The 263,059-nt window shown below is 44.2% G+C and overlaps 8 protein-coding genes across 11 annotated transcripts; 4 read left to right on the forward strand and 4 right to left on the reverse strand.

The window, feature by feature from the left end:
* Nucleotides 1-27,663: 27,663 nt before the first annotated feature.
* Nucleotides 27,664-46,100, reverse strand: TFAP2A (transcription factor AP-2 alpha). Of its 3 annotated transcripts, XM_054381546.1 has the most exons (8): nt 42,872-42,916; nt 39,380-39,406; nt 37,673-38,107; nt 34,607-34,658; nt 32,993-33,224; nt 31,859-31,977; nt 29,381-29,522; nt 27,664-27,952 (listed from the first exon to the last, which is right to left on the reverse strand). In XM_054381546.1, exons 1-8 carry the CDS (start codon nt 42,914-42,916, stop codon nt 27,664-27,666), a joined length of 1,341 nt encoding a protein of 446 aa, XP_054237521.1. The 3 variants fall into 3 exon arrangements, with proteins under 3 accessions (XP_054237521.1, XP_054237523.1, XP_054237522.1); XM_054381548.1 differs by lacking the exons at nt 39,380-39,406; nt 42,872-42,916 and adding an exon at nt 46,068-46,100; XM_054381547.1 differs by lacking the exon at nt 39,380-39,406 and having other exon boundaries at nt 42,872-42,922.
* Nucleotides 46,101-70,031: 23,931 nt separating this feature from the next.
* GCNT2 (glucosaminyl (N-acetyl) transferase 2 (I blood group)) lies at nt 70,032-81,831 on the forward strand. The gene is given in 10 exon segments (XM_054381953.1): nt 70,032-70,052; nt 70,134-70,185; nt 72,243-72,302; nt 72,305-72,352; nt 72,355-72,490; nt 72,842-73,108; nt 73,110-73,194; nt 74,325-74,328; nt 75,869-75,966; nt 81,697-81,831. Coding segments are annotated over 10 exon segments (906 nt in total).
* A 64-nt stretch (nt 81,832-81,895) lies between these two features.
* On the forward strand, nt 81,896-87,195 carry LOC128967585 (transmembrane protein 14C-like). Its single transcript, XM_054381751.1, has 4 exons — nt 81,896-82,000; nt 82,862-82,963; nt 86,105-86,189; nt 86,400-87,195. Exons 1-4 carry the CDS (start codon nt 81,925-81,927, stop codon nt 86,455-86,457), a joined length of 321 nt encoding a protein of 106 aa, XP_054237726.1. The 5' UTR covers nt 81,896-81,924; the 3' UTR covers nt 86,458-87,195.
* A 4,102-nt stretch (nt 87,196-91,297) lies between these two features.
* MAK (male germ cell associated kinase) lies at nt 91,298-124,418 on the reverse strand. Of its 2 annotated transcripts, XM_054381653.1 has the most exons (14): nt 124,318-124,418; nt 123,623-123,677; nt 122,611-122,732; nt 121,707-121,786; nt 120,774-120,906; nt 120,511-120,682; nt 114,648-114,815; nt 110,134-110,454; nt 109,106-109,272; nt 108,591-108,721; nt 104,226-104,354; nt 102,050-102,124; nt 98,933-99,064; nt 91,298-91,452 (listed from the first exon to the last, which is right to left on the reverse strand). In XM_054381653.1, exons 1-14 carry the CDS (start codon nt 124,416-124,418, stop codon nt 91,298-91,300), a joined length of 1,941 nt encoding a protein of 646 aa, XP_054237628.1. The 2 variants fall into 2 exon arrangements, with proteins under 2 accessions (XP_054237628.1, XP_054237629.1); XM_054381654.1 differs by lacking the exon at nt 102,050-102,124.
* A 21,149-nt stretch (nt 124,419-145,567) lies between these two features.
* Nucleotides 145,568-151,380, reverse strand: GCM2 (glial cells missing transcription factor 2). Its single transcript, XM_054381926.1, has 5 exons — nt 151,339-151,380; nt 149,252-149,504; nt 148,457-148,569; nt 146,642-146,767; nt 145,568-146,452 (listed from the first exon to the last, which is right to left on the reverse strand). The coding sequence occupies exons 1-5, from the start codon at nt 151,378-151,380 to the stop codon at nt 145,568-145,570; spliced, it is 1,419 nt and encodes a 472-aa protein (XP_054237901.1).
* Nucleotides 151,381-155,199: 3,819 nt separating this feature from the next.
* SYCP2L (synaptonemal complex protein 2 like) lies at nt 155,200-189,796 on the forward strand. Its single transcript, XM_054381954.1, has 32 exons — nt 155,200-155,235; nt 156,484-156,508; nt 157,528-157,613; nt 157,731-157,819; nt 157,920-157,954; nt 159,539-159,681; nt 160,138-160,190; nt 160,529-160,574; nt 161,300-161,392; nt 161,482-161,542; nt 162,505-162,653; nt 163,939-163,999; nt 166,266-166,361; nt 166,808-166,882; nt 167,044-167,089; nt 167,671-167,716; nt 168,201-168,289; nt 170,213-170,261; nt 171,290-171,345; nt 171,863-171,917; nt 172,360-172,516; nt 174,724-174,773; nt 176,115-176,211; nt 176,625-176,713; nt 176,877-176,940; nt 179,539-179,661; nt 181,077-181,201; nt 182,478-182,572; nt 184,795-184,894; nt 184,975-185,033; nt 185,436-185,505; nt 189,671-189,796. Exons 1-32 carry the CDS (start codon nt 155,200-155,202, stop codon nt 189,794-189,796), a joined length of 2,544 nt encoding a protein of 847 aa, XP_054237929.1.
* Nucleotides 189,797-195,210: 5,414 nt separating this feature from the next.
* Nucleotides 195,211-215,942, reverse strand: ELOVL2 (ELOVL fatty acid elongase 2). Its single transcript, XM_054381732.1, has 7 exons — nt 215,885-215,942; nt 208,681-208,868; nt 200,870-200,947; nt 199,862-200,033; nt 198,152-198,276; nt 195,904-196,038; nt 195,211-195,339 (listed from the first exon to the last, which is right to left on the reverse strand). The coding sequence occupies exons 1-7, from the start codon at nt 215,898-215,900 to the stop codon at nt 195,211-195,213; spliced, it is 843 nt and encodes a 280-aa protein (XP_054237707.1). The 5' UTR covers nt 215,901-215,942.
* A 34,957-nt stretch (nt 215,943-250,899) lies between these two features.
* Nucleotides 250,900-260,763, forward strand: SMIM13 (small integral membrane protein 13). Its single transcript, XM_054381932.1, has 2 exons — nt 250,900-250,975; nt 260,576-260,763. The coding sequence occupies exons 1-2, from the start codon at nt 250,900-250,902 to the stop codon at nt 260,761-260,763; spliced, it is 264 nt and encodes an 87-aa protein (XP_054237907.1).
* The last annotated feature ends 2,296 nt before the right edge of the window (nt 260,764-263,059 follow it).

The following is a 263,059-nucleotide window of genomic DNA, read 5'->3' on the forward strand; positions in this document are numbered from 1 at the left end:
GGTCTTTCAGAGTGAAAATGGCTGTGAAGCCAGAGCTGGTTTCCATACAAAGAAGAGCAAGCAGGCAACTAGCTGCTGAGAGCAAAATAGATTGGTTTTGACTACATGACAGAGAAATATGTGGATTTGTATCTGTCTACATTAAGCCAATACCCAGAGCTAAATCACAGCAGGTATTCTATCACCTCTCCCCAGCAGAGAATGAAGATCAGGAAAAGGAGAAGACATTGAAATGAAAACAGATTTAGCAAAACAGCAAAACTAATACCAAAGCAAATATCAAGTAGACAAAGTTATACTCAGCCCAGTGAATGCACAGCAACCACAATAAAGAGGAAAGCAGTCCTCAGGAGCAGAATGCTGAGTGAGTCCCACCAGAGATGAAGAGACATAAAACAGGACCAAACTTCCCCATTTATACTAAGCATGAGGATTCTGGTGTGGGATACACCTGTAGCTAACTCAGGTCAGCTGCCCTGGCTGACTCAAAACTGCTGATGGTCTGAAGCCTGTGGCTGGCCAAGGATCCTTTCCCAGAAAAACCAGGACAGTATCTGATGGCATAAAGGGTCTCTCCAATAGATACAGGAGGTTTCAAGTGGAATCATTTGTGAGGGGAAAATGTTATGTTTAGAAAGGTTGAAAATATGTGAATTAACAGAAATTAATGTTTCAATGAACTTCTGTCATGTAGATAGAGCTGCCAGCAGACCTCTCTCTCTGCAGACTAGGCAATTAAGAAAAAAAATGTGGAGTTGGAGAGAGAGGGCTCCTTTCCTCAGGTCACCTTGGGATAATTTGTAATGTAACATTTCTGAATGTCCAGTCATGCCTCCCAGTGCAGCCTAGTTGAAGACATCCTGATCTGCTTGCTTGGAACTTAAAGCACTCCCAGTAATCTGCTGCCACTTTTCAATGGAGAAAAGTGCTCCACAGAAAGTTCTGCAAGACCAGGGTAAGGATAATCTGTCAAGGAGCAGTTTCAAAGGATAATCCATGAGACATACTTCGAGGGATCAAGACAAATGAGTTTATTCCCAAACTCTCATTTTCCACAGCAGTGTCTGAAGAGGCAGAGGGACTGTGTGTGACAGGAACAGGTCCATCAACCCATCACATGCTGCCCTGATGCCAGGGATGACCTTTCAGGAGCTACCCCAAGCCCTGGCAGTTCCCTTTGCTTTCCTCTTTCCCACTTACCATCCTATGAGTTAACTATAGCAAAGTGTCCCCTTCTCAATGTCATCCCTTCACTGGGACCCACCTTTGCCATGGTACGTTGGCTACCATCACAGGTGAAACCCTGGTGATAGCAAAGCTGTACATCCTGTGTTCCCTCCTGGTTCTTTCTAGTCACAGGGAGCCAGATCCAAAGCTCACTGAGCCCAGGGGAATATTTTTCAATCAGCTTCAGGAAGCAGGCAAGGCTCCCATGGTCTATTGCCACCACCTTGCTGTAAAGACCATCATTTTGCTGGGACAAACTACTTATTACCCAGCTGCAAGCTTAATAATAACCAGGGGCTGTGATTCCTCCTAAGGAACTGAGGACCTGAATTAAGTGTTATTAATACCAACAATATTGTGCTAACACAGGGAAAATAGCAGTATTAATAATCATGTTCTCTTAATGACAGTGTAAATATAAGGTAAGTAGTGTACCTGGCTTCTGAGGAGTGCAGAGCCAAAGGATGATTTCCTCTCAGGGCAGTGATAAACAACTCAGTCATACTGAGTTTAGTTTTGGTAATAATTGGCTCGAAGGGACAAAAATATAAATAGATATATGAAATGCAGTCAACAGGTTAACTACATTATAGTCACAGGATGTAATTCCAGCCCCTGCTCTTGGAGTGGAAGGCACAGTATTTATCTGATCAGCCTGCATCTGTAATTCCCTATGAGGTTTGCTGCTAATCATTGCTGTGCCCCTTAAAAAATGACTAAGTGGATATACAGAGATCGCTGTGTCCCACCAAAAAAAAAACTGCCAAGCAGATACACAGAGGCTGCAAGTCTCCCCAGGTCACAGCAACCTGGCAACAGGCTCCAGAGCAGAATGTCCAGCCATGGGCATGTGGTCACTGGAGCAAAAAGTGCTGGTGGTGGCTGCACGGCCATCAGTGCACACAGGTCCTCATGCCATCTAGGCATGAAGTGCCCCAACCCTCTGATCATTTTTGTGTCCGTTCTCTGGACCCACTCCAACAAGTCCATTCTGTCCTGCGCTGAGGACTTCAGAGCTGGACCCAGCAGTGCAGGCAGAGTCGCGTCAGAGTGGAGCAGAGGGTCAGAATCCCCTCCCCTGACCTGCTGGCCACAAATAATCTCAAATAGATGGAACAAGTTGTGAAAAAGCCTAGAAGAACTTCAAACAGACTCCAAAATATGCAGCCATGGGGCAGGGTATCCAATTTCCCCAGGATGCTGGAGAACAGACTGAGACTGATTTCTGCCCTAGATGCACCCCATGCACAAGAGGGCAGAATTCTAGTCGACCCTCACAGTGCTTGCAGGAGACCTCCCACCACTCTCAGTGTCCTTCCTTGGAGTGCAGGCCCTATGCTGTGATTTTAATTATTTATTTTTTTATCAGGCTAAAGAGGATATATTTTATCATAATGGTTTCGAATCCAATGTGTACAGGCCAACACAAATAGGGTATTACAAGTTGAAGAACTGTACCTCAGGCACCATTTTATTAGAACTAGTGTTTACATCAAACAATACATCCTAAGTACTTCATATTAAGCTTGGACAAATCATTTGCCTGAGGATTAGGGTGTTGTGCCATTGTAATGTAATCCTTCTGTTGATTTCTCCTTTTTTTGCTTGTTGGTTTGTTTGTGTTTTTTTTTTTTTTAACTGCCAAACTGAACATGGTAAAAATCAGTAACTCTTACCAAAAAAAACAAACAAACAAAAAAAAACCAGAAGCATGGAAACCTTAGCTTCAATTGGACATGTTAAATAAAAAAAAGGAAAAATCACCAAGGTGGGTTTGCAGACAAGTGCCCGAGCAGCAAAGCAGATTTTCCCCTCCACAGGTCAGCAAAACTCTGCAGGGAAACAAAAAAAGATGTAAGACTGGGTTTCATTGTCCTGCCCCTAGGGACAGGAGGGAAGAGAGGGCTGATCTAGCTGCTCCTCATCATGCCTGGGTGACCCTAGAGCATGGGCAGTTGTGCTGAATGGAAAACTTGGGGAGCAGAGTGCTCTGGTTTGAGCTAGAATAGAACTGACTGTGTTCAGTAGTTTGACTTTTCAGCTCAGGCTCTTCTCAGGGACAACACTTTCTGAAGCTAACAGCACATTTTCACAGGCAGAGGCTGCTTCCAGCAGTGACAACGCTGATGGTTAGAGTTACTGCCAAGGGTTGGGGTGCAGAAAGACTCTTGTTTAGACTTGCTCCTGTGCAGACCAAGATCACTGCTACATCTTCTGTGCCATGCTGGAGTGCAGTAAAAAGTGACATCTGTGAAGAGGAATGGACAGGACAGATGACCAACAAGGGATTCCGTTCCATCCATGTCATATCCAGTATAAAGCTGGGGGATTGCAGTGGTCAAGCCCTTTCTTCAACAGCCAGCATCCAAGGAGGAGGATTCTGTCTGTTCTGCCTTTGATCCCAATCCGTGTATTCCTGAATCTGGTTTCCAAATGCAGTTCCCATCTACCACTGAGACCAGTGTGAGACTTCCTCAGCACCTGCCCTCAGCACCAGCAGTGACGGTGATGTAACTGGCATCAGAGGGTTGGGTTCAATACTGGTCTGGATCTATTTGTACCTATTTAATTTTATTGTTATTGTTTTCATTAAAGCTGTTTTAGTTTTCTTTTCCAACCCATCAGTCTCTCTCCCTTATTCCCTTTCTTCTTACCATTTGGGAATGGAGAGGTGTTCATAGAGAGCATCTGTCACTCATTTAGTGCCCTGCCCAGCCCTCACCCTTGACACAGAGCCAGAGGCAGAAGCAGGTTGTGTTCCATGAGGCAATACCCCAAGCCCCAGCAGCCTGCCCTAACCCAGAAGAAAGGCAAGATGGCATGAGGGAGAGCCTTGCTCTTCAGGGCAAGGTGATGGCCTCTGCTGCCAAAAATGGATGTTGAGGGATGACTTGCAGATGTCTAACACTGGCTGTGAGGAGTGGTGGCAGCAGGGGCCCAGTCCAGCCAAAATTTGTGGTGTTAGACAAATTTGAACTAGATTCATCCTCACCAGCTTCACCAAAAGATATGGCTCACATACACCCTTTCCACTACTCCCTCTCTCCCCATGTCTTGCACACCTGTGGTATTTGTTTTTATAAGAGCGCACTGCTTGAGCCCCTCTTAACAAAAAGACCCCCAAAGGCCATGTCCTCAGGTATACACGACACCCCTGAGAGGAGCTGCCATAACGGTACTAGAAGGTACAGACTGACAGCAAGGTGATAATAAAGTTCCTTCTCACAGAACTTTAAACTCAGGTCAGAGGCAATGGGCCTATTATAAAGATGCAGTCCTTGAACCAAAACCCATAGCAGTGCTGTGGAGACTTCTCAGTGGAAGCCTTACGGCATTGGCCAGAGAAGACAGATTTCCATCTCAGGTAAAAAAATACAAAGCATTGTTCAGTTACAAATGTCTAATTGTGTTGAGAGCAAGGATTGGGACCCTGACTCCAATTAAGGGAAAGAAAAAACTTCCCTGGATTTCTTAGGATTTTACCTGAGTGTTTCCTCTCATCTCCAGCAACAAGGTTATTTTCACACACTGAATAAGTAGGTCCAAGCTATTCCATCTCTCCGTTTCACTAGAGAATCAAGAAGGTGATATAGAATCAATGTCATAAATCAACATCTTCCTTCGGGTACAAATGTGCCAATAATAGCTTCTGCTCATAATCCCAGAGGAATCTGTGTCTGGAAATCTAGCACCTGATACCTTTCAGGAGTAGAAGATAACAAGAGGTGAATTGGGTTGTGCAGCTACCAGTGAATGCCAATACCAGTGCATAATGCACTGGTTCCTGGCCTTTATAAGTACAGCTACACCGTGACAAGTGCACTTTCAGAACTCATGGGCTTGATCCTACAGTCAAACAAATAACTCCCAAGTTTAGCTTGGGGCTGTTTAGACTGGAGAAGATAAGACTAAGAGCAGATCTTATCAATACCTATCAATATCTAAGGGGCAGGGGTAAAGAGAATGGGGCCAGACTCTTCCACAGTGCCCAGCAACAAGACAAGTGGCAACAGGCACGAGCTGGAACACATAAAGTTCCACCTAAACACAAGGAAAAACTTCTTTCCTGCGAGGGTGACAGAGCACTGGAACAGGCTGCCCAGAGAGGCTGTGGAGTCCCTTTCGCTGGAGAGTTTTAAAGCCCACCTGGACCTTGCAATCTTAGGCAGCTTGCTCTTGGTGACCCTCATTTAGCAGGGAGGTTGGACTAGATGATCTCCAGAGGTCCCTTCTAACCCTACCACTCTGTGATTCACCAGACTTTGTGCAGGGACACAAAACTGCCATCTCCATTGAAAACCCAAAAACTCTGCTCAGGCAACACTCTCATGAGTGCTCTAGATGCCCAAGCGTTTGAAAGGCTTGCAGGTAGGACAATGCTAGCAAGCTCTCTATCAATATATCTGGTTGAGGGGGATCCCCAAGGTGCACCACAGATGCTGCCCAGCCCATGTCCACAAACACAAATTCGTCAGTGAGGATTAGGGCACAAAAGATTTGCAGAAGTTACAATCATCACTATTTTCTTGCACACAGCAAGGTTATTACTTGAAAAAAGAAAAAAAAAAAAAAAAAAAAAAAAAAACCAAACAAATCCCAGGCTCAAAATTTCACTCTCAGACGAGTTTTTCTTTCGAGACAGAGCTTCTGTGCACAGCTCAGCATTTTGTTAAACCAAGCCACGTACTGAGAGGTGTCTTGACATTTCCCCTCCTTATGGGCCCATTCTAGAAAGCCATGGCTCTTGGAACAGCAGCGGGGAAGGGGAACATCAGCTCGCTGAAGCAGGGCTCGCACTAATTGGATCTCCCAGTAGGTCCCATCCTGTCTGCAGTCTCAGACTAGTACCTCTGAACAAGGCACTGCTTTAAGACCTCCGCTTTGCCATGGCTCTGAGTCACACTGCTAACTTTGCTTTAAGCATGAATTTCACAGAGCTCACACGTGGGCAAGGAGGTTCAAAAAAGCAACCAAAACCCTCACGGTGGAACTGAAAAAATTAGGAAATTGTAAGCAAATAGGGAGCATGGGCAGGAGTATTGCACACAAAGGGCAATAAACATATGGAATAAATTAGGGGAGAAGGCACTGGAAGCAAAGCATGTAAATGAGTTCCACAGACACCTAGGTTTGTCACTGGAGAAGGAGAGGAGGGGGGAGGAGGATGGCAAAGCAGGAAGGTGGAATTAAAAGGACCTTTTCCTGTTCCCGTGGCCTTTCCCCATGGTTATACTCTCTATGCTTAGGTGTTGCTGCAACCTCAGATCAACAAGCACATGATACTTGTAGGCACCATACACAGAAGCATGCCTAGGCACACACCTTCTTTTGGTTTACATCAAATATCCATCCCACCTTCAAAGAACACTATTAGGGTCTTTATCAAGAATTAAAATATAAGTGTCTTAATTTCCCTGAAACCTTGAGCTCTCAATTTCCCTGTCCTCCTCACGCAACAAGGAAGACTATGGAAAGGAGAAAGAAAAAAAAAAGAGAGAGAGAGAAAGCAGAGGAGGAAGAAATTTACAAAAGCATGTTCTGACTTGAAAGAGCATAATGCAGAGTGTCTGTTCATGGAAGGGGAGCAACAGATTTTATAATAATAAAAATCAGTTGGTCACAAGCTGGAGCTGCCAGAGGTAATCATATAGCACTGATTTTACTGGCACTTTGATGTCTTACCCAGAATTTAACACTGCATTATTCACTAAGAGGTTTGCTCCTGCCGTGGGATGTACAAACACGGCTGCTATGAGCATGAACAGGAGAGCCAAAGAAATGCAGCAGACAACAGCCCCTTGTGTGTGTATATTTTTAATGCTGATGATGTGGAGTTATTTCTGGTGGGGTTTTTTCCTCCTTGAGCCCCACCAGATTCACCTGTGGTGAAGGGGTCATAGTTGCAGCTGGGTTTGGCTCCTGGACCCAGACTTCTGCACAGGCAGTCCTCATGAGCAGGATGGTGAGGGAGTCCCAAGAGAGAGGAAGAAAATCAAGAGGAGTTGACTACTGCACATTTGCTGGACTAAATAGACTTTATATTGGCATTATAATATTAGTTCTGCTCTTTCACTAAATCTGTTTTCAACCCATGGGCCTCTTCTCCTTTTCCCAATTGCCCTTCTTTGCTGGGGAGGGGTCATTGCTCACCCAGCCTGGTCTTAAACACTTTCAAGAATGAGGTGTCCAAAATTTCTCAAGGCAACCATCCTTTTCTTCCTGTATTTATATCAGAAAATATGGAGGTTGGACTACATGACTTTTAAAGGTCGTTTCCAACACAAACAATTCTATCATTCTATGATCCTGTCACGTGCTTAACAGTTGATGAAATAAAGCCCAACCTTAACAGGATTCCTACTGGAAAATGAATGGATTGGCTGAAACAACCATTACCAATGGGAAGAGAAACTACTTTTTAGGAATTAAAAACTCCTTGCTACTTTGGTGGCCTCTTCATGATAATTGGCTGAATTTCTGAATTTCATCATGCTGTTACTAACGTTTTGCAGTATCACCAGGATTCAACACTGGTGCAGAAGTTACAGTTAGATGCAATGATAGCAAAGAGACTCATGAAAATTACCAAATTCAGGGCCTGCCAGTCTCCTAGCCCCAAGATATCAAAAGTCCCACAGCCAAGAACACCAAAATACAATCCTAGACCAACACAGAGAGGTATAGATATGCACACTATAAAGAGGACAAATGTCTGTATCAATGACTCTACAATCAGTTCTAGGTAAAACCAAGAAGCAGCAAAGACTTGAGGTAGCAAGTCCCCTCTGACATCAACGGGGACATTCAGCTCATTTTGTGAGACACGCTGGAAAGAAACAAGGAGCAACTAAGGAACTTCACCACCTAATGTTCCACAGGTTACCGCCTCAGGTGCTGGGGTGTTGGCTATACCCTCCTGCACCCCAGCAGCAGGAAGGCTCCAGAAGCAATTTTCTCTCTTCAAGCAGGATTGTGAGGGACACATAAACACTGCAAGCCACTGCTCTCCCCTGACTTGCAGAGTCTCTCCTTGCCCAGCTGACTTTTCTGACTCACTCAGAACAAAATTTGGAGAAGAAGGACTGATCGTGCCCTCACTTGCCTGGGAGGCATTGCTGAACCATCATCAGAAATGGCCTGATTGCTCTGAACAAGGGGAAGCACATTTTGAAGAGGCCTAGGCAGGGATGCCAAGACATATCACGCTGCTCAGCTGTGTTCAGAGTCCTTTTGTGGAAGTTCACAGGAGGCGCTTAGGGACAGGATGAAGGGCAATGGCTGAGGAGCCACAGGTCTGTCCATCACTCAGGGCACCCTACGGAAAAGGCCGCTAGGATGTGTTCTGCCAGCAAGATTCATGTTGAATACCAGAAGCTGAGTCTAGGGGAGGCCATTGAGTGTAGGGACAAACAACCTCTTTGAGGAGCAGTCAGAGAACTGCGACACAGAGACAGAAGAAAGTCAGCAGTAGATGCATGCAACCATCCCAACCCTGGATGCTGCCAGGGTGACAGCAAGGAGGGAATCTGAAGTGACAGTACTGCTTTCTGCTCAACAGGGTGAACGCAGGACACGGGCACAGCTGAAAATGTGACTTCCCTGGCACTTTGGGTTCCAACCTTGGTGGTGTTTATCATCAGGGTTGTGGGCTTTGAGTCCTTCCCTTGAGAATTTTTCCTTCTCATAAATGTTATCAGTAAACCCAGAAGAGAACGATCTGTTGGTAACCGTGTGAGGGATGACACAATGCCTCAGCAGCTCAGCTTCTTTGTCCAGATCTCCAAATACTAAAGCCTGGGAGCTGCTTTCCTAAAGTAAGGAGTCACCTTGAACCAAACTGTGCAAACTGTCCCATCTATCACCATCTGCAGGATTCACTTCTCCATCTGACATTATTAGATGCTCCCCTGACAAATGTAAGCTTGAATGGCACAGACTCAAAGTACCCTTTTTGTCTTTATTTTCTAACACACTTACAAACAGACCAGAGAGTATTTTTGGTAAGATTTTCACCCGCTTCTAAGTCATTTAGCATGATCTTAAGGACATAGGCACACAGGGATCAGAGTTTTAAAGCACTGAAGCACCTGAGGGTGCAGAGAGACACCTAGTTTCCCACTGCTCTCAGTGCAGAAGAACTAGGCACAGACTAGTGAATTGAATCCCTGGAACTGAATCTATCCTAGAAATATGTGAAGAACTGTAGATTACAGAAGGGACATGGAGCCTTCCCACTACCATCCCAGCACATCCAACAAGCCATCAACCTGGCCAAGAAGTAAATGAGCAGCCCCACTAAAAGTGTGCCATTGCAGAACAAGCTTTGAGTGTTCACACACACATACAAAAAAAAAAGGTAAATATGCACAAGTCTGGGCCCTAAATACGCCAGCATTTATTTTTCTGGTTTAACTAATCATTGTGGATAATGTTGTTTAAAAAAATTTACACTTCTCAGTGAATAATGTACCAACCCAGGCCCATAAGGGCAATTTTTTATCAAAAACACTGGCAAAATGCTTCAGACTTATACTGGCAACAGAACTGCAACTGGCATGGCAAATAGCCACAACATTAATCAGATATGAGCAAAATTAACTAGAAGGTTATTTTATTAGCCTGGAAAAGATGGTCAGTCTTCTCCCTGCTCTTATTTACCATTTCCTTTAAGGTGATGATGATGATAAAATTATTATTAGACTCCAGTTCCACCTGTTACTTTTATCTCCAGAGTTCCACCTGGCTTTACCTAAGTCACTCTCTCAAGGAATTAATAGTGTACAAAGATACTGCTGCAGAGAATCATAGAATGGTCTGGGTTGGAAGGGACCTCCAGAGGTCATCTAATCCAACTCCCTCTGCAGAAAGCAGAGGCATCCTCAGCTAGTATGTCCAGAGACCTGTCAAGCTTCACCTTGAATATCTCCAGGGATGGGTCCTCAACTACATCCCTGGCCAACCTGTTCCAGTGTTCCAATACCTCCATGGTAACAAACTTGTTCCTAAATTTGTTTCCTGAATTATTTTCAAATCCATCTCTTTCTATGTTTAGTGTTCTCATCTTGATGAAAATTTCACCCACACTACCTCATGCAAAGGAGGCTAAGGAAACACACCTCAGCTTCTTCAAAATCAGTGCTCTAGGCTCTGAGATTCAATTAAAGCCAGTCTTTAGGAGATAAGCAGGGTACCCTCATAGCTTCCCACTCCGCCTCTAAATCTCTTGGGCACCCTAACACAAAGAAATGTGTGTTGGGGCTGCCTCTCAGCAATGGGATGCTTGATGCCCTGTCAGAAGCAGGGCTTCTGCTCTTGAAAGACCTGATAGCATAATTTCAGTCATAGAATCATAGAATCATTTTGGTTGGAGAAGACCTTTAAGATCGTTAAGTCCAGCTATTAACCCAGGACTGCCAAATCACCACTAAACCATGTGCCCCAGCACCACATCTACATGGCTTTTAAATACCTCTGTGGATGCCCACTTCACTGGGAAGCCTGTTCTAGGTCTTGACAACCCTTTCAGGGAAGGAAATTTTCCTCATATGCAACCTAAACCTCCACTGGCACAACTTGAGGCTATTTCCTCTTGTCCTATCATTCGTTACTTAGGAGAAGAGACAGACTCCCACTTCACTACTACCTCCTTTCAGACAGTTGTAGAGATCAAGACAGTCTCCCCTTAGCCTCCTTTTCTCCAAACTACACAACCCCAGTTTTCTCAGCCACCCCTCATAAGACTTATGCTCTAGACCTATCACCAGCTTTGTTGCCCTTCTTTGGACATACTCCAGCAGCTCAATGTTCTTGTAGGGAGGAGCCCAGAACTGAACCCAGTTTTCAGGGAGTAGGCTCACCATTGTGAAGTACAGGTGGATAATCACTTCTCGGGTCCTGCTGGCCACACTATTTCTAATCAGACTGGTCCAGGAGCCTCCACACCCTGGAGGGATGGAGAGCATCATCCATGCCAGGGAATGGGCCATGGCAGCCAGGCTGGGAGCCGGGCAGTGGGTATTTGTGCCCTGCAAAGGAGCTTTGGGCACAGCCAGGACGAGCTGGGCATCAGCTGTGGGAGGCCCTTTGCAGTTCCTCTTGCTGAGCTGTGCTGGAACGAGACCAGAGAAGGGCCGTGGGGGTGACCAGAGGGCTGGAGCTCCTCTGCTATGGGGACAGGCTGAGAGGTTGTAGAGTCTCCTTCTCTGGAGACTTTTAACACCCACCTAGATGCATTCCTGTGCGGACTACCCTAGGTGATGCTGTTTTGGCAGCGGGGCTGGACTCGATGATATCTTGAGGTCCTTTCCAAGCTCTAATGCAGTGTGATACTGTGAATGTCTGGGGAGCACCCCCACAATGCCAAATATCAGGGTTCACCTCCCCCGGCCGCACTAGCCAAAGACCACTGTGGGATTAATCGCACGAATCTACACCTGCAAGAGGGAAAATGAGCTCTGGCATCCATCCCTGTCCAGTCCTGCCAGCACAGCCAGTGGAATCACTCTGCAGGTGTTCGCTGCAAACAGCACATAAATGTTTCAAACGCCGCTGCAGAGGTGTCACTCCAAAGCCATAAAGAAAATCGAGAGTGGAGAGCCCCGGCTCAAGTCCTCAGATATCAGGTATTCTTCTCCCCCCTGTACAATTTTACAGGCTGAGGAGTGATGTCAGCTGGAACCTCTGCTTGACAGCTTTTCCTCAAAAACTCAGCACAGTGATGTTGCCTGTAGAAGACCTCTTGGATTTATGGGCAGTAATTAGTACTTAACCTTTAGCTCCAGTAAGGGAGTTCTGCTGTGGGGTTAATAGTAGTCACTGTGTTGGTAAACAATAATTGCACTGCACATACAGACCTGAGCTGAACACTCTACAATTATGGCGGAAGGTTTCCTGGGCCTCTTGCAAAGGCCCTCAGGTTAGGAAAGTCTCACCAGGCAAGCTGGAAAGACCCTTCTTCTCCCTGGGAGACAGTCTCTAAGGCCAGGGTAGCTGAAGCCTGAGGACAAGGCACAAACAGCACCTAGGAGAGGAGTAGAAAAGGATCTATCAAGTCACTCGTGTCCTGTGAGTGTCTCTACTGTGCCTTCATACATTGAAGCATTTAATACCTTGAAGCATTCCAAGTTCATTCATCAGCCCAGTTGCAGGGTGATAAATGGGATATTGGGACATTGGGACATTGAGGTCAGGTGTACTTTGCTCTCTGTGATTGCCATGGGATGAGAGAAGCAGTGCTCCCTCTACTCTGTTTTTACTACCCACCCCAATTATGTCCCTTCTCTGAGGTGGGAGTACCATCCATAGGTCTCCTCAACTGCTTTGGCTGAAAGAATCCCTTCCCAAGGCTTGCCATGCTGGTGAATGGGAATACCTTAGGTGCAGCCCAAGATGCCTGCAGGCACTGAGAAAGTCTCCTGCAAAGAGGGAAAAGAGTCTATGGAGTGCAGCAACACTGGTGACTCTTCACAGAAGACCCATCTTCTTGGCACCTGGCCAGGTCTAGTTCCTCTGGAAATAAAACAAACAAGCATTAAAAGAGGTTGTCTTCCATGTGAGCCACAGAAAAGACAGTTTGCCTACTGTTAAAAATCAATGAAACTCAGCCAAATGCCAAAACCAGCAAAACACCACAATGGATATGGTCACATCCAGGAGCCAAATCACAAGGTCTTGAAGTAATTCATGAGTCATGGCTGCATCTGACATCTCTCACACTGCAGACTGTTGTGTTTTAGTATGCCACCTCTCTACTGAGCCCAGTCACTTGGGTTCAGTCACATTTTCTGTGTGGATATCCACTCCTCTGCCAAAATACAGTGAGGAACCTACTCGGTGTTACCCTTGGTAGCTTATGCAAGTGATTAATCTCCTGCATGTGTCTTATCCAACATTTGAATTTGTCTGGCTCCAGCTTCTGTCCTTTGGTTTTAAGAAAGTCCCTCCTGCGTGAGGTATTTTCTCCTCAGGGAGATATTGTCATGCAGAGCACTTGTTGCTCACCACAGGCTTCCCCTCCCACCACCAGCCACAAAGGCAAAGCATTGGTGTCATGACCTGACACTAAGTAAACACCCCAGCTCTATTTGAAAGGAAGGGTTGTCCATGTGGCCTCCAAAAAGAAATTCAAGCCCCCCTCTCCAGCCTCCCCATCGGCTTGCAGCACTCCATCGTATTTGCTTTAGTCTCCCTTTTCTGCCTGGGATATGGGGAAAGGAGAGGACAAGGGCTTCTCAACTCCCTTCTCCCAGCCCTTCCAACCCTGATTAGGCACGCGTCCGTCCCACCCTCACCCCTGCACTGGCTTTTGGCTCCCCTGGGGCTGAAGAAAGAATAAGTCCTCTGGGATCTGGCCTCTAAGCTGATAATTGCAGCCCTTCCATTGGCACAAGGCAGCTCTCATGCCATTTTGACCCAAACTATGTCTCCTTTCTGTATATTTTTAATTAGACTCAAGAATGCAGAAAAGCTAGCGTGAGATCCTTCCATTCCCCCTTTGTTTAATATCTGTTATTATGACATTAAGTGCAGGGTTTTGTTGTGGTGGAGCATTCAGAATCTTCCTCCCCTCCCCAGTTCTGCTGCTGTAGCCATGGGTTTGTGTACATTAAAGTGGTCATTTTCGGATTAGCTCTTGCTTTGCCTTTGATGCTGCCTGAAACACGGAGACAGTTAGTTAGAGAAGGCATTTTTTTAACCTCTTTTTTTTTGCTCTTGCTCACAACCGGCAGCAGGAAGAAGAGCAGAAAAGATTTCAAGCTTAGTTGCCACTTCTGGCTGAAATTGCCTGTCCAAAAATAGAGGGGAGTCATTTTCAAAAGAGCAGGCAACTAGGAGCCTTGGATTTGCTCCTTTTGTCATCACTGGTGATTCCCTGGGAATTCAGAAGTCCTGAGAGCAGAAGTGGGGCTGAGCAGCCACACAGCTCTAGACTTTTCTCTGGGATATGGATGTTTTAATGATGGGAAGCAGCATTTTGGGGCAACCAAAGTCTTTTTTGTTGTCTTCTCTCATCTTCATCTCTTCCTTTTTTTTTTTTGGCCATTAATGGGAAGCAGAATGAAGGGTTAGTTGAACAAATGGGAGATTTCATGTCTGCTTCACATCACACCGACAGCTCCATGATTTCTTTCCATCTACACCAGACTCTGCACGGTTATTTCTGCAGGGTGTCTTATATTTTCTCCCAAAGAGAGAGGATTTTCCATCCTGGAGCCCTTCCCACCTTCACCATTCCTATCATTAAGACTAACCCTGAGGGTTCTTGAATAAAATTGAGCCTATTGGGGGGGAAAAATAGGAGGAAACTTGTTAATCAGAAGGAAAAAAAAATAAACAAAACAAGAAAACCAAATACACTCACACAACTTTTCTGCCACCATCGAGACCATCCCAAATATTGCTGCGAAAGTCGAGCAAAGGCGAGAGGGGGGGAAGGGCAGGGAGGGGAGAATGTCGGGCTGGGGGGAAGGGAGCGTTTATGTCAACACCGCTGAGTGATGGAACAACGTGAAGTCACAGCCGCGGGGCATGTGTGGCCACAACTTCTCCAGGTGACAGGTGCTGCGGCAGTTTGGATGGGAGGGAACCGCTCCCGCTCCCCTCTGGCCTCCCCCTTAAGGGCACCGGTAACCCGGGAGGAGCGGGGGCTGCTCCTCTGCTTTACAGACAAACAGGGGCTCAGGGATCATGAAATATTTCTGATCCACCAGAATCAGCTTTACCTTGGGAAACCTGCTCCTTTCCGTGTGGAGTTTTCTTCCGGGAAGGGGAGAGAGGGGATGAAGGGGTGGTATTTAGGCGCTAATATGTCCCCTTATCAGCGAGATATGCTTTAATTCCAAAGCCAACAGTCCGCAGCTGAACCACGCTACAGAAATCCGATGGAAGGATAATTTGGAGGAGGCAAAACCGCTGAGTCAGCGGCGGAGCCCATCTCCGTGGCTGGAATATCGGCTCTAACTCCCGCTGCTGCGCTTCCCTCACTGTTACACCAATTGGATCGTGTAATTATTGTTTGGTTCCCAAAAATGTAATTACTTTGGGGTATTTTCCCCCACTCTCCCCCACTCTGGCTTTTGTTTTGCTTTGCAAAGTTAAGTCTGCCAAATGCCTGAGTAAGGCAGCTACAGAAAAGAAAGCCCTAAAAGCAAATGAAAAGGGAGGGAAAGCCTCTTTCTTGAGCCAAAGATTTTTCTCTCTCAGGCATCTTTTCATCAATAAAAAAAATACCGGCACGTGTAAAACAAAATCTTTTGGGAATGCCCAGCCCGATTTGAAGAAGACTCCTGGGCAGCCTCATGCATTCTTCGGGTGGTTCTCCCTCAAACAAACAAACAAAACAAAACAAAAACCCAAAACACTATACAGAGCAGCCTGCAAGGGAGGTTAATAGCAAAAACAACAATATTAACCATTACAGCGATAAAGCTGTCGGTACGTTGCCAGTTTGGTGATGGGATCGGGCTGTACACGACAAGAGTCGACGGGGATGGGCGGATGGTCTCCGTCCCTGGTTCCGGCCCCTCGGCGGCAAGTTTGGTTCCTGAACCGAGGAGAAGGGAAGATGGAAGATGCTGAACCTCCTGCCGAAATGGGCGTTGTTCTTCTTAGGGCAACTTTTAAAAGTAACCTTGGTGGAGCGGGGCAGGGTACAACCGAGGAAGTGGTTGATGTGACCAAATGCAGGGTGACCTCCATCCCTCACCACGCTGGAGGTATCCCGGTGAGAGTATGAGGAGTAAAATGCCCAGAATGGTGTTCATTATTGTTTCAGGAGACGTTACATGGCTTTCCCTCTTGTTATATGTGGGATCCGGGAAGAGTGAAACGTGTAGGATCAGCTCCCCCCATAAATTACACCTGCTTGAGTCGCTGCAAAAGGACAAATCCCACACACAGTAGCAGACCTCCCTTTGACTTCCCAGGAGCAAAAGATTCGCGGGAAGCACCGGGGCAGCTGAAGGCTACATCAGCACTAGATCTTGCTGCCGGACTGGTTTGGAAAAGGGAACTGGCAAGGGCGGGGAAATCTGGCCCTCGCCTCGCCTAGGTTAGGAAAATAAGCCGCGGTAACTCCTGTCCTCGGGACCGTGGGTTCCTCAAGATGGAAAAACGAAGAATCCCTGAAACTGTAGATTTTATTTCGGGGAAAAAAAAAAAAAAAAAAAGGTTTCCCCTGGCCAGTGCTTGTGTGTAAAGCGAGCAACTGTGCTCCCTTGCTTAAATAAATCATTGATGGGTGAAATTACACACGCTCACTTAAAACGTAATGTGATTAAGAGATTATGGGATCGCAGTTAATATGTTGTTGCCTCTCATAGATTCTGGACCAAATTCCTGACACCAGAAATCTCTCAGCTCCACAACTGTCCCTTCCATGTGAGGACGGGGCTCTTTCCTGCTCACCGGCAGCAGTGAGGGGTGGGATGAGGGGATGGGGAGATTTATCTTCCAGCCTCTGTTCCCCACGAGAAGGGACGGGTGGCAGAAAAGGTGAGAGGCAGCGTCGGGTTTGCATTTAAATAAATAACTAATTTGTTGTTTAGGAGGGGAGAAAAAAAAGTTAAATGGAAAGATAGGATATGAGGTAGGGGGGTGGGGGACAAGCTGATTACCTCTCATCTGAAAGCTGCTCCATTTCCTCACACATCGGGTAAGTCCTTTATCATGAGGCGGCACAAGCCCTGCCGGGGGCTATTGGTCGCCCCAAGGAAGGAGCCGGGATGGCAAACGTGGTGGGGGGATCCTATCATCAGGCTGCAATAATAACCCCGGGCTCGCCACAGCTGCGCTGTGCCCCTTTGTGATGGAGGCGAGAGAGCTCTCGTGGAATAATGTCCTCCTTTTGGGTGTGAAATCACCATGTTTATTAATTGAGCTAGACACGAGGGTTACCTTTTTCTTTCCAAGCCATGAAAATTTGTCATTCAGGGCAAATGGTCATGTGTGTGTCCCCGCACTCCCCTCGCTCCTTATCCCCCTCCCCAAGTTGTGTTGCCAAGGGCTTGAGAGAACAGAACCAGCTGGGGAGAGGAGCTATTTCGGAGGGTTCCACGGGCAAGTTCAAAGCAGATTCACATACAGACACCCCACACCTCGCTCAGCCTCAAAACCAGCCCCAGCCTCCTCCGGCCAAGCATCGCAAAAAGCGCCCCGAAAGGATGGAAGCCTAGACGGGGAGGGTATGCATGGCACCTATGCACACATCGGAGGAGGTGGGTCATGCCTAAAGACTTCGGCTCTTCTCACATACACACAGGCTTTCTTTTTTTTTTTTTTTTCCCTCTATCGTTTTGTGCCTTTTTTTTTTTTCCTCGTCACAATTAGGCTGGTAACGAGCTCATTGTGGTATGTGTTTCTGGGCCAATAATACTTGTATTTAACCTAATTAAAGCCGACCTTTTAAAAGATCTGAAATATAAACACGCCTTTTATTTTTTCCTTTCTTATCCACCCCCTCCCCTTTCCTACTCTGGTTTAGCAATTTAACGTTTGAATCTCTGGGCTGGAACGTGCAACCTTTCACCAGAGCACGGCAGGAAGGAGGGAGAGGAGTTGGGGGGGAGCGGGGGGAAGCAGCAAAAACCTGCGGATGAGGTGAAAGAACTGACTTTGCCCGAGCATCTGCGACAGGCTTCCAGGTAGGTAGATACCCACACACACACTTCCCCGCCTCCTCGGGGGTGATATTTTTCTCCCCCTCACCCGCTCCTTCCTCATCCTCTTCCGAAGGGCAAGAGGCTGTAAAAAGAGAGTAAGCCGGGATGGCGCTGGGACCCAGGCGGGGACACCCGTCATCTCTCGGGGTGGGGGGGGAGGGTGGGGGACGGGGGAGGGAAGGAGGGAGAGGGGGGAGGAGAGGAGCGGAGCGCAGCGCTTTTCACTGCGTGCCCAGCGAGATCTTCAGCTCAGCGTTGCCTGATCCGAACATCCCTAGTCAGGCACTTCTGACCTCCTCTTGCCTGTCTCCTACCATCTTCCGTCCCTCTCGCGGTTCCCTTGGCAGGGGAGGGGGACTGGAGCAGGGCCCCTGGACTAAGTGGGGAATACTCTTTAATTCCCTTTACGAGCATCACCCAGGAACGGAACGAGACTATTTCTTACCCTCCCGAAATTTCAGCAAGCTTTGGGGTTTTTTCCCCTACTAATGGGAAATTTAAAAAAAAAAAAAAAAAAAGTTTAAGGGCAAACCCCAATATGCTAATTTAATTTTTTATTATTATTTCGACTTTTTTTTTTTTTAACTAGATAATAAAAATTATCCTGGGATTTTAGTTTTCTTTTTTTCCCCCGCTGAATGACATTACAAAGAATTTTGTTAAAGAAAGCCAGACTAATTGCTGCCAGAAGAGTCTTTTCATAGAAAAGTCTGGTTTTCATAAGGCAGTTTCTGTGGGTGTTGCGGTTAAATCCAAACCTAGTGGAAAAGGATTTTTGTTGTTGTTGTTACTGGGGTTTTTTGCGGTTGGGCTTTGGGTTTTTTTATTTTTTTGTTTGCTGGGGGTTTTTGTTGTTAAGTCGATTTTTCTCAGCAGCAGGACACACCAAAGAGTTAGTTAGGAATTATTCAGGGACTCACGGGGCAAACATAGCGACGAGAAAATGCCGGGCAGCTGTCTTCCTTTTTTCCCCCACCCCCTTCCCCGTAGCTGCTTCCCTGTCGCCACCGGTGTGTCCCGGTACAGCCCTTCGCAGCTTCGCCCGAGTCCCTCCCCCGGAGCCCTGGGGCGGGGAGGATACAGGGAGGGAGGAGTGTGAAGTGCGGGCATCCCAGAAATGCCCCCGACACCCCTCTCGGTCCTCACCTGTGGCAACCCCAAAGGGGTGATGGGGGATGCAGGACATCCCCCTCCGCAGACCCTCTCCGCCTTAGCGGAGCATCGGCCTGGCAGAGGGTTGGTTCCTGGGGCCATCCCAGGGAGCTGCGCAAAACTAAGATGCGAGAAAGAGATAAACAGTCCCGCAAGGATGTAAAGATCGTGCACATATTTATTTTTTCTCCTCCCCAACCCCCGCTTTTTTTTTTTCTTTTTCATTTTTCTTTCTTAATTTTAAATATCCCTCGGTTAACCATCCTTCCTCTCCCTCTGCGTTCCTTCAGCTTGGAGCTCCAAGGAGGAATTTTTAACCCCTTTCGCCTGAAGGCAAAACCATTTTCTGTGCCGCGGTGCAGATCCTGTCCCATCCTGCCCCTCCGAGGGCTCCGATCGGGCTTGAGGAGGGCAGGAGCATCTCTGCCCCTCTCCCATCTTCGCAGACTCCTGCAACCCCCACCTCCCTCACTTCCCCCTAACACGGAAAGTTTTCTAGCCGCTAATTCCCTGTCACCCGCAGGACAACTAAGGAGAGGAGGTTTCGCACGCACCTTCCCAGTCCCTCTCCCCGCCCCGGAGTGCGGGGTTTGGGCTCCTGGATTTCCCCCTCTTCACCGCATCAGGGGGCTAAAAGTGGCGGGGTGACTTTGCTTTTTGGGTTTTAGTGTCGTTTTTTTCCTTCCAACAACATACTCAAACGCCTCTGCAAGCAGAGCAAACTCAGCCCGCTGCTGCTCAGTGGCCCTTTTGTTTGCAGCAGAGCGGGGGGTGGGGGAGAAGCGGGGAGCCAGGCCGGCACTGCCCCACCGGGGCTGCAGGGAGCCCCGTCTCTCCCCTCCCTTCTCTCGCCGGAGCAGGGATGTGATAAAAGGAGACAGGGCTCTGAAAGGATTTGATTGAAATGGCGTGTGCCAAGCTGATGGGAGCCAGCGAGGGACAAAGCGCCGAGGAGCCGCGGACACTCGAGCAATTATTCCTCCACGCTGAAGGTGGATTAGTGCAATGGAAAGAAGCATATGTTCGGCCTGGGGCGACACTCCCCCTGGCTGGGTTTAGAGAATGAGAGCAGAGAAAGAGGCTGAACCTGGAATATCAACTATCCGGGAGACAGCCCACCCCACCCCCTCTTCTTTCAGCCTCTCAAAAAGTCTCAGGGATGGAGAGATAAATACACACGCTCAGAGAGATAAAGAGATAGGCACATGCACACAAACCTCCATAGAGATGCAGGTGCACCTCTACAAACAGCCACATGCACCTCTCTGTATAACCACACACCAAAAAAAAGCTCAACACAGCAAGAGGCAGGGAGAAAGAAGTGCCCTAGGTGGAAAAGCCTCCCTGGATATAACACAAACCAACCACCAAGAGAAGGTGGTAGCAGCAGCTAGTTCTGCTGGAGGTTCCAGTTTCCCCCCACCCTTTCTCTGGAATCTTTCCAAAAAGCAGCTGCAGCAAAGAACAGGGTGATCTCCATACCAAGGCTCTCCTAGAGACACAAGGCCAAGAACTCAACTGTCCCTTTTCCATCTGATTATCTTCCAGGCCACATCCACCTCCTGCTTGCTTTCCCTTTCCCCCAGCTCCCTGAAAAATTTCATCCTTTCCAGCAGGATAGCCGCAAGCTCTCACCAGAGTATGTGGATGGTAGGAAGCCCTAGTAGCCACCACGCTAAACACCAGTATGCCAGGAGCAGACTGCACCCAGGCTTTGTGGTAATGGCACGCTCATCAGCCTCTGGGTCATCTATACCCCTCCTAAGAGCCACAGACTGGGCAGGGATGGCAGGAGCACCTTTTTAGCACTGTTGCAGGGTAGCTCATAGGCCTAATGAGGAAAGGAGCACTTGGGTCAAGCACAGATCCTGCCTTCTGCCCTGGAGCTGCCCCACTGCCCTTCCCAGGGGATACCAGCATCTGCTGCAACATGGGGTATCTCACCAGCTATCATCCAAGCCACACCACCAGCAGGGACAGTAACTTCCATCACAGGAGAGGAATGACCACAACAGACAAGAGACAAGGCAAACTCAAGGAGCAGCCTCCAGCAACAAAGCAGAGGGCAAGGAGGACATGCTGGAGGCTTAAAAGGGAGGGAGGGAGAAAGGGAGGGAGGGAGGGAGAAGGAAAGGTAAAACAGCTCTCCCTTTCTCTGGGGAGCTCCAAAAATGCTTTGTTCTACAACCAGAAATGTGCCACAAATATTTCACACTTCCACTTCTTTATCCTCAGCTTTGGGGATCAAGGTGAATCACACACAGAGGGAAGGGGGCTGGTTGTGCCCAATGCCGCACTAAAGCAGGAAGTTGTGCAGGATGAAGGAACATAACCCAACACGTGGTGTAGAACACACATCTCTCAGCCTGTGAGTGTAACTGCACAGCCCACACCCCTGCTAGACAACACCACTCTACTCAGAGTCCCTGAATCTGCTTTCAGTAGAGTATTACAAAGGAAATTAACTACACCACAGTCAACAATGGCAATGGGGCTTGAGACCATCTCTGAACAGCAAAGTTCTTCAGGTAGATGCTGCAGAGCTATAGAAACCGTCTGTGTTTTCAATGCACCTTGAGGAATGACCTGATGAAATGGCCTGCATTTCACATCCAAGAATTCTCCACCTTCCTGCTCTGAACACAAGGTGATTTCTTCCTCAACTAGGCTGTGCTTTTCAAAGCTTACCCTCCTTATTTTGGTTTTAAAGTATATGAGCTCCACAGGACAACTGTCATGGAGCGTGGAGTAACATCAGGGTCTCAGTTTCAAGAACTCACATATCCACAGAGAAACTACACCTTTGGGTGGGGGCACCTGCCCTGCAAAATCAGGGCCTAAAATCACCACTGGGAACAAATAGGTCACTTTTACCTTACCAGAATTAGTCTGATTTTGACCCAGCCTTCACTCAGTGAAGGTGCTCCAACTGCTCCCTTGGTTATGAAGGAAATTTTGCCAACTTCAGGCTACCAAAGTTGAACTCAGCATCAGAGAGGCATAACTACTGTGGTTGTAAAGGGGAATAAGAGATTGCAGATCTTTCACCTTTGTATCTACAGCACCAGAACAGAGGAGTAATAGTTCAAGGACACAAATTTCCACCTCCATCATAAATTGGATTTCTATTTATCCTGCCTGAAGTATCAGCTGTTGCAGCCACTCAAGAAAAGCTCAGAAATCTCAACTAGAAGAAGAGAAACGAGGCTACTTTGCTATCCTGACATCAGTAAGGCTCTGAATATGCCATGAAAGACTAACTTTTTTTGTTTCCAACTGTGTGCTTTAGAGACTTATTTGAGGGAGTTTGGGGTTACTAAACCAAACATTGCAATTAGAGTGGCTGCAACTGATGCAGAATAACTGATTTCAGAACTAGGCTTGGCTGATTTGTTCTTTCCTCCATATGAGAGATAAAAAGAAGGACCACGTTCTAGCAATCCCTGCTCATTTTCACGGCTGCTTGTGCACCTGTAACTCAAATAATGAAGCCATTTGTTATTTATATTGCACTTTCCCCTCCATTCTAGATTTCTAATGATCTAACCCTGTTTTATGGCCCTGACAGTGCCTGGAACTGGCGTGGACTTCAAATAACTGAACGATATAGGGAAAAATCTTTAGCTGGAATGAAGCAGATGTTAGCTTCATGCAGTCCCCTAACTTGATTATTCTTTGGACACATTAGACAAGCATTAGTGATTGATAACAATGCTAATTAACCCCTTTCCTTCCCCAAACAGCAAAGCAACGCCAGCAGGATTCTGCAAACAACTCACACACAAAGTACAGCAGATATCAATACCCACACAAAGTGGAGCAGTGACACAACTTCACTGCCCAGCGCTCCACAGAAATCCTCTCCTGCCAACACCAAGCCAGCTCCAAATTCCACTCTAAAAGTTAACCGCTCCCAGGAGACACAGCCACTCATGTCAGAAAACGTGAATGGGACAGAATGAGAGGCACCATTTATTTTGTACACTCTTAACCTTCCTCATTTGATTATCAAGCAGGTTTAAATCACTCTGCCCTCACTAGATGGGATGAGCTCCCCATTGCTCCTCATTGGAAGGGTGCTTGTTATTTTAGCTCCACTTTGTGAACACAAGGGCTGACATTCTGGGAATCTGGTCTGGGCCGAGACACGCACGTACTGAGGAGGGAAAGGGAACTGCACATTCCAGAATTTAAATGCCAGGCAGAAGACAAGTAAACAAACAAGGAGCTGATCTGATTACACAGTCAAATTTATCATGGACAATAAAGAAATCGCCTTTAAATGTAAGGGTCTGGATAAATGGATACTCCTAGCAAGTGAATAAAATGTATTCAATTAACTAAAAACCTCGTGCACTTCTGAACTGAAGTGGAATCGACTGTAATTGATTTATTTGAAACCAGAGGTTAAGGACTGAATTAGCTAAGTACAACTGGGTATTTCAAGCCACTGACTTCTCAAATGTCAAATCCCTTCTATTTTAAATATTATTTCAGCTGCGGGGCATTGCTGTCCTGATGGCTGTTCCACCAGTTAAATCTCAAATTATATTAATATTCGATTTTTTTTTTTTTTTGGAGGGTGGGGTAAATTACAGCACAAAAAGGAGGGCTGTCCTTGTTCATGGTGAAAGAGCACCGAGCTGCATTTTGGTTCCCATGTAGGAATTAGCCCAGCGTGGCAACCCATGCTCTAATGTTCAGCTCACCCTCCTTTCAGCTAGTCGAGAGGGGGCAAAACAAAATAACAGCAGATTTTTTTTGTTTAGTCTATAAAACCATGACTTAGAATTTCACTGCTGTGCCTTGATTTCTGTGTTTCAAATGCATCCAAAGAAAGCTCAGGTAATTAGCAGGTTTTAGGAGCTGCATGTTGGTCACAGAAGAAGGGGCTGAGCTGAAGCTAGGCTGATTTTCATGATCACCTGCAAAATCCTTCCTTAGAAATAACAGCAATAAAGGAATCTAGGCAAGGTCATTTCGTTCCTGGTTTCTGGTGGCTGGCAAATGCAGCAGCAAGATACTTAAAATGCATTCTCCTAGCATAAAGTGGCTAATTATATCTTTAAAACATTATTTATTATGATTTATAACATTCCAGCGTAAGACTGCTTCGTGCATCCCCCAGCCTAAAAGGATCACATTGGGCGCAAGGTTTCAAAAAGTAACAAGCCTTCTGTAAATCCAGATATGAATGAATGGTGTTTAATAAGATTGTTTTCGTTTAAAAAATGAGTATTTATGTGCTGCTGCAGAAAGAGCAGCGACGTATCGCTGTTTATGAACGCTATTGTGCCTGGGGTTAGGATCCCACACGCAATCTGAGATGCAGCCAAGAAAAACAGCCCTGATAGACAATGCTTCACTTCACCTGCTACAACGCTGCGCATTTCATTTATGTCAAGAATATGTACAGTTAGGGTTCATTCACCTCATTATTTTGTTACATCTACTTCGCAGTTAACCAGTCTCTCTCCGAAAGAATAAATAACTGCTTTTAAAACAGTTGCAGCTTTGCATTCAGAAGATCCACTTTCAATTTATGGGGGGCGGGGGGGGGAATAATTATTCGCTGTTTTTATAAACTGGCTGGCTCTGGAAAATAGAATTTAGACTCCACCAACTCTCTTTCTGCTTGGCAAGATTGATTTTCCACTGCCTTCCATAAGTAGATTAACAAAGCAAAATGAAACATCTTGGGCTTTATCTAATGCTTTGCTTCACCAGCCCTACCAAACGTCAAAATATATAAGCAAATGTTAATTCTCTTTGCAGCTTTGTTGTAAACACCTCCCTCTTAACCTCCTCAATTGCTGCCTGAGCAAAAAAGAGGGAAAAAAAAAAAAAGATGGGAAACAGAAAGAAAGAGGGGAGGGAAGGAAAGAGAAAAATCAGCCACCACTACCCAAATATCATCAGCACTTAAAGGAGACCATCTCTTTAACATGCCTTTACATTTGAAACTGCATTAGCCTCTCTTCCTATGATATCACATAATTCAGCCTGATCCTGCCTTCACCTACCCCCTGGGCCAAAGAAAACAGATTCAAAGTCAGAATCCTTGCATGTTTTACAGCCTATTTTCCAGACCCACGCTCCATTTTGGGGTTTTAGAGCGAACGTCCCAATTTAACAATCATTTTCCACCAGAAGAAACCCCAGATACAAATTCCAGTCCTTTCTAAACTCACACAAGCACCTCCAAATGTCAATCTGTGCATCCCGCTAAAACGCGACCCATCAATCAGAAATAATCTGCCTCCCGCAAGATTTCACTAAAGTTCACAACCGTGAGATGATTTTGTTGGCATCGACTATGGAGCTTTTTTTTTTTTCCTTCCTGAGGGGGGAGGGAGCACCCAGCTTGGATTCACCAATAGATCATTTTTTTCACAGCAAAGCACCCAGCTTGGATTCATCAATACATCTTTCTTTTCTTTAAGGCAGAGCACCCGGCTCCAATTCACCAGTATTTTTCACACATATCTAATTTTTGCTATTTGCTCAAGAACTGTTCTTTTTAAAGCATCCTTCTCAAGACAAAGGTGTTTTTAATCTCTGCTCTCCATTAAACTCATAATTCTGCATGCTCTATACAAACGTAAAGAAAAACCTAGAGGTCAACATAAATAAAATAAAACTTTATTTTGTAGTTTTGTGGGTTTTTGTTTGAGTTTTTTTTTTTGTTTCTGTTTTGTTTTTTTTTAATAAAATTAGGTTCCAGTTAAAGAAAAGATAGCGTATCATTTTGTTAGCAGTACAGACAATTTTTTATCCAAAAGAATACATTGTGCTTTATTGTGTCATTTGTCTGAACACAGACTCGGTGGAATATCTAAATGATACCCTGCTCTGAACTCCAAGTTGAAAGTAAGTTTTTATTAGACTTGAGGGAAACAATGGGTTCAGCTGCTTATTGCAAGGAGCAATTGTCAAGGGAGAGTTAAACTCAATTACTGTAACCATACTGAATAAAAAATACTGCCAAGAACAAAAATACGCCTGGGTAAAGACAGCCACTGAATAAAAAAATCGACATAAAGCGTATCAAATATTTATTTATCTGGGCAACAAAGGACTATGATACATTGATAGGCATGGAAACTACTGCCGGCACAACTCAATACAATACAACTAGAACTGCTTCCAATATGGCCAGTGGAAATACAGGATACCAGGTGGTCCCGAGTGTTTGAAGTTCTTTGGAAAAGAAAATAAAACAAAGAAAAGGGGGGGAAAAAAGGAGAAAGAAATAAAAGGGGGGGGGGGACAGGGAGAAAAGAAAAGCTAAATCTTCTTTTTAAAAGACAATATTAATTTATTGCTCTGATGGTGCTTTTGGGAGAAGGACAGTGGATGAAAATCGCTTCTTTCTTTTGCCACAACACATAAGGGTTGTAAAACCACTAACATGTTTAAAAACCTTGCCAGGGTCCAACATCACTTTATTTTATCTTCAATGAGAAACTAAATGTCATACTAATTATATATAAAAAATCCATGTGGTTGTTTTTCTTTTTTTTTTTCCATTTGTTCAGCTGCTTCATTGTCGCCTTTAACATGCTACAACAGGGCTAAAAATGATGAATCCCAGAGAAAAACCCCCAAAAAACCTCTGATATCTAAATAAGTACCATGAACCACGTGATGAACTAAGAGGGGAAGATTTAAAACCCACTAAACAAGAGGTAAACGAGATCACCAGATAAATAAAAAAAAATTTAAAAAAAAGGCTTAAAACAGACTCACCATATTTACAATTCCCATTAAATTACACATAAATAAATATATACATACATGAACACTGATTCCCTTATATAATAACCGTGAATCGTGTTGCCATAGAAAGTTCAAGTCAGGTCGCTTTACCTCGGACAGGAAAAAAGAGTTCTACAACCGAAGATATGACATGGAACTGCTTGTGTTTTGTGTTCAAGTTTATTCACAATACTGATTAAACGTCATCAGTCCTTTCTTTTTTTGCCTTTCGTTTTGTTGGCGGCGGCTGTTGCTGTCGTACCTTTCCTTTTTGCCTTTTTTTTTTTTGTGTGTGTGTGTTTCTGGTCTTTAATATGGCTACAATCTTACTGAAGTTTATGTAAGGGAAGGTGGTGATTCAGTCCAGTGAAGTTCATAGAATTTTTAAAGTATTATTTATTTCTTTTTGGTGTGGTGATTTTTTTTTTTTTTATTTTTAATATATTTTTAGAAAAAAAAGTCCTTTTTGTTTTGTTTTTTGTTTTGTTTTGTTTTCCTCCTTTTGTTTTATCTAAAAAAAGAAGTTCAGAAACTCAAGACAGAACTTTGTTTTCTCCTTTGCTGGCTCCGTCCGCCTGTTCTGTCCTTTTTAGGCTCCAAACTGGGGCAAAAACGGTGGTGGCAGCAGCAGGGAGAGGAGGAACGTTGTAGGGCAAGTTAAGAAGGAGCAAATGGAAATGTGGATGCTGGGATGGGGTGTGGGGAGAGGGCAGAGCAGTCCCGCAGAGTCAGTGAACACGATTGGCAGAAGGACGCTCATTCTGTTGCTGTAGCCTGGGGGTGCTGGGTGCAGGGGAGAGGGAGGAGGGAGATGAATGGATCGATGAGCTATGAGGGGGAAGGGAGAGGAGTAAGGGGGGAAAAATCCTCACTTTCGGTGCTTCTCCTCTTTGTCGCCGCTTTTGGTGCTGTTGTCTGTGTGGCTGTTGGGATTGTTGCTGAGGTACATTTTGTCCATTGCCTTGAGCGCCTCGGTGAGATAGTTCTGCAGGGCGGTGACGGCAGCGCACACTGCCGGGCTCCCGAAACCGTGCGAGATGAGGTTGAAGTGGGTCAGGCAGCTCTGGATGCCCGGCTCCAAAATGGGGTTGGGCCGTGAGTTACCCAGGGGAGATCGGTCCTGAGCCAGCAGGTCGGTGAACTCTTTACAGATCTGTCTGTGGCACAAATGGAGCAGAGAGACAGAGGCAGGGAGGCAGGAGAGAGAGGGAGAGAAACGGACTATCACTGGAGGCAGCAATGCCAGTGTGTGCTCTCTGTTAGATAACACAAGCCCTTGGATCAAGGGGGCTACTGGCCCCAAGTGCACACACACTGGCTCGCCTCTCCTCCCTACACATCCTTCCCCCAAATCCTCACACTTCCCTGGCACACACGAACCTCTTCCCCTTTGCCTTGCATGCAGACACACTACGCCCTGGCCAACACACAGAGATAAATAACAGGCGCAGAGATACACCTCCCGCAGCCCCCCCAAAAAAACATCCATGCCCAGCTGGGTTTTGGAGCAGACACAGTTTAAATCTCCTCAGCAGGACAGAAAGGAATAGATGGGGTGTGATATCCAAAGGGAGGGATTTATCCATGTCTTGGAACTGGAGAAAGGCATGTGCCTCTTCCTTTGCAAGGCTAAAACACGCCTGTGTGTGGGGAAGAGTGAGGGCCAAGAGGGGAATCGAGGCTTTAAATTAGGGTGTTCTGAAACATTTCTATGTGTACATCTATATCTCCAAATCCAAAGGGACCTTCCCACAGAGGGGAAGGCTGACGCTAACTGGGGTCTGGAAATTTCCTTCCAGGTAGGTGGGAAGAGAGGATACGAGGGCACAGTGCAGAAGTTAGGTTATATCATCCACTCGCTGCACGAATAGTTGGAGAAATCACACACCCTTATAGCAAGGGAGCTAAGAAGCGTGTTGAAACAGTTTTGTGTTCTAAACCCCCCCTCCCCGTTAATGTCTTCCAGCCATAACACAGCTCCCATCTTCTGCCTGCGCCCTCTGGCACTGTGCCCTTTAGTGACACCTCAGTTGGTAATTAAGGGCTACTAAACAACGCTTTTAATTTCCAGCAAACAGAGAAAAACAATCATTTTCTCCTCACACACCACCTGGAAGTCGAGGCAGCCCCACCAACGACAAACTCCGACAGCATTTTAACTGCCTACAGATTGTAATTTAAAATATATTTTTAATATCCATGGCTTCACTGAGTAAGAAGCAGGAAAAACCATTGACAACTTTAATGAACTGAAATCGATTTAATGTACCAGTTTTCTCTTATTGTCAATGGGGAGCCTTCTACCTAAACTGCTAGGTGAAGCAAAATGGCCCAGAAAATGCTTGTCTCTGAAGAATTACCCACCCACAATTTTCATGACTTGCTTTCAAGGTAATCTGCACCAACCAAATGATGGAAACCAAACTGGGCTGCAGAGTTCTTCTGTAGCAGGAGGGCAAATACACCCCCTCACAATTCACAAAATCATAGCTATGTGGCAAATGCTCCCAAATGAAATCCCTGAAACCAGGTTTGTCGCCCTCCCCTCACTTCTGAGCAACATGCCAGAAAGGTAAATGTCTTACTTTGTAGCTAGAAGCATGTTTTTTCTTGTGACTTGCTCGTTTGGATCGGAATGTTGTCGGTTGAGAAATTCAGCTACTGCTTTGGCAGGAAACTCTGTCTCACAAACGTACCCAAAATCTCTAGCGAGATGTACTGCTTCTCCTGCACGGGTGGGGATGGGAGGGAAACACACACAGCTCATCAGTACACAGGACACAGAGGCCAAAAGCCATCAGGACAAAAAAACCCCAAAACGCTCCATTCTACTTGGGCTTTTCTTCTCTGAGGCTGGGCCTTTCTTTTTTTTTTTTTTTTTTTTTTGTCCTTTGAGAAGGTAAGAAATGCTAATCACACCTTATCTTGCAGGAGTTCTCTTTGCTTCAGTGAGGGCAATGCAAATGTATATTTTCATGACAATAGTTACCAGTGAAACCTCGGGTAAGAATTTTTTGTCAAGTTTAGATTGACCAACAGACACTTTGAGACAGGCAGGCTCCATCCACCTGGAATGTGTGCTGAGATTTACATACCCATAGCTACATACAGCCATTTACCTACATTTCATTTCATTCACAGCTATTTTCTGAGTTCGTTTGCCTCAGTCTTGTCTCTATATTCTTTTGCACTGCATCAATGATTAATATTGCTCATAATTACTCCTAGAGCTCTCCTAAATAAAGCGCATTAAACAGCTAAGTGTTTAAAATTTAACTTGATCGTGTATAATTACACCTTCACCACCACCCCCCCCCAGACGATTAGCCATGAGAATTTTAGGGTCATTCCAGCAAGTCTGTCTGTTTTGTTGATTTTCAAATCTTTGGTTTTAATTTCCTGAACCAGTTGGTTTTTACTGCAGGGCTTCCTGCCATTAGCTCTAGCTCCGGAAGAACGCATGCGCCAATTAGAGCTTCAAAGCCTCAGTCCAGTGAGCTTGTTTCCATAAAATGGAGCGGATCATAAACAATAACAGTACTCTAGAAACTGCCTCATCGCTACAGGTCTAGGAGCACCAGCAATGTTTATACCATCATCTCCCCAAAAATCAGCCCCCATTATCAACTTATCTGGAGATAGGGCCTAAGGTTTTGTGCTTTTGTTACCAAAAAAAGAGATAAAATCATTCTGCATTCTTTTAAAGCCATCCTCCGTGAAAGCCAAACAGAAAAACAGATTACCATAAAACCTTCTCCATATTCATTCACATCACAAACAACGTTATGCATCTACCAAATCTAGACTTCCTACAAGTTTTTCCCTCGTGATTTGTTTCATCGTGGCACGTCAAGGCGATTGCAAAGCCCTTCCAAACTCAGAGACGTCAAGGCAATTGCAAAGCCCTTCCAAACTCAGAGACACCATCATTTTCACACAGTATAGATACAGTGCACCCATTAATCCTGATATTTAAAGACATGAAGACTGACACTGTGCAGCGTTTCCCTCCCCATCCCTTTGAACAGGAAACATTTCTTTCAAAATGAGAAGTGACAACAAAACAAACCAAAAAATTCCCTCCTACACAACCAAACTTAATTTAAACTGTGCTTACATGCACTTTGAGGACTGAACCCCTCTAAAATGCAGCCAAACCCCAAGTGAGGGGTTTACTTTGTGCCGGTCAGTGACACAACAACTGCTTCAAAACTAAACAAGACTCTTGAGCAAACTCTTGAGCTTCCCACCTCTTGCTTCTGACAGCACCCAAGGCGTTAAAAGTAAGTTGCACATTTTCTGGCCAAAGCAAAGTAGAGAACGATATAGCCAAGGAAACATGTGTTCTGAAAATGAGAACCAAAAGGGAGCAGGAGGTGGTGGTGCAACCTTGAGGCTTTCAGGACACCATTAATTCCTGGCTGAGGTCAAGGATTCCCAAATTAATTCAGGAAGTAATGGTCACGCATTTCTCAAATGCAGATGTCAGAAAACTTAAATGATTTACTGCTATGTGGCTGTGTCCTGGGAGGGAAAACAAACTTAAAGTAGCTGCAGTTTCTGACATTTAAAATTGCCTGGCTGTCCACCTGTGGCAGAAGGACAGCAGCCAAGCATTAGAGCCTCTTCTCCCTGTGCCTTCCAACTCAACAGTCAGGGCTCTCTCACAGAGCTAAGCCCACATCCTCCATTTGCAGGGATCCTTCCCATGCTGTTCCCAAAGAGATCCACCTACTCTTGGGAGGAATTACTCACTTGAATGAGGAAGTAAGATGGGGCCCTGAAAACGTCTAGCTTGGAGACTTAAAAACAAATAAATGGTAGAATGCAACGTTGAGTATGCAGGACTCACGCAAGCCCATGTCAGGTTAAAACAAGAAGCAAAGGCACACAATTAACCTTTTCTTTCTGAGGCATAGAAAACAACTTGCCCTTCCAATTTCCAACAAGCCGCATTTGATTTGAGGAAAAAAATCCCAACTCAACACCAAGTCATCTCCCATTAGGCAAAGGCAACAGGCACATTTTGCAACCAAGCCCTCACAACTCTTTCAGTCACTTACCCTCCACAAGCGACGTGAGCAAGGTAACGTTAGCAGCTTTACGCCTCCCAGCTGGCAGGTTTAATCCTATTTTGTCCAGTTTCTCCCTCAGCGATCTCCCTCCATTTTTAGACTTCGCCCTGCTCCACACAGAAAGGCATTGAGAAATGGGGCTGGCAGAGGGTCATCATTCCCACCCATGAATCACACCAACACATTGCTTTCCCATGGAGTGGAGTATAGGGATTTTTGGAGGAGTGAGGGTTTTACAGGGCTGAAGAATGAGTGTTTCTGAGAGCTGAGTCTCAGAGACAGGAAAAGGGCTTTGGACGGCTCCATGTCTAGGCAATGGAGGGCCAAATCAGCCCCCAAACTGGTGGGGAGCTCTGGGCACAAGGGCCCTCACTAAGGTCTGTCTCAGCCCCCAAGCTGGTGAGGAATTCTGGGCACATCATGGCCAGAGTCAGACTCCCGAGGCAGCCACCTGAGCTCCCACGGCACCATAACCATGGCAGGGAGAGGGGCTAGGGGGAGCTTCTCCCCACAGCCCAAGGGCAGCATGATGGGAGCGGGCCAATCTGTAAGGCCATCAGCTTCCCTTAGCACCCACCATGGAGCTTTGCTGCCCTCACACCTAGCCCTACACGGGTTTTCAGCAGAGCTGGACTAAGCCAGGCCATGGAGGTGGGAGCTGCCTTAATTAATCGTCGATGTTATTCCCTGCCTGGGGACTGCATAATTGCCTGGGTGAAGCTGCAGGCCCAGGGTGGTGGGGCAGCAGGGTGGATGCCCACAGTGGAGCATCCACTAGAATCCTCCCCACTCCTGGGGCTTGTATACACATTTGGATGACGATGGTGTCACAGCCATGATATGACAGCGAGGCCTGGGATGGAGATGACACATGGCCCAGGTCCGCCGAAACGGGGCTCGGGGACCGCCACACAAGTCCGCACGTTGCCGTGGTTACAGTCCCCCCCCGCCAGTTCCCGCCGCCTCACGGCGCTACCCCGCCCCCTAGCGGCGGGCACCGGGCGAACCCCCTCCCTTCTCCTTCCTTCCCCCCGCCCGCCCGGCCCGGCCCGGCCCGGCGTTAACGGGCGTTATTCGCTGCCACCCCGCCTCCTGCGTTCGTTGCTCCCCCCGCCTCCTCACCTCCGTAACACTCCGCCCAGCAGGGAGGCGTTGAGGCACTCGGGAGGCGAGAGGCGTCTCTGCACTTCCGCCACCGTGACCTTGTACTTGGAGGTGGAGCTGAGCAGCGAGAGGCGGCCCGGCACCGAGCAGAAGACCTCGTTGGGGTTCACTACCCCGCCGAAGAGCGTGTCCTTGTTGATGGGGATGGAGGAGACGGCGTTGTTGTTAGACTTGGAGAGGGACACGGGGCCTGCAGGGAGGGAGGAGCAGGGTGGTGAGGGTGAGGAACGGGCGGGAAACCGGGGGAGGAGAGGCCGCCGCCACCGAGTACCCGAACCGCTTCGTTGCGGCCGGCCCCACATCGCCTACGGGCCAGAGGAGAGAGTCGGGCAAGCCTAATCCCGCAACAAGGAGATTCAGACAAGAGCAAACCGGCATCCCCCAACCATGTCCCCAGGAGTGTGCCTCACTGGCTGGTCGCTGCCCAAAATACAGTCCTGTTCCACCCGGAAAGGGACCGTTTGCCATCCCCTTCTCCATTCTGCCGTTGGTCAAAGGGAGCAGGGGGCTCTCTCCCGTTTTGGATAGATCACTTGTGACATTAATAGCTCTGGGAAGGCTAATAGATACAACAGGAGTTAAACGAACTCTTGAGATTACTAATAAAAGAGCCAATTATCATGTCGGCTTGGAAAGAGCATCTCTTAAGATTTATCCCTTGCACATCTAATTTGACGTGACAAAGGCTTTACGGACGGGGTGAGGGGGGAGGAATGAAAGTTTGAGTTCACTGACTATACAGCGATTAAGGATGAGGGAGGAGACCAGCTCGGCTCAGCACCTTGCTCCAGGGTACCCAAATTCCAGGTGGCTGCAGAGCCGTGGCACCCCTCAGAGCAGGCAGGAGCGAGTGACAGTGTTCGGCCCTGCCACTTCTACTCCAACACAATCCAAATGTAAAAACTGAGCACATTCCACTGAGAACCTCCTTTGCAAACCACCTTCTACCACCTTTCCCAATCTTTCATTCATCCAAAGTAAGAAAACTGAGTGCAAGCATACCCAGAAATATTTTTGCACAGTTTGAGGACCAGCTTCCAAGCAATTCCAAGCCAGCGAAAACCAAACCACTCTGACCCATAGACACCAGTTTCCAGAATCTGGCCCCTTCTTCTCCAAGAACCCACCTCATCACCACTGAGATTTAAATCAGAAAACCCAAAGAATGAGGGAATGACATTTTCTCTTTCCATTTACAAACAATTAAACACCACCACTCAGCCACATGCATGGGGCAAACCCTGAAACTGAATCATTGGCTAAAACACTAAAATTCCACTAAAATTCCACCTTGGATTCTCTCCCTCATCTGCTCACATTTTTCTTCTCCTTAACAACAAGAATTAAAACAGCAAAACGTGGCCAGTTCCGAGGGCTGATTTCAACCCACAGAGCCCTGGTTTCTTTCTCTGCCCCCAAACGTTTTGGCCAGCAATACGTGCCAGAGGAAGGAGCCTGGGGCTGGGGGTGGAGGGGGAGGTTGGGGAGGTGGGGGGAGGCTTGGTAAGTCCCCCCTGCGAGCAGTCCCCAGCCTGTGACGACATGTTTGGTATGCGCAAGGAAAGGGCTTACCTTTCTTAATTACAGTTTGATCTGGGATGTTAATACCGGGGTCTTCTACGTGCTGCAACAAAAGGAACAGGCAGGGATGTAAACATACGACCACAACAAAAGGCAGGGAGGGATGGGGTGTGGGAGAAGTTGTGTGTGTGTTCCCTACTCCCCAGCAGCACTGCAGGGAGGGAAACGACTGATCCTGTGGTGGATGTGGAGGTTAGATGGGATTTGGTTGGATTTAGTTCATCAGGAGAAATGCCCTCCTTGTTCTTCCCCTGTTCCCCAAGAAATCGGAAAAAAAAAAAAGTATCGAAAAAATAACAAATTACCCCCCACACCCCCGAGGCTTTCTCCCTCCTCCCTTCCCGGAAAGCAGCCCTGGCCCTGCCGTTCCCCTGCCTGCGGGAGGACCATCACAAAAGGGCTGGGACCAGTGTGATGCCGAGGAGGAGGTGGGGGTATGATGGCCCAACGTACCCCCGGGCTTCCCCACTATTGTCCCCTCGCAGGTTCCACGGCCGCAGCTACAGCTGGGGTTGGCGCGGCAGAAGCCCGACGTGATTAGAAAGTCAAATGAAAATTTGGTTTTCTAACACACACACAACCCCCCCCGCCGCCTCTCTTACCCCCCCCCCCCCCCCCAAAAAAAAAAAGGAGGTGGGGTGGGGGCAAAAACCAAAACAACTGACAGGCAGTATAATATCTAGCTGTGTTTACAAATTAACACCAGCACTGTTGAGATAGAAGATTTCACAATGGTTCCCAAACCCAGGCATTACCAGTTAAAAAACTATTACTTCCTCCTCTAGTCTTTGTCCAACAATAATACCGATTCCTAACATTTTCCATTCTGTCTTGGATTTATGCTCCTGTTAATTGTGCCTGATCTCAATGATTCCGGGTGGATGGTACTAAGTTGCTTTATTACAGGTTTTATTATACTCCACGCTCTCATTTGTAACTTGCCTAAAGTGCTTCTGGATTTAAGTATAATTAAATTGAGAAATGTTCAGAAATGACTACTGCTGCAGTTCTTGTGTTTTAACTATATGGGGAAATATGATCCCTTTATGCATGCACCCTAAACCCATAAAGTAAATGTAGTGTGGCGTAATACTTTTATTTGTGTTATTTCTACACATATTCCATACAGAGAGGACTGTTACGTTTAAAAATCCCACAGAGATATTTATGATTAAATAATTTTCACCATCTACTTGATTTTCTTAAATATTTAGCCGTCAGTTGTATTAAAGGTTAAGTGCTGCAGCAACAGGAAAATTACAAAACTGGCCTTTCTTGACCTAAATTCTTGTAAATAACTTTTTGGAGGGGCATAACTAGATAAAATACTCCTAAAATGATACATCCTCTTATTTCTATGCTTTTTCCTTCTCACAGACTGCTGATTCAGTTTTACAGAGGGAAAACAAATCGGGCTGGTTTAAGGATTTAAACCAGATGGCATTTGGTTTTCACCAAGTGTAGCAACGCTTTTAATTCATAGATCTGCAGAGGATCAGCAGATCTCCCACCCGAATCACCCCACGGCCACGGAGCACGAACCTTTTAGAGTCCTGTTCCTCCCGCAGCAATTAGGGGCTTGCGGTCAACAAATTAGTTTATTCCCACTGTCGCCTCCATGTTCTTTTAGATCAAGTTTAAAAGGATCAACCTGCATTTTAATGGATCCCAATTGCTTAGCTAAACCCTCCACTTTGGGAAGTGTGCGCACTCACTGTAAAACTGCTAATCATAACCCCCAATTTTCTGCTGGAAATTTAGCCAGATGAGGGCTGCAATAAATTCACCATTCTCCCTGAGTGTAATTTACAAAAGATTGCAAAACGACCCCCAAAAAATAGGTACTTTAACCCAAGCATTCTCCTCTGCAACACGAAACTGTACTCATTAAACTGTCAGCAAATATATTGTTGTAATATTTGATCCTGTAATTTGGGATGGCATTTCAGACAAAATCACATCCAGATACCACAGCTCCCTTCTCCTCTCCTGCAAGTCGAATGGCTTCACTCCCTCCACCAGAGCTCTTGGGTGGCAGGGGGGGAGAGGGGGTGCGGAGGGAGAGGGGAGCTTTAATGAATTTATCGTTATGTTCTAATTCCATTTTTGGGGGAGAAACACAGAAAGATGAACTTTCTTTGTGACCCATCACGCTGCATAAAGCCACTTTTCTAACTGAACAATAGCCCCAGCTTGCTTTGTAACTAGCCCCTGCGCTCATGTCATGCTTAATTAGAAATCGTTTCTTTAAGCTGTATTTATCGATAACAGAATTAGGTCCCGTCCCCCCCCAAATAACGCATCCTCCAATTGGCTCCCAACCTTTAATTTAATCTAGGGTGTAGCAGCCCTGGCTGGAATTTGATAACCTATAGCTAATGATTTATGAGGTCATCCCTTTGCACCACCGCTAAAAGGAGGCAGCAGTCTTTTAGATGCCTCATCCCTGATTTGTCCATTAATTCCTTTAGAGAAGAGGATATGCCCGAACCCTCCTGCAACTTCAGATGTCGTTATCCCAATTCTGTTATCACAGGAAACCGATTTTTTTTCCCCCTTCTCAGGCCACTTTCACCCACTTTTCTTGCCCTCCCCCCCTTCCCCCCCCCCCCCTTCCTTCCCCCGTTTTACGTTTGCCTGGGAGGACATTTAATGAGATCTCGCATTTCAGACTCGTGTTTTTCCCAAGGCAGCCAGAAACCCCCAAAAGCACGGCCCTGTGGTGATATTATACATTCTTCCAATCGTAACAGCTTATTGTCATTGAGAAGGAAAGATATTGTTAAACGATGACAGTAATTTGATTTATTTAGATTTTAGCGGGCATGTTATCAGGGAGGCATCGCGCAGGGCCAAGCTGCGAGAACCTATTGTTCTAGGTGGGGGATTCATCTTTCCCTTGAGGGGGGGTGTTGCTCTTCCCTCCTCTTTTTTTTTTCTTTCTTTTGGGGGGTGGGGGGAAGGGGTAGAGGGGGGAAGTGGGTCCTCCTCCTTTCCCGCGGGAAGGAGGATGGGGGAAGAGGGACTGACGTGCCCCGGGGTACCCCGTTGGCTTACCGGCACATCCTCGATGGCGTGGGGGATGGAGTGAAGGGGTAGATCGGCCAGCCCGGAGCCCAGCCCGTGCGGGGCATGCAGTAGGTCGTCGTGTCGCCGGTAGTCCCTCCGTGGATCGAGCCCCGAAAGTTGATGGGGCAACCCCCGGTGCGTGTGGAGTAGCCCAGTCTCCTGGCTTTGCCTCTGTCCTGGCCATCCTGGATGCTGGGGTTGTGGCTGGGCATGAAGGGGGTTGAGGCTGTACGGGTCGTTGACGTGGGAGTAGGGGTCCTGAGACTGAGGGTAGATGGGCTGGTAAGGAGGGGGGAAGTAGGGGGGCTGGAAGTCGGCGTTGGGGGTGTGCGAGAGCGGCGGGGCGCTGGTGTAGGGAGACTGACCCACGGTCCCCAGCTGGGGTAGCCGGGCTGTCCCGTTGCTGGTACTGTCGTGGCGCTCCTGAGGTGTGTGTGTGGTGGGTGGGGGGATTGAGGGGGGAGGGAGAAAGGGAGGGGGGAGAAAAGAAAAACAAAGATAAAAATCAAACTGTTTGTCCTCAAAATCGGCTGGAGAATTTCAGCTATCGGGCAATTCTTCCGCTTCGAGGCGGAGAAGAGTGGATCTGAGGTTTTCTCTTCCTCTGCTTTCCCTTCACACACTATTAAGAAGCACTCTTTCTTTTTTAAATTAATAATAATAATAGCGATAATGGTAACAGCGATAATAGCAATAATTGTAACAGGACTGCTTATAATAACTAAGAAAACATTGCGGCGATGCAGCGTGGATTCCCCACCGATCGCGCCTCGGTATTTCCGAGCAACCTATTTCCCGCAAATAAAAGAATAATCAGTAAACGGGCATCATTAAAATAATAATTCTACCGAGACCCAAAATAACCCTTCACTAGCTGTAGACAGAACCGAGACGAATACCAGCGCTGGGATTATGGATAACGCATCCAAAGAAAATCCTGGAAAACCCAAGCCCACTGCCATTTTGTTACCAGAAAATGCCGAAAGAGGTTCTACACAAACAGCTTGTTCCCCCCGCGAGTTTTACGAATATTTCGGTGTAAAGGCACGACCACGGTCCCCATCCTAAGGGAAAGCAGCCCCGTAGCTCCCCATTCGCCACAACGGCCGATTTCGGAGATGGAGGTGGGGAGAGGTGGGATGGGGGGTGGCGAGGGCCAAGGCGCCGGGGAAGCGGAGGAATGCGCCGGAGTGCCAGGGAGAGCCGCGCCGCACCGACGGGCTTTTCGGTACGGCTCTGCCTGTTCCCGCAATCCGGCAAAATAACCCACAGGTATGTCCGGGGAAAAAGACATGGCCTCCACGGAGGAGGATTTAAGGGAAAGAGCCACAATCCGAAAAAAAAAAAGAGAAAGAAGAAAGCTGAAAAATATCCCGTTTGCAGGTGGTAGAAATGGAAGTTGTGGGGACCAAGCAAAGCCTTTTGCCGTTCACTCGAAGCAGACCAACGACAAAAAGATAAAACAAAAGAAGGGGGGGGAAAAAGGAAGGGGGGTGGGGGAGCGAGAAAATAGAAGGAGAGAACAGTGGGGGAAAAAAAAAAAAAAATAAGCTAAACCGCTGAATTTATAGAAATGAAGGGAAAATAAAGCCCTCTCCGGAAAGCTGGGTGCGAAATCCAGACCGCCACCGCCGACAACAATAGCAACGCCCAGCGCACAACAGACCCCTCCGAGAGAAACGGGAAGCAACTCACCATAGCCGAAAAACTGTGTACTAACATCTGCGAAGAGTCGGGGGTTACAAGTCAAGGCAGGAAAAAATGGAAGAAAAATAATAAAAAAGGAAAAAAAAAAAACACCAAAAAAAGGCAGAGGAAAGGGGACCGGCGGAGAGCTCAGCCCCCGGCGGAGCCCCGCGGGTGCGGAGGGGAGCGCCGAGGGAGCGCGGCCGGAGCCCGGCGCTAGGAGCGGGCGGAGGGACCGGGGTGCCGGGGCTGCTTCTGCACCGCGGGCGAGCCACGATAATCCATCAGAACTTGCACCGGTCTCTGCTGCCCTTCATCGGGTGTTGCCAAGGCGAGCTCTCTATCCTGGCGTGGTGTGAGGAGGAGGCAAACTTCGTTGCTTTTTGTTTTGGGTATTTTTTGTTGTTGTTGTTGTTGTTGCCTTTTTTTGTTTGGTTGGTTGGTTTTGCGCTTTTTTTGGTTGTTGTTTTTCGCCTTTTTTTTGGGGGGGGGTGTTTGATTTTTAGCGTGTGTGTGTTTGTTTCTTAATCCTTTTTTTTTCCTCTGTCTCTTTTTTTTTTTTCTCCTTTGACTTAGCTGCTGCTTCACTTGAGCTCCTAATAACAGATCTGCTGCCTTCCTGGAGACTCCTAATAGCAGATATTCATGACTATTAATATTACACGAACACTTAATAAGGGAAGAATGGCTGGAAATCGAGCGTGAAGCGAGAAGGCAACTCAAGGCAGAGCCTGTTCTAAATGACGTCCATTGAATGAAGAATCAGTGTATCTAATCAGAGATGGGGGAGAGGGAGAAGGAGACAAAAAGGGAGAGAGAGGGAGCGGGAGAGAGAGAGGGGGGGGACACATGCTGCTGCGTCTGACGAATCACAGGAAAGGGGCAACATTTTAAAAGGTTGCAGGGCATGCAAAAGTGAAAGAGAAAGAGATCCGGAGAGAAGGAGAGGGTGGGAGCCAGGAGGATTGGGGGTGGGGGGGCGGTGGTGATGGTGTTGGGGGTGGGAGAGACAAGCATGAAAGAGAGAAGGGAGGGGGGCGCGGGATCCCTCCCCTCCCCCCCCCCACCCCGCAGCCCCCCGCCCTCCCTTTCTCCCCTTCACTTCCCTTCCCCTCCCTTTGCCTCTCCCCCCTGGCCCCCAGCCCCGCGGTCCTTCTCGGGCGCACCTCGGGCTGCGGCTGCTGCTCGTAGCCGGCCTCAAAGCCCAGGGTGAAGAGCGGCTGCTGGCTTCCCGCTTGGCTCTTGCCGCCCTCGGCCCCGCTGCCGCCTTTCCGCGGGGTGGGCTCCGCGGGGCCGCCCGCCGCCGCTCCGTCCATGCCTCGACGGCGCCCCGCCGAGGGGCTCCCCGCGCCGCCGAGCCGGCTCGCCTCCGTACCCCGCGTCCCGGAAATCGTCTGGGAAAGTTGGGTGGCTTTTTTTTTTTTTTTTTTGGGTGTCTCCCCTTCTGGGTGTCAGCCCTCCTTCTCTTCTTCCTCCTCCTCCGGTTCCAGCACCAAGGAGCCCGGGTTGTAGAGGGGTGTAGGGGGGAGGGGTGGCTGGAGAACCCAAGGAACATCCACTGGGCTCCCCGTGGCCCCCCTCTTAGAGGATGCGGGGTGAAAAATCAAAACGAGGGGAAAAGGCAGCGAGGCGGGGAGAGAAAGAGGGCGGGAGGGACGCGGAGGAGGTGGGGGGGAAGAGGGAGCCGGGAAAAGAGGCTTCTCCCGGCCCAGACAAGCCGGGGCTCCGGCGTAACCCGTCGGACTGGCTGTGCAAGTCCCAAACAACTCTCTCAAGCAGGCATCGCTCCGTTTCTCCTCCGCCGCTGCCCCGCCGCAGCCTCCGCCCGCCTCCGGCCCTCTGGCCACCGAGAGCGGCTTCCCGGGCTTCTATTCCCAGGATCGTATTCCGCTTGCCTTTTCCTTTTTTCCTATCTTTTTCCTTAAAAGGCAGATCCTATCCCCCGCAGGGCACAGCCACCCTCTTTTCCATCCTTTCTACAAGTCACCCCCGAGGAAAAAAAAACAACCCGCCAAGCCAACCGCACAAGAACGCCCAACAGTAGCCGGTGTGCTCCGGTGGAGCGGCCGCGGCTCCCTCCGTGTTTGGGAGGCCCTCCGGTACAAAGTCCCATCAGAGCCGGGCAACAAAAGCCATTTGCGGCGAAATCTGCACGCTCGCACATGTGCGCACTTGAATATGGATCCTGGAAGGGGATGGGGGGGGGGGAAGAGACACACTTTCCTCCCGAAATCCAGCTGTGGAATTATATATATTATTTTTTCCGAATTAGAAAATAAATAAAATAAAATAAACAAACCAACCCTGACACCTCTTTCCTAGAAATCAAGCATCCAGCCGCAATAGGATCCAAGAACTCCGCTCCCTCACCCGGAGCCAGCTTTATCACAAATTCCTCATTTCGGGAAACCACCAAATTACTTAGTCGGCGGCGAGTCTGGCGAGTCTTCGGTCCCTTTCCTAAGACACAGCATCGCCCAAAAGTAGCGGCAAGGTCGGGTGGGAGCGTGCCCCTCCACCCCCCCACCCCCCTTCGCCCCAGACATGCAGGTCGGCAAAGCTCCAGCGAGGCTAGCGGGGACATTCCTGCGTGGGTCGCGACCAAATCACTGCTTTCATTTGCGAATTAGAGTCCTTTATTCGCGCGAGTGGAACGCATTTGGCACGGGCAACTTGTGCAAAACGGGGGACAATAGTATTCGTTGCTCTGAAACTAGGCACCCAATCCTGGGCATTGCTCTTCTTTTTCCGTGATTTTTTTTTTGGGGGGGGGAGTCAGATTAAAAGACACTCTAAAACCACGGATGCACACACAGCTCCACAGATGGGCGCATACAATCTCTGCTTGAACGGCTCCAAGACCAATTAGGTGGATTTTCATTATTTTTTTCCTCCAACCTGTTAAAATACTATGGCTCAAAGCCGTGGGAGCATGCCCCCCAAAATTAGGAGGGAATACACTGCTCCCAACCCCTGAGATTTCAGCTCAGCAGCTGACCCCCAACAAATTTGGGCAGCTCGATGTTGATCAACCCGCAGGATACATCAGAAAGACTGAAATTAAGCGTCCATCCTGAGCCAATTTATTGGGATGTCTCGGGTACCTGGTGTGTAAAGAAAATTCTCTTCCCTTTGTCTCTTTGCCCTTTCATTCATTCATTCATTCGTCCATCCATCTATCCATATGGATGAGTGTAGCATCCTACAGAGCCTTATCTACGGAGGATCTACCTATAGACCAGTCTGCTGCTGGATCCTCTTTGCCTTTCCTCATGCACTTCCGACCAAGCCGGCTTTCCACAAGCCCCGAAGTTCCTGGGGAAAAGACCCCAGACCCTCTCCAGCTGCAGGACCACAAGGAAGCCTGGCGAAGGAGCAGAAGTTTTGTTTGGATTTTTTTTTCTTTCCTAAACGAAATTGAGAGACGGAGGGATGCTGCAAGCTCCTGCTCGCAGCTTGCGGGGCCGAGATTTTACCCCGGTTGTGGGGGGAAGCGCTTACCTCACATTCCTCATATTTGATATTATCCGTCAGTTTCCAAAGCATTTTCATGGATTGGCGAGAGGAGAGAGGGTTTGGTTCTCCCTGCCTTTCCCTACGGTGGCGTTGCCGGGGCTGGCGGAGGCTCTGGAGCGCTCCCGTCCGCGCTCGGAGATCTCCCTCTAATGGTGGAAACTTTTCCCTTTTCCAGCTCTTTACCGACAGCCTAATCGCCTCATTAGCATATCAACAACAACCCAATTGCTCGCCAGCACAACAACCTGCAGCGATGGACACAGGTAGAAAAGGACCTACGAGCAAAGAAAAACCCAACCAACAAACCAAACCAAACCAAACAAAAAACACACAAATTTTCTCCCACGCATTGAAGCCCTAGCTTGGGGAGGGGGAGAGCTGAGAGCTGGGGGTTCCGGGCCCTGCCTGCTGGTGTGGGGGGAAAATGGCCAGAGAAGTCACTGTCCCTTCAGCTGGGGCTACCCAAGAAACCACCCCCTGATTTGGGATTTCTTTCTCCTCTTTTTTTTTCCTCTCTTCCTTTTTTTTTCCTCTCTCTTCCCCGTAGTTTTTAAGGAAACCAAAGTGAGGAGACACAAAATCAGGTTTTGCTCTCTGAGGCTGTTGTCTGTGGAGACTTCTATTGCCTGCCCTCTGAATTGGATTTGATTTTTTTTCCTTTTTTTTTTTTTTTTTTTTTTGAGTGGAGATTCGAAAAGCTTTCTTTTGCAAACTATTTCGTTCCTCTCTGCTCTGCTGACTACTGGTCTTCCAAAATAATAAAACCTAAACATAATCTCCTATATAAAGTGGGTGAGCGGTAATGGGAATGCAGCAGGAGGGGAGGGAAAGGGGGGAAAAAAAGTGTCTTTTGGAAGCACTTGAACAAAGGGACAAAAAACAATGACCGTAGTAAAACTTGGGTACTTTCTTAGGTGGAGCACATCGTTTTCTTAACAACGTGCCGCTAAGCGAGGAATCAGCCCGCCCTTCTGGGGAGGGTTAATTTTCCACCCTTCTCTTTTATTTCCCCGGGCGTCCAGCCTTAATCAATCCACCGAAAAGATTCATTTCTCCCCTCACACGGATGCCACGCCGCTCCTAACGCCGAGGCATCGTCTTCTCCGTAGGCCGGGTGTCCCGGCCATCCCCCGGGGCTGGGCATCCCCGAGTTAGGGATGAATGAAGGGGGCGGGGAGGCAGCACCTGGACGCCCTGCCTCTCCCTGAAACTTCCCTATGCCAACCTCAAAACCTGCCGTGTCAGCCTAAGAGACCCTTCCGGGGTCACCCCCAGATGCTGGAAGGAAATTTACTGCTTCCAGGAGCAAACAGCCCCTTCACCCCACGGTGGGCCCTTGGGGTGGGGAAGACCTGCAACACACATGCCCAGGCCTGGAAAGATGGCAAAGTTTCCAGGCTCCTGGGCCTGCTCCTTCACATACACGTTTACAGACCCAAAAAGTATTGTTATTAATTATTTATTGTCTTTCCCTTTTCCACCTCCGTCCGACGCTCTTTTCCACCATCTCTTTTGTCTGCAAGTGGCAGGAGAGTAAATTGTTGGTTTTACTCCCATTGAGGTTCAAATGGAGCTGGCAGACTAAGCCGAGTTAATGCCCTAGCGGGGGACGAGGGGGAAGGATGAGAAAAACAGGAGGGGAGGAGGGTTAACGAAGGGGCCCACGGCCCCTTAGCAGCGGGCCATTTAGGAGAGCTTCCCCTTCGGGACAGTCTCCCAACCACGGCCACTCGGGACTGCCTTGTGGCAAAGGCCCGGCTATTGTTCCTCCTCTCCCTTAGCCCCGGGCTGGATAGGGTGCTGCGGGGAGGAGGGTACTGTTTTCCCCAAGAGACCCGCAGAGAGTAGAGGGAAGCGGCTCCTTAGAGCCCCGCGGCGAGTACTCCTGGTGCAGCCCCTCTAGCCAGTCACGACGGGGCTGGCACGGGGGGAGCCCACAGCACCGGGAAGACGGAGCGACGAGGATCGGGGTGTAGGGAAAAATCGGGAAGAGATTTCAAGACAGATAGTCTGTAAGGGCAATAACATCAGAGTTGAGTTCAGTGCGGAAAAAAAAAAAAAAATAATTTAAATCCTCTTTTGATCGCTTCTCCGAAGCGAGCTGATAAAAGCTTCTCTACTTGTAACTGTAAAAAATTATTAAGATATTTTTGTTAAATTAATTTCTTGCATTTTTTCCCCCACAACTCACTGCTACCTTAAAAAAATAATTAAACAGGACAGTGTAGAAAAAAGACCAGGTCAAGAGATTTAAAAAGTTGCGAGTAAAAGAAAAAAAAAAAAAAAGAAAGCAGCCAAGCTCCCGTCTTGAACCGGACTGTCCTGGGAAAAACACCTCCTCGTTTTCGGTAATAAAACCCCCAGTGTTCCAACGGGACGGTCCTTCCTTTTTTATTCACCGGTGAATGGCAGCGATCCCGATGGAGCGGACGGACATCAGGATGCTGCAGGGATTTCCCAGTGTTCTTCCCGTTTTGGGAACCGCCGTAGCTCCTCCGCACGTGTCGGCTCCTCCGTGGTGCGGGTGGAGGCCCCCCCACCTAGGTCCATGGAGTTGAGCGAAGCCCCGGCCGTCCGCGTTTATCCCCCCGCCAGGTGGATTTTACTTTTTCTTTCGGCTGATCATCCCCCGCGGAAGCGATTTTCACAGACGCTCCCGGTGTATCTACTACCGACCGGAATCCGGCAGCATTATTTCTCCATGGGATGGGATCGGATAGGAACTGGCAGCAACGTTCCATCCCTCCGAAGCTCGTCCACGGCGCTTAACTCTGGGCCTTGCCCCGCACTGGGCCCCACCGAGCTCCGGGTGCAGCCTCGAGGCTCCGCGGCGGGCCAGCAGCTACCAGACCCGGGCAGAGGGACGACGGGCGAGCACACATCGCCCTTCGTGGGCTCACGCTGCCGGGCACCACAGCCCCAGACCGGGGCATTCCCACTGTCGACGGAACAGCTCTCGCCGTTCTCCCGGCCCCGACCCGCCGCTCTCTACCTGTTGCAGCTGGGCCCCACCAGTAACCGGCGACACCTCCTAGCACCAGTAGCCACAAAAATCACCGCGGTTTGCCCGGCTCGCTCCCGGCCCGTCACCGTTCCCTTGCTCCAGCCCTGCCTCCCGTCCCAAAATAACAATAAACACCCTCCCCTCCCACCCACCCCCAAGGCAAGAGGGTCGCCTTACCTGCCAGTCCCCCATTTTGGCAAGGATAGACATCCTGGCTGCGGGCTCTGTGTCCCCAGATCCCTGCTGGTCATGGACTGCGAGAGCAAACCACCCTCCCGGGACGCCTCTGGGTAAATCCTCCCCTTACCTGCGCCGGGACTCTCTCACCTGGCCATAAAGAGCTGGGTGCTCCCTGCCTGCGCCTGCGCGCTGCTTCTGCGCTGCCCCCGCGCTACCTCCCCATGGCCCTGGCGACCCCTGGTGCTGCGCCACTATCAGACCCCCTTCGCCCTCCGTGTATGCCTCCCGGGTATGCCCCGGGCCATCTGTAGCCGCGGAGCTGCTGCCCGCTTTACTGACCCTCCCTATCCCCAAACCCCAAGCGGTGGGCAGCTCTGCCCGGCCCGATGTCCATGTCTGGGTTGGGGACGCTCCCCTGCCCCATCCTCAACGACCACATGAGGGGGCTGGCAGATTCACTTAGGGGCGAGTTGCCAGAGAGTTCGTGCTCGTTGTTGTCGTACTAGATGATGATGATGATGATGATGATGATGATGATGATAATAATAATAATAATACAATTGCTGAACTAGCCCAAATGGGTAACATGGCTGCAAGTGGCCAAGAGAGTCCAGGGGGAAACAGAGTTCCCCTCCACCGAATACAGACAGCTCTTCCCAGGCTGTGGCACCCAGAGGGATGTGGCACTGTCCCGTTGGGCTGTGCGAGGTGAGGGATGCTGCTGTCCCCCGGGGGAAGCCGTCGTGTGACAATCCGTGGCCCTTGGACCTCTTGGTGTCCGCACTTCTTGTCTCCGCCCATGCTTGGGGGTTTTGCCCTCAGGGACTGAAGTGCCCAAGTGCCCTGGAAAGTTGCCATGGTGTAGCGCAGCTCCAGTTTCACACCCCGAAAAAGAGGAAGCACGACCCCTGCCTCATCTTCAAGGGCTGGGCATAGAGAGAGCGGAGGAGGGGAGCAACCCTCCAGCAACAGCATCTGGGGGAGGGGTGCTCCCCAAAATTAATTTCCACTTTGCAGTTGCATAGCAAACCCTTAGCATTTCGGAGGTAGGCGAGCGTGGCATCGTGCGCCAGATGCGGTTTATTTTAAGGCTTCCTAAAAGTCAGGGGCACATTATATCCCCCGCTTATGAGGCCATGCTGGGTCGCTAGGTGTCCTGGTGTGCTAGGCTGATCTCAGCCTCCAGTAAGGGGAACGTCCCACTCAGAGAGCTTGCGGGGAAGGAACTTGCAAAAGGGAGGTCGGCGGCGGGCGGATCAAGAGGCGAGAGCCGGTACCCGCAGGCAGTCGAAACCTCGGTTCGTGCGGGGCTCCGCTTCTCAGCCTCTCACCTCAGTGAGACGAGGTCGCTGGGGACCGATCCCTTTCCGCGGGGACCGGCAGTTCCCGAGGGGCAGCAGCGGGGTCAATGGGCCATGCGAGCCACGCTTCGCCCCGCCGCTCCCAGCGCCTGCCCGTGGTGTACAGTTAGCGTCAAATTACAGCAATTAGCTGGGCACCGGAATTTAATTATCCAGCCCTGCCCCTTCCCTACACATCCCCTACCCGGGTCCCGGGGCGGCTTCTGCTCGGGGAAGAATCGGAGCAAAGGCAGCCCTGCGCAAAATGGGAGAGGAACGGGGAAGATACACAAAGATTTCGTGGCTCTGGGACTCTATCCCTTCTTTTCCCGCTTCGCTCCGCTCTGCCCTCTCCAGGAGGCGGCAATTTTAGTCCCCTAACGACTTTTACAAATATTTCTTTATCCGTTTATTTATTTATTATTCGGCGAATTGATACGATTCTAAGTCGGCCTTCGGTGAATCGCTCCCGGTAAATTTGAGTGCCACGTTTCTGTTCTCCTCCCGATGGGATCCTCTGCTTTGTCTCTGCTTCTATCGCTCTCCACGCAGGGTTAAATCTCCCCCTTCAAGACCGGGCTTTACTCCGCGGAACTTGGCAGAGAGGCGGTCCCAGCACCTCGCCTGCGGACCGGGAGCCGTGCGTTTGGGGCTACAGGCCAGCCTTGGGCTCGCACCGGGCTCAACCCTGCGCTTTTTTTTTTTAGCCCGGGGAAGGAGGGCATGGGCTGGGCGTGCTGCAGAGCTCCCGGGGTTGTGAGGTTCTCTTTTTCTCCTCCCTAGGGCGTTTGGTGATCGCACTTCGGGGGCTAATTCGGCTTCCCTGGCCCGGCTGTTTAAAGGACTGGTTCCTTGAACAGCCTTCCGGGCAAATCTGGCACTTAAAGGTGGCTAAAGCCACCACACGTTAGGCTACTGTCATCCCTGAGGTGCCAGCTCTGGGCGTCTTCCTCGTCCTGCCTGCCCTGCCGCCTGTCTCCTCCCCGTGAGAAGGGAAGATGAGGCTGAGGAAAGTTGTCTCCCCAGCCCAGTCTCCTTTAAAGCAGAGACACACATAGCCTTTTTTTTTTTTTTTTTTTTTTTTAAGTTTCCTCCTCCCTCTTTGTCACACCGTATGGTTGACAGCTGGGCAGTGATTTTGGCAGGTGGATCGGAAAGAATCACCGCGCAGCTCCATTCCCTCTGATTTATTTGTAATGGACCCGCCGGGTTCCTCCCCATGTGTTACAGCGCGGGAAGCAGATGGGACAAAGCCCTTGCTTGCTCCCCTTCCCCTCCACAGAAGCATCCCTTTGGCTAAATCCCTTCACGCATTTTTTTCTCAGCTAGGGTAAGAGGTGATCTTGGGGGACCTTCCCCTGCCCGGCGTCCGCTTTCCCCAGCCAGCCCGAGTTACTGCCAGGTCCCTGTATCCCGTGAGCCGGGAATATCCGCACCTGCCCGGCCCTCAGCTGCCATCCAGACTCTTCCCTCTTCTTCCTGCTCAAGAGCGGCGGGATAAACCCGGCTCCCAGTGAGTTTAGGGTTGGTTATTCCTCCGCTGTTGCTTTTCCCTCTTCCTTCCCCACTGTTGCCTGGCTGGGGACATGCTCAGCGCGGGACTAGTTTCCACCGGCTCGCTGCCACATAAACGGCTTTAATTTTATTCTGAGATAAATTTCTGGCAGTGCCATGGGATTCCTTGCAGCCCATCCAGAGCCAGGGCTGGCAGAGGTGCAGCTCCGCTCTGTCCCGGGGACACGGGGTGGTCTAGCTCACCGGCTGGGTCGGGGCGGGACCCAGGAGGGACCTTCCTCCATCCTCTGCCCAGCTGAGCTCCTAGCATCAGAGTTTTCAGAGGGAGAAAGGAGAGATTCGAGTTGGTGCGGGTCTGCCTCGGTTTTATGGGAATGAAAGGATGCGGCTGCCCCCGGGATGAGGGTCCCCGGGATGAAGGCGTTTTCCCGGGCTCATCTTTGAGCAGAAGAGTCAAAACCCAGCAGGATATTTAAAGAAAACCATCCTCAACAGCCCAAGCTCTACAAAACAACGACAAAAAGGAAGGAAAAATATAATAAAAAGAGAGAGGAAAAAAAAAAAAAAGAAGTGGGGGAAGAAAATAGACACTTCCTCGCCTGGCACTTTGCTGTCCAATATCACTCGATTAATTTCGGGAGGCCAGTGCCGGAGAAGGGGAGGTGCTGGCAGCAAAGAAGTTTTTCTTCAGTTAATGTGAGGGTTTGTGCTTTGTTTTCTTATGCCCTGCTGCGGGGAAGCCGGGTAGCAGGGTGGCAGCAGCCTCAACCCTCTCGCCAGTGCATCCGGGAAAGCCGACATGGGATGGTATGAAGGAAAGGAAAAAATAAGAGAAGGAACCCGTCCGCGCCCACCCGCGACTGGTCTGGCCAAGGTGCTGTCTCCCGGCTGCTCGGTTTAGCAGAGTTAGTTTTCCTTTAAACCCGTTTCCCACGGGATTAAAAACAGAGAGCAACAGGTCGCTTCGACTGCTCTACGGACCTCAGGAAACCAATGTCGCTTTCCTCCCACTCCCTCTTCCACTCTCTCCTGTCGCGACTTTCTTCTGGAACACTCTTTGGGGGTGAGGGATGCGGAGTGCCCCGTGCGCAGGAGAGGAAGGAGGACAAGGATGGTGATGGTGTTGTGCCCCGATTACGGCACTGCTGTACCTCTCCACACACCCTCTGCTGCCCATCGCCCTTCCCGCGCCCAGAGCCCCACAGCCTGGCGTTTAAGGGGGCGTCTACAGGGGACTGCAGAGTCTGGAAATAAGTTCTGCATGGAAATACTTTTTTTTTTTTTTTATGCCAAATGAAGTTGGGAAAGGAAGGGGGTAGATGAGAGCAACTTTTGGGGGAGCAAAATAACGTATTTTTTGGGGGGGAGGGTGGGGGAAAATCCAAGTTTTCCCAAGGAGCACATGGCTCTCACCTATCCTTTTAATATTTATTTGCTAAACTGATTAGGCTAAAGCAATTAAACTAGCAAAACCAGGAAGTAGTTGAGAGCTAAATCAGAGTGCACACTGAAGTACCAAGGCGTTCCAGCTACTGTGGACCGGTCAGTGTTTGCATGAGCAACCACCCGCTACAAAGTCCCACTGTGGAAACATCCCAGGGATATGTAACAGGTACATTCTGCTCCACCAGACACCTCTTTCCCACCACAGCCCCTTTAGGCTGTGTTGTCTCCAACTCTCCAATTGCTGTCTCCAGAAAATGAGCCCCTAAAAAAGATTATCATTATGAATAAAGCATTGGTGGGGTAAAACTTTATGCTTCATCTCAGGGAGTGGTTGTGTAGTGTCAAATCCAAACTTTTGTGAGGATTTTGTCTTTTTTTCCCCCTAAAGCACAATAAATCCACACTAAAGCCACTAAGCACTTTTAAAAGTCTTTGGAACAAGAAATCTATCTGCTGTAAGCACATCTAGATCTGATTGTTTACTCCATCCTGGCCACTTTTTCTGTAGTATGTTTTATTTCCTAAACAGACAAAAACCCCCAAACCACCTAATTTTAAGAAAATAGTTTGCAGCTCTGGCATAAAATTAGAGCATTTTCTGGGCGATTCTGACTGCTCATGTGTCCTCCAAAAAAGCTTCTGCATTTGAAACACAGGCAACTCTTTTGCCAGCAGCCTCACAGCTGCAGTAGATTGCACTTTTACTGACCATGCTACTCCAAAAATAATTGCCAAATAAGTGTTATTTGATGGCTATTTTTCATTTTCCATCGACAAAATTGTCAGATGAAATCCAGAAAATAACCTGCTGCCAAAGGTCCTCTGACAAGACCTGCCTGATTGCAGCATTATTGCTAATGCCAGTGTTCTCAGGAAGGGCTGTGTTTCTTCAGGAGAAGCTTGGCTGCCCTCACCCTCCTGCTCCCCTTGCCTAAAATCCCCTGATGCAACTGCACATCTCTTGAGTGTGAAACACAAAGTTATGTTCCAGCATTAAGTTTCTGTACAGGGAGTTTTGCTTGGATTAAGGTTTCGAAACTGAGCCCATAATAAGATATGCTGTAAAACCTCAAACAACCCTCCTCCCCTAGGGGTATTTATCTTACACATTTAATTGCCCAGTAAAATAAATTCTCTGTGTGTACACTTATAAGGGAAGCATTTTGATCTGGTGATCTCAGTATATCTTCTGATCTGTAGCATCTTAGAGTGAGTCTGTACTAACATCCTCAGAAACTGTGGAGAAGCAGAAAGCGTGCCCTGCTAAATAACGCCGATTCAGCTGCTAAATATTTACACACAGGCAGGAATAAGCTTTCCTTGTAATGCTCTCTCTTAACCATGCATTAACAATCAAGAACAATAACTAGTCATTTAAGCATAGGCCAAACCCCTGCTTCTGCTAAGACAAATAACAGGGGTCCATGGATTTGTGTGGAGCAGAAAGGGGCTCCTTGGTGTTGACTTGAGGTCACGTTGACACGTTTTTGTAATGACTTCCCCTCTCGAAGCACTTGCTGCTGTACAATAAGCTTCATCAAACCCTCAAGAGGTGCAGTGCTATTTGTTTATCTGCTTTGCAGATAAGTAAACTGATGCATGGGCAAGATAAGGAATTTCCCCAACATCTTGCAGCAGGTTTACTGGAGATTAAGGAGCAGAAAGGAGAAGAAACCAAGAACTGGGACTGACTTAACCACCAGATCGGTATCTGCTCCTCCTACTGCTGGTGACAGTGTGTGCCATAGCCAGGAAAGTGAGACTGAAGAGCAGCAGGTGATCAAGTTCTCTATAAACCAGGTCATTTCCAGCCAGGTGCCTAATGGTGCTCTTTGATAGCTAAACCTGGGCACCCACATTTGAAACTTTTAGCTTTTATAACAGTACTCTGGTGTTGCATCCATCCCAGCACGATATGATACGTTGGAAGTGGGATTTCATTCCTTAGTGCACTGAACAAAACACCCTAAGACATGTCTGAAAAACAAGGCCTGGGATTACCCGCAGCAGAGTTTAACTGGAAAGCCACTTTGATATGTCTGCACTAACATTAGAACCACTGTCTGCAAGGCATAGATTTTAAAGTGTCACATAATTACGAAAAGGCCTATTACTGGAAAATGACTGTTGGAGGCTCTGATGTCCAAAACAATATTAATCCACACAAAGAAGTGATTTTTTTTTTTAATTTTTTTTTTTTTAACAAGAAACTTCCAAAGCTGTAGCCTTTAATCTAGCCCATCTTGCAGGCAGCTGCAATGCATTTAGCCTTTAACATGAGCTCAAGCCATTGTCCTAGCACATGCCTACACCCCACGACACTTTATGGTATTAAAGGCAATGCTGTACAGCTTGAGCAAGCTTGTCACTAAGATATATCACTCAGGGGAGAGCAAAACAAGACAAAACACTGAAGAGCATGGATTTTTTTTTTTTTTCTATGGTAGCCTCTACCATGGGTCTAACTTGCTTGGCTCAGTTGTGTTTATGTGTTTTATACCAGCTTGCCTGCCTCCCTAACAGCTATGGACTAAAACCTCTGCAAGAAGAGAAAGAGCAGGCCCTGCACTGGATAATCCAGTATAATCCTTGCATATAGCCACTGAAGGAATACCACCCCACTACGAGGATGATCTAATGGCAGTCAAGAGCTGATGTAATCACTTTTAAACTTGCCTCCTACCTATGTCAAAGGGAAAGGAGGGTGTGGTGGGAGAATGGAGGTTACAGCTGATGTGCACCCATGATACAGCCATCCTGGGGATTTTCACCTTGGTGTCCATTACAGTCACCACCACACCAGGTTCAGCTGCTCCTAAGAACAAACCAACTAGACAGAGATTTAGAACATCATCATTGCACCCAGAGCAGTTACTCAGACACTTTTTATTTTCCCAAGGGTGCTACTGCCATACTGATGCAATGGAGCTTTTCCAAACTAAGATGGGAAAATTGTTCAGAAGAAGTTTGTGGGTGCTGTGCAAGAAGGGCAAAGCCATGCATCATCCTCCCATGGAAGGTAGCTCCCTAAACCTGAGTGCACACCATCCCTCCTTGTCCAGCAGCTCCGTGGGACTCCTCACAGGGTTCTGAACAGCCAGCAGCCACCCAGCCTGTTTACACCCAGTTCGAACTATTGCGAAGCCCCAACGTGTTTGCAAATGAAATCAAGCCCAGGCTGACAACCTGCTCCCGTAATACTACCAGCTCCAGAGCTGAGTCTTCTACCTTCGTGGAGTGAGGAGCCTGCCCAGAAAGGAGCTGTGCAGAAAAAAGGCTCAGACTTTGGATTCTTTTGTTAAGTCTTTGGCGCCCCTTTGTGTCTTCTTTTTGGGAAATTCAAGCAGCAGAACAACCCCAGATTTTTCTTCTTTCAACCTAGCACCAGAAACACCACTCTTGCAAGTGGGAGAGCTCTGCAAAGACAGCCAGGCCAACCCTATCGAACAGCCTGACTCTAATCTGAGTTGGGCAATTACCCCCTTCTTACCTATCCTCCTTTAGCTGCTGGAATTGCCCTCTTTGGCAACTTTATCCTAAGTGACTAATGTCTTTAAAGCACCATTTCCTGGAGTCATGACATGGATCATCAACTTTTCTGCACCCTCGTATCTCCCATTATGCGTGAGGCGCAGACTGGAAAGGACCTTAAATACAAGAAGGAAAAAATAAAGCATTTAAAGTATTTTAAGGTCTCAAGGGGTCAGATTTATGACTGGGACCAGCAATATGGTACTTGTGGAAAACACATCTGTATATCTGTACCAGCACTGCAATGTAAGCCCCTGTGTCCTTCAGAGGTGAAAGCAGAGGAAGTTTAGCACAAAAACTTAGAAACAACCTAAGAGGCACTGTAAATACTTTTCTGTGAGGTAGGTAGCATTATTTATGCTGTATCTGGGATGCAAAAGAACGAGGTGAGGTGCCTAAGGGCACAGGGATGAGGCGAGACAGCTGGACAAGGAGGAAGGAAACCAGCCAGGCTGAGATCTGGTGACATTTTCTCTCAGAGGTCCTGATATAAATGGGCTCTGCAGAAGTGAGTTCCCAAAGTCTTTGCCCTTTTTCCTGTTTTCCAGCTGTCAGTACTTACTTCAAAAACGTGTCGGAGATGTGCACATCTGAGGGGTGCGGTGTTTGTTTGGGGCGATGCAGAAAACACTCTGCAGAGTGTCACTGGAAAAATATGGCATGCAAATGCAGACAGGCTATTACTTGCCCCACAGTCAGCATCACCTGCTTCATACTTAACCTTGCTAACCTGGAACAAGCCCTCCTCTCCTGACACCCTTCCCTGCCTTCAGACAGATGGCCCCAGCTCTAGGCGATGTAGATGTAGACCTGCCCTGCCTGTATTTATGGGTGGGTGGTTGCCCTGTCTTTGTTTCCCACCTGGAGTGATTATTATTCCTTTCACCAGCTCTTCCAGGACAGCCTCCCTTGTCACAGGTAAATCTGACCCCTAAGGCCATAGCTCCCCACACCAGAGGAAGCTGTTCCAAAAGCCATCCCTCACCTCCCTCTTATTTCTTACGCTGTTTCCACCTTTCTTCTCCCCTCACACAACAGCCGGTTGCCCCACCAAAGCTCTTAGTAAGGCACACTGCTGAAGGTAAGCAGAGAGCTTAAAAATAACCCTGGAGAGAAAAAAAAAAAAAAAAAAAAAAAGAAATGGAAGGGGGTGCCTAAACGAGGAGGCTAGTCCTGTCTAAGGACTCAAGAATCTTTTCTGCCTTGCTACTTGCTTCCCTGCAAGACCCTTTCCTGGTCTTGCATGCTGTGAGTTGTTTCAATTTTTGAGGATGCTACTACAGGCCAACGGTATCCTGGCTTGTATCAGGAATAGTGTGGGCAGCAGAACTAGAGAAGTGATTGTTCTGCCACATCTTGAGTACTGGGTTCAGCTTTGGGCCCCTCACTATAAGAAGGACACTGAGATGCTGGAGTATGTGCAAAGAAAGGCAACAAAGCTGGTGAAGGGTCTAGAGCACAAGTCTCATGAGGAATAGCTGAGAGAACTGAGATTGTTTAGCCTGGAGAAAAGGAGGTGAGACTTCATTGCTCTCTGCAACTACCTGAAAGGAGGTTGGAACAAGGTGGGGATCAGTCTCTTCTCATAAGTAACTAGCAATGGGACAAGAGGAAATGGCCTCAAGTTGAGCAGGGGAGGTTTAGGTTGGATTTCAGGTAAAATTTCTTCACTGAAAGAGTGGTTAAGCATTGTATCAAGCTGCCCAGGGAAGTGATGGAGTCTGCATTGCTGGAGGGATTGCTGAAGGACATGGTTTAATGGTGACCTGGCAGTGCTGGTTTAGTTGTTCAACCTGGTGATCTTAAAGGTCTCTTCCAACCAAAATGACTTCACAATTCTGATTCAATTTCTTAATCTTTTTTTTAAGACCCATTAAAGACCCCGAGCTTTGCTAATAGTTCAGTGCTCATGTAAAGCCTCTGCAGGAGGAAAGCCTTTTCCTGTGTTCCTGGAAATCCTACTACCAGCAGCATAAAAGGTGGGAGGATGGTCTTCATTAACAGAGTGAAGCTGTTTTGCTTACCTTCATTCTGTCTTCTTCCTGCAGAGAGGCCAGCTTGGTTGCGAAAGCTGGTGGCTAACTGAGTGGGTAAAGGCAGTATCAAATTCACCTCTGTGATCATCCAAAACTGATTTCCAGCACAAGAAAAAGAGTTTCCGTATCTCCCCCCCACCACAACAGGGCCTATTAACTAAATAGGGGATATATCCTGTTTGTGAGGGGGCAGCACAGCACAAATACAGCTCCTAAGGGCTGCAAGCCCCAACTGCCTCCACTAATGGGTCATGTGTTGGCTTGATCCAGTTTACAGGCTGTTGATTGAGCATAAGAATTTAGAGCAGGAACACAAAAATTGTCCCATAAATAGGCTGTCTGCATTTTAAACTAAATGAGCCCCGTAGTGAATGGCCTCCTCTGCTGAATTACAGCACGACTGAGCCTGCGCTGGGGATTGAAAGGGATTCATGGGACTGGTTAAGAGCAGCACTATTAAGACTATTATTGGGGGCTGGATCAGGCCCAATATGAATGCAATTATTCAGGACCTTTGAGCTACAATTATGTGTGACAGAAGAAGCCCAAGTAGCTCATGGCAGAGAGTATTTGGCCTTTGCAGTGGTGTAACTCCTAGACAAGCAGACAGGGCTTAGGGCACTGACAGACGGGTTGTGGTGAAGCTTGCTGTGCTGGTTGAAGATGTTTCCATTTCCAGCCGCTCAGTCCAATAAAAGAGTTGGCAGAAGGGAATTGGTTCCTGAGTCTCAGTTGCTCTGGGGAGAAGCTCAGCACCTCAGGCTGTGGTTTCACACCACTGAGAGTTCAATGACAATAGCAGCCTTAAGGGATTCACACCCTCTTCCTCAGCCTCCTGTCAACTCTTTGCAGACCTGCTGAACTGAATCACTTCATTAAAGAGAAAAAAAAAACAACCAGGTGGTGAGAATTACCCTCCTCTCCAAACTTAAGCAGATCAAATCCTGAATCTGATTATAGTCTGGCCAAAGCACTCCAGCCCACAGAGCTGAAGGTGTAGGATGTGGACAGCCACCAATTTAGAAACCAGGGCCTTACCTTTAACTGCTGCTGAGGGTGCTTTTTTTTCCCCCCTGCCTTCCTTCCGTTCTTTGGCTCCTGCCACTGGAGAGGCTGCCCACAACTCTCCTTGGAGGACAGAAACATTCATCCTCACAGCAGATCTCTTCCTGCTGGATGGTGCCCTGCAAGCAAGGAGACAGAAAGCAGGTATGAAATCAGGGTGGAAGCAGACCGTTGAAGCTGAAGGTGTAGAATGGGGACAGCCCAGCGATTTTGAAACCTGGACCTTACCTTAAACGGCCTTTAACTGATGCTGAGGGTGCTTCCCACCCCCCTCACCCCCTGCCTTCCTTCCATTCCTTGGCTCCTGCTGTTGGAGAGGCTACCTACAGCCTTCCTTGGAAGACAGGAGCACTCATCCTTGCAGCATGTCTCTTCTGAGTGGACTGTGCCCTTCAAACAAGGAGACAGAAAGCAGAGTGAGAGCAGCTTGGGAAAGAGTGTTTGGAGCAGCATGAAGTTTCACATGCGTTTTCCTCTCCAAGTTGGTCCCAGCCGGTTTCCACCCAGCAAACACTACCTCTTTATAATGGGCGACCACTTACAGTTTATTGGAACTGAGCTGTTGCTAAACACATGGAGTAGCGATGTATTAACACATTGTAAAAGGCTGTTTGATCACCATGGGATTCCAGATGAGCTAACAACAGAAAATAAGCCGTGATTCACAAATGACTCATTTCAGCATTTCTCTTTGATGCAGCAGTTCAAGCAAGCCCTGTCTATGCACATTCAAATGAGCTCACTGAATAGTCATTGAGCCCGGCAATGCCACGCTTACAAAGTCGTTTTTTCACACACTCTAAGTACAGTTTCCAAGTCTAAAAACTGGGCAATTTCTAGCAAGTTGTGCCAACACGTGCCTGCGGTCACTCCTGCCTGCAGCCGCTTTCTCTTAAAGCCTCCCTACCGAACATTAGCTTTCCCTGGCTCAAGTCCTTCAAACCCAGGGCTCCTGAGAAGTCACCCCTTGACAGCTGTGCATCTCTTTGTCGGGTTGGAAGTTACAGCGCAAGATACGATGTCCTAGCGGGATCCTTGTCCTGCCCGTCTGGCAGCGCCGTGAGCCCTCCTTCTCCTCCACTCTCCGGCGAAGCCTCGGAGACACTTCAGTCAACATCGGAGATACTTTAGTCAGCATCGCCATCTAGTGGTACAGGAGACAAATGACAGCGGAGAGGCTGTCGGCTGGGAGGGAAGGCAGCTTGCTTTGTTAGCTTGAGCGCTATACATGCTCTGGGGCACAAGCCCTGTGAGGAGAGGCTGAGGGAGCTGGGGTTGTTTAGCCTGGAGAAGAGGAGGCTCAGGGGAGACCTTATTGCTCTCTACAACTACCTGAAGGGAGGTTGTAGCCAGGTGGGGGTTAGTCTGTTCTCCCAGGCAACCAGTGACAGAATGAGAGGTCACAGTCTCAAGCTGTGCCAGGGGAGGTTTAGGTTGGATGTTAGGAAGAAATTCTTCACAGAAAGATTGGCCATTGGAATGGGGAGGTGGTGGAGTCACCGTCCCTGGAAGTGTTTAAAATAAGACTGGATGAGGCACTTAGTGCCATGGTTGAGCTGATTAGATGGTGTTGGGTGATAGGTTGGACTTGATGATCTCAAAGGTATTTTCCAGCCTGGTTAATTCTGTGATGATATAGCTCGACAGGTTGGTCCAAACTTGGGGAGCAATCTCATGGCTGGTTGTAATATATTTATTGACAGTTTGTCTTATTGCTGATTAGTACCAGCTCACTTATTAAGTTGGATGTTGGGGAGCAGGTGGTGGACGTTTGAACTTCATGAGGTTTTAACAAGACCAAATACAAGGTCCTGTATATGGGTGAGAGCAATCCCTGGGGGATGATGGAGTGAGAGCAGCCCTGCAGAGGAAGACTTGGGGGTACCGGTGGATGAAAAGCTGGACAAGAGCCAGCAATGTATGGTTACTGCCCAGAAGCCAATCATATCCCAGGCTCCATCCAAAGCAATGTGACCAGCAGGTCGAGGGAGGGGATTCTGCTCCTCTGCTCTGCTATGGTGAGACTTCACCTGCAGTTCTGGGTCCAGGTCTGGAGTCTTCAACACAAGGAAAGATATGGACTTGTTGGAGTGGGTCCAGAGGAGGCCACAAACATGATCAAAAGGCTAGAACACTTCTCTATAGAGAAAGGCTGAGAGAGTTGGGATGGTTCAGTCTGGAGAAGATAAGGCTCCAGGGAGACCTCATGGTGGCCTTTTAGTACTCTAAGGGGCCTATAAGAAAGATGGGGACAGTCTTTTTACCAGGGCCTGTTGTGACAGGACAAGGGATGATGGTTTTAGATTGAAAGAGAGGAGATTTAGACTAGATAGAAGGAAGAAATTGTTTACAATGAGGTTGCTGAAACTCTGTCCCAGGTTGCCCACAGAGGTGGCAGATGCTCCATCCCAGAAAATATTCCAGGTGAAGCTGGATAGGGCTGTGAGCAATCTGATCTAGATGAAGATGTCTCTGCTCAGTGCAGGGGTTGGGACTAGATGACCTTTAGATACCCTTTCCAACCCAAACCATTCTATGACTCGAGGAAACAAATGGATACTAGATCCTGCCTATATTTGGAGTTACTTGGTTTGGATTTTTTTTTTCTGGTGTAAATGCTCAGTTCTTTAGCAGGCAGAAATTTACAGAGATGAATAAGTTATAGATGGTCTAATCACTCATCTGGCCATATTTTTTTTTTCTGAGGTGCTGCTAGCCAGGATGCTCTGCAAAATCTCATGCATTAAGTAACCAGTGCAGAAGACTATTGGTAAAAATAATTTGCAAAGATATAGGCTTGTCCTTTTCCCATGAAAACCTGCAGGATTTACATTGATCTAGTCTGGGTTTTGGAACACATCTCTCACCCACCTGTTCTTCATGGCTCAGTCATGCTGCCATTTCATGTTGCCCAAAAGGATATTCTCTGAAATAGCTGGGTCACAAAGGATCAAAGTCCAACCCACAGGAGCCAATGACAGTCATTTCCCACTACTAATTGGATGAAAACTCCCCAAACTAATCACAGTATATCAGAGGTTTGAAGGGACCTCAAGAGATCATAGGGTCCAACCCCCCTGCCAGAGCAGGATCACTTAGGGTAGTCTGCACAGGAATGCATCATCCAGGTGGGTTTTGAAGTCTCCAGAAAAGGAGACTCCACAACCCCCCTGGGCAGCCTGTTCCAGTGCTCTGTCATCCTCACTCTAAAGAAGTTTCTCCTCATGTTGAGGTGAAATCCTCTGTGTTCAAGTTTGAACCCATTGTTCCTTGTTTTATCACTGTGAACCACCAAAAAGAGCCTGGCCCCCTCCGCTTGACACCCACCCCTCAGATATTGATAGACATTGATCAGATCCCCTCTCAGTCTTCTCTCCTCCAGACTAAACAGCCCCAGGGATCTCAGTCTCTCCTCATAGGGGAGATGCTCAAGTCCCCTAAGCATCCTTGTGGCTCTCCGTTGGATTCTCTCCAGCTCGGGGTTTAAGTGGTTGCAGAAGAAGAGTCAAGAAGACCATTTTTGCTTTGCAAAGGCCAGACAGAAGGGCACAGACATTACTCTGCAAGGCCCAGTACAGCTATTGGCCCTGTAAAGGAGGTCCTGCTGCCACCGCAGCAGTTATCACCACAGGAGAGAAGGTGCTGGCTGGTCAACACCAAGGACAGACTGTCTGGGGCATTATGGTGGCCTGCAACAGTTTTGCCACAAAAAGCTGATATAAAACCCCAGCATCAGGGTGGAATTTGTGATATCCAAGACCAGGCAGCCAACAGGAAGAGCCTTTGGGTGATCAGGTCCTAGCAGAAAGTGAGACCATTCAGAAGCTTCAGCCATAACTCCCCAGCTGGCTACGTAGCTTTCCATGTTGGTGTGGCCAATAGCAGGATGGGTTTGAAGGAAGAGAGAGTTCACCTTTGCAAGAGAAGGGTGGAGAAGGGAGCAGACATGGTGTGCTTTTAGGCCAGATCAGGTAGGATGTCACACACCACAGATTTCATGCTGTACACACAGCAGCATCACTGGAGCTCAGTCCCCGAGCAGGCTTGATATTAAATTGATCAAACTGGTAATGAAAGTGGGAATTACTCCATCTCAGTCGACACAAGGCAGGTGACCTTATTAAAAAATATGCCAGTGTATTTAATGGGGTAGGGCAGTTTCTTGGGGAATTCATGATTAATGTGGCCATAACTCTGGAGATCCCACAGCTAATGCCCCTGGAAAGAGTCTTACTTCCACTACGAGATAGCCTGGCTGAATTTTTTTGAGATGGGACTGTCTGAATACAGCTATGTGAACTCAGCCACTGTTTTCTGACAGAGAAGCCAAATGACCCAAGAAGTGCTGCACTGATTAGAGGCCACGGCAGCCTCCTGCTGGATGTGGCAAACTAGGTATGCAAGAAACCTCAGAGCCTGCTGAGGGATGCAGTGTGCTTCTCTGTGGTCTGTTCAGGCTAACCACCAGGAGCAACCTGAATTCCCGTACTGATTAGTCATCACCAAAACAAGAGTAGCCACTGCCCAAGACTGACTGAGCAAGACCTGACTTGGAGAAATCTCAATATCCACTGACAACCAACTGCCTGGAGCAGGACAGTGTTTGCAGCCATCTTGAGCCATATGCATGTGTGTGGCTCTAGGGCAACAAAAAAGATCTGAGGGCTGGAGATCCTCTCCTACTAGGAAAGGCTGAGGGAGTTTGGGTTGTTCACTTTGGAGAAAAGAAGGCTCCAGGGAGTCCTTATTGTGGCTTTTCAGTACTTAAAGGAGGCCTATAAGAAAGGTGGGGCAGGCTTTTAGCAGGCACTGTTGTGAGAGGAGAAAGGGTGACTGTTTTAAACTAAAAGATGGAAGATTTAGACCAGATATGTGGAAGATTTTTTTTTTTTACACTGAGGTTGGTGAAACATTGGCCCAGGTTGCTCATTCAATGTCAGGCTGGACAGGGCTCTCAGCAACTTGATCTAGTTCAAGATGTGCCTGCTCAGTGCAGGGCAGCTGGACTCAATGACCTTTAAAGGTCCAACCCAACCTAAAGCATTCTATGATTCTAGACTGAGAAAAGCAACTTCCTGTGCACCTCTGAAAGGCAGTGCAAACTTAGGAGGGTCACCACATCCCAGCCCAGTATTGTGGCTCCAGCAGGTGCTGAAGCCTCTGGAAGCAGAAAGGAGCAGGGCAAGAAAATGTAGCACTTCTGACAGCCTTCCAGTTCCCAGCCTTTTGCAGACCATCTTGTGAGGTGGACATAGTTGTTGTGTATCCAAGAACAGTCCTCTCTTATGAACTTGCTCAATCACTTTGTGATGGTTTCACTTTCTCTGCTTCAACTTTGTGAAGAAAAATCAAAAAAGTCTTAAAACCATCACACACTTAGACGCAAGCCCACACAGAGATGGAGCAGGTAGAGGCTTGGGAAGAAAGCTGCCTGCTTTTGTGCAAAGAGGCTTTTGTGCATCTTCTTTGCAAATAAAAAAGCATGTAGCAAAAACTAACCCAAATGTAGACTTGAGGCTCAGGCCAAGGAGTGTTCTCAATGTTAACTCACAGAATGGCTTAGGTTGGAAGTGACCTCAGAGATCATCTACTCCAATCCCCTTGCCACAGCCAGGGATGCCTCTCAACTAGACTTAGTTACCCAAGGCCTCATCCAACCTGGCTTTGAACACCCCCAGGGCAGAGGCATCCAAAACCACTCTGGGCAACCTGTGCCAGAGTCTCACCAGCCTCACACTGAAGAGCTTCTTCCTCAGCTCCACTCTAACCCTGCTCTGCCTCAGCTTCAAACCACTCCCCCTTGTCCTGTCTCTAGACACCCTCAGGAAAAGTCCCTCTGCAGCCTTCCTATAGGATCCCTTCAGGTATTGGAAGGCAGCTATAAGGTCTCCCTGGAGCTTTTTCCTCTCCAGGCTGACTCAATGTTAAGCAACAGGCAAGAAGCTGTAAGTAGCTCCCAAACAGAGAAATTGATGGCAGAGTGGAATTGCAGATCAAGACAGGATCCAGGCATGCTGCAGAAGGAAGGTTGCAAAAAGCACCATGAAATAACTCATCATAGGACAGAAAACTCATGCCAGGGTACCAGCTGCCAACTGTGTATGTTAATTGGAAAGCCCAAGACAAAAACCCTGCCCTGGGAGAGGCAGTTTAGCAGGAAAGGACCAGGTTAGACAAGGCTGACTGCATGAGCTGAGGAATGTGATGTTGTGCAAGGCAGGAGATTTCCAGTAGTTTTCCAGCCTCTTTACAACTCTCCAGCAACCAAATATGGGGATACTAGATTGTCCCAGCTTCAGTAATGCCATCAGGGTCTGTCTTTGACCCCATGGTGACTGATGGATTGCAGCCACTGCCCTTCCCGTAAGAGAGCCATAAAACGTTTTTACATAGGCAGTACAAGAACAAGGGACAGAAATGTGAGCCTCCACCCAAGGCAAAAGCAAATAGGAAGGTACCTGGCAATTTGAAACACCCAGGAGTGGAGTTTGGGGCTTTTACTGAGCAGTGTTTTGGGGGTGTGTGTGTGTGTACCTCAGCAGCAGGAAAAAGACATGGAAATGGATGTGACAGAGCCTGAAGTGGGGCTCCCTCTGAAAAGGGTGAAACTGGTTATTTGGTGTGCATGGCAAGGACAGGGATAAAAAACCCCAAACTAAACCAAACTAACAAACTAAATCACAGACCAAACCAACCCCCCTCCCCAAATCAAACCAAACCAAACAAAAAAAAAAAAAAAACCCAAACCCCAAAACAAAACCAAACAAACCCCAAACCAAACCAAAACCCCCACCCCCCCAAACTTGTCACAATAGGACTGTGGCAATTTTAAACACAAATTTGGGGCTTACGTAATGTGAGGCAGATGGCTCAGCAACACAGGCTGGTTAGACTGCTGGTTAGACAAAAAGACCTTGACATGCAGCAAAGCCTCCAATCTGAAAATAAGGCAACAGAAGCTGAAAACTTTAAGCCAAACCTTAAGAAGCAGCATGGTACTCTGGGCTACAAAAGGCAGCATTTCCACTGCTGGGAGGAAAACTGCAGCTCCACAGTCCTGGACAATTTCTTCCCCAATCTGGCAGCCAACATTGGCCCACCTATCACAAGTTACCTCTGCCAGTGGCTTGCTCTTACTCACTTAAGAATTTGGCAGTCAATGGATGTAATTTGGCAGTAATGGTCATGGATGTCTAACATTACCCCCCAGGCAGACTTGGGGTGCAACTTGATGGGGACACTGAATCCTAAATTCCTTTAGAAGATTCTGGAGCCCTACAAACCAAGTGGCACATCACTGCTGCTCACAGAGTGGTGGGGTGGGAAAGAGACTTTTCAAGGCAATTCCTGGCTCAGTTCTACCTAAACCTAACAAGAAGTCTGACCCTGTCAGGAAGACTTTAAGTACAATAGATTACCACAGCACTCTGAAAAAGGACCCTGATAATTCCTTGAAAGAAAACTAAGCAAAGAAATGGAACCAGGCATCAAGCTGATTTGTGTTCTGATGAGAAAAGACAAGGTGAAATACCTGTCAATAGATAAACAGATTTATCATTTATTAAATGATTTTTTCTTCACGTTTAGGATGACTCACAGAAATATCCTACAAATGCTTTTCCTTCTAGAGTGATCTAGGACTATCCTGAACTTACCAAAATTGCAATGCAAATGGTAATTAGCAGAGATGGTGAGGAATATTTCTGAGTGATGACAAAGTCCTTTTGTTAACAGTTTCTCGATGTAATAAGATCCTCAGCCCAGCTACAGCCAAGCTAAGAGCTACTCTACTACAGACAATCACAGCAAAGTGAGCTGGAAAAGACCCAGGAAATTACCAGGTCTGGGCCAGTATGACCTGCAAAGCTGCTGAAAAAGCTAGGCCTAACCTGCTCCTAAAAACTATCAGCAGAAAAATTCCAGCCTCTCCAGACAATCTAATCCACATTCAACTGTTTATCACTACAAAGCTTCCCTAATGTCTGATCTTCAGCTCTCCTGATGCTATCTAAGATGATTAGCTCTTTGTCCTATGCACAAAGAACACAATCAGCTATTCCCTTTCCATTTGCACCAGGATTTGCTTCTGGTTTTGCTTTTTTACATATTTGAAAACTTTCTATCTGTTTCCTTTCTGTTTTAAATGACAAAATGACCATATTTTTTTTCTGTCATTTCTGTCAGGTGATGTTTTCTACATCCCTATGGACTCCTTCCTCATTTCAGACCTGGCTACAAATTATATTGCTAGAATAATGAGCATGATAATCATAGAATTATTAGGATTGGAAGGGATCTTAAGCATCATGTAGTTCCAACCCCCTGCCATGGGCAGGGACACCTCACACTAGATCGGGTTGCTCAGAGCCACATCCAGCCTGGCCTTAAAAACCTCCAGGGATGAGGCTTCTACCACCTCCCCAGGCAACCTGTTCCAGTGTCTCACCACTCTTAGGGTGAAGAATTTCTTCCTAACATCCAATCCAAATCTACCCATTTCTATTTTTGTTCCACTCCCCCTAGTCCTATCATGACCTGACACCCTAAGTAATGCTAAAGGTTTAGTGGAGCCACTAGAAATAAAAAGAGTGATCCATGTGGCTGTTCCCTGTGGCATAGCCAGACCCCCATACCAGCACCATAACCACTCATAACCAGTACTGTGGTTAGCCTTGCTTGGCAGAGCAGGTCACTCCCAGCTTTGCCACACCTCCAGTACTGTGTCCAGTTCTGGGCCCCTCAACTTAAGAAGGACATTGAGATACTTGAATGTGTCCAGAGAAGGGCAACGAGGCTGGGGAGAGGTCTGGAACACAAGCCCTGTGAGGAGAGGCTGAGGGAGCTGGGGGTGTTCAGCCTGGAGAAGAGGAGGCTCAGGGGAGACCTCATTGCTGTCTACAACTACCTGAAGGGAGGTTGTAGCCAGGAGGGGTTTGGTCTCTTCTCCCAGGCAACCAGCACCAGAACAAGAGGACACAGTCTCAAGCTGCACCAGGGGAAGTTTAAGCTTGAGGTGAGGAGAAAGTTCTTCACAGAGAGAGTTGTTAGACATTGGAATGGGCTGCCCAGGGAGGTGGTGGAGTCACCATCCCTGGAGGTGTTCAAGAGGGGACTGCACGTGGCACTTGGTGACATGGTTTAGTGGCCATGAGGTCTTGGGTGACAGGTTGGACTTTGATGATCCTTGAGGTCTTTTCCAACCTTATTGGTTCTGTGATTCAGATGGAGTTGCTTTGCTCCTCCAGCAGCTAAAACACCTACAGCTGGCAATGGTTCCTTGACCACGTAGAGACCAGGCTCCAGGAACGCTACCCTGACTTGGCATCTCCCTAAGGATCCAACATCAGCTGTCCCACTTCACCCACTGAGGGGAACAGACTGGGTTCATGTTCATCAAGTTAGCAAGGGCCCAGATATTTGCAGAACTCAGTGCAAGCTACCTTTGAACACTAGCAGAGTGCAAATAACAGCTGCATGTGTATGTTGGTACTTTAATGTATACATTAATCTGCAGCAAGAAACCAGATCTCTCTCTCTGCCTTGGCTACAGCAGTGCCACCTATTAAAAGCCAGTCATATTTAACAGAAGAAAAACAAACCTGGAGAGCCCAGTGCAGAGCTATGAACATGATGAAGGGACTGGAGCATAGAATCATAGAATCATAGAATCATAGAATCAGTCAGGGTTGGAAGGGACCACAAGGATCATCCAGTTCCAACCCCCCTGCCATGGGCAGGGACACCTCACACTAGAGCAGGCTGGCCAGAGCCTCATCCAGCCTGCCCTTAAACACCTCCAGGGGCCTCAACCACCTCCCTGGACAACCCATTCCAGGGTCCTCATCTCCCTGATGAGGAAAGGCTGAGAGACCTGGGGCTGTTCAGTTCTACAGGTTTAGCCTGGAGAGGTGAAGACTGAAAGGGGATCTTATCAATGCATACCAATATCTAAAGCGTGGGGGCCAAGAGGATGGGACTAGACTCTTTTCAGTGCTACTCAGTGATAGGACAAGAGGCAATGGGCACAAACTGGAGGTTCCATGAGAACATGAGGAAAAACTTCTTTCCTGTGAGGGTGCTGGAGCCCTGGAGCAGGCTGCCCAGAGAAGCCGCAGAGCCTCCTTCTCTGGAAAAATTCAAACCCCACCTGGACATTGTGATCCTGTGCACCCTGCTTTGGATGACTCTGCTTTAGCAGGGAGGTTGGACTAGATGATCTCCAGAGGTCCCCTTCAACTCCTACCACTCTGATTCTCTGACAACTGCACCCCCCCAGACTGCCTGTCCTCTATGAGGACACGTTTAATTACATCTTGCTTTCTCTGCACAGGAGGATAAATGAGCATGGAAGAGAATACTGTGCTGCTGCTCCTGCTGATCAGGAGTAGTCTGCACAGAGGTGAGAACATGTCTCTGCTTGATATTAATTGGAGAAGGAAGCAGTAGCGTGCTCTGCTTTGGACCAGTAGCAAGTCTGACTTGCAAAATGCACTCTGCTAGAGACCAGGCAAGCTTAGCTATTCCTGAAACCTTTCTATCTAAATGTCTGCAGCAAATTCAGACACACAGTGAAGCTCCTGAAGCACTGAAGAGGTTCTGCAGGTGGAGCCTGAGAGCACCTCAATGCAAAAGCAGCTGAGATGGGGCATTGCCTGGCCCTTGCTGTGTGGTGCAGACAGATGTGCTCACTGACTGCATACGATTCTATTACTCGAGGACTTACTGGACCACGTGAGCTGAGCTAGCATTTGCCTTGATGTGTGGTTCTGTCTCTCCTCCCATTTGCTGAGAGCTGCTGCTGCCTTGTGACTATCCTGGTGTTGGTGCCTCTGCCTGGGAGCTCCTGTTTCAGGTAGGCTTGTATTTGATTCTCTTTGAACAGCCAGGTGATTGCTGGCTGGGAAGTGCGGGAATGGCAGGGACTGCTCTGAACAGGAAAAAAGGGAGGGCAGAGAAGAGAGAGAAACAAACAGCTCCTGCTCTCAGACCCTGCTTTCCCTGTGTGATACAGCACATAGATACCTGCCAGCATGTGGGGCATGTAAGGCATGTGCTAGGAAAGATTGCTGCCAGGCAGGGCTGCTCTAAAAGCAGAGTTTTGGGGAGACAGTATATATTGCATGACATCCCAGGGCAGGGCAAGACCAAAGAAGCTTCATCTTGGTGCAAGAAGGTGTGAGGGATGAGGAGATCCTTCACTTGGCCACAAAGCTTCATCTTGGTGCAAGAAGGTGTGAGGGATGAGGAGATCCTTCACTTGGCCACAAAGCTTCATCTTGGTGCAAGAAGGTGTGAGGGATGAGGAGATCCTTCACTTGGCCACAAAGCTTCATCTTGGTGCAAGAAGTTGTGAGGGATGAGGAAATCCTTCACTTGGCCACAAAGCTTCATCTTGGTGCAAGAAGGTGTGAGGGATGAGGTGATCCTTTACTTGGGCACAAAGCTTCATCTTGGTGCAAGAAGGTGTGAGGGATGAGGTGATCCTTTACTTGGGCACAAAGCTTCATCTTGGTGCAAGAAGGTGTGAGGGATGAGGTGATCCTTTACTTGGGCACAAAGCTTCATCTTGGTGCAAGAAGGTGTGAGGGATGAGGAGATCCTTTACTTGGGCACAAAGCTGCATCTTGGTGCAAGAAGGTGTGAGGGATGAGGTGATCCTTTACTTGGGCACAAAGCTTCATCTTGGTGCAAGAAGGTGTGAGGGATGAGGTGATCCTTTACTTGGGCACAAAGCTTCATCTTGGTGCAAGAAGGTGTGAGGGATGAGGAGATCCTTTACTTGCCTACCTAACCAGAACAACAACACTGGAGAGAAACTGATTGCTGGCAACAGCCTCACTGTGATTTCAACCACTGTGCTAATTCAAACTTACAGTTTTGCAGGCAAGGGTCACAAAAAAAGAATGTCATGATACAAATGATTTTGTCCTGACAATAAAATAGACCATGCCAAGTGACTCCAAACAGACATGAAATCTGGATCAGGAAAAGGCGACCCCATGAGTTGAAATGAAAATGGATTTAATGAAATAACCAAATTAACACCAGTGCTAATATAAAGTATGTAAATTTATACTCAGCCCAGCAAAGGTACGGTGGTCACAATAAACAGGAAAGCAGTCCTGGGGAGCAGGGTCAGGAGGAGCCTGAGCAAGAGCCCAAGCAGGAGGGCCCTTCCTCAGCAAACTTCCCCCTTTATACTGAGTGTGGTATTTCTGGTCTGGGATACACCTGTGTCCAACTCAGGTCAGCCACTCCGGTTGACTCCAAACTGCTAGCAGCCTGCAGCCCATGGCTGGCCAAGGATTCTGTCCCAGAAGAACCAAGATAGCACCCAGAAGTTTACACATACATACATACACACACACACAATATATATAGTTTAGTTATTAGCATTTCTCCTAGCTGTGTAGCAGGTTACACAGTGCCTAAAATAGTTTTAACATTACCTGAGCAGGCAGTTTCAAAGGCATCTAAATGCCTTGGAGGATCTCAGAGAGCTACCTGTGCTCTCTGTTCCCAGCTGAGACATCCCCAGTGAAATCCTGATTCCTGCAGGAATACTGACACTTGGCCCTGGTTTTCCTCCTTCCACATTTTCCTTACTCTAGATGGATGGAGGGCTCATGTAAAGACCGTGGTAAAGGGGGAGAAACAGTCTTGCAGCCAGCTGCCCCAGGGAGCAGATGGGAACTCAGTGGTCTATGAACTGCACAGAGAAAAGCAAGAGGCTGCTGGTCGTAGAGTCACCTCTGTTCATGGTTGTTTGTGTTATTGAGGTGTTAGGCAAATGAGTGTTACTCACTCCCCTCTAACTCACTGTCAGATTGTGAAGGAGCAGTGCTTTGAAGGACTCTGGGCAAGTCTGTGCTCCCTAGGACAGCATTCACCTATAACTGAGCTGGGGCAAGTGTTCTCCTCATAGCAGAGTTTGCTGTGGCTTATTGGGTTTGGATAATGGTCTCAGCTCATCTCCCTGAATCCTCTTTTAACAAGCTGTACTGTTGGGCTGTCACAGAATTTTCCAGATGACTTCTCAGCAGCATCAGGTGAGTCTCTGTTATTCCCTGGGACTTTGTACACCTCCATTCCATTCCCTCAGCTCTATTGGAGCCATCCTCCTTCCAAAGGCACTGGTGTCTGGGAAGAAGGCTGCACTGGATATCTTCATTGTGACCACAGGTATCCTTAGCTGTCCATGGTGAGGAGTGGTTCTGCTGCTTGCTGTCACTGGGTAAGCCTGACTGACAGGTCTGTCCTGTCCTGGTGCCTCTCCTGGGGGTCGTTCTGGCTACAAGTCCTTACAAAGCTTCTGCAGTGTTCCTCTCCTCATTACAGCTTGTAACTGATGGACTGAAACCACTGCCTGCAGCCTTCAATCTGTTTGGACAGAAAACCTCAGAGACTGTCTGGGACCAGGATGGGAGGAAGTGAGGCTCTTGGGAGAGACCTGGCAGTGCCTGAGGTGACTTGTCTGCATGAGTTGGAAGGCAGGAGAGGGTGCTTCTGCCTCTGTAGCATGCTGGACTGATAGATCAAAACATTTATTGGCATAATCTCAGATCATCCAATATTGCCTCAGCATTACTATGCATTGGAACAAAAGGACATGACGGTGGAAAAGTTTTATATGCTCCAAACATGCTGTCTCATGGCAGGAGATCCACATAGACAGATTCACAGTTGGAAGAGAGCTACCAAATATTGCACTTCAGCTGGAGCCATGCCACAAGCTCTCACTGCATAAGCTTGTGGTTATCCCAGATGAACGTGTGGCTCTTACAAACAAGGATGTCTCATCAGAAAGACTAAGGTTAGCCTAAGTAGTTTAAGTTGCAAGTTTCACTAACCCAATTTCTTGTGATGGATGTAAGCCTGGAGCTCATCACAACTCACCTGTGACACAGAACAGAAACTATTTGGCTAATGTCCAATCTACAAATGAAGACAACTTCACTGCAAAAACCTGACAACTTTGATAGAACTCCACACAGAGGCAAAAAGATTCTCCTGCTTCTTATAGGTTAGAGTTGGTGGCCTCCTGTGGTAGCAGGGTGTGCTGAGCAAGCCTCTCATAATTCTGAAGCTGGGATGACTGATACACTTGGGTGGTTCAAAGAAAGAGTTCCTCTAAGTGAAAAAATGGAATAATACAAGAGTTTAAATGGGTTTTCCTGCCACAGGGTGCACACAGAGTGGGTTCAACAGCCATAGGATACACACAGGGAGACTGGGGAGGGAGCAGCTAAGAACATACTCATAAACTGAATTTGAGGCCACCGAAATATGTAGTGCTGGCTGTTCTTTGCCAAGCAATTATGCAATACACCTGTTTAATCTTAAGGGTGCAGACTCCATCTACAATTTGTTCCCTATTTATGCTGCCTCCACGTCAACAATGACTACGAAACTATTAATATTGAAAGCAAAGATGGCAGCTGCATACCTGTGCATCAGATGGATGCATGCTTTCTCCAGAAGAAAGCAAGTGCAGCCAGCAAAACAAGATGTTTGTGGTGGCTGATCTGACCTCTGTGTGGTATTTCATAGCATCATAGAGTGGCTTGGTTGGAAGGGACCTTTAAAAGTCTTCTAGACCAACTCCCCTGCATTAAGAAGGGACATCTTCAACTAGATCAGGTTGTTCACAGCCCTGCCCAACCTCACTTGGAATGTTGCCAGGAATGGGGCTTTCAACACCTCTCTGGTCAACCTAGGCCAGTGTTTCACCAATCTGAGTGTAAACAATTTCTTCCATCTGATCAAAATCTCTCCTCTTTTAGTTTAAAACAATTGCCTCTTGTCCTGTCACAACAGACACTGCTAAAAAGCCTGTCCCCATCTTTCTTACAGGCCTCTTTAAATACTGAAAGACCTCAATAAGGTCTCCCCAAAGTCTTCTCTTCTCAAGGCTGAACAACCCTAGCTCTCTCAGCCTTCTCCCATAGAGTGGTGCTCCAACCCTCTGACAATTTTTGGCCTCCCCTGGACCTGTGTGAACAGGCCCATGTCTTTCCTGTACTGAGGACTCCAGCTCTGGATGCAGCACTGCGAGTGAGGTCTCACCAGAGCTGAGCAGAGGCACAGAATTCTATCCCTGCTGCACATGCTGCTTTGGAGGCAGCCCAGGATACAGTTGGCTTCTGGGCTGTGAGTGCACATTGCCAGCTCATGTCCATCTTTTCATCCACTGAGTGCGACCATTTCATCCATTCAAGTGAGATTCTTTTTCTGAGCAGCAATAACCACATTCAGATATTGCTTCTTTGCTGTCCTGATTTTCAGTGTTTCACTCCAATTTTTTTCTATGCTGTTAATTTCCATGCACAAAAATCTCTTCAGAGGCTGAACTTGTGAGTTCAACTTCAGCAGAAGCCTGTAGAGCACTCATTGAAGATAAGGTGTCCTTTCTGAAAGAAAACACTTCAAAAATACCATCCAGAGAATCCAGTTGCATGGAGTACATCATACAGAACCTCTACATAGAATCAGAATCATAGAATCAGTCAGGGTTGGAAGGGACCACAACGATCATCCAGTTCCAACCCCCCTGCCATGGGCAGGGACACCTCACACTACATCAGGCTGGCCAGAGCCTCATCCAGCCTGGCCTGAAACACCTCCAGGGATGGGGCCCCAACCACCTCCCTGGACAACCCATTCCAGGCTCTCACCACTCTCATGGGGAAGAACTTCTTCCTCACTTCAGGCCTGAATCTCCCCACTTCCAGCTTTATTCCATTCCCCCCAGTCCTGTCACTACCTGATATCCTAAAAAGTCCCTCCCCAGCTTTCTTGTAGGCCCCCTTCAGGTACTGGAAGGCCACAATAAGGTCACCTGCACCCTCTCAGCTGAGGAAGCTGCATTCCCAATTGTCTATGTCATGACTGTGCATAAGGACTTTGAGACCTTTGAGCAGCTCTTGAGGGCAGTATACATTCCCCAAAGCATTTACTGCATCCACGTTAATGCCAAGACCCTGGCCCTGTTCCATCAGACAGTGTGACACCTTCTGAGATGCTTCCCCAATGCCTTCCTTGCTTCTCAGTCTGAGCAGGTGGTCTGTGGTGGCTCATCCTACCTGCAGGCTGACCTCCATTGCATGAGACCTGCTGGCCTCGGCTGTGTCCTGGCACTACCTGTTCAACACCTGCGGCCAGGACTTCCCCTTGAATCACAGAAAACATCTGGTTGGAAGAGACCTCAAACATCACCCAGTCCAGCCCTTGACCCAGCACTGAAGGGTAAACACTAAACCATGTCCTTAAGTGCCAAGTCCACACTCTGCTTGAACACCTCCAGGGACAGTGACTCCACCACTGCCCTGGGCAGACCATTCCAATGTTTGATAACCCTCTCTGTGAAGAAGTAGTTCCTAGCATCCAGCCTGAACCTCCCCTGGCACAGCTTATGTGGTGTGTTGAAATCACTTGTAACCATTTCCACTAGTCCTGTTGCTTGCCACCAAGGAGAAGAGGCTGTCCCCTGTCCTCGCTCCAACATCCCCTCAGGTAGCTGCACAGAGAGATTGTGGGAGATTGTCCAGTTACCAAAATGCCTCATGGGGAAGAGCTATCACCCCTGGGGTGCTGCCACACACTCATGTCACTGCCCTCAATAACAGCTCAGACAAACCTCCTTCTGAACATACCAGATGAAGCTACTGGAACTGAGACCCTTTCCTCATTATCCATCAGATGATTCAACCCAGGAATTGCAGCATAGCTCTCCTATGACTATCAACAGCCTGATGGCTCCAGGAGATGGCATTCATTGCCTTAATTCAGACCACTGTCTGGAAGGGAGTACTTTTAAATGAGCTTTTTTTTCTTTTTTTTTTTTCTTTTCCCCTGAGTATTACTTCCTTCTCTCCACTTTGAAGGTCCACTTTAAAGTTTTGACAACTTTGTTTTAGCTATCACCTCACCCCTCCACACATATGTTTTTGCATTCACATATCCCACTGAATTGAAAATTTCTGGTGGCAAAACACAAAACTTTGTATATTTTTAAGGAGGGGTAGTGTTGTTTTTTTTTTTCTCCATTGTTTCAATCTCATGTTGAAAGAAAATCTCTTCTGCTAAAGCAGCAATGTCCCTCCCATGAACAGGTGGGAGAACTTGTCTCACAGGACAAACAAGAAAACAAACCAGGATTTCAGAGCAAATCACTCTTGCATGCTATTTTATAAGCCCTATTTTCTTGTTGCTATACAAGGTTAAGAGATGGCAGTTTCTATCCTACCTAACCATTTGCTCATCATCTTCTCTCCATCCTCCTAACACTGACAGCTTAACTGCCTGATCTCTCATTCTTGCAGTTCTGTAAAATTACAACATTTGAGAAAAAAGAAAATCCCAACCCAAACCTAATTTACTGTTGAAAAAAACCCCAACAAACTAAATGACCCTGGAAGTGAAGCTGTGTGTCCACGGGGGGCACTTCACAGGCAGCTGGGAGGGTTGCAGGTGCAGTGGCCACCACCAGAAGGCAGGGTTGGCCTTGCCATCAGGCATCGGTTTTCAGACAAACCCTAACAACAGGATCCCAGACCAGGTTCTGAATCAGAAATTAGTTGCACAAACAAATATTTAAAAGGAAAAAAGTGGTAAAATAATTTTTCCCCTCCAGTGCTGAGCTACTTTCCCCCACTCTTTAATTAACTCCCAAGAATGCCTCGTGTACTCATTTTGGGAGCTGGTGAATACTGTGAAGTCAGTAGTTTTGTATTCCTGGAAGGCAGTGCTTTCCAGTGTTCTTGTGGATGTCCCAGGGTGGTTCCTGTTTTGTCACTCATTTTTCTGCCTTCCCACTGTGTCAGCATTTTCCACCTCTTTCTGCACACCACATTACTGCCATCTGTTACAATCAGGTTTTTAATTTGGGATGGTAATGCACATCCCAGGCCAGTTAAATTGTTTATCCCCTGCCATCGCTGCCTCGTTTTGTCGTTTATAAAGTGTTATATTTAGCTTAATCCTTCCTGAATTTTCCCCAGGACAAAGCCAGACATTTTGGCACATCATTTGATTTGGTAATGGCTCAATATACAGGGTGGGAGAGAAATACAAGTCACAAAGTCCTGCTTATAGCTGCCACATATCTCTGTTTATGGCAAAGTAGCTCTGCTGTCTTTCTGCATCTGATATCAAAGTCATGACTCAGTATTGGCAAACAACCATCCAGGAACAAACTACCTTTAAAAATACAGAGTGAAGCAAGCAAATAGAAAAAAACAACCAACCTGATGTTTAATTTCTCTCCCATCCAACATCTCAAAAAACCTTAACACCCCCCCCCCCCCCAACATTATACAGTGCCTTTAGGCTCTTGTTTGTCATTTACTGCACTTATCTTCAAGCTTACAATCACAACAGTTGTTGTGTTATGGTGGCTGTAGAGGTACTGCACTTGCTGCTGTCTAGGAGAGGAACAGAAAACAGATACAAAGCCCTACTTTGCTTTCAGCTTTATTCTTTAAAAAGGATGATGGCACAGTCTCACCTACCATTTGGGCACTGAGGGCTTCTGGCATGGGCTGCAGTAATCAGCTGAAATGGTGTTTTATAGAGCTGCTGCCGAATCACCCAATTTAGGATTGTGGTTAAGGCTTAGCTTCCCTGTCTTGCCCAAATCCCACAACTCCAAACCAGTGCAATTATGCATTTTCCCACTCCTGAGCTGACATTTTATACCATGAAAGCTACTTTCAATGCAGGAACCTGACAACATGGTTAGCAGCCAGGCATCTGTTGAAACATATTCCTAAGTATTTCACCCCTGTTCTGTGAAGGCAGGTCCCAAATGGTGAACACATAGCTGATAAAAGGACTAATTTCTTGATTATCTGTTGCCTAATTGCAGATGTCCCAGGCTCCATGCCCAGTGCATAATGGGAAGGTGACTTTAAAGCAGTGTCATGGATTGCTGTGGAAGAGACTCACAGAGGTTGTCATGCTAATGTGTATATTTTCCTCTGTTTCTTCTTCCTGTTCATATAATGAGAAACACTCAACTGTTGTTCCTGCACTCCTACAGCCTCTGACCATAATGTGAGACACTCTTTAGGCAGCACTTCATTGGAGAGAACATACTGAAAGGGAGTCATCTCCTTCATAGTCCATCTGAATGATAGTAGCCACATATAACTCTCTACAACTATTCATAAGGAGGTTGGAACCAGGTGGGGGTTGGTCTCTTCTCCCAAGTAACAAGCAATAGGACAAGAGGAAACAGTCTCAAGTGGTGCCAGGCTTCGTTTGGATATCAGGAACAATTTCTTCACCAAAAGTATTGTCAAGCCCTGGGACAGGCTCCCCAGGGAAGTGGTGGAGTCCCTAACCATGGAGAGATTGGAAAACCCGGTAGATGTGGTGCTGAGGGATGTAGTTTAGTGGTGACCTGGCAGTGCTGAGTTGGACCTGATGATCTTAAAGGTCTCTTGCAACCAAAAGCCAGTCTATGATTCTATAAACAATGTCAGCACTTAGGGCTCACATGAGTTAGCTGATGATCTTGAAGGCCTTGGGGGAATCTTCTTTCAGGTAGGTGGGTGTCCCATGCTGGGATGTAGATGCACTACAGCCAGCAGCCGTATACAGAGCAGGTGTCCTGTGTCAACTCTGACAATTCCAGCTCTTGGCTGGGTACCAATGCCTGTTAGAGCCACACCTGTGAGGAACCTAAGGAGCTGTGGACTAACATTAATGGCTGATCTTTGAGTTTTCCTATATCATGTTACTTCATGACCTGACATATTAGCAGTACATAATCTTCTGTTGGTTACATTTAATTTTGCAGTCACTGGTTTGTCCATTGCATACCAAGCAACCTGCTGTAGCTGCAGACATCCCTGCTCACTGCAGGGGGGTTGGACTAGATGACCTTTAAAGGTCTCTTCCAACCCAAACCATTCTATGATTCTGTGACACTGACATTATACCTGACATATCCAAGTGAGACAAGAAAGGGAACACATCCCTTAGCAGCACACCTATACATCTTTTAAACACCTCCAGGGATGGGGATTCAACCACATGCCTGGGCATCCTGTTCTGGTGTTTGAGAACCCTTTCATTGGAGGATTATTTTCTGATGTCCAATGGAAACCTCACCTGGTGCAACCTAAGGCCATTTCCTTTCATCCTATCATTTCTTACGTGGGAGAAGAGACCAACCCACACCTCACTCCCAACTCCTTTCAGGTAGTCACAGAGACTGAGATCTCCCCTGAGCTTCCTTTTCTCCAGGCTAAACAACCCCATATCCCTCAGCTGCTCCTCAGAGGACCTGCTCTCCAGACCTTTCAGCAGCTTCACTGCCATTCTCTGGACCCACTCCAGCACCTCAACATCTTTCTTAGCAAGGGCCCTAAAACTGAACCCAATACTCAAGGTGTGGCCTCACCAGTGCTGAGTACAGGGGGATTTGATGATCTTAAAGGTCTGTTCCAACATTTCTGATTTTATTTTTATCCTTCAGTAACAGCCACTAGAGGGAAGCCATCAAACATCTGAGCAGATTTTCTTTTCCAAGGCTACATAACCCTTTCAAGCATGCTGATCTTCCACAGCCTAGGCCTGCCACAGAAAGGACAAAAAAAAAAAACCAAAACCCCCCCAAAAAAACAGTGCTCAGGAATATTTTAGAAACAGAAGGTAAAAGTTATGGATATCAATCATCATGTCCTAAAAATCAAAGTCTGAAAGCAAAACTATGAGTGCTTCTTCCTGTAGCTAGTTGTGTGGATGTGACCTAGTCATCACACACAGGCAGTGGAAATCAGGATGCCTGAGCCTAAGGAGAGTGTGTGCTGCAATCCTGCCTCTCTTCCAAACGATGGCTCAAGATGTTCCTGCTGAATAACAGCATTTTACCACCCATTTTATTAAGCCAGTGCTAATTTCAGGGTCTTTGAACAAACTGGACTGCAAACTGCAGCAATTCAGGAATGACAACGCATCATATTCAGACATCCTGAAGCACGGCTGGTAACCCCCAGGCAAGGGTCTGAACTGGCAGGAGCTGCCTGAGTCAGCTTATTCTGCATTTATAGCTGCTAACACCTAATAATGCAGATCTCTGCAGGAAGGCACCAAGAATTTACCTCCACAGCAGAATTTCAGAGAGTCATGCTTTTAAAGAGGGAAGTTCGAAGCGTCCAACTTAAGAAGTCTGAAATCAACCTCCTTCCCCTCCTTTTCTCTATCAAGACTGAATATCCCTCAGACTGAAACATCCCAAATGAAATAAAGGCATTCTTACCACTTTATGTGAATACTCAGTGTCGCCTGGAGTACAAACAAGATTATATTACATTGTTCAGACTCCACAAGCAAATGGCAAAATATCACTGAACAGCAGAAGCAATAAGGTTGGCAGTTTGAAAGTGCAGATATAAAAGAGTGTTGTACACAAACAGACATTGTAAGACCGGGTTCTATTACTTACTTAAGTCAAAACTCACAAAAAACATCACAGATTTCTGTCCAGCTACGATTTAGAGGGTTGGTGGTTTTTTTGTTTTGGTTTTGTGTGTGTATTTGTTTGTTGTTTCTGTTGTTGTTGTTTTTCTTTGATGAAAGCTACTTCAGGTTCTGGTTTTCTGTAAGTAAATAAAAGTTTTCATTGTGTGACTGGCTTTTGGGTGCAACACCTGCCTCAGCTGTCTCTTCTTGTTTTGAAAAGAAAGAACATTGCAATTAACCAATGTAGAAGACAGAAAAGAACAATTTCTGGCAGCTGAGCTTCAGAAATGCATCTAAGTAAGTGAGGCCTGATGGCATTAATGGTACTTTGGAAGAGCAGAAAAAGACAAGGAAAGATCAGAAAAATCATAGAATAGTGGGGGGTAGGAGCAACATCTCGAGATCATCTATAGTCCAACCCCCCTTCTAGAGCAGGGTCACCCAGTACCACAATCAGCTGGGTTTGGAATCTCCCCAGAGAAGGAGACTCCACAACCTCTTTCTTGTAGTGAGAGGCCCAAAACAGAACACAGTATTCGAGGTGTGGCCTCACCATTACTTTTCCCACAAGTCTTTCCCTGTTAATAAGCACCAGGTCAAGGAATGCTCCTTCCCTTGTTGGCTCCTTCACCAGCTGTGTTAGGAAGTTCTCTTCCACACACTAAAGGAATCTCCAGGATGGTTTCTTCTCTGCAGTACTGTATTCCCAGCAGACATTAGTGAAGTTGAAATCCCCTACCAGAACAAGAGGTAGCTGCATCAGCCCTGGTGGGTGCACAGCAAAGAGAGGCTTTCTGCCAGGTGATTATCATCTCACCCTGGCTGTGTCTCAGTGCCCTGCCTGCACGCCCTGCCTGTGCCCATTGCTGCACCATGCCCTTCTGCCACACCACGCCCTGTTTGCCCATCCTGTTCAGCAGCACTAGGGCAGCAGTGCTTTATGGGGACATTTAAATAGCCCATGGTTGCTCCTGGCAACACCCACTCTCTGCCATGTCAGCCTCGCTCACAAGAGCTTCCAGGTCCTGGCAGGACTGTGTCCTTGGACTGTAGCCAGAAATCCTCCTGACTGCCTTGATCTAGCCCAATCTAGCCCAATCTAGCCCACACAGCACTTAGCACTACTGCCACCAAGGCCACACCAGAGACCATGCTGGCCAGTGGACAGCATCACTCAACAGCAGACAAGCACCATTGTAGAGGTACCATTTTGCTTGTCATCTCCTTTCTCTCCTCGTGCCAGAGAAGCCAGACACTCTGATAACGTAACTCTGCTGATTTCAGACCTCTGCTAACAGGGCCATCTTAGAGAAGCAAATCCAGCTGGCTCATGGCTGCTGACTGCCAGCAGAAATTATAAGGTGGCATGGTGGTGGTTTGCTATGTGAGCAAGGAGGCTCACTCACAGGAATTGATCTGTTCTCCCAAGAAACAAAGGATAGGATAAGAAAAAAATAGCCTCATGTTGCACCAGGGGAGGTTTATCACAGGATCCCAGGATCACAGGACATTAGGGGTTGGAAGGGACCTCCAAAGATCATTGAGTGCAATCCCCCTGCCAAAGCAGGACCATAGAATCTAATGCAGATCACACAAGAACGCATCCAGATGGTCTTGAAAGTCTCCAGAGAAGGAGACTCCACAACCTCTCTGGGCAGCCTGCTCCAGTGTTCCACCACCCTTTCAGTGAAGAAGTTCTTCCTCATGTCGAGGTGGAACTCCCTGTGCTGCAGTTTACACCCATTGCTCCTTGTCCTATCACAGGGTGCAAGTGAGAAGAGGCTGTCCCTTCATTCTTGACACCCAGCCCTCATATAAACATTTATTAAATCCCCTCTCAGTTTTCTCTAGACTGAACAGCCCCAGCTCTCTCAGCCTTTCCTCATAGGGCAGTGCTCCAGTCCCTTAATCATCCTTGTAGCCCTCTGTTGGACTCCCTCCAGTAGATCCCTGTCCCTCTTGAACTGGGGAGCCCAGAACTGGATGCAATATTCTAGGTGGGGCCTCACCAGGACAAAATAGAGGGGGAGGAGAACCTCCCTCAACCTGCTGGACACACTCCTCTTAATGCACCCCAGGATCCTATTGGCCTTCTTGGCACAAGGGCACATTGCTGGCCCATGGATAAGTTGTTATCCACCAGGACTCCCGGGTCCTTCTCCACAGGGCTGCCCTCCAGCAGATCACCTCCTAACCTGTACTGGTGCAGTTTATTAGTCCTTTCCAGATGCAGGACTCAGCACTTACCCTTGCTGAACCTCATTTGGTTCCTCTGTGCCCAGCTCTCCAGTCTGTCGAGGTCTCACTGAATGCCCACACAGCCTTCAGGCGAATCAGCCAAGCCTCCCAGTTTGGTGTCATCAGCAAACTTGCTGAGCAGACACTCTGTCCCCTCATCAATGTCATTGATGAAGATGTTGAACAGCACCAGACCCAGCACTGATCCCTGGGTGACTCCACTAGTTACACCTCTCCAGCTGGACTTGGCACCATTGACCACCACTCTTTGAACTCTATCTTGTAACCAGTTCCTAATCCATCTCACTGTCTGTTCTTCTATCCCACACTTCCTGAGCTTACTCACAAGGATGTTACAGGAGACTGTCAAAAGCCTTACTAAGGTCTAGGCAGACTTACATGCAGTGGTCTCCCTGCACCTACCCATTCAGTTATGCCATCATAGAAGGCTATCAGATTAGTCAAACATGCTTTCCTCTTGGTAAATGGCTTATGTTGGATATTAGGAAAAATTTCCTCACCAAAAGGGTTGTCAAGCCTTGAACAGGCTGCCCAGGGAAGTTGTGGAAGTACCCCAAGCTGAAAGAAAACAGTGTGAGAAAGAGCAGCAGCAGCAGCGAAGAGGCATTACGGACTGACCTCAGCCCCCACTCCCCATCCCCGGGGAGTCAGGTGTGATGCTGGAACAGGCTGCCCAGAGAGGTTGTGGAGTCTCTGTTTTCGGAGGCATTCAACCCCCTCCTACACGTGTCCCTGTGCGATTTACTCTAGGTGGTCGTGCCGTAGCACGGGGCTTGGACTAGCTGATCTCCAGAGGTCCCTTCCACCCCACACCGTTCTGTGATTCTGTGAAGCTGGGAAGAAGGGGATGAGGTGGTTTTACGTTGCTTTGTTTCTGACTTTCCTACTGTGTTATTAAACCGCCAATAAATTGCATTAATATTCCCGAAGCCGAGCCTGCTTTACCCGTGCAAGCTCCCGTTAAAGACCTTCACTGCCGTGGAACCGCAGCACCCACAGCACCGCAGGCTCACGCAACCCTCCGAGCCCCGGCTCAGGCCCTGGCCCGGCTCCCGGCCAGCCGTCACCGCCGGCGGGCGGGACCTCCGGGGGAGCCGGTAGCGCCGCCGCGGGGAGGGCGGCCCAAGGTCGGAGAGGGGTGCGGCGCGGCGAGGCCAGGCCGGGGGCTGCTGCTGCGGCCTCCGCTTCCCGCAGATGGAGTACGACTGGCTGGGCTTCGGCTACGCAACGCTGGTGGCGGCGGGCGGCATCGTTGGCTACGCCAAGGCAGGTAGGTGCCGGCGGCGGGGGAGGCGTCCTGGTCCTGCCCGCAGCCCCCTGCTCTGCCCGCTCCGGCGGAGGGTGTCCCGGCGGCGCGGGAGGGAAGGCTGAGCCGCTGTCGGCCGGACCGCAGGGGCTTGACTCCCGCCCTGGGAGCTGGCGGGGTGCTTGCCGCCGCTCGGAGGCCCCTCCGAGGGCTGCCGCCTCAGCTGGGGCTGCGGGGAGCGCAGGGTCCTGGTGTTCTATGGGAGGCCGTGCTAAGGCCTTGTAACATGGAAATGGTGCTCGGCTGACGTCTGCAAAGTATCGTACTGGTAAACAAACGCTGCGCCAGTGTCTTCCGTTTAGATTATTTCTGTGGATTAATGAGGAGAGGCTGAGAGACCTGGGGCTGTTTAGCCTGGTAAAGAGGAGATTGAAAGGGGATCTTACCAGTGCTCGCCTCAATCTACAGGGCGGCGGGGTGCAAGTGGATGGGGCCAGATTCTTTTCGGTGATGCCCAGCAACAGGACAAGGGGCAGTGGGCACAAACTGGAACGCAGGAGGTACTATCTGAATGTGAGGGAAAACATCTTTCCTGTGAGGGTGACAGAGCACTGGATCAGACTGTCCAGAGAAGTTGTGGTGTCTCCTTCTCTGAAAAGGTTCAAAACCTGCCTGAACCTTGTGATTCTGTGCAAACTGTTCTGGGTGACCCTGCTCTAGCAGGGGTGTTGAACTAGGTAATGTGCACAGGCCCCTTCCAGCCCCCACCATTCCGTGATTCAGTGATTTTTCTTTTTTTTTTTTTTAGTAATAGAAGCTTGTGTTTGGTTTACAGACTAACTTCTTATGTGTTCTTTTACTGACTGCTTTACCTTTTTATTCTAGGCAGTGTCCCATCCCTAGCTGCTGGTCTTCTCTTTGGTGGCTTAGCAGGACTAGGTGCTTACCAGCAGTCCAAAGACCCAAAGAATGTGTGGCTTTCCCTTGGTAAGTTTGTTTCACACCCTAGTACTGAGCATTAATGGTAGTAGTGGGAATAGCAACCCTTTTTCTACCACCTTTCAGCTCATATGTGCCCTTCTGTTTGTACAAATGCTTTAAGTGGTGGCAGGACCTTCCTGCCTGCAGCCATGATGTATTTGTGTACCAGTATGGTACCTGGTTTTAAAACCTAGGTTGTCCTTGAAGGCAGAATTGGTGAGAAATATTAATCTTCTCTTCCAGAATTGATACCTTGTTAAACTAATGAAGACACAGAAAAATGTTTGGTTGTGAAGCAGCATTTGTAGCCCGTGGTGATGCAGTAAGCATTTTGGCAATAGTGACTGTGACAAGCAGTGTGTAGCTTTATGGAATATTGGTTTGCACAAGCATCTCAGAAGACCAGTGTGTGTCATCATGCGTCATGCACTCTGGAAGAAGCAGTCTGAATATGTACGCTTGCTTACAGTAGATGGGACAAGAAGTTTTGGTGGGTTTAGCTTGCAGTTAACCTTTCGGATGAAGGATAAAACGATAGTAGAAAGTATTAGAAAGCACTAGATCAGGTGAACCTCAGGGACTTACCTCCATGGTTGCAGGAGTTGTTAAACCAGTATCTGCCAGGAACTGATCTTGCCTTTGGGAACCAGGTTAGCCTGGGTGACCTTCTAGTTCTGTAACTATGTCATAGTATTGTTAATGTTGTGACATGGTAGCAATACAGTGATGTAAGACTATTTAAGCCAATGGGACTTCATCATGTAAAGTGCTTTAAGGCTTCATGGAGTCTCTGGTTGATTCTTTAGAGGACCAGACTGCCTTGTTATTAAGGAATGAGATGTAAACCACAGCAAAATGTGAAGTAGTTTCCATTGTGAACTGTCTCTTCCACTGTAGCATTCTAGGTTTGTTCATTCTGGAGAAGAGGGGACTCAGGGGAGACTTTCTCACTCTCTACAGCTGCTTGCAAGGAAGTTGTAGCAAGGTGTCGGTTGGTCTCCTCTCCCAAGATAACAAGTGACAGAACAAGAGGAAACAGCCTCTTGTTGTGCCAGGTGAGGTTTATATAGGATATTAGGAAGAATTTCTTCACTGAAAGAGTGGTTAAGCCCTTGAACAAGCTGCCCAGGGAAGCAGTGGAGTTGCCATCCCTGGAGGGATTTAAAAGCCATTTAAATGTGGTGCTGAGGGACATGGTATAGTGGTGATCAGGCAGTGCTGGGTTAATGGTTGGACTTCACGATCTTAAAGATCTCTTCCAGCCAAACCAATTCTGTGCTATTGGAGTGGCTGTGCATGTCCAGCATGAGTTTTCAGCATCATGACAGAAGGATGAGCAGCTGCTGTATATCCTGATGTGGTGCATGTAGTGCTTTCGAAGTGTGCCGCTTGAAAGCGGTGTTATGGCCCAGCCACTATTCATCAGTTTATTCTCAGCCCTGCTGCAATGTGCATTTGTGACTCCCACTGAGCTTTAGGATGGTCATGGTACATCATGGGTAGAAATCCAGAAGAACTGGGACAGAGGATGTTTAGAGTAGTTTTTGCCTTGTCTGATGCAGACAAACATGAGGCTTTGGAGAAGGGTACAGATCATCTTCACTTGCCTTTCTTCTTCAGGGAAACAACATTACTGTAACTTTCCTGTGAATATTGGATTTTTTTTCCCTAGACATAATTATATAATTTAGAGTTGTGTTTAAAATATTACTTGCTCTTTCAGTTTGATCTCTTTGATTACTTGCTGTTTGCTAATTTGTACTTTCAAGTGAGGTTGTTTTAATTCTTGTTGTAGTATTTAGTGCCGCCTTCCAGTTCAGAATGTCACAGAGAAATGGGAACTGTAATTATATTTGCCTCCTGCATAGTGAACTTTGTCCCAGATTTCTGGTAGTTTTGAGCCTGTTAAGGCCCAGCCCTCCCCTTTCCAAGCCTGGTCAGCTGGGGAGGTGGGGGTTAGCCGTGCCAAGGTTCATATAATTCCCTTGGAGTAAATGCAGGTGAAAGGACACCAAATGGCTAATGACCTGGGTTTATTAGGTTGAACTGGAGCAGAGGGAAAATTGGAGGGAAAAGCAGTGGGGAAAAATACATATCAAAGAGAAGGGGTATCACTGGCTTGACAATGGTGGCATTGTCATAGCAGTAGTTCCAAGTTTCTTGGCGGTGTCGGGGAGCAGGGCTGTGCCATGTCATCCTCTCTGGGCTGCAGGCAGCGTGAAGCAGGGCAGTGAGCGGGACCGAGCGGAACGGCGGGGACTCAGGGCTGTGCCATGTGGCCACCGTCGCTTTCCCGCTTGCCGCTGTCACTTATTGAGGCGCAGGGCCAGGCAGAGCAGCAGGGACACAGGGCCATGCCACGGCCGGGCAGAGCAGCGGGGACACAGCCATGCCACGGCCGGGCAGAGCAGCGGGGACACAGCCATGCCACATGGCTGCTGTGGCTGCTGTCGCTTTGCCGCTTGCTGCCATCGCATACCAAGGCCTGGGGCCAGGCAGGGAAGCAGGGCTGTGCCACATGGCCGCCTGCGGCAGGACCCTCTGGGCATGCCGGCATTGGTGGGAATTGAGAGATGTGGGGCAATGCAGAGTAGGCAGTGCAGAGTGGTGGAGGGGGTAAGGGAAAGCAGAACGGAGCCAAGTGGCTTCCTCCAGCCACCTGCTCCCTCCTGCTTCCCCAGAAGTTTTTCCGGTTTTCCCTCACCCCATGTGGGGCAGACCCTGGGCCAAGGGCACCCTGCCTCTCATTGGCACTGTTTGAGCCAACAAAACACCTGGGGTCTCACAGAGTCTATCTATATTCAAGGAAATAATCATTCTTCTACAAATGAGAACTTGAGGGGAGAGTTAGTGATCTGCCCTGGAGGATTGGAGGTTGTGGGTTATTAGACAGTAGTCAACCCTGATGAGATTTGCTCACTTCTCCTGAGCAGTGGAACATGCAAAGCTGCTGAGAAGCTTACAGCAGCTCTAGTGTTGAACGGAAGTAAGTAAAATGTTTGGGTATGTTCCTTTGCAGAGAGGAGGGAGGTGTTCCTGTGTCCTGTAGCCATCATCCTTTTTGGCTGGAACTGCTAGATCTCCAGCTGTTGTGCTGCATTGATATTTCTGTTTTTGAATGGTCCTGACTTGGTTTCCTCTCAACAGTGGCATCTGGAACCTTGTCTGCTGTTATGGGAATGAGATTTTACAACTCCAAAAAACCAATGCCTGGGATCATCGCTGCTGCCAGGTAGTCACCTCTCTTGTCTTTTCATCTGTAGTTTTGAAGAAACATTTTATTTATTAGCAGATTATATTGTTACACGGTTAAGTTCTGTGAAAAATGAAATCTTCTGATGGAGTTCATCTGTATGGAATGATGTCAGCGTTTTCTTCTTTCTTTTTTCTTTTGCCTCAATCCCTCCTTTTCTTTTGTCTGTAACAACTCTTTGTTCAACAGTTTACTGATGGTTGGACGGCTTGGATTTCTGATCATGGAGAAGCCTCTTAAGCCATAAGTCTGCATAAAGTCACTTGAAGATACATGATTGAGAACTGAGAAGCCTGAAACTGCGTAAATGTGCTACACAAAAGTGGAACAAGCACTGCTGTCCATGCACTGTATTGTTCATATCCTAATGCATGTGGGTTGTGTTTTAAAGGACAGATATTGAGAGCCCTTGTCATGTCTTCCAAAATGGTATTTGTCTTAACATTGTCTGCACTGTGAAGCAAAAAAATAAAGAATATAGCATTAGTTTAGCTTCTGGCCCTGCAGCTTACTGTAGGCAAAGACCTCTTGGCACTTGGGTGTAGACAGTTGCAGGATTGAAGCTTAAATGTACATCTGGACTTGTCATTCTAAAATCATTTGTACCTCTAAAACAAGGGGAGAGAAGTTGCTAATTTGTCAGTAGTAATTAATACAGCAGTGCACTTACTATGTTATTTCTCCCTTTCCTTGCCAGTTTATCTGCTCATGATGTTTTTCAGTCAGGGATTTTGTTCTCCCAGCACCATGTGTTAGAACCTGGTCTTGCAAAACACGATCATGGAGCAGGCTGTCAAGGTTCTGCTGTAATGCAATGAATGCAAACCTGTTACTTGCAAATTACTTGTAAGCAAAAGTGCCCAGCGGGATGTAATTTGTTTCACTTTTACAGTTCCTATTAATGACTTGAAAATGTGCTTTGATAATGCTGAACTGTAACCAAAGCTTTTGCATTTAATGAGAATTAAAAAGTTACTTTAAATAAACCGACTAATTATTATTACAAACTTCTGTGTTCTATACAACTATTATTTCGTCATTCACCTGGACAAACTGGATAATAGTTTGGTGCCTTTCCCTCCAAGTGTTTGGATCTGTTTGTGACCATGAATTGTACAAATCCTCTTTATTCCATTCCCTGAATCTAGTGACCTGTAAATATAAAAAACCATGAGCTAGGGGCAGCTGTAGAGAACAAAAGCACACAGACCACATATTCAAGACAAATGTTACATTGAAGTCGTTTGGGTTTTTTGTTTGGGTTGTTTTGTTTGTTGGTTTGTTTTTTTTTTCCTGAGAAGAGTCATCTATTTTAGGTTTGAGAAAAGCTCTGTCAAAGTTTTTGAAGACTGGAGGGCTCAGTTGATCAGCCTTTGTCTTCAGCTGGTTCCCTTGATCCCTGAAATAATTCTAAATGTAAACTTGCCATACAGAAATAATCCTGGGAGCTACACATAGACAGTAACATATCCCTTTTCTGGTCTAGTTTAACTTACATCCCCTTCTGCACAGATCCTGAGTTTCACTTTATTCAAGGCTTTTTCTTTGGTGGCTGGCACTGGGAGAGATGGGTTGATCCATTAGATTGGTGGGATTCTGGAGTTGCTCAGGCTTCTTTAAACATGAGGGTGTCATTTTGTGCTCTTCCTTCCCTCCTTGTTGCGGTGGAACACGCAGGGTAGTGACCTTGTACTGCCCAAGCAGGAGGTGCAGAGCTGGCTCAGTGGCAGCAGCCAGCAGTGCAGTGGTTTGCCAGTCAAGTTGTGATGCTGAGGCACAGCTGAGGTCAAGCCAGGATGCCAAGCCAGTGAAGTTGGGTTTCAGATCAGCAGGAACATGGCCAGATATGGGCACAGTTCTGGCAAGGGTCTCAGTGGTCTGGTCCTATGCCACACACTAGGTCAGAGCAGACTTGAATACAAGCAGAGAGGTCTCTTGGCAAACTGGACTCAGGGCACCGTCCTAGAGCCCTTGTTCATCACCCTGCAGAGTTCAGGTGCTCACTTGTACTAACTTTTCCCTTTTACCTCCCTGCATAGAAGTGAGGGCTGTGCATGAGAGCAGATGGTTTATTTAGGAATTATCCTTTTAAGTGCCTAATCCTAGGCTGTGGACCCAGTGTTGGTTTGGCAGGTGCCTGAATCTTTGCTGTAGCTTGAAAAGGTTAATAAGCCAGACATCAGCATTTAAGACATTTTTTAAACTACTGTATGGGTTATTTGCCTTGTATTGCTTTTGAAGCAGTTACCTTCTGTGGAATTAAGATGCAAACATGGAGGCATCTCCTGGAATAGACTGGGAAGAGCCCCGATCCAGCTGTTTTCCAATTGTGTAATACTGATTTCAAATCAGGTAACATGCAACTTTGGGCTGCAATTGTCGTTTAATGGAGTGAAGCCAATAGCAATTAGGCAACTGAATTGAGAAGCTTTTAAGTGTGAAGCCTTGCTGCTGTTTGATGAGCTTTGGAAAGCAGTAGCTTGAATGGAGAACTGCTGGTTAGAACTGTTGTTATCACTTCCCATGTTCACGAGAAACAGCAGTAATCCAAGGAAGGGAGAAAAGTCTTATTCCTATGTTCCAAGGGAGTAACTTAATGGTAAAAAATTCTAAATTTTTGTAGCATTAGATGGCACTTCTCCACTCAATGAATCAGACTTTTAATGACTGTACAAAGCCTATTTAGCCTCTTACTACTGTCTTAGTTCTGGTTTTTTTATTTGCTGTTTTTCACAAGGAGAGTTTCTTAATGCTTGTAATACTTTGATTATGGACAAATAAAGGCTGTTATTTAGATTATAAAGGTTATGTCAAAGCCTTTTTAATGTTCATTAGTATATAAGGACAAGATGCTGCTTCTAGACATATTTCATGCCATAAATAGTGCCCGTTTCTTTTTCTGCTCCAGATGACTTAGAGACAGGGCTGCTATGGACACATTTTTAGTTAATTCCTTGAATAGAATGTGCTTTTAACTAAGTTCATGGCATCTAGTACTAGAGATGAATGACTAATGTGTCTATTTTTTCATTATAAAAACCTGTTGTAGACAGTCTGAAGTTGTCCTTTGTTGGCATAGCCAGTTAGAGATAAATTAAGACACATTTAAGTAGCACAGGGACATCTGGTAGTACAAAGGGAATGACAAATACTTAAGCCTAGACCAATGGCAATTGAATTAAACTCTCTAATGCATTATTAACCAAATATCCCCTATATAGCTCTTCCAGTATTAAAAAAGTATTCATTTTCTTTAGGTGCCATTTTCATAACAAAATGCTTGACTTTTTGGTATAGCTGTCTTAAATTGATTTCCAGTAAGTTAAATTAACCCATAGATTCTGGCACATTAAGTCAACAAGAGGAATTTAAATTTTTATGTGCAGTTATAAAAGCCATACAAATAAAATTTCTTTTTTACAATGCTTACAGTAATCATTAACAGCTTTACAACTTTTAAGGAATATTCTCGTTTTGTACTTTGAGACAGCAGGTTTAAAATAACTACCAAGTCTAAAGCATCTCTTCCAAATGCAGTTGTTAACAGAGATAGCCTAGCTGAACATCCTAAAAACAATTTGTTGTACATACAGCTGTCCCCCTTTGTGGGATATTACTATAAAACAGCACAGAAGCCAGGAAAGGTACTGAAAGAACATACAAACAGTGAGGTATTGCATTACTAAACTTGCTGTGTGTTTTCAGGTACCTAAAGCTGATCTTTAAGATCTAAACCAGAAAGCAATGTCTTAAGGAACAGCTAAATATCCTCCCTCATGTACCTTATTCATCCTCTGTAGTTAAATCACCCAATAAACACATGTAAATGCAAGAGTTTCTGGTAATTTACACCTTTTTGGCTGATTCACCCTTAAAACAGCTGACAGGCTGCAGTGATTCAGGCTCCTTAAAATTTCATTGTGACACTCTCCTGACAGGACAGATGTAAAACTCCACAAATCAGTGACCAAAACTGGTTGAAAGTTATTTATAGTACTAATTTTTAGGACACACTGCTGCCTAAATCTACAGGTAAGTCTAGCATTCAGTCCTTGTTTGGCTGTTTCTCAATATATCATTCTATAGCCATGTGTGAGCCAAGATTCCCAATTCAAGAGAGACAGGGATCTGATAGAGTCCAAAGGATAGCCACGAGGGTGATTAGGGGACTTGAGCATCTCCCCTGTGAAGAGAGACTGAGAAACCTGGGGCTGTATAGTCTTGAGAAGACTGAGAGGGGATCTGATCAGTGTATATAAATACTTGAGAGGTAGGTGTCAAGTGGATGGGGCCAATCTCTTTGTGGTGGTGAGCAGTAATGAGGAACAATGGATACAAACATGAAGATTTCACCTCAACATGAGGAGAAACGTCTTTACAGTGAGGGTGACAGTGGACTATCCTAGGTGATCTTGCTCTTGGCAGGGGATTGGACTCGATGGTCTCTCGAGATGCCTTCCAATCTCCAACATTGTCATTCTATGATTTTAGACCCTTGTGTAGTATTTATCAGTGCATTGCATCTGTGCTACTACAGTGAGTCGACTAAGTTCTCCTTGCTGTTTTGAATATTTGCACATTACAGATCCTTAGCTACCTCTCAGGTACAAGTGAGTTCTGAAATCTTTATAGGAGAGTGTGATGTTCTTCACAAAGCCTCATTTGTGCTTTCACTCTCATCTTTCTGGTAAGGAACCAGCCTGATACCTGAAAGTGTGGTGCTGCTCTGCTTTAGCCCTGCTTCTCTAGCTCCTTGTGCTTCAAGCATATGCCAGCAGTGGGTGCTGCACTGGGTGAACAACCGTAACAGTTGTTTTCAGAGTCTGAGGAGACCCATCTCTAGAAACACACCAAGTGAAATCTACTTCTCAGGAGTTTTGGCAATATTTCTTACACAATACTTGATAAATTCTACTTTATAGCAAATATTTTACGTGGTGTTGTACAGGTAATAGAACACAAGGTATTTTTTTTTCTAAGCTACTACTGCATAGTCTTAGGAAAAGTGAGAGCAAGTAGGCATTTCAGGTTTCCAGTGCTGGAGAACTGAACATAGCTCACACAGTATCTTTCCAGGATGGGTTTTTTTATCTGTTTCCTCCATATTTGGCCACCCAGTCTGTTCTTCCATGTACTGGCTGAATTGCTGGTGGGCGGGTTAATACAGACATATTTCTTGCTCCTGCATTCAGAGTGGGAGCTGGTAACTGAGCACGAGCAGCTTTGGTTTTCCAGGAATAATCTGAAAGGAACAAACAAGAAATCAGAATTAATTGTGAATCAAAAGGTGCTTCACTCCTTTACAGATAAAAGAATTTGAGATTAAAGATGACTTGTACTGAAGGGTGCTTTGGTCTCTGATATGCTTCTTTTCAGATAAGGTTAATGCTTCCTGTAATTTGCTGGTTTTGCAGAAGTCCCTTGAGAAAACATTGAAATTCAGGGGAAAAACTGATGCTTATGTCTACAACTATCTCCTACTTCAAAACTGCTACAGAATGGAAGCATTCTCTACCTCAAATATTTAAAAACGGACACCTCCTGTTCCTCTTGGGATCTTATGACTTTTATTCCCCTCCTCTATAACTAAGAACTCCTGGTTCTGGTTCTGTTCACATGGTGGTGAATCCTCTTCACCTCCATTTCTTGTTTCTCCATTGATTTTGTAGGGTCTGTTCCGAGTCACCAGGCATGTACCTGCTCTCAGGCACTGGGAGTAGTGCATTACTATATTTCCAGCCTTCCTACTCAGATTTCCCCTTTCTGCATTTCACATGGTTACAGAATCAGAGAAGGTCAATCAGATCAGAAGATGAATATGGATCAGAATATTGACCAGCTGTCTTGGGCCTGCTTCCCTCTAGGGCTTTGTCCCATGATACTTTGGCCAGCAGATCCCTGAAGCGATCAAAGTCTGTATGCCTAAAGTCCAGGGTTGTAAGCTTGGAATACATCCTCCTAGATGTCATCATGGTCATTGGAGCCAAGGCTGTCCCCCAGCCTCATATTGGTCAGCAGCCCTTCCCTGTTAGTGAGAACAAGGTCCAGCATAGCACCTTTTCTCGTTGGTTCTTCCACCATTTGGAGGAGAAAGCTGTCGGCTGTGCATTCCAGGAACATCCTGGATAGCTGGTGCCTTACTGTGTTGTCCCTTCAGCAGATGTCAGGGTGATTGAAATCCCCCATGAGGACCAGGGCCTGTGAACACAAAGTCACTTCTATCTGCTTATGTAGGGCTTCATCTGCTTGGTTCTGCTGGTCAGGTGGCCTGTAGCAGACCCCTACAGTAACATCACCTTCCTCTGTCTTCCCTTTAATCTTAACCCAGCTCTCAACCAGCTCATCATCCTTCCACAGGTGAAGCTCCACCAATTCCAGCTGGTCACTGATGTAGAGGGCAACACCTCCTCCCCTCCTACCCTGCCTGTCCTTCCTCAAGACCTTGTACCCATCTATCCCTACATTCCAGTCATGGGAATCAACCCACTAAGTTTCAGTGATAGCCACTATGTCATGGCTTTCCAGAAGCACAGAGGCCCTTAATTCATCCTGTTTATTGCCCAAACTGTGTGCATTTGCACAGAGACACTTCAGCTGGGCTGGCCCTTTCACCCTCTTAGGCAAATCCCCCTTGATTCCCTTGGGGTGTCTTGGTGCATTGTCTCTGGCTTGCCTCAGGGCAACAAGTTGAGAGCCCTTACTAGTACTCCATCCCTCTGCCTCTGCTGTGCTGCCCCACTCTGTGTCACGGGCAGGCATGACTGTTAATCCCTTCCCCCTTCAAATCTTAATTTAAAGCCCTATCAATGAGCCCTGCCAACTTCTGCCTCAGATTCCTTATCCCCACTGGGACAAGTGCAACCTGTTTGATAGTTGCAGCTCTGGAGCCCTGTATACCAAACTGTGATTGTAAAACTCAAAGCCCTCTTGACAGCACTAGTCCCACAGCCATGAATTGGCCTGTTGGCTCTTCCTATATATTCCCTTGTCCACTGCTGATGTCAGGGGGATGGAGAAGAACACAACCTGAGCTTCTGATCCCTTTACCAGTTGCCCAAAAGCCCTGAAATCTCTTTTAATTGATTTTTGAGCCTCTTGTTGTTACATCATCACTACCCACCTGAAAGACCAGAAGTGGGTAATAATCTGAAGGCCTCACAAGGGTGGGAAGTTTTCCTCTGACCTCCTGACCTGGGCACCAGGGAGACAGCAGATCTCCCTATGGAGTGGGTTTGGTTTACATATTGGTCCTTCCACTCCCCTCAGCTGAGTCTCCTACTACAATGTCTCATTAATTTTTCTTTTGAGGTTCAGTTTTTATGGCCAGCCTGGGGCAAATCAGCCCCAACTGTGCCATTTCCCAAATCCTTTAAAGTCAGTCATTTGGCTTACCCAGACTCTTGTTATACCTTAACATTATTTCCTTGTCATTCCTAAAGCATATTCTACCCCTTCCACTCCTACTTTCATAATTTAGTCTTGGAATCATAGAATCACCAAGGTTGGAAAAGATCACCAAGATCATTGACCCCAACCATTAACAGCACTGCCAGTTCCACCAGTAAACCATGTCCCTCAGCACCACATCTACAAGTTTTTTGTACACTTGCAGGAATGGTGACTCCACTTCCCTGGCCAGCCTGTTCCAGGGCTTGACCACTCTTTCAGTGAAGAAATTTTTCCTGATGTCCAGGCTAAACCTGCCCTGGTGCAAGGTGAGGCAGTTTTCTCTTGTCCTGTCGCCTGTTACTTGGGAGAAGAAATTGACTCCCAGCTTGCTACAACTTCCTCTCAGGGAGCTGTAGCGAGTGAAGAGGTCAGTTTTCCCAGGTCTTGGCATTTTCCTCAGATAAACAGATCTTTTATACTACATTAAAGTATGGCATTAACAGAACAAATGAAGAGTGCAAAAACAATTGAGAGCATAACTTACTTCAGTTTGGATAATACAAAGTGAAGGGTCGCCAAAAATGTTAATGTTGAAGTATTGAGAGATAGGAGATAAACCTTGCCATTTGCTTCATTCTTACCTCTTTTCCCATGCAAGTCTGCAGAGCTTAGGCTAAATAGGATTCTTGTTCTTCTCTGGGACATGGAAGAGTCTCCTAATTGACCTCCATCTGCCAGCCAGCCTTTCTGACTTTTACTATCCATGTTCCATTTCTGATTACAGATTAACAGTGAATTTATTTCTCTCTGAATCATCATATGCAATTCTTTTTAATTTGCATTATTCACAGCAGTGTAGAGATAGTAGCAGATTTTGGTCTTCTGTGAACTTCTTGATTCACACAGTGTAACAAATCAAAACTCTGGCTGTTGTGTTTCAGCAGTGACTTGATAAGATAATGAAGTGCAGCACTAGTGTTCCCTGGTGGGCTTCTGATTAACTCAGACTATGCATGCATCTAAGTGTATGTAATATCCATGTGCCATCTCCTTCCTTCCTTCCTTCCTCACTTCTCTGAAGTCACTTGCAAGTTCCTAAGAACAGGTAACTCAAAAGAGTTTCCCTGGAAACAGAATCACAGAAAACATGTGGTTGGAAGAAACCTCAAAGATCATCCAGTCCAACCTCTGACCCAGCACTGAAAGGTCAACACTAAACCATCTCCCTAAATACCAGGTCCACACACTGCTTAAACACCCCCAGGGATGGTGACTCCACCACTGCCCTGGGCAGACCATTCCAATGTTTGATAACCCTCTCTGTGGGGAAGTATTTCTTAGCATACAGCCTAAACCTCCTCTGGTGCAGCTTGAAACCATTTCCTCTAGTCCTGTTGCTTGCAGGTCAGGTTGGATGTGGTTCTGAGCAACCTGATCTAGATGAAGTTGTTCCTGCTCACTGCAGGGAGGTTGGACTAGACAACCTTGAGAGGTCCCTTCCAACCCAATCCATTCTATGAAGAGAGTAAGTCAGCAAAAGGACATTATTAAGCAGGACCATGTCTGATTGCTTTGCCATAGGGCCTTTAGTTAAAGAATGATGAGTTTAGGGCCTTGTTATTTCCACTGAAGAACTAGAAAGGTGTGCTGTTTGGTTTGGACAAGGGCTCTAAATATCTCTTACAAAACAGTTTCTCCTGTATCTGGAACATATCTGTCCATCTTTGAATCAGAAATATACCAGTAACGAAGGTGCTCAAGGATCACCCATACTGTAGAGGATCCAAGGGGACAGCTACAATCAGAACACGTTTCACATTACAGAACCCTATAATCATTTTGGTTGGAAGACACCTTTAATATTATGAAGTTCCCTCAGCTGCTCCTCAGAAGACTTGTTGTCTAGACCCCTCACCAGCTTGACTGACCTTCTCTGGACCCACTCCAGCACCTCAATGTCCTTTTTGTAGTGAGAGGTCCAAAACTAAACACAGCATTCAAGGTACAGCCTCATCAGTGCTGAATGCAGGAGGACAATCACTTCCCTAGTCCTCCTGGCCACTCTACTGATGATAAAAGGCAGGGTGCTGTTGGCTTTCTTGGCACACACTGGCTCATAGTCACAGAATCACAGGATGTTAGGGGTTGGAAGGGACCTCTGGAAATCATTGAGTCCAACCCCCCTGCCAGAGCAGGACCATAGAATCTAGTGCAGGTCATACAGGAACACATCCAGATGGGTCTTGAAAGTCTGCAGAGAAGGAGACTCCACAACCTCTCTGGGGAACCTGTTCCAGTGCTTCATGACCCTTACAGCAAAGAAGTTCCTCCTCACTTTGAGGTAGAACTTCCTGTGCTGTAGTTTACATCCATCGCCCTTTGCCCTTTTCTTCTTGACACTTAACCCTCTCAGTCTTCTTTAGACTGAAAAGCCTCAGTTCCCTCAGACTTTCCTCATAAGGCAGTGCTCCAGTCCCTTAATCTTCCTTGTAGACCTCTATTGAACTCTCTCAAGTAGATCCCTGTCCCTCTTGAACTGGATATTCAAGAGATACTCAGCCAGCTCTTGATCACCACACTCAGGTCCTTTTCCACCAGACAGCTTTCAAGCCATTCTTCCCCAAGCCTGGAGTACTGCAAGAGGTTATTGTGACCCAAGTGCAGGACAATGATGAATCTAAGTGCTTTTTAATGTGTTTGTTCATGTAACGTACAGCTACATCATTATTGTGTCATAACTATTCAGAACTGGTCAGTTGTGTCCTCCTTCGGCTTTTACTTTCTATAATGCAGCAACACTGAAAGCTTCACTTCACAAAACATGGTATCGGTATTTCATGGGTACCAGAGTGGTGTCATCTCAGTATCCAGACTTACAGAGCCAACACAGTGAGATGAAAACAGTGAAAAACTGCCTCACATGTCCACCACAGAAAGCAGAGGCCAACTAGATAGGGCCAGTAAATGAGAGAGAAAATATTTTCAATTTACTGTGTACACCATATCTGTAATGTTACTTGTGAATTTACTAAGTCACCTGGTGAAGGTCTTCGCCTTTTCTGAAATTGTTGAGGCCACTGTAAGCTTAGAATCGTAGAATCATTTCAGTTGGAAAAGACATTTAAGATCATCACATCATTCAATTGCATGGAGTGATGTTAAAGTGAGTAAAGACCCACGCGAGACAGCCCTAAGCTAGACAAAAGTCAGTCAAGACCATTCCTCCAAATCCACTCAAATAGAGAGCTCTTTTTAAAACTCTAATGTACCTATTTTGCATATGTAGTAGTTGGTGACTCTGTCAATTACTACTAGCTACATAAATCATGGATTTGTATTTGTGTCGAGCCTACACAACTGTTTACTGTAGAGTTCTGGAGTTACATATTTTACAGTTCTGCTTAGTTCTTCACCACTAATGAACAGCTGTATAGCAAATGCTCCAAACCTTACAGAATCAGAGAACTGTTTAAAAAGACCTCTAAGATCACTGAGTCCCACCTCTTGACCCCACACCACCATGACCATTAAACCATGTCATGAAGTGCCATGTTGTAAATGGTTTTGACTCAGGCAGCAGCTGCGTTTGAAGCAGCTGCTCTCACAAACTCCCCCACACCATCCTCCCAGCAAGATGGGAAGAAGGATAGGGAGCAAAACAAAAACAAAAGGTTGAGATAAGGAGACCTTAATGGAATAATATAAAAAGGTACCTTATTTTTTTTGAGCAGGCCAGCAAGCAACAAGGTGAGTGGGAAGAAGGGACCAAAGTCCGTCAGTGGAAGAAGAATGAGAAAGCACCAGAAACAGGAAGCATCACCAGTCACAGTCTGAACTTCAAGTCCCATCCTCTTTGTGCTGGCCAGCCCTGATACAGTGGGCATGATGTCACAATGGTATTGAATGCCCATTAGCTGGTCCAGCTGGCTCTCTTGGTTGGTGTTCCCTCCCAGCCAATACCTGGACACAGCTACACATTTTTTTGAACACCTCCAGAAGCCAGCTGACTGGAGATTGGCAAATATGATGCCCATGTACAAGGAGGGTCAGAAGGAGGGCTCAGGGAACTACAGACATGTCAGTCTGGCTTTGGTGCTGGGTAATGTCATGGAGCAGATCATCTTGAGTGCCATTATGCAGCATGTGCAAGGCAACTGTGTGATCAGGCCTAGCCAGCATGGGTTCATGAAGAGCAGGTCCTGAATAATGAACCTGATCTCCTTCTGTGATAAGGTGACCTGCTTAGTGGATGAGGGGAAAGGCTGTGGATAGTGTTTACCTGGACTCACTGATCTTAGAGGCCTTTTCCATCTGAAACAATGCTATGATTCTATGATGCTTTATTGGTTTGGAAACTGTCTGGATGGCCAGGCCCTAAGAGTGGTGGTAGATGGAGTTAGTCTGGAGTAGAGGAGGCTGAGGGGAGACCTCACTGCTCTTTACAACTATCTGAAAGGAGGTTATAGTGAGGTGGGGGTCAATCTCTTCTCCTTAGTATGAAGTGATAGAATGAGAGGAAATAGGCTCAAATTGTGCCATGGAAGGTTTAGATTGGGAGTTAAATCCAGTTGCTGGCCAGTTACTAGTAGTGTTCCTAGGGCTCAGTGTTGGGGCTAGTTCTCTTTAAGATCTTTAGCAATGATCTGGATAAGGGAATTGAATGCACCTTCACTGAGTTTGCAGATTACACTAAATTGAGTGGGAGTGTTGGTCTGCTTGAAAGTAGGAAGGCTCTGCAAAGGGATCTGGGCAGGCTGGATTGATGAGCCAAGGTCAGTTGTATGAGGTTTAATAACGCCAAGTGCCAGGTGCTGCACTTGGGTCACAACTCCACACAATGCTACAGGCTTAGGGCCAAGTGGCTGGAAAGCTGCCTGACAGAAAAGGATCTGGGCGTGTTAGTGGACAGCTGTCTGAACATGATCCAGCAGTGTGCTCAGGTGGCCAAGAAGGCCAACATCACCCTGGCCTGTATCACGAATAATGTAGCCAGCAGGAGTAGGGAATGGATTGGGCCCCTGTACTAGGCACTAATAAGGCTACACCTCAAATACTGGGTTCAGTTTTGGGCCCCTCACTACAGGAGAGACATTGAGTTGCTGGAACATGTCTGGAGATTACCAAAGGTTTCCACCTTTGTCTAACAAATAACAGCAATAGCTTCTCTAGCTCTCAGGACTGCCCCTAGACACCTACATTCAATTTGTTGGTGTTAAGAACAATTTATGCCCAGATATCCTACTGAGGGAAACCTTACTAAGGGTTAATAAATCTTTTAGGAAACATGAGAAATGAACAAGTCTCTTTGCTCCTGATAGATATGGTAAAAGGACGTTCCTTACCTGATACACCAAGAGGAGCTAGCTGTATCCTCTGTCCTGCTGATCCAGCTTCTTTTTTGTGAAAGGAAGGGATATATGCTCCTGATGGGTTGTAAGCAGCACCACTCACAAAGCCAGGATTTCCTGTTGAACGCAGAGCTTTAGTATTTTCACTTCCTTTCAGAAAAAACTTGCTACCTTTTTATAGGCATTTCAAAATACAGTTGCAACACCACAAGAGTACCAAGTATGAGTGTTTTTTAAAAACTCCCTAGTGCTTGTTTACTGAAAACCACAAAGGTATTAATTCTTTGCTTGGTATATTAGTTGGACTCACCCTAGCACTTAACAAACTTGCTAAGTTGCAGTTCCAGTACAGCTGATCAGCAATTCAGCAGAAATAAAGACAACAGAGTAGTATGAACATTTCATTAGCACTTTCAGTAAACTTAAGATCACATAGAAAGGTTTACACCAATTTTTAGAGTAAAGTAGGATCTTACCTTTTGCTTACAGCTACTTGCTTTACTAGAAACTGGTTTAAGCCCTGCAGTATTTGAAAAGTAGTTCTCAAGAGTACTCGTGCTCAACATGTTTGACCTAAACCTACCGAAAACAATGAACCCAAAACTTCTCTTGTGGGAAGTGGTGCACCACTTGAAGTTGCCTTGTCTGGTTCCACAATTAAAGGCCTGCTTTAAATGTCAGACCCTCTTTCTTTAATTCTGGTTGTAATTCTGTGGTGCCTAGTTTTGGTCCAGATCTTTCTTTAAAGCAGCAATACCTTGGGAATGTTGACATGACCATCCTCATGTGGAAACTGAGAAACATTGTGCATTGACACACAAAATTAGTACTGAAATTACTTAGACTCCCTGATCCAAGAAAATTTCTTACCTTTTCCGTATCTTTCATCACTTAGGACAGTGTTAAAACTGTGCTGGCAAAATGTCCAGAGAGGAATGCTTCTCTCTAGTAGTGTGGTTCTGTATTCAGTAGTATTAAATGTGTGAACTACATGGACCTACACAGTGGTTTTAATCTGATCTTTATGAAGTGTGAGCATTTTTATCACATTAACCTTCAGCATGGTTTCAGCAGTAGTTGCAGTAAAACAGTAGCCGATTTTACAGTTTGTCTCCTAAATCTCTGGCCTCAAAGATTTCCTCTTCAAACAACACTCCCAACTCCTCTGTGATGATTTCAGAGCTCAGAGCAGTGAATTTATAAGCTGAAAAACTGGTCATCCACAAACCCAAAATTGTCTCCTCAACTAATTACAGCTGTGTTGGGTCATTCCATACCTCCCTGTTCAGAAGCACTAACAAAGAGCATTCAGCTAACTCAGTTTTGCCAGTCTCCCCAGACTGTCACTTCTATCAGTGCTGCACACAGTTGAGTCTCCATGTGGCTTCCCTGTGCCCAGTTGCTGCCAGTCTCCAACACAGTAAAGAATGACTCAAGAGTCCTGTTGAAAAATACAACTTTAATAAAGTATTCCAACAAAATTTAACATTCTTGTAGCCTGTGAGTTGTTCTTCCTTTTCAGGAATTTGCCTGAAAACCAAAACAAGACAGTTTTAGTGGCTTATTCACCTGCCTGTGAACATATACACAGACATACACTTACTCCCCTAGTTTCTAATTATTTCACTGGGAGTGGTTCATAGTTCTGACAGCTCAGAGGCATTTCTTAAAATTCTGAAGTCTGAATTAGGTAGCATTACGTAGGGTGGTTTAGCAGTTTAAAGAATCTCATAATATAATTAAATTTTGCCACTAATTACAGCTTTGTAGAGAGTATACAGGAATTGAGAGAAGGCAAAAAAATTCCTTTATGTATGTAGGTCTTTGCCTCTAGAAACATACTAGAAACAGGTTACCCAGGGAGGTAGTTGAGGCCCCATCCCTGTAGATATTCAAGGTGAGGCTTGACAGGGCTCTGGTCAACCTGATCTAGTTGAGGATGCACCTGCTTACTGCAGGGGGGGGTTGAATTACATGATGTTTGGAGGTTCCTTCCAAGCCAAAGCATTCTATGATTCTATGAAAATCAAGAACATGAGAGGCCTCAATGAATATAGCTTCAAAAAGACTACTGTCTGACACTTATCTGCAGCTCAGCAAAGATGAATTCCTTTCAAAAATTGGTGAAGAATTTTGTGGTTCTTACCTGTCATGTCCAGTACCCTTTACGAACCCTCCTGCAGGAAATGGAAGAGTGCAGCCAGGAGGAATGGTCTGAGTGAAACAGGTCTGGATGGCTGATCTTTTCTTGGATGAGAACATAGGAAGGAGGAGAAAAATAGTTCAATATAAAATAACATAATAATTACAAATAAACAAATATCATATTGAAAAGCAGTTCCTTACCTCAGACCATTGCTGTACACAAGAATGTGTTCTTGCTATAGAAGCAGTCATCCATCAGGCATCCAAGAGGTCTTGGTGGCAGGTTTATATGCAAGTGCTCATAAACATGATGTCAGCAAGTGCAAGCCTGGCCTAGGCCATACACCATACCTCTAAAAACACATTCCTGACACTTCATGAAGGATAAAGACATTGAATAGTTTAAGCTGTGTTTAAAAAGCCCTCTAAATAGCTGCAGTAAGACTTATCACAGGGGCAGGTCACACCAGACAAGGCAGAAATGGTGGGAGAGCAGTTTTTATAGCAGCTTTACAATCCTTGTTTAGACAAGCTAAGATGCCTGGAAAATTGAGTTTCCACCCTCATATGCTAAGGTAAATCCACTAAAATCTATGCAAACATAGTACTGTAAAATCAGAATGCAGTCAGTGGCACAAGTTTCAAGTGCTGTTAGGAACATGCAGTCCTTCAGGAGAGATGCTGCTGCTTTAGGACTGCTGCTTCACCATGAACCAGCAACAGTGCAGTGACATGTTGTGAATTATAATTAGAGTAACAAAATATTCTCTGTCTTTTGAAGCACAAAAAGCGCCAAGAGTCCAGAAGAAGTCACAATGAAGACAGGAAGGTTTGCAAAACCAGATTACAACTATGGATGAAGTACATGATCATCTGGAATCTTCATTATAAGTGCAATTTTTACAACATTTAAAACATAATTGTGCAAAGAACCAGGCTATAATTGCTGTAAATTACCTTTTGGATCCTCAAATTTTTCATTCAACCTTTCTCTGCATGATAGCTTTTCAATAGGTATAATTAAGTTCTCATCTGTAGGCAAGGAGAATGAAAGGAAGAGAAAAAGTTGGAAAGACAGAACTTTAGAAAAAGTTTATGAAGCGTCTGGGTAGGTGATGTAAAAGAAATGAGGGAAAACAAAGCAATCGAGAAAAAAAATATAACCTGCTGTAGGTGAACCTGCCTTAGCAAGGGGATTAGACTAGATGATCTCCAGAGGTTCCTTCCAGCCTCCACCACTCTGTGATTCTGTGACTTCTATAACTAAAATGTCTCATTCTTATTTTATCAGGTAGGAAATGTTACTCTGACTAGTTACTTCACAAGGTCCTTTCCTTGACCAACAATGCAATTGCATTCCAGTCACACAAATACCTAAGTAACAAGTTTAAGCACTCGGGCATATCTGCAAAGCTGACTGATCACCACCTTGCAGTTCTTCATAAATAAAGCATTTGTAACTGTTTGCTCTTATTTCACCTTAGCACAGTATTGTGCATGAAGGAAAAAGAAAAGCAAATGAACTAAACATGGTTATTTGAACAGTCAACAGCACAGTGTCATCTTTCAATCCTGTCACTATGAGTGAGGAAAACATACATCATTTGTGTGTGTGGTATTTCCATGATCTGTGCTCCACCCATCCTGGTTTCATTGTGTCTCTCCCCTTGGAAACAGCTCATTGCCTTTCTGTGTCTAATTGCCTTGCAAGACTATTTTATGACTACAGTAATTAATTCTGAGAAACCCAGATACTATTATTTCAGAAAACAAAAAGTTGCATATGGTGAATGCTTAAACAAGTCTGCTCTAGTCCATCACAATTCTGGTAGGTGATATTATTTTCCCACTTCCTAAAATCTTTCGCAAGATGTCAGATAAGCAACATAGAGCTCAGCTGACTTTTAGAGGGAAAAATCAGGTTTGCTGCCCCTGCAGAATGGCTACTAAAGCCCTGTTAAGCAGGAGAATAGCTTCTGCGTGTAAACAAAGCTTCTGAAATTCTTTTGGTACAAGACTAAGTGGTTTATTGCCATTAAAGTATTTAGAAGTGACTCACGTTAGCTGGACAATGGCTGCAAAGTCGTTAACAAGGCAGCCTCCTGTAAACAGGGTCGTGGGACACTGCACTTCATGTACAGGGCATGATGGTCAGAAGAGATTTTGGTGTGGAGTCTGATGCATTCCTCAGTGAAATCTTCAATAAACCACTTAACTAGTCTTAGTCTTCACTCCATAAATTGCTGGTTCTTCACAAAGTATAGTGAAAGGCACCTGACTCCCAACTTCCTTGCTGAAGATAAGGGGACTTTTCATAGAATCATAGAATTGTTTTGATTGAAAGAGATCTCCAAGATCATGAAGTCCAACTGTTAACCCAACACTGCCAGGTCACCACTAAACCATGTCCCTCAGCCACATATCTACATTTCTTTTAAGGACTCCACCACTTCCCTGGGCAGCCTGTTTCAGGGCTTTACAGCTGTTGCTGTGAGAAAATTTCTCCTAATACCCAACCTAAACCTCTCCTGGTGCAATCTGTGGCCACTTCTGCTCATCCTTTTGCTTGTTACCTGTGAGAAGACTGACCCCCACCCTACTCCAATCTCCTTTTTGGCAGTTGTAGAGTGTAAGAAGGTCTCCCCTTTTCTCCAGGCTAAACAGTCTCAGTTCCTTCAGCTGCTTCTCATGCACGAAGTATTTAGGACAAGGCTAGTGGATTGTTAAAAGACCTGTTTAGAATATTGGCCAGTACTTTTATTACACATTATACAACAAACTTGTTTTCATATGTGAGACTGCTGTTGGAGAGTGTGCCATGGCACAGTGACCAGGCAGTAAAGAGGTCACACTATTTGCTTAAATTAGCACAACAGAGGATTATGGACACAGTTTATCTTGACAGAATGTTATAACAGGGCCTGGTCTAAACTTGCTTTATACTCTGAAAGCCATACACGTAGTTTACATACAAAGAAGTTGTTACTTTAAGTCTGTGATACAAAAGGATCAAAAAAAAAAAAAAAAAAGAGTCAAGAATCTCATCCTGCAACAGAAGTTAAACCAGATGGTCTTAACTAAATTAATTGAAGTAGGATAAGATATAATGTGACATTTTTAATGACACTTTTACCTGTAGTATTTCTGTTCAAATTCACTCCTCCTCCAGTATGTGCCTGCGGTTTAGAAAACAACTGGTTGTTCCAGGTTCCATGGGATCCTTCTCTGACTGCTGCTAAAGAGACACTCTTTGGGTTTACACCTAAAAATACAAATTACGGAAAATGTTATAAATTTTCAAATGTAATTTAGCCAAAACAACACTGAACTACTTGTGGTATGATGTGAACACCATTCATGTAGAAGAAGAATGCCTACTGATTCTCCTGTTGTGACAGGACAGGAGGTGATGTTTTTAAACTAAAAAAGTGGAGATTTAGACTAGATCTAAGGAAGGAATTTTTCACACTGAGGGTGGTTAAACACTGGTACAAGTTGCCCAGAGAAGCAGTAGATGCCCCATCCCTGCAACTATTTCAGGTCAGGTTAGACAGGGAAAACACTGGCACAAGTTGATCAGTAGATGCCCTATCCCTGGAACCACTCCAGGTCAAGTTAAATGGGGCTGTGAGCAACCTGATCTAGTTGAAGATCATAGAATCATAGAATCAAGAAGGCTGGAAGAGACCTCAAAGATCATCGAGTCCAACCTGTCACCCTACACCTCATGCCTATCTAAACCATGGCACCAAGTGCCACGTCCAATCCCCTCTTGAACACCTCCAGGGATGGTGACTCCACCACCTCCCTGGGCAGCACATTCCAATGGCCAACCACTCTCTCTGTGAAGAACTTTCTCCTCACCTCCAGCCTAAACCTCCCCTGGCGCAGCTTGAGACTGTGTCCTCTTGTTCTGCTGCTGGTTGCCTGGGAGAAGAGACCAAACCCCACCTGGCTACAACCTCCCTTCAGGTAGTTGTAGACAGCAATGAGGTCTCCCCTGAGCCTTCTCTTCTCCAGGCTAAACACCCCCAGCTCCCTCAGCCTCTCCTCATAGGGCTTGTGCTCAAGGCCTCTCCCCAGTCTCGTTGCCCTTCTCTGGACATGCTCCAGCAATTCAACATCTTTCCTAAACTGAGGGGCCCAGAACTGGACACAGTACTCAAGGTGTGGCCTAACCAGTGCTGTGTACAGGGGTACAATGACCTCCCTGCTCCTGCTGGCCACACTATGCCTGATGCAGGCCAGGATGCCATTGGCTCTCTTGGCCACCTGGGCACACTGCTGGCTCATGTTCAGCTGCTGTCAACCAGTACCCCCAGGTCCCTTTCCACCTGGCTGCTCTCCAGCCACTCTGACCCCAGCCTGTAGCTCTGCATGGGGTTGTTGTGGCCAAAGTGGAGCACCTGGCACTTGGATTTGTTGAATGCCATCCTGTTGGACTCTGCCCATCTGTCCAGCCTGTCAAGGTCCCTCTGCAGAGCCCTTCTACCTTCTAACAGATCAACACCTGCTCCCAGCTTGGTGTCATCTGCAAATTTACTGATGATGGACTCAATCCCCTCATCCAGATCATCAATAAAGATATTGAACAGGATGGGGCCCAGCACTGATCCCTGGGGGACACCACTAGTGACAGGCTGCCAGCTGGATGTGGCACCATTCACCACCACTCTCTGGGCTCTGCCCTCCAGCCAGTTCCTAACCCAGCACAGAGTGCTGCTGTCCAAGCCACAAGCTGCCAGCTTGGCCAGGAGTTTGCTGTGGGGGACGGTGTCAAAGGCCTTGCTGAAGTCCAGGTAGACTACATCCACAGCCTTTCCTACGTCCACCAGGCAATCACCTGATCATAGAAGGAGATCAGGATGGTGAGGCAGGACCTGCCCTTCCTAAATCCATGTTGGCTGGGCCTGATTCCTTGGCCATCCTTCAGGTGTGCAGTGATTGCCCCCAAGACAATCTGCTCCATGAAGATGTCCCTGCTCACTGCAGGATGTTGGACTAGATGAACTTCTAGGTCCCTTCTAACCCAAACCATTCTAATATTGTACTAAACTACAAAAACTAGAGACACTGATTTAAGAACAAATATCTCTATCCTTTCAAGTGAAATTGTAAAAGCCTTTTTAGTACTGTTACTTGCTTTCTATAAAACCATCATCTCATTATTGATATATTTGACAGTCAGATATTTTTGACTGTCAAACAATCAGTACACATGAAAAATACCTGTCCAAAACTAGGGTTCTGAAGGCTGAAAATAAACTAGTTCTTCAAGGGATAAGTTAAAAAGTAGGACAAAGAGGTTCTTGCTACTTCAGCGTGTCACAAGCATTAGAAGAGTTAATGGGATTACACAGCATGAAAGCAGCTCCCAGATCTAATGGTAACAGAACTAAAGTTAACATGGATAAATTACAGATAGGCTTGTTGGAGTGCTCTCTTAAATGCTGAAATGAATTATTTTTTTACATCTATGCTCTTCTCATTGAAAACTCTACTAAAATATGAGAAACATTACAAACATGCTTAAAAGAAGATAAGAAACACAAATGAACTTTCCATTTGTGTTACCTTTAGATAGGGAAGCTCTTATTTTTGTTTTTCTTTTTGTCATTTGGACTTAAAGTGTTAAGTCTCTAGGCTTCCTATTTAACATTCAAGATGTGATTTCATATTCACAGTCATCACTTGCATACGAAATTCCTGAGAAATTATGGTGATATTGTAACAAAACAACTTGCCTGACAATCATGAATTCCTCTGTGAGCCACCTAAATTATGTGGATTACAGTAGATGTTGTGATGCACTTGACTGTATGTGGGCAAACGTGGTAGTAAAGAACAGATACTAAGTGAGACATCTAGGAAATAACCTGATTATAAAATATATTACCTGGGGAAGACTGAGAGGGGAATCTTCTCAATGCTTATCAATATCTAAAGGGCAGGAGGCAAGAGGATGGGGCTAGACTCTTCAGTGGTGCCCAGTGACAGGACAAGGGACAACACACACAAACTGGAACACAGGAAGTTCCTCATGAACCTCAGGGAAAACTTCTTTCCTGGTGTATTGGTTTTTGCTGGCTGGCCTCACTAGGAGGGACAAGGGACTGTGGGGGGCCACTCCCCCAGCCCTGCAGCAGCACAGTGGAAGCCAGGACTGGTGCTGCACTGGACAGCAGACTGTCAATGAGTTACTCAATACCACGCTGTCATGGCTCACTGCAATACCAAAGGGCTGGCTGGGGACAAAAGGGATTTATGGGATTTGGAGTTTGTCCTATAGCTTGCAAAGCTTCCTATTCTGAGCTTTTTGTTGCTTTTTCTCTGCTTCTGGCTGGGGTGCTTCCCTTTTGTCCCTTGTTCAATCGAGCATGCAGTTTGTGTTTTGTCCATTCCACCACCTGCTACAAACACTGGTGTTTTTCTTTGTAATATTTATTATTATTCTTTTCAGCAATTTTTTCCCCTCCCTTATCTCAACTGCTCTTTATTCTTGTCTGATCCAAAAGAGGAGGGAGAGGGCGGGGGGTTGCAGCAGTGGTTCAGTGGTGAAATTCTCACCTGCAACATGGGAGACCTAAGTTTGATCTGCAGTCTGAGGAGTTGTAAGCAGACTGTTAAGAGTTCAGCTGCCTGGTGAGTTAAAACCAGGACACTTGTGAGGGCACTGGAGAACTGGAACAGGCTGCCCAGAAAGGTTGTGGGGTCTTCCTCCTCTAAAGAGTTTCCAAACCCACCTGTACACGATCCTGTGCAGCCTGCTCCAGGTGACACTGCTTAATCAGAGGCATTCGATTAGATGATCTCCAGAGGTCCCTTCCAAGCCTCACCATTCTGTGATTCAGATTTCCAACTGAAGGAAACATTTTCTTTTCTCCTCCTCCCCATTCTTATTTCTAGCAATTACATGATTTCATCTTATGTTCCTGATGAAATCACCCAGATTTAGACTAAGCTATCTAATTATTTTGACTGCCTTGGGAAGTGAGGATGTGAATTCCTACCAGTGTGAGTGGCTGGTATTCCTCAACACTTCCTACCAAGAAGGTTAACACTTTAAGTTCAACCCCCACCCCAAACCTCCACACATTAGGAAACTGAAAACTATGTTTTTAATATATTTATATCTATACATATATATGGGTAGTTTCTTTAGTCCTCTGATACACTTGCTTATGGGTCAATCAGGATATATTCCTAGGAATCCAAGAAGTGCTGGGTTCATATCACTGAGAATTTTATACATTACTGGTCCTAAGAGGACCTGTGAACTTCTATGGTGTAGAAGCAATGTTGAGCTTCCTTCCACATTTACACAGTCAGGAATTTCTGCATCAATTATGATGAGATATGTTCTGGGAAAGTCCAAAACTTGAAAATGTAGCCTGGTAACAAAAAGCAAAATTTTCCAGTGTGAAATCTGAAGCTGAAATATCCAGTACATAGACTGTTCACAGCTTGTATTTTCCATATGTATTGGGTTTTACCTTACCAGGTAGGTATCTTGATTGTCTTAGATAGTACTGTTTTGCTGATGTATTTGATCTTCCAGAATCATTTCTCATCAGAACCTTATTTTCCCCTCCTGGCTGAATACAGCATGAAGCTTTTGGTTCTGGCAAACTGAAAAGTGAAAATGTTCAACATATTGTGACAAACAACTTCAGCTCAGAATAACCACAAGCTGACCCTAACCTGAAGAGTACAGTGATCTTCTCTTACCCTATTTTCTTCGGTAGAATTTATTCCCACATAAGCTAACAGCCAAAACTCCTACCTCGAGAGAGTTTGCCCTGGGGGTCTGAAGGAAAAAAAGTGTATCCAACACTATGGAATAAAAGCAAATCTGATTCAGTTTGGGCATTACTGGTGCTGTATCAACACCACACCCAAAGCTGGTCTGCTCATACTGTTATTTACATTCTGGCAGGATTTTGGTGACCTAAATTTTAGCACATTTGTCTTAGGCAATCTATAATGGACACTGTTTACTTAAGAGAGACTTACCTAAATGGAAATTCCTTGTTTTTCTTTTCTTTCAACAGTGCAATGCTAGGCTTCTTTGAACATGACATTCCAAATTCAGGGTCATCCCAGTCATCCCAGCTGTCCATAGCCTTTACCATAGTCTGACCCCATCGTCTTCTGCAGCTTTTAGGACATACTGCACCATTCTGAGGGCCACTAGCTGCTTGTTTCTATTTAAACAGGAAAAACAAAAGCTTCAATCCAATTCTAAAATCTTGTATTTTGTACCTAATTCACTTCCTCACTACTACTTGAGGGAATTTTTCTTATTGTGTTGTGCCCATTTTGGTCATAATCTCAGAATCATTTAAAGCACAAAACTAAATGTCAGCAGATATTTTGAGTGTAGATCTACCAGACTGTCATCCTTCAATTGCTCAAATCTGCTTCAAATAGTGAAGTTATCATTCTGCCTGCAGACCCAGTTCAGTGCTCAGCTTCTACTACTGGTATCTTGCTGAATTTATACTCTCAGTGGTGGTAGATGAGCTCAAAAAGTAGGGCATCATGGTGCAGAATATTCATGGAAGTCATGCTGTGGCCCTGAAGTAAATACCACAAATAAAAGAAGTTTCTCAGGCCTTTCCTTAACACCCTCTTTCAAATAAATTATTAGATTTGAAAACTGTCCTTTCAACTGACTGCAGTTTGTTTTCCAGTATTTTCTGAATACTTTTTTTTTTTAAACAGACTTTACATTATAGTTCAAAGAGGATAGGTGGAAAGCAAAATGAAGATTACAACCCCAAAATTAATATTCACCTTCTACAAATCTCTGTTAAATTCACACAAGCTTAGGAACTGGACGAACTTTCTCAGGTATCTTTTTGCAAGTGAAGTTCTCCCTTTCCACTTTGTATACTAACAATATTTTTGTGAATTGCTAGTCCCTAATTATCTGTATTTCCTCTAATATAAAAAGTATGTCAATCTTCAAGGGATTGCCTGGTTGAACATAGTTAAGAAATTTTAATATAACCTCCCAGTATTTATTGAAGACAACTTACTGGTGATGAGTTTTTAACAATAGTTGGAAAAAAGGGTTGTGGCTGTGGCTGCTGCTGCTTTGGTACTTGCTGGTTAGCTGTATTCTGAGGCAGCTGAATTTGCTGAAGAGGCTGGTGGTTAACCTTTGACGGAGGCTGTGGCTGTGTTTTGTCTGGTCCATCAGGTGAAGACAGAGGTTCTGGCTTGGATATAGGTTCCAGTTTAGGTAAAGCTGGCTTTGGTTCTGTTGGCTGAACTGGTTTAATAGGAGTCTGCTTCTCCAGATACTGTGGAGGAGGTCCTAAAACTTGACCAACTTGAAAATAAGGGTACTTCAAAGCCTGGAGAAGAAGATATAACACACAAATTAAACTTTGAAAAGTTGACTTTGGAAACCTCATAAAGAATATAAGCAGGTTTCTGAATCATTTAAGCAAGTTCTACAGCACAGATGCAAGGTGGACACATAATGAGATCATAAAGGTCTTGGTAGTATTAACAGTTGGATTCAATGATCTCATAGATATATAGAATTGATTTGGTTGGGAAAGACCTCCAAGCTCGAGTCCAACTGTCAACCAAACACCACCACAGCCATTCAACCATGTCTTGAAAAGCCATGGCTACATGTGTTTTGAACATCTCCCTGGGCAACCTATTCCAATGCCTGACCACTCTTTCATTAAAGAAATTATTCCTAATATCCAATCTAAGCCTTTCCTGATGCAATTACAGGCCATTTCCTCTTGTTCTATTACTCGATGCTGATCCCCACCTCAGTCCAATCTCTTTTCAGGGAGTTATAGAAAGCAATGAAGTCTCCCCTCAGCCTCCTCTTCTCCAGACAAAACAATTCCAGTTCCCTCAGCTGCTGCTTCTAAAACTTGGGTTCAAGGCCCTTCACCAGCTTTGTTTCCCTTCTCTGGACATGTTCCAGCAACTCAATTGCTTTCCTGTAGTGAGGGACCCAAAACTGAACACAGTATTTGAGGTGCAGCCTCACCAGTGCCAACTACAGGGGCCTGATCTCTGCCCTACTCCTGCTGGCCATGCTATTCCTGATACAGGCCAGGATGCTGTTGGCCTTCTTGGCTGTCTGGGCACACAGCTGGCTCATGTTCAGCTGGCCATCCACCAGCACCCCAGATCCTTTTCCACTGGACTACTTTCCAGCCACTCTTCCCCAAGCCTGTAGTATTGCTTGGGGTTGTTGTGACCCAAGTGGAGCACCTGGCACTTGGCCTTGTTAAACCTCATACAACTGACCTTGGCTCATTGATCCAGCCTGTCCAGAACCCTCTGCAGAGCCTTCCAACACTCAAGGAGGCCAACACTCCCACCCAGTTTAGCGTCATCTGCAAAGTTACCGAGGGTGCACTCAATTCCCTCATCTAGATCTCTGATAAAGATACTAAACAGGAGTGGCCCCAATACTGAGGCTGGGAGAACACCACTAGTGACCAGCTGCCAGCTGGTATGCCTGAGGTATCGTGGGCCCACCAACCTAGAAATAATTCACTTTTACATTGCCAGTCCAGATCCAGCTAAGCCACTTCAATCTTAGCAGCCTGATCTACCTGCTGGTTGTTTTGATGTTCTCCAGTGGCTTGACTCTTGGGTTTATGGGTGTCTGCAAAACGTACTTTGATCACCAAGTTCTCTGCCTGAGCAGCAGTATCTTGCCACAATTCAGCTGCCCAGATGGGTTTACCTCTGCACTGCCAGTTGTTTTCCTTCCATTGTGCCAGTTTGCGATCACTTCTAAGACTGCCTATTGTGTTCAGTGCTGGGTTCCTCCTTACAAGGAGGACATTGAAGTGCTGTAATGTGTCTGCTGTATGGTGCAGCAGGTCACTAACCATCTCCTCTTGGACTATGGGGGCTTCATTCTGCTCCCCATCCCTATCTTTCAGCCCAGGGGACTGGGTATCCAACGAACAACTGGTCTTGCTAATAAACACTGAGGCAAAGAAGGTCCTTGACCACTATGTTCCCCCTTGAATCCAACAAAGGACAGAGATTCTGCTTAGTTCTCATTTTGTTTCTAATGTATTTGTAAAAGCATTTCCTGTTCTTTTTAACAGCTGAAGCCAGATTAATTTCCATTTGGGCTTTGTCCCTTCTAGTTTTCTTCCTGCATAGCCTCATGACAATCTTTTAGTCCTCCTGAGCGTCCTGCTGCCCTTTCTTCCAATGATCATAGGCTCATTCTCTCCCTAAGCTGCAACCAAATCTCTCTATTCATCCAGGCCAGCCTTCTTCCCTGCCAGCTTGGCCTGTTCCTGTGACTTTAAGACTTCCTTCTTGAACAGTGTTCAGCCTTCATGGACTCCTTGGCCCTTCAAGACTACCTTGCAAGAGGCTCTGTCCACCATTCTCCAAAACGGGTCAAAGCCTTCCTGCCAGAAGCCCCAGGCAGCAGTTCTGCTGACTCCCCTCTTCTCCAACAACTGAGAACTCTGCCATTTCATGATTGCTATGCCCAAGATGGTCCCCAGCTGTTGCATCACCCACAAGTCCTTCTCTGTTCACAAACAGCAGTTCCAGCAGGGCACCTTTCCTAATTGGCTCCATCACCAGCTGTGTCAGGAAGTTATCCTCCACAAACTCTAGAACCTCCTGGACTGCTCTATCTCTGCTGTGTTGTATTTCCAGCAGACATCAAGGAAGCTGAAATGATTACAAGATTTCTGCCAGATGTCTAAAGAATGTTTTATCTGTTGGACAGTCTATAGCAGACTCCCACCAGGCTATCTGTCTTGTTGGCCTTCCCCCTGATTCCTACCCATAATCACTCAACTCTATCATCACCATCACTAACCTCAACACAATCAAAATACTCTCTAACATACAGGGCCATGCCACCCCCTCTCTTTCCTTGCCTATTTCTTCTGAAGAGTTTGTAACCATTGATTGATAGCACTCCAGTCATGTGAGTGCTCAGATATGAGATATCACACCATATTTCTGTGATGGCCACTATATCATAATTTTCCTGACAGATGTCTTCCAGCTCCTCCTGTTTGTTTCCCATGCTGTCTGCATTGGAAAGATGTATTTCAGTTGGTCTCTTTAGAGACCTTTTTGTAGGGAGAAGTTCCAATTCTTACCTGGCTGTTCTCAGGTGCTCCCATGGTTGCTAATGCATCAGTGAACCTTATGTCTTCATTTCCACATGGATGCCCATTCCCTACCTCCACTGATATGACAGATCAGGTACTCTCCACTTTACCACACGCTCTGTTATGTTTGTTATGTTTCCACTGCTAACTACATTTTGGCAACTTGATGAAGAGCTTCACCACAGAAGTGTAGTGATTGCCATTTAATATTAATGTATGAAATTTACAATTAAAGAATGTAAATTAACATTCTCCTTCCTTTTCTTATCACTAGTATTCCCTGGTTTTGTTCTAAATACCTTCATTATGCTTGCTGTGCCTTCATGATGTTTACAAGGAAACTACAGTTTCTGTCTTCAGGCAGATGCGTATTTCATTATTTTTCTCTGAACTTTTTCATGTCCACCACACAGCATGGGCATATCTTACCAACACAGTTCCTCCTATGTCAAAACAACACACTCTGTTACTCCTCTTCAGTAGGATCTTGCTCTTTGTTAGGTCTCAAAGAGATGTTTTGCCTCAGCTGCACTTGAGAATTGCTGCCTTTGTATGCACTGCCATGTAGATGCATTAAGCTCTTCTTTTGGCTGTGACACAACTGCTGCAGCTGCTTCCTTGACAAGTTGCTTGGGCAAATGCTGGTTATTTGCTTTCATAAAGTACCAAGCAGTTTTCTGTGTAGAGATATATTACACTGGACTAGAGTTAGTGATTGTAACAGCTATGCTTGATAAAGTAGAGAGAAATGGCTGCTCTGCTTGGTACCATCTGCTTAACCACTTCTGAATCACTTCCATTACATCCACCTGGGATAACCTGCAATATGTGCTCTTTTTTCTCCAATTGTATTCCATCTAAATAGAAGTGCATTAGGTATGCATACTAGAGAAAATAATAAATCAGTAGAATGTAACCATCTTTGGTACTTGAAACATGGTTATTAAAATTAACTTGGAGAAAACCTGTAACCCTTGTGACCTAGTACAATATTCTTCACAAAGTTCTTTCCTTATCACTTAGCACAGTTTACATCCTTTCTCCAAGTGAAAATACCTCACAAAAAGCAAAGCTTAATTTTCAATATCCACCTTTGTACAGATGTGGTAGGAAAAAGAAGGCTAGAGAAGTGACATAGTTATCATTCAGGATACATGTAGCTCAGATTTTCTCTATTGTGTACAAAGAAAGTTTCAAAATATGCCAATACAGAAGCCAACATTGCAGAAGTAAACAGTTTATGATGTCTGCTGAACCGGGTTTAGAACTTTCTTTCCTCACTCCTCAGTCTCATTCCCACCAAAGTGTTCAAAATAAGGAGACATTTATCTGGCCACCAGTATTATGGCAATCAATTCTTTTAACAATGCAAGAAAATTCAGTCTTATAGTTAATTATTTTGGTTCTCAAACCTGACTTGCTGTAGGTCTTTTCTTTGGATTCCAGTTCAGTGTATCACTCATAAGCTGTATTGCTTCATTGCTTGCATTTGGGATGAGAGTTTTTAGGCTTATAGGGACACACTGTGGGAAACGGAAATTCATGGCTGAAGCAAGGTGGTATCCTTCTGGCCAGTCACTCTGTTTCAAAAGAAAGAAAAATACAAAAAATAACTATTTATTTTTGAGGTATTAGATTAAGTTAAATTTTATGCTATACTTGTGTAGCTCCTTCCTATATAGTAGAAAAATGGGCATTCCTATTTTCCATTACAATGATTTCAACACCAGTGAATACAGCATCATAGAATCATAGAATTGTTTTGGTTGGAAAAGACCTCTAAAATCATCAAGTCCAAATGTCAATCTAATACCACCATGGCCCTTTAAACCGTGGTCCTTTCTCTACACACTGGTACAGTGTTTTTATTGCAACAAAGAAATGCAGAATATAGCTACCGCATCCTCTTTCACGGATGTGTTAGGGGTTAGTTATTCCCAGATATCTCTGCAGCTGATTATTCCCAACTATAGAGCTCTATGCATTACTAAAGAAATGGTTTTAAAACTCTCTCTTGAATTTTACTGTGTCATGGATTGATTTGAACCTGCTCCTGTTATTCATGCCATGCTGCAGTTATGCCAGCTTCAAAAATGAAAGTGCTAACTGGGCTTGAAGATTAGATTGCAACATGGGAGGCTTCCTGTTCCAGTTGCTGCTTCTGGGTTCCTACGTCTTGGGTGTGGTCTCTTTTCTGCAGACATGGCAGCAGAAAGAGTGGGAGTTGGATTTGGTTTTCTGTTTTATGCTGGGGTTTTTTTGCCCTGTGTATTTCACTGCGTTTCTTCTGCAAATAGGTTAAACTACGGTTACCACATATTGTATTATTAGATTAATTAGATTACTATCTAAGGTAATTATGCCTTGTGCTTATGATACTTTATGTTACATTAAACTCACTCTTATCTCTTTATCTCAGCCCTGAGTTTTGTGTGTCACTCTTCCCTTCACTTTTCTGTTGGGGGAGCAGGCAGTTTAGCCCTAGCACTAAATTGTTGCATTCTTTTTGGTGGCCAGTGTGGGACAGTGAACACAGCTGTGTTAAGACAGTCAGTTTGAAACTTCTAACACACTCCTTCCCAGTCTGCTATCTATCAACTGAAGAAGTAAAATCTATTCTATTGGAAGGCTTTGAATACAAGCTTAACATTTCATCGGATGCAGAAACACTCCAGAGTCTTACTCAATCTTTCATTTTGAATGCGAATCAGTAAAGGTTACTCTCTGGACAAGGCTTTCAGAACAGGTATGTACTTATCACGCAGTTTGTTTATGTAAATATGCTGATGAAAATGTCATGAGCAACAACATCAGAAATCTTCCTGATGACAATGTATGATATTTGTGCTTCTCCACAAAGCTTGTTACACTGATACAGGAGTAAATTGGATTGATTTGATATAACTTGGTCTTAAGATACCATATTAGCTATTACTCCTGTTTTTTATGTCTAACAGTTTCATAGAATCAGAGAATGGTTTGGGTTGGGAGAGACCTCTAAGATTATCTAGTTCAAACCTCCCTGCAATGGGCAGGGACACCTCTCACTAGACAAGATTGCTCAAAGTTGCATCCAAACTGAACACTTCCAGGCTTGGAGCCTCTACAGCTTCTCTGGGCAATCTGTTCCAGTGCTTTACCACCCTCATGAGGAAGAAAGACCTCCTAAAGTCCAATTTAAATCTAGTTCCTTCCAGTTTGAAGCCATTGCCCCATATTCTATCAATACATACCTTTGTTCCTCCCCAGCTATCCTGGGGGCTCCCTTCAAGTACTGTACTCTTAACACAGTCTATGCTAATCAAAGTACTCAAATATAATTATAAACCACATCTGGTTAACATTAAGTCTCAAGATTTCAAGTGACTTCCTGTTCCACCTCAGAGAATAATTTGTTCATTTAAATTAATAGAGATAGATTTTTCCCCTCCTCTGCTGCATCTCCCTCTGTTATTGGAGCTGGAGACATTCTGTCTGCCTGAGGTAGTGATAAAGGAATGATTTATGTAGTAGTAAGGGCTGAACTGGTGAAGTACAGGGCTTGGGTGAAATTAGTACAAGTGAAAAAAAATGAAAAATACATTTCAACTTATATTAAAAAAACAAAATCAGTTGGAGTAATTTAAAGCACCATTGTCAACCTTCAGCTAATGAAATCACAAGTCTTCTGAGGTGTGGCTGAGGGAACTGGGGTTGTTTAACCCAGAGAAAAGGAGGCGTAGATAGGGCCTTCTCACTCTCTACAACTACTTGAAAGGAGGTTGGAGCAAGGTGAGGGTTGGTCTCTTCTCCCTTCCAGGTAACAAGCAACAGCATGAGAGGAAATAGCCTCAGGTTGCACCAAAGGTGTTTTTGATTGGTTATTAGGAAAAATTTCTTCACTGACAGAGCAGGTAAGCCTTGGAACAGGCTGCCCCAGGAAGAGGTGGAATTGCCATCCCTGGAAGTGTTCAAAAACCTTGTAGATGTGGCGCTGAGGGATATGGTTTACTGGTGGACTTGGCAGTGCTGGGTTAATGTTTGGACTTGATGGCAGAGATCTTTTCCAACCTTTATAATTCTGTGATTCTATAAAACTCATTTCATTAATCTCTCCTTTTCAAATTGTCATTAGATTTTTCATTAAACTAGCAGACTACAAGTGCACCATCACTGCCAGGACCTGAATGGGGCAACTTACTGCTTTATTTACTTTATAAACAAAGCTATTTTATTTAAATAATAAAGCACAATAGTCACCTGTCACTATTTAAAACTCACCCAAACTCAAAGAAGTAATTAGTAAAGTACTGTGGACTTAAAGGAAGGCAAATTGAAATGAACACAGCTTCTGGGCATAATTCCTGTAATTCCTTATTGCAGGATAATGGAATAAATGAAATTTCTGCCTGAAAAATTCACTATTTGTAAAATTATCTGCAAAACTGGACTATTAAAATAACAGCTTGTATTTTTCACAATGCAGATGAGTACTTCACTTGTAACAAATGAATCTCTTGTGATAATTTTTATCATAATATTGAAGTATTCTTCTTACACGGTGATCTCCCTGAAGAATGTCTCAGGCATTGTTGTAAGAAGATAAAATTCCCAAACTAATTACAGCTTCTTGATCCTGGAGGGCTGACTTAGAGTGTCTCTAGCCCTTAGGGTCTGTGGAAGAGGCAACAGTTTTCTCTTGAAATACTCAGCTGGTGATTTGCTCCCTGCTTTTCCAAGCCATCAGCTTGCTAGTCAGGGAACAAGAGTGTGGTCATGATTTGCTTCTGTTCAACTATTTGAAATCCCACAGCAGTCAGCTCAGTGCTGCTCTGCCACTGCACGCAATGAAAAATCTCTCTCTCATTACCCTGCACTTCCACAAATTATTTACATTACATACTGAAAACATTCCAGAAGCTGGTATGTTGCTCTGACACAGATATTCTTAATATACACTGAAATGTTCATCTTCAGAGACCTGTGAGCTGCTTGAGAAACTTGACATCTGTGTCTGAAAACTCAAGTCTTCAAATATTGCTCATAATCCACATTATTTCTGATGCCCAGTTGTCATAGCAAGCAGTTTTACACATGGCAGCAATTTGCACTTAGTCCTCTAGACTCTGTTTTTACTTCCACAACATATCATCTGTGACTTTCCCCCTCTGACCTTTCACTCTCTGCTCTATCATGACTTTGCACCTGTTTCTCAGTATGTTTTCTTGGATGTTTTCCCACTGCTTCAAGCTCTGTATTTTCCATGTTAAGCTTAACCTATTCCTGTTTAAAGTTTGCTGTTCCTCACTTCTCTGCCATTAACAGCTCCTTTACTGGACAATAATTATGCTCTATTTTATATCAGTAGAATAAAACAGACACATCTCTCTCCCACCCTTTGGTTTTCCATCTAGAGACTGTGTTCAGTCAGTTATTTCACCAAGTTCTGCTTGTACCCATGAAGTACTGATATACATCTGCTATCTCTTGTCACCTTTACCCCTCTGACTTTATATTACACGGTCTTTTTTCAATTTATTCAAAATTCTGAAGGTCAGTTTATCCTTTTCTTCCATGCTCATATATCCATTTGCTAGAGCAACTTTTAAACCGAAGCAAATATAGTTGCATAATTTAATATGCACTACTCAAACCTTTCTTGAAATTTTAAATAGTATTTAGCCCGTCCAGAAAATAACTGAAAATAATTATTTCCTCCCTAAAAGACTGCTCATTTTTCTTCTATAACTTTTTATTGCTAATCATATTTATGAGCAATTAGTGTTTGAAGTCAAATGTTTCCTTTATGTTTTAAAAATAAGAAAAGTGGTATAATTTGTATTATTTATGAGATCTTCTACAAGCTCCAAATTCCAGGTGCCAGCCCAGAAGAATTACAAGCAAGTAGGCTGTGGCAAAAGGAAATCCTAAGCGACTTCTGCTTTTCTTTCCAATATACATAGCTTTAGGTAGCTAAATCAAACAACTTTATCTGGCTTTCATCAGAGGAGAGCAAGGCTACACATTGTGGTATGTAGATGCTAATATCCAACAAAAGACTAGATGTCATACCTTAATGGAAGTTTAAAAGCAAGAGTTGTGAAAACCTTACTATAACAATAATTTATATGTATGTTTGAGAGACGTCGCAGAATCCCAGCATGGTAGAAGCTGGAACGGACCTCTGAAGATCACCTAGTCCACGTCCTCTGCTAAAGCAGGGTCACCCAAAGCAGGTTGCACAGGATCGTGTCCAGGTAGCTTTGAAATCTCTCCAGATAAAGAGACTCCACAACCTCTCTGGGAAGCCTGTTCCAGTGCTCAGGCACTCTCACAGGAAAGAGGTCTCTTCTTCAAGTTCAAGCAGAACTTCCTGTGTTCCAGTTTGTGTCTGCTGCCCCTTGTCCTATCACTGGGCACCATCTCTCTGAACCATGTCCTTTAGATATTGATAAATATTGGTAAGATCCAGGCTGTCTTCTCTTCTCCAGGCTAAACAGCCCCAAGTCTCTCAAGCCTTTCCTGGTCATACAAATGCTCCAGTCCCCGCATCATCTTTGTAGCTCTCTGCTGGATTCTCTCCAGTAGTTCCTTGCCTCTCAAATTGGGCACATTACTCCAGATATAGCCCCACTAGGGCAGAGACAGAGAACTTCCTTTGACCTGCTGGTCACACTATTCTTAATGCACCACAGGATACCGTTTGCACTCCTTTCCAGGAGGGCACACTAATGGCTCATGGTTAACTTGCTGTCCACCAGCACTTCCAAGTCCTTCTCTGCAGAGCTGCTTTCCAGCAGGTCAACCCCTAACCTGCACTGGTGTGTGGGTTTATTCTTCCCCAGGTGCAGAGCCACACACTTGCTCTTATTGAATTTCAAGACATTCCCCTTTGCCCAGCTTTCCAGCCTGTCCACATTCTTGCTGAATGGCAGCACAGCCTGATAGTGTGTCAGCCACTCCTTCCAGTTTTGCACTATCAGCCAGCTTCCTGAGGGTACACTCCATCCCTTCATCCAGGTCACTGATGATGTTGAACAAGACTGGACACAGCACTGAACCCTGCAGAGCAACATGAGATACAGGCCTCCAACTACACTCTGTACCACTGATCACAATGCTCTAGAGCTCTGTCTGTTGTTCAGCCAGTTCTCAATTCATCTTGCTGCCCACTCATCCAACCACATTTTTAAGATCACCTATGAGGACATTGTGATAATATTCAACATTTTATAATAATTTTCTTTAACTTTTGTTTGTTTTAAATATGTTTGGGTGAGTTTTCCTAAATCTTACCTTCTTTGGAGTCCCTAAGACTTGGCAAATTTTGAAAATCTCATCTACTTCACTTGTGCCTGGGAAAAGTGGTCTGAGGGTGTATAATTCAGCCATTATGCTGCCAACTGCCCACATATCAATAGGTGAGCTATAAATAGATGATCTCAGCAAAACTTCAGGAGCACGGTACCTATGACAATGGAAAGAAAGAACAGATAAATTAAGATGGTAAGAGAAAGGTAATTAGTCAAGATAATGTATTAGCTTCTCAATATACTTACCACCTGGTAGATACATAATCTGTATAAGGTGGCTGAGACCTTAGCTCTCTTGCCAACCCGAAGTCTGCTATTTTCACAAGCTCTGGTCCAATGCATAGAAGATTTTCTGGCTTCATATCTCTATGAAAAAATCCTATGGAAGAGCAGACAGAAAAGAATGGCAAATTATTGTGTCACCACTTCTTAAACAGCAACCTCTGACAGAGTAATCCAAAGGTTGCTTAGGGATGTTTTGGAAGAGCAAAGCTCATTGTTTTAACTCAACATGAAAGAATAGCAACTCTTCCCCAAACAAGCACAGACATTTTCCATCCAGTGATTATTACACCAAGTTTTCTTAAAATTATGTAAACTATCATTAACACACTAAGGAAAATGTATCAGCTACTGGAGCAATATCAAATAACAAATCAATTTCAGAGTAAGATCTTCTGCAAAAGCAATGAGTGCTTTGTCAGTTTTGGATAATGGAAAACTAAGCATCTGCCACAGTGACTCAATTTATAGAATTCCTTGAATTATTTTTAACTAGATTATTTATCATCATGACAAGAATTTGCAGACATAGGCATATAAAAGACAGCAAAATTCTGTTCAAGAATGCTAATATGAGTAATGCAGGCACATAAAGCTTGCTGGTTTGAGCACACAAATACCTGGACAGCAGTTAAGTAGTTCAGCAAATCAATTCTGCTGTTTAACTGATACACAATACTTGTTAGAATATAAACAAATCTGATTGAAACTCAGTTGCTGCCAGAAAGCGTAACTTCAGCTATGGTTTAAAAATTCACCATATTTGAAATGGATAAGAATAATCTTTATTAGAGATGCCAAATAGCCTTTGCTAGGGATTTTTATTCATGCTATTACTGTGCATTATCTGATTTTCTAACAAAGAACAACACAGTTAAGCTGCAGCATGAAACCTACCGTGTTTATGGATAAAAGCTAGCCCTTGTAGTATCTGATACATCATGTTTCTGATGACTGACTCAGGGAACAACTTGTTTCTGTAAAGAAAGAAATAAACAACTTCATATAATTAAAGAAAAATCAGTGTATCTTCAGAACACATGTATTTCTTCACAAACAGATGAAAAACAGACTTATTAGTTCCTGCACACCAAATAAGCCAGATGCAACAAGCTCTCATTTCAAACTTCACCTGTTGCCAAGCCTAAATTTCACTAAGTTCTGAAGAGGGACTTCCCTGCAGCAAGGTTAATGATCCTGCCTCTCTGGAGAAGCTAGTATCAGAGAGAAGATGCAAGACAACATCTGAAGGAAACACATTCAAAGCAAAAGAATTCAACAAAGAAAAACATTAGTGAAAAGGCAGGCCCTATTCCAAAGTCCACCTTGCAAGGCTTGCTAGGTACTGTTTTGTCCAAGATTGCAACATCACACAATTAGTCCATACATAGGTCTTCCTTATAAGCTTTCATGCATGTACATGCAGATGATCATCCCCACCTTAGGCCAAAAGCAGAACAAAGAATGTTTATCCAATCCTTCCTAAGTTAAAGTGAAGGCTAATAAAGAAAAAAAGTAGCATTTGGAACTTCTCTCATGGCTCTACACACCAAACACATGCAAACTATCATGTTAATAGCTGAACAGACTGTTCTTTCCAAGAGCATTACAACATGCAATATTGTAATGCAGAGCAATTCAGAATTCTACCCTCAGATAAGCAGGTGCAGCAACTCGTGTTCACATCAGTGGGGCTGCAACAAGAGCCAAAACCAGGAATTCCAATGTGTTCTTCAATCTAACCTAAAAATTATTAAATAAAGCAAAATGGGGCACTTTTTGTTCTGTGAAAGAGACATACCTGTCCTTCATTAACTGATAGAGATTTTCCTTCATGTATTCAAACACAAAGTAGAGGTGGTCATTTTCTCGTATAACCTCCTTCAATTTGATTACATTGGCATGATTCAGCTTCTTCAGAGACTGTAACAGAGCAAAATGTGGCTTCAGGTAAATCCACAATGACCTTGATGTCTTACCAGAACTACATTTTTAACATGAAAAGTTTCTAGCACTGGATTTACAGGACATCTCCATCTGATAGTCTGCATTTATCTTGTCACCTGTTTTACAGAGCAATAAACTAGCATTTACAAATGTTTTTAAAACAAAAGCACCAACAATTTTAACAGTATCTTAAACCACCTATTTCTAGGAACTACATCATAGCTGGGGTACAGATTAACATAAACCCCTAATTCCGTATAAAGAAAGACAGTTCTGAACCTTTAACAGCTTTTTCTTACAGAACTAAGAAAACACAGGGGTTTTGTTTTGTTTTTTGCTATGAAACTTTTAAGAACAAAAATTCTCTTATGGTTGTTCTTCTTGGAGATACTGATTATGGGCAATCTTCAATAAATTAAACCTAAATTGAGGATACTCCACTCCTTTGTTAGGGAGTTTTGTACATATAGAAAATCTGATGCCCAAAGTATGGGATGATTTGGAATTTAAACCCAGGATATCAAGTACTAGTTGACAAACTGAAACTCCATTGCTCTACAAATGCCTCAAATACAAGATATAAAGACTGTGCATACACAAAGAAATCTGCCAGTAAAATCAAAACGCAGGATGACAAAACACAGAAACATGTACACAGAATCATTCTCTCTATCTTCTCTCAAATATAAAAATCTTGGCTACAAGGCATGGCCACTGCTTGGGAATAGTGGGATGTTCCAAAAAGCAGCAGGAGCTCAAGGTGTTCCACAGGTTATGTGGAACCTGTCACCCCTCATTTTGAGAGTTCAGAATTTGGCCTCAAGCTTGGACACTTAGTTTTAAATGTCCTGTGCTCACCACTTTACCTTGACTTCTCTCAAATTCATACATTCATCCCATGAGTAGAACTTTCTTTTCATTCTGAAATACAAATCCAAGAGGAAGTATTTTCAGTGAACAGCACAGAAACATTTTAGACCAAAAAAATCTAAATGCTGTTTTCCAAGTATAGCTGTAGCTGTATTTTTAACTCAATGTAAAACATTCTAGAATACCCTTTAGCAACACAATTTAAAACAAACTCTCTACTCTTGGAATTGCTAAAAATTTAACTGTTGGATGATTCATCACTGCAAACAGATTTTTAGAGTAGTAGTCAGCCATGACTCTACAAGGTATTTCTAAAAACACCAGGGACGCTAGGAGGAAGTTCTTTACAATGTGAGTAGTGAAATACTGGCACAGGTTGCCCAGAGAGCTGTACTTGGCCCATCCTTTAAAACATTTAAGGTCAAACTTGATGGGGCCCTGAGCAACCTCATCTAGTTAAAAATGTCTCTGGAAGCACTCAAAAAACATGTACATGTGGTGCTGAGGGACACAGTTCAGCAGTGGACTTGGAGGCGCTGGGTTAATGGTTTCACCTGATGATCTTGGCAGATGTTTCAAACCTTATTTGATTTTATGATTTTTTTTTTCTATTCTACATGGATGGAAGGTAACAATAAAGTCAAAAGTGAAAATCTTTAAGCTTTCCTTTACTGAACTTAGAGTTGCATACCTTTTGATAGCCACAAGTTCTCCTGACTCGACACTCTTCCCCATCAACACGCTGCCGTAGGTGCCATCACCTAGTTGTTTGATGATTGTGTAACGGTTCATTTTTCTTAAGACCCAGACAGCCAAAAGTTTAAGCAGTTCTAAATGTCTTCTGTTTTATTAATGGATTCTGTCCTCTTTGTCTTGGTGAAATCTTCTTCTGGACTGTTTTATGTTGGTGAATGTGTTCTCAAAACGGAGCAGGACATTCATTAGTCTCCTCCGCATTACAGCTACTTTGGGATCCAGACATAACATTTATGAGACCGAAGAACACGGTCATCCTCATATAGGTCCTTCAAATAAATAAAATAGGGAAATACATAACTTTTCAGTACTTTAGAAAAGAGACACTCTACTATTTGTATCTAAGAAAACCACCCCCCAGATCTGTATGCATTCTTTAAATAGAACACTTCAATGTGCGTGTGGTCTTTAATGCAGCCTTTCAGTACAAACAGGGAGCCTATAAGAAAGATGGGGACACACTTTTTAGCAGGGCCTGTTGTGACAGGACAAGGGGTCATGGTTTTAAACTACAACACGGGAGATTTAGGCTGGATATAAAGTCATCTTTCTTTACACTGAGGGTGGTTAAACACTGGCACAGGTTGGCCAGAGAACCAGTAGATGCCCCATTGCTGGAAACATTCCAGGTCAGATTGGACAGCAGTCTAAACAACCTGATCTAGGCGAAGATGTCCTTGCTCACTGCTGGGTGGGTTGGACTAGATGACTTTTAATGGTCTCTTCCAACTCAAACCATTCTATGATTCTATAACATGTTCCTTTAAATTCTTCAAACTACAGGAGGTGTTTAGTCTAGAATGAGGTTTAAAGCAGGGACTGAAGAGGCAAGATTACTTTCCTAATTCCCTAGAAACAAAGAAGTGTGCTTAAGCCTGGTGTCCTGTGGACACCACAGAACTCATTATGCTTAATATGCAGACAGCAGCAGGTTCCTAACCTGCAAACAATACAAGGACAAAGTTTGGGGAAATGGACAGAAGGACCCAAATTTTGTGCAGGGTGCTATGGTAAGTGTGTCAGCCTTAATGTGAATCCTTATCCAAACTTGAATTTGACCCTTAGCTTTCATTATACACATCTCTATCTATCACCCACACAGATGAAAGCCAGTTCCCACAGGTCCTGTGCATAAATCCTAATTCTAACCTGCCTACCAGACACAGTCCTAAAACCTGAGTTTATGGCACTTAGGAAAACTCACATTAGTCATCCATTTAGGCCCAGGAAAATATAACCATCCATCACTGTAACCCAAATGCTTGAACACAAATCATTGACAGCTCACCAAATTTCCAGCATCATCTCTACCTTTTGCCTCTACTGTCTGGAAATGCCAAATAAAGCTCAAATCAACTGGCATCCAGTCAGCCTACCTCTACAGGAGATGCAGAATTCAGGATGCAATTCTGTAGTCATTATGCCAGAATTAGCTGCAGGCTGTCAAAATTGATTAAGGAACTCAAAATTCAGTGAGTAAGAAGTCTCAGGCCTGATATTTACTAACCTGGCAAAATTCAACAATAAAATTAGAACTAGGGCTATTGGCACAACCTGGAACACAAGAGGTTCCACCTGAACCCAAAGAAAAACTTCTTTCCTATGAGAGTGCTGTAGCACTGGAACATGATGCCTTAGAGAGGTTGTGGAGTCTCCTTTGGAGAGATTCCAAACCTGCCTAGGTGTAATCCTATGCAACCTGATCTAGGTTAACCTGCTTTAGCAGGGGTGCTGGACTAGATCTCCAGAGGTCCCTTCCAATTCCCACAATTCTGTGATTCTCAAACTGCTGGCCACACTATACTTAATGCACTCCAGATTCCATTTGGCCTTCTTGGCCATGAGCATACATTACTGGCTTGTGGTGAACTCGTCCACCTGCACTCCCAGGTCCTTCTCCACAGAGCTGCTTTCCAGGTCAACTCTTAACCTGTACTGGTGCACTGCTTATTCCTCCCTAGGTGCAGGACCCTACGCAGCCTGATGGTGTGTCAGCCACTCCTCAGAGTTTTGTGACATCAGTCAACTTCCTGAGGGTACACTGTCCCTTCTTCCAGGTCATTGATGAAAATGCTGGACAAGACTGGGCCCAGTACTGACCCTTGGAGAACACCCCTTCAATAGTCAAGTAGAAGTGTCAAAATTGCTCAATGGAAATGCACATGGCCAGGTGTGAAAACTACATTCCCCAACAACAACCTTGAAGTACCGTCATACATTCCGCATACCTTCACCGCTACAGTGGTGCGTGCCAGACCAGTCTACTAATGACTCTCACGAAAGAGTTGTCTTGGTCACTTAGTGTTAATAAAAAAGGCAAATGAGAGAACTCTTATAGTGAGACATCACCAACTGAAAACGTACCAAATGCAGTGAAAAAAAAATAAAAAGACTGTAGGTATCACACGTGATTCCATCACTTGCCTGGACAGCTTGACAACCCCTTCAGAGAAGACATTTTTCCTTATATCCAACTTAAACCTCCCCTGGTACACTTTGAGGCCATTTCTCTTGTCCTATTACTTGTTACCTGGGAGAAGAGACTGACCCCCACCTTGCTACAGCCTCATTTCAGGTAGTTGTAGAGTGAGAATGTCTCCCCCAAGCCTTCTTTTCTCCAGGCTAAACAACCCCAGTTCCCTCAGTCACACCTCGTAAGACTTGTGCTCTAGACCCTTCACCAGCTTTGTTGCTCTTCTTTAGAAAGATTTCAGCACCTCCAGCACCTCAATGTTCTCCTTATAGTGAGGACCCCAAAACTGAACACAGTGTTTGAGGTACGACCTTATCAGTACTGAGTACAGGAGGACAATTCCAGATACAAGACAAGATACTGTTGGCCTTCTTGGCCACCTGGGGATATGCTTGCTTATACTCAGTCAGCTGCTGACTTACATTCCCAGATCCATTTCCATCATCAGGCAGTTTCCAGCCACTGTTTCCCTTGTTGAACCTCATACCACTGGCCCCAGCCCATAAAGGCCCTTTTGTACCAACCTGGGGATAAGTCAGGGCTCTGCCTAGCTTCGATGGTTAATGCAAGCCTCTGAAGTGGTCTTTCCCATCCTAAAGCATTTATATTATTCCCTCAGCAATATGAAACTCTAAAATGTAAAACTGTACTAGGAGCCTGAAAAGAGAAATCCTACTGTAAACAACAGCTTGTTTTATACTCTTTGTGACATACTGCCCATAATCTCATCACACAGGATTAAGGAAGGATTAAAGCAGGGGACAAATAGAGGGCAAAATCTAATAGCTCAAAAGACTCTAGCAATTTGTGGCAATTTAGAGAATCAGAACAAGAGATACATAGTTTCAGCAAATTTTCACTTTTACTGTATCACTGGAGTTTTAAGCACTAACACAAAGTTTAAATTACTTTAGATGCTTGAATTATGTTACAAAATGTAACAAATTAGGGCAAATTGTCTGCGTTTCTGCCTCACAAGCATCAGGCATTACCAAAAGCTCTACATTTGCATGCTGAACATGCTGCTCTCAAATTAAAACACAAACTAGGCTAAATGACCCAACAAAGAGCTCCCAGACCCATAAAGAAATACACGTACAACACAAGTTCACCACCAACCTGTTTGCAATAACTGCTGCGACTACCCAAGCCATTCACAGGGCATGGTGCTGCTCTTAATGATCAATCCTGAGAGCAGTGAAATTGCTCCTACAAAACCTTTTTTGGGGTAACTGTGTATTACTAAAGCTGACAGTAATCTAGTCCCACGGCAGGTGGATCCAGTTCTCAAGATTAACTATAAATCCATTAATCAAAGACTAGCAGTTATTTAAAAGCATGACTGCAAGCAAGAAGTTAACAATAGAAGTGTTTTGTTTGGGAATGACTTTTAAGATCATCAAGGCCAACCATTATCTAACTCTACCAAGTCAGGTGCTAACCCATGTTTCTCAGCAGCTCATCTGTGAATCTTTTAAACACCCCACAGGATGGTGAGTCAACCACCTCCCTGGGCAGCCTGTTTCAGTATTTCAGAACCTTTTCAGTGGAGAACTTTCTTCTAATATCCAATCTAACCTTCCCTGGTGCAACTTCAGGTCATTTTATCTTATTTTGTCCCTTGTTATTAGGAAAAAGAGACCAAATCCCACCTCACCACAACCTTTCAAGGACTTGTAGAGAGTGCAAAGGACTTGTAGAGAGTGCAAAGAGTGCATCAGCCTCCTTTTCTCCAGGCTAAACAACCCCAGTTCCCTCAGTTGCTCCTCACAAGACCTATTCTCCAGATCTTTTGCCAACTTTACTGTCCTTCTCTGGATTCGCTCCAGCACCTCAGCATCTGAACCCAGCACTCAAAGTGTGGCCTCATCAGTGCTGAGTACAGTTAGCAACCACTTTTCTGGTCCTGCTTTGTCACACTATTCCTGATACAGGTGAGGGTGCTGTTGACTTTCTTAGCCAATATTGGCAATAAATATCCATACTTTCAAATAAACTGCCTTAATAATTTTTAAGTGTCTCTTGAAAAGTCTAAGATATTGTTTCACTCACTTGTATCAGGCATTCAGGATGGGGCATAAAGAAATAACTTCAATTTGCTGTAAATATTGTCCCTTGTTTTGTTGCAAGCCAGTTTTTGTTTCAAACAATAACAGTCCACAGCCAGTTCTTCAGGATGTTTCAGCAGTGACCTGCCTGGATGCCAGCCAGGTTAGCAGACAGGTTACCCCCTCCCATTGCCCTGAAACCTCTTCCTGCAGTGCAATGAGCAGTGCAAGGCAGTAATGGTTTCAGTGAGATCTGCTGCTTAACTTTCAAGTCTCCAGCCTGGGGCAGCGTCCAGAGGGAATACAGACTAGTCTCATCTTTCAACACCTCCACACCACTCTAAGGTTTAATATATGCCTGTTGCCACACAAATTTTAGCTTCACTTGATGACACTCATTCATGTCCCAAGAGTGTGACCCCCCTTAATATATTCTTGTGATAGAAAAGGGGGCACAAGTCTCCTCTCACTTATTAAGGCTATGCAACTCAAGGTTGGCCAGCATGGAAGTCTCACCGTGGTTCTCATCAATTAAAATTCACCTTCTCTCATTAACCTTTCAGGCTGTCAGGGCTTTGCATGTTGAGTCCTGAGATCCTCCTGGGAAGAGGACCCCATGAAGAGAGGCTGAGAGCCCTGGGGCTTTTTAGTCTTCTTGTCTGGAGAAGAGAAGACTGACAAGGGATTTAATAAATGTTTATAAATATCTGAGGGCTGGGTGTCGAGAGGGAGGGGACAGGCTCTGCTCAGTTGCATCCTGTGATAGGACAAGGGGCAATGGATATAAACTACAGCACAGGAGGTTCCACCTCAACATGAGGAGGAACTTCTTCACTGTGAGGGTCACGGAGCACTGGAACAGGCTACCCAGAGAGGTTGTGGAGTCTCCTTCTCTGGAGACTTTCCAGCCCCATCTGGATGTGTTCCTGTGCGACCTGTGCTGGATTCTATGGTCCTGCTCTGGCAGAGGGGTTGGACTCGATGATCTTCGAAGGTTCCCTTCCAACCCCTAACATCCTGCGATCTTATGAGACCACCCGTGACCGGGCCTGACGGGAGGGATAATAACCATTTGGGAGGACGGGCGCCGGGCCGCTCTCACTCCAACCTAAACCAGCAGCTCTTTCATCCCCGTAGGACACTGAAGCCGGCCCCAGGAGACACGGACACCCGCTCCGGACACCCACCACCCCCGAACGCGGCCGCCCACTCACTACGGCACTGCGGACGTTAGGGGCGGCCGCCACAGTTTCCTCCTCCTCCTTCTCCTGCCGCCGCCGGGCCGCTCTCCCGCGTCGCCGGGGCGACAGCGCGGGCCAAGCGGGGCGGAGGCAGGAGGAGCCTACGCTTGGCCGCGCCCCTTTTGTAGCGGTGATAGCGGTTTGGCGCGCGGGCGGGAGAGCCCTGCGGGACGCGGGGTGTGTGTGCGCGCGGTGGCGTGTGAGCGCGATGCAGGAGGGCCGTGCGCAGAGGGGCACTTGGCGTGCAGAGGGTGGGCGGCGCGCAGTGGGAGCTCGGGGGGCACACCGGCAATCCGGGCACGCTGCTGGGTCATCCGCAGCTGGCCGTCAGCCACCCCCTCAGGTCTTTTCCTGCGCTCAGCTTTCCATCCCCAAGCTTTCCATCCCCATCAGCTTTCCCCAAGCCTGCAGCATTGCATGGAGTTGTGACCATATCAGATGTATGTAAGACCGATAGCTATAATGAAGTCTGAAGATCTTTTCCCCTTCCTTTTCCCCTTCCCCTTCTCCTTCCCAGAAATTTATTAAAATACACATTGATAATATTGATGCAGGGGGGAACTTAAATGTTCCATGTACTAGATATATATTTGTATTATAAAAATAACCAGGTCCTTTGTTATCTTTGTTTCTCCACTGTGTTAAAAGGCCACATTCAGTATCTGAGAGGAAAATTTTGACAGCAAAGCCTCATTTTAAGCATTAGGGCTCGACATTATTTTTTAATGGTTTTGAGGGTGAGGGACAGGAAAAGTTCTTTTCTACACAGTGACTGCTAGTGGTACTGTGGAGGGAAAGGTTGGAAATTTTTTTGAATTTTAAAACTCACTTCTGCATCTCCAAGCTGACATCTCATGCTTGTTGAGAAAAAGGGGAAGCTGTTGTACCGTTGTAATTACACTTTTTTTTTTTTTTTTTTCCACTGGTGTGGTAACTTTGTGATGGTTTAAGCCTTGTTGACAGATTGATTGATTCTGCCTCAAGTCAACTGGGTGGAACGTGGAGCTATGGGAAGCGGTTTTCTGGAATCCAAAGGATTTGACCACTCACACATAGTTTGCTGACATGGAAATACAAGAAAATAACATCATATTTTCTGTAACAGAATATGTCCGTTTCCTTTATTAAAATAAAAACATCAGAGGTACCTCCCAGGTCAAATTAAGATCAAAAGTGAGACTTGGATGTGAGAAGGAGAAGATATCATCACCCACACAGGCAGAATTCCAGCAGAGGTTCAGCAGGAGTTAATCATACATAGCCAAGTGTTTAACCATGCATTCACCTGTAAAGAGGTGTTTAAACACTGTTACATAGGTATATTACATGTATGGAAGTACCTCTCCACTGTAAATGGTGCAGTGGTGGCCCTGTGACACTCCGATGTCTCCTACTTGCCTTTGCATCCTTTCGTGTCCCTCTCTTCAACTGAGCCTTATTCCCTGGCTGTCCTCTGGTCCCAGCAATGGGCTTCCTCCTTGTGTGGAGCTGCCACCAAATCTCCGCAGCTGGCCCTCTCGTTGCTCTCCTCTTCAGGGCCCTGAGCCTAAGTGAAGCTGCCTGCCATCTTTCAGGCTTGTGTGAAGCTTACTGGGATCTTGCTGGCCTTTCGCGCCTGAATGTTCCATGGCCTGTAAGACTCCCTTATGAAACTCTAGTGTCTTCCCCAGGGAGCTGAGAATGTGGAAGGGAAGGAGGCTACAGCTGCTTTAATGCTTTTGTCTGGGAAGTTCTTACAACAATGTTCTTGGTTTCTTTTTTCCAAATGGTCTTTAAGGTCCCTTCCAACTTTAACCATTCCGTGATTCTGTATTTTCTAGTCTGATTACTGTCACTTGTAAGATACCTGGCACAAGCAAAGGAGCTGATGTTTAAATAATTTCAGTATTATTTCTGTGCATGTGCTGATTGAAGAAAAGAAGGAAAAGCCCAACAAACAGGAACCAGGACTTCCATCCCCTGTATAGATAACCTTTGACATTCTGTGAAATATGGCCATCCCCTGTCATCTTTAGATAGATAACCTTTGTATAGACAGGAGGAAACAGGGTTGCCTGTGTAAACCTCAACATCCCTCTGTTATTTTCACATTGATATATTTCCGAATAAGATAAGAAACATGGACTATATAAGTTTGTACTGAAATCTCTTTCAACACACAGGTCTTTTGGAGAGATCCTACCTGTGTCCAGCGCTGTAATAAAAGCATAATACAAGAAACTTACTGAGTTTCATGTCCTTCTCTAAATCATTTTGGCGACCGCGGCAGGACAACTCTGTTTGGCTGCGGGACCTGTTGAGGAACAGGACCTCTCAGGGCGCCCCCGAGAGATTCTCGAGTAGAGCTCCTCTACTCACCAGATCACCGCAGGAACAGACAAGACTGCTGACGGAGAGAAGGTATGCTTTTATTAAAAGAGGAGGGGTCGTATCCGTAAGTCGCAGAGGGACGCCCTGCGCGGGAGAGGAGCATTTATTGCCACCCCTAGGGAAAAGAGCTCTTAGGTTGGACCAGGGGGGTCCAAAGGGACTTAAAATATTGTTTATATTTTAAGTATACAGGTTGGAACCAGGGGGGTTCCTAAAGGGACTTAAAATATTGTTTATATTTTAAGTGTACCAGTTGGAACCAGGGGGGTTCCTAAAGGACTTAAAGTATTATGAACACTGTTTATAATTTGAGTGTGTGGTTGAGTGTGTGTGACTGAGACGTAGAAAATCTACGAAGCGAGAGGGAGTCCCAATCTGCGGGTCCGTTTCTCCGCGAGGAGGACGGCCAGAGAGGGACAAAGCGAATGAACGAATGGAAGTGTGGCCAATAATTGTATGTTTGGGACCGGTCATTTTGTCATAATTGTATTTGTTGTGTGTTGTAAAAAGCCAGTACTGTGCTGTATTGTGTAGAATGGGGGGCAGACAAAGCAGTGAGATCCCAAAACATACCCCACTTGGTTGTATACTTGCCCACTGGGATGAAATTGGAGGCACTCCAGGAGGGTCGACAAAACAACAGACCCTAATTAAATTTTGTACCCGGTGGTGGCCATTATATAAGTTAGGTGATGGAGAAAAATGGCCTGTAAATGGGAGCCTAGAGTATAACACTTTATTGCAATTGATGTTGTTTTTAAGAGGAAAACAAAAATGGGAAGAGTCAATATATGCTGACATGTTTTTCTATCTCCGAGAACATCCTGATCTTCAAAGGGACTGTGGTATAAGAGCTCCCTCAGATCCACTAGTTTTGGCCCTTGAGAAGGAAAATAAGGCTAAGAACAAGAGGCAGGCACATTTGAAAAGGTGTTGTTCTGCATGCAGCATAGGGCAGAGATGCCTTAAACTTGAGGACCCGAAAGACCTGCCTGAGTTTTATCACCCCCCAGGAAAACTGCAAGGGGTAGTGACAGCAGGTCCAGGAGATAACATAGAGGGTCCTGGTAACAGCAGTGATTCTGATAGTGACACTGGAGTTAGCTCCACAACCCAGGCTCTGGGAAGCCCAGTGGCAAGAAGGACCCGAAGACAACAAGTAACTGCCCTGGCTTCCCAGCTACCCATTCAGACCCCTCTGCGACAAGCAGTAGGGCCAGAGGGTGACCCAGTCTGGATTAAGGTACCTTTTACAAGCCAGGATTTGGATAGCTGGAGGAAAAAGGCTAAAAATTATCGTAATGACCCTACTGGGACAGCTACTCATTTTCGATTTATGATCAGGCAGCATAACCCAGACTGGGATGATATCCAGTTATTACTGGAACAAATGACTGAAACAGAAAAACAATTAATTGAAAGACACGGATTAGAAATAGCAACAGAAAGAATACAAACTCGGGGAGGGGGAGCGAATATAGGGGATGTATTTCCACTCCAAAATCCGGGATGGAATACAAATGATGCCCTGCAAAGAACTAGACTGGAAGAGTACAGGGAATTTATAGCCAGGGGAATGGAAAAAGCCATCCCGAAAACAATTAACTGGTCTGTATTATACTCAGTCAGACAAGGGCCTGGTGAATCACCCTCAGAATTCCTAGATAAGCTGAGGGAGGTCATGAGGAAAAAAACCTCTCTTGACCCTGGGTCAGAAGTAGGTACACAACAACTGGTATCATTATTTATTGGGCAATCTGCTGGTGATATCAGAAAGAAGTTGCAAAAATTGCCAGCTCCACAGGGAAGGGATTTGGAGGCACTTTTGGATGTAGCATGGAGGGTATTCTCTAACAGGGAAGAAGAGAATAGAAGAAAAGAAAAAAGGATGTTGGTGGCAGCGTTGCAGGAAAATAGGGAAACTAAAGGGCCTACCAGGGCACGGTTGGAAAAGGATCAATGTGCAATCTGTAGGAAGAAGGGACATTGGAAAAGAGAATGTCCAGAAAGGAAAAAGAAAAATAGGGTACAGGCACAGCTGGAAGAGGTTGATTAGGGGGGACCGGAGGGAATTACCCTGGCAGACCCTCTGGTTGTAATAAGGCTAGGGGAAAAGGAAAAGAAATTGGAGTTTCTGGTTGATACAGGAGCAACCTTTTCAGTCTTAAATGAAGCTTTGCTACCTTTGGATGAGAGCTATGTTTCTGTGGTAGGGGCTACAGGTCAAACTGAGAAGGCATATTTTTTTAAACCTCTTAAATATAAATATGGTAAAATCTGGGGCTTACATAAGTTTTTATATATGCCAAATGCCCCAAAGTCATTACTAGGAAGGGACTTGTTAGAAGCATTGGGAGCTGAAATTAAATTTAATAAGGGGAAGGTAGAATTTAGGGTAAGGGAGGAACAGTTAATTGAGGTTTTAAGTCTTGCACTAATGAGCCCTCAACGAGATGAAAACAAAATAATAGAAAGTATAAAAGATCAGGTATATCCTGGAGTTTGGGACACTGAGCATCCTGGAAGGGCCAAAAATGCTTTACCGATAACAATAGATCTTAAACCTGGAGCCCAACCAATCAGGATAAAGCAATATCCTTTAAGGAGAAAAGATAGGGAAGGAATTTTGCCCATTATAGAAAAATTTATAAAATATGGGCTGTTAACAGAATGTGAATCATCATACAACACCCCAATTTTGCCCGTGAAGAAACCCACAGGAGGGTATCGGCTAGTGCAGGATCTAAGGGCCATAAATAAAATTACGAGGGACATTCATCCGGTAGTAGCAAACCCATACACTCTCTTAACTCGATTAAGGACAGAGTTAGAATGGTTTACCGTCCTGGACTTAAAAGATGCTTTTTTCTGCCTACCTCTGGCCCCTGAAAGTCAGTCACTGTTTGCTTTTGAATGGGAGAATCCAGAAACTAACAGAAAATGCCAACTGACCTGGACAGTGTTGCCCCAAGGATTTAAAAACAGCCCCACTATTTTTGGAAATCAACTGGCAAAAGAATTGGAGAAGTGGGATCAGCCAGAAGGAGATGGAGTCCTACTACAGTATGTAGATGATATCTTGATAGCAACTCGAACCACAGAAGAATGTGAAAAGTGGACTGTGAGTATGTTAAATTTTCTGGGACTTAATGGGTATCGAGTCTCCCCACAAAAGGCCCAAATAGTACAGCAGCAAGTAACTTACTTGGGATATGAACTGACTGCGGGACAACGAGTACTGGGCCCTGAAAGGAAGGAAGCCATATGCTCCATTCCACTTCCCAACACAGTAAAAGAACTCCGAACCTTCTTGGGAATGACAGGCTGGTGTAGGCTGTGGATTTATAATTACGGCCTGTTTGTCAAACCTCTTTATGAATTATTGAGGAAGGCTGACAGGGCTCTGCAATGGAACGGAGAAGCTAAACAAGCCTTCCACACTTTAAAAAGGGAACTGATGAGGGCACCAGCACTAGGCCTACCTGATGTCACTAAACCCTTTTTGTTATATTCCCATGAAAGTCAGGGAATAGCACTTGGGGTCCTCGCACAAACTTTAGGACCCTATCGAAGAGCAGTGGCATACCTCTCTAAACAACTGGATGAGGTAAGCAAAGGATGGCCAGGATGCCTGAGGGCTGTGGCTGCAGTTGCAGTCAACATTCAGGAGTCCCGCAAGTTCACAATGGGACAGAAGATCACAGTCCTGGTATCACATACAGTCTCTGCTGTGCTGGAAGCCAAAGGGGGACACTGGTTGTCTCCACAACGATTCCTTAAATACCAGGCTATATTAGTGGAGCAGGATGATGTGGAGATCAAAGTCACTAATGTTGTCAATCCAGCCTCTTTCCTCCAGGGAAGTAATGGAGAATCAGTAATCCATGACTGTTTGGAAACAATCGAGGCCACTTACTCCAGCAGACTTGACCTGAAGGAAGAACCCCTGGAGATGGCAGATCATAACTGGTATACTGATGGAAGCAGTTTTGTGATCCAGGGAGAAAGAAAGGCTGGGTATGCTATAACTACAGAAGAAGAGGTGATTGAGGCAGAAGCACTACCAGGTAACACTTCTGCCCAAAAGGCGGAAATAATTGCTCTGACTAGAGCCTTGGAGCTCTCTCAAGGAAAAAGGGCAAACATATGGACAGACTCCAAGTATGCCTTTGGAGTAGTGCATGCCCATGGAGCCATCTGGAAGGAGAGAGGACTATTGTCAACCCAAGGAAAAGGCATTAAGCATGCAGAAGAAATATTGAGGTTATTGGAAGCAGTACAGAAACCAAGCAAAGTGGCTATAATGCACTGCAGAGCACACCAAAAGGGAAACAGTGGTCAAGAAAGAGGTAACCGGTTGGCAGACAAAACGGCTAAAACAGTAGCCAGGGAGGGGAAAGAGGTGGCAGAATTTGTTTTGGTCCCAGATGGTAAACTGACAATTGAGCAAAAGGAACCAGAGCCTGTGTATAACACAGAAGATCAGAAATTAATTAAGGATCTTTTAGGGACTAGGATAGAGAAAGGATGGGCTAGGACACCGGATGGGAAATTAGTCATACCTAGTAACCTCCTTTGGGCATTTGTTCAGATGGAACATGGAAAAACTCACTGGGGAGCTGAAGCTCTGTATCGAAAATTGGTTCAGGAGTGCATAGCACGAAAATTGTACACAACTGTAGAGCAGGTAACTCGACAATGTGAAGTATGTCTTAGGGCCAACCCCAAGGTGGCGAAAGAAGTCAAGCTTGGACAGATTAGTAGAGGAAATTATCCAGGACAACAGTGGCAAATTGATTTCACTGAACTTCCAAGAAAGGGGGGATATAGATATCTTTTGGTACTTACTGACACCTTCTCTGGTTGGCCAGAAGCATTTCCCTGTCGCACAAACAAAGCTCGGGAGGTTACCAAAATAATGTTACAAGAAATAATACCCCGGTTTGGGGTGCCTGCTACTATTTCCTCAGATAGAGGATCACATTTTGTGGCCAAGGTAGTACAACAAATAAGTAAAATCTTAGGAATTGATTGGCAACTCCACACTCCTTACAATCCACGCTCAAGTGGACAGGTGGAGAAAATGAACCATTTAATTAAGAATCAGATAATAAAAATTGGACAGGAGGCAAAACTCCCTTGGCCGCAAGCATTACCAATTGCCCTGCTGCGAATTCGAACTAAGCAAAGGACTAAGGAGAGGTTAAGTCCATTTGAAATTCTATTTGGAAGACCCTATGTGGTGGGAACAATGAATCCTTCTGAACCAGGGCAGTTCAGAGAAGAAATGTTGAATAGGTATGTTCAACAGATTTATAAGAATTTAAACATGATTAACAAACAAGTGATTGGAACCAATGTGAGGGGACTAGACAAACCAGTTCATGATGTAGAACCTGGAGATTATGTCTATGTTAGATCTCTTTCAGAAAATCCCCTGGAACCCAAGTGGACAGGACCATATCAAGTGTTGCTGATATCCTTCACAGCTATCAAAATCAGAGAGCAAGCTGCTTGGATACATCACACGCGAGTAAAGAAGGCAAAAGGCAGCCCTTGGAAAGCAGAAGAGCTGGGAGATTTGAAGTTGAGAATAACTCGTCAATAATGTTTACTTATCTGCTGTTACTTAAAATAGTAATAGTGGTAGCGTGGGATAATAATTTGTATGTACAAGTAATGAGAAATATAACTTTAGGGTTTAAGCTAGAGTCATGTTGGTTATGTACTACTCTCCCAACTGATCAATTAGAAGTGCCACTTTATGGAATACCTCATAAGAATTGGACATTTGAAGTTAAAGTAGGGAAAGATTTTTCAGATCTTACATGCCAATACGGAATGGGGAACGGAGAAAAGGGACCTAAATATGAACTTTTACCTTGGGATGAGAAACAAGAAATTAAAGCATATGCAAGATGTACTGACAGAAATATTACCAGATTCCCATTTGGGAATAGGCATTTTTTAAAAATCTTTGAGTTACCAAGTTGCATAAATACTACTAAAATAGGAAAATTTAGAGAACTCAAGAGGAGGCTAAAACAGTATTATGATTTTAAAAAGCAATCATATTTGAATCAGTGTAAGATGGCTCCAGGTTGGTGGTGGCTGTGTGGAGATGGATATGCACGAAAGAGCTTGCCAGAGAACTGGGAAGGACATTGTGTAGGGGGACAATTGATCCCACAGTATACAATACATAATGAAATAACTACAGGGATTGTAAGAAGTCCCTGGAGAAGGGTAAAAGAGTACTGAACCCACTAATAGAGAGACCGACGGGATTCCATAGTTTTGTCAGATGGCTGATTCCTATGATAGGAGTGAGTGAATTAGAAAAGGCTATAGTGAATATCTCAGCCAGTATGGAGATTGCCCTTGCAGCAACTGAGGATGCCATTCGTGCAGAGCAGAAGGAAATAGAGAGTCTGCATAAAATTACAGGACAGTTTAAATACGCTCTGGATATTTTATTTGCCAAAGAAGGAGGACTATGCACAATAGTGAATGATAGTTGTTGCACATATGTAAATGAGGAAAAGAAGATAGAAATGGACTTGCAAAAATATGGGAACAAAGTAAGGTATTCCATGAAGTGAGCAGGGATGATATATCATACGGATTTTCAAACCTCTGGGAGAAGTTAACCTCGTGGATGCCCAACATTTTCTGGCTTAAACAATTATTAGTAGGAATTGTAATGATTATCATATTAATAGTATTAATAGTAGTCTTGATTAAGGTAATTATGTGTATTGGAAAGAGTGATGTGAAATCATATGAGAGGTATAAAAATGATAAACTTAGGCATGAGTTGGAAACTGGAAATTATTTTAAGAAAATATAGTATAGGAATATACTATTGGATGGTAGAAAGGGGGGAAATGATTGAAGAAAAGAAGGAAAAGCCCAACAAACAGGAACCAGGACTTCCATCCCCTGTATAGATAACCTTTGACATTCTGTGAAATATGGCCATCCCCTGTCATCTTTAGATAGATAACCTTTGTATAGACAGGAGGAAACAGGGTTGCCTGTGTAAACCTCAACATCCCTCTGTTATTTTCACATTGATATATTTCCGAATAAGATAAGAAACATGGACTATATAAGTTTGTACTGAAATCTCTTTCAACACACAGGTCTTTTGGAGAGATCCTACCTGTGTCCAGCGCTGTAATAAAAGCATAATACAAGAAACTTACTGAGTTTCATGTCCTTCTCTAAATCAGTGCATAGAATTAGTTTCATTGGAAAAGAATTTAATCAACAAGTCAAAGCATTAACCCAGCACTGCCAGGTCATTACCAAACTGTGTCTCTCAGAACCATATCTACACCTTGTTTAAATCCCTCCAGGGGTGGTCACTCCACCCCTGCCTTGGGCAGCCTGTTCCAGTGCTTGACAACTCCTTCAGAGATGACATTTTTCCTAATATCCAACCTAAACCTCCCCTGGTGCAATTTGAGGCTGCTTCCTCTTGTCTTATTGCCTGTTACTTGAGAGAAAACCACTTCACTACAACCTCCTTTCAGGTCTCCCAACATTTAAGCCTAAATTCTGTTACTGGAACCTTGTGTCTGTCAGTTGTTGGTGCTGTTTGTAATGCTTCCGAACATTTCACATTCATGAAGATAAAGAGGCTGTAGACAGAATCTGCCAGCATTTAAGCCAAACTGCAGCATGGCTTGCAGGACAAGCACTGCAACCTAGTCACTTAACACTTCATTTTGTCATAAAGACAGGAGAGAGGTATTGTCCTATGCTTTTGCTATGAACCAAGAAATTAAAGGAAAGGCAATGAGTTGAAACAGAACCCCAGGAACTGCAGCAATGTTTGTGAGCCTTGCAAAAGGATCTCCAAGAACGTCCTCAAGCACCTGCTTCCCTGCTTGTTTTACACAGTAACAGGAGCAGACCCACTGCTAATTTTCTGTTGAAAGAATCTTCTTTGGTTGTGGCCCTTGAATGTGTTGATGCTTTGCCCAAATGCCAGCCTGAGTACCTGTAACTGGCTTCTCCATCACAACACCATTGCAAGGCTGTTATAGCTGATAGGGGTTGGGTAAACTTCCTTTGGTTTCCGTTTGAATGAGCCTGAAACAAACGAAGGACATTTCTGTCTGTTATCCAGACAAGGACAGCACCATACACTGGTCTCATTACTTCTCAGGCAGAGGGCTTTTAACAAACCTGGACGACATTCACTCTGGATGGTGTGAGGAACTATTGCAACATTAAATGTCTCAGTTTTCCCTGTTTTATCTACATGTGACTGCTACTGATAAGGGTGGGAATGCATGAACTTTCCTAAATGCATCTCTAAAACTGCACTGGGCATCCTGCAAAATGGCATCTCTCAAGAAACATGATCTACTTTTGTGAATGAGAGTAGCTTAGCTGTATTAGGATAGCTTCCCCCCAAGATACACAAAGAAAAACCCTAGAAATTCAGGAAAAAAATCTCAGAAAGCCCCCAAACAAAAACAACTCACAGTGTCAAAAAACATATTCTGCTCTGTTGCTTCACTGGTGTCTATAGAATAGCTCTGGTTTCTACCCATTGAGCTTAGAGGAACACTTGGCTTTGTCTTTAAAGATGACTGTACCCCAAGACAAGGATGTTAAGTCCTTCAGGCTCAGCAAGCCTAAAGCAGCCAAGTTTCTGTAGGCCTTGTTTTTAGCATTTAGCATATTTGAAAAGCCCAGAGGTAACCTGCTTTTGAAAGAGGAGCCAGGGTCAAGCACATTCCAAGGGGGAATGGTTTCAAGCTGAGGGAGAGTAGGTTTAGACTGGATCTTAGGAAGAAGTTCTTCTGTACGAGGGTGGTGAGACTCTGGAGTAGGTTGCCCAGGGAGGTTGTGGATGTCCCCTCCCTAGAGGTATTTAAGGCCAGATTGGATGAGACCTTGAGCAACCAAGTCTAGTTGAAAGGATTCCCTGCCCATGGCGGGGGAGTTGGAGTAGATCTCTGAGGTTCCTTCCAACCTAAGCCATTCTACAATACTACGAATTATTCAGCCTCTCATGAGAAGTCTTTGGCAGGACTGAGTGGGCACACATGTCCACAGAGCAGGACAGTATGTCAACAAGAGGAGATAGGATCACAAAATGATGTTCACTTGCAGTTGGATCGGTTTGATATGTGACATGGCTGCCTTCAGTGGGTAGATAGCTGGAAAATATTGTCATGTGGCCTCTTGTCTCTAGTAGGTCTCCATTCGACAATCAGGCTTTTAAACTTGATCATTAAGAGGCTTCTAGTTTACTACATAGGGCAGTTTCTGCATGGGGACAGGTGGTACTTTACCTCAGTAGGGCCCTTGTTGTCCATATGAAATCGGAGGCACAGGTGGCCAAGCTCTGAAAGCACCTTTTCCCCCCTCTCTCTATAACTCTGCCATAACAATTGGAATTTGTTAGATGAAGATGTGTGCTGCAGTCCAGGATGCGGGCTGGCGAGGGGCTCCTCTCATGTGCTTAAGGCAAAACTAGAAACCATGCTTGAAGGGGATGATTAATGGAAGAGAAGCTGCTTACTCAGGGACCAAAGGCAGCACATCTTTCTTCAGGATGCTGCTTTGCTCAAGAAACATGCTTTTAGTCAGTCCTGCAGCTATGTAAACTAACAAAGAGGCTTTCAAAGTCAGCTTTTTTGTTACAGCAGCTCATGTTGCTTCTATATTTATATACTTTGGAGAGAAAACTGTGTACAGCACTAGACTTGCGCCGTCTGATCTTTTAGCTGAAAAAGGTAATGTACAGATATCTTGTCTGAGACACTTGGGCATGAAAAGGAGCAAAGTGAAGACAGACTGAGAGGATCTTTACAGTGGTTTTATTTGTTTTAAGGCTACAAATTGCTACCAGAGCTTTTTACTGTGCTTAAACAGCTGGTTTTTAGAAGTCCATACCCAAAAAGTCACGTCTTAACACAACTGCATTTCTTAATTGATGTACAAAGTTCTACTTAAAAGGCTGTGTTTAAGAGCATAGCATGAAGATTTAAGCATTCAGCCACAGAGACAAGTTTTATACCAGTAACATCAACAGTACAACCCTCTACAGCTTGTCTAAATGTTTTAATACACTTGAACCTTGAGATGTCTTCATCTAACTCCCCTAAAATCAATAGAAAATGGAACAACCTACAGCTTTAAAAATTTCTGTGATATTTGCATCCTCTCAGGATCTTTTCAGATTTTTTTTTTGGTTGTTGTTGTTTTTGGCCTTATTCCCCTCCAATATATCTCTTTTAAGCTTAAAAGGCTGTGAATTGTAGTTTTTAGTCTACACACAAAATGCTTCAATATGGTTTGGAATATAAATGAAAAATCTCAGTTCTGTTAACGTGCAGTCTTATATATTCCTAAACCCTTAAACTTTGCATAAGACTTCAACTTTGGGTTGAATTTTTTGGCTTCCCCTATACATTCTTTTTGGTTTTAGTTCATTAAATGGGCAAATTATCAAAACGATGTCACTCATTTGAACTTTTTCTTGTCGGCTAAGTTAAAACACCAGGTAGAAGAATGACCATAAGAGTTTAACAAAACCAACTGAGGTATATAATTAATAGCCTAAAAGGCAAAGTAAGCGTCCTGCAGATGAACTAGGTTGGGGTTTTTTTTGCTTGTTTGTTTCTTTGTGTGTATGTGTGTGAGAATTCCTGCTTCACATGATTTGAAGTTTTAAAATGCTGATCAATCCACCTCTGAAACAGGACACTTAGCTAAATTCCCATATGGGTCAAATTCACATATCAGGCTGCACACATTGTTTTTGTCTAAATATGAAAAGAAAGTAAACAAACTACTCCAGAAATAATGATTCTTAAATCTCAGGTATTTGTAACACTTTGCTTTGTAAGTAAGATTTGTTTACCAGTTTGCTAATTGCATTACAAGGTTCTGGGTGTTGAAGCTAGCTGCTGTCATTAATTTATGTGGTGCTTTGGTTTTAACCGTGATTTTGTGTTTATTGAAAGGCTACAGTAGCATATGTATGTTTTTGCTATGTTTTGAATAACTATAAAACAGAGTTTTTTAATATTTGCATGCCAAAAAAGTTAAAGACACTTGGTAACTTAATAGTAATAATGAATTTGTAATCCTCATCAATCTCCCACGTCTACATGACTCTCTTGCTCAGCAAACCCAGTGTGGGTACAGGTTCCATTCCCCAGTAGTAGGCAGCTTCCGAAATATTGCTGTTTTAACCCAGCTCCTCTGATTCTTCTGCTTCCTGGCCTGATGGAGAATTAGAATCATAGAATTGTTTTCATTTGAGGAGATCTTTAAAATCGTCAAGTCCAACCATTAACTCAGCACTGCCAGGTCATCACTTAACTGTGCCCCTCAGTTAATTAGCTTAATGAGCTAAGAATTTTGGGTTGCAAATCCTTATGTTTTGTTTTTTTGTGTTTAGCTTACGATATCTGGAAATTTTGTTTTCTGACCTCTCAGAATCTCGATTGCTTCATTTCCAAGAGAATTTTTTTGGGCTGAATCAAAAGAAGCATGACCAACAGATCAAGGGAGGCGATTCTGCCCTTCTACTCTATTTTGCTGAGACACCATCTGCATTACTGTGTCCCAGCTCTGGTGACTTCAGCACAGGAAAAACATGGATCTGCTGGAGCAGCTCTAGAGGAGGTCACAAAAACGTTGAGAAGGCTGGAACACCTATCCTACGAAGAAAGGCTGAGAGAGTTGGGGTGGTTTAGCCTGGAGAAGGCTCCAGGGAGACCTTATTGCAGTCTTTCAGTACTTAAAGAGGGCCTAGGAGAAAGATAGGAACAAATCTTTTAGCAGTGCCTGTTGTGACAAGACAAGTGGTGGTGGTTTTAAACTAAGAGAGGAGAGATTTAGACTATAACATTTTACACTGGGAGTAGCAAAACACTGGTACGGATTGCCCAGAATGGTCAGGTTGGACTGGGCTGTGATTAACCTGATCTAGTTGTAGATGTCCCTGATAAGTGCAGGGGGATTGGACCTTTAAAGGTCCCTTCCAACTTAAACCATTCTACGATTTTATGAACAGTGATGTCACAAGGAGTTATGATTGCAGAGAGAAAAATGACTAGGAAAAGTCCCTTGGAGGAAAGAGAAAGATCTAATGGAAATGTAGTGTAGAACAGCAACCAGAGAAGAAACGTTCAGCACTGACCTGTACTGCTAAGCAGTGAGGATGTTGTGTTTTTAGACAGGTTGGAGTTGTACTCACGGATAAAGCAAATTTCTGCAGCAATACGTTTCTGCAGCAGTATTCGTCTGCCCTGCTTGCCAGACCCCTTCAGACAAAAAGCAGCTTCACTGCAAATGGTTTTTGGGACCGTGTGTGACCATGACACTCGTACAATACTAGGGCTGCTTGGTGGGGCACAGCTGAGCCTTCCTGGCTTCAGACCAAGTGTTGCAGCAGTTCTCAGTGGCAGTGGGGCTATATCAGGGCTTCCTGCACAAGAAGGCTGGACAGTCTGTACTCTTGATGCAGGGGAATCAAAGACCAACTTGAAGTCAGCATGCAGATGTTTTAATTTCTCAATACAGAGAAACCCAACTGGGACCATTCAGGTGAAATGTTCTGCAAATTGTCTTGCTTTCATTTATTTCTTTCATTTTCCACCATTTCTTTCAGCTGACTATAAGGTATAGCCACCTTCATGTTTAGCATTACCTGGCAATCATTTTCTTTCTTACAGGAGGGGTGTTTTCTGTCAAATCTTGAGGTATGTGTCAGAATTGCAGCTATAAGTGGATCATAACCCCATCAGAGGAGGTTAGTGTCTTCCAGAGGTGCTGTGCCTCCATCTGTGTTTGGGGTTCAGCTTATCATGCCGTTTTAGAGATCAAGTGGGACTGGTTTGAAATAGTAGGAGAAATGTTTTTTTACACAGCACAGCTCCAGCTAGGCACTTTTGGAGGATAAGCTGTTGTGATCATCTGCTTCCTCACCTCTCCTCAAATCCCAGATCACTGGGCTTAGCAGGCACATGATCAGCATGAGAAAGTATTTTTCCAGTTTGCGATTTAGGTAACATTTAGTCAATACTCAGCACTTTCAAACCTAAAGGTCTGCCCTTCATGCTCAGCATAGCTGTTCCCCAGGGGTGGTGGCCCATACTGATAGGTCTCCAGAGTCTCAGCTGGTTTGGACTTTGTGGGGACTGGGTCATGCTGGTAGAGTAATGCTGATTTTACCATCCCAAAGTCTTCCTGTATCTTCATTCCTGAATAGATAGCACCTGAGACGTTTTCTGCCACATGGGTATAGCTCTGAAGATTTTTTATATCGCAGAGGTCATCATTGTATTTTAGTGTGGATGGCTTGTAGGCCTGGTAGGACACCTTGGTGGTCGTTGTGATGACTGTTTGCAGTGGTGGGGCTATGGGAGAGGGGCTGGGACCATACCTGCAGGGATAGTCCCCACTGTAGTAAGGTTGGTTAGTGCTTGTTTGCATCTGTCCATAGTCACTCCGGTCTCCACTGCCAGGTTTCCCCCAAGCTGGTTTCAGTCCATAATGCCTGCCAGGGTTATCAAAGCTCTTATCATGGGTGGTCACAGCATTGTAGTGAGACCCATTTAAACTGAGGGGGTCTGTATCAACAGAAGGATTTGCAAGATCTTTGTAAAATGTTGAATAAGGGCTGGAGCTTATAAATGTAGGAACTCCAAACTCATAGCTGCATGGCTTGGGCACATAGATTCTTGGATTGGGGCACTTAGGGTATGGTGATAGCTGGTCCTCTTGGAAGCTGGCCGAGTCATAAGGTGCTTTGTAGAGGTCAGTGTTCTGCAGGGAAGGGTATGACTGGGCTGGAATTGGAAAACTGGTGTCTGTGATGATACCAACCCTTTCAGGACCATCCATACAAGGCAGACTCTGTAGGTTATTGGTGTAAGCACTGCTGTCGTGGTACCTTCCTGCCTGACAAAGAGAAGTAGATCTTTGAGATTCAGGAATCGATACCACCCAAACACAAATGTACGCCTCAACACTTGCCCTATTGTTTCAATCCCCAAATGAACAGATGTAGGGCAGTGGAAAGCTTTGTTTTGCCCTAGAATCACTAGTTCGTGCTTATGACACATTAACTGACTAATGACTTTGACTTACCTCTAAGTTTAGAGGTCTCTTTTTCTGGGCATGGTGGAAAGAGGACATTTGCTTCTTAATCGCACTTCGTCTTGCCTCTGCCTCCAATTTACTCTCTGGTCTGGGATGGTCGTGGACTCCTTTAGCCTAAATTAGGATTAACAAAGAATTAGATGTGACCTGGAAAGAGTAAGAAAAGAGAAAATGCAGTAAGTAGAACAAGAGGTAGCTCCAGTGTGGTCTGTGGTTTGTCACAAGAGAACAGGGAAGCTAAAAGAACAAGAAAGGATGAAATAAAATAAATTGTGATTTGCAGGAAGATAAAAGGAGAAAGTGAGGGAAAAGTCAGTGGGGAGTGCTGACCTGATGTAGGAGCAAAGGTGTTATTGATGTTTATGACAGGCAGGAGTAGCCAGCTAGAAGCAAGGGGAAAAAAAAAATAAATTTAGCTTGGTTGGTTTCCTGCAGAACAGGATCTCAGTTCTGCTTTATAACGGGCAGCATTAAAACAGGACAAATAGGCTTTGCAGAGTTTTAGTGCCACCAGATGACAAATATTCTCGTCTAAAAACAGTAAACAACTTCTTGAATAGGAAAGTAGGGTAAGAAGAAAGGACCTCAGGTTGGACCAAGGGAAGATTAGGCTGGACAACAGGAACCATTTCTTCATTGAAGGGGTTGTCAAGCCCTGGAATAGGCTGCCCAGGGAAACAGTGGAGTTCCCATCCCTGGAGGGATTTGAGAGATGTAGATGTGGTGCTGAAGGACATGGTTTAGCGGTAGCCTGGCAGTGTTGGGTTAACAGTTGGACTTGATGATGTTGAAGCTCTCTTCCAACCAAAACAAAAGATACTCTGCTATGGCACTGTCTGTGGATATGCAGATCCATGTAGCTAAAGCTATAGTGATATAAGATTAAACAATATATTCTACATACTCTTACCCATTACATTCCCATGAATAGACCTACATAAAGGCCCTAATACAAAGCAGGAAACCTAAAACTGCTTTAAAAATGCTTTCTGAAACAGAAATTAACATCTAAGCAAAGATTTATCAACTATTTTGATGGTAAAAACCTTCAGTTTTTCCATGTCTGTGCACAAAATATCTGAACAATAATGATAACAACACTAATAATAATGCAGGTGATGAATCTGGAGTGTGGCCAGTTTGATTCCATTTACTGACTGGAGAGCAGAATTCAGTGCAGTATGAGTCAGGGAAAAAAATAAAATCATCCAACAGATAATGGAATCTCATAGAACAGAGTATTTTTGTGATTATTTTTCCACGTTATTAAAATAAAAAAAGAACAAATCAACATAAAATTTCCAATTCTAACTTTTTATTTCCACCCCCCCACCCCGCCCCGCGGCAAATTTTTAAACCCTCCTCAAATTCAAAGGCTGTTTTCACACAAAGTAAAATGCTCATCTTCCAATGTGTGCAATTAAAGTAAGGCTTTTCTGTGTTAATTTTAGCAGGAAATAAGTATCAGGTCCTTAGTGAGATTCAGTTGTCACATGTGCAGGACAACCTTTTTGTTCATATTTGTGTAAACAGGAACATTTTATACATCAATAATTATGTTCATTAAAATTGAATATAGTTACATCTTAAGTGCTGCTTTAAAAAGAGGATAGCCAATGTTATTATTTGTTTTTACCATTTTGTACTACAGAGGAATTCAGTCATGTGCCACATCTCCTCCAGGCTCAGTGTTACACAAAGGGAAAAAGGGGGTAACAGAGAAATATCTTTTTATATATAGATATGGTTTATATATATATGATGTAATTTATATGTGTACACATGCGTATGTATGTGTTTTACCTGGAAAAATATTGCTTTGCCATCAAGCCTCCAGAAGTTAGTGACTGGGTAGCCACTGTGTCCTCGGCAAGGAATCAGCTCAAGGGCAGAATTACAGTTTGGGCAGGATTTCTCTATGAATAGAGGTAAAGAAACTGCTAAAGACACTGGGCAAAGGTGAAATTGTCATCTGAAAGTAAACAGAGCTTGAGAACAACATGGTCAGCTTTCAAAGAAATTCAGTTGAAACACATTGTTCAAGGAAATGCAACAGACCGCCAAACACAACCCACAAATAGGATGAACAAGAGCTGCATACTTGATATAAATGCCAATGAGATGACTAAAAGATGGGACATTTAAACTAGCTATGAGGAAGAAATTTTTTACAGTATGGAGGTGAAACACTGGCACAGGTTGCCCAGAGGGGTGATAGATGCCCCATCCCTGGAAACATCACAGGTCAAGTTGGACCAGGCTGTGAGCAACCTGATCTAATTGAAGATGCCCCTGTTCACCGAGAGGGTTGGACTAGATGCCTTTTAAAGGTCCCTTCCAACACAAACCATCCTGATTCTTGTGATGCAGATAAAAGAAAGGATTTTAGATCCATTTCCCCTGAAGTATTTAGAGACCGGCATTAACAAACTTTGGAAATGAATATATTCATCACAGTCTTGGCAAATTATGCCTTAGTCTGCACACAAGTAAGGCTGCAGACTAAGGCATAAATTAGAAGGCACAGCTTAGCAATCAAGCCCATCTGAAAGAGATGTGATCCCCTGGGTATCCCAGCTCTCTTTGGGTGCTTCTCACTTTGTTGCTTCTGACGAGCTTTGTCACATATGGCAGGGCGAAGCTGGAGCCGGGCACCACCAGGCAACGCACAGCTCCTGGCACAAACCACCACCCCCAGGCAGGACTTCTTGAGGATCTGGCAGTTGTGGTTGTTGGTGTTGCGCATGGCCCAGCCACTGAGGTGTCTCTGTGCATTCTTCTCCTCGCTGGAGTAGATGAAGCGCACATAGCCGTCCGGCCATTCCTGGAAGCTATCAAAGTGCTTGGGCTCCTGTAGTAGGGAAAGCAGGGGTGGGATGATGGGGCAGCAAGGAAGAGGGCAAGAGAATACTATCAGAATATTGCAACCTGAGGGTTTTGTCCTGTTACAAAATAGCTAGTAGGGAAAATAGACTTTCTCTGTGACCACCCAAACAATTGAAAAAACCAAACTGAAATAGCAGCTTGTTCAGAAATGCTCTCTCAAAAGTGAAAGTCTGAGCTTCCATGTCTCAATAGCACTGGTACTCAGCATTATGAGGCTGCACCTTGAACACTGAGTTCAGTTTTGGGCCTCTCAATACAAGGAAAATATTGAAGTGCTGGAGCAAGTCCAGAGAAGGGCTGTGAAGCTGGTGAAGAGTCTAGAGCACAAGTCTTGAGGAGTAGCTGAAGGAACTGGATGTTGTTTAGCCTGGAGATAAGGAAGCTGAGTAGAGACATTCTCACTCTCTACAACTTAAGGTACCTTAAGGTATGTGGTAGTGAGGTGGAGTTTCGTCTCTTCTCCTAAGTAAGAAGTGATAGGACAAGAAAAACAAGCTCAGGTTGTGCCTGGGGAGGATTATGTTGGATATTAGGAAAAAATTTCTTTACAGAAGGTTGTTGAGCCCCGGAACAGGCTGCCCAGGGCAGTGGTGGGGTCACCGTCTCTGGAGGGATTTAAAAAACATATAGGTGTGGTGCTGAAGGACATGATTTAGTGGTAAACTGGCAGGGCTGGGTTAGTGATTGGACTTCATGATCTTGAAGGACTCTTCTAACCTAAATGATTTTAGGATTCTAAAAGAAAGTCAGGATCCTTTCTTCTTTTGCCTTATGATCCATAACAACATGGGCTATTGTTGCAGATGCCTCTTTGCAGTGAGGTTACCCAGCCGTAAGAGAGCAGCAGCATTATCAGAATTTATTGACTTGTCTAGCACCAATATACCTAGACAGGACAGAAGCTACCCTACTCATGCACACCATTGTGTTTTCTTTGTTATGGAACTGCACCTGCATACTGAAACTTAGAAATTTCAGTTAGGCAATGTTTTTTAAAGCACATCCAATATGAATTGAATCAAGCTTCTGGCAAAATAAATAGAAATAAGAAAGTTTGTCACTGCAGATATATTTCCAATATATGGTTCAGAGAGAATGTTTCAGTTTGGGATTTTATTGGCTTTCTGGAATTCCTTGCCAACATACAATTATCAGAGCAATGCAAGAAGAACTAAAGCTTTAAACTCCAAATATTTATAGTGCAGGTAAAGAATTCCTGCAATGCTCATTTACCGTAGACATGTATTACATGCGACCAATGCCAGGGAATGAAAGTAAATACCAGCATGAACTATCAGCATTAAATCATCCTCCATGGGATCTGTAAAATTAATTGAACTCTTAAGATGAAAAAAATTGTGAATTAATAATGCATTTGGAGCTCACAGTGAGAGGAAAGTGGAGTGCTCATTGACAATAAAATGTCACAAACTGATGAAATATTTAGATAACTTGAATTACAGCAGCAGAAAACAATCTACCCAAGCTTCTTGTCAACATTCCTTTAAATGGGGAATGAGGGAGAACGAAATGAGCCAGACATCAGAGCTAAAGACAGGCTTAGGAGTTCACATGCGGCTGTCCAAAGCTGTGCATCAAATCCATATTTTTATTACAAGCTATTTTGTAAAGACTCTCACAGCCCATCCAGACCCATGAAATTCTATTTGAAGCTCTGTGGTAGAAGTAAAGCAGCTACAGAACAAAGCTGTGCTCAAAGGAGAGCTTTTTCCTCTAGCACCCCCAGTCACTGAGGATTTTTCCACCATATCCTCATCTACCCCCCTCCCACCTGGTACCTGTGGCAGCTTAGGGTCGTTGATATCCCAGGTGAGCTTCATGCTGGGAGCAGCTGCAGACAGCGAGTCTGGCTTTTTTATATTAGTGGGGCGGCCTCAGGGCAGGTGGTGCTGACCAGCCCAGGCTAGCTGACCCCCCCCCCCAATGCTGAGGTGGGCAGAGTCTGTTTTCCCAGCCCAGTCCTCCTCCCCATCAGTTACCTGGAGACTGGGGGGGAGTGTGGGGTAGCCAAGGGGAGGAAGCTTCACTGGAATCCACCTCCCCAGCACCAGGGGCTGTGACCTTTGCAGATTTGAGCAGGATCTGAAAATATAATCCAGGAGTAGGAGGGCTCAGTCCCTTTTCCTGATATGAGTAAGAATACTGTTGGCCTTCTTGGCCACAGCCTGGCTTATAGTCAGCTATCTGACAATCAACACCACCAAGTCCTTTTCTACCAGACAGCTTTCCAGCCACTGTTGCCCAAGCCTGCAGCATTGCACGGGGTTCTTGTGACCCAATAGGCACAGTCCAGGAGAGGTACCAACCTCTGCTTCTCATATTTGAGTTCAAGCACAACTCAAAGCTGCCTACATCTTAAAAAGCTTCAGGAGCAAGTGAAAGGCACTGTACAAATAACCAGCTCTTCCTTAGACACACACATACACCTGCTTTCTATATCTAGATGCAAACAAATTAAGGGTTACTAAATGAGTTCTCTCTTCACCTGTGCTCTGTGGCACAGGGTTGCAAACACAGAGCCAAAGTCAGAATCATCTTATCAATTAGCATCTTTTAACTTAATAGAAAGTTGCAGATGATTTTCTTTTACCATCTTTTAGAAAAAAAAATATGAGCTTTTATGAAAGGAAGGGCCTGCTTTTAGCTCTCAAAGGAGAAAAAAAAAAAAAAGAGAAGCATGCATCATATCATAGAGACTGAATCACTGAATGCATAGTACTGCTGTAATCCTTTAAATGATCCCACCTGTTCTGAAAGATTTCTCTCATTTGTTTCCATCTCCCCTGAAAAGTTTACTGAACTTTACCTTTAGTTTTGCAACATAACAAACAACCCTTAGCAGAAGGCAGTGGCTATACTCTCCTTCCCCCATCCTAAGAAACAGCCCTTTTTAGAGTGCTGGAATCCTCTTTTTTATCCCCCTGCTCCAGATGAGTGTCAAGCTCTATCACCTGAGTGTGGGGTGGGGGGAACTCTTCCAGGTGTGGTTTTTTAGTGTAGCCTTTGTTTTCTCTCACTTGCCAGGGTTTAGGGGTAGGGGTTTGGTGAAGGAAAGGGTGCTTGGAGGTGTGGGGAATATTGGTGGGTGTCTCTGCTTTGCCCCAAGTGAGTGGAGAACCTAGCAGCAGCTGGCCATGATTGTGGGGAGGGGGTGAAGTATTTCCAGCACTTTCCTTCTATCACGGAGCCAGAACTTGGAGTTTCCTCCGCTGCTCCCAGCCATGGCACAGGTAAGCATCACTTTGAGAAAGCAGCAGTTGGACTGGGATGGAGGGGATATGGACACACAGTATGGCCCCTGCCTATGCATACTCACTGCCTCCCAGACGTTACCTGTGGGGTTCTGCTCTGGCTTCTCTTCTTTGGAAGCACAAGGTGACTTTGAAGTATTTGTTAGCTTTTGGGCAGGAAAAAAAATGTCTATTCTGTTTTTTTCCCTCTCCCTTTTAAAAGGAAGAAAAACGTGAAGAATGGGATAGAGAGGTGGATGACAATGTGGAAGCCAGAAGAGAAGATTATGTAAGTATGTTTTAAGTATATCCTTATCTTTATCTTACAAATAATTATGTTTGAAGGTGTATTCTTAAGTGGGCATGGCTTAACTTGGATTTTTGAAGTAATTTAGTGTAACTTGGGAGATGGAGGAGAGCCCTTCATCTTCTCCTCAGTAAGTGAGAAGGAGTGATTGTAATAGTTGTGAGATAGGTAAGAACTGCAAAGAGTGTACTGTAGGAGTCACTTATTTGTACTAAAGAATTTTCTTGACCAGTGTCCTTTAAAGTTATGCAGCTTCAAAGATCCTGTCTCCTTTGGAGGTTAAGGCTGGTGTTTCACTTTCAGACATAACGGTGAAATGAAAGTAGAGAAACAAAGAAAGTGAAAACAAATAAACAAAAAGCTTTCAACGTTAAAACCTGCATTGCAAATGTTTTCTCATAAACAGTGCTGCAACCATTTAAACGCCTGCTTGTTTTACTTGCTGGTTGTTCATTTCCCCTCCCTCTGCAGCTTGAATCGCTTCTTACTGAGGCTTTTAAGGGGAAAGGATTTCAGAAAATCAGTGAATTGCTTCAAGAGAGGGAAATAAAGCCTCTCCAAAAATACAGTGAATCTCTTCTCAGCCAGCTTGACAAAGCACTGAGAAAGGTGAGTAACAGTTTCTTTAATTTTAAAGGGTTTTTTATTCTTATCTCTCTGGGTATCAGAGTAATGAAACCCGTTGTTCTGTTTGTCGGCAGGAGTTGGACAAGAATGAATTCCAGAACGTTTCACTCCTGCTGAAATGCATTCAGCTCTACTTCAAAACTGATCTCCAGGAAGGGACAAGTTTATTTATTGAGCAAGGATTGGTGGAAAAGATGAGTATAATACTGCATACAAGTTACTAATGCTATTTAAGGTTACTTATATTGGGAAAAGAACTCCAAAGAAATGAGAACTAGATAGTGGCTTGCAGGATCTAATCATTTTGTTAATATATTGCATCAGCTCTGTGGGGAAATAGTTGTACTTTCAGCATGTAACTTTCAGTACAGCAGCTAACATTGAATGGCTTGGTGGGGTTGCTTTTTAAGCTGTCAGTGGAAGGACAGGATGAGTTCTGAGGAGTCCCATCTGTGAAATACTATAGAAATTCTAATGCATTGTAAGTGTTCCAACAAAATGCTATTTTAATGGTAGACTTAGACTCATAGAATCAGTTAGACTAGAAAAGAACTTTGAGATCAAGTCCAACATTTTGGAGTTTTATAATTTAAAACTTGGCATGCTCTTTATGAAAGTCCCCTTTTAGATGCATAGTAAACTAGATGTATTGAATCTGCAGTTGTATTTTATCTGTTTGCATTTTATTGTTCACAGTGGCACAATAATGACTTCAGCTCATAAAAATTGTAGTAGCAAACACACTTGTGCTGAAGACATAATACCTGGATTGAGCATAGATAGAATGGAACAGTTAACACTTGCTCTCTGTTAGCAGAGTTGTACTAATAAGTCCTTGGCCCAGAATACTGTAATTTTGTCTTGTATTTTTTTTTTCAGAAATACAGTAAGTCAGAATTAATAATAAAGCTTCACTTTATTAAGCTCTGTACCCCCCAGTGAGGCATAGACTTCTTGTTAGACTTGAGGGAGTGATGCCTGTGATGTGTTTAAAAACCATGGAGTATTAAAATAATGGCTTTGGAAAAGCTTGATGAATTTTTAAAATGTTCTTTCACTGTGAATTGATATTCTCCGAGTGTTTCCTTAGCTATTATAACATCACTAGCAGAATGCATTGTGTCCAGGAGGTCCTGAGTACCGTGAGTGTGTGCTTAGATGAGAAAGGAGGACAAAATGAGGCTGGGTAGGGAAAGGGAAGTCCTGCTTGAGTGAGTGTGAAAGTGGCGCTTTCTTTGTCCCTATAGGAAAATCTGAGCTCCTTAATGTTGTGGAGCTTTCAATACAGTACATTAATTTGAAGGGCTAAAAAAAAATTTCTGAGTAAGGTTTCCTGCAACTGTATCTAGTTTAAGGATTATTACCTATATTATTTCCAGGTTTTAACTGATTCTTTTAACTTTTAATTGGTATCTTGGTTTGAAAGAGCAAGAGATTTCATGATCCTCATGGATGTGAACGAGAATGAACGTTTAATGTTACTTCTCGAAGAGTTCTTTGACTCTGCATTGGTATGTATGCACATTAAGGGATCAGAAAAGTTGGATAAGACCATTGTTCACAGTGGGTTTTTTGTTTGTTTGTTTGTTTTTTTTAATTAAAATAAATAATTAGGCAGCCCTTGTGCCCTAGGACTAAGCTTGGGATGCAGCTCAGATGGTGTAGACAGGCAGTGCCCAGGAGCCTGCTCTGAGCTGATGTTAGGCTGAGTTTTGAAGCATCTGGGAGAAGCTGCTGCTGGGCTGTACAGCGCTGCAGTGTTCTCTCATTTTTTAACATGAAGCCAAGTGTTTATTTTTGCAGGAAAATGTGAAAGAATTTCTGATGCACTTTTTAATAAAAGTGTTTGTGTTGAAGCTCTTTTTTTTTTTTTTTTTTTTGAACACCCAGGTTGCTAAGCTGCACCTTATGTGCAAACATGTTGGCCCAGCTGCCCTTGGTGATTTATCCCTATGGCTGTTTGAAACAGCTGATTTAAGGAATAACCTTAGTTCCTTACAATTCTCATTTCCCCCCCTTCTATTTAAATATTAATAACTTTAAAGGAGACCTAGTGATGTAAATTTGCAGTAGGAAGAAGGCTTTTGAATTCTTTCCTCAAGCTGCTCCCCCAATCTTGTTTGCAGCTTATTGAAACTGTGTCGCTTTGTGCATCTGAATTTATTTGAATGCTTATGGCCCTTTGGGAGACTGGATAGAAGATGTTTGAGCAAAATCACATTGAAACTAGATGAAATAGTCTGTTTACTTGTAAAATTTTAATTTCTTGTTCTTCCTGGTCCATTTCTTCACATCCTTTCCCTGTGGAGAATGAAATGGTGTGTTGTTTGCGGTTCCTTTTTAATTTTCCTCGAGGTACTTTAACACTTTTCAGATATCATATGTTATAACAATAGTACTGTGGTGTGTGAATGTAAAATGTACTTTTATATAGGCACACATATGCAATAAAAGTAGTGAAGCAATGCCATAATGTGGGCTTTCCAGGGAACCTGAGGGCTGCAGGAATCCCTGGGGGAAGCGGGTGCTGTGCTCCCTTTACCCTCCCTGTGTAATGCTGACCTGTATGACTGAGGTGACCAGATGTGACATACCTGTCTTGGGTGGCCCTGCTTTCCCTGATGTGGGTACACTAATGTTTAGTGCTATTTAGCCCCTGAAAATTGTGATGGTAAAGGCACAAACACCTCAGCACTTTGGGCACTGCTGCTCTTCAGTTGTGGTGTGTTAATGAAGGCTTCCTTTACTTTTTCCATCAGGTCATTTCCAGGTGCAGTAATGAAGGTCAGTATTTTTTTTTAATTTCATTTTTTGATTCTTTTGAGTCATTGATACCCTGAATCTGCTTCATGACCACATTTCTTAATTCTGCTTGAATTCTCTACTCTTCCTCTTGTCCCTTCTATTCCTTATCTCCTCCTCTCTGCAATATTTTCTGTAATTTCTGCTGATTTCTCTCCAGTAAATTTTCATTAACGTTTACATCAGAGCACAAAACTGCTTATCTTTTCTTGTTTTGGATATGATGGAGGGGAAAAAAATCTACCCATGATATCTTGTTTAACTGGCCAGTTGGTCAGTGTAAGTGGTGCTTGTTAAAGGAGTTTGGGCTAGAGAATCAGTCAGACCTGATGATCTTAAGGGATTCTTCCAACCAAAGCGCTTAAACAATTCTATGATTTCTTTTTGCGCCTCTATTCATGCAGGCTTCAGATGTTATTCCCTTCCTGAAGGCAATCAGAACGAGGCAGGGGGATGTCTGTCTGCCTTTCATTTATTTTAGCAGCAAGATTTTTGTCTGTGGGCTTTCTGTGAGGGCAGAGCTGGAAGTAGTTGCAGAAAGAGCAAGTATCTGTGTGTGCAGACATCCAGTTTCATGAGTCATGTTAAATTGAAAAAGTGTTACATTGTGGGTCAGGTAATTTGAGTTTATTCATCCTTGTAGCTTATTCTAGTGGGAGCAGAGCAGGCATGAGCATCTTCTGGTTAATCCTCTACTGGTTTACTCTGTTGACTTTGCCAAAATATTTATCTCCTGTGATTACCAAGTAGCTACTCCTTCCTGTACTTTAACTGCTGACCTGGGTAGCTATTTAAATATCTGGAGCATTATTTTTGTTTTTCAGAGAAGTTACCAATTCTTTTTTCTGTCTAGGATTAGATGGTTGAAAGTTTGGTTTTAAAAGAAATTCACAGCTAGGATATTTTTATTCCTTTAACACAACAAACTACAGTTGCTTTGAATGTCTTTTATATGGAGACCAGCTCATGGCTAGCTGTAACTTTTCCAATTATTTTTCTAGGCAAGAAAGAGCTGGTGGATTTGTTTTTACCAGCACTAGGGCACATGGTGACAGAAGCAAATATTTGTTGTTCACTGCATCAGGAGGTAAGACTCCAAGCAGAAGATGACAAATAAATGTGCACACAGGTGTAAGTAGATAGAAAAAATGAAAAAAAAATGTGTTACTGCATTATTTCTGCCCTTTCTTCTGTGGGAGGAAAGGCTTTGAGGACCCTCAACTCTATACTAGACAGTGTCCCACGGGAGGAAAGAAGGAAATTCCCTCTGTCAGAAGAGATGTGCTCGCTCACGTAAGTGCTTTTTCCCTCCAAATCCTGCAGCTAAACAGTTTCTTCCCTGGAACAGGAATAAGTTATTTCCACTTAAACTCATTCAATTGTGTCATTGCAGGAAAGACCTTGCAAAAACTTTACTGGAGGCTGGTGGTAAGAAGTATTTAGTGGTTATTCTTGTAAAGTTTGGGTTCTCCAGCTTCATCTGCTTTTTTTCATTTTTTTTTAATTATGGATTAAGTATAATTTATTTACTTGTCACAAGTTGATTTTATTTAGGGAGGTGGCAATTAGATATAGCACCTAAAGAAAATATTAATCAAAACCTGTGTCCTGGTTTTGAGCTGGAACAGCTCTGCCTGGAGGATGGAATTTATTTTACCCCAAAGGAGTAAATAAAAACACTTGCATAGAATTGGAAGTTAAACAGAAACGATATTTACAAAAGTAAATATAGTAGAAAAAGTGTATATATATCCTTTTTGCTTTTATATCTATCTATCTATACACACTATCAAAAAGCAAAAAATGCAGCTTCTGCCGGAAAATCCTCCCCCATGCTGCAAACAAAAGCAAAAGCCACACTTCTGGAGCAGAGAGAGAGAATTGTTGAAGTGCTGTCTCTTAAATAGACAGATACAGGAAAGGGAATAAAATAGCAAATTACAATATCCTGTGCTTCCCTCTTGGGACTTTCCAGTCCCTTGGAGGACTTTTATCTCTATAGTTTTACAATTAATCCTTAACCTACAATGAACGGTTAGATTCAACAGTGCATTAGTTGTCTGTTTGCTATTAGTGATTCCCATCAACTAATGAGAAAAACTAAACTGATGTGTGTTGGAAGGTAATTAGATCACCTTTATGCACATGTTTACAAAGTATGCTGGCTGTTAGTCTTGAAAAAAATAAGTGTCTGCATCGTGGCAAAGCTGTTAATAAACTGCAGTTAATAAAGTTTATAGTCTCTTGGCAATAAGACTTTCTAGGCTGTTAGTGTAATACATAAAATGTAACTTAGTCCTAGTGAGTTTCTTCATGAGGCTTTGTAATTATTTTCTCCCTGATCCCCAAGAATATCTCACAATCACACAGAATGGGGAGGAGGGGGGTTGTTGGAAGGGGCCTCTGATGGATTGTCCAGGTCAACCCCCCCCTAAAGCAGGCTCACCTAGAGCAGATTGCCCAGGATCATGTCTGGGTGGGTCTGGAATCGCTCCAGAAAAGTAGACTTCACAACCTCTCTGGGCAGCCTGTTCCAGTGCTCCATCACTGTCACAGGAAAGATTTTCTTTCTGTTCAGATGGAACATGCTGTGCTCCAGTTTGTGTACCCTGCCCCTTGTCCTGCTGGTGGGCACCCCTGAAAAGAGTCTGGCTCCATCCTTTTGGCACCTGCCCTTTTAATAGTGATAAGCATTGATAAGATATCCTCTTAGTCTGCTCTTTTCCAGCCTGAATGGCCCCAGTCCTCACCAGAGAAATGCTGTGGTCCCCTTGGCATTATCTTTGTAGCCCCCTCTTGGACTCCAGTAGCTCTCTCCCTGCCTTTTTCACACTTGCACCTTGATCTCACTGAGCTGGGGTACCTGAGAATGCTTGGGGCTAATGCCTAGCTGTTACCCTCCACTAGGTGGAACTGAAGCTACTGTTGTATAGAAGTGCAAGAGTAGTAATGCTCTAAGCCTTCATCATGCTGTGGGGTGATATTTATCCTGTGCTTGTGTTTACCGTGTAGATTATGACCTCCAAGTTGCCATTTCAGAAGCACTTTGTAGGTTAATGACAAAAAAATGGAGGGATGACCTTGTTCACCACTGGTTTGAAGATAGCTATCTTGCTGAAGCTTTCAAAGAGATCAAGGATAGAGAATTTGAGACGGTGAGGGTCCTTATTTTGAAAATAACATACTTGGCAAGTCTGCATAGGGGCTAGTTTTGCTTGAGTTCAGTCAAGATGTCCTTGTAAGAAGGTCCTACAAATTTGACTTAAATACACAAAGTCATTGAGCTATTTTTGGATCTGTTTGATTTTGGCTTTATCTTGCAAGTATAAATGTATATATTGTTAAACCAGCTCTTATTTTTGTGTTATTTTCCTATTAAATCATAAGTAGTTAATTTTTGTTGTTTGAGGGCTTGCTGGTCGTAAGTTTAGGTCTAACCATTTGTAGAAACTTGAGCTGTTCTTCTTTGGTGCCCTCTGGCATCATGCAGACTCAAAAAAAAAAAAAAAAGATTATAACTGGAGTAAAGTTTACAGCCCAGTAGAATAACTCTTTGCAGAGGAAACAGAGCCTGATTTTATGTTTTTAATGAGGCATCATTTGTCTTGAAGGACTGCAGAAAATTTCTTAACCAGCTAAATGAAAGGCTTGGAAGTGAAAGAAGGTAAGCTGTGATCCAACACAAAACTGGTGTCATCGTTACTGCAGGGGGGAAAAACTAGGACTGGAAAGTGATGTGGGTTCTCTTCAAAAAGGCAAGATTTACATCATGTGTGGATAATTTAAGTTATTAAGAGACTTCATTCATTTTAATGGTGGTTCTTAAAGTACAATCAATAAAGAGAAGCTATCAGTGCTAAACTATTCTCTAAGTGTCTTCAAGCTTAATTTAGTTCTAGGAATGCATTATTTTTTTAAAAATAAGATTCATAACTAATAATTCTGTCTTTCATAAAGTCAGACTCTGATGTCAGATGTGTCAAATGTCTGCTTTTCTTCCAGAGTCTACTCATTTCCTTGCTTATCTGCTTTTGCTGACACTATTGAGGTAACAGTTCTTAACACTTGACACCTTCCCTATGGTGTTAACCACTGTTAAAATGTTGCTTTCTGTGGTAAATGGCTTTTCTTTTTTGCCCCCTCTCTTAATTTTCTGAAGCATAGAGTGCAACCTTCCAGCTGAAAAGCTTCCTTGTTTGTCACTTTGCTCCCAATTTACCACTGCTGACTTTGCTTTTGTATCAGCCAAATGAACGAGGCAGCACTTCTTGTCATGGTGATGACAGAAGAGAGCTCTAAAAAAACCCAGGAGGTCAGGACAACTCTGATTCCTCCAGCAATGTTGCTTCTGGACTGCCAGAAACCAAGATCAGCCTGATGCCTGTGTAGGAGAGGTCATAGTCACAGTTGTAGATCCTGCAGTTTGTCTTTAAGGAAAGATATTTGTGGCACCATTCCTGGCAGGTGGATCAAATCAAAACCTATGGAAGCTGGTTCTACTGTTTCTGCTTTTTTTTTTTCAAGTGCTCAGAAACAGAATTTTCACAGGCTCTTTCCTGATGCAAACATGCAATATTTGCATGTTGCCTTTCCCTTGATTGGTGTTAGAGGGATATCTGACCTTACTTCTGTAAGGTTTTCATATGTGTACACATACACAGGACAACTTAAACCAATTTTATCTTGTTAGAGGAAAATAAGAACGAGACAGCAGCTGTGGGGTTTTTCTGGGAATGTGGTGGTACTGGTGGTACTGTTGTTGTGCTTCCCCAGGTGAAGAAGCCATCAGATGAGAAGCTGGAGAAGTTCTGGATTGACTTCAATGCTGACAGCCAGAGTGTGACTTTCTATGTGGACAGTAATGAGGTAACAGCAAAGTGCTTTGTGGCCTTGGGCTAGCCTAACCAGCAGATGCTCACTCGGCCCTTCTGATGTGGTGGCTTTGGTTTTTGAAGGGAGCTCTCTGGGACTCTGTGAGGCTGTCAAAAGAAGCAATCAGCAGTTACAGCCTGCAGGGTAAGATTTTTTTTTTTTTTTTTTTTTTTTTAAAACCAGCATTGTCCTCTGTTTGGCTCCCTCCCTGTCATGCCCTTTTGTCACGTTGTAACAGTTGTGCTTGTCATGCCCATTTAGTACATTTCCTACCTTCTGTAACCAAGCAGGACACATTGAGGGTCAGTTAATGGATATGCTAGGGACTACTAGCATAACCATCCAGATTCAGTAAGAACAAAACCAGGTGAACATAGTAACTGGAAATTTCAGTCACTTCTAGGGAAGGGATTGTCCCAGTGTCCTCAGCATCAGTGAGGCCACATCTCAAATACTGTGTTCAGTTTTGGGCTCATCATTATAAGGACATTGAGGTGCTGGAGGAGGTCCAAAGAAGTGCAATGAAGCTGGTGAAGGTACTAGAGCACAGGTCTTGTGAGGAGCACCAGAGGGAGCTGGGTTGTTTAATCTGGAGAGAAGAAAGTTCTGGGAAGACCGCCTTGCTCTCCACAACTGCCTGAGACAGGAGACTGACCCCCAAATGATAGGACAAGAGGAAATGGCCTCAAGTTGTGCTAGGGGATGTTTAGGTTGTACATTGGGAAGGATTTCTTCCCTAAAAGGGTTGCCAAGCCCTGGAACAGGCTGCCTGGGGAATTGGGTGGAGTCCCTACCCCCAAAGGGGATTTAAAAGGCATGTAGGGGTGGTGCTGAGGGAAAGGGCTTAGTGCTGACCTGGTAGTGCTGGGTTAATGTTGGACTTGACAATCTTAAAGGTCACTCCCAACCAAAACAATTCTATGAAATGCGTGCAAAAGATGTAGAAGAGATTGTTTAAAAACAAACAAACAAAAAAACCCCACAGGAACAAACCAAACACTGGTTCAAATGTTTTTGGGATAATGGACTGAATGTCTTCCTCTAAAACAGATGTTAATGCCTTCTCCTCTGCCTCCTTCTCCCCCCCTTTTTTTTTTCCCCTACAGAGAGTGATGGAAAAAAGATTGTTAAAATCTACATGAAGATTCCTGCCATCCTCAATAAAATAAAAGCAACAAAAATCCAAATATCTTTCAGTGCGGAGTTTGAAATCTTAAGTATACTTAGAAAAGTCCTGGGAGATGAAAAAATGATGGTAAGCTCTTAGATTTTATTATTATTATTATTTTTCTTTTCTAAACTGTATTTTATTGATATACACTGGGTAGAAACACTCAGTGGGAGTTTTTTGGTTGTGGTGGTTTGTTTTGTTTTGTTTTTTTTCCTCCTGTGTTTGTGTTATGTGTCTTCCTCTGGAGGATTTGTGACTCTCTGTGTAGGTGTTCTTAGCTTTAGCCTGAAACATTGGAGACATTAGGAAAGAATTTTCAGGGAACTTAAATTTATGGTTTGGAAGTTGTAAGGTTAAACTGGTTGGGTAATCAATTCAGCAGGATATGATGATTTTTGCTGAGTTTTTGGAGCAGGAAGTAAAGGCTGTGACCTTTAATTGCATAACTTGAAGTATGAACTGTCTCTTACATTAGCTCAAAGTGTGATGTTGCACAGGATCATAGAATTATAGAATGTCTTAGATTGGAAGGGAGCTTAGAGATCCTGCTATGGGTAGGGAAGCCTCTCAGCTAGACTCAGCTGCTCAAGGCCACATCCTCTCTGGGCAACCTATTCCAGAGTCCCACCACCTTTGTACTGAAGAACTTCTTCCTAAGATCCAATCTAAACCTACTCTCCCTCAGCTTCAAACCATTCCCTCCTGTCCTATTGCAAGACACCCTTATGAAAAGTCCCTCTCCAGCCTTCCTGCAGGATCCCTTCAGGTATTGAAGGCACCTATAAGGTCTTCTAGAAGTTTTCTCCAGGCTGAACAACTCCAGCTCCCTCAGCCTAGCCTCATAGAAGAGGTGTTCCAGCCCTTGGATCATCTTTGTAGCCCTCCTCTGGACTCACTCCAACCCCCCTATGATGGGGACACCAGGAAGAGCAAATTGTGACATGAGAAAATGGAGAAGAGAAAAGGGATGCAAAAATGTTAGATCACACTTCTAGATTAAAAGTAGAGTACTTTTAAAACCTCAAGATTTTGTAAGATAATGTAAAAACATAAGTGTGTGTAATTTTTCTGGTAAATGTTAATACTTTTTTTTTTTTACTATAATTTTCTCCCCTCTTGTTATTTCTTTAGGGACCCTGGAGTTTGCAGAAAACCTTACATGATAGTAAATATTCTTAGTGTAACAGCTGTCATTTATCCTTGCAGGACTCAAGACACATTTCCAAATGAACTTGGCCTCCAGGGGTTTGCCAATGATTTGTTGGTAGTCATAACAACTCTTAGTTATACTCTTAAGTAGCTGACTTTACTAGGTAAAGATTGTACTTCCTTGAGGTCGCTTTCACATTGGATTAATTCACACCGACAGATAAATGTGGCTGAAGAGGAGTCTGTCCATGCTGGGAAGCAAGCCAGGCAGACTGAAACAGGTGATTTGTGCAATTTATTATTTTATTTCATGAAATTTATATTGTTCAGCTTTCAGATGTTTAAAAACAACATGAAAACACGTCAGCCCTCAAACTCCGTCTTCTGCTGGTCGTCTCTCATGAGCTTGGTATTTGTGGCAGATTCTGAGTCTCTCTAGCTCAGAAAGTAAGAATGGGATACCATGGCTGTGTGCTGCTCGGGTTGCATGGGCAGAAGAACTGATTACAGAAGCTAAATTCATGTCCTGGCAGGCAGCCTGGCAAAGTACATTTCAGCTGCTGGTAGACACCTGATGTGCAAAGAGTGTTCAGAACTTTTTCTGGAGCTGTGGTGCAGTAGCATGCACACAACCATCTTCCCTTTTTTGCCTCATGAATATTTTTGGGATTGGCTGTGCTGTGTGGGTGCTTGTGGAATATTCTCTGCAGGAAGGGACAATGACATCTGTGCCAAAGGAAGCCCAAGTCCTTTGATGAACCAGTGCTTGGACCTTTGCATTTCCTGTGCTGTTCTGTGCTGTGAGTGCATGTTTGGTGCAGCTTCTACCAAAGCTTCCTCAACAAAGGTGACCACTATTTCTGACAACATGGTGTGATGTTCTGGTCTCATTATCTCACACAGAGCAGATGATGCCCTGGAGATGCTAGGGGCTGTTGTGGATGTGTAGCTGGGGGAGCAGAAATGCTGACTCTCAATCCTTGTGTGCAGAGAGGTGAACAGCAGCCCAGCTCCTCTCTGCCAGAGGTGACCTGCTGCCCCATGCAGGGTCATTGTGGGTGCCACAGGGCTGTTTCATTGAATGTCTAACTACAAACATAGCTGCTTTGGAGTAGAAAAGGCTCAAAGCTGGACCTGAAGTGGTCATTACTTCCTCCTCACTGGCCTACAGTCAGTGTTTTGTGTTTCTTTGAGTTGGGCATATTGAATTTTCTGTGCTCAAGTGGTCTGGCTTCCTGTGCTGCTAATGAACATTATCTGCAAGATGTTTCCTTCCAGCACCTCTGGGCAAAGTTTAATTTTGCTCTGCATATGATCTTTGAAGGTCCTTTTCAACCCAAACCATTCTATGTTGAGGGAACACAGAGCTTGAAGCACAGGCATGATGCTTGGGTCTGGGACCCAAAGGGAAGTCCAAATCCAGCGTTTGTCAATGGGGAAGAGAAAGTAGCTCTCTTTCCTGTACCCTGCTCTGAAGTTCTTTTATAAATCCTCCCCAAGGTTGTGACCCATAGTTGAGAAAAAGCTGCTTACAGCACAAAAGCAAGACACGCTTCATCAGAGTTTGGTCTTAAACAGGAAATGTGTCCTCAGCTCAATTTCAGTGTCAAAATATTTGGGAGGTGTTTTTTTTTTTCTTTTCTGTGTAGTGATCTTTTTGAAGGCTGGGATATGTCCTTGCTGCAAAATTGGCTGTATTTCAAAGTGATTATTCTGTGCTGATTATTTTTTAGTGTAACTTGCTTAACGCCTCTTTCCAGTTCTTCTAGGGCCATGAACTTGCAGTTCTCTTTCTGTGGCTCCCACCCATCAATGACTTGCAAGTTTGTAGAGCCTCAGACTAGGTAGCTGTTGTGTGTGTGCCTGTGTTGAAAGCAAATTTTTACTGTTTTCCCAGTTACTTTGCTTTTCAGATTCTTCTAGGTGAGCACTCGCAAGAGCTACTTCCAGGGCTAGGTGTCTGAGACAGTTATTTCTGCAGTAGTCCTTCCCATTTTGATCTAGTTCCAATGCAAAATGACATAGAAATCATCTAGATTCTGGAGGTATGGATGAGGGGGAAGCTTCAACAATGTCCACCATGAGGCACACACAGTGGTGCAAGCTGAGCACTACAACTTGAAACAATCAAAGAATACAAAGAGCGGAAGGTAGCAAAACAACTTTTGCAGTGCCTGGTGGAGAGTCAGTGGAGTGAAACGGGTGGTGGAAAAACCCCTGGTCTGGTTGCTTTAGCCAGACACAAAGGGTTGGTCTGCATCTTCCACAGCTAAGAGTCAAGGTAGCAATAAGATGATAAATTTAAACGCTGACATGGTACAAAAGGCTTAGAAGGGGTAGGCTCAAAATGATGCTTCTTTAGTGCTCCACTTCTGCACCCAGTAATTTGGAGACAGTTGATGGTTTTGTTCTGTTAAGCAAGACCTTCATGTGTTTGTACCTAGTAAGTGCTACTCTTTATGCTTTTATGTATGTGTAAGAACAGAAAAGAAACGTGTATGTGTTCTGTTACCATAACGACATTTTAATTCCATTGCTGTTCTGCAGTGATACCTGAGTACACTAATTCACAGGCCAGGAAAGATTCTTCAGCCTCTGAAAGCATGGGCCCTGTATCAGACAATTTAGCCTCTCAGCATGACCCACAGTTAACAGACACTGTACCGGTAAGTGTTTGGTGAAACAGTCCTTGTGCTCCTCTTCCCCCTTTTCTATGAAAACAGAAGGCTACAGTTGTGGTTAAAACCTTCTTTCAAAGGAAACAGCTTTGCGCCCACATCCAACAATGTGTTCAAATTCCATCTTATATCATTGAGAAATCAACCCAAAGGCTTGCCTCTGCAGCTGCAATTCTGGCAAAACTGCTTTAAAAAGACACAAGTTTTATTCCCTCTTATAAAGGGATGAGGGGGATGGCCTTAGTGATAAAGTTATGGTATCACTTATATATAATCCAAAAGGTTTTTGTGTGGCTGATGATGAACCTGTTACACAGCCACTGGCATAGGCTAGCACAGAAAATCTCTGTTCCCAAAACCCTCTTCTTTTTATTAGTCATCCATGTGCTCTGTTCATGGTTTCATGTTCTAAGCAGAAAATGGTTAACTCTGGTGTCACCATATTTACACAGAGCCTGCAAACTGATACGGAAGATGCTGGCCAAAGCTCAGGTCAGTCATGGCTCCTTCATCTTGAGTCTGACCCAGTTAAATGTCACCCAGGTGACATGGTGAAGGCCCTGCTTTTGTGAGCACTGCAGCAAAAGCTGATGGATATTTAGTACTAGTTCCAGAGGGTGAAGTTGTTGTTCCCTTGTTTTCTTTAGCCAAAAAGTCCAGAACTCCATCTCCAAGGACAAAAGCTAAGCCTAGGTGAGTATCTTACAAATAAACAGTTGCAAGGTGGGATATTTTTTCTGGTTTTGTTTTATGTTTTCCCTCACCTGGAGATTTATAATGCATGTGATTTTTGAGGTTTAATCCATGAACCAGTCGAGGGACCAAAAAATGCTATTTTGCCAACCTGAGTAGCAAGGCTGATTACCCACAGTTCTAGCACTTTGGAGCTGCAGAATGATGATGTTTGGTTACTGGTTTGGCTTCTTAAACTCAGGTGTGTAGCTGGAGCTCACCAGATACATAGCATAATGAGAACCATGACTTTTGTGAAAGATAATGGGAATTTGAGTTCACCTTGGCATTAGTAGTACTTTTTTTTTTTTTTTTTAAGAGCTTTGCAAGGCAGTGTTTTATTATAGTTAATGTGCTGGACTTCTGAACAGCTGATGATTAGCTTTCTTCCCTACAGACCTTTTAAATCACTGCTTTAATGTTAACTGATGCAAGTGGGTTATTTTATTTTTTCCTCTTAGTACTTCACAAACCAATTCTCTGGGCTTTAAATGAACAGCATCTTTGCACTGCATTCCTCTCACATGCTCTCTTGTCCCTAGTGAGAAGCTCTTAGAAGAAGAACCTATGGAGGAATCGCCACCAAAGGTATGTTTGCCTTGAGGCCCACCTAAGTGAAGATAAATGAGGCAGTGAGGAGATATTCTAGTGGAGCTGCAGAAGAGTGCTAGGACAGATCTCGCTTCTGCCCTTGAGCAGTGTCCTCAGCCCATGTAGTGTCACATCTGATGTAATGTGCCATTTAGCACCAGGAGTGAGATGCAGAGGCAACAGCTGCCAGTCTCATTCTGGTGGTTACTACCAAGTAATTCAAGCTCGGTCACAAGACTTACGTGTGGTCTGCAAGACCAAAGCTTTTCTTCCTGAATAGAAGCTATGCAGATGTGTTTATTCAATTTTTCCTCCTTCCTTGACCAGGTCCAGGACTTCTTTGCTTTCTGACAAGAAAGAATTACAGGAAATGGAGGTGGACAAGTGTTGCAATAGGAGGAATGATGTTTCCTAGCTGCCCTTATCTCTGCTCTCAGCAGGCTCTAGGATAATAACGTGACTTTGTGTATTGTTGCTTTAGATTCTTCCACTCTCTCCTTTTCAGAAGGATGTTACCCGGGGAAAAAGAAACAGGAAACAGAGTGTGGCCAAGCAGAGGGCTGAAGGCAGGTAAGACCCTGTGCCTGTGCAGGGATGGGTGTGCCAGGTGATTTTAGACCGTTTGTAGCATTTATGATGGGAGGAAGTGCCTATGAGGTAGGCTGTCTGAACAGAACATGCAGCAAAGCAAGCAGTAGTCTCTGAAGGGCCATAACTTGTCTCAATGGGAACTACTAGGTTCCCAAAGCTAAGTCTAGGTTGGCCAATATGCCCTCCCTGTTGTGATGCTATGCCACACTGACTCTTGGGTTTAGCTAGTCCAACCGTAATCCTCTGATCCTCTAGTGGCTAAGTTCTGAGTGGTAGCTTCTTTCACAAATATTTAAACTTTTTTATATATTGTCTAAGTTTGTCAGCACTGTACATCGTAGAACTTCAGGACTGTCTTGCAGTTTGTCCCCTTGCCTCTTACCCATACATCAGTCAGAGTGTTTAGATTGTTCAGTTTTGGAAAGAGAAGGCTCTGGGGAGACCTTACTGTAGCCTTTCAATACTTCAAGGTGGCCTAGGAGAAAGATGGGGACAGACTTTTTTAGCAGGTTCTGTTATGACAGGACAAGGGATGATGGTTTTAAATTAAAAGAGAAGAGATTTAAACTAGATCTGGGGAACCAGGTTTTTTACACTCAGGGTAGCGGAAACACTGGCACAGGTTGTCCAGAGGAGTGGTAGAAGCCCCACCAGAAACATTCCAGGCCAGTTTGGATGGGGTTCTGAGCAACCTGGTCTAGTTGAAGATGTCCCTCTTCACTGTGGGGCGGCGGTTGGACTACACGACCTTTGAAGGTCTTTTCCAACCCAAACCATTCTATGATTCTGTTTTCAAAGCTAGAGGCACTGCAGGTAGCATCACTCAAGTTTGAGGACCGTATGCAGTCTGAGGTGCTGGAAATTTGTCTTGTGTTGTCCTTCTGCGCCCTCTGCTAACCAAGGGTTGCATACAAGTTAACGCCTGCTGCTGGGCAGGAGAGAAAATGAACCATGTATGAGGATCTCTGCTGCTCTAGTGACTGTTCCAGTGGTTCCATGGATGTCCTGACAATCTACTGTAGCTTAATAAAAACCTGTCCAGATTATTTTTCTGATTGCTTGTAGATAAGAATGGGGAAAACTTGACACAGGACTTAATCATTAATCCAATTTCTGTGTTCTAAGACCAAGTAACTCGATGCAGCGATTATTGGTTGTAAAATGGGAGTAGCAGTGCACAAGTTAGGACGTAGAGAGCTTCTTAGTTTGGTCGTTCTGCTCCCTCTAGTGTTTCATCTGAAAATGAGAGTTTCTTTCCTGCAGGAGGCTGTAAGGAGAAGCTCGAGGAGCTCAATTCTTTAGTGAGAAGGGGAGGGTGTACTGGATGTTGAGCAGTAATTTTAGAATTTGTTTAAATGGGTATGATTTAGAGAAAAATAAAGGTAAGATGCTTCTTCAGGGTGGAAGACATGGAAAGAAAATGTAGATGCATGCAAGAACAAACATTAAATGTTAGAATATTCAAAAGGAAATTAAATGTTTGTGGTTTTTCTATTTTTTCTTTTTTTCTTTTTTTTTTTTTTTGAATGCTTCTGAAGTTCTCTCCATTCATGATTTCTTCCTGTGTACTGTTGTTGGTGATGTTGGAACAAACATCCACTACATAAATAAGGAAGGGCTAACATATCTTTTGAATATTTTCCTTTAAAATTAGATATTTGCAATTGAAAGAGGTAAAATCAAATAGACAGTAATAAAGTCTTAGTAAAGGAACAAGAACTTCTTTTAGAAGCTGAGAACATCATTTTTAGGCACATAAAGTATTTGCTTACTGTATAACAGAGTTTATGGAAGGGGTGGAAACAAACCATGTCACCCTCCTCCCCCTCCCCCATATCCTTAGTCAAGCTCTATAGGGTGACTCATGATGTATATCACTGCCACATGCAGGTTGTCTTCCAGGAAGGAAGTCTATGACTTTGAAAACTCAGACTCTGCAAGTCATGAAAAGGTAATGTTGAGACTGAAGCTGTTAGGATTTGTGCTGAGATCCCAGCTCAGCAGCAGAGTGGGAACTTGAAGCAGGAGATACATCTGCTGTGGACACACTGTGAGAGCAAAACAGACAACTGGCAATATGAGCTTCCTGTATTTCTCCATGGTGCTATACATGGAAATATTTTTGGGGGTGAGGAGAATGTTCATTGCTTCTTGATCCTTATGGTGGGTACTCAACCAGGAATTTGAGTTTTTGCTTGAGTCTGGGATACCTTTTGTGATCAAAGGCTGATCTCTGTTGGCATTTTACTGACTACTCAAAAGCAGGTTCCTAAGCGTCCTTTACTTTGTCAGGCTAAATCAGAAGAGATAAATACCTTTTGAACCATGCTTGGCATGCTGGGAATCCCTGGTTAAAGACAGTCACTGCATTTTTGGATATTCAGCTTGAGTTATATTGCAGACTTCTAGAGAAATTGAATAAAAATGAGCCCCTTTGCTTTGCAATTTGAACAGTGTGGCTTTTCCCAGGAAGCTGAAATCCTACCTCTGATTGCTTCCATCAAGGTGGCTCCTCCATACACATCCTTTGACTTTTAGCCTCTTCTCTGGTGCAGGTGCTGCCACTACTGCCTGTTAATTCAAGGGCAGTGGGTGCTGAAAGAGACACCCAGCATTTCTGGTATAAACTGGACAACGTGCAGTCCTTGCTACTGCCACTGTGTGTCAGCATAAACTCTGCTTCGTGGCATCCTGCTCGGTGTCCCAGCAGCCCAGTCCAAACCTTGTCCAAGCTACATCTACAGCACGCTGCTACTAGCAGTGTTAGTGCTTAAAACAACATTTTCTGTGACATTAGCTCTTAAAGTAAGTGTTATTCATAAAGCAAGGAAAAGAGAAGGTAGCTCTGTTTAAGACAGATGTTGTCTGTTATAATTTGACACTCACTCTCCATCCCTTTTGAGTCCTGATACATTTACATTTTGTAGATTATTTTATAAGGTAATAGATCTATAGGACAAATACCTCCTTCTGTTTTAGGTTACTAAAGCCAAAGGAAAGATTTTTGGTCAGAAAATCTCTTCACAAAATCAGAGGTACGGGATTATGCACGTGCTGTTTATGGACAAAAAAAAAAAAAAAGAGTTCGTTGTCTTAAACTGGTTTAAGCTGGAATCAAAAAGGTTGTGTGATGTTACCAATAAAATAGTTTCTGTCTTAGCTGCCACAGTATCTGTGGATGTTAACAAAGCTGATGTTTAAGCTACCTGAGACTATAATAGTTAGTAGAGAGAAGAATATCACCTGTCCACTTTGACAGTAGTTGCAGGGACATCTGCAACTTAACTGGCTCAGAGCCCTGTCCAACCTGACCTGGGATATCTCCAAGCATGGGGCTTCCACCACCCTTTGAGGAAACCTGTGCCAGATTGCTCAGAGCCCCTTCTGATAGGGAATGTTTCCAGGGATGCCTGTGCATTAACAGTTTGGTGGTCCTGCTGATCTGTCGAGGATTCCTGCCATTGCTGTTTGGCTGTACCCCTTCTGTACTGCTTTGATGTACTATTGCAGAATCTCTCAGTCTAACTCAGGCCTTTATGGGTTACTTAGCAGGACTTCTGAATCAAGAAACAAGAATGAGGAACCAAAGAATCTCAAGAGAAGGCCGGTAGGTCATGTGTGCTTGGATAAACTCCTGTATCACTCAGTTGCACCCTTAAATAGACTGAAGTTTAAGTCTTATCCAGCATAGAGGTAGAGGAGCCTAAGAGCCTCAACATGTCCTATTGAAAGCAGTGCTTGAGGTGCAGTGGGACTTCCAGTCCAACAAGTGAATGTCAAAGCTTTCATCCTTGCAAAGATTTCTTCTACCTGAATGCAGGAGGGAGGAAGGGAAGGTGAGGATGGAGGGTGCTGTAAACCTCTTGCTGGCAAAAGGCAAACATCTCCCTCTTGGTGTTTTTATACTGCTGGTTTGACAGCTGCCTTAGACTTCACAGCTTAAAATACTTCAGGTGTTGCTCTGTGGGGAGGAAGCAATGGAATAATTTGGTGAAAAACTCAGTGGAGGGAGCTGATTGAGCTGGTCTCACTCTTAATAGTGTCTTTAGTCCAATTACAGGAAACATCTCTTCTCTGAAAGTGACAATGAAGATGCAAGTCCTAGTCAGAGTGAGAAAAGCTGGATCCTTGACTCCCAGAAGCACTCACTGCCAAAGTCTCTTGACTATTCCCGAAAAAGACCGAGGGTGAGAAGTAAATTAAAAGGTAAGCTTGGGCCCTTGTTGACATTTAGCTCTGTGTGATGAGCTGTACAGCAGATGAGGAAATGGCTGATGATGGCTTGAAGGGGAAAAAAAAATGGCTGACTCTTGTACACTAAATAGAAAAGAGAAGGCTTGAGGCCAGCAGCAAAGGTTGCCCTGTGGAGGAGGTGCATTGTATAACCTTGTGCTCAAAGAACCAGACTCCCTTTTCCTCCAGTAAGCTTACTGGGTTCAGGTGGAAGGGTCAGGACTATGAAAATGGACTGCAGTGTGTCTCTGAGGAGGAAAGGCTGAGAGACCTTGTGGTGTTGCTTAGCCTGAAGAAGACTGAGAGGGAATCTTCTCAATGCTTATCAATATCTGTGGTGGTGGGGCACAAGAGGATGTGGCCAGAACCTTTCCAGTTTTGCTCAGTGACAGGCCAAGGGGCAGCAGGCACAAACTAAAGTACAGGAAGCTCCATTGGAACATGAGGAAGATCTTTCCTGTGCGGGTGACAGAGCACTGGAACAGGCTGTCTGGAGAGGTTGTGGAGTCTCCAAGAGACTGAAACCCTGCCTGGACATGGTGCTGTGCAATCCAGTCTGGGTGAGCTTTAGCAAAGGGTGGTGGATTAGATGATCCCTAGAGATCCTTCCAACACTTACCATTCTGTGATCCTGTGAAGTTTGGCACCTGTATGTTTGCGTGGGAGCAGCCCTCTCTGTAATGGTGCTGAAGAGCCTGAGTGTGCTGAGCTCATGGTTGTGTTCGTGCTCTTGAATGCAAGAAAAAGATGTCTCTGGAGCTGCCACACCTCCTCTCTACAGCTTTCTGCTTCTTGTTTCTCCAACTGGCATGATGAATAAACTTTGGAAAGCCAACAGTTTGCAGACCATATCACCCTGCTCCTCAGTTTACACACTGATAGACCACTTACCCCCCTAGTGATTTACAAAATTGACTGTGATAATCTCTACCAGCATCTTCTGCTTGGGTGTGACCAACAGCAAACCTTGCAAGTGACTGTGTTCCTTGACTCTGTGGCTGATGGGACCTCCAAATTCACACTGAATTGCTGTGAAAGAGTTGGAATGTCTCTGTCCCTCTCAGAGAGGACCGAGCCTTGCTCAGAGGGCTTTGGTTTCTGGAGGTGAAAGCAAGTTGATGGATAAGTTACACTTCATACTGTGTTTCTGTGGGAGTTGTTCTCACTCTGGTGCCAGCTCATGCACCCGAATTGGGGGTTAGGGACTATCTTGGTTTCAGCTGGGATACAGCTGATTTTCTTTTCTTTCTGGTAGCTAAAATAATGCTGTGCTTTGGATTCGGTATGAGATGAATCATGTACTGATATTTTAAATTTTAAGGAATCAAGGGATGACTTTCCAACTTCTCATGTCTTGTTAGTGTGCAGGAGCACAAGAAGCTGGAAGAGAGCATGGCCGGGACATCTGACCCCAATTAGCCAAAGGGACATTCCATGCCACAAATGACCTGCTCAGTATATAAACAGGAAGGAGTTGGTTGGTGGGGAGCAGATCACCACTGGGATATTGGTCAGTGGGTGGTGAGCAGTTGCATTGTGCTGCCCAGGGAGGTGGTGGGGTCAATGTCCCTGGGGGTGTTTAAGAAAAGCCTGGATGAGGCGCTTAGTGCCATGGTCTAGCTGATTAGTTAGGGTTGGGTGATCAGTTGGACTTGATGAGTTTGGAGGTCTCTTCCAACCTGGCTGATTCTGTGATTTGCCTTTCTTGTGGTTTTTTTTTCTCTTTTTATTACTCTTCTCTCTCTTTTTACTAATATTATTATAACAATATTATTTTAGTTAAAATTTTAGTTCTTCAGCTGTTCTTATACGAACCCACAAGTTGTTTGTTTTCCAGTTCTCTTGCTCATCCTTTTGAGAATACGGGAGGAGTGAGCAAGTGGCTGTGTGGTGTTCAGTTGCTAGCTGGGGTTAAACCACAACAGCAACTATCCTGCAAGCTGCTGAGACTGCCCTTTTTTGGCAGCCACTCTGGATGCAGCAAGTTGTTGGATCTAAATTTGGATCATTTAGAAGCTCTGTTAAAAAAGAGCTTCTGAAGCTTAACCAACTGTTGCAAAGGGTCTCTCGTAAATGCCTAGGAAACCCAAACCTGGGCTTTTCAGCTCTGATACAAACCTTTAACTGGGTAAGGCATGTGGTTGTATTGTGAGTGACCAGGTAAGCTTTTCTCCTTGCAGTGCTTCCAGTGTCTTCCGCAAGTAGCGGCAGTGACTACCAGAAAAAGAAGGTAAGGTCCTGCTTAGGCTCCTCCAGTTTAAACCCATCCTGTATGCAAAATGTCTGCAAACAAGGAGAAATTAAACTGGAGCTGTCGTTCTTCTCCAGTGTTCCAGGAGACAAATTTTCCTACTGAGTATTGCTGAGAGCACGCTGGTCTGCTAGAGGCTGAGTGTATTTGGTTTGGCTGAGCTGGAGTGTTAATTTTCCTCACAGCATCTTTCTAGTGCTGAGTTTTGCAGCAGTAGTTGGTAACACAGCAGTGTCTTGGCTACTGCTGAATAAGTATCCAGGCTGTGTCTTCTCAACATTTCCCTGCCCCAAGAGTATGGTGAGGGGTGGGCAATGTCTTGGGAAGAGACACGGCTGAGCCAACTGACCCAGGCTGGCCAAAGGGGTATTCCATGCCATATGACACGGCTCAGACATAAGAATGAAGGGAAAGAAGGAAGTGGGGGGTTTGTGTGTGGTGTCTATCCTTCTAAGGGACCACCAAGCTCAGAGAGCCCTGCTTCCTGAGACCGACCATTGTCCTGCTGGTGGGAAGTGGAAGACTAACATCTCTCTCTCTGCTCTCATTTCCACGTAGTCTATTGCCTTTGCTTATTATTGTTATTAAATTGCTTCATTCTTATTGCTGGCTTGTTATAGTTTTTCCCCTCTCCCATGTCCGTTTAAGAGGGGGAGTGATAGAGCAGCTTTGGTGGTCATCAGGTCCCTAGGCCAGGTCCAAACCACCACCCTAAGGAAACGAGGAGGTCTTAGGTAATGAAATTTTATGGAAACAACTGTGAGAGCCCTAAGCAAGTTGTTCTAGAACTATAATATTTACCACAGGTAGATGGGAAATTGGGTGGGAATTGGCATGCTTGGTGTGACATCTGCCTTAGCTGATGGGAACGTCACTCCAACAGGAATGAGTTTAGCTCTAGAGGTATGCTAAGATCTAGAGCTGCCTATCCAAATACCTGCAGAAATCCCAGTTGGGCCCTACTGGGATGGGTCCCCATGCTGTCCTCTGCTCCATACTCTGGGGTGCCTTGAGAAAGCTCATGGTCATGTCTGCATTTTACTGGCAATTTTTAGGGCTTTTATTCCAAATCCAAGCCTCAGGTTGCACCCAGGAGGCCTTAGGTTGGATATTAGGAAAACCTTCTTCCTCTAAAGGGTTGTCAAGCCCTGGAACAGGTTGCCAAGGAAGTGGTGGAGTCTCCAACCCAGGAGGGATTTAAAAGATGTGTAGATAGGTGCTGAGGGATGTGGTTCAATGGTGACCTGGCAGTGCTAGGTTAATGGTTGGACTTGATGACCTTGAGAGGTCTTTTCCAAACTTAATGATTCTGTGATTTAGCAGGAACCATCAAGGCGAAGAGCACAAAAGGAGATGCTAAGGAAAAAAAGCACATCCCGTTCCAAGGCAGACAATTTACCTACAGTGATTCTTTCTGGTATTCCTCTTTTAAATTTTCTTCAATGCATTAAAGTTGTTTTGGTGTGTGGCTGTATGTGTGCTTTTGGGATTTTTTTGGTTTGTTTTAATTCTACCTTTTTCCTTCACGTTTCTTCATGAGTATTCTGCCTTGTGACTTGTCTCGTAATGGGTGCGAGGGCTGGATATTGTTTATAGGTAGTCTCTTGATCAGGGAGAACATAAGCTGAGGCTAATGAGAGGGGAAGGAATGAACTTAACTGACAGCTGGAAATAAAACAGCCTTTGGACTGAGTTGGAGCCACTGTCTATTCCTTGTGTGAAGAAACAAAGGAGAGGGTGATGGTTTCCTTTTTATTTGCACTGGATGTTTCTAGACAATACAGGATTCAATTTTGATTGACTGTGTCATTTGACTCACCTTTCATGCAGATGAAATGGTCCCAGAGCTTGAAGAGGATACACTACCAGTACATGTGTCTGCCAAGGGCTATTCCAGTGGTGAGGAGAAGGCCACACAGGTAGAGAAGACAGCTCAGACTCCTGATTTGCAGTCAGGCTACTTCATCTCATCTAAAACCAATGCACCACATCTCTTTGTTTCCTTTAACTAGACAAGTACCTGACAGCTTGTCTGCAGTGCAGGGTGGATACCTTCTTACTTTGTTTTTCTTCTCTCCTTAGGAGTTCCATGAAGCAGCTGGCCAACCATCAGGAGAAAAAGGAATTTTTACCTGGAATGACTCAGGTTTGTTAGTCTTGAATAACATAGAAGAGTTGTCATTTTCTGTTAAAGACAAATAAGTACTGATTGGCTTTGAGGGTTTCTGCATAACAAATATCTTCTGGTTTGTGTATCATGGTAGATTATGGTAGGATGCTTTTATAGGAATTCCTGAATTCATCACTAGTTCTTAAATCTTGTCCTGGGTAACAGGGGAGCTCACAGTGTAGCTACTTAGAGCTGTGAATATACAAACTAATGACTCAAGGCACATAAAAACTAATTTTTAATAATTTGAAAGTCCAGTGTAACTTTAGCTTAAAACCATGTGTCCCTGAAAGTCATTGATTTAGTTTATACCTAAGAATATAGATGCAGACCATCATAAGCATTTGGTAAATCATGCTTTATTTATTTATAGGTAAGTGGTGCTTAGGGACTTGTTTGTTGTTGTTTTTAAATGAAACTGAGCTTACAGGAACTGATTCAAAACTGCAGCACATTCCCTTTGCAATTGGAAACAACAGAACTTAAAGTAGAGCAGCAATGAGCTGTCCTCTCTATACTGATGTAGATCTGAATGTCTTAAAGTTACTGAAGTCACTAGGAATGGAGTAAATGAATCTTTGGTCTTGAATGAAAACATCCCCTTTCTTATAAGCTGGCTATGTTTGTATTCCCAATGTCCCTTGCCTATTTGTCACTTGCAGCAACTTGTCACCTTCACTGCACCAACACATCTTCTTAATTTAGGTTGAAGATAAATGCTGAGGACTTCGTTTTTATCGCTGTTTAGTGTGTGGTCTTGTAGTTGGAGAGGAGTAGTGTGTCCAGTTTTAGAGCCCCCATTACAGGAAAGATCTGGATGTGCTGGAGTGTGTCCAGAGAAGGGCCACAAGGATGATCAGAGGGCTGGAGCTCCTCTCCTGTGAGGACAGACTTGAGAGAGTTGGGGCTGTTCAGTCTGGAGAAGACCAGGCTTTGAGGAGACTTGATTGTGGCCTTCCAGTATCTTAAGGGAGCCTGCAAGAAAGCTGGGGAGGGACTTTTTAGGGTGTCAGGTAGTGATAGGATTAGGGGGAATGGAACAAAAATAGAAATGGGTAGATTCAGATTAGATATTAGGAAGAAATCCTTCCCTGTGAGGGTGGTGAGACACTGGAACAGGTTGCTCACGGAGGTGGTAGAAGCCTCACCCCTGGAGGTTTTTAAGGCCAGGCTGGATGTGGCTCTGAGCAACCTGATCTAGTGTGAGGTGTCCCTGGCCATGGCAGGGGGGTTGGAACTAGGTGATGCTTGAGGTCCCTTCCAACCCGAACAATTCTATGATATCATGTGAAACTATAAGTAGGGTTATGTTCAGAAATTTCAGGTGTGATCTGTGATTACATTTGAACTCTTACCCTGTGAACTCTAAATCTACTTCAGTATGCTCCTCTGACTGTCCCACTTGTCCTAGGCACTCTCTCTTCTTTCTGCCTTATGAAGGCTCCAGAGAGGTGGTTGGTTACATGCAGGCACATCACTGAGCTCAGAAAGGTGGATAGTAAGACAGAGAGATCTTTTTTGTTTTGCTGTGGTTTGGGGTTTGGTTTTGGTTTGGTTTGGGTTTTTTCTGAGTTGTCCTTAAAATACAGGCTTCAGTGTCCCTTGTTATGCTCCTAAGGGTTTTTCTGGGTTAGGAGCAATGCATGGCAAGTCAAGTAAAGCTGCAGAGAAGACAGCTGTAATGGGTGTGGTTAATTTTTTCTCCCTTTTCTATATTTATACTCTTTTTTTTAAAAGGAGCAGCTAAAATTAACTTAGGAACAAATGAGCATAAGCAGATTGTGAACTCAGGTTGGAAAAGAGAATGGAAAGGAGCTGGATCAAGAGGGTTGTTGTGCTTGGGGTTTTTTTTGGTTGGTTGGTTTTAGTGTTTTGTTTCGTTTTAACGTTAGACTAGTGGACCAAGGCATGAAATTGTCTTTACAATGGAGACACAGTGGCTTTGCAGTTATCCACATAGCACTAGCTCTCTCAGCTGCACCTCATAGGACTTGTGCTCAAGATCCCTCGCTAGCCTTCATGCCCTTCTTTGGGTGTAATCCAGCAACTCAATGACCTTCTTGTAGTATGGAGCCCAAAACTGAACACAGCATTCAAGGTGCAGCCTTGCCAGTGCTGAGTACAGGGGGACAGGTCTCTTCTCTAGTCCTGCTGGCCACGCTATTCCTCATAGCACTCCTGGTCTGATTTTGCTAGGGAAGAGACTTTGATGGTGAAGTCTTACCATGTCCTGTGTGATGCTAGACCCTAAACCAAAGCTGCCTGCTTTCTAGCAAGTAATTCCAGTGGTGGTTTCTGCTTCAGTAGCTGTGGGTACTGCTATGTACCTCATGGACAGTTGTGTTTTCTTTCTGAAATATAAAATAAAACTACTTTCTTGTGAGGGTGCCAGAACACTAGAACAGGCTGTCCAGAGAGGTTGTGGAGTTTCTTTCTCTGGGGAGATTCCAAACCTACCTGGATGCAATCCTGGGAAACCTGCTTTGGGTTTTGCAGGAGGGTTAGACTAGATGATCCACAGAGGTCCCTTCTAACACCTACCATTCTGTGAAATTTGTTTTATTCTCTTTCTAGATATATTAAGCAGTACTGCTATTAAAAAGCCTAAATTTTCCAGTTGGGAAAAAACCACTTTGTTCTCTGACACTTCCAATAAACAAAGGAAACATTTTGATTCAGAAGAGAAGATCCAAACAGGTAAAGCCTGGTTGGCAGTTAAGGTGAAATATTTAAATGCTTTCAGCTGGATGTTGTGTTGTTTTGTTTTGTTTGCTTACTTGTGTTTTTGTGGGGTTTTTTTTTGGTTGTTTGGGTTTTTTGATGGTGGTAATCATAGTCAAGTGAAAGCTTGAAGAGAGGTATCTGTAAGGAGAGTATCTTCTCCAAAAGGCAGCAGAAGGCATGAATTGTGGTACTGCCATTGGATGCCATGTATGTAGAGGTGTGAATAAGGACTTCTGGGTTCCCTAATGATAGTCCCCTTGGGAAGCTGCTCAGCTGATGTCTACAGTTTCTAGTCTTGTCCAGAGCTACGAAAATAAAGAAACTGGAAGAAAACATTCAGGTAATAAACAAAGTAATGGCAAAACACTGGTAACTCCAGGTAGGATGGAGTTAGGCTTTCTGTGCAGTGAATAACAAGAGCAAAACAGTGACCTGACTGTCTTTTTCACTTGTACTGTGGTTTTACTTTATTATCTGTAACTATGTTGCTCTCTGGTTAGCACTGTGCCTTTCCTCCCATGCTGCTTGCTAAAAATTCTTTCTCATAGAATCACATAGAATCATAGAATCACTGGGTTGGAAAAGACCTTAAGATTGTAGAGTCCAACCATAACCTAATATCTGCCTGTACACAAGTGTTAAGTCCTGTCCCTAAGCTCCTCATCCAAACACCTTTAAACACCTCCAGAGATGACGAGTCAACCACTTCCCTGGGCAGCCTGTTCCAGTGCCCAATGACCCTTTCAGGGAAGAAATTTTTCCTAATATCCACTCTAAACCTCCCCTGGTGCAGCTTGAGGCCATCACCCTATCACCTGTTACCTGGGAGAAGATGCTGACCCTCACCTCATTACAACCTCCTTTCAGATAGTCAGGGAGAGCAATGAGGTCATTCCTCAGCCTCCTCTTTTCCAGGCTGAACAACCCAAGATCTCTTAGCTGCTCCTTATAAGGCTTGTGTTCAAGACCCCTCACCAGCCTCACTGACCTTCTTTGGACACACTCCAGCATCTCAATGTCTTTTTTTGTAGTGAAGGATGCAGAACTGAATACGGTGTTCAAGGTGCAGCCTCACCAGTGCTGGCTACAGGGGGGCAATCACTTCCCTCGTCCTGCTTGCCACACTGTTCCAGATACAGGCCAGGATGCTGCTGGTCGTCTTGGCTGCCTGAGCACACTGTTGGCTTACATCCAGTTGGCTAATTCTCAATGCGTTTTGTGGTGGTTTCCCTTCCTCCCTCCCTTGTGAGCTCTAGAAGACCAATACTAAAATTCTAGCTTTCTAACAAACACTGCTCATGTGAATGATAAACCTTTCATCAGCAGGAGAGTTTATATTCCAGTCAGCCCCCCAGCATGGTGCTAAGTGGGCGTTCATTTTCTCCTAGGCCAGGAAATGGATGATAGTGTGGATGATGCATTTTTTCCCAAGGCACTGCATGAAGACTTCAGTGGTTCAGGAGTGATTGCTGCATTTGAAAACTTCACCAGCCAGCTAAAGAAATTGTTCTGGGTAATGTGCCCTCTCTTTTTACATGTGCACTGTGTATGACACTTTTTCTCACAGGACATGAAATTACCTTTTTATTACTAGGGCAGTTGGTATAAATAGTCTATCTATATTTTGTGCCTAAGAGCAGGGTTTTGACTCCAGTGTCTGGTAGCCTGGAGCTCTTAAAAGTATTCTGCACAACTTGTATACCTGAGAAGTGTTACAGGAAAGGTATAAAGGCAGTTCTAAATAAAATTTTGTTTTTCCTTTTTGTCTTATTTGTATATTGGAAAACCACATTTGGTTAGCTATTTCAAATACTTTCCTCATGGAGAAGGGATCAAAGCTTTTTTTGAAAGCATAATGACAGTGGAGCTGTGGATTGTTATCCTCCTGAGTACATACTAGACATACAGAAGCTACTTCTTGGAGCATAGAGCAGCTTCACTGTGGTGTGAACTGTGCAACTTCTTTGTAATGAAAGCCAGAAAGCAATGCAGACAGCTCTTATTGACTAGAATGTGTGGATCCATGAGAACACGCTTGTGTCTTTGAGATTAATGGTATGTGGAGGTGTTGGTTGCACAGCTGATAGTGTATAGGCTGAGTATTCTTCCTCAGCTCTATAGACATACTTGAGATGCAGGGCAAGCAACCAGCTGCTACTGTTTATTTTAGCTATAACAAATAATCTGGACATGAAACCAAGTTTAGCATTAGAGGACAATATCTGACCCATCACAAAATTTTCTCAGGTTTAAAAGCTTTGAATAGAGCAGACTCATACTGATCAGCACTTTGTGTCCTGTAGCCATGATTTTTTGTTTTGAGCTGGTGAGAGGTGTTCATGACAAACTTCTGGCACCAAGTGCTTGAATCAAGGCTTGAGGTGGCTGCTTTTACAAATCAATTGTGATTATAATGCACACAGTTTGTATTAATGCTGAAGTGGTGCTAGCAAAGATTTGGTTTTGTGCAGTTGTTAGACGTGGTGGAGTATGGGTGAAGCTCACTTCTTTGCTGCCTGGATAATGTGACCAGGACCTGAAGGAGCATGGGTGGGTAATGTAGAGGTTTGCTGGTGTAACTTATGTGGCTGAACAGCATCAGTTTGGATTTGCAGTACCCTGCCTTACATGTCACCTCACTTCAGTTTGAATTTGACTTAACGGGGTTCCAGCGAAGCTGAGCAGCTGTACATGAAGGGATCTGTGTTCCAGAGGAAGGTTTTACAGAGCAGATCTCTAGGGTTTGGCCCAGGCCATTGCCTGTCCCTAATGATGTGTCCTGTGGCTAGCACCGGAACAAAAAGATGGAGGCCAGCGCACAGAACACTCTGAGGACTTCAGAGAGGAATCTGTCCACCCTGCTGAACCAGATACATGAGTGCAGGTAAGTTGTCTGCTGCTGACTGAAAACAGCTTCAGTGTTGTGTGAGTTTTGAGTAGACAGATTAACTAAGGCAAAGCAAGCGTGAGTAGAGGACAGTTGATGAAACAGTCTTGTAATTGTCATCAGTGTTCACAAATTGTTAAAAACTATCTTGTAACAGTAGCTTCTGTTTCTACTTGTGTTAAGAAAGAAGGCAGACTCTTGATTTACTTAATGAAGTAGGGGAGAAGAAAAGAGAGATGTTACAGAGCCATTTCTGTAGATTATTTCCAAGTTCATGAAGTGAGTGCTTACTAGCAAACTTTACAGACAGGGATGAGGCTTTAAGAAGGTCCTTTTGCTTTACATATTGTCAGATTTCTCAGGTAGGAGTTATATTAAACCAACTATAATGATTATGGGTTTGTCATAAGAGAAAAATAAGCACAGCTTAAGATATGAGTAAGTCTGTTAGGCCTACTACACATTGACTTTGCAGGATTTAGATCAAATGTAGTATGAAATAATAGCCCTTAAAGTACAGAATCTGTGGTATCAGTAGGATCTCTATATGCAGAATTTGCTTGTTAAGATACATGGAGAAGCTTGTCTACCCAAAACAAAACCAGAGGACTTTTTAGAGAGGAAGATAAAGAGTTGATCACAGGATTGTTTTGCTTGGAAGAGATCTTTAAGATCAAGTCCAAGAGTTAACATAGCAGTGCCAGGTCACCACTACACTGTATCTCTCAGCACTACATCTACACAGCTTTTAAATATCTTCAGGGACAGGGATTCAATTGCTCACATAGGCAGCCTGTTCCAGGGCTTGACAACCCTTCCCTAAAAAAATTTTTTCTAATGTCCAACCTAAACCTCCTGTTTGAGGTGCAGCCTCACCAGGGCTGAGTACAGGGAGGCAGCAGAAAGAGAGCAGACCTAGAAATTCTTAGGGTGTGTGGAGGATAACTTCCTGACATGGCTGGTGATGGAGTCAACTAGGGAAGGTGCCCTGCTGGACCTGCTGCTTGTGAACAGAGAAGGACTTGTGGGTGGTGTAACAACTGAGGGCTGTCTTGGGCATAGAGATGATGAAATGGTGGAGTTCTTGGTTTGTGGAGAAGAGGGGAGTCAGCAGAACTGCCGTCCTGAAATTCCAGTGGGCAGACCCTGGCCTGTTTCAGAGACTGGTGGACAATGTGCCTTGGGAGGCAGTCCTGAAGAGCCAAGGAGTCACTGAGGTTGAACATTGCTCAAGAGGGAAGTCTTAAAGATGCAGGAACAGGCTGTCCCCTTGTGCCCAACAAGAAGTCATCAGAGAAGAAGGCTGGCCTGGCTGAATAGAGAGATTTGGTTGCAGCTTAAGGAAACCATGAGCCTTTGGTCATTGGGAGAAGAGGAAGAAGGCCACTCAGGAGGACTACAAGATTGTCCTGAGGCTGTGCAGGGAGAAAATTAGAAGGGCCAGAGCCCAAATGGAAATTAATCTGGCTTCAGCTGTTAAAGAGAAAAGGAAATGCTTCTACAAATGTATTAGAAACAAAGTGAGAAGTAAGGAGAATCCCTGCCCTTTATGGGATTCAAAGGGGAATATGATGGTCAGGGATGAGGAAAATGCTGAGGTACTCAATGCTGCCTTTGCCACACTTTTGTGTTCTTAGCTACCTGAAGTCAACCAGAGCTGTAGGGTGGCTGAGACAAAGCTGTGACAAATATGTCCTGCCTTAGAGGGAAGGTTTTTAGAGTCACCATCAAATGATGGTTTGGTATCCTATTGCCAGGGGAAAGAAGAGGGTGGCAAGCTCAAGCAAAAAGGGCTGTGCTGGTTAAGGATTAGAAATTGCAAGCATCATGTGGCAATGCTGTACATGTATCTCAAACCCATGGCAGGAAAACCTACCAGAGCTAATTTTTGTCAAGATGTTGTCTTCAGCTTGGGAGTTGAAATCCCTGGAGGCTAGGAGCGTATGCAGGGAAGTGTTGCACTGAGAACCCTTTTGTATTCTCTTCCCTCAGCTTCTGTTACTGACTGCTATTTGAGACAAGGTACTTGGCTAAACTCCTTTTTAATTTGACCTGGTACAGCTGTTAACATGTCACAGAGCATACCTGGAAACAAAACTCTTTCATGCAGCTCAGCAAGGACACTTGCTTCTGCCTAGTGCATGCTAGGTGCTGAAGGGGTTGTCATCTTTTTTTGTGCTACTGCACGTGTCAAATTTGTTTCTATTCTCCATCACTAGGCTGAGTAAGCTGGAGACTTTCCAGAAGATTGTTATTGAAGAGCTTGATGGTCTTGAGAAGGAAACTCAAATCTTGGCAAATATGGAGAAGGACGCAGTGGTGTGTATGACTTCTTGTATGCTACCCCCCAGGGATTTCCCTTCCCAAGTAAAGGGAGTTTCCTTCGGGGCTCTTTTTAGGACTTCTGGAACACGCAGTTACTCAAACTGAACTCTTTCTGCAACATGCAAAAGCAAAGGTATGTCCTGCATGCTTACAAGTTCCCTGGTCAGAGGCACTATCTAGGCTGATGGTACCATTGCTGATAATTCAGGAAGTATTCTGAACCATTTGCAGCTTCATGAGGGTTTTTGAATTGGGATTAGGGTGGAATGAGAGACTCTCCACGTGGAAAGCTGTGTAGGAGGGGCATCAAAAGGCTTGCATCAGGCACTTGAACAAGGTGCATTCTCTGATCATGTCTATATGGGTGAGAGGAGATGGAAAGGAGGTGACCTTCCCTGTAGAAAAGACACTGTTGGTACAAATGCTGGGCAAAAACTGCAAAAGAAGAATCCTCAGGTTTGTGGCAAATGTCTGAGTTTTCTCAGTAGGTATTAATGCTTTACAGGCAAACTAGCCAAGCTTACTCTTCTTCCAGAATTCAGTCTGTTGACTCAGCCCTGGGTGAAACAGCCAGGACTTCTACTGCCAGTATCCAGAATACAATGGTATGTGCAGTCCATTAGCAGCTCTCTGTGGGTGGTGGGCTTGGAGCTGTGGCCTGACTGATAGGTGTTGGAAGGGAAAAGATGAAACTGAAATCATGAGAGTGGAAAGCTTTGGTTTAGCTCATGGGGATCCTTGGTGTTAATGTAGAGAGAACATGAAGAAAGCAGAATTTGTCCTGCTAGGGATTAGGGAAAGTGGTCTAAAAGCACTTGCCTAAGGCAGAAGGCAAGAACAAGAACCTGGATTCTTATCTTGGGGATTCCTTCATCCAGAGGCTGTCTTCTGTGTAGTTAGTGACCGTTAATGTAGTTCTCTTCTGTCAATTTGTCCAGCTTGCACTTGGAGTTGTGCATCTATGACATGCTGTGGCTTGGAGCCAAACAGCATTTTGCATGCTTTCTCTCATCTACTTTTTGGGTCTGACAACATTTTGTCTGGGATCCTAGTTAAATAGACTTAAATTCTTAAACTCTTCAGAATTATTTTAATTTGTAGGATAAGCTGAGTACTCTTTCTAACTTCAGTACAGTGCCTAGCTTCCATCTTGTCCAGCCCATCACATGCAGATGTGCTACCGCTGCTATTCCTGCTTTTATGTGTAGCCCTGATGGCTTTAGGGATTTGGCAGTCCTGTAATAAGGCTAGGAGGTGATTATGCTGCATGTGATGCTGTGGGTCTGCACTGCACTGAAGAAAGCTCCCTGTGTTGAAAGCACAGCCATATCTGTGGTCACTTCAGTAGTCTGGGCCTGGGATTTTAAAAAAGAGGTTGTGAAAATCAAGTGCTTGTTTACCTTTAGTTGTTAAAGCTGATAGCCTGAGTTTTTCCATTGTAATGGAAAAGTTTCCATTACAAGCACCTTCCCACAGGTGCTCCTGCTAAAGGACACTTTTCAAGAAGGACAGGGCTGAGGCAGGAACGTTTGTACTATGGATGCTACTCATCCTGCAGTATTTCTTTCAGGGTGGGAGTTGAAGAACTAAAAGCTGAATCTAAATGTTCTTCTAGGATCTCTGCAGTTTATCTAATGCAACATAAATGTTTATATAAACAAACTTTTACTTTCTTTTTTTCCTTCCCTGCAGTACGAACACTCGGAGAAGAATGAAGTGGAAAATAATGTGTTTGTTGTTCCTTCTGACTAGCAAAGCCTTGAATTCATGTTGGAGCACCTTAGGCAGCATAGAAAAGATGGCCCTGTGAAGGGTGTTAATCTCTTTTACATGGAAAGAAAAACAAATAATAGAGGAAAGAAGTAGTGATGTTGAATCTTTTTTTTTTTTGCTTAAAAAAAAATAGTGGTTCAGTTTTGACTTCTGTGTTGATAATGTTTTCCTGCAACATGTGTCCATGAAATAGCAAAAAAAAAAAAAAAAGTAAATATCATAATTTAGCCAACAAACTGATACATATAATGGCTTTGAGTATTCTAATGACTTCATAAAATGTAGAAGCATTTAATGAATTATTCTAAGTAAAATATTTGCACAGGGTAACCATTTCCTCACTTCTTTTGGGTTGATCCACTGTGCATGCCTGTGGAAAGGTACTCTGGAGTCCAGCACAACCTGTAAGGTGGAGGGGTTTGGGAGTAACCTTTCTCCTGTGCATCCAGCATTGTGGGAACTTCTGGGTCGAAATCACAGGATGTTAGGGGTTGGAAGAGACCTCTGAAGATCATAGATTCCAACCCCCCTGACAGAGCAGGACCCTAGAATCAAGCACAGCTCACACAGGAACACATCCAGATGGGTCTTGAAAGTCTCCAAAGAAAGAGACTCCACAACCTCTCTGGGCAGCCTGTCCAGTGCTCTGTGACCCTCACAGTGAAGAAGTTTCTCCTCATGTTGAAGTGGAGCATTCTGTGCTGTAGTTTAAATTTATTACCCCTTCTCCTATCACAGGGTGCAACTCAGAAGAGCCTGTCCCCTCTTGACACCCAGCCCTCAGGTATTTATAAACATTTATTAAATCCACTCTCAGTCTTCTCCAGACTAAACAGCCCCAGGGCTCTCAGTCTTTCCTCTCGGGGCAGTGCTCTGGTCCCTCAAGCATCCTGGTAGCTCTCCGTTGGACTCTCCTGAGTAGATCCCTGTCCCTGAGTCATTGAACTCTGGATTGCAGAGATAAAAGGCCCAGAGGCTTGTATTGAATACTGCCCTGATATTTGATGGCAAAGTGGAGCCTCTGGAGAGCAAGAAACGTGGAGCATGGCAGAGAAAATGGAAAGTGAAGCTGGAGAAATTATTTTTAAAGCCAGTCACTGCTGGCTTCTAGGAGAGTTCAAAGTGCAGTGAACAATGTTAGGATTAGATATACTAGCATCAAAGGTCTCTTAAAAATGATAACCCATGCTGTTTAATGGCATCTGCTGTGACAGAGTTCCTGAAAGCAGGGTTGCTCTTCATGAACTGCCTTGAATGCTGTGGCAGGCTTTACACCTACCAGTGCATGTGAATGAATTTGTGGGAACATGGCATGCTTCCAAGCTCTATCTGCTTATAAAACTGACCTCAGCGTGCTGTGTGTGTTGGAGAGAACCATTCCCTGCACACAATGTGACTTCATGATAAAAGCCCTCTTCTGCCAGAGAGTTTCACCACTTCATGTCTTTGGGGGGTGCTGAAACTCTGCCTTATTGAGAAGATCATGCAACAATGGGAAGCTGCTGCTGCCATCATGTAACCTTCTGGGGATTATGCTTGTTCATTTATCTCAAATATTCCTGACTAGAGTTGGCACAAGTCCTATGGTGTGGGTGTTGCCTCAGCCATTTTAAACTTGCTCTCCAAGGAGCACCCTGCCCAAAGGGATGGCTTGAAACAGGAAGAGGTTGAGATATGATGGTTCTCTCTGGGTTAATCACAGAATCACAGGGGCTGGAAGGGACCTTGAGAGATCATCTAGTCCAACCCCCTATACCAAGTCACACAGGAACTCATCCAGGCAGGTCCTGAATATCTCCAGATAGGGAGACTCCAGAACCCCCCTGGGCAGCCTGTTGAGGATTTTTATTCTTTCAAACTGCATTAATAATGGTTGCACTTTTCATTTCTGAGATACTGTTTGATGGTTTTATTGCTCTCTGAGTTAGAGCTGCTAAGCATTTAAGTTTTGTCTGCATAATGGGGTAGATGTGTAGCAAGTCTTGTTCTGCTGTTGCCCCCACCTTCACGTGTGTTGGAGAGCACTCTTGGTGTCTCCTGTGACTGAAAAATTTAGAAACCATTTTCATCCAAGTATCTTTGTTAGATAAGGTACAGAAATGAGGCTGCATACTGTACACTTGTGTAACCTGTCACTACAAAGGTTGGAAGGTGAGTGTTGAGCACTTCAGAGGGTGTGGATAGAGGAGAAAGCAGGAGCTCTTATCAAAAATTAGCATGATGTTTTATGTACCTGCACTTGCTTTTAACTGTTTTATTGAAAAATCTGAACCCTAAAAGGCTGGTTTTGATGCTAGGCATGAGAGAAGGGATGCCATGCAGTTTAGATGTCTCCTCCTCCTGCAGATTTTATATTACCTCATATAAAACGCTTCACCTTTTGAGAAGCTCAGCGAGTTCTAGTCTGTGGAATGTATAAGCTTGGAGGACATGCTGGAAGCTTTGTTTTTTCTTAATGGTCTTTCTATTTGTAGTCAGTAGCAGTTGTGCTTGGAGACACCATCTGAGGCAGGAATGAATGCCTTCCTGATTTTGCACAGCCTATCTTGTACCCCTTCCTGCACTATTGTATTAGTTCAGCATATTTGAACTGAAATGCCCTGAAGGTCTTAAGTCCGTTTGGCTTCTGCAGATATCTTGGCAACTACAGAACTGTAACTGGTTTAACATTTCCTTTTTGGAAGGTAGGTAGCTGACCTTGGCAGGTTTCCTTTGCCTGTTCACTTGCACACTTTTAAATGCTATTTATTGAGCTATTTGTTATTTTATTCCTTTCAGTGCAATGAGACAAGGATCAGTTTTCAGCCTGGTCTTTTGAGCTAGAACAAAGACGATGTGAGTGTTGAAGTGTCAGAACTGTGCATCGGTACACAGAAAGAGAAATGCAAATACAAAGTTCAGGTTGTTCTCAACTGCTTCATGCATTTTAAGCTCTCATGTAGCTTAATATCAAGCTCTGTTATAACCCCTGCTATCTTTATGCTATCTCTCTTTCAGGGGATGATGCTGTACCAAGTGGTTGTTTACCTGCCTGTCCTATATCGATACAATAGTTCATCCAAGATCTTGAGTGCTGCTGTTACTCAGTATCAAGACTTCCTAAAGGCTGCATACCAACAGTGAAAGGAAAGCTCTCTGTGGCTGGAGGCAGGCAGTGTGACCAGCGGAACTGTGCGTTTGTGTTTGGCCTGGCCTGGGCTTGGCTTGCCCTGCACTCAGTAAAGATGTGCTGGGGTGGGCTGGAGTGTGCTGGGACAGGCCTTGCTTATGCAAGTGGTAGGACTGTGTCTAAAATTAGTGGGGTATTAAAACATAGGTATGTGCAGGGGGGTTGGACTAGATGACATTTAAAGATCCTTTCCAAGCCAAACCATTCTATGATCAGGAACAACTGAGAGCTGTATTGTACAGGGGAATCAAATACAGTGACAGCCCCTTTCCTGCTCATGTTCTAAAGGGTGGAGTTTGTTTATCACAAGCAAGAGTTGAGAAAGCATTGCTTACAGCCAGACTGTGAGAGGAGCCCTGAATCCAGTTCCAGAATCAAGCTTGTGTATCTGATTCCAGTCTGGGACTCCTCCAGTGCCTGCCCCCAGCATCAGTGGTGATGGTGATGTAATTATGTAACCTCCCATCAGGGAGGATAAGTTTGATATTGGGTTTGTGTATAACTACTATCTATTTCATTTTATTGCCTTTTTTTTTTTTTCCATTAAAGCTGGTTTAATTTTCTTTTCTAATTCATCAGTCTCTCTCCTTTACTCCCTTTCTCTTTCCCTTTGAGAAGCCAGAGGAGTTAATAGAGAGCATCTGTCACTCATCTAGAGGCCAGTCCTAATCATTGAGAGCAACTTTCTTAGACTTGGGTGCGCAGTAGAACAGAGAAGCAGGTGGCAGCATGGAGCTCTTGTGCCTTTTCAGAGAAAGGTGATTGGTACTGCCCTTGCATTTGGAGTATTGCTGGGAGATGAGCTTGGTAAAACATGATACCTTTTCTCCCAAATGTTACAGGGTAAGGGACTAGTTTCCTAAGTGTAAATAAGCTTTTCCAGAGAATTTGAGTCCAGTCGGATGGACTCTTCAAAGGGGCTGAACAGAATAGAAAAGATAAATTTATTCTACCTCATTGGTTCTGCAAATTTCTGTATAGTTTAGGAACACAGCATGTCTCTCTCTGTCTCTTGCCTTGCTTATTTCTCTGTCTCTGCTTCTGACCTTGCTTGCTTGGCTTGCCAGGTTTTGTTTAGGCTATTGGTAAGAAACAGCCTCGGAAATGAGAGAGAGAGATAATTTGTTAGCTAGTAACAGCCCTCTGGACCTTTGTCCAGGGGGGTCTGGGTCTGTACAGGGGAAGGGGGTTTAACTGGGTTATTGTCTAGTCTTATATGTAAATATTATTTTTTGTACCTTAAAGATGAGTGAAGACAGGCTGATAGTAAAATTTGTTTATTTACAGTGTTACGAATTGCAGGAAAATCAGTTTAAAAAGTCAGCGTTTCTCTTTCTTCAAAGTTGCAGCATTTTGAAGATGTTAAGACAGATCTGAAGATTTTTAAACGCACCTGACTCCAGTGTTCCTGGCTGATTTGGATCTAGAAGGTGATCATCTTGTTTGTTTCTTTTCTTCTCTTTTTTTTTTCTTTTTCTTTTTTTTTTTTTTCCCCAGCCCTTTGTGTTTCAAGTAAGGCATTTATTTACTACTTTTACTTTTGAATGAAGTTTCAACAAAACAAAAGACAATATTTGTGGGTGTGGTCGCTGTAGTAGACTTTCACACTTATCATGCTGACACTGCTCACCTTGATAGTCAAATGCTATGATCTTTGCTATCCAAAGGTTATAGACTCCACTCAGCCTAAAATCCATGCTTGGCAACACCATCATTTTATTGACTGTTCTAGACAAATGGTTCAGTTTGTTGCCTTGTGTCTTATCTTGTGAGCTCTCCCAATTCCCTCTGCCTTTACCCCTATTGCCAGTGTCAAATGATGTCTACTGAACTCTGAAGCTCTCCCTTTACTTAGGGCCACATCCAACACCTTCAGTCAAACCTATGAATTCCTTACAACGTGAGTTTTAACGGTGTCAAGTCAGTACTGGTGAAGCTGCAACGTGACAACCGTGTTAAGTGTTAGGTCCTTCACTACAGGGACATTGAGGGGCAGGAGCATGCCTAAAGAAAGGCAACAAAACTCGTGAAGGGTCTAGAGCATAAGTTTTGTGAGGAGAAGCTGAGGGAACTGAGGTTGTTTAGCCTGGAGAAAATGAGGCTAAGGGAGACCTCCTTGCTTTTTATGACTACTTGAGATGATGTTGTAGTGAGGTGGGGGTCAGTCTGCTCTCCCAAGTACCATGTGACAGGAACAGAGGAAACAGGCTCAAGTTGCACCAGGGAAGATTTAGATTTGATATTAGGAATAAATTATTCCTCCAAGGGCTTGTCATGCTCTGGCACAGGCTGCACAGTAAATTGGTGGAGCCCCCCTCCCTGAAGGGATTTAAAAGATGCATAGATGTGTTTCTGAGGGACATGATTTAGTGGTGACTTGGCAGTGCTTGGTTAAGGGGTTGAACTTGATGATCTTAAAGGTTGCTTCCAACCAAAATAATTTTATGATCATTGTGTGGTATCTTGTGTTCAAAGCACCACACCAAGTAATCTCAGGTGCTACCAGCCCAGCTTCCTGAAATGGCAAGCTCCTGTCAGACTTCCCAGCGTTACTCAGGTTACATATAGGTAAAACATGGAAGTAATATTCATATCTGTCTGCAAGCTATGGAACGGTGCAACTGTTTTATGTCCTTCCTGAGAGCTACCACAGGACCCAAGGGATGGCTTCAGCACATTTTTTTTTTTTCCCTCTTCCCTTACTTTTAGTCCTGGTTTGAGCCAGAACAGAACTACTACTGTGCATTAAAAAGTCCCACTTGCAGGGAGAAGCAGACAGGATGGGTTGCCCTAAACTGGTCAGTAAGGGATTTTATTCCGTCTATGTCATATTCAGTATAAAACTGAGGGATCACCAGAGTCAAACCTCTTGGTCTCAATGGCTGGGATCTGAGGAGGTCTCTGTCCACTTTGCTGTCAGTCCTGATCTGTGTGTTCCTGAATCCTGTCTTTTGTTGAGTCTATATTCACAGTATCTCAGAATGTTAGAGGGCAGAAGGGACCTTGAAAGATCATCCAATCCAACTCCCCTGCCAGAGCAGGATCACCTGTACCAGATTACACAGGAATGCATCCAGATGGGTGTTGAATATCTCCAGAGATAGAGACTCCACAACCACCCTGGGCAGCCTGTTCCAGTATTCCATCACCTTCACAGTGAAAATTTTTTTTTTCTCATGTTCCCATGGAACTTTCTATGCCTCAACTTACATTGCCCCTTGTTCTGTCATTGGGCATCACTGAGCAGAGCCTGACTCCATCCTCTTGGCATTCACCCTGTACATATTTATAAACATGAATAATGTCACCTTTCAGTCTCCTCCTCTCCTAACTAAAGAGACCCAGCTCCCTCAGTCCCTCTTCATAAGGAAGATGTTCCACTCCCTTAATCATTTTTGTGGCTCTGTGCTGGACTCTTTCAAGCGTTCCCTGAGGTCCTTCTTGAGCTGAGAGGCTCAGACACAACATTCTAGATGCAGCCTCACCAGGGCAGAGTAGAGGAGCAGGAAAACCTCTCTCAACCAGACCTCTTCTAATCCACCACAAAATGGTGTTGGCCTTTGTGGCCACAACAGTGCCTTACTGGTTCCTGGTTAACCTTCCATCCGCTAGGACCCCCAGGTCCCTTTCCCCTTCACTGCTCTCCAGCAGGTCAGTCCCCAACCTAACCTGATACATGGGGTTGTTCTTTCCCAGGTGCAAGACCCTACACTTGCCTCTGTTGCACTTCATGGAATTCCTCCCTGCCCAACTCTCCAGCCTAAGTCTTGTTGACTGGTAGCACAACCTTCTGGTGTGTCAGGCTCTCCACCCAGTTTTGTGTCATCAGCAAACTTGCTGACAGTGCTCTTTGTTCCTTCATCTGGGTTGTTGATGAATATATTGAATAGCACTTGTCCCAGTACTGACCCCTGAGGGACTCCACTAGATACAGGCCTGCAACTAGACTCCATCCCGTTGATCACAACTCTGACTTCTTTCCTTCAACTAGTTCACAATTCACCTCACTACCTGATTATCCAGACCACACTGCCTCAGTTTAGCTGTGAGGATGCTGTGGGAGATGGTGTCAAATGCTTTACTGAAATCAAAATACACCACATCCACAACTCTACCACCATCTATCTGCCTGGCTATGTCATCATAAAAGGCTATAAGCTTGGTCAAACATGGCTTCTTTAGTGCCTCTCCAGAGCATCTGTGGCGATAGTGATGTCATTGCCATCAGGGGTTTCTGTTTGGTATTGGTTTGAAAATACTTGCATCTATTTCATTTTACTCTTCATTAAAGCTCTTTTTGTTTTCTTTCCCAGTCCATTAATTCCTCTCCCTTATTTACATACTTTTCCTTTTGGGACTCGTGCTAGTTTAGGAGCTAGGTGCTGTTAAGAACCACAAAGTTACAGACCTCTGGGGGGCCAGAGTGTCCAGGAGGTAGACCGGGAAATGTATTTCATTCCCAAAAGTCCTGCATCCCTAAGAAACTGGCTGCAGAGTCAGTTTGCTTCCCTTTTTCTCTCCCTCTCTCCTCCCAGGCAGGACGCGCACAGGGCTGTTATCTCTGCCAATATTAATTTTTTTGCTGCTTTACAATGGTGTGGTATGAGGGGTAGAGAGACCTGGGAGGGAGGGGGCATGAAAGCCTGGGTTTGTGGGCCTGGTTTAAAGGGAGGTTTGTGTGAAGCTTTGGCTTAATAAGCTTCTGTGTTAAGCCCAGACTATGGATTTTGGTGTATTTTATATGCTTTGTACTATTGTGTATAGTTGTGAATAGCCTTTCCGTTTAAATTTCCCAACTCTCCAATCCTGTGTGTGGAGCGTGTTTCTTTTGGAAGAGGTAAAAGAGCAGTCTGTCTCGTTCTAAACTTAGACGGGACTGGAGAGGGGTTAATAAGAGCATTTGTCACTTGCCTAGTGGCCAGCCCAGCCCTAATCTGTGATACATTTCCTGACCTTGGTCACAGTTGGGTGTGCTGCACAGCCTTGCTTCAAGACCACTCACGTGCACAACATGCTGGCTGAGTTAGTCTGAACGGAGTCCTAACCTTCTGAAGGCATTGCTGGATGTATCCATTTGGTGTTTGAGAAGGTGTCTTTGTCAGCATTAGAGATCAGAAAGTTTTTGTTTTTTTACATGAGAAAGAACTTGGTCTCCTTTTGTTCTGATGGTGACCTTTGATAGAAAAAGTAGTTCTACCTCATTTGTTAAAACCTAAACAGCAGTACATTAAGTGTCTGGTACAAAGAACTGATAAACATAACCAAATAGGGTTTAAGCTAAAGTTTGTAATTCAGTCTTTTTTCTTTTTTTTTTTTTCCTTTTTTTTTTTTTTTTTTAGAAAAAAAGAAGTCGAAGGAATTACTCTACTTATTGTGCTTTCTTCTTGTTCAGGAATCCATTGGCAGCACCAAAATAGTCCTTATGGAAACCGTTCTTGATTTCTGCTGTCGCAGGGCTTTCCTTCCTTGCTGTTCCTGAAGGTGCTCCCCGGTATGTCTGTAAAAGCAAAATCCATAGTGAGTCTTTGGATTTATTTAGTGCATCTTCGGGTTTATTTAGTGTCTCCTCCCACACCAAACATTGCTTGTTGTGAACTGTAAAATGGAGCTGTTTGGTCTTTGTTGATGCAGATGCATGTATTTTCTTCAGACTGTGTTAAGGGAACTGTGTGCTGTGGGTGACGTTACCTTACTAGTATTACTAGTCTTGATTTCAAAAGAGATTCAAAGCCCTTTTCACTAGAAACTACACATACAGATAGGCTGGTGTAGTCACTTTGGAGCAAATGTTACAGAGACAAAGCTGCTTGTTTCTTTTTTCTGTGGAGGAAGACTCAGAAAGTTGCCCAGCAGAGAAAATTCAGACCTCCTGAGTCCTGACTGTGGTACCTGACTTGCTATACATGTGCAGAAGAGCTGAGGTGCAATGAGGAGGTGGTCGTGACTGTCTCATGAAGACATGACTATATCTGTCATTCTTTACTTATCAAGGCTACTATCCAAAAAGTTCTTTTTTTAAAATCCCCCACCATTCTTAGAGAGCTCTTAGAAGACTTCCTACCTTAATGTAGAAGTTTATGAAGAGAATGACCAGTGTGGCCATGTAGGAGGACTGGAACATGAGGCAGCCAAATGGGAATCCACATGGCTTCACAGCTGCACTGAGTGTGTGCACAATGGTGAGCAGAAACTGGATCTGCAGAGAAAAAAGCACGCATGAGTGTTTTGCTGAGAAAGGGTCAGTGCTAGAAAAATCAGATACAACAATGTCACCAAGTCTTGTTCTTTGAAAGCTTGAGTACTCTTAAACAACACCTTTTTGATCCTGTGAATGTATTGTGGGAGTTAAAATAGTGCTTTTATGAAATAAAAAAATAAAAGCCATAGCAGGGGTCAGAGATTTCTAAAAACATGAGTTTATAGGTCTAGTTAGCAAAATGAAAGCTCTCTTTTTAATGGAAATTGTTCTATCTTCCAGACCATGTTGTGCCGGATACAGCATTCAGCAGAAACTCGAGAAAACTGGGGAGTCGAGGCAATAGCTTTAGAAATCTGAATAGAAAATGAAAATCTTGTGTCTGAGGAGAAGTTCAGGTAGGCTGGTGTTTCCATTAACAGAGTTAAGATGGGGATACATGAAGAAAAGATGAGATGGAGAAGGAATTGCAAAGGCTGGTTGTATTTAGGACTGTGAGCTACAGCCCATGATGGTGCACGTGATTCTCCCCAGCCAGCTGAGTGTGCTCTCCAGCCAGTGTTTCAACGGCAGGGATGGCCTCAGTTCAGAGGACAAACACTTACTAAACACATTTCTATCCAGGCGTTTTCAAGTTAACTGCAAACACCTGAACTCTGAAATAATGTAATATTCAGAGAAAAAAAGTGAAAGTAATTTCATTTCATATCAGGCTTTGCTGATGGAAGCTTTTGATGTGGTTCAACTCTTCAGGTGGAGTAACCACTGGAGTAAACTTTTAGAAGTCAGGCAACTTGTATCTTGTCAAAGAGTTTGTTTAGATCATTCTGCATTTGATTAGTTGTACTACAATGTGGTGGGTTTACCTTGGTTGGCTGCCAAGTACCTACCTACCTGCTCTCTCACTTCCTCTCCTCAGAGTAGGTATAGTAAATGAGATGGAAAAACTTGTGGGCTGAGATAAGGCCATAGAGGGAAATGGATAAAACTTACCCATTATCATCACAGGCAAAACAGACTTGATTTCAGAATGAATAATTTAATTTCTTGTGAATTAATAACAGAGAAGGATAGTAAGAAGTAAAATAAAATGAAAAACAAATTCCCTAAGCCCCTGTTTATTTCTAGGCTCAACTTTTCACTCTTCTACCTCCTTTCCCCAGGTGGTTCAGGAAGATGGGCAGGGGGTTTGTAATCAGTTCATACTGCTTTGACTCTGCCCCTCTTTCTTTTGCTCTTCACCTGCTCCAGTATGGGGTCCCTCCCATGGGAGACAGCCCTGCACAAACTTCTCCATCATGGGGCCTTCCACAGGCTGTAGTTCTTAGGAATGGACTGCTTCACCATGGAAGCCCCATGGGACCTATCAGAAAACTTTTGCATGGGCTTCTCTCCACAAGCCCCAGTTCCTGCCAGATGTCTATTTCAGTGTGGGGTCCTCCATGGGCTGTAGCTTCCATCAGGGCACTTTCTCCTGCTCTGCTATGAAGTCCTCCATTGGGCTGTAGGTGGATCTTTGCTCCACCATTAATCTCCATGGGCTGTAGGGGGTGCTGCAGGAGGACAACCTCATCTTCTGTGTAGGCTGCCAAGAAATCTCTGTACCTCTTCTCCTCTTTGTGCTCCAACTTGAGAGAAACAGCCCTGCACACACGCACTTTCTCACTCTTCTCAGCTGCTAAGCAGCATTGTTTACTCTTTATTAAATATGCTATCACAGAAGTGCCCCCAGCTTTGCTGATGGGCTCAGCTTTGGCCAGGGGAAGCTGAAAGGAGTAGGCTCTGTCAGACAGTTTTTATAACTTTTTTTAAAAAAAAAAAAACCTATTTGTCATGATTAAGGAAAGGCCTTTTTTTATGCATGAGATCCTAAATAACAGCATTTTAGAGCCTGTGCAGTTTCTGCTGTGTTGTAGGAAAGAAATCTGAACATTGTTTCCGTTATGAAGTCATACTGGGTTGCACTACTGACTTGGTATAATAGCTTTGTTCTATTTGAATTGTAACTGGCAAAATTTTACAAATTATAATATTTAGCTATTATCCATGTTGCCCTCTCTGTCATTTTGAAGGCCCTCCAGCAGTTGAAAATGACAATGAAATAGATACATACCAGTTGTGCCTGAGTGAGGTACTTCTTCCACCAGAGATACTTGCGCATGGAAGGGATGACTGAGAGTCCATAATAGGAATACATAAGCACGTGGATAAAGCTGTTCAGAGTGGGGCCAAAGAAACCTATAGAAATCCATCATGGGAAACACTTTTATATACTAAAGAGTAAGAGAAGATGTTATTGCTAGCAACATCTCTTGCATGCAGTAAGTCTTTTTGCAATGAGAGTGGTAACAAACTGGAAGGAATTGCCCTGGCGTGTGGTTGAGGCCCCATCCCTGGAGACATTCAGGATCAGATTTGATGTGGCCCTGGGCAGCTGGATTTAGCTGGAAGTGTCCCTGCTCACTGCAGGGGAATTGGACAAGATGGCCTTTGAGGGGCCCTTCCAACCTAATGTAATCTGTGAATCTGAAAGCCTTCCCATTATTGCTATTATTTGCTAAAGACATTCCTGAGATGACTACACGAGGATGATTTAATTCAGAGTAAAGCCCTTCAGTGGTTCTTTTGCTAGATGAAGATATCCAGAATTTTACCCCAGATAACCCACAGAATTACAGAATGGTGGAGGTTGGAAGGGCTCTCTGGGGATCTAATTCAACCACTCTGCTAAAGCAGGGTCACCCAGAGCAGTTTGTCCAGGATCATGACCAGGTTGGGTTCTCTCCAGAGGAGACTCTACAGTCTCTCTGGGCAGTCTGTTGCAGTGCTATCACACTCAATGTAATGAAGAATTTCTTTACTTTGAGATGGAACTTCCTGTGCTCTAGTTCATGCCCATTGCCCCTTGTCTTATCACTGGACACCACTAAAAAGAGTCTAGCCCCATCCCCTTAACACCTATCCTTTAAATATTGATAAGCATCGATAAGATCTACTCTCAGTCTTCTCCAACCTAAAGACCCCTGGCCCTCTCAGTGTTTCTTCCTCAGAGAGATGCTCCAGTTACCTCAGCATCTTCATACCCCTCCACTGGTCTCTCTCCAGTAGTTCCCTGTCTCCCTTGAACTGGGGAACCTGGAACTGGACACAGTACTTCAGATGTGGCTTCACTATGGTAGAGTAGAGGGGGAGGAGAACCTCCCTCAATCCATTGGTCACACTCTTCTTGAGCACCCCAGGATACCATTGGCCTTCTTGGCCATGAGGGTGCACTGCTGGCTTGTGGTGAACTTGTCTACCAGGGCTCCCTTGCCACTCTACCACTCTAGCTGCTCTTAGTAGATACTAATTCAGAGAGTTGTCTAGAGTTGGTCTCGCCAATTGTTTTGATTTTCCACTGATTAATTATTTTATAATTAACGATGCATACAGGAAGCAAACTTGTAAAAATGCCATTGAATTCATTTGTCATGATTGATGGGTTTACTGGTGTCAGGAGTTTCTCTTACATCTGTTTTTTGAGTAGGTCTTGTATGTGATCACTCTGTGTGCTATTCAGCGTTATCTTATCTAAAGGTGGTTTGAAGAGAAATAAATATGAGGGCTTGTGGCAGCTAAGTGAAAATCCAGAGCCTAACATTTGTATTTTCTTAATTTTTAGTTATGAACTTTTAACTATGCTTTTAATTTTACTGTTTGGAAATTCTGAAAGGTTGTGAATGTGCTGCCAGTGATACACTTGCTGTGCATAGTGATGGGATTTGGATTCTCCTCCAGCTGCAGGTGACTTGTCCCCCAGGTGACAAAGTGAACACAGACTTACTTTGCCCGCAAGGTATCCAGTTCAGAACACACCACCAAATGTTAAACATGGTGGCATGGTGATACACGTGAAGGAAAGTGATCTGGCTGTTTTTTTTTCTCAGCACAAAGAAGATAGTGTCCATGAATTCAATTACTTTGGAAAAATAATACCACCACAGCACCTTGGCTACCTGTACAAGGAAGTACAAAAGAGCAGGAAATCGATATCTGTTCATGCAAAGGCTTAAATATTGCTGTACTTCACCAGTCCTACTAGGCAGACAACTTCCCAAAAGGCATTAATATTCTACTGAAGGAGCACAAGCTTCTACTTCATTTTTGTTTCTCTTTTGAATGAGACCATTTAGGAAAAAAAGCATCATTCTTATGTAATGCATAATTATATAATTATCTAAATTAAGAAATATGAACTTTAAGGGTTTTCTAATTATTATCTTTTTTTTCATCAAAGATAGTTGTGTGGGATTTTTATGTTTTTTTGTTTTTTAAGGGTGTTACTGTTTTTACTTGGTACTGAACAGATTATGCTGTCAGCTTCTGCTTAAATAATTTAACTTTGATACTCAACACAATGAAATAAACCCTCCTCTAGAACTGAGATGCTTTATCAGAGCTCAGGATGTGTCCCAGGATGGTTAAAGACAGTTAAAGGGGGAAATAGCTTGTTGATTGAAAAGGGTATGCAACTGACTTTTTCCTTGCCATAGCACAGACAAATTTTGAAGACATGAGAAACTGATGTAAGCTAACCAATCTTTCTGCCCTTGAGCTCTAATGTTATCTGGAGGTGAAGCCTGAAGCATGGAGAATGACAGAGTTGTTACATGAAATTTCTGATGCAGAAATAAGGGTTGAAACTAGATGTAAATCAAGCCAGCAGGATATCTCTTCAGTTTTCTAAATTTTAGTTTCCAGTTCAAGCCCAACAAGTGCTACGTTTTTAGATGACTGATTTTTCTCCTGGTTTCTTAAATGATATCTAAGCTGAGCTGTTGCTGTTTCTTACCCGGATGTCAGCTTCCCCTGCACTGTGAAGGTTCTGGCACTGCAGGTTGTAGCCTCCTTCCCACGTGGCAAGGATGAGCTGAAACACAAAATGCAGCAATTATAGAACCATAAAGCCGCGAGGTTGCACTGCCGTTCAGTGACATCTGAACGGGCTGGAGAGTTGGGTGGAGAGGAACCTAGCAAGGGCAAGTCGGAAGGTCCTGCACCTGGGGAGGAGTAAGTACAGGTTAAGGGTCGGCCTGCTGTGTGGAAAAGGACCTGTGAGTCCTGCTGGACAGCATCCATAGAACTCGTGAAGTTCCACCTACAGTAAGGAAATACATCCAAGTATGACTCTGTAAGCAGAATCGCAAGACACTGTGAGCAGGGGGTTGCTCTTAACTCCAGCACCATGTTCAGAGGGAGGGTGTGTATGAGCATCTATACAGGCTTTTCCCTCCCCTTCAGACTGTGAAGTGGTCTCCTGTGGTGAATGTGTGACAGTCTACTCAGAAGTGAAGCAGAGATATTCTCAGTGACCAAAGGGAATTAATTCCTAGTGTAAATACATTAAAAAGCAGAATATTGATAATCTTGTCTGGACAAGTAGCCAATAACCTAGAATGCTTATTATAAATTCACATTAAAAATAAATAAAACCCAGAGTGCCAAAGCCTCATTTTCCTCTCAATTGCAATTCTGTGATTGTCCTGTGATGGCCAGAATAACCCACCGAGATTGCAGAGAGAGACAAAAAGGCAATAAATGAGTGTATTGAAAATAGCTACTTTATAAGAACCAAAATTAACCAGCTGCTTTTTGGCACAGCCCATGCTCTGGTGGATTCACCTGCAGTGTGTGATTCACCTGCAGTGTGTGATTCACCTGCAGTGTGTGCCTGAGGTCACCAAACAGGATCCGACCGGAGCCTATAAACAGGGAAAACAATCAAACCCCAGCTAGAGATCCTGATACACACGTTCAGTGCAGCTGGGGTCACAGCTTGTATTGCCAGTTTGGCCTCTGCTTGAATGTTGTGATAATTTTTGTGGCCTTCTCCTCTGGAAAGCACTGTTACTTTTTGAATGGATATTCCTGTTTCTGCTAACTCTGATTTCTCTGTGCTCTTTGAGTTGTGGAATAAGCTCCACATGTGATGGGCTTTCTCAGAGAGAAAATGCCTGGAAAACGAGGTATTCCCCCTTGTCCTGGGGCAGGAGAAGGACCAGCACCTGAAAATAAGCAAGCCCTGCAAGGCATTTGGAGTTTTTGCAGTTTGCCTGGAGAGAGGACTGCCTTTCTGATGAATGGACTGAATGTTGTACCTAAATGCAGAACTCAGAAAGGTCAGTAGAAAAGACACAGAGAACTCGGATGAAAACTGAGAAGAGGCAATGTGTCCAGCTAGAACAACTGCAGGCAGGGATAGCTAAGTCAGCTCCTCACCTTTCAAAACAAATTATTTGACTAAGATAGAAGAATACCTGGGAATTTAACTCTATTCTCCTCAGAAAACCTGTTTGCCTTGCCCTTGCATTTCACTGCCTTACAATGCACTCTGTGACCTTTTGCTGTCTAGGCTTTTTCCCCCCTCACTTCTCCTTTCTTCCAAACTAAGTGCACCTATTCTCTTCTGGATGCTCACTTTTTCTTTTCCTCTAGCTCTCCTAAGGTTAAGGCAGTCTTTCTGTCTTCATTTAAAGAATTATTGCAAAGGAAGCCTTCACCTCAAACACCAAACCTATTGAGGTAGAGTAATTGTTTGTTTGACTTAAGTGACATTCACTAAACTCTGAAGAATTAACAGAGTAAACAGTCATTTACTACAATTTATTAATAAGTCATTATGCAGAAGTTGAATTTCGTAGTAAAACTTGAGCACATTTCAAGTGTGACCAGGAGGTCAAGGGAGGTTGTCTTCCCTCTTTAGTCTGCCCTAGTGAGGCCACATCTGGAGTATTTTGTCCAGTTCTGAACTCTTCAGTTCAAGAGAGACTGGAGAGGGTTCAGCATAAGCTACAATGATGGTCAGAGGTCTGGAGCACGTCTCTTACAAGGAGAGGCTGAGACCTGGGACTGTTTAGCCCAGAGAAGACTGAGAGGGGATCTTATCAATGCTTATAAATATCTGAAGGATGAGGGGCAAGAGGATGGGACCAGTCTCTTAGTGATGCCCAGTGACAGGACAAGGATCAACGGGTACAAACTAGAACACAGGAGATTCCATCTAAAGAAGAAAAGCTGTTTTCCTGTGAGGGTGCTGGAGTAGTAGAGGGGACAGATTAGATGATCTCCAGAGGTCCCTTCTCACCCCTACTATTCTGTGATGTCAGCTAGGATCTATGCCTTTTTTTAACTTTTTTTCACACTGTTAAAACTTTACTTAGACCTTCTGCTGCTCAAGTCTTGTTTTTATCACTTGTACACTTAGGAAGTAAGTCTTCCTCATGTCAACAATTATAGTGATAGGATGAAACAGAATTTTAAGTACTCCTTCTATTTTGGATTTGTTCCTTTCATTTTGACCACTCTAATTCCAAATCTAGGAATTATACTGGCCTTTCTAGGAATTTGCAAGATGTAACATGTAGGGGTAAAGACAGTGGCTGGTGGCTCTGATTGTGCCAACATTGTGCTTCTGACCTTTCCCTGCTGTCAAGGGATGCAAAGGAGGCAATTCTGGTACTCCTGGGAATCCTCATGATGTCTGGGCACCTATGGATCTGCAAGTCATGACTACAATCCAGAAATGTGACTTTCTGTGGGGTGAATTTTCAGCTCCTACAAACAGGTAATATGAAGGTAATTTAGTTGTTTGGTTTGTGGGTTTTGGGGTTTTTTTTGGTTGGTTGGTTGGTTAGTTTTTTAATCCTGGAAGGTAGGTAAGCCCAAAACCTTGTTTTGTACAAGGCCAAGTTGCCCCAGGGAAGATTTAGGTTGACGTTAGGAAAAATTTTTCACCAAAAAGGTTGTCAAGCCCTTTTCCAGGCTGCCCAGGGAAATGGTGGAGTCCCCACCCGTGGAGGGTGCTGATGGGCATGGTTTCGTGGTGCACTTGGGGCAATGCTGCGTTAATGGTTGGGCTCGATCTTAAAGGTCTCTTCTAGCCTAAATGATTCCATGTAAAAATCTTTTCTATGGCTTCACTAAAAAGGTTAATGCACTGGGCTTGCAATACTTGTGCAGTTCTGCTCTTTGCTCTGACTCAAGAGGTCCTCGCATTATCCTCATGTGGATGTGGCTGCTTGCTTACAAATCCTATGGATTTGTAGTAAGGCTGTGAAGCTACCTGGGGATACAGGCAGCTTGAGACATCACGCCACCCTTTTGCTAATGACACATATTTCCTTTTTAATCTGACCCAGATGCTGCTAGTGTCCTGGTTTTCTCAGTGCCTGATCAACAAAAGGACTTGGGTGAGACCTTGATGACTAGCTGAGATTTAATTTAAATAGGGCAGAGGTGATACTTACTGCTGGGGAAAGCAGCCTTAAGACCTAGACAGAGCTTATGTCTCTTCCTATTAATGAGAGAGAGAGACAGTATCTTCATCTGAGTAATTTTGCAATTCAGAGATCAATGTTGGTCTCTTTTATTTCCACTTTTAGTTTATCATTGGAGTTATGACAGTTTTACCTTGTGAACTTGGCCTCTAGCACCTGAAGCTGCATCCCTGGAATATAGTTTGTGAGCTGACTGGCATATGAAATAATTTTCAAGACCTGATTTCACAGTAAGATATTTTTCTGCTCACAGTTGGTGCTTGCAGGATCTTAGGCAGAGATTTGTGTAGAGGAAATGTGTATTTTGTTTCAGTGGAACTGCTAAAAGTTTTGATTTTTATTAAAACAAAAAGATGTTTTTTCTTTATGCAGATTTTTGTCAATGTGACTAGAAACTGTGGGATCAGTAGAATTGTTCTGGGTCTGTGAACACTTAACAGTACAGAAGAGTACACACCCAGTAACAAACCTCTGATTCAGGTTTCTCTTGCAGTGGTGAGGGTGGAGGAAATTGCCTCCTGGCCCCTCAGCAGTCTACCTGAAGCCGGCCTAATTTAAGCCAATGGCAGGGGGTTTGGAACTAGATGATTCCTGGGGTCTTTTCCAACCCTGACAATTCTGTGACTTGTATCTAAGCTTCAGATAATTAAAAAAAAACTATGCTCCAGACCCAAGTGCCTCACCTCTCCCTTATATTCAGTGGGGAGACACCAGGGCCTTTGATGTCTATTTGTTTAACTCAGAAATCTGAACTAAGGTCTAAGAAACTGCCCTTGTGGGAGGCCCTCAAACGCACCTGAGTCTTCCTTGACATAAAAATTTTGAGGCATCTCAGTAGTGTGAGGGCAGCTTGGCAGAGCTTGTTTTCTTTAGACCTTGTCCTTTTGGGGGATAGTAGGGGTATTCGACCTTATGCTAATGGCACACCTTAGAGTTGTCCTGGATTGGTTGACCTCAAAGCTCATGGAGCTAAAATTGGTTCCCAGATACTTCGTGCCCATGGAGATCTGCCTCAAAAGAGGAATCTGCCCTTGGAGATTTTAAACCAGCCCTTTTGTTGTGACTCATTGCTATGATCATTGTATTCTTGCCTTGAGGATGCACGAGTCAACTGTAGCCAAGGGACAGCAGGTGAAGGTGAGGAGATGAAGAATTGCAGTATAAGTCCCCCCATCAGCTGGTTTCTCATGTTTCTCATTAAAACTAGCATGTGGGACAGTCTGTGTATGGAGATACACCTATTTGTTTGTTTGTTGTTTTAATGAGAGTTTTTTATTTTGGACGTCTAAGAAGCACCCCCTCTATTCTGGAGCTATCACAAGAAAAGGTGTGTGTCACCTTAGAAACAAAACCAAGAAGAGATAAGAACAACAATGGTAATAAATGTGGGATTTCTTGGTGATTTGTATTTATTAGAGAGAATTATTTTGTGATTTATCTCTGCCACAGATACCAGAGAGGTTCAGGTGCAGTGGGAGGATGGAGGAATAAGACAACTGTTATAGAAGTGTCTCTGACTAGAAATTAATCCTACTCGTACTTGCTGGGAGGGATCAGCTCTGTTTACATAAGAAACCACTGTGCAGAATGCTCTAAATATAGTTAACTCTTGACTTAAAGAGCTTACTGTCCATGAAAGAGAGAATAAGGGCCAGAGGGAAGCTTCAGAAAGGAGACATTCTGAAGTGTTGAGTCACTGTAACTTCATTCAGTCCTGAGGATGATTTCTGCTCTCCCATTTCCTTTCAGCAGGAATGTGCAAGCTATCTCAAGGCAGATCTGCAAAGCATAACTCCCATTCTGCTCTTTCACAAAAGAAGCTGTGATAGAAACCAGGCAAGAAGACTATGAAAGAATACAGAGCCACTGTTATGGAAGAGTGTTTTGTATGGTGTAAAACCAGCCTGGCTTACAGTCCAGAGCAAAGAGTGAAATCTGCAGTGAAACAGCTGGCAGTGGTGATGCCACAGAATCATAAAATGGTTTAGGTTGGTAAGGACCTTTAAAGATCACCTGGTCCAACTCCTGTGCTGTGAGCAGGGACAAGTTCAACTACATCAGGTTGCTCAGAGCCTGGTCAAATCTCACCTGGAATGTTTCCCAGGGATGGGGCATCTATCACCTGTCTGCGTAACCCAGGCCAGTGTTTCACCACCCTCACTGTAAAGAATTTGATCTTTATGTTAATTTAAAAGAAATCATCACCCCTTGTTCTGTTGTAACAGGCCCTGCTAAAAAGAGACCTGCAAAAATTCTCTTTGTTCATTCATTTCCTTGTGGCAGGCCAAATCAGCCTGCAGAGGGCAGGGAGCTGTATTTTTGTTTTCAGTTAATCCTTTTTGCTGAGTCCTGCTACTGAAGACAGTTATCTGTGTGCCTTGAAGCAAAATGAGGATTTAAACATCAAAGTGCTAATTTAAATTCTGGAGGACAACCAATATGGAGTAATCACACCCTCCAGCAGCTGCTGGTTTCTGCTTTGCTCCAGGCCTGATCCTGCACTCTCAGGCAACCCACAGCAACCACTGAAGCCACCTGGAGCTTTGACCAGCTAATGATCTGCATAGCACAATCCATCCTTTGCACAAAGGCCAGTCACTTGGTGGTTAGCTCAAATTAATTTAAAATTTGAAATCTTTGGGGTCATCTTTGGGTTCTGTAAAGTTTCTTGTCTAGCTGACAGAACAGTTGGTCCTTGTTTTTTGGTTTGTTTGGGGTTTGTTTTTTTTGCGTTTTTTGTTTGTTTGTTTGTTTTTTGGTTTTGTGGTTTTTTTTTTTTTCTGTCTGGTGGAAACTGCTGCTGTGGCCAGGAGCTCAGGGAGCAGGAAACAGTGTGAGGCAATGCAGGCAAGGAAGGCAGTGATATCAGCCCAAACCCCTCTGCAGGTCACACCATGAAATCAAGCACATTCTTCAGCCAATACTTCTCATGCCCAGGGTCACTTTTTAAGCCAAGTCAGAAAACGTTTTGTGGTTTTTGTCTTTCAGTGTTTGTTTTTTATAGCTGCGAGTGATGGATGTTAACACTTCAATATTGAAAGTACCTCAGTAATCACAAGGCTGAGAATAGGGAGCTTTCAAATAATATTGGAATGGTGACTTTTGGCTTCTGCTTTCCACTGGAGAAGTGAAAACAGGCATGTCTCTGCTGAGGAGCACTGTTTGAGTCCTCTACTGCTGCAAAATTATCAGATGCATTCAAACCTCTCTTCTGGTTCTGAATGGATCTTAATTTCTGTGAGCTTGTCCCCTCCTGATAAATACTTGGAAAATCATCTGTGTGACCATATTCAGCCTTCAGGACCCTCAGCACATGCTTTTGGCTGAAATGCCAGGTTATTAACATCTGTCTCTTACTGTCTGTCTGTATGAGGAAAGCTTCTTAGTCAGGAGAGCAGCAAAATAACACTGAATTGCCAAAATAACACTGAATTGCCAAAATAACACTGAATTGCCAATGCTACAAATAAGTCAGTACTTAGATCCATCTATAAATCAGTTCATCTTTAAGCATAGAAAAGTCATTTCTGCAACAGTCAAACAAACAAAACCTAATCTATGGGCATATCTATGGGTGCTGAAGAACAAGGTGGGCAACTGCTGCAGATTCAAACTCAGGCTTGTAGACAGTGCCTTGATGGTAGGCAGCTGTCCCCGGATGTGGATTGTAGCTCAGAAAGGACAGACAGTTGGTTAAAACATGCCCAGATCTAGACTTGGAAGGTCCTGTACAACTCTAGAGGACAAGTCTCATGAGGAGCAGCTGAGGGAATTGGGGTTGTTCAGCCTGGGGGGAAAAAAAAAAGGAGGCTCAGGGGAGACCTTCTTTCTCTCTACAACTACTTGTAAAGAGGTTGTAGAGAGCTGGGGGTAGGTATCTTCTCCCAAGCAATAGGGCAGGAGGAAATAACCTCTAGTTGTGCCAGGGAAGGTTTAGTTTGGACATTAGGAAAAAATTCTTTCTAGGAAAGGGTTTTTGAGTTGTGGAACAGGCTGTCCAGGAAGTGGTGGTTGCAGTCTCTGGAGGGATTGAATAGCTGTGTAGATGCGGTGCAGAGGGGACATGGTGTAGTGGTGGCCTGTTTAGTACTGGGTTAATGGTTGGACTCAATGATCTGAATGGTCTGTTCCAACCAAAACAATTCTATGATTTATGTTTCTAATTCACTGTCCAATTGCTAAGAGATGTTTTTTTAGAAAAAAATCTTAAATTTACTTTGCTGTTGATGTTGAATTTCCTATCAAAACTATCTGTTGCTAAGATATTTCCACTAAAAACATTATATTGCTCACCTTTCTCAGCTACATTGCTTGGAGGAGCACTTACCTCTATGAGCATGTACAAGGAGAGTAGTGTAATCCCAAGGTTGTATACAATGAGGTGAGCCCTGAGAGAGAAAGGAGGTCTGTTCTTCATGAATTTGTTACCCAGCCATATGCAGAGGAGGTATGCTCCAGTAAGGAAAAACGTGGGAAGGTAAGAATCCAAAAGGAACCATCCTCTAACCCTGGTGTCTGAAAGATACACAGGCAGCAGGCAATTAAGAACACCATGGTAAAAATATTGTTAAAATAATGCAGATCACATCATGGAAACAGTCTGCTAAAAGCGTGAGAGGGTATCTGTCAGGTTTTGTTCAAAGAGCTATCCATTGCCTTTACCTTCCCAAACCTGCATACAAGTTCAGAGAATTCCTCCTGAAAGCCTGCTGGGTGTAATAACAACTTCTTCTCCAATAACTTAAGGCCATTTACATCTTCTTATTTGAACAGGAAAGAGAAAACAAAGAAAGAAGAAAACATCCCTATATACTTTTAAAATTCTAATGCTGTAACTTCATATTTAAGTAAATCATATCTTAATCTCTTCAGCAGACAGTTTGCAGGTAGTAGACTGACTTTAAAATTGAAGAAGTTGTGGAGGCTGCAACCCTGGAACTGTTCAAAGGCAAGTTGGATGGGCCCTTGAGCAAGCTGTTCTAACAGGAGGTGTCCCTGCCCATGGCAGGGGGGATTTGAACTAGATGATTTTTAAGGTCCCTTCCAACCCAAACCATTCCATGATTCACTACAAAGTATGCATAATGAATTGCCAGATATGAATTCTGTATTTGCCATTTAAATGCTAAGGTAGATCATATTTGCTGGCAAACATTTATTCAAGGGGCTGATTTTCTCAAAAGCATTAAATACGAAAAACAAATGGCAAAGGTTTCCTTTGACAGTTATCATTTTCAAAGATATTTAGCAAGGCAAGGGTTTGCTTCTCACAGTTTCTGTCCCATTCGCCTGGTCCTGAAATGAGATATTAAGGTCAAATCCTGCTTGCCTTATTCACACAAGTAATCCCATTGGCAGTAATCAGATAGCTCAGTGTATACGAGCAAAGCCTAATCCTACATGTCAATCTGGAGGCACTGCTTCCTTGTCCTGTCAGCAACTGGATGTCATGAGCCAAAGGAGTGTTTTCTCTTTATTTTTTTTTTCAAGACAGAGCAAAATTCAGAGTTTTATTTCCACAGTGATAATCTTCAGACATTTATGAAAAGAACAAGGGCTGTCAGAGTCAGTTTTTCAAAGAAGTTAGTGTAAATCTGTCATTGTTTATGGAATAGGTGAAGAAATGTCAGTGAGATTACAGAATCACAGAATGTTAGGGGCTGGAAGGGACCTTGAAAGATCATCCAGTCCAACCCCCCTGCCAGAGCAGGATCACCTATACCGGATCACACAGGAATGCATCCAGGCAGGTTTTGAATATCTCCAGAGAGGGAGACTCCACAACCCCCCTGGGCAGCCTGTTCCAGTGTTCTGTCACCCTCACAGTCAAAAAAAATTCCATCATGTTTCCATTGGACTTTCTATGCCTCAGCTTCTTCCCAGTGCCCCTTGTCCTGTCATTGGGCATCACCAAGAAGATACTATCATGAAGGTCACAGTAGTTTTTTCTGCTCTTAGAAACTGTTTTAATTATTTTTAAAAAGATTGTTAGAAAATGTGAAAAAAAGAAAAGATGTTCACAGTGTATGAAAAAAAAATTACTATTTTTCTGCCTATGGTGATTTTGAAAGGGACCAGTGAGTTAGAATAATCTGTTTAAGAGCATCAGCTTGCTTTTTCATTAGTGTCCCCTCACTTCCCAACTTGTTTTCATGACAGGGACTGTAACACTGATCTGTTGGATCTGGACTCTGTGTGGCTTGTTAGCTCTTTTGCAGGAAAGGCTTTCAATCAGAGCTAAATTATCATGGAATTCCAGTGCTCTCCTGGTTTTGACTCTCCCTTCTGGACTCTACTGGAGAGAGTCCAGCACTGGGGCACTAAGATTAGGGGACTGGAACATCTATCATAGGAGGAAAGGCTGAGAGAGCTGGGTCTGTTTAGCTTGGAGAAGAGGAGGCTGAGGAGAGATTTTATTAATGCTTACAAATACCTAAGGCTGTGTGTCAGAAAGATGTGGCCAGACTCTTCTCAATGGTCCCCAGCGACAGGACAAGAGGTAATGGGCATAAACTTGAACATAGGAAGTTCCATCTAAACATGAGAAGGAACTTGTTTACTTTGAGGGTGGCAGAGCACTGGAACAAGATGCCCAGAGAGGTGGTGGGGTCTCCATCTCTGGAGACTTTCAAGGCCTACCTGGATGCATTCCTATGTCATCTGCTTTAGGTGATCCTGCTCTGGCAGGGGGGCTGAACTTGGTCTTCAGTGGTACCTTTCAACCCCTACCCTTCTGTGGTTCTGTGACTCCCCAAAACTTCAAAAAGATATGTAGGATTAAAGCAGTCATGACAGCGCAGTCTTCTATACAAAGCATAATCCTTCCTTCAGGACAGCCTTGCTTTGTTGTTCATGACCAAGCTAGAATGCCTGTTTCCTGTCTCAAGGTCATAGACTCGTAGAATGGTTTGGTTTGGAAGGGACCTTTTAAGGTCATCTAGTCCAACCCCTCTGCACTGAGCAGGGACATCTTCCACTAGATCAGGTTGCTCAGAGCCTTGTCCAACCTGACTAGGAATGTTTCCAGGGATGGGGCTTCTGCCACCTCTCTGGGCAACCTCTGCTAGTGTCTCATGACCCTCAGTTTAAGAAAATGCTTCCTATCTAGCCTAAAACTTCCTCTTTTAGTTTAGAACCATCACCCCTTGTCCTGTTGCAACAGGCCCTGCTAAAATCTGTCCCCATCTCTTTATAGGTTCCCTTTAAGCACTGAAAGGCCTTCTCTTCTCCTGGCTGAAAACCACCAATGCTTTCAGCCTTTTTCAATCATCTCAGTAGTTATTGGATCATCTCAACATGACAATGAAACACTTTGAGCAACTCTCTTCAAGTTCATAAGCAACATCTGAAGCTCTGGAATGAATGCTTTTGAAGTGTTTCTGCTCCCATTGGGGCTCTGAACAGGACACAAGGTGAAAGGCCAGGTAAAGTTTACATGTTTATTATCTAGTGTATGTTTCAGGAGCATATGGATTTTAACTTATTTATGGTATCCTAAATGAAGAGGTAGAAAGTAGTCACGTTGGCAAGACTGCTCTCCAAAGGATTGTCCCCCCCAAAGCTGAGGATTGCAACACTTGGTGCACAAAGGTTACTTGCACAACGGCTACCTGCTATCAGCAGATAATGAATCAGCATGTTTGCTCAAAGAGGAAAAGTAATTGGAAGAGATGAGAATGCAAACTAAACCAAGCAGCATTAAATTCTCCCTCAGTATGTCTTCTGAAAGTTTTCAGTCTGCTGTGAGCAGCCACAAGGATGTGGGCTAATCCCACAGAACTTGAGTGCTTGTTTAGGTGAGCATGTCAAGTGTTTATTAAAGTCTATACTACTGCACTTTCTGGAGTAATAAAAACATGTGGTCTAGCTGATTCTTTTCCACCCTACCTTGAAGGGTAAGACAGTTATTGACAGAAAGTGGTTTATGATCAGCAGCAAAGGAATGTGACTGTTTCCGCTTATGCTTATCCCTGCATGACAAGAAGGGAAAGGTTTTTATGTGGAAAAGGAAGGGCCAGGGTAAGGAGGGTAAAACAGGGTAAAACAGTTATTGGAAGGAGGGATCAAAAGTATTCTGTTGACTGACAGCTTGATCTCCATGTTCAAGGACTGTAAAGGTATGCTGTCAAGAGGAGAAAGAGTTATTCAAAAAATGTCGAACCTACACTGCATCTGAATTTGAGACCAAGGCAGTGAATAAAGCCACAGTGTGAAAGTGCTGGACTGCAGCAGGGGAAGGAGCAGGCACCCACAAGCTCTGTGAATAAGCTCATTCACAGTCATTGACCATGATGTGCCAGACCCTTAGGGTGAAATCCTGGCTCCTTTGAAATGAGTGGCAGGCTTCCCAGGCTCTTTAAAGGTGTCAGGCTTTTATCAGAGAGGTTCAGACACATTTTGATTCAGGTTTCTGTGTAGCTCTGGCCAGATACTGTCTGAGTAGATTCAGACCTTAACTGCAGAGAGTAAATAGTTTTGCACCAATGCCTTGCTGCTGTTCAAAATCAGCTGAGGAAAGGAGGAGTGCTTATTGCATTAATATAGCTTTACTCATATTTACCTGTTCTTGACTGCCTCTGTTTCTTTCACAGATAAAACAAGCAACCAATTATCTAGATTTAGCTCCTGCAATTTTGTTTAGCACCAAACAATACCCTGCAGATGAAGGTGGCCCTGGAAAAATGCTCTCTTACAAAACAACATTGTCCAGGGAAGTGTTGGAGTCCCCATTCCTAAAGGTATTTAAAAGATGTGTAAATGTGGTGCTGTGGGACATGGTTTAGTTGTGACCTGACATTGCTGGGTTAATGGTTGGGCTTGATGATCTTAAAGGTCTCTTGCAGCCAAAACACTGCTACAATTCTGTCAAAGCATAGCTATTTCATTTGTTCTCATTATGCCTTGAGCTAGATATCTCCTATCCAGAATAATGTGGACCAACATTAAATTGTAAAGCCACTTCTTACTAAGAGATACAACCGATGGGCATGTGTGTGGCTTCTGTTCCCTGATCAAAAGTTTGCTAATTCCAAAGCAAACATTGAGTTAAATTTGTGTACAAAGTCCATCTGACACTAGTGAACAAAGGCACCAAGTGTAGCTATATAAAAATCAAGCTCACATCTTTAATAGCATTCCTCTTATTCTAGTAGCACAGAACTGCTGCTTGTGCTAACCTGGTACCAATGTGAGCAAAGATTGCTTCCAGTATCTAGTGCATGGCTTTCTGTGTCCTGTGGCCTCAGCCACATCTGGTGATGATGATTAAAAGCAGTATAATGACACCAGTGTTTCAGTAGCTACTGCCCAAAATATAAATCATCAACGTGAAGTTTATTTTAAAAGAATAGACCTCTGCTGTCTATCCTTTTAAGCCATTTTTTTTCTGTGGAATGAAGTGTGTGGTGCGGATGAGAACTGGTGGAGGGGAAGAAGGGGAATACTTTTTTGGGTTTAGATATTTGGGGAAACTCTCATGAACGAGTTAGACTTTAAATTGTAGCATTAGTCTACCCAATTTAAAACTGTTGGCAGTTTATTGTGAGTTATTTAAGTGTATAAACACATTAGAGGGAGCTCTGTGATTCATTAAATGTAGGATACTGTGTCATTATACCACCAGATCAAATAAAAGATCATAGCAAAGAGGCACAGACAAACAAATGATATCTTCAGCACTGCTGCCTGGAGAGGGTTGGTGATGTTCTCGGTGAGCAATATAAACAATACTTGTTTAACTAAAGTGCTTTCTAAAAGCCTAAAGGGATCTGCCTAGTATTCTGCATTGGATTGACTACAATTTATTCCTTCAAACAATTTGTTCTGGACAAAAAGGAAAGTGGAATGAAGGAGAACATCATGTCCATTTGGAACAAAACAAAACAAACAAACAAAAAAAAAAAACAAACAACCAAAAAAACCCACAAAAAAAAAACACCACAAAACCACAAGTAGTACTTCTATGCTTCTGATCACATTTCCGTGTTAGTACTAAAATGCACTGTTGTAGAAGCTGTTAATTAAATTCATTCTCTTTTAATAATTTCTGCTGCCCTTCCCAAGCTGTTCAGTGTTTCTTTCAAACTTCTCATTGTCTGCAGAGATGATAAAAAAAATTTTTTACCCAGACAGCCAAATATGAAAAATAAACCAATTTCTTGGTTTTACAAATGCCAATTAAGCAAGAACTTTTTATAGGGCCTGGAGTAAACCACTGCAACAGCATGAGAAGACCTGAAAATAGGTCCATCTCCCTGGATAGCAGTTCTGGCTTTAACCATAGGGTTAAACCATAGGTTTGCAGGGCTGTTCCTGAATATGATTTAAACCCAGCCCTACCATCAGCACGGTGGCCTTGCAGGGACCTTTCCTGGAAATTGGGTTTGCTGCCTAAGATCCTGTCTTTTCTTTTCCCTTTAGTTCTTTGGTCCTCTTCTAAACTTAGCCCTGACCTTGATGCTCTGTCTTAACCTTGCCAAGGCTCTTTCCTTCTGCAGTTCTACTTCATTTTTGGCTGTTCGGTTGTTTTTTTTTGGCCCAGGCTGTATCTGCATTAGTGACATAGACAATGGGATCAAGTGCACCCTCAGCAGGTTTGCAGTTGACACCAAGTTCAGTGGCGTGTTTGACACACCTGAGGGATGGGATGCCATCCACAGGCACCTGGATATGCTTGAGCAGTGGGCTCATGTGAAGCTCATGAGGTTCAACAAGTCCAAGTGCAAGGTTCTGCACATGGATTGTGGCAATTTTTGGTATCAATACAAGCTGGGAGATAATGGGATTCAGAGGAGGCCTGTAGAGAAAGACTTGGGGATACTGGTGCATGAAAAGCTGGACATGAGCCAGCAATGTATGCTTGCAGCCCAGAAACCAACTGTATCCAGAGCATGGCCAGGGGGATGAAGGAGGTGATTCTGGTGAGACCCCACCTGCAATACTATGTCCAGCTTCTAGAGTCCTCAGCAAGGGAAAGATGTGAACCTGTTGGAGTGGGTCCAGGGGAGGCCAGAAAAATGATTATAGGGCTGGATCACGTCTGCCATAAAGAAAGGCTGAGAGAACTGGGGTTGTTCAGCCTGGAGAAGAGAAGGCTCCAGGAAGACCTTACAGTGGCTTTTCAGTACTTTAAGGGGGCCCATATAAAAGACAGAGACAGACTTTTTAGCAGGGTCTGTTGTGGCAGGACAAAGGATGATGGTTTAAAACTAAAAGAGGAGAGATTTAGACTACACATAAGGAAGACTTTTTTTTTTTTTTTTTTTTTTTTTTTACATTGATGGTGGTGAAACACTGGCACAGGTAGCCCAGAGATGTGGTGGATGGGCCTATCCCTGGAAACATTCCAAGTCGGGTTGGACTGGGCTCTGAGCAACCTGATGATGTTGAAGATGATCTGTGCCAGCACTTTGCTGTCCTCCTTAGGGGGAGGGCAGCAGAACTAGACATAGTTGACTGTTGACTACTTCTCTTTATTAGAATATTTTGGAGTGGTATTGTTTCCTAAAAGGGCTACAGGTGAAGAAACTTACCTCGAGGTCCAAACATATAGTCCACAAATGCATTTACTTCCTGGTCAAAAGCTTTCAGGTGCTCCTAAAAAGTACAAAAAGTACATATATGATATCTAATGGCTGACAGAGAATGCAGTTTAGAGAGAAAGCAATGAAATGTCAAAGAACATGCCATGCTCGAGTATTTCTGGAGCACAGAACATCATGTCTACTGAAAAAAAAGCAAACAAACCCACCCAAACAAAACAACAACAAAACAAAAAACCCAACCAAATAAACAGAAGACCTTTAAAAATCAATTCAGGGCAGATTGTGGTCTAGATAACAACAGAGGCCTCATTACTGAAAACTGTGCCAAACCCAGAGGTCTTTAGAAAGGGAAGCGAAAGCTTTACAAATGAAAGAGAACAGCCATCTAGTATGGGTGTTATTTTCACTCCAATATAGATGTGGGTTTGGGTTTGTTTTTGTTCTGCTTCCTCAACTGAAGTCACTTTTGGAGAGGAGATGGTGATTCCTTTGCTAAGCTCCACAGAGCTGCCTAGTTGCAGCAAGCCTAGTGAGAGTGCATCAGCTGAATAAGAAGGAAACCTCTGAAGGAAGCCAGCTGAGATGTCTCTAGATCAGGCACTAAGTTCCTAAGACAAGTCTGCAGGAGCAGCCAGACTTCCTATAATAAAATTCAGGCCATGGAGGCAGGAAGAGGAGGGCTACATTATGTTTTGAGGTCTAAGTCAACAAAGGTGCTAAGATGGAGGTTTAGCATGTTTGTCTCTGATTTTAACTGAGTTGGGATCTAAGCCATGATCAACACAGTCCTTCCCTCAGGACATGGTGGTTTTTCCAAAATGCTTCTTCCCAGATTCTTGTTCTGAGCAGTAGCTTCCTCCAAGCTGGTGCCTGACCAACTCTTTGCCACAAGCCTGAGGTCAACCAGATACTTCCTCTGTTCCTTCCAACAAGCTCTGCTGTGCTTGGTGAATTAATTTTTAGCACTGAGCAATTGCAGCCAAGCTCAGGCCATGGAGTGACACTGAGCATCTCCACAGGGCAAGAGCTGCCAAGGGCTCTGTGTACCTTTAAATGCCAGATATCTCCTGGGCTGCAGCCACCCTTAGCAGATTTGACAATTCATGATACAAAAAGATTTCTCATACTTCACAGCACTGAGGAAACTAAACTAGCATTTAGGAAAGGATCTTGACTACTGCCCTGGAGAAAGGCATCTTCTCAATTTCAAACAGTTTCCTCATCAGCCTAAGGATGGATTCTGTTAGAGGAGATGGCTCCTTTTCCAGGTGCAGAACCTGTGCAAAAAAATCCACTTTGATTTTTACATCCTTGAGCAGTGCAGTTTTTCTGCTATTATGTCATGAAGGAACTTCCATTCCAGATATCACAGAATTTGGTTGGAAAAGGCCTTTAAGATCACCATGTCCAACCATTAACCCAGTACTGCCAGGTCACTGCTAAACCATGTCATTCACCACCACAGTTACAACTCTATTAAGTACTTTCAGGGATGGGGACTTCTCCACTTCCCTAGGCAGCCTGCTCCAGGGCCTGACAACCCCTTCCTAAAGGGAAATTTTTCCTAATATCCAACTCAAACCTCTCTTGTCACAACTGTGAGGTTGTTTCCTCTTGTCCTATCACTTGTTACTAGGAGAAGAGACTGATGCTCATCTCACTGCAACCGCCTTTCAGGTAGCTGCAGAGAGCAAAGAGGTCTCTCCTCAGCCCTCCTGAGCAGACTAACAATCTCAGCTCCCTCAGCCACTCCTTGTAACACTTCTGCTCTAGACCCTTCACCAGCTTCATTGCTCATCTTTGGACATACTTCAGCACCTCAGTGCCCTGCAGTGAGAGGCCCAAAACTGAACACAGCATTTAAGTTGTGGCCACACCAGTGCAGAGTGCATGTGGACAATCATGTCCCTAGTCTTGCTAGCCACGCTATTTCTCATCCAGGCCAGGATACCTTTGGCCTTCTTGGCCACTTGGGCACATGCAGACTCATATTCAGACAGCTGTTTTCCAACATCCTCAGTTTCTTTTCTGCTGGAGAGCTTTCCATCCACTCATCCCCAACCCTATAGTGTTGCATGGGGTTGTTGTGACCCAAGTGTGGGACCTGGCACTTGGTCTTGCTGAATCTCATACAATTGACTTCAGCCCATTGATAGAGCCTGTTCAGATCCTTCCTAAGAGTCTTTTCACTATCAAGCAGATCAACACACCTGCCCCAATTGGTGTCACCTGCAAAATATACCAAGATTACTTTTTGCATAGGTTACTGTTTTCATTGATCCAATTAGTGACATTTGACCTCCAATACCTGGCTGTGATGAGCAGAGTGTGTGCCCAGTAGATAAAGCAGACTAAAGTTAAATCTGCCTCCTTAGGAACGTGCTTAAATGACACAGCGGGGACTTGAACCAACTCCCAGTTCTGCTCCAGCCAATCTTTATTAGCAGTTGATCAGTTCAGTGCCTGGTTTCCTTTCATTGGTAACTCAAGAGTAAAAACTCTACTAAGATGTGTAGCAGAAAACCCAAAAAATTCTTAGGGATGTTCCTTTTTAGCTTTTTTTTTTTTTTTTTTTTTACAGATTATCTTAGTTTACAGGAACACTTGCAAGATACAGATTTACAAGGTTGTTAAAGGCAAAACGCTTGGTTTTATATCTAATACTTTTACATTAAAAAGGTAGGTTACCTTATGTGCCTAGTCTTGGCACCTTCCTATCAACACCACTAGAGAGACCAAACCATGTTTCTGGGGTTTAGAACATATCCTTAACGCTGCCTCTGGGCATATTAGATGCAAATGTCTTGCTCAACATGATCTGTTTTATTTCTAAAGAAAAGCAAATAAACCCAGCCTGAACAAAACCATATGCTCACACAACTCCCTTCTCTCTGGCAAATCATTGTAACAGTCTTTATCAATGAAGGTATTTGGGTTACAAGGCTAAAGATTAGTGGGTATTTCATGGTTTTGGTTTTTTTTTTTCTGTTGTAGAGGACACTGCTCTGGGCATCGGCATTGTTAGCAGGGGGGCAGGAATTTGCACAGAGTTGTGGAAGACCTATTTAGCTATACCTATGAAAAAGATGTTAGGTGGTTGTCCTTGTTGAGCCATGAGCTACCCTGGGCAAAAAGACAGAAAGTTATTTTACCCCCAAGGGAGTAAAATATAAAAACTCACACAGAATTGGAGGTTAAACGTGAATGCTATTTACAAATATATACAGAAATACAACAGGTATTCAGGGAAAAGGAATATATACGCAAATTAAACCTAATATTGGACCTCAATACTAGGCTAAAACCTTCCCCCCCACTCTCCATCAGCAGTTTTACCTGGGACAGCTTTACCATGCCTCATTCCCTTCCCCCCAGGCTGAACACACCAAGCCTTGACTAGGCTCAAATGCCCTCTACACAGGTCACACTGCCCCCCAGGCTAGGCTGAAATTGTGTAGCCAGCCCAAGGCCACAAACTCCCCCATGAACCACAGGAGATAAGAGCTGCCACACTGGGAGCAGGGAGAACAGAGAAAAGAGGGAAAACAGGCTGTGATGCTGGTTAGATAGAGAACGCAGGATGCTGGGATGGGATAACAAAATTCACAATATCCTGTGTCCACCCTTAGGCTGTCCAGCCGTTGGAGGACTTCTTTAATCTCTATGGTCTTAAACCCATAACAGTCATCTGAGTGAATGGAATCACTCAAATGAATAGTAGGGAGCATAAAGCTGTTTTAAGGAGCTTCAATATTCTTGCCACAGAAATTTAAGTAACGGAGTTAGTAGCAGAGTGCAGATAGGGTGAGTGATTGTTGTAACACATCCCGGCTTGTATTAGAAACACAGAGGCCAGCAGCAACAGGGAGGTGATCATCGCCCGGGCCTCAGCACTGGTGAGGCCACACCTTGAGAATTGTGTTCACTTCTGGGCCCCTCACTACAAGAAGGGCCTCGAAGTGCTGCAGTCTGAAAACAAAGAGTAACTTGTTTGATCTTTTGGGACCAGGAGCAACCACCATGAGTCTTCATTCCTAGCGGCTGCAGTCACAAACCTTTCAGAATGAGGATTTGCCCAGAGGCATGGGGTCGCTCTTCTCCCAAGTAACAAGCTACAGGAAGCAAGGAAACCGCCTCAAGTTGCACCAGGGGAGGCTTAGATTGAATATTAGGAATAAATTATTCCCCAAAGGGGCTGTCAAACCCTGGAACAGGCTACCCAGGGAAGTAGTGGAGCCCTCTGTCCCTAGAGTTATTTAAAACACCTGTGGATGTGGTGCTGAGTGATGTGGTTTGGTGGTGACCTAGCACAGTTTGGATAAATGTGGACTTGATGACCTTAAAGGCTTCTTCTCACCAAAACAATTCTATGGTTCTGTGATTCTCTGTAACCCATGCTAGCCTAAGGTTCATTCTAAAATGAAAGGTTCCTTGAAACTCTAAGACAGTGATACCAGGGTTTTCTGAGCTAAGGAACTCAAATTCAAAATGTTCTTCTTGTGCATAAAGTACATTTGCAGACAGTATCTGTGATGAAAAGAGAAATACCCACATACAAACTGATGTATGTTTGGGAGTCTTTCTGTTTGAATATGTAGATTTTAAACAGCTTTCTGAAATAACTTTCCTACAGCTGAATATACTGCACTCAATCTCACTTTTGTACCTGGAAACCTTTTGAATTAGCAGGGGATGGGTGGGTGGGAGTGGGTTTCATGCAAAAGCTTTGACTTTTATTTAGTAAATAAAAAATCCAAGGTAATTTTTTGCTCATTCTTACACAGCCATACAGGAATGATAATACTCTGTATATAAAGAGATCTCATTTCAGGCTTCAAACAAAAGTCAGACATAGGTGTCAGCCCCTGCTTTGCAATACAGGTCCTGAAAGTAAGTGTGCTATTTGAAGCAACCATGACAGAAAATATATTTATTAACTGTATGGTGGTTTTTATTATTTAGGTGGGAACATTTCCTTAGTTCCTTGAAGGTTTCTGCTCTGTAGTCAGTGACTGAGGAGTGCTGGAATTAATCTGATTCTATCAGAATGTCTAAAGAAATTAATTTTACATGCCTGCACATATTTGAATATACAAATCTCAAAGAAGCTTTGGAAAAGTGTAGTGCTGGCTTCAGAATGGCTGAAAAAAAGGGATGAAATGAAGCAAAAGGAGGTCAGAGTTAAATCTCAGGATTGTAGAAGCATAATTACTTATAACAGAAATTGTTTAGCTTTTTATTGGTTGGAGCATTTAAAATTAATCTGGAACAAAGATCTAGAGTGGGGAACAATTCTTCATCAGAGATTTTTTTTTTTCAGGCTGCCTTTTATGTTTTTGTCATCCCTATCTTTTGTGATTTGTGTGTTATATCTGTACAGGAAATGCGTGTCAGGAGCCCTAAAGAAAGCAATTCCTTACAGGAACTGCAGAGAAAGATGCTGCTGAAGACAGAAGGGTGAGGCAGAGTATGCTATGTATTGCATCACAACAACAAGGCTGATAGTCGAGGAAATTGAGAGATAGGACATCTAAAAATTGGTAATAAACTGTTGATCTATGTAATTTATAGCTAATATATGGAACTCACCCAGATAATCTCACTGAGAGTAGGAACAACCTGGAGTAAGCTCATGAGCAGAACAGATGACTAGCTGGGTGATGAGACTGCTGCTATGCCCCATGGAAGGAAAAAAAAATAGCTAGAAGGGACGTTGCCTGAGATCTTTTTGCATTTCAGATGAATCATTTCAAGAAACAGGAACTGGACTCCATATTTGAATCGGTAATTTCTGTGTCTCATGTTCTGGGATGTTCTTTCAGCTCTGATGGCTGATTAGGGGGCTAACTGCATTACAAAGCCCTCATCATAGAATTTGGTTGGAAAAGACCTTTAAGATCATTAAGTCCAAATGCTAATCAGCACAGCTGTATCACAAGAGCTCACCAGAGCCCTCTGACTGTGGTGAACTGGGCTGGCTAAAGGGCTCTTACACCAATGTGAGATGGATCTACTCATGATGTTTTTTGCTAGTGTAGCAACCTCTCTGCTTGATTCCTTCCTAACAAGTGGCATGGTGAAGCTGGCAGACTTTTTAAACTTAATCTGTCCTAAGATACCTTATTTGGTGTGACTGAAGCTAGGCATTACTGTAGCAAGGGAAGTTCTGCCAGTGGTTCAGGTCCAGTAAGGTGCTCATATTACTCGCAGAATCACAGAACAGTTGAGGATTGGAAGGGATCTCTGGAGATAACATAGTCCAAGCCCCCTGCTAAACCAAGAGTCATCCAGCGCAGGTTGCCCAGGATGGAATTTGAACCTCTCCAAAGAAGGAGACTCCACAACTTCTCTGAGCAGCCTGTTCCAGGGTTCCAGTGAACGATGTTTGGTAGTGCAGAATTTTGCGGACGATAACCAAGAACAGCTACTGGAAAGAACACTGAGAACTCCATTTCAAGGTGCAGTTATTGTGTGTTCCAAGAGAAGAGAGAGCTGAATCTTTATTTTAGAAATGCAAGTTCATACGTTTCAATTTGATGCAAATTTAGGTTTTTTCAGCTTTAGCACAATAAAAATCAGAGATTAATTATCTTCATATATTTCCCTTCCCATTTTTTTTCTTCTTAAAGCTTTCAAAATAAAGCGTAAGCACTCCAGGAGAGGAAGATGTTGTTACTCTGGTCAGTAAATTATTTTAAAGGCTTCAAGAACAGCTTTGAACATCACACAGAATAGCACTGCTTATACTTTGAGAAACACATAGTATGTCTAAAAGATTTCAGGAAGAGCCATATCTGGTCTAAAAATGATTTGATTTTGAGTGTTTCTCAACCACATTATATTTTATTCCTATTTTTTTTCTCATACTATGCTATACATATGTACACACTATGCTTCTTTCCACTGCTAAAGCTTGCATGTACATGTGCAAGTATTTCCAGTTGCTATTACCAAATGTAGCACCTTTTTTTTTTTTTTTTTTTTTTTTTAATAAAAAAGGACCATATCTTTGCAGTGGAAGGTTATTTTCACAGGTATTTGGAAATTACTGACTGCAGGTTGGCATCACAAATGAAGTAGGTGGCTTGCAGACCTGCCTGTTAACTGACAGAGTAAATTGGTGGGGAGCTGATTCATCAGATAGGCTGGATTTCTCTAGAGGGGACTGAAAACACCCATTTGAATAGTGAATAGGTCAAAAGTGCTGAACAACTTCTCCTGGGCTGATCTAGTCATTGCAGAGAAAGCTGAGTTGATGAAGGTGAAAAGAGGGAGGTAGCTGCAAAGGAAACTCAAAGGTTTTGCCTCAATAGGCGTTCAGGTCATGCTACCTGCAAGAAAATGCTGGGTTTAGTGGCTTCTGCAAGAAGAACAGTGGTAATTAATGTTTGATATGAAACATGAGTAGAAGGATGCAAAGTTTGGTAAGTATGGAAAGACAGAGCTAAATGTAGCCAGAGGTTTTCTTTTCAGCATCTGCTGCGTTTGGCCTCTCTGGGTGACTTGATTTTGAGTAATAGATAAGAAAGGTGAAGACCATTGGGGTTGTTCCAGTTTGAGGAGTGCAGCATTTGTGCCTGTTAGTGTTTGAAAACAAGGCTTATAGGATGTTGTGTTGTATTGTAGAATTGCATGAGGAAAAACTACTTTCCTCTGTGAGTGCCAGAGCACTGTAACAGGCTGCCCAAAGAGGTTATGGAGTGCCCTTCTCTGGAGAGATTCAAAACCTTCCTGGACACGATCCTGGGCAACTTGCTCTGGGTGACACTGCCTTTTATTGGGGGATTGGACTAGATGATCTTCGTAGGTCCCTTACAACTCCCACTATGCTGGGATTCTGTGATTCTCAGCATTCCTAAACTCTAGCAGACTGCAAGGACTGATGTATAGGGAACCCCTTCTACTCCTTGTTTTCTCTCACAGTTGTTTTTAGGGGCTGTTGCTGGGTTCCACACACACTTATCATAGTGCTTTCAGTGGCACCATGTAGACTACTGACTCTCAGGTTAATTTTGTAGGGAAAGGCAATCTTCTCTCAGTTCTTTTCTTACCCTTACACTGTGAGCGAGGAGAGTAGAGTTCTATATGCTGCCCCTGTAGCTGATCTGTGAGTGCCAGTATGTGGAGGTCTGTGGAAGGTATCTGCACATCTCTCTGAAAGTCAAGGGCTTTTGGAGGGCCTGAAGGTTTGCAGGTGTGGCCACTATATACTTAAGTAGTGGCAGTCTTGAAGTCTACTTTTCCTTTGGAGTGCCAGTAGGTGGTCTGAAACATGGCTCTGCAGAAAGGAAGGGTGAGGCTGCTGTCAGATCTTGCATCCCTATGAGAAAAATTTGTTTTGTAAAATGTATCAGCTCTTTGGTCTTTTCAAGTACTAGGGGAAAAAAGGAATTTGAAGGTTTCTGCACTACAGTTGTATAGGTTAGCATGAAAACGATTTAAGAACCCATTAATATTTACTTGGTTTGCCAAAATCCATTCATGAAAGCATTCACCCTATTACACATTTTTCATTGTCTCGTCTTGTAAAAGGCTGAGTGTCACATTGTCTTCAGGAAGAAAAATTCCCTGCTGTCAGGATTTCCTTTCCACAGTTTTCAACCTTTTTTTTGTTCTGTTCCTTACAACTGTATTAACTAAGGGCTGAAATAATACATGACAATTGTAGTGCTCAAAATAGAACTTGTCTGGCATTATAGGAAGAGCAGCAGGAAGGGTGGCTACCATGGCCCTGCTTGCAGCATCTCTCTGTTGCATACCAACATTCCCAAACTCTGTCTTTATCCTCTTCATTTTCATCACAATTTCAAAATGAAACTGTCACCAAAGCAGACCAATGCAATCCTTTTAAAAGTAATCCTGCTCAGTTCTACCTGCCACACAGGGGAACATCAGCTTAACTTATAATTAAAGAAGATTTCTCTAGGGAGACCTCAGATGTGGCCTGCCAGTTCCCAAGAAAATGGTAGGAATTATTGACCTCATTTTTCCTTTGGTCTAACAGGCAGAATTTAAATGACAGTATGATATGAGATGGGACATAATTCCTGTTAGTGACAATGTGACAAGAATGTATGACTGCCAGGGAATAAACAAAAAAAGAAATTAGTTAGAAATGAAAGGGTAAATAAAAATTCTGCCTCCTTCTAATAGCCTGGGTGAATAAATCACTTTCTCAGGCAAAACAAAGTTCCTTGGGAACTCCAGGTCTTATTTCTGGCTTGAATAAGTTTCCTTTGGAGCAGGAAGGTCCTTAAATTACAAGCAAATAACCTTGATAAGGTGGGGAGTTTTGTTTGTTTGTTTTAGAAAGAAGTTAATTCTGCTACAGTTGATTTCTTTTGTGGAATCAACCTTTGGTGACTCCACAAGGCATTGAGAAGTCATTAATATCAGAATTAATTTTGCATCAGCAATATGAAAGCCTACACAGCTGAACATGTCTACTTCCAAACAACCAGCCTGGGTAAAGAATATCTAACCAAGCTACATAATGAAGCAGCTTCTCATTTTAAAAGTGCGAGACAGCCAGCTGCACTTTGAGAAGCATGGGAAAATAATTCTACCAGAGCAAGAGAGTGCCATTAGCTTTTTAAGGCTTTGGATTTATCATATGACTTGTTTTGAAACAGAATAATCCTCAAAGATGTGCCTGGTTATAGAGCATCTCCCCAACACGTGCCATGTGTGCAACTACAGTTTTTGCAGCTAGAAGCTTGCATCCTAAATTTAGATCCATAACATGAATAAATAAGACTGGAACAGCTAATGTGGTAGGGGGGAATTACAGCCACATGTTTAGAAGGCAGCTCAGTGTTCTCACTATGCCACATCTTGATAATTTTGTTTCCCTTGCTATTTGCAGACAGATTTTGTAGCTGCCGAGAAGCTGATTTTGTAAGTTAGTGTAATGAATTCAGGGCTTTATTTTGTACTTGGATTGCATGTTTGGCCATTTTTCTGGAGGAAGCAATGGAGACAAACAGATGACATACCCTTTCTAGCACTGTGAAAAGCTCCTGATTTTCTACTGTAACTTCAAGACTTAAGATGAATAGAAGATTCTAAGCCTCTGTGCAGGATCTCATGGCTTGTTGGACAATAAACCTTAAAAAAATAGTAAAAAAAAAAAAAAACCAACAACCTAACACTCCCAAAAGCAAGAGCTGTGGTTTTCCCACAATCCTGGCAGTGGTAAAACAAAGGGCACTCTATGCCCATGAAGTAGGTTTCTTGGTAGCCGTCCCAGCTGTCTGCAATGTAACACTGTGCCCCTATGGCGGGGATTAATGTGCAAGGGACTGCCTGCTCCTCCTGTTACAGACCGGGGGTGGGGGATCAAAAAAGGATTTGCTAAACTGTATTCCCTGACCAGGGCTCTCCCCCACTGAAAAGTTTTGTCTGAGTTTAAAGGGCTCACACTGGTGCTGTGGGGCATTGGTGTGCTGGATGGGGGGGAGGCAAGGCAGCAGTACTGGAGAACCCCCATGGGTAGCATCTCTAGGCCCTCAGGAATGACATAAAAGTAGGGCCATGGGGTTTTCTTTGAAACACAATGAATTAAAATAAGATATATAAACATGTACAAACTCAAAGCCTAAATTTTTTTCTCTACATCTTGAACTCTCTGATGGATAACTGTGAGCATCCCTTCAGGAAATTCCAAAGCTTTATGCTGAGTCAGATGCTCAACTTGTTAATTATTAACTAATTGCTTCATTAAGACTTTTTCCCTGCAATGTTGATTCCCTTTATATATATACATTTTTATATATATATACATACACATACACATTTGTTAAGGACATTAGCAGTAGAAAATTGGATACAGACTGTGAAGGCTACAACAAAAAGGAAAGATACTGAGATATGTTGGCAAAATTGACAGATTTATCCATGTTCTCAAACCAATAACCAATTCACTTAGGATGTAGAGGGTTAAACAGGCTTTAATGTATCCATTGCTAAAGGTGCTGTACATACACTATACACATAGTGTATGTATACATTTGTACCTCAAAATCTATGTTCAGTTTTGGGCCCCTCACTACAGGAAGAAATTGGAGGTGCTGGAGCATGTCCAAATCAGGGCAATGAAGGTGGTGAGGGGTCTAGAGAGCAAGTCTTACACGGAGCAGCTGAGGGAACTGGGGGTGTTTAGCCTGGACAAAAGGAGGATGAGAGGGGACCTTCTGGCTCTTTACAGCTCCTTGAAAGGAGGTTGTAGCAAAGTGGAAGTCAGTCTCTTCTAAGAAACAAAAGACAGCACAAGAGGAAATGGCCTCAGGTGGTTCCCACAGAAGCGTAGGTTGGATATTAGGAAAAAATTCTTTGTAGGAAAGGTTTGTCAAGCCCCGGAACAGGCTGCCCAGTGAAGTGGGGGACTCTCCTCGTTCCTGGAGGGATTTAAAAGACATGTAGATGTGGTGCTGAGGGACGTGGTTTAGTGATGGGTTAATGATTGGACTTGATCTTAAAGGCCTTCTCTAACCAAAATGTTGATAAACTACAAGTTGATAAAAAAATGAATTAAATGCTGCACTTTTTGTTTGTATCCCTTAACTGTGTACTGTATTTATAGTATATATTATAGTATAATTTTCTGAATTTCACTACTATTAATGCTTTTACAGTATTTTTAAATTGCCATAGCTACTGAATGTGTACAGAAGATTATTTTAGTATAAAACCTTCTAGGAGCAAACAAACAATTATAGCATAGAATACCCTGCTGGTGTTTTTTAAAATAATGGTCTTGAAAGTACTTTCATTCTCCTGAGCAAAACCATCTCCAGTTGACCCAGTTATTAAACTGCACTGAGTTCCTCATAAACATAAATCTAAACTATAGCAGAGTTGAGCTACTGTGCTTTAGGCACTGTGAGAGCAGCTCTGCTGGCTTGACAGGTAGGTTGCTGTGCATCAGTTTCATGGCTGTGCTTTCCCTGGGCTGGGAATACCACAACAGACCCTATAGCAGTGCTGGCTGTACAATTGCTACACGTTTCCATTCAAGTGACTCTGGTTAATCAAAATAATCCGAATAAGACCCTTCTGGCAGTTGGGCTCATCCTGAGTAAACTGGGTGATGCAAAGCTCATGTGAGGAGCCATGCAGGACAGTGACCTGCAGCAAAGGGATGGTGCTGTATGGCTAGGAGCTGTAATCTCCTCTGTTGGCACAGGTGGAACAGGGTCAGAGGGGTGTTCACACCCTTGGTTGGCTTTTGTAGTGAACTCCTTCAGTATAGATACCTCAAGCTGAAGTCCCTCCATCCTGCATTTTTACTGAGCTAAAACACTGAGTTCTTGTTTTCATCAGTTTAGGTGCTCTAGAAGTTCAAGTCATGCTTTCATTGCCACTGTAGAACTAGAATGATATTTTAAAAAAACACCTGTAAATTGTTACTGACTTCTATGAAGTCAAAAAATTGAGAAAAGAACAAGGTGGGATTAAAACCCATAAAAAAATCTCTATAATAATGCCAATGTGTTTTCTTTGTTTCCCAAACCTGCTGCTGAATGTCTTATTTAATCCTTTTCTAATGTTACTGCGATGAATTTTGCCTGGCTCTGTTTCCTATTTGGAAAATTCTACCTGTGGACATTTAGTCAAACTGGGTTAACTACCTTCTCAAAAGCACACACATCAAAATTTACCCTGTGCGACCTGTTCAAATTATTGAATTATACAAAGTATAAAGCAGGATTGCATTCTCATTCTGTCGTCATGTGGGAACAGACCCGAAAGAAGCAGGAGATTTAAGAGGGGGACATCTTCTTTGTGTAATTATAACCCAAAATCTATAGGTAGGTGCTGTGCTGGCTGCTGAAGAGACCAGCAAAGCTCCACACAAGTGCAATGGTCCACTTGGCCAGACTCACTGGAGTCATTGCCAGGAACAGAGCTCATGTATTTTAATTTCTCTTCAAAACTTGGCATGAAGGAATCTGGCAAAGTAACTTTGTGCTGCAGTTTAACACATGCATGTGCATGTCTTCTATCCCTTGCTCTCCATTCAGAGACCACTAAGATGGGTCATGTGGTAGCCTGATTTAGCCACATCTTTAGGAGTAACAACACTGACAGTATCACAGTACATTAGAGGTTGGAAGGGACAACCAGAGATCATCGAGTCCAACCCCTCTGCCAAAGCAGGATCACCTAGGTTAGTCTGCACAGGAATGCATCCAGGTGGGTTTTGAACATATCCAGAGAAGGAGACTCCACAACCTCTCCAGGCAGCTTGCTCCAGGGCTCCATCACCGTCACTGTAAAGAAGTTTCTCCTCATGCTGAGGTGAAATCTTCTATGTTCAAGCTTGTACCTGTTGTTTCTTGTCTTATTATTGTGCACCACCAAAATGAGCTTGGCCCCCTCCACTTGACACTCACCCCTCAGATATTTATAGACATTAATCAGATCCCCTCTCAGTCTTCTCTTCTCAAGACTAAGCAGCCTCAGGGATCTCAGCCTCTCTTGATAGGGGAGATGTTCAAGTCCCCTAATCATCCTCGTGGCTCTCTGTTGGATCCTCTCCAGCAGGTCCCTGTATCTCTTGAGCTGGGGAGCCAAAAACCGGACACAGTATTCCAGATGTGGTCTCAGCAGGGCAGATTAGAGGGAGAGAACTTCCCTAGACCTGCTGGACACACTTTTCTTGCATCCCAAGATACCATTGGCTCTCTTGGCCACAAGAGCACATTGTTGTCCCATGGAGAACTTGCTGTCCACTAGGGCTCCAAGGCCTTTCTCTGTGGAGCTGCTTTCCAGTTTACAGATTTTTCTTGTTCTTATAGTCTGGGTGAAGAAAAACCAGTTGTGTTAATTTGCCCATCAGAGAATTGGGATTTTCTTGTTTTGCAGTCATTTGCTACGCTTTTGTAGACACTGCCCAAATGCATAGACCTGCTCCTGAACTATTTATAGGGATGTAAATGGAAAATGGAAAAAGGGGAAAGAAAAGACTGGAAGAGGAGGAGGTGCTTGTAGCATGTTGCTGTGGATTAGAGAGTCCAGATCCCAGCTTCTAAGGTTTCAGCCTTAATCTTCCAACACATGCAAAGCCTTTCAATTTCACTTTGAGGTCATCGAGTCTAACTGCTGTGTGAGGAATGCAGGTAGAAAACAGTAGAGGAAGCTTTTCATTTAGGTAGGTATGAGTCTAATTCACTATGGGAAAGAAACTGGAGGGTTTAGATCAAAATATCTGCTTATAAAGCTAAAATCCATATATTAAGCTTAAATTCAAACAGATATGAAGCTCACGAGCTTTAATAAACATTTATCTTCTAATATATGGTTTATTGATAATTTATAGGTAACTGCTGATTTGCAGAAGAGTAAACCCAGAATTTCTAAAGGATGAGTACATTACAATATCTAATGTCAGGCAAACATGACTAGAAGCCACTCAGTGCTTCAGTGGTTGTACTGCTCTTACAACACATTTTGTGTCTTTGTGATTATGTCCAGTATTAAAAGATGGGCTTTCTTGGCAGAGGCTTTTCACACAGCTTTCTTCATCATTCAGGGTGATCATCTGACAGGATCAGCCTAAGCTGACCTGTAAAATCAAGTGTCATCAGTGTTGGGAATGTGACATAACATCACCGCGAGAACACTGCCGCCCTCGACTGGGCTCATTCGGTTGTTCATTGTTTCTTTGAGCAAACAGCCATTAGAAAGGCAGAGGTCAGGTGGAAAAGTACTGCTTCCCTCAATAGTTAAGGAGCAGTGAGGTTCAGAGCTGCACTGTGATGGACACATAGCAGGCAGGAGGAAAACAGCGTTGCTGGCAAGGTCAGCTTCGACTATCTGAGACCTGATACACATCTCAGGTGCTGATCAGATAGCTCTTTCCAGAAAATGAGTATCCTCATGAGCTCAAGTTTCCAATGAGTGAAGCAGATGCTCCAAGTCTCTTTACTTTTACTTCTGTTTCAAAGAAGGTGAAGCATCAGTTCTTGCTTGGCATTAAATGTGTGTTGCTGGGAATAACTATTTCAAGAGACAGTGATTTCTGACAAGTAAATGTAATGAATACCTTTGTTTTACAGGACAAGTTAGAAGTAGCATTGATGGCACGTGTAGCTGATTTATGTATCACTACAGATATCCTTTGAGACATAAAATGGGAAGCATCTATCCTCCAAAAAAAAAAAATTGAGGGAAGAAAAACTAGCTAACAGACACAGGATAATTGTTTGCCAGCAAAAGTTATTGTCTGTCAGAAGTGGTAAAGGTAAATCTAGTTATTAAATATCAGAGAGAATTAAGGTGTTGCAAGGGGGAAAAGCAACAAGAAGCTTTTCCCTGGAACCCCAAATTTAGCAAGGAATTCACATTTCTGTTAAAATCTGTGTGATCTGTAAATGTGGTGAGAGAGCATATGAGGGAGCCAGGAGAGTTAAGCAAGTAAAACTGAAGAATTGTAACTATTACTGGATTTAAAGAAAATTAATCTATTTGAAATTATTTCTTTTAATAAGATGCTAAGAAAGCAAGCAAGAGGTGATTCTGAAGATGTCCTTTGCTACTTTTCCCAGCTAGGTATAAACACCTTTGGGGATCACCTAATTCAACACCCCTGCTAGAGCAGGGTCACCCAAAGCAGGTTGCAGAGGGTCATGTCTGGGTGCTTTGGAATCTCTCCGGAGAAGAAGATTCCATAACCACTCTGGGCAACTTGTTGCAATGCTCAGGCACCCTCACAGGGAAGATTTTTCTCACATTCACATGGAACCTCCTGTGATCCAGTTGTGCCCATTGGCCCTTGTCCTGTTGCTGGGCACCACTGAAAAGGGTCTGGCCCCATCCTCTTGACCCTCATGCTTTGGATATTGAAAAGCATTGATAAGGTTCCCTCTCAGTCTTCTCTTCTCCAGGCTATATAGGCTGAGGTCTCTCAGCTTTTCTTCATCAGAGAGATGCTCCAGTCCCCCTGTCATCTTTTTAGCCTCTGTTGGAATCTCTTGAGTAGTTCCCTGTCTCTTTTAAACTGGGGATCCCAGAACTGGATGCAGTACTCCAGATATAGCCTCACTTGGACAGAGTAGAGGGGGAGGAGAACATCCCTCAACCTGCTGTCCACATTCCTCTTAACACACCCTAGGAGGCCATCAGCCTTCCTTGCCACAAGAGTACATTGCTGGCTCATGGTGAACTTGCCTGTCAGCACTAGGGTGTCTTGTCCATGGAGCTGCTTTCCAGCAGGTCAGCTCCTAACCCGTACTGGTGCATGGGGTTATTCCTGCCCAGGTGCAGAACTCTACACTTGCCCCTGTTGAACTTCCTTAGATTCTTTTCTGCCCAACTCTCTAGCCTGTCCAGGTCTTGCTGAATGGCAGCACAGCCTGATGGTGTGTCAGCTGCTCCTCCCAGTTTTGTATCATCATTTTGTATGATTTGTATAACACTCCTTTAAATTCCTAGAAGCACAGCTGGAAGCCAAATGGGATAGTGCTGTGCTCTTTCTCTTCTACACCTGTTCTTGTGACATTGTTCTCTGGCATGGCTTTCAACTTTGCACCTTTCCATCAGAATGCTTTTTCATCTGAATTCCACCATCTCTCCAAGGTGTCTGGTAAACTGAAGGAAATTACATCCTGCTTGATGAAAAAGAAATTATTCTGTGAGAAAATATTGTAATAAATGTAGCCCCAAGGGTACATTTCAGTGCTACCAATTTGAAATGAAATGATGCTGGTAATGTAGTGCATGTAAAAGTGGGGAGGAGGAAGCAGTGCTTTTCCCTCGAGGATAGGCTGGGAGGATAGTTTTGAGAATTTAGTTTAGTTATTGTAAGCAAAATAGCTCTCATCTAGTCTTTAGTCTTTCAAGGGGTTTTGTTGTTTTGTTGTTTTTTGGGTTGATTTTTTTTTTTTTTGCAGATGCTATTAAAACGCAGGTTACAAAGTCTCCAGTAGTAAGGAAGAAATAATTGCATTAAAATCAAAAGGTTCACTTTTCAGTGAAATGGAGAGCTCCTGTTGTTTGGCAGAGGAATAAAAAGCTGAATGTTGCCTTTTCTACACCCTTGCACAAACTGCCTATTTTTGAGCCAAGTTTCTAATGTGTTTCAGCACCAAGAAATCACAAGGCTGCAACTCAGCATGAACATCCTGTGATGCTTTTGACATATCAGAAAAAAAACAATACATCTTAGAGGGCATCTGTAAGTAACCTTCTGCCAGAAAGGAGAGCTCATAATGCCATAAAACTATAGATGAAATAGAGATGTGATAAGGGGAAAATGGCACAGACTAGAACACAGAAAGTTTCACCTGAACATAAGGAAAATTCTTCTTGTCTCTGAGAGTGACAGAGCACTGGACCAGGCTGCCCAGAAAGGTTGTGGAGTCTCCTCTGGAGAGACTCCAAAGCTGCTTGCAATTGGAGATGAAAGGGGTGTGAATGGCATTAATCAGAACACCTTACCCAAAGACATGCCAATTCCCTGACAAGCAAATCGCTCCTGACAACTTTGCCAGCCATTTATTCCCTGCCAATCTGAAGGCACTTTGCTTGTTGGAATGGTTTTATCCATGCTTACAGCTAAATACAAGAAACAAAGTTTTGTTTTGGTTTGGTTGGTTTTATTGTGTGTGTGTTTTTTTTGTGTGTGTGTGTGTGTGTGTGTTTTGTTTTTTTTACTTTAAACTGGCTGTAAAAATGTATGTGCAATACAGGGAAATGAGGAAACAATCTGATGCGTGTTTTCCAAACTGTCACTTGAGAACATAAAACAATTGAAGAGGAAAATATCATCTTGTTCTGTTAATTGGTGGTTCTGCTAATTTATTTTTTTTTTGCCTTCCATTTCTCCCTCAAATCCTGAAAGGCAAAAACCTGGATTTGAAATGCTAATTCATGCTTCAGACTTCAATCTTGATGAAAAAAAAATGTGTAAGGAGAGGAAACATTTAATTGAGTATGAAAGTTCTCTTAGGTCTCCTCCAAAACAGTTCTAAATTTCTCTCTTTTAAAACCTTTAGTCAGCCTTAACGTAACTAAATGTCTGTAAACTGCAGTAGCTATTGTCACCTAAGGGAAATAACTGTAGGCTTTTCTTCCTGTGTGTAATTTACTCCTCCTGTTAGGCTGCTGGCCCACGTTGTCTTTGCTAGCTGCAAAGCATCCTGACTAGCATACATTAGGAAGCTTCCAAGAAATAGAGGAAAAAGTGGTTTTGTGGATTTCCTTATGTTTGCTTTTAGGATGTTTATTTGAAACTGAGTCATTCTACTTCCATCTTCCATTTCTTGCTGTGTTTGGGTTTCAAATAACAGCACAGGATATGAAATACTCCTTGTTTCATTTCCATATCTGTCCTTCTTAGAGAAAGGAAAAAATCAAAATCTCTGCCAACTGTGATGAATCTTTTTTTATTCTCTAATTGCACATATTTATACAGCAATTTCTGCCACAAACCACAGAATGGTGGGGATTGGAAGAGATGTCCAGGGATCAGCTAGTGCAATCTCCTGATAAAGCAGGGTCACCCAGAGGAGGTTGTTCATCAAGGTTTTGAAACTCTTGAGATGGAGACTCCACAACCTCTCTAGACAGCAGTCTGTTGCACTACGCTGGCACTCTCACAGGAAAGATATTTTCCATATTTTTAAGTGAAACATCCTGTGTTCCAGATTGTACCTGCTGCCCCTTGTCCTGGGTAACACTGAAAAGAACCTGGCCCTATCCTCTTGACCTCCACCCTTTAGATATTTATGAATACTAAGATCCCCTCTCAGTCTTCTCTTCTCCAAACAGCCCCAGGTCTCTCAGCCTTTCCTCATCAGAGAGGTGCTCCAGTTCCCTCATCATATTTGTAGCCCTCCACTGGACTTTCTCCAGTAGGTCACTGTCTCTCTTGAGCTGGGGAGCTCAGAACTGGACATGGTACTCCAGGTGTGGCCTCACCAGAGCAGAGTAGAGGGGGAGGAGAACCTCTCTTGACCTGCCACACATTCCTAATGAACCCCAGAATCCCTTCAGTCTGCAACATCTGACCATTCCTATTTCAACCTGGTGAGTTTTGGATGAGGAAGAGGAAACACAATGCAGTTTAAAGTCATTAGCTGGAATAATTTAATATATTTTTAATACTTTCAGCATTAATACTAAGTAATGCTAGTCACATTCTTGAAGATGTAGGATGTAAAGCGTTCCCTTTTAGCCTCCTACATTTGAGCATAACTAACCCTCCAAAACTAAAGTGCTGTTACTTTAGTTGGGTACAAAGTGCTATGAAGACCTAAATACTTGCTGCATTTCATATGGAAGCCTGCTTGTCAGCTGTGCAGCACCCCGTGGGTAAAGATCCAGCTGCTCAGATAGTGTGGCCCATGTATTCAGCATATGATAAGGTGAGCCATGGGGGGTATATGTAGGTAACAGATTTCTAAGCTCAGCTGTCACCAGGTGCTTATAAATTGGCTGATAAATTTGACAGGCCTGAAGCATTTATCATGTGGCAGAGCTGCAGGCCCCAGTCTCACCAGGTGCAGCTGAGCAATCCTTCTTGTTCCTTTCTACCACTGCCTTTCAAGGCAGACTCATCCCAGCAGCTTTCTGCCTCTGGACAAACAGGATGCAATTAGTTGCATTCTCCTCATTTCCCTCCCTTCTCATTTACCTTCTTTAATTAGAGGTCAGTTGTGACATTTTACTTTATCATTGAGTGTGGACTTTGCACTCAGGTTTTTTTGTAGAAGGACTACCAACTCCTCAGCTTCTAAATCAGTTTTATAGGCAGTGATTAACAAAACTCACAAAAGTCCTGCCTGATGTGATTCTCGTGATTTACATTATTTATATTAACATTAATCTGGAGTTTATAAATACCTTAAAAAACCCCAACCTCCTGTAACGTTTCTCCCAACTATTTACTGAACTGAAGTTTCAGTTTGAAAGTGTTTGCCTCTGATGAACCTTTTCCTTCAAAAAAATCAAGAGATGTTGTTAAACTAAATGAACATAACATCCAAGTGCCTGATGAGTGACAAGAGTCTTTATGTTCCACAGGTCAAACTGCTTGTAACAAAGATACAATAACCAGCCTGAAAGTCTCAAAGGATCTTCCTAGAGATGAAAAGGATCAATGCCAAGGCCAGCATGCAGGTTTTGATAAGCAGGTATCCATAACTAACTATGCAAATGAATCACTAAACTCTTACTTCAGGTCTTGGAGGGTGATTTTTAATCAATCCCATTATGTGCAAAAGGCTTCAGCACATCTTAAGTTTCTATGCAGTACTTCTGTCCCTTTGTAGTTCTACATGCAGTTTTGGAACATATTTTTTCATAGCTTAGTAATTCTCCATCAGCTGGCACAAGCCTGGCTTGCTGCTGTGGTTCTGAATGGCTGAAATTGGCTGCCTTTGCACTTTGATGGAGCTGGAGAGATCTTCTTGGCAGTAGATGCTGCAGCATTGACTCCTGTATCAGTCATGGATTTGGGCTGGATTAATCTCTGCCTACTGACAACATCCTCTTCCAATTTATGTGTTGATATTCAGGAGCTGGACCATTGTCTTTTAATATTCTGTTTCAGGAGGTGCTTAGGGCAACTAACAAATACTACTGGACAATGAGGTAGGGTTTTATCTTGGCTGCTGCCAACAAAGAGGAGAGATTTATTGCTGTCTAGAGCCCTTTCTGTCCTGCAATCGATATGCCCACACCTAGCATCATACCCTGATATGGTGGCCATGATGCTTATGAATGCTTAGAAGAGTTAGATGTCTGTCTTCATTGATTTCAGATTAGACAGGTTATCAAAGTCTCTTAGGGAATTTAAAAGGCATTCTGGCTCCTGTCCATATAACCCCTTTGCAGCTAGATTGTTGTAAAGGTACAGATACTTCAACCCACTGCATACAAATTCACTCTGTCCTCATGCTTACCCAGTGTTACCTATGCTCTTTGTAAATATTAGTTGCCATGCACTGTGCAAGGTCACAGGCTCTCTTACTCTGTAAAGTTGGGATTTGACCCCAAGGAAAATGCACTGACAAATCAAAACTTATAATCGGTTTAAAGTTCAAGGGTGTAGCCAAATCCTGAGCCAGTGTAATTTGACCTAGATTCATTAAAGTAGAGCTGCAGTGAAATGCATAAACAGAACTGTCCCCATACAGTGGGGATGCCGAGGAAACAGAATCATAGAATCACAGAATGGTAGGAGCTTGAAGGCACCTCTGAGGATCAGCTACTCCAACCTCCTGCTAGAGCAGTGTAACGCAGAATAGTTGTCCAGGATCACAATCTCCAGGCAGGTTTGGATTCTCTCCAGAGAAGGAGACTCCCCAACTATTATGGGCAGCCCAGCCTGGTCCAGTGCTCCATCACCCTCACAGGAAAGAATTTTTCCCTTCTGTTTAGATGGAACTTCCCATTTTCTAATTCTTACCCATTGCCCCTTGTCCTGTTATTGGGCACCATATTTAAAGCCTGATGAAGGCTGTGGTTTGCTGCTTCAAAAAAACCCTCTTATGCTATTTTCTACAAATCATAGTGATTGAAGACGCAGAATGCCAGGGAAACTGTCAGTTGACTTGAAGGGACACTAGCAATATACACCTGCTGATTTCCATGCCACTTGAGAAGGGAATACTAAAACACTGTTCCCATTACTTGAGCCAAAAATCTGTTTGTCATTCATTTGCTCCTGATACTTTTGGTAGTTACCTCCTGCATCCTTGTGCCCTCCTGTCTCGAAGCTCCACGTCCATCAAGACATTGACCTGCTGTAACTTTTAACCCTGCGTTAGTGTAATTGCAACAGTTTTTATCAAAAGGTCAGGTTTTAGATTCAGTAACTCATGTTCTAAGGACATTCTTTGAAACTTTTAGAACAAAAGCAACCCTTCAGTCTTTATAGTACTTTAAGGATTTTCCCAAATTGGCCACTCTGCCTGCAGAATATTGGTATGTAGGAGTAACAAGGCTTGGGAAATCTCAGCAACTTCTCAGTACAAAAGAGTGAAACTTGCTAGTACAAAGCCATGTGTAGCTCTGAATGGGAATTTCTGGATATTGCAGCCAGCAGTTTGAAAAATTATTTCAAAGTTAATTTTAAATAGGTCCAAAAAACAGAACTAGCAGGGTAAGGGTAGAACTCAAACATCATTTCTATTAGTTGCCAATCCTTATGTTGCCAACACATTTTTCCTTGATTTGCACCAGAATATGACTTCACCTCAGTTCTGAAGAAGCCAAAATGAAATATTTTAACTGGTTCAGGCTTTTTAAACTTTCTTCCAGTTGACTCAGCACTCCTGAGCACCTAGATGCTAGCAGCACCAGTAACTGATTAGTAACGCACATTATCTTTTGCTACACCAGGTGTCTTTCTAACTCCTTTCACTATGTATATCATAAGGAAGATGTTATCAATATCTGGTATTAATTTAGGCACTGTGCAGGGAGTTAGTAATGTAGTCATATGTTTTGTGCTTAAGTTCCACTTTACTTGATAAGAAACAAGAATTCAATAGTGGAGTGGAAAATCATTCTGGGGGTTGTAGGCAGCACAAACTACTGCACCACTGCTGGTCTTAATCAATAGGATCTTTGCATGTCTGTCATCCCAAGTTTGAGTCTCCTTCTCTGGACACATTCAAAACCTGCCTGGATGCATTTCTGTGCAGACTACCATAGGTGATCCTGCTTTGGTATGGGGGTTGGACCTAATGATTTCTGGAGGTCCCTTCCAACCTCTAATGTTCTGTGATTCTGGGAGTTGATTGCAAGATGAGTAAATAGAAGAATAAGATTCAGTCTGGACAGGAGACAGATACATCACTGTTAAGATGGGAACTCAACCTGAAAGGGGGTTGTAGTGGGGTGGGGGTTGATCTCTTTGAGAGATAGAATAAGAGAAAATGTTAGGGGAGGTTGTACATCAGGAAAAATTTCTGCCCCAAAAGGGTTGTCAGGCCCTGGAACAGGCTGCCCAGGGAAGTGGTAGAGTCCCCATCCCTGAAGGGATTTCAAAAGACATGTCGATGTGGTCCTGAGCGATATGGTCACCAGACAGTGTGGGGTCGGCCATTGGCCTACACGATCTTAATGGTCTCTTCCAACCAAACCATACCAATTCTATGATTTTAAGTCATAGAAAGACTATTTGAGTACCTGTGTCTGAAGTGCTAGAGGACTGGAATTCAAAATTGATTTTTATGCACATATGGCAGAATTTACTATATACGATGCAAAGATGTTTGGAAAAAATATTTTTGTGGTTAAATCATATAAAAGTAAAAGTAACTGTTGTTAATCATGTGCTAAGATTCTGATACAACAAGCTTGGACTAATTATTGACCCCCACCATACCTCACACTTTAAGGCTGCAAAATACCTGTCTGATACTGTCCTACTTTGTAAGGTCAGCATTACACTTAATGCATTTCTATTTACAAACAGGATGAGCTCCTTTGGGGAAGTTACTATGACTGCAAAGACACGATGTGCTATGGGGAAATGGTCCCACTCGCTAACTAGGTGACTGTGTTGTTCCACTTTCACTTTCTTAAATGCTAAACTGGAATCTAAAAAACCGCTATTGTTCATTCATGCTATGGAAAAAAAAAAAAAAGAAGAAAGAAGTGTTCCACTACAGACTCTGTGTGACAAGCACTGGTACAGGCTGCCCAGTGTGGTTGTGGAGTCTCCTTCTCTGGAGGGATTCCAAACCCACCTGGACATTGCAATCCTGGGCAACCTGCTCTGAACGACCCTGCTTTAGCAGGGGGGTTGGACTACATGATCCCCAGAGGTCCCTTCCAAACCCTGCCATACTGAGATTCTCTACGACTAACACAAAAGCTTCTACTAACACACCGCTGGGAATAATCCGTTTATATAACGTGCTCAAATGTGCCTCGAAATAGAGGAAAATGCACCAGCTTGGAACGGGGAAGAGCACAGGGGCCGTGGGAGCGCTGGGAACTAAGCATCACCGACTCCCCCCACCCACACCCCCGATCCTCCATTTCAGTGTCCCCTCCTGTTCCCCGCACTGCACTGGCGAGCTCGGCGGTGCCTCCCGTCTCTCCGGCCGCCACTGCCTGTCTCATTGAGGGGTTGGAGGGGGACAACTAGAGACATCTCTCCGAAAATGCACTCCCCGAATCTGACCCCTAGAAGCAGGGGGGGAGGAGGACAGCATAGGGGCCCCGCGGCGGCGGCTCGTGTGCGGCCAGATCCGGGAGGGGGGATGAGAGAAGGGAGAGGAGGAGGAGGAGGAGGAGGAGGAGGAGGAGGAGGAGAAAGGCAGGGTCTCTGATGGCTACTTGGGAGGCCCGGCCGGGAGGACACTCACCATGGCGGCGGCGGCGGCGGCGGCGAGGCGCTGTCCAGGGTACGGCTCGGCTAGGCTCGGCTCTGCCGGCAGTCCGCCCCGCGCCCGCGCTATAAAGCGCCGCCTCCTCCCCGGCTCCGCCGTGCCCGCCCCCGCCGGCGGCGTGGCTGCAGTGGCCGCCGGGGCGAGGTGGGCTGGCCTCGGCCGGGTCCCCTCCGCGCACCTGAAAGGGAAGGAGCGTGAAGAGGATAGGGAGGTGGTGGTGAGCAGCCTGAGGGAGGTGAGAATGACATGGCTGAGAAGGGGAAGGGATTGAAGATGCTGTTCATCACTCTTAAGTATTGCTGTGGACAGCGGCCACCAGCCTTTGGCAAAGCCATTGGGAAGTTTCAGTTAGGAGGGTTCTCCATTGACTTGTATCAGCAGTAGTGTGGCCAGCAGGACTAGGGCAGCGATTGTCCCCCTGTACTCAGCACTATGAGGCTGCACCTCAAATACTGTGTTCCGTTTTGGGCCCCTAACCACAAGAAGGACATTGAGGTGCTAGAACGTGTCCAAAGAAGAGCAATGACGCTGGTAAAGTATCTAGAGCACAAGTCTTGGGAGGAGTGGCTAAAAGAGCTGGGGTTAAAACATGTTTGTATCTAAGCTTGGAAGGTACTGTACAACTCTAGACGACAAGTCTCATGAGGAGCATCTGTGTTTAGTGTGGAGAAAAGGAGACTCAGGGGTGACCTTCTCACTCTCTACAACTCCCTGGTAGGAGGCTGTAGCAAGATGGGGGTCAGTCTTCTTCCAAGTAAAAAAATGACAGGACAAGACAAAATGGCCTCACTTTATGTCAGGGGAGGTTTAGGTTAGACATTAGGAAAAATGTCTTCCCCAAAAGGGTTGTCAAGCCCTGGATCAAGCTGCCTAGGCAAGTGGTAGAGTCTCCATCCCTGGAGGGATTAAAAAGACATATAGATGTAATGCTGAGGAACATGGTTCAATGGCAACTTGGCAGTGCTGGGTTAACAGATGCACTTGATCTTAAATGTCTCTTCCATCCAGAATAACTCTATGGTTCTATGAGTGGCCAGTTTGGGAGCAGACAGGGGCATCGGCTGGCTGCTGTGATCCTGACGTGACCCTGTTGCATTTAACAGAGGGCTTGGTCTATAGCCCAGCACTCATATTTGCAGTTGAAGTCCTCTGACATGAAGCCCTAAATCCTCCACACATTGTGCTAAAGAGAGGTCAATGTCTCCCTACCGCCTAACTGTGACATCTCCCTGGAGATCTGTTTGCTAGGGAGGGATTGATTTGATAAGTATTTATGTAAGTTGGGTATAGAAGAGGCAAAAAAATCACACAGCACAGGAGCTACTGACCCATTTACAACTCTGCTAATGACAGGAAACAGAAGGTGGTCAGGGAAAAGGAGAAACTTTGTGCTTGGTGGAACAAGCACAAAATTTCATGCCTTCACAACTGATTTTTGTTCTAAATGAAGATGAAGAACTCTATAAAACATTTATTTAAAATATCAAAGCTTATTGAATGTGTCCTGCTGCTTTCCCCTGGTTTTACTAAAGCAGTCTTCAATGTGCACCTGAAATAGCATAAAGGGTTGTGGTTAGTAGGCCAAGAGAGGCTCTCCTGCCCCTCTACTCTGGTGAGGGTGCATCTCAAATACTGTGTCCAGTTCTGGGCCCCTTAGTTTACGAAGAACCTCAGGGAACTGCTTGAAAGAGTCCAGCACAGAGCCACAAAGATGCTGAACGGAGTGGAACATCTCCCTTATGAGGAAAGGCCGAGGGAGCTGGGTCTCTTTAGCTTGGAGGAGAGGAGACTAAGGGGTGACCTCATTCATGTTTATAAATATGTAAAGGGTGAGTGCCAAGAGCCAGGCTCTCCTTGGTGATGCCCAATGACAGGACAAGGGGCAATGTGTGTAAGTTGAGGCATAGGAAGTTCCATGGAAACATGAGAAAAAAATTTTTCACTGTGAAGGTAAATGAATACTGGAACAGGCTGCCCAGGGGGGTTGTGGAGTCTCTATCTCTGGAGATATTCAACACCCATCTGGATGCATTCCTGTGTAATCTGGTACAGGTGACCCTGCTCTGGCAGGGGAGTTGGGTTGGATGATCTTTCAAGGTCCCTTCCAGCCTCTAACATTTTGTGATTCTGTGAAATCAAAATAATCTTTCTTAAAAATATTAAAATTCTTCATCTTTATTTTATTTCCTAAATTAAAGCTTGTGAAAAAACCAAAGCAAACCAAACCAACACATTCCTACATGCGTTCCCATTGCTGTCCTCTCAATTCTGGCTCTTCAGAGTTTTGTTGACTAGAGAACAGTCTTCCTTGGTTTCAGTGACAGAAGCAGTTGAAATAAGCTAAGGAAACCAAGTGTGGTGCAGGAGAGGCAACATCTTCACAAACCAAAGTATACTTGATGTATAGACAGGCTGTATTTAGCCAAAATATAGTGCTGATGTTCGAAACATCTTTTGGAGAATATGAGGATAAGGGAAGACCTTCTCACTCTCTACAACTCCCTGAAAGTAGGTTGTAGCAAGGCAGGGGGTCTGTCTCTTCTCCCAAGTAATAGGACAAGAGGAAATAGCCTCAATTTGTGCCAGGGGAGGTTTAGGTTGGGTAATAGGAAAGATGTCTTCCCCAAAAAAGTTATCAAGACCTGGAATGGGTTGCCCAGGGAAGTGATTGAATTATCATCATCTCTAGAGATGTTTTAAAGACGTTTAGATGTGGAGCTACAGGACATGGTTTACCACCAGACTTGGCAGAGTTAGATAATCCTTGGGCTTGATGATCTCAAAGATCTCTCCAACTGAAACAATGCTTTGATCTTGAGCCTTTCTTCTGGTAAGCTCATTGTCCATGTCCTACTTCAGCCCCTGCTTTCTCTTGGACCCAGACAAAGAGCTACACCAAAGGCTGGGAGACTGGCTGTCTCCCCAGGGCTGCCCAGAAATGATACTGCCACAAGTTTCACATGAAAGTGTGTCCTTGTGTAACTTCTAGCCCACTTTTAGAGATGCAGTCTTGTTTGCTTGAGCTTCCAATCTCCAGCATGTTGGTTTGCACTGAACTGAGGTTGACCTGCCAGCCTTTCCTCTAATTCATCTTTTTGATAGGTTAGTCATTGAATTCTTCCTGTGTTGCTAAAGACCATCTTGAAATACTGGGGTTTTTTGTCCATTCTGTTGTTCCCTAGGCAGAAAATTTTCTCCTCTAAGAGATTACTTTTTAGGTGCTGTAGAGCAAGGAGTAGTTTGGAAGCTGACTGATGGTGAAACATGATAGTGACTTGGAATGCTTCAGCCTCACAATTCTTATTCCAATTTCTTTACAGTTAGTGTGTCAAGCCAAATTTAGACCCAAGAACAAAACATTTTTTTCCTTATTCTTGTTTTTCTTTATCTAAACGAGGAAAACCCCATATGTTCAAGTTTGGCAAAGGTTCTTTGAGGTTGAGTTCTTTGTACCTGGCACATTATACAATGCTCTCATGCAGCCCATAAGGCAAACCATTACCTAGGCTGCATCAAGAGGAGTGTGGCCTGCTGGCCAAGAGAGCTGATTCTTCTCTTTTATTTTTCCTCTTGTGAGACCCCACCTTGAATACCATGTCCAGTTATGGTGTCCCCATCATAAGGAGGATATAGGGCTGTTGGAGTGAGTCCAGAGGAGGACCAAAGAGATGATCCAAGGGCTGGAACACCTCTGCTATGAGGATAGGCTGAGAAAGCTGGGGTTGTTCAGCCTGGAGAAGACTCCAGGGGCACTTATAGCTGCTTTCCAGTACCTGAAGGGATCTTACAGGAAGGCTGGAGAGGGACTTTTCCTAAGGGTCTCTACCAATAGGACAAGAAGGAATGGTTTTAAGCTGAGGGAGAGTAGGTTCAGATTGTATATTAGGAAGATATTCTTTAGTACACGGGCAGTGGAACTCTGGAATAGGTTGCGCAGGGATATTGTGGATGCCTCCTCCCTGGGGGTATTCAAGGCCAGGTTGGATGAGGCCTTGAGCAGCCAAGTCTAGTTGAGAGGCCTCCTTACCCAGGGTGGGGAGGTTGGAGTAAATGACCTCTGCGATCTCTGCAGAGATAGCCTGAGTCCTGCTGGTGTAGAGGTTGTGGTAAGTCAGACTTCATCACAAACAATGTACAGAATCACAGACTGCTTGAGGTTGGAAGGGACCTCTAGGGGTCATTTGGTCCAACCCACCAGCTCAAACAGGACCACTTACAGCTGTTTGTTCAGGGCTCTGTCAGTCAGCTTTTGAATATCTCTTTATCTTAGGAAAAGCACCTTTGAGTTGCAATGACTTTGGAGCTCCCAGTTCCCCTGGGGTTTGCAGCTCAGCAGGAAGCAGAGTAGACAAGGTACCAGTGATGAGCCAACTACCACCAACTCGCAGCTCCTGCTAAGTTTCAATCAGTAGGATAAAGTTTTATTTTGGGAAAGAAAAGTGAAATCAGACATGTCTTCAACCACTCCTCTTCATCACAATCTCCTCCAAAACTTTGAATTTAAACTCAGAACCTGCCTGGTTTATAAAATTGACCTATCACAGAATGTTAGGGGTTGGAAGGGACCTCCAGAGAACACTGTGTCCAACCCCCCTGCCAAAGCAGGATCACCTCGGGCAGGCCATGCAGGAATGCCTCCAAGAGGGTTTTGAAAGTCTTCAGAGGAGACTCCACAACCTCTCTGGGCAGCTTGTTCCAGTGTTCCATGACCCTCACTACAAAGAAGTGCCTCCTCATGCTGAGGTGGAACATCCTGTGTTCTAGCTTATACCTGTTGTTCCTTGTCCTGTCACTGGGCACCATCTTGACACCCATCCCTCAGATATTTATAGCCATTGATAAGATTCCTTTTCAGTCTTCTCAAGACCAAACAGCCCCAGTTCTCTGTCTTTCTTCATAGGAGAGATGGTGAAATCCTGCAATCATCCATGTAGCTCTCTCTGTCAGTAGCATCTGTCCAACTCACTGGCAACTAGCTCAGATAAAAGAGGTTATCTAATTTTTTTTTTAATTTTATTGTCACAGGACAATGTTTATGTGCCTACAGATCTTGGTTCTGCTAATGACACCATGGGGTCAGTGTGAAAGAACTTTGGTGCCTCTCAGCAAGTGCTTAAGAACTGTCAGCAATAAAACTGTTGAATCAAGTCAGAAGTACCAAATCAGCTTTGAAAGCCTGTCCCCTTGCTTTGTTCTGGTATGATGAGTTCTTTCTTAAATGCCATTTTTTTCTGCGCTTCTTGGTTTTGAAACTCTAGCTTGTGTGCTGTGTCTGCAAAGCCGAAGGTGAAACCTTTATTAAACTACCAGCGGTGTGAACATTAAATAAAAACAAAGCCACAAAAAAACATGCTGGAGGAAGTATGGAACGACCAGCTTTGCAGTTCTTTTAATACATGCTATATTCTAGCGCCCTCTTTAGGAGCACAGTAATACTGCCAGGATGTCCTATTAAACCTGGAAAGCAGTTGCAGTGTATCCAGGGAAAGTCCTTGGTTGCAGTCACAGATGGTTTAGGAGGACTCCGGTGGCATTAACTTGCTGTGAATTGTGGGTGGACCTGAAGGATCTCTAATACCCACTAGTATTTAATATTAGGGTGGCATATGGAGGTCCCAGTTTCATAGAATCATAGAATGGTTTGGATCGGAAGGGGACCTTTAAAGGTCATCTAGTCCAGGCCCAGTCAGCACGGACATCTTCAGCTAGATCAGGTTGCTCAGAGCCTTGTCCAACCTGACCTGGAATGTTTCCAGAGTTGTGGCATTCACCACCACTCTGGGCAACCTGTACCAATGTTTCACTACCTTCATTGTGATCACAGTCTTGCTGTGTTGAGACCTACACCAAAGAGGCCATGGTGTGATACATCACAGTGTAACATAGAGGGGAAGGGTAGAAGAAGCCTGTTCTCTATATTCTTGCCCCAGGAAACAGAAAGGTATGCATAACAAAAGAAAGGTAGCAAGGTGAAGGTCACCAAGTGTATATTCTGAGGAGAAGGAAAGGCTACACTTTGCACCTTCTGCATGAACTATCACTCCCTGGCCAGCTTCTGGGGTGCAAGTGATAGGCAGCCTAGCTCCTATATGTTGTTTTGGCTGCAGCAGTTGGTATGGTTGCCAATTACCTTCAAAGATAATGTATGTGCCAAGAGAAGGATTAAAAAATTAGGACACCATAGAACAAAAAACTGGCTGGATTGCTTTAACCTGCTCTTCTTGTGCATATCCATTTTAATAAGCCTTATTTGCAATAACAGCCTTTAGCAAGACTCCCATTTCATTGTGCGTGGTGAGGATGATAATAAACAAAGAGGAGACCATGAATGATACAAGGGTCTGGAACAGGAGGAAAGGGAATCTTTAAGTGGATGAAATTCCTTTTCAGGACTAGAATACACTTCTATAATTTCTGTGTTGTTATAGGAGATTCACAGATTGCATCAGGTTGGAAGGGACCCTAAACAGTCATCTTGTCCAACCCTTCTGCAGTGAGCAGGGACACCTCCAGCTATTTGTCAGCAGTTAGGACAGGGCCAGTCACTAGAGAATGACAGACACTCTCTATTCACCACTCTTCATTCCCAAAGGGAAGAGAAAGGGGAAAAGGGAGAGAGACTGATTTACTGGAGAACCAAAACAGCTTTAATGAAACTATTAACAATAAAATGAAATAGATACAAATAGATACAAACCAATATTGAACCCAACCCACTTATGGCAATGACATCACTGTCACCACTGATACTGGGGGCAGGCACTGAGGAAGTCCCATACTGGACTGAGTTGCAGATGAGAACTGGATTCAGGAACACATGGATCAGAATCAAAGGCAGAACAGAGTCCTCCTTGGATGCTAGCCATTGAAGAAGAGGCTTGACCCTTGTGATCCCTCAGCTTTATACTGAATATGATGTAGATGGAAGAGAATGCCTTGAAGGTCAGTTTAGGGTCACCTGTCCTGTCTGCTCTTCTGCCCCCAACCCTTAACGGTAGCTCTAACCATCAGCGTTATCACTGCTAGAAGCAGCCACTGTCTGTGAAAACATGCTGTTAGTTTCAGAAGGTGCCATCACTGAGAAGAGTCTGAGCTGGAAAGTAAATTCATGGAACAGAATCCAGTTCTAGCTCAAGCCAGGGCAGAGATAATTTAATTTCTTTTCTACAGCTAGTCAAAGATTTTATTCTTCACTCTACTGCCTGCTTCAAGGTAACCAAGTGTAGGTCTATCTACATGCTGAGCATGTACAGCTGCACCTGACATCAGTGAAAGCTGTGCTGCAAATGAATTAAATGCAAGGAAAACATCAGATTCTCCCCATAAACCAGTTGAAATGAAGGCCTACAAGGACACATCCAAAACCAGGTGATAGTTCAAATGTGTATTTCAGCTTCAGTCCTCTCCCTGGTGAAGGAGGGATCATAACATCCTTCCCCTTGTCTTGCTATTCAAACACAAACTATTAGTTAACTCCTGTGAAACAACTGGTTAGTCTGGATGTATCGGCTCTCACACCACGAAAATAAGGCTGGTGTCCTCAGCATCTGTGTACCACTTCCCTGTCACTAGGGTTTTACTCTCTTATTTGCAGCATCATGTGGCCTTGAACTCTATGGGAACATGTTAAATACCGGTGCTTTGAGCCAACTTGTGCTTTGGAGCACCACTTGCCAGAGACCCTCTAAATGTCTGCTCACCAGTCGTGTGCTGCAGTCCTTTTATTGCTTCATGACCTGACCATCCACTTCCTCCACCACCCAAAACGTATCTCAATGTGTACACAGAGGGCACTGGAGTATCTGATGAGGTGGGGCTGGGAGTCCTGGGGCTGTTTAGCCTGCAGAAGAAAAGACAGAGAGGGAATCTTATCAATGTTTATTAATATATGGAGGACAGGGGGCAAGAGTCTGTGGTGCCCAGTGACAGGACAAGTTGCAATGGGTCCAAACTAGAACACAGGAAGTTCCACCTAAACATAATGAAAAATTTCTTTGCTTTTTGAGTGACAAAGCACTGGACCAGGCTGCCCAGAGAGGTTGTGGAGTCTCCTTTTCTGGAGAGATTACAAATCCACTTGGACACTGCAATCCTGGGCAACGTCCTCTGGGTGACCCTGCTTTAGCAGGGACATTGGACTGGGTGATCTCCAGAGCTCCCTTCCAAGCCCCAATATGCTGGGATTATTTGGTTTAGTGACAGCTGTTTTACAGGAAAGATAGTACTAGTCTCATTCCCAAAGAACTTGCTCTAAGATAAGTAAAAAATCAGAGAAACAGAAGAGTGCTGCTGGAAGACAGCTTAAATATTTCTCAAAAGTTACTGTGGTAGTAACTGCTCCTGTTTTGCTGTTTGCTTGCAATACAGAGGAAACCTTACTTAAGTAGGTGTAACAACTGCTCAGGCTAGGATTAGAGTAACATTTAAAGACTGGGAGATGTATGAAAGTACAAAATTATTGAGAACAGAAAACACGGTTCAAATTGAATGTTACTTGCAAAAGACAGGCTGAGTGGGTTAGGCAGAAAATTAACCAGGGCTGGAGTGTTGAGAGATCTGGCTAGAAATGGCAAGAGGAAACTCTTGATTTGGGCAAGTGATAGCAAATTTAAGGATGTGAATGGGGACTGCTTGTGTAAATTAATTTTAGTTTACAGGTATCTTCAATGGAGACATGTGGCATGCTCAATGAGTAGGAAAACCAAAACGTTTCCACTTAAAAGGGGAGATTTTAAAATACTTCATAAAAGAAACACAAATAACTGGATTTGCTTTCTTTGAAATCTCATTGCAGTGGTGACATCTCCATAGGAAATGAAGCTTTTGTAGTAGTGGATTTCAACACACATTTTCAGTGATTTTAGAAACATTAAGCAGTGTCTCTTACATTGCAAAGGAATGTTATAACCTTGCTGCAGTGCTGAAGAAGTCCTTGTCAGAGTCCAGATTATCTCTCACAGAGAGCAAGAATCAAGGCCAGGTAGAATCTGAACCACACTGGGGTGGCAGGGATACACATACTCTGCCTTGGTAGTGCTGCTGTTCCCTTACCTTAGCAATCAAAGAGGGGGAAGAAAGGGGTGCAAAGACAAGAGGGAGAAAGAGGAACTAGAAAACATAGAATCATTTTGGTTGGAAACATTACCTAATTCTAACAAGTCTGGTGCTAAGCCATGTCCCTTAGCACAACATCTCTGTGGCTTTTAAATGCTTCCAGGGATGAGGATTCAACTGCCAGCCTGGGGGGCCTATTCCAGTGTTTTGAACCTAAACCCTCCTGGCACCATTTCCTCTCCTCCTATTACTTGTTATCTAGGAGGTAATTGTAGAAAGCGAGGTCTTCCCTCAGCCTCCTTTTCTCCAGACTAAACAATCCCAGCTCCCTCAGCTGTTTTTCACAAGACCTGCTCTCCAGACCCTCTGCCAGTTTTGTTGCCCTTCTCTGGACCCACTCAAGCAACTCAATGTTTTTCTTACAGTGAGGGTCCCAAAATGAACCCAGTACTCACAGTGTGGCCTCACCAGTGCTGGGTACAGGGGAACAATAGTCCTGGGGTTTAGCCTGTAGAAAAGGAGGCCTTATTGCCATCTACACCTACCTGAAGGGTGGTTGTAGCCAGGTGGGGGTTGGTCTCTTCTCCCAGGCAACCAGTGACAGAATGAGAGGACACAGTGTCAGGCTGCAGCAGGGGAGGTTTAGGCTGGATGTTAGGAAGAAATTCTTCACAGACAGTGATTTGCCATTAGAATGGGCTGACCAGGGAGGTAGTGGAGTCACTGTCCCTCGAAGTGTTTACAACAAGACTTGATGAGGCACTTAGTGCCATGGTTTAGTTGATTGGATGGTGTTGGGTGATAGGTTGGACTAGATGATCTTGAAGGTCTTTTCCAACCTGGTGAATTCTGTGGTTCTGCTGGCCACACCATTTGTGATGCCGGCCAGGATGTTTATTATTGGCCTCCCTGGCCACCTGAGCACACCGCCGGCTCATTTTCAGCTGGCTGTTGACCAGCACCCCCAGGTCTTTCTTTACGGGGCAGCTTTCCAGCCACTCAGCCCCAGGCCTGGGGTTGTTTTGACCCAGGTGCAGGACGCAGCACCTGGCCCCGATGAATCTCACACTACCGGACCCCGGGGCGGGGCGCGAAGGGTAAAGGCTGCCCGGGGCGCCGTTTCCCGCCGTGAGGGGGTAGCGCGTTGCATGCTGGGACTTGTCGTCCCCGCAGAGACAGGCTCCCGCCCGCTGGGGCGAGAGGGGAACGACAGTTCCCAGTGTACAGCGGGAGCCTTTGCATCACAGCGGCGCGCGTCACAGAGGCGCGCGTCACGGCCCGCCCAAGTCTCTCTGCCGCCACTCTTCGCACCGGCGGGAGGAGACGGAGTCGGTGTTGCTACCGGCTTAGCTCTAGTCCCCTCATTTGTCCTTGTCCTCCCGGCTGGGCCTCCGTTCACCGGGAGGTATAGGGCAACAATGCAAGGCGCGGCCTCCTCCCCGTAGCCGCCGGCTCCTCACCTCAGCCGTGAGGCGGCCCGCAGCGGGGTAACGGCCCAGACGGCCGCAGGTGAGGTTCGGTCCGGCGGCTGCCGCAGCGAGGAAGCGTTTTCGAGGAAGGGGCCCCGCCGCCGCGGGCGGAGGGCAGACGACCGAGGCCATGTGGCAAAGCATCGGTCTGACCTTGCTGGTGATAGTGGCCACCCTGGCCTGCGTGCTGCTCTTCATGCTGTGCGGTGAGTCCCGCCCGCTCCCTTCGTCTGGGTGGGGATGCGGGGTAGAGGGGGCGAGCAGGTGCGTGAATGCTGGCTTGGCTTCGATGTGCGGGGCTTGTGTATCTTCAGCCCTTACCCCCCACAGCCCTGCTTTCTCAGTGTCTGGTAGTTTCTCTTGGCACGGATTGACTGAAGGAAATGAAAGGGCACGGTGCCCCGGGATGTGGGGCTGCGTGCGTGGCTTGCAGCGCCCCCTTTTCTTTGTCTGCATATAATTTTGAGCCTTGAAATGCTTCCAGAGCTTAATTCAGTGACTAATAGTTGACAGCTTTTTTGTGAACCGACTCCTGAGCAGTCACTGTGCAGCTGGTACATGAGTCTGAAATGGAAGAAGAAAACTTCCTACTCGTACTCCTTAGCTTTTGACAACTGTTTGCTAGACTAGGTTTAGAGCAGCTTTTAGGATGTTTTTTTTTTTTTTTGTGGATCTAAGAATTGCAGAGTTTTTTAGGGCAGAGAAAAGGATTATACCAATGGGATGCACGACTTGCAGATCTGTTGGACTTCTTTGAAGGAGTCAACAGCAAGGAGCTTGTGGGTGTTGTGATCAATATGCGGGACTTAGAGCTCTGAAAAAAACCCCAAACCAACAAACCACCACCACCAAACTAAAACTGTACCATAACCTGTGGCTTATGAGATAAGAAGCAAGTGGGAGGTGGATTGATAAGGGATTTTTGAAAGCCAAATGAGCAGAGAGTCAGCTAAGATTTAATATGTAAATTTGTTAATTGTTGTCGAAACAGCAAAGCATTGTGAAAAGATTTTGCAATATCAAGGGACTGGATTACTATCCAGTGATATATGGGAGGTGAAATCCAATATTAGCATATATGGAGTAATGCACATAAACAGTGTGAAATATATTCATGGGGAAGCAGAATAGCTTCAAACCGAGCTGTTAGTATCCCAGAGGAAGGATTACCTGAAGTAATTGCAAGCATTCCTCCAAAGTAGGTGTTCAGTGTTTGGTAGGAAGTAGGCAAATCAAGCATTAGAAGTTGAAAATAAAATAGAAAATGTTGCTATATTGCCACAGGAACCCACCATGTGCCTGTGTCTTACAGTGTAGCAAGAAAATTCAGTGTTTATTACGTTGTTTAAAAAAAAAAAATTCTAGTCTCTTAGGAGAAAAGAGAGTATGGGGAGAGCTGTGTAATGATTTTTGTCTGAAAAAAATCTGATTAGATTAAGTCTGTCCTGCCTGGAAAATAAATGACTGAAGGAAGGGTGGTGATTATAGAACTGAGTAGAATGAAAAAGGTAAGCTGGGAATGGTTGTGAAATTTCATCACTGCAGAGAAATTAAAGAACTTAAATGATCAACCAATGGGCTTAAAAGAAAAATATTTTTTTTTACCCAATGAGGAAATAAATTGCAAGCTCCTTAAAGAATATTTGGATGCTGAGACTTTTGGTGTTTAAAGCTCCCAGAACAAAGGTCAACATCTTTAAGCCATAGTAAAAAAAAAAAGGCATTTTCATTACTTGGGTAAGGAAACTTCTGAAATACAGATAACTGGGGCTGCCAAGGTGTATGAGGGTGCACCATGTCTGCCTTCCCTGCTTTTGTGCTGTTTTTCCTGTACTGTTTGTTGTTACAGACTAAACATTTTTAACTCGATGGAAATATTGAGGTTTCTATATGCTCATTAGGTGTTGTCTGTATAGTAAAAGGTGAAATGTACGTGCTAGGGTTTTGTATTTTCAGAGTCATGCTGACTTGCTGAAAGATTAAAATGACTTTTTAACGTGATGTTCAAAATCCAAAACAAGGATTACTTTCTCCAGGTCTTTCTGCTTTTGTCTGTGTATGACAAATGGAACTGAAATGCTAAGGAGCTCTTTAAATTTGCCTGCTAACTTAAATCTCTCTGGTGTTTTCTTGCTTAAAGAGAGCAAAACTAATTAATAGCTCTTTTTTTTTTTTCAAAGAATTTTAATGACTATTTCCTACTTTGGAGTTCTGTAATGTGAATTCAACTTGTATTCAATAAATACTTTGCATCGTTTGTTGTATTTGATTTTCGGCAATATCGGAGCTCATAAAATACTGCCAAAAGTCACTTAAGTTTCAAAAGTACTGAGCACAGAAAGCTGCTCACTGTTCTGAGAAGGTGTTTGAGCTGTTACCCTGTTAGAAGTAACTCAGATAATGGTTTACTGTTGGTAATGATTCTTTTCCATCATGCAGCATTTATTAATTAATATCGATACATTTCTAGTTCTTGTGCCGTGATTATTGATGGAAAATACTAATGAAAAACACTCATGGAAAACAGTATCAGGACCACTACTAGAAAAGACTAAGTGTGAGCTGTTTACCATTTAGTTATCTATCTATCTATCTACCTACCTACCTACAAACTTCTGTTCATTACAGCCTGTTGAGACTGAGCTTAACCTGAGTAAAATGCCAGCCAGTAAGACATAAACCTTAATGGACAAACATTACAGGAAAGTGGCTGGATATAATCTTGACTAAGCTTGATCTGATGATAATGTTTTACAGCCCTCTGATAAGAGCTATTGAAACAGCTTTATAAAAAGGACATACAGGGTCAAGAGTCTAAAGAACTGTAACTTGAGTTTTGAGTGTGAATGCTTGCAGAGAAAAACAGATTTAAATATCCAGGAAACACCCAAGGGTTGCATGGATTTCTGCTGCTTATTACATATATGATGTGATCATGATACCAACATGTAACTAGTAGGGGGAAAAAATAATTTTATTCTTCCCTATGAGAGTGGAGAGGCACTGGAATGGGTTGCCCTGTGGAGGCTCCAAGCCTGAAAGTGTTCAAAGCCAAGTTGGATGGGGACTTGAGCAACCTGGTCTAGTAAGAGGTGTCCCTGCCCATGGCAGGTGAGTTGGACCTAAATGATCTTTAAGGTCCCTTTCAACCCAAACCATTCTAGGATTCTATGGTTTTTCTGAAGTGAAAAGATGACATTCTAAGCACAAACTATTAGGAGTGATTTGGACTGATTCTTCAGCCATGTGAAAAGCAAATGTTTGTGCTTGAATTAGGCATTTATATGTATGAAAGTACTTTGGGTAAATGACCTTACTTATTCTTCTACACATTTCTGGGTGCTCACAAATGCTACTTGCCATGCTAATCTGAATTTGTTAGGAAGCAGCTTGCAACATTTCTATTTGTAAACTGATCACATCTGACACAGAAACCATTGAGAGACTGTAAACAGCAGTTTTTCAGTTGGTCTTTTAAAAGTGGGACTGAGGTAACTTGCTTCTGTGTTTTTTGGGATGTGGCTTTTTTTTTTAATTCACATTCTTTTCTGAGATCCTGTCTCTGGATTCTGTCTGGTGATCCTATGGCTGCTTCTATGTATTCCATGTGCCTCTGCATTTAGGACTCATGCATAGTAAAGGCTACAAGATGAGGTAAACTACCAGCCAAGGTAAACTGTAGTACTGTTTACCTCTCTTTTATTTTTTCTGTGTAACAAAGCATGGAGCTGTGCAGAATTGCAGGAGTGCCTTCAGTGGAGCAGATGAAACATCTCATTTGTCAGGAGGGGCTAATGAGATGTAGGCTGAGACATGTGACCTTAAACCAAAAATCATGTAGCTCAAAGTGCAGAAATAGATGTGTGCTTTGCAGTTCAGTTGCAGATAGGAAAACATTTGAGCCCTAAACTCTACCTGAATAAGTTATTTCTTTAATGCTTTAACAGTTTTGTAACTATCTTAAATGGATGAATCACAGAATCAGAGAATGATGGGGGTTGGAAGGGACCTCTGGAGATCATTTTATCTAGCCCCCTGCTAAAGCAGAGTCACCCAGAGCAGGTTGCTCAGGATTACATCTGGGCAAGCTTTGAAAGTCTCTAGAGAAGGAGATGCCACAACTGCTCTGGGCTGCCTGTTCCAGTGCTTCATCACTCACTTGAGGAAAGAAGCTTTTTCTTATGTTTAGGTGGAACTTCTTGTGTACTAGTTCGTGCTTGTTGCCCCTTACCCTATCACTGGGCACCACTGAACAGCATCTGGTCCCATCCTCTTGAAGCCTGCCCTTTAGATACTGATCAGATCCCCTTTCAGTCTTCTATTCTCTGTGATAAACAGCACCAGGTCTCTCTGCCTCTCCCCATTAGGTGAGTACCCTCCACTGGATTTTGTCCAGTAGTTCTCTGTCCCTCTTGAAGTGGGGAGCTCGGAACTGGACACAGTACTCCAGATGTAGCCTCACTAGGGCAGAGTAGAGGGGAAGGAGAATCTACCTTCACCTGCTGGCCACACTCTTCTCACTTTTAATTCATCCCAGGAGACCATTTGCCTTCTTGGCCATAGAGTCTCATAGTGAACTTGGCTGCCAATGCTCCCAGAGTCTCTGTCCATGGAGCTGCTTTCCATCAGGTCAACCCTTAACCTGTACTGGGTTACTCCCCAGGTGCAAGACTCTATGCTTACCCTTGTTGAACTTCATGAGGTTCACCTCTGCCCGACTCTCCAGCCTGTCCAGGTCTTGCCAAATGGCAGCACAGCCTTCTGGTGTGTCAGCCACTGCTCTCAGTTTTATGACATCATCAAACCTGCTGAGAGTACACTCTGTCCATTCATCCAGGCCATTGAACAAGGCTGGACCAGGTACTGACCCTTGGGGAACACCACTAGCCACAGGCCTCCAACTAGGCTGCACCACTGATCATAACTCTCTGAGCTCTGTCATTTAACCAGTTCTCAGTCCATCTCTCTGTCTACTCATGTGATCCATGCTTCTGAGCTTACCTAAATCTTTTAACCAACCTCAATAGAAGAGGAAGATCATGCTTGATTAGACCAGCAATAGAGTGAATATTCCCTTTAATTTGAAGCTGAGCTATGAAACTGTTATAAATGGGAGATGGGAAGACAAGGAATTTCATTATGCTCAGTCAGCGAACAGCATGTGGTAGGACATTGCATTAAAAAGTACCAGCTTTAAGGAGCTGTGCAGAACCAAGCATGTTGTCATCTGATGTCTTCTGCTATTCCAGTATCAGAGTATTTTATGCTTCCTTCAGTCTGATCTCCATAGCAAATCTCTTTGCTAGGGCACTGTATTATTTGCAGCATAAAAAAGATGAAGCATTAGAGTCTTGTTCCTGGTCATGGAGAGCATTTGATACATTGCTCAGAGTAGAGCCCTGTTCTCCCAAATCTCAGGTTAGCATCTAGAGTTTCATGCTGCTGTTTTTCATCCATAGCTGCTTAAGATCTTCTGTGATGGACACTTCAGCATTTGTATAGAGGTGTCATTGTGAATACCTTGATGATTACAACAGTTGTAAATTAGTCTTCATGTGCTGGAGTCATCACTGAATCATTGAACGGTTTAGATTGGAAGGGACCTTAAAGATCATTAGGTTCAAGCCCCCTGCCATGGGTAGGGATACCTCCTACTAGACCAGGTTGCTGAAGTTGCCATCCAACCTGGCTTTGAACACTTCCAGGCTTGGAGCCTCCACAGCTACGCTGGGCAACCTGTTCCAATGTCTCACCACTCTCACAGTGGAGAATTTCTAATTGTAATCCAGATTCTTCCAATTTGAAGCCATTACCCATTGTGACAGAGTGGCAGAGCACTGGAGCAGGCTGCCCAGAGAAGTTGGAGAGTCTCCTTCTCTGGAGAGATTCCAAACCTGCCTGGATATTGCGATGATCTTCAGACATCCCCTCTGACCTCCACCATTCTGTCATTCTGTGAGTGTGATGCTTGACTTTCATAGGTTCCATCAAACTAAGGATGATTTGAAAAGATAAACGAGGTGGCTAAAGAAAATAAAGCACAGGAAGACTGATGCAAATAAAGTATGTTGTGTGTGGAATTTAAGCCAACAGGGACTTCGAGAGTGACTCACCTGGACCATTTTGCGATGCAATACCAGTGGTGTCAGTTATTTTTCCTGGAATAGCTCTACACCAAAAAAGCTGCTAAGCTAAGTTGCCCAAAGAATGCACAGAAATCCCCATTTTCCTTTTTTTTTTTTTTTTTTTTTTGAGTATTGTAACTTTTCAACGTTTTAAATTTTTTTTCATGTATATGCTTTACAATTTGTTTTCATGTTAAACCCACACCATTATGTAACTCAGCTCTTTAGCAGGGCACTATGTCGGGTGTCACCATTTTGCAGTCTTAAGAGGCTTAGGAAGGCATAGAAAATGCCTTTTCTTCTCATTCAGAAGTAATTTAGTACTGTCAAATCTGCCCCCCAGGCTTTGTGTGTGATTTTGTTTAATGGTGTGTTTAGTTGCTACTGTTGCTGGAACTCCTCCTTTAGCAGTCTGATTATTTCCAAGGAAATTCTTACTGAAGTGTTTAATAACAGTGAGGCAATGGGGAGTCTCAGCTGAAGAAGCAATCTCGATTCAGACAAGTGTGTGTGTTTGGGGGTGGGGTTGTTTTTTTAACTTCCCATCCAAGCTAGCACTGTAACTACGGCAAGTGAAAGAGTCAAAGTCTTTCTGCTTTGATTACCTTAAACCTAAATATCTCTGGTACAGGCTGGGAGATGTTGGGTGGTTTTGTAACTCTACTTTTCAAGCTTGCTTGCCTCTCCACTATTATTATTGACTAAGCTTGTTGTAATTTTCTTTTCAGTGCACTGCATTGTGGTTTGTTTCACCTGGTCATTAACACAGATCTGCTTGTTTATCAACTATAACCAGTCTTGTTGGTTGATTATTTCCTCAGTCTTGTTTGTAATCTTGTGCTGGATTGCTCTGAAGTCTGTGGTATTTGTATTTGGGATACTCAGACCATGGTGCTCTAACTCAAAAAAAAAATGCTGCTTTTCTTGAGAGTGGTACAGAATAAGCTGTGAATGTTCTTTGGTATTTCTTCCCTCTCCCAGTAATTCTGTGTTAAGTGGCCTGTTTTCAGTGATAGAGGAACTATGTGATCCACTTACTTTAACCTGAGTTAAAATGCCTCCCTTAATTTAGTGTTTATACCAAATACATTACAAGTTATGCTTCGGTAAAGTGTCCTGTAACTCTTTTGGGAAGGCCCTGAATATTTTTGGCTTTTCTTTACCCCTTCCCCATGGTCTTCTCTGGAAGAAGAATTCACTTTGCAGGTGGTTTAGATAGGATTTTAAACAACTCCAACAGAAAATACATGGCTGAGAGTTTTTTGGTTTTTTTTTTTTTTTTTTTTTCCCCCCTCACACACATGCTGAAGTGGATGCAGTAGAATGCACCATGTGCTTTTAATGCATATTTGAGTCCAGTACCTCAAATTTTCTCTCTGTCAGCAAGCTGGGCAGTTGAAGCCATTTTAAAATGGCTTGTAGTATTCTGTGTAGGCTTCACTTTCTGTCCTGTATTCACTTGGAATATTTTATGCCTTTTCTTTCCTGTGTGGACTAGAAATGAGTGTGGCTTGTGGAAATTTGATGACTTCTAGTGACTTTTAGACCCAAGGAAGAATGGATTGGTTTATGGTCTTCAGAATGCAGAAATCATTGAAGACTCCAGAGAAGTAAAATACCCCTCAATGGAAATAAATTTTGAAAAGCTGTTACTGTAGTTTTTATTCCATCTGAAATAAAAAAAAAAAAAACACCAAACCCAGAGATGTGCCTTTTGAGTTTTATTTTTTTCTAGGGCTAGGGGAATTAATGCATTTGTGGGACGTCAGATTCAGTTTTATTGCAAATCATTTAAACGTTTAGGTGCCGATGGAAAAGAATACTTGGTGTAGGCTTCAGGAGTTAATTTAGATTGTAAAAAGTTGTCAGCAACCAGCTCTCCTCAGCAGCAGAGAAGTTACAGAAATCAAAGGTCTGACGGATGTGGAAAGTATTCCAGGAGGGAAGGGTGGAATCTTGTTTTGTCCTAAGCAATGGCCTGATCCGATTGCTATGACTGATTACAGAAGAGGAAGAAAAACAGTGGTGCTGTAGTTGCACAAGTGCCAGTTACTGGTCTTTCTTTCCCTTCCCTAATACGCCCTGGTTGTCCACACTCAGAAGTCTGTTTCTGCTGACAGCTATGTAATCGAGAGGATGAGTTTCCCTTAAAATAGGGCTCTTGATCTTTGCATAGGTCAGCAGCATAGGCTTGAGTGTCTTGCAAGACCTTCTGAACAGGAAATGGGAGTATTGATTCACAGCGCTAGGCAAGACAGATGGGCTTTAGTGTTGCAAATGATACTTATGCAGCGTATGTTTTCCAACAGTTGTTTAAATTTTATGCTACTTAACTATTTCACAGAATAGTTACATTCCAGTTCTGTGGATGATAAAACTTGATCGGTTAGTTAAAGGGAAAGAGGTATCACTAGTACACAGCTGTGTAACATTTACTCCAGTCTCTATTGACCTAAATGCTTAGATAAGGGAGACCTTCTAAAAGGAAGTTTTTGGTTTAAGTTTATATATAAATTTATCTGCTTTTTAAAAATTCCTTAGTTATCTGTTACAGAAACGCAAAGGAAGAGCAGCAGGATCTGAATTATTTTTCAAGTGAGATTCTCGAAACATGACCATGTCAGCTATTTATTTGCATAGTTTTAGAACCCAGAGCATTTTAGCAGTGGAGCAGAATGTAAGTTTACTAGAGAACGTTCATTTTACTTCAGTGAGATTTGGACATGGTGAGGGAGCACCTTGAATTTAGGGGATGTGGCCTTTTAGTGAACATAAGGAAGACCTTGTGCATTTCAAAGCAGCATTTATTACAAAACATGGTCTTAGTTTCAAGGTCTCCACAAGCATGCTTTGTAGCTTTTAAAATGTAATTTGCAGAATGATGTGTTTGAGAGTGGAAACTCTAGTGCTGCCTTTTTACAGCGTCTGTATAATGAATCCCAAGTTCTTGTTTGAAGTGTAGCCACAGAAATTCCTTTTCTCCCCACAGTTAAGACTTTTATCTGTGCCATGGTGGTCACCCATCTTCTGCTTTCTGTGGCAGTAGAATCATAAAATGGTTTTGATTGGAAGGGACTTTTAAAGGTCATCTAGTTCAGTCTCCCTGCAGTGAGCAGAAACATCTTCAACCTGATTCAGTTGCTCAGAGCCTCTCCCAGCCTCATCTGGAATGTTTCCTGGGATGGGGCATCTATCAACTCTCTCAGCAATCTGTGCCAGCGTTTCACTACCCTTAGTGTAAAAAAATTCCCTCATTAGATCTAGTCTAAATCTCCCTCTTTTGATTTAAAACCATCATCATGTATCCTGTCACAACAGGCCCTGATAAAAGTCTGTCCCTATCTTTCTTCTAGGCTCTGTTAAAGTACCAAAAGGCCACAATAAAGTCTCACTGGAACTTTCTCTTCTCCACGCTGAGCAACGCCAACTCTCTCAGCGTGTTCTGGTACAACTCACTCTGTGTAGGTCCTTGCCTAGAGCTTTAATGTTGGCTTCTGGATGAGGACAAACTTCCTCAGGTTGAATTGGTATTTATGGGACTGTAGGAAGGAGTGGTGCAGTGTTGTGGAGAGGTAGTCAGAGAGTGGAAGCTGATCTCTCATCCTGTGCGCTTTGCCTGAGAGTTGACTAAACATTTGTGTGAAGTAACTAGCAGTACCTTTCTTTTTCTTTCTCCTGCAGGCTGGTACGTGGTCTGGCAATTGTTTTTGTCTAAATTCAAATTCCTGAGAGAATTGATAGGTGATACGGGGTCCCAACAGGGAGACAACGAGACTTCAGAGACTGAAGCTGAACAGGAAACTCCACCCTCGCCTCACAGAGCAAAATCTGCTCGACAGCGACGGGCACCTACAGAAGACACAACCTAAAAGTACTCCATTGAACTTCTGACTAACTCTGCTTGGTTAAGCACCTCTGCACTGTGTCCTTCAGTGGTTTGTTCTTACTGAGAAACTGACTGGAGAGGTAATCTTTATAATACCCGTGGACCTTTACTTCTGAACTACCACTGTATGCTACTTCAGTAGGGGTTCAGGGAGGGCTTCAGCAGCAAGCCATAGAATATTGGAAGAAAGGAGGAATGAGCGAAATATCTGTCTGAAAAAGCTGTGCTGCTATAGCTCCTGTCTGCACACAGATTGAATCAAAACAGGTCCTGGACCTTAGAGGCTTAGCCTTTGTGTTAGTCTGAACGCCATAAACATTTCAGACTTGAAATGGTTTCTAAATTATTTTTTCTTTACAGCACTGTAAGTACATATAGTGAAATCGAGTTTTATTTCCTTAGCTATATATGAATATATATTTTTTTTCTTTGACTTTGAGAATGCATGGGAACTTGGAAAAGTGGTAGAAAGAATATCCTGCTTTAGGAAGTTTTCTAAAGCGAGATTAATTATGTTCTTATGTATGTAAAAAGTATGAATGAAATATGAAAAATCAATATTAGATACACATGATTTGGAGGTTTTTATCTCCTCTTAAAAAAAAAGAAGAAAAAAAAAAAAACCCGAGGAATTGTGTGGTAAGACCTGTTTTGGCATAAGGGTTTGGCACAAGAAGGTTTGCAGGTTAAACTGCCTTGCCAGGTTTCTGTGTGTTTTTCCTGCACCTTGTACTCTAAGTCCAACTTGTACTGGAGAGGGGAAGGTGCCTGGGTTAACTTAAACTTAGTATTCTGAGGTGTCATCTCTGGTTTCTGGATACTAAGCACTTCTCTAGTTCACTTTGTACACCTTCACATCAGGTCTATGGTACCTGACATAACTTTCCTGGAGCCGGTGAAGGCATTCTGACCAGTTTGGTAGCCAAGGCTGTAACACTTTGATAGTGCCACAGCAATGAATTTGGTACCTCATCTTTGCTGGAGGACTTAACTGATTTTTACTGAGTGGTTGCTCCTGTTTTCATTGAGAATGAGTTGTGGAGCTATTTTGACATCGTACGTCAGAACAAAGAGCTCCACTTCTGTTTATCTAGCAGCTCCAAAGACTGAATTGTGGCATCAGTGGAAAGAGGAAGAATATGCAGATGCCACCTCTGAGATGCACGATAGAGAGCTACCAATCTTCAGTTTTCTCTCGAGGCTTGGATACGTGGTGGTGTTTGGATCATTGTTCCCTGTGTAAAAACTGAAACTACAAAATCAGTCTTGTACTTTCAGAAGTCTAAACCTGTGACTTCCAAACTTGTAGTTTGGTTCAATTCCATGGCTGAAAGCAGCAATGTTTAGCTTTTTCATCGAGTAAGGCTTATATCTGGGAGAAGAGCACTCTTCTAGTGCCTTTAGGTTTTGTCATCTGTGAATACACTGTAAACACTAATGAGAGCATTCACTTCATAAAAGGATTTTGAGCTTTCAGTGTTACAATATAGAAGACCTTGCTTCAGAGTCTGAAAGTGGTTGTTCTCTTTACTAGCATGTATATATAGGCATGCTTTATTGCAGGGCTACGTTTCCCAGCATGATTGGGCTGTGCTGTGCACACACCTTTGAAACACATCGAGATACTGATAGGCTCCTTCCTCTGCCTTGTCTGTTGGCAAAGGAATGCATAATGATGATTTCTGGGTTTTTTAATTAGTAAAATTCCCATTTGTTCAAGCTGAGCAAAGGCAATCAAATTCTGTTCCCTGCTGCTTCCAGTTGTTGGCCTTGCACAACTTAATGTCACAGTATTCCTGCATCCAAGTGTCTTTTCACAGGATGAGACTTGCAGTCTGACCAACACTCGTACATTTTTCTTAAGAAACATCTTCAGCATCTTTGTCTTGAGCTTTGCTAACAGAGGCCTACAAATAAAGATGTAATTTTTTGTGCTGAGATAGGATATTGACACTCTGCCACGCTTCACTTTCACTTCAGTGCACAGAAGATGGCAGAAGGCTGATGCTTGTAATATCCCCAGCTGAGATAAGTAGCAATTAACTCAGTCTCTGCTTCTAGCTATGAAGAAATGTGAAGTTACAGCAATCTGCACAGCTAATCTGGGTGACTGTAAAGATGCAAGAATCAAGACTGGAATAAAACTGTGAAGGAAAATCCTTGCTGGTTTGACTGCTGATGGTGATTGAACATGCAATAAGATGGATGTGGAACTTCTGAGTAGCTCATTTGCTTTAGCCAAACAACTTCCTCCTCCTCCTCGCTGTATGTAGGTGTAC

The sequence above is a fragment of the Indicator indicator genome, chromosome 6, assembly GCF_027791375.1.
Source record: "Indicator indicator isolate 239-I01 chromosome 6, UM_Iind_1.1, whole genome shotgun sequence".
In the NCBI taxonomy this organism is placed as follows: domain Eukaryota; kingdom Metazoa; phylum Chordata; class Aves; order Piciformes; family Indicatoridae; genus Indicator; species Indicator indicator.

Excerpts from the sequence above, each read along its gene's own strand:
- TFAP2A (XM_054381546.1), bottom strand. The coding sequence starts at position 42,916 with ATGCTTTGGAAACTGACGGATAATATCAAATATGAGGAATGTGAG. Across the intron at positions 33,225-34,606 it reads TCAAACTGTAATTAAGAAAG|GCCCCGTGTCCCTCTCCAAG; the intron begins GTAAGCCCTTTC and ends CCCTCCCTGCAG. Across the intron at positions 27,953-29,380 it reads AACATGCTTCTAGCTACAAA|ACAGATCTGTAAAGAGTTCA; the intron begins GTAAGACATTTA and ends TTTGTGCCACAG.
- LOC128967585 (XM_054381751.1), top strand. The coding sequence starts at position 81,925 with ATGGAGTACGACTGGCTGGGCTTCGGCTACGCAACGCTGGTGGCGGCG. Across the intron at positions 82,001-82,861 it reads CGTTGGCTACGCCAAGGCAG|GCAGTGTCCCATCCCTAGCT; the intron begins GTAGGTGCCGGC and ends TTTTTATTCTAG. Across the intron at positions 82,964-86,104 it reads GAATGTGTGGCTTTCCCTTG|TGGCATCTGGAACCTTGTCT; the intron begins GTAAGTTTGTTT and ends TCCTCTCAACAG.
- MAK (XM_054381653.1), bottom strand. The coding sequence starts at position 124,418 with ATGAACCGTTACACAATCATCAAACAACTAGGTGATGGCACCTACGGC. Across the intron at positions 120,683-120,773 it reads GATTATGTATCTACCAGGTG|GTACCGTGCTCCTGAAGTTT; the intron begins GTAAGTATATTG and ends CCATTGTCATAG. Across the intron at positions 102,125-104,225 it reads TTTGAACAGAAATACTACAG|ATGAGAACTTAATTATACCT; the intron begins GTAAAAGTGTCA and ends CCTTGCCTACAG.
- GCM2 (XM_054381926.1), bottom strand. The coding sequence starts at position 151,380 with ATGAAGCTCACCTGGGATATCAACGACCCTAAGCTGCCACAG. Across the intron at positions 148,570-149,251 it reads AGCTCGTCAGAAGCAACAAA|AGAAATCCTGCCCAAACTGT; the intron begins GTGAGAAGCACC and ends CTCTATTCATAG. Across the intron at positions 146,768-148,456 it reads GCAAAGCAATATTTTTCCAG|GCTAAAGGAGTCCACGACCA; the intron begins GTAAAACACATA and ends ATCCTAATTTAG.
- SYCP2L (XM_054381954.1), top strand. The coding sequence starts at position 155,200 with ATGTTACTTCTCGAAGAGTTCTTTGACTCTGCATTG. Across the intron at positions 172,517-174,723 it reads GGTGAGAAGTAAATTAAAAG|TGCTTCCAGTGTCTTCCGCA; the intron begins GTAAGCTTGGGC and ends TTCTCCTTGCAG. Across the intron at positions 176,941-179,538 it reads TTTTACCTGGAATGACTCAG|ATATATTAAGCAGTACTGCT; the intron begins GTTTGTTAGTCT and ends TTCTCTTTCTAG.
- ELOVL2 (XM_054381732.1), bottom strand. Across the intron at positions 196,039-198,151 it reads ACCTCACTCAGGCACAACTG|ATCCAGTTTCTGCTCACCAT; the intron begins GTATGTATCTAT and ends TTTTCTCTGCAG. Across the intron at positions 195,340-195,903 it reads TCATAAACTTCTACATTAAG|ACATACCGGGGAGCACCTTC; the intron begins GTAGGAAGTCTT and ends TTGCTTTTACAG.
- SMIM13 (XM_054381932.1), top strand. The coding sequence starts at position 250,900 with ATGTGGCAAAGCATCGGTCTGACCTTGCTGGTGATAGTGGCCACCCTG. Across the intron at positions 250,976-260,575 it reads GCTGCTCTTCATGCTGTGCG|GCTGGTACGTGGTCTGGCAA; the intron begins GTGAGTCCCGCC and ends TTTCTCCTGCAG.